The 260,158-nt window shown below is 38.9% G+C and overlaps 3 protein-coding genes and 2 long non-coding RNA genes across 15 annotated transcripts; 1 reads left to right on the top strand and 4 right to left on the bottom strand.

Annotated features, from left to right (window-relative positions):
• Positions 1-7,946: 7,946 nt before the first annotated feature.
• Positions 7,947-9,152, bottom strand: LOC104598310 (uncharacterized). The gene is made up of 2 exons (XR_016078861.1): positions 8,802-9,152; positions 7,947-8,651 (listed from the first exon to the last, which is right to left on the bottom strand). It is a non-coding gene; the product is annotated as an uncharacterized LOC104598310 (long non-coding RNA).
• Positions 9,153-18,997: 9,845 nt separating this feature from the next.
• On the top strand, positions 18,998-62,818 carry LOC148790351 (uncharacterized). The gene is made up of 7 exons (XM_088890928.1): positions 18,998-19,153; positions 36,749-36,813; positions 36,949-37,043; positions 42,476-42,584; positions 56,071-56,084; positions 62,282-62,383; positions 62,494-62,818. The coding sequence occupies exons 1-7, from the start codon at positions 19,035-19,037 to the stop codon at positions 62,641-62,643; spliced, it is 654 nt and encodes a 217-aa protein (XP_088747054.1). The 5' UTR covers positions 18,998-19,034; the 3' UTR covers positions 62,644-62,818.
• A 1,830-nt stretch (positions 62,819-64,648) lies between these two features.
• Positions 64,649-166,745, bottom strand: LOC104598309 (5'-3' exonuclease family protein). Of its 10 annotated transcripts, XR_735349.3 has the most exons (18): positions 165,934-166,480; positions 165,622-165,786; positions 164,501-164,732; positions 163,462-163,690; positions 157,407-157,486; positions 156,202-156,240; positions 133,982-134,000; positions 128,684-128,737; positions 119,536-119,663; positions 119,382-119,450; positions 114,606-114,691; positions 114,103-114,212; positions 113,189-113,239; positions 104,176-104,234; positions 99,468-99,512; positions 75,449-75,523; positions 65,082-65,150; positions 64,649-64,992 (listed from the first exon to the last, which is right to left on the bottom strand). XR_735349.3 is itself a non-coding variant. In XM_010260318.3 (17 exons), exons 3-17 carry the CDS (start codon positions 164,663-164,665, stop codon positions 64,882-64,884), a joined length of 1,320 nt encoding a protein of 439 aa, XP_010258620.1. In that variant the 5' UTR covers positions 164,666-164,732; positions 165,622-165,786; positions 166,539-166,745; the 3' UTR covers positions 64,649-64,881. The 10 variants fall into 10 exon arrangements, 9 of the variants coding, with proteins under 9 accessions (XP_010258620.1, XP_010258625.1, XP_010258618.1 ...); XM_010260318.3 differs by lacking the exons at positions 65,082-65,150; positions 165,934-166,480 and adding an exon at positions 166,539-166,745; XM_010260323.3 differs by lacking the exon at positions 65,082-65,150 and having other exon boundaries at positions 157,407-157,459; positions 165,934-166,481.
• A 37,936-nt stretch (positions 166,746-204,681) lies between these two features.
• LOC104598308 (ABC transporter G family member 1-like) lies at positions 204,682-213,723 on the bottom strand. Its single transcript, XM_010260315.3, has 8 exons — positions 213,195-213,723; positions 212,863-212,942; positions 210,673-211,137; positions 209,759-209,845; positions 209,268-209,396; positions 207,488-207,682; positions 207,314-207,400; positions 204,682-205,810 (listed from the first exon to the last, which is right to left on the bottom strand). The coding sequence occupies exons 1-8, from the start codon at positions 213,631-213,633 to the stop codon at positions 205,124-205,126; spliced, it is 2,169 nt and encodes a 722-aa protein (XP_010258617.1). The 5' UTR covers positions 213,634-213,723; the 3' UTR covers positions 204,682-205,123.
• A 37,346-nt stretch (positions 213,724-251,069) lies between these two features.
• On the bottom strand, positions 251,070-257,692 carry LOC104598307 (uncharacterized). 2 transcript variants are annotated; one of them, XR_016078943.1, is made up of 5 exons: positions 257,501-257,692; positions 257,267-257,409; positions 256,860-257,031; positions 251,511-255,671; positions 251,070-251,352 (listed from the first exon to the last, which is right to left on the bottom strand). It is a non-coding gene; the product is annotated as an uncharacterized LOC104598307 (long non-coding RNA). The 2 variants fall into 2 exon arrangements; XR_002022714.2 differs by having other exon boundaries at positions 251,070-255,671; positions 257,501-257,659.
• Between the last annotated feature and the right edge of the window lie 2,466 nt (positions 257,693-260,158).

Below are 260,158 nucleotides of genomic sequence, written 5' to 3'. Positions count from 1 at the left end.
GTTACGGGTGCTACGGGAACACAAGACAGCTTTGGCTTGGAAGATAGCAGATATCAAGGGTATCAACCCGTCCATATGCACTCACAAAATTCTGGTGGAAGATGGAAGCAAGTCCACAGTTCAGCCCCAAAGACGCCTGAACCCGAACATGAAGGATGTGGTGAAGGCAGAAGTTATCAAGTTGTTAGACACAGGTATTATCTATCCGATCTCCGACTGCTCATGGGTGAGCCCCATCCAAGTAGTGCCGAAGAAAGGTGGCATGACTGTGGTACCAAATGCGAAGAATGAACTCATACCGACTAGGACGGTTACCGGGTGGCAAGTGTGCATTGATTACAGAAGATTAAACGAAGCCACACGCAAGGATCATTTCCCTCTACCCTTCATCGATCAAATGCTAGAGAGGCTAACCGGACATGAGTTCTATTGTTTCTTAGATGGGTACTCGAGCTATAATCAGATTCCGATTTCACCGGAAGATCAGGAAAAGACCACCTTCACATGTTCCTACGGTACTTTTGCTTACAGGAGGATGCCATTCGGTTTATGCAATGCTCCAACAACATTTCAGAGGTGCATGATGGCTATATTTTCTGATATGGTTGAGAAGTTTATGGAGATTTTCATAGATGACTTTTCAGTCTTTGGTTCTTCCCTCGATGCATGTTTACATAGCTTGGAAAAGGTACTCAAGCTTTGCAAGGAAACCCATCTAGTGCTGAACTGGGAGAAATGTCACTTCATGGTGCAAGAAGGTATTGTGCTTGGACATAAGGTTTCACAAAGAGGGATTGAGGTCGACAGAGCCAAGGTGGAGACAATTGATAAGTTGCCACCACCAACATCTGTTTGGTCTATGAGAAGCTTCTTGGGACACGCAGGATTCTACAGAAGGTTCATCAAGGATTTCTCCAAGATAGCTAAGCCATTGTCCAATCTGCTATAGAAGGATGTGCCCTTCGATTTCACAAAGGAATGCATAGAAGCGTTCAACATCTTGAAGGACAAGCTGATTAATGCCCCAATCATAATAGAACCGGATTGGAAACTCCCTTTTGAGTTGATGTGCGATGCGAGTGATTCAGCAGTTGGAGTTGTTCTAGGACAAAGAGTGAACAAAAATTCTCAGCCGATTTACTATGCTAGCAGGACCTTGCGGTAATTTTTGCTTTTGATAAATTTTGTTCATATCTAATTTTGTCCAAGGTTATTGTGTATACAGATCACTCGGCACTCAGACATCCACTTGCAAAGAAGGATGCAAAGCCAAGGCTGATCAAGTGGATTTTGTTGCTACAAGAGTTTGATGTTCAAATCCGTGACAAAAAGGGTACCGAGAACCTTGCCGTAGACCATCTCTCCCAGTTAAAGGATTCAGATTTAGAAGGGAAGACAACCAGCACTCTCTGAGATGAGTTCCCGGACGAGCAACTCTATTCCATTTAGGTAGATACATCTCCTTGGTATGCTGATTTTAAAAACTATCTTGCTAGAAATGTCCTCCCACCTAATCTCTCATATCAGCATAGGAAGAAATTCTTCTCTGATGTGAAACACTATTTGTGGGAGGACCCCTTTCTGTATAAGCTTTGTGCAGATAAGATCATTCAAAGGAGATGGAGTTGGTGCTCTGATATTGCCATGACAGGGGAGCAGGAGGCCATTTTGGAGCCAACCGCACCGCAGCCAAAGTGTTGCAATCAGGTTTCTATTGGCCCACCTTGTTCAAGGATGCTCACAGATATGTGTCCGCATGTGACCAATGCCAAAGGACAGGTAACATCTCTTGACAGAATGAAATGCCTCTAACTAATATATTAATCTGTGAAATCTTTGATGTATGGGGTATTGACTTTATGGGACCTTTCCCAAATTCTTTTGGTAATAAATACATCCAAGTTGTTGACTTTGTGTCCAAATGGGTGGAAGCTATGGCTTTACCCATAAATGACTCTAGGAGAGTAGTTCACTTCCTCAAAATGCTATTCACTCGATTCGGCACACCTCACGCCATAATTAGTGATAGGGAAACTCATTTCTACAACACCTAATTTGAGCGGCTGATGCGAAAATATGGTGTCACGCATAAATTAGCAACCCCGTATCACCCTCAAACCAGTGGCCAAGTCGAATTAACTAATAGGGAACTAAAAAGAATTTTGGAGAAGACAATAGACTCTTCTAGAAAGGACTGGTCAGTCAAGCTAGATGATGCATTGTGGGCATATAGGACTGCATACAAAACACCCATCGGCATGTCCACATATAGGTTGGTCTTTGGAAAACCATGTCATTTACTTGTTGAACTTGAGCATAAGACATATTGGGCCCTGAAGTTATTAAATTTTGATTTGCAGGCCAGAGGTGAACAGAGACGAATGCAGCTAAATGAGATGGATGAATTCAGACTTGTAGCCTATGAGAATACCAAGATCTACAAGGAAAGAACCAAAAGATGGCATGACAAGAATTTATTGAGACATGACTTTCAGGTGGGACAGCAAGTATTATTGTATAATACACGCCTCCGATTGTTCCCAGGCAAGCTGAAATCGAGGTGGTTTGGACCTTTCACCATATAATAAGTTTTCCCTCATGGAATTGTAGAGGTGACGCACCCGACACAAGGCACATTTAAGGTCAATGGTCAACGACTCAAACCATATATAGTGGATGGAACGTTGCCTACCCCATCAACTGTATACCTAGACGATCATTGATGCCACTGGAATGTCAAGCTTCAGACAGACAACAAGCACTTATTGGGAGGCAACCCAATGTTGATAAGTAGTTTTTTTTATTTATTTGTTTTTCTGTTTTCTTTTTCGTATCATTCGAAATTTTTAGGATCTTGCTTTAGTAGATTGTTGATCACCCCTAGTGTTTTTCATTCTCTCCTCCTAGTTTCTTTTGATCCTTAGCAGCTAGAGGGTCCAAACAAAGGAGCCACTTCAGATGTCAGAACGCTCTTCAGGGAAGTTCTCTAAACCCCCTCAGATGCTTGAAGTCGCACTGCCCACATTGCTGAATCCATCTTTGCACTTTATCCATACGAACATTGAGGGCAATGTTCATGATAAGTGTGGGGGTGTTAGGCTATAGCTATGCACCTCAATCACCCCAATACATAAATGCATTGATAGGCCGCATAAACTGGAAATCCCCTAAAGCTTATTGCTGTCTATAAGGTGAATTCCAAGAGGGAATACGGTGAAGTTGAAGGACAATCACTTGTAAGTGCTAGAATTTATTCCTGTGAATTATCCATTTTTATCACAATACATGAGGATGAGGAAGTCGAATAGGACTTTCATCATGACCAGCACTAACTCTATTCATGTGTATAGTGTACTTGATTGAAGTCTTAATGAACACTCGAGCCATTAGTGAACATCATGAACTGTTAATGCATGTATTTCAACAATTGAAAAGAAAAAAAAAAAGAAGAGAAAGGGACAAAGTCTGAATTACTCCGCTGTCATGAATTGAATAGTAAGACTAGCAATTTATGACATGAGTTCAGTCCCAACTCCGCTATCTCAAGTTGAATAGTAAAACTAGCAACTTGGAATATGAGTATTGTTATGTACCTCCAACCTGTGACCCGTGTGAGATGGAGCATAAAATGCACTCACATCCGAAAAAAAAAAATTTAAATATTTCGGTGATGGCTGAGGTTCAAGGGGACAAAAATATGGTTGGACATTTAAGTTAGTGCATTGACAGGATTTGAGACCAAGCTCGAGGTGATGGTTAGTTATGGCGGTCAAGGAGCTGCTATATGTATTGAATGGAATTGAGTGTTGGAGCATGAAGAATCTCATGTTCTCCATTTCCTTTATTCTTATGTATGTGGTAAGAGTGGCCAATCATGGGGATGAATTAGAATGTTTATACAGGATTTCAGATCACTTAACACATTATCATCCTAAAATTAATTCGATAGATGGAAATAATCTGGGGAATGATCAGTTTATGGGTAATATCTTTGCTTGAGGACAAGCAAAAGCTTAAGTGTGGCGGTGTTTGATGTGTGCGCATGCTACACATTATTTTTATTGCTCTCTACATGGTTTTGATGGTAATTCTTAATGGGTTTTACCCAAATTGAGCAAGATTTCAGGAAACTAAGAGTTTGGGACAGTCTAGGGTGAAGAGGGCGTGAAGACATGTTAATATGGCAAAAAGGGAAGCACTTCAGCCCATCAAGAAGAAAGGCCCAACTGCAGCCCAACCGAAACCCTATGGGAGACTCCAAAAAGGTGGCTGACTTTAGGAGAAAGAAAAGAAGGAGGAGTATAAAAGAAAAGGAAAGAAAGGAATTAGGGTTCGAACCCTTGACACAAGAACAGAGAGGAGAAGTGCTAGGAGGAGGATCACAAGGCTGCTGAATGCGAATTGAAGAGGAGATCGAAGATTGACGCAGAAATCCTAAGTTGTCTTCTTTGATTCTGCGAATTCGGTAACCAAGACTCAATTAGGGTTTAATGGTTTTTCTTGTTGAATCTTTCTTTCTTTCTTTCTATTATGCGAACTATGATGGATGTTAATTAAGATTTGTAATTAATCTTTTAAGTTGTTCATTCGATTGTGATTCATCCTTGGGATTTCTTGATTAGGGTTTTCAATTATAAGAGTAATCTTGGTTGAATTATTCTTGTTTCTTGGATTATTTGAATTGCTTGAGAAAGGGTTTAGGTAATCAGATCAACTGATCAAGAAAACGGATTGAATGCATTTTAGAGATAATATGCATGATCCGTTTGGCATTCATTCAACAAGAATTAATTTCTATCGAATTTCTTGTTCTTAATACATCTATGGCAATTAAATTATTGATAGAAATATAGGAATTGTTGCTCATAGATAGAGTGGGTTGTGCTCGAGAGAGGCTGCTCATACAATTAGGGATTAGCCAATCCATGATTGAATTCAACTTCGGTTGGACAGCTTAATGGTATAATTGTTGAACCGGTTCTACTAGTATTTTCGAGAAGCACTTCTTCTCATCATTAAAGGCGGGTTGACCCGAGAATACTTAGGATAATTTGTTAATTAGGAGTTAAGTTTTTCTTTGTTTAACCTTTCAGATTGTCAGATAACAAAAGGCTGATTCAGTACTAGTAGTTGTTGGATTAATCCCTGTGGGAACGATACTCTACTCATCATTATATTACTTGATCAGCTAGTGCACTTGCTAGTGTAATCTAAACGCATCACTGAACAACTATTTTTGTCAGCTAAAGATACTGAACTTGAAAAATGGTTACGTAATTCTATAAATCCACAATTTAAAAATGTTTCTAGGTATACTATTAGATCAGATGCTTTAAAAATTTTTTATTCATATAAAAAAATTAATTTATATGTTATCAAATCTTAATTCTAAACTTGCAATTACTTCTGATACTTGGACTTCTAAATTTAACATAAGTTATATTTGTGTTACCGGTCTTTTAATTGATGAAAATTGACTTTTAAATAAAAAGAATTTTAAGTTTTACTAGGCTTGAATGGCCACATACTGGCCCAACTATTGTTGCAAGTATCTTAAATATTTTACATGCTTATGGAGTTGGAAATAAATTATTTTCTATTAGTTTTGATAATGCTAGTAATAATGATTCAGCAATAAATATTTTAAAATCTCAATTAAAACCATGTTTAAATAGTAAATTATTTCATATCAGATGTGCATGTCACATCTTAAGTTTATGTATTCATGATGCTTTAAATATTATTTCTACTCATATTTCTAAAATTAGAAATTATATTATATATATTACAAGTTCTGGAGCAAGAAAATAAGAATTTAAATATTTATGTCAAAATTATGGTTTAAAATATAAACATTGTTATTAGATGTTAAACATAAATGGAATTCTACCTATGCTATGTTAGAAAGTTGTATTTCTCACAAACAAATTCTTAGTGACTTTTATAATGTAAAAATGCCTACTGATATTATATTTGAGGAAAACTAGGAAATGGCAATTTGTATAAGAGATTTTCTAAAACATTTTTATGATGCAATTAATGAGTTATCGAGTATTTATTATCCAACTAGTTGTAATTTAGCTTATCAATTAATGATTATTAGTGATTATTTTGCAAAATATTGAAAGAATCCACAATTTAAAAGTATTGTTGAAATAATGGAAAATAAATTTAAAAAATATTGGGAGAGCATTTATCCTCTTTATTGCTTAGCTACAATATTAGATCCTACGATTAGGAAAGACGGTTTAGATATTTTACTTGAAACATATTGTGAAAATATGAATATTGAAATTGGAAACAAAAAAGAAAAAAATTAATAGTTTATTATTTGAAATGTATAATTTATATGAATCTGAAGTAACAAGGAATAATAAAAATTCTACAAGTTGTATAATTGTTCCACTTTTGAACTTGAGTCCAAAAGTGGAAGAGAAAAACTTTTTTATTTAATAAGTAAGAGCCAGAAATCCACCACCTCGACAACAAGTGCATTTATTGAACTTAATTTTTATTTACAAGAAAATTTTTCTACTTTAGGTGATTCTTCCTTCACCTCGGAGGGAACAAATAATTTTGATATTTTAGCATGGTGGAGTGAACATGCAAAGATTTATCCAATTCTCACCGCAATGGCATGTGATCTACTAACCCCTTCGGTGTCTACAGTTTCATCGGAGTCTTGTTTTAGTGCACGTACTAGGGTGTTGGACAACAAGAGAAACTGTATGCATGATGAAAGTTTAGAGATGTACATCTACTTTAAAGATTGGTTGGATGCTAAAGATAGATTACAAGACAAAGGAGGACATGACACTACACCTAATGTTTCGCCTGAAATAGATGATCAAAGTCAAGAACAATAAGAGAAAATGATGAAGTCAATATTTTTTGTATATTCAATAGTTGTAGTAGCATTTTTTCAAATTATTGTAAATTTTGTATTAATTTTATTAAATTTATTTGATATGTTAAATAACAAAATTTTTATTTTCAATTTGTAATTATATTGTGTTTTTTATATTTTACTAATTTATTCCATTTTCTAATTTTCATATTCCATTCATCCAACCATTGCATGCTTTGTATCATTCAAATTTAAATGAAATAAAATTCTTATTTTTCTTCCAATTTGTTATTCACTTTGAGTATTTGTCTCTTTGACTTCTTATTTGGTTAAGTATTTTTTTCATTTCTTTGTTAGATTTCTTATTTTTCAAATAATTCCTAAAGGAAAGGTAAATATTTTAGTTTTACTTAGTAAAAAAATAAAAAAAAAATCAAAAATGTGAAAAAAAAACAGTCTGGCCCAGTTCGGCCCATGCCTAAGTCCCAAACTGTGGCCCAACCCAGCACGGCCCAGGCCCACGGTACAGCGTACAGCCTGCCTAACGCAGACCCACAGCATGGCACAGGCCTGCACGGGCTTGGGCCATGAGCTATGCTGGGCCAAGCCCCCAAATTATCCCTAAAGAGGACAGGCACAGCCTGTTTTACACCTCTATATGTAAGGAACTCGATTTCAGGTTATGTAAAAGAAGAAAAAAAAAAAAAAAAAAAGGATATCTCACTTGTACTAACGTAAAGAAATCGTGATGTATATTTTACCTTTATACCGACGGATTCTGTCCGTCCGTATATAGCGAAATTGTTATATCCCGATGTATTATATTGGTTTCCAAGGTCATACTCATTTTTTTGTTATGATGCGCGTCTATATTTTGAACTTAATTTGGTTTGAAGGAAAAAATAGGAAAAGGTAAGGAAACCTAAACCTTTACAAACTTTGTATAGGTTCTCGTCTCTTTCCTGTCCTTTCCCTATCTTTTCCTTCAAACCAAACATAGCCTTAGGTGTTTTGGAGAGTCATTATTATTAATTGCTAAAACTTGTTAGGTTCGGTACACCAATGAAAATCAAATGTTTCGATCACAACAATACTTCACTGGATCTCAAGCTATTTCACAACAAAATTAGATTTAATATTATTTTCTTACATGGGTGATGGGTCAATGACCATGGCGTGCCATTGTTATTTACTAGATTCTGTAACTATATATATTTACCCTACTACTTCTAGCGTCAATGTCCGCACCAAAGACGCCATAAGTCAGCACCCTCAGTTGGTTCATCAGCTTCCTTGTTCAAATCGCATATTACAACACTGCTCGAGTTCGTCCCTTTCTTTGAGCTTAACAACCTCTCCTTAGAAACATGAAGAGGAGCCATGTCCACCAGCAGATCTCTTGGCCTCTTTAACGTTCTCTTCAACCTTTTCTTCTCCTTTCCTTCATCACAACCTCCTCCCTTATTCCCTCCACCAGAAGAACTGAACCCCGAAAGACCCTCCTTCAAACCGAAGTCCTCCATTATAAAGGACGGTTGCCAGACAATGAAGTTGTTGGTTGATGGCTTCTCTGGATGATCACCACCAATTCTTCCATTAAGCAATTGTATTCTGTGCGCTTCTCTCTCTACCAGGTCGCAGAAGGCCCTCACCTCTGGAGACTTTGTGCCTCCTTCAGAGTCGCTGTAGTCCTTTTGCTCCATTTCTGATCCTTTCATTTCCACCTCCAACGTTAGCATCCCAATCTAACCAAAAACCAAGGGAAACGTAGGACCAGGATCTCCAGAAATACTAGAAAGAAATACTAAACAACACGACGAAAGCAGCAAAAACAGTAATTATAAAGATGATACCAACAACAACAGCACTATATACGTAAGAACAAGAACAATTAATCATATAAAGAGCAGAAATTTTAAGAGATATATAAAGAATAGTTCAACGTTCTTCCGACCATATCGTCCTCGGAGATTCCACAGAATTGATTTAGAACATCTAAAGGAGAAAACAAAGATCAAAAACCCATTTAGCTAGAGCTGCCAGCAAAATTGGTGCGATTGAACCATCTCTGCACTGTTTTTGGTGAAACAGAATTCTGGGTTTTCAACTTTTGATCAACTTCTAAAGTCTGATGACTAATATGGAATACATATATAGCTGAAGGAGATCAATGGAGGAACTCTGGATCCGAGTCCCAATCGAGGAAGCTGGGAGGAAGTGGAGGGAAAATTCACAGGCCGCCTTGCCTTTGTTTTTCCACAACTCTTTTTCCGTGTTGGCAGTGCTGCTTGACAAGATCAAAAAATACTACCATTTAATTCCGTGAAATGACCAATATTTCCAAATGTATTTGTCCAAAGAGCTCTGTTCTCAATGGCAAAAAAAGATTTTCCTACACGAATCAACTAGGAGGAGATTTTCCTTTATGACCTACGTACCTTTCTTCTGCTGCCACGTATTCAATCAGTGTAAGACTCGTTCCAACAATCTTTATAGCCTTGCATTGGGAATATCTTCCCATGAAATAAAACACAAAGTAAGGAGATGTTCCAATGCAAGGCTGTTCGAACGGGTCTTGAACTGATTGAAGCCGATTTTGACGGTATTGTCGAATTAGAACCAGATTCAAAACCTTTTATGTCATTGCATCACGGAAAGAACATCCGACCATCCGGTTCAACCATTTGACCCGCAAATAAAAATACCCAATTGTCCTAAGATGGTCTTTCAAAGTTTTTTTCTATAATTATAAGCTAAATATAATAAATATTATAACTTGTTATTAGTGCTGTCGCTCGGATTGACCGAGGGCAATACAGTAATCTTACTCCTAAGATCTGGGGCCTTGAACGAGGTCTTCGAGGCCCCAAGTACTTCGGGAGGGGGCCGAAGCCAAGGGCTTGTAGACGATCCGTAGGGGTATGCAGAAGCCGAGGCAGATCACCTTTTTGAGTGTTGAGGATAACGAGGCCTAGGGGCTGAGGTGGGTGATCTCGAAAGAGTTGGTGACGAAGTCAGATGCTTGGCTGGGTGTACGAGTGGTCCGAAGGGGCCCTTAGAGTTTGCTCTGCAAGGAAAGAAGCCCTCGGGTGAAGACCCAAGGCGAGGACTTCGATGATCAAGTTAGTGTCCGCGCAAGGCAAGTAGAAGGTTCAGTGCCAAGGCACACACAGGAGGTCACTAGTAAGCACCCAATCCTCAATAACAAGAATACTAAGAGTCTTAGAGGTTCTAGATCATTTACCTTGTGGGAGGTGCCTTGCATTTATAGTCAGAGCTACTTGTGAGTGGTTGGACTCGGAATGCCCAGATGCGAGCCGTACGGGGTCTATCTCAGAAGGCCCGGATGTGAGTCGTACGAGGGCTAAGCGCAAGGATATGGCGGGGCCATGCGACGCCCTTCGATTGGGCTCGTTCGGTTCATACCGAATGACTCTGTGTGCCCTCATGATGGGCCTATGCTAGCGCCCGCTGGTTGACACACGTCCGCCCCGTATTGGCCAGCCAAATGTGCCTACATCACTTGCCTCCCCCCCCCCCCCCGCCACTCCTGAGACCGAGGTGGGGGCCAAGTCCCTGCCTCATTCTCACGCGGGTTGTTGCGTTGGGGCCGTCCCCCATACGGGTCGTGCATGATGGGAGCCTTCCGTAGGCGAGACGGGTGCTTCGGGTGAGCCGGACCGCGCATCCGTTGTGTCAACGCACCCAAACCAATGGGTTGCAGCAAATGGACCTATTGGTTCGACCGGCGTCGTTTTGTCTCCCCGAGGTTGAGTGCCGAGTGTCAAGCCACAAATGGGCAACGAAGGCGGATGCCTCGTGACCGTTGGATCCAACTGGATCTGGATCATTTGTTCTTCTATAAATAGGGGCCTTAGTCGCGATTTTTCTTTGTCATTTGACTTTAGGCGCCCTTGCTATCAAGTGATTTCCACTCCAGAGCCTTTGGCTAACACACTTCGTCTTGTTTCCTTTAGTCCTCGTCTTTGGGTAACATCTCGTCCCAATGTCTTCTTCCGATTCAGGCCTTGAGTGTTATGAGCTTCCTAACCTTTCACAGGGGAGTTCTCAAATTCACATTTCTCTTAGCTCCAATTTGGGGTCGTTGGCTACTGAGGTCTCCCCTCGGCGAGAGGTGGAGGTGCTAAAGGAAGGGTGGCTTCTGGGGGTGCCGAGGGCAGTGGCCGAGGTAGTGACCCTACCTGTGAGAGCGCCGCATCCGTAACGCTGAGGGAGCCGGAAGGGTCCCCTCTAGACAAGTGGGAGCAGCTCCCTAAGCTCAACCCAAGGGCGGCGGCAGAGTGCATTACCCAAGGGGTGGCCCTAGCTAATCTGCCGCATTCGGAGTTTGACAGTACTCGGGACGTGGATCAAGTGAAGGCTCTGGCCAGGCAGTTCTACATACCTCGGTCCTACTCACTTAGAGTACCCGATGTCGGTGACCGGCCGTGGACTCCCAAGGAGGGGGAGATATATGTATACCAACACTTCCTAGAGTTTGGCCTTAAGTTCCCCCTTCACCCTCTAATTTCTGAGTTGCTGAGGTGGTACGGGATCACCATCAGCCAGCTTGTCCCCAACACCCTTCGAACCATGGTTCCTATGCTGGTAGTGACTCGGCTTCAAGACGTAGAGCTGACACCTAAGTTGTTCTGCGCCAAGTTCATCCCAAGGAAGCAAACATTCGAGTCTGGCATGTATTATCTTCAGCCTCGGAGGGGTAAACCAATTGACAACCCCTCGTCCATCCATAACCGAATGGACAAGTTCTTTAACATTTCTGGCCCCAAGAATTGGTCATTCAAGTTGAGGTGGGGAGAGGCATGTACGACAGTGGAGAGGTACCCCTCCACACTTCAGAACGAGGAGGCCGCTAACATAGCCCACCAATTGATACTAGGGAAAGTCAAGGCCAAGCCTTTGGTGGAGGAGGAGCTTCCTTTGGTGTTCGTTGGGCTCAGCCCTACCCCCATCGGTAGGAGAGGTCCTATAGTCTCTTAACACATTCCCCTCGTCTTCAGCAGTTTACTGACTTGTGTTTTTTGCTTGTTTGTAGTGGTTCCCATGGACGCAAAGAAGTTGTTGCTAGAGAGCGTTCGTGCAAAGAAGAAGGCCCAAGGGGGCAGTACGCCAAGAGGGTAGGCGCCGAAGAGGTCTACCGAGGTAGCACCCGTGAGGGGTGATCAGGTGCCTGCTCCCACTAGGGGGCCAACCCACAGCAAGTCCTAGCCGGCCAAGGGGACCGAGGGAAGAAGCTGGTTGAGGAGGAGAAGAAAAGGCTGGCTGAGGAGGCTTCGCAGGATCGGCCGTCGAAGAAGTTGGCGCACAAAGATTCTGCCAAGGATTCTGTAGCAAAGATGCCCCCTATGAAGGGGTGTCCTGTAGGGCCTTCGTCCGCCCCCGCGTCCGCACAAGACCAGGCCAGGGAAGCTGAGCACCTCACTCGGGTGTTTCATCCCCGGTGGCAAATCCGCGAGGGGGACTCCATCTCCGAGAAGGGGGTCAGCAAGGCCCTAGTGAGCGAGGCGGTCCTTCTGCGGGACTGGTTTGAGATGATGCAGAGTGACCCTCTGTGCGTTCGCGACGATGGCCTCACCCACTTGGCCAAGGTAAGCTTTTTTCCTCTCGTATTTTGTGTCTTCATGATTCACCGTTTGCTTTACTAATGGTGCTCTCCTCGGTGCAGGTCTGCCGTCACTTCGTCGGTATGGGGGACCGAGTGGAGCACTTCTACGAATACCTCATCCGGCTTGAAAAGATCAACGAGAAGCTTGTCGTGAAGGTGGCCAAGGTGGAGAGCAGCCGAGACGAGACCAAGGCAGCCCTGAAGGAAGAGCAAGAGCTCCGGTAGACGCTGAAGGACGACTTGAAGGGGGAGAAGGCTCGGGTCGACTGCATGAAGGAGGCCCTCAAGAAGTCCGAGGAGGATCGGGCCCATTTCGACGGAGTTGCATTGGATGCCGCTAAGCGAGTAGCAGAAGCCGAGGAATGAGCAGCTGAGACCGTCAAGATTTGGAAGCAGTCGGTGGAGTACCAGAAAAGCCTCGCTGACTACACTACTGCATCCTACCTGGACGGCATCAAGGACACCAAGAAGGCAATTTTGCAAGTGATGCCAGACTTCAATGTTGAGGGGCTGCATGTGTACCCAGAGTCCCCCGAAGAGAGTGTTGAGGTCCTCGATAGACCCGTTGATGCAGTCGAGGCCGCTGATGGAGCCGAGGACTTTGCCCTCCCCCCAGCTGGTGGTAAAGCCTAGCTGCTTTTCCCTTTTGTTGTGTTTTCTGTTTTTCTTTTGGATGTAAATGTGTTCGGCCGCCAAGGCCATAAAACTTTTTTTTAAATGCTTACATATGGACAAATGAATGAAAATAGAGCATTTTTTGTACATAGTTTTCTCCCTTTTCTTCTTCTTCTTCTTCTTCTTCTTCTTCTTCTTCTTCTCCCTTTTTTTTCAAGGGGTCCCTGCCCCTCCCATCAAAGAGACCATAAGTCAAAAAATGGCACGTAAAGGCTCGTTTTAGGTAGTTGGGGGGTCGGGGCCAAGGCAAGAGGTGTGCGACCGAGGTGCAGCTTGCCTGACTCGTTTTCTCTCAAGTGTTTACTTAGGCAAGGCCGAGGTGGCCAGTCGAAGTATGGGGGAGAGACCGAGACAAAGGTGCAATTCGCCTGGCCTATTTCTTTCCCAAGTGGTTACTACGGCAAGGCCGAGGTGACCTGCCGGGAAGGCCGGGGTCTCTAGCCGAGGTGAACCGCCGAATTAGTCGGGATTGCTGTCTTTCTTTCATTGTGCTAAGTACATAAGACCAAGAGGCCATCCATCGCCGAGGCAGGTAGTCAGGCGTACGATGCCTCGGCCGTCCTGGTGTATCTCCGTTTCGCGAGGTGTTAAGATTGAGTGTTCGATACTGGCTCGAGGGGAGTTATGTGCCCTGACGATGGTCTAGCACGAGCGCATGGTCCTCGGGGTAGGCTATGCGCTTCGGCCAGTGACGAAGCTGAGGGGTCCTGGGGACTTGGTGAGAACACACACTAAACATTGATCCGAAGAGGAAATTTGCATTATTCATTCATCATTTGGCCATCAAAATTTACAATTACTAGTAGTACATCTCGAGATTCTCCGAGTTCCATGTCCGAGGGATGGGTCTTCCATTCAGGTGTTCCAAGCGAAGGGTGTCAGGACCGAGGACTTGCTTGACTTTGTAGGGACCTTCCCAATTGGGGCCCAGCTAGCCTACAACGGGCTCGGGGACCATGACCTTTCTGAGGATGAGGTCTCCTTCTCGGTAATGCCTCTCCTTCACCCTTGAGTTGTAGTAGCGGGCCACCCATTGCCGATAGGCGGCCACCTTGATTTGTGCCTGCTCCCGGGTCTCCTTCAGCAGGTTTAAGTTTGTTCTAAGTGCTTCACTGTTCTCGGCTTCATTGTATGCTTCGATCCGGAGCGTCAGTTGGTCGATCTCTACTGGGATAACCGCTTCGGTATCGTAGGTCAGGCCGAACGGGGTTTCTCCTGTGGTCGCTCGAGGTGTTTTTCAGTATGCCGAAAGGACATTGTTCAATTCGTCGGCCTATAGGCCTTTAGCCCGGTTTAATCAATCCATCCAAGATAGTTCTGTTGGTGTCCTCAACTAAGCCGTTTGTCTGGGGATAGCCTACTGAGGTGTACTACTGCTTAATTCCAAGGGAGGTGCACCATTCCTGAAACCTAGCATCGTCGAATTGTTTTTCGTTGTCGGTTACCAACATGTGGGGGTGGCCAAAGCAATAGATGATGTTCTTCCAAAAAAAGCTCTGGATTGCTCGAGTTGTGATGGTAGCTAGGGGTTCGGCTTCGACCCACTTAGTGAAATAGTCAACAGCGACGACGAGGTACTTTCTGACCCCCGTTGCTTGATGGAAGGGGCCGAGGAGGTCCATCCCCCATTTGGCGAAGGGCCAGGGGCTGCTGAGAGCTGAGAGGGTTGTGGTTGGCCAGTGGCACAAGGCAGCATGTCTCTGGTACTTGTCGCATCTTCGTACTATCTCGATTGCGTCCTCCTAAAGAACTGACCAAAAATACCCCTGCCTTAGTGCCTTTTGAGCCAGGGTGCGGCCGCCGACGTGGTTGCCGTAGATGCCTTCGTGAATTTCTCATAGCACATACTCACCCTCTTCCAGACGAAGGAATCAGAGGTATGGTACGGTGAAGGATCTTCTATACAACTTTCCTTCGAGCAGAGTGTAATGGGTTGCCTGACGCCAGAGTCGTCTAGCTTAGTTTCTGTCGCCGGGCAGTTGCTCGGTCAAGAGGAAGTTGATGATAGGGTCTATCCATGATGGTTCAACCTCAACCGGGAGGACCTGGGCCTTTTCCATAGATGATCGAGGTAACTTCTCTATGCGAACAGTGCCACTAAGGGTTGCGTCCGAGGTACTTGCCAACTTAGAAAGGGCATCGGGTCTCGTGTTCTTAGCTTGCGGGACTTTCTGCAAAGAGTAGCATTATAAATGGCGAACCAGCTCCTGGACTTTGGCGAGGTACTTTTCCATGCTCTGCTCTCTAGCTTCGTACTCCCCATTAACCTGATTCACCACCAGTTGTGAATCCCTGAAAATTTCGATATGCTGGGAGCTGAGGTCCTTGACGAGCTGTAGTCCAACAAGGAGGGCCTCGTACTCGGCTTCGTTGTTGGATGTTGGGAAGTCAAATCTCAGCGCATATTTTATTACTACATCATCTCGGGTGAGAAGGATGAGGCCTGCTCCACTTCCTTTGGCGTTGGACAACTTGTCAACAAAAAGCCTCCACATGGGCTGAGCCCCTCATTCGACTTATCCCCTTTTTCTGCTTCATTTTTCAGGGCTCGATGGAGGGCTCGGTAGAAGGTGCATTCTGCTACAAAATCTGTCAAGGCTTGTGCTTTGATTGCAGGCCTCGGCTAGTACTTGAGGTCGAACTCAGAGAGCTCGACGGCCCACTTAGTCAAGCGTTCCAAGGTCTCGGGCTTGGTGAGGACAGCTTTAAGGGGTAGGTTCGTCAGAACCACAATGGTGTGAGCTTGAAAGTACGGACTGGGTTTCCTGGCCGAGATTGCAAGGGCGAAGGCCAACTTTTCTACTTCGGGGTACCTGGTCTCAGCATCGCAGAGGACCTTGCTAACATAGTATATCAGCCTCTGTCTCCCGTCGTCTTTCACAAAGACCGAGTTGATGGCCTTGTCCCCTATCGATAGGTACAAGTGTAATGTTTCACCTAGTGTCAGCCGAGCAAGGAGGGAAGGTAAGGCGAGGTATACTTTGAGCTCATCAAAATCACGCTGGCATTCCTCCGTCCATTGGAAATCTTTTAGTTTCTTGATGGCGTAGAAGAAAGGGAGGCAGCGTTCAGCTGACTTCAACATGAAGCGGTTGAGAGCAGCTATTTGGCCAGTGAGCCTCTTTGTTTCCTTCACCGTCCAAGGAGGTGTCATGTCAAGTATGGCCTATATCTTGTCAGGATTAGACTCTATGCCTCTTTGAGTCACAACGAAGCTTAAGAATTTGCCCGAGGTGATGCCAAAGGAACACTTGCTAGGGTTAAGTTTCATGTTGAACGTCCGCAAGGTGTCAAAGGTCTCGGCTAGATCCGAGGTGTGTGCTTCGGTGCGCAGGCTCTTCACCACCATATCATCTACATATGCTTCGACGTTTCTCCCCATCTGGTTCTTGAACACTTTGTTGACGAGGAGTTGGTATGTGGCTCCCACGTTATTAAGCCCAAAGGGCATCACTCTGTAGCAGTAGGTGTCGTGTTCAATGATGAACGAGGTCTTCTCCTCGTATACAGGGTGCATTTTTATCTGGTTGTATCTGGAGAAGACATCAATGAAGCTAAGTAGCTCGTACCCTGCAGTGGCGTCAACGAGGTGGTCTATCCTCGGTAAAGGAAAACTGTCCTTTGGGCAAGCTCGGTTGAGGTCTATGAAGTCAATACAGATCCGCCACTTCCCATTAGCTTTCTTCACTAAAACCACATTTGACAACCATTTAGGGTAATGTACATCTCGGATGAAGTTAGCACCAAGTAGCTTGTCAACTTCCTCTCCTATGGCCTTCCAACTTTCCAGTACAAAGTTCCTCTTCTTTTGTCAAACTGGCTTAGAGCTCAAGTCCACACTCAGCCAGTTCGGATAGGCATTCAAGGGGAAGGTTGGGCCCAATGCAGACTGTCTTGTTGGGATCGGCCTCATCCAGGCGAACTGAGATGAGGTCCTCGGTCGGCTGGCCTCGACTCGCTGGCTCCTCCCTGAGGTCGAGGCCTCCAGTGATAGGGTTTCTTTGTTCTTGCCCTTCAGTGCTGCCACATAGAACTGGTAGGCGGCTTGCTAGTCTCCACGAACGACACTGACACCATGTTCGGTGGAGAAATTGAGGGCGAGGTGGTAGGACGTGGCTGCCTTGAGTGCATGGAGGGTCGGTCTCCCCACGATGGCATTGTATGGCGAGTCGATCTTTATGACTAGGAACTCGTTCATCCTCGTCACCTACCGTGGCTCGGTTCCTACCGTGACGGGTAGGGTGATCCTAGCCTCCGGTCTTACCACGTTCCCGGAGAAGTTGACTAGTGGAGCGTCGGTGGGTTGGAGGCGCTCGGGCGCTATCTTCATCTTCTCAAACGCTTCATAGAAGAGGACGTCAGTCGAGGAGCCACTATCAACGAGAATCCTCTTTACCACGAAGTTGGCAACGAGAATCCTCACCAACCTACATCAAGATCTGGGTCCTGGTTGATTTGAGTGGTGTATATTGACCGTAAGCCAGAGCCGAGGCCTGTAGCTTCTTGTTGTCCTTGTTGTTGTTGTTGCAGTGTCTCCGCTCTTCCTTTTCTTCTCTGGGGGTCCGTTGTTACGCTCGACTTCCCGTTCTTGAGAATCTTCGGTCGAAGCCTTCTCGGCCGTGATGTACTTCTGGGCTTGCTTGAGGAACTCCGTCTTGGTTTTCGGCGAGTTCTTAGTGACCAAGCACTTCAGGGCGGAGCCTATTGATAGCAACGTGCATGGGGACCATGGGATCGAGGTCACGGACCTCGAGCTCTTCTTTTTTAAAGCAGTCGATATAGGACCGCAGACTCTCTCCTTGCTCCTGATTGATGGACATTAGCGAGACCACGCTCTTCTGTTATTGTCTGCTGCTGATGAAGCAAGCAAGGAATAGGTTGGCGAACTGCTCCCACGAGCTGATCGATTGAGGCGGGAGACTGGAAAAGCAATGACAGGTGGCCCCCTTAATAGTGGCCTGGAAAGTCTGGCACGTCAAGGCATCGGAATACCCATAGAGTATCATGAGCGCTCTAAAACTTTTTAGGTGGTCGTCAAGGTCTGAGTTCCCATCGTACATCTCTAGCATGGGAGCTTTGAAGTGTTGGGGGAGAGGCTCGGAGATGATGTCCAGGGGGAAGGCGTCCATCCTCCCCGTCAGATTTCTCTGGCCAGTCGAGGCGTCGACTCAGCTCTCATAAACTTGGAATTTTTGCTCTACGTAGTTAAGAGTGAAGATATATTCCATTAAGCCACTGATCTAGCATTACCTTTTCTTTGATATGTGAAAGTTTTATATTATTGTGGTGTACAAACCTATTTTAGTAGGATTGGGGCTGAGAGTTCTTATTTTTCCTTCCCCTTTTTAGAAAAAGTGTCAGAATATGGTATGGATGCAGGTTTATGGTACAACATAAATATGATGTGTGAACATTTATTCTCAATGTATTCTAATTTTTAAATTTAAATAAGTATTGAAATAAGGGATCATTGCTTGGTGAGCTGCTGCAACGGTAAAATCTTAGGCTGACAGGTGTGAGAGCATGGTTTTGAGTATGAGAGTGGACAGTCCTGCAAAAAATTGCTAGGGGCTAGGTCTGTATCCAATCCACCTCTTCCAAAATTCTAGATGGCCAGGACCATCATTGGTAATGGCCTCAGAAAAGCATCAGCTTAGCAAAAAGGAGCTTCACCGTACCATGTGAACCATACTTGAACTTTGAACTATTTGAACTGATTTCTTGGTTCACCAGTTTTTGCTATTTTTCTTTTCCTTTTCTTTTTTTTTTCTGAATTTCGATTTTCATATATGATGCCATATTTTTGCAACAGTTGAATGGTTAAGCCACAGTTGAACCAGTCAAGGGGCCCTTCCTGTTTTTTAGGCATTGTATCTGTTGTGACAAATGAAAGTTATGGTTTTTATGTTACAGGTAATGTATAGGAGTCTGCCAAGTCTTAGTGTTACCTGTAGGAACAATACAAACATCACTTTTCATGATATAAAAGAAGATTTAAGCACAAGGTAAGTCACTTCTTTTGGCTACTTACTGTTACAGCTTCTATTCTTTTCTTGATTATGATGTCTTAACATGAAAAAACAATATGCAAAGAAAGGAGAAGGGAAAAGGAAAAGAGAGAAAGAGAGAACAGGACAGATACATTTCATGTTGCTGTTTATAACCCCTTATAAAAGAGTAAACAGGACCACACAAAATAGTGAACTGTACAAAAGGGACTATCCTAATAAGGTACATTTTGTTTCAGAGTCTTCACACTCCCCCCAGACTGATGCCTAGACTTGAGCAATCTTGATAGCAACAATTTGCATGTCCTTATAAAAGAGTAAACGACGAGCTCTAGTCATGGCCTTAGTAAAGATATCAACATTTTGCATGTCCGAGTCTACATGAGGAAGAGAAATAGATTTGAGGGTGAAGAGACCTCTAATGAAATGACAATCCACCTTGATGTGCATAGTCCTCTCATGGAAGACAGGGTTAGATGCAATCTTGATAGCGCTAGTGTTGTCTACATAGAGAGGAGTAGGAGTAGGAAGTGGACTACGAAGATCTGCAAAGAGAGACTACAACCACACAATTTCACTGCAAACGGAAGACATAGCTCTATACTCAACCTCAGTTGAAGATTTGGAGACAGTTTGCTGCTTCTTACACTTCCAAGAGATAATGGAATCACCCACAAAGACACACCATCCAGAAGTAGATCTGCGAGTGTTAGGGAAACCAACCCAATTAGGCCAGTCAATGGTACTTGGAAATCCGAGCCACGATTTGATATCCGATTCAATTATCTCGGATTCAGATGATGTAATTATGTAATCGGATCGGATTTATATGTTACAATCTACATCCAATTAAATAATCGAATTGGATTCGGTCATTCGGATTTGATTCCACCCGATTTGATTAAAATCTGAATCTGGTTATATTATAATATTTATTAATTTTAATATATAAATTTTATATAATTATATTTAAAATTATAAAAAATATATTCTATATAATATTATATTATATATGAATTTATATATAATAAACTTAGTATGCTATATTTATATTAATTTATTAAATCTAAAAGTTGAAAATAAATAAATTTTTAATTTTTTGGTATTTTAGAATCCAAATCCGATTTGAGTCCAGGATTCGAATTTGAATCCAAGTCTTTAAATCTGATCGGATTTGGATGTAGGCTCTTAGTAATCGGACAGTAACAATGTGTTTATCATGAGTCTTAGTGAGATGACTTGGTTGATTGGGGTAGGCTCTTGTCATGTGGTTTGTGGCACCAGAATCAATGATCCAAACATGTGAGGGGGAAAAGCAATAACTAGAGAACTTACTAGACAAGCCAATAACAGAGAAAGCAGAAGAGATTGTAGATGATAACAATTGTTGAATCCTCTCACCTACAGAAATTGTAATATCATTGTCTGATGAATCCCCCTTAGTGGACAAAGTGTCAGTTGCCTTTTCTGTTGCTTGATAAGCATGGGGCTGAGTCTTTCGTGAGCACCCTTAATAGGACGAACATGACAATTTGGGATGATGTGACCATGTTGTTTGCAGTAGGTACAAACATTCTTCTTGTTACAATGAGGTAATATGGCCAAAACCCTTACATTCATAGTATTGATTCTTGGAGAAGTCTTCGAAAGATGATTTCTTACCAGCATTATTTTTTTGAAGATAAAATAAAATTTTATTAAACAAAAAGAAGATACAAGAAAGGTGATAAGCAATCACCTGAGAGAAAACAACAAACCTGGGAATACCACGCAAGAATACCCCAAACCCCAACAAAACCAACCCAAACTACAATCAAAACTTTTACAAACCAGAAAAAAAATCGAGAATCAACATAGCAGCACTAAGACGAAAGCCTGACCCTAACACCACACCTGATGCTCACAGAAAACCCATCCCTATTACCCATCCCAAAAAGGACTCCCAATTACAAACTCTTCTTATCAACTTTTTGAGAAACCTTTCTAGTTGCCTTCTATCTGTTCTTTTGGTCTTTTTTATGAGTTTTTTAGGTCCAATACCAAATAAGCCTCCTTTTAGTTGCGCAAAAACCTCCTTTTTAGGCCCAATGCCATGAGTTATAAAAATTGTTTCAGTCCTAGATTCTGCCAACTTTCCTTCAAGCCCGTTAGTAGTAAGAAGTCTAGTCTCTTCCCTAAGTAACTCTCCCAATACAGAATCTAAATCTGGAAGGGTACCCCTGCTAAAAAATATTTGACCTGATTATCTCATATTCAGGTTTGAGCCTCATTAGAAACTGATTTACTTTTCTCTTTTCGAAATCTTGTTGAAGATATTTCACACATTCTGTCGGGTCAGAAGATTCAATATTAAGAAGCTCATATTCAGTCCACAAGTTAAGAAAACCTGAATAATAATCTTGAATCTTCCTATCTCCCTGAGAGTATATAAAAATTCCTGATTCAATTTGGCATTGCCTTGACGTATTAGATTGCTGATATACTTTCTTCAGATAGGAATACATTTCATAAGTATACTTGAAAGAAGAAGAAGAAGAAGAACTGTTTACTGTATTACAGGTTCGAAGAGAAGAAAAGAGAGGGAAAGAGAGAGAAGAAGAGTGGAGAGGAGAAAAGAAAGAAGGGGTTTGGTGGTTAATGATCTGCCGCCCCATACACTTCTTTATTTATAGCTTTAGGTTCCTTACAAGATTAGGAAATAAACAAAATTAGAAACAATAAGGCCAGCTGGCCCAACTTAAAAGAAATTAGAAACTATTAATAAAAGAAATTAGAAACTACTAATAAAAGAAATTAGAAACAACTAGGTGTGGGTATGAAACCACATACACTAGAGCCTGAGTATGGGTATGGAACCCCACACTCGTGGCTAACCAACTATTTCTTCAGTCTTCATCCTCCTCATAGGTACAGCAATGTGGGGTTCTATAGAGCTTAGAATCCAAGAAACAAGTTTACCATTATCTAGCTTCCATTGTTGGAAAGCTTTAGTATCAGTTTTAGCTGGTTTAACAATATCCCCATTTAAATACCCTTCCAAGCCCTTTCATTTGACATAAAAATCAAAATGAAATTTGCACATTCCATAGTTTGCGCCATTGAGCTTCACCGGAATGACATCTACTCTGTCAGAGGCCATTTCAGCAAGAAATAACAGTCCAAACACAGTAATAGCAGAAAAATATAGGTTCAGCAGTGGGAAATTTCAGTCTAGAAGATCAGATAAATAACCCAGCATACAAGAAGGTCCAAGAGTTTCAAAGAAATACCATAAACACCTCTGGAAGCAGAGGACTTAAAGTTGACAGTCCAGAAATAGTAAATTTCAGGACTGCCGAATCCAGGAAGGGATCAAAATCCTTGACCAATCAGTCTGATATCTGGGCTGATGGAGTGACAGAAAGAAAACCCTAGGAGGACACCAAATCCAGGGCTACACGGTGATTGGATCAGCCGATTGAGAGGAGTTGATTAACTAACCTGTTAGGCATCTTTTCCAGAAGAAACACCAATAGAAGGAGAACTCAGAACTCTTTCCAAACTGATTCTAACCAGACCAGGTAAGGAGATATCAGTAATACTCCTCTGGGTGACACCAAATCCAAAGTTTTATGCAGGTCTGATGCTTCGGACAAGAGAACCAATAGTAACCCTAAAGCTGTTGGCTCAGAGGTCCAGAACAGAAGAGTATGATGCTGACTGATCAAAACAGTCTACAGAAACTTCAAACCAGATGTGGGAAGAGTAACCTTCAATCTTGAGTAGAAATCATATGCTGAGAGTTGGTACAGAGAACCTGCTCTGATACCATGTAAACCTTCTTGGCTGAATAGAAAAGGGAGCATAATAGACTTAGGAGTGTCTAAGTGTTGATCCCCACTCCAAAGAGTCCTTTATATATTAAAAGGATGTATAATTACTGTTGTACAAGAGAAAGGGAGAGAGGAGAGGAGTGACGAGAGGACTGAAAGCCCAAAAAGAATACTGCAGTCGTGCAGTATGTTATTATTTATACTAGGGCGACCGTACAACTTAAAAATAAGAAAGAAATTACAAAAGTACCCCTACAGTACCATATATATATAAAATAACATCTGTTAACACTCCCCCTCGAGTTGGAGCATAGATATCAATCATGCCCAACTTGTCACAAAGATCATGATGTCTTGAGTGGTGTAGTCCTTTTGTAAAGATGTCTGCAAGTTGGTTCTCAGAGCTGACATAGGGAGTACACACTTCGCCTGTGATGACTTTCTCTCTAATAAAATGCTTGTCGACTTCGATGTGTTTTCTTCTATCATGTAGCACTGGGTTAGCAGCAATGTTTATGGCTGCTTTGTTATCACAGAAAAGGGTCATAGGCTTGTCCACTGGGAAACCCAACTCACCCAACAAATTCTTTATCCACATACTTTCAGCCACTCCGTGAGCCATTGCACGATATTCAGCTTCAGCACTGGATCTAGCCACCACACTTTGCTTTTTACTTCTCCAGGTAACAAGGTTTCCTCCTATAAAGGTGCAGTAGCCACTAGTAGACTTTCTGTCATTTTGAGATCTAGCTCAATCTGCATCAGTATACACTTCAACTTTCAAATGCCCGTGTCTTTGAAATAACAAGTCAGCACCAGGAAACCTTTTAAGATATCGGAGGATTCTTTCTACTGCTTCAAGATGAGTGGACCTAGGTGCATGCATGAACTGGCTAAGGACACCAACAACATACGCAATGTCTGGGCAGGTCATAGAGAGATATAACAATCTCCCTACAAGTCTCTGAAACTGTTTCACATCCTTGATAGGTTCACCTTGGCTGCCACCTAATTTATGGTTGGGATCAATGGGAGAGTCAACTGGCTTCACTCCCATCTTTCCAGTGTCTTGAAGTAAATCTAGGACATTTCCTTTGGGAAATGAAGATACCCCTTTTTGAGCGGGCAACTTCAATTCCAAGGAAGTATCTGGGAGGCCCTAGATCCTTTACTTCAAACTGTGTGGCAAGGAAACTCTTCAACCTCTAGATTTCATCCTTCCAGTCATCAGTAACAATTATATCATCAACATATACTATTAAAGCAGCAATTTTACTTTCTTCTCTTTTCACAAACAGTGTATGATCTGATTGACATTGCTTGTATCCTTTCTGCTGAACTGCAATATGGAATCTGCTGAACCAAGCTTTTGGTGATTGTTTTAGCCCGTATAAAGACTTCTTCAACTTGCACACCTTCTGTTCATTGCCTTGAGCTTGGAAACCAGGGGGTTGTATCATGTAAACTTCCTCTTCAAGATCACCATTCAAGAATGCATTCTTGATATCAAGCTGATGTAGATCCCAATCCAGGTTAGCAGCAAGAGAGAATAGAACTCTAATGGAGTTCATCTTGGCAATAGGAGCAAACGTTTATGCGTAATCAACTCTGTACACTTGTGTAAACCCCTTTACCATTAAACAAGCTTTATACCTCTCCACCGTGCCATCAACCCTATGTTTGACGGTGAACACCCATTTACATCCAACTGGATCCTTTCCCTTAGGAAGATCTATAAGTTCCCATGTGCCACTTTTATGAAGGGCATTAATTTCTTCCTTCATGGCATCTGTCCATTCAGGTACTGAAAGAGCTTCTGCCACATTCTTGGGGATAGGGACACTATCAATAGAAGTAAGAAAAGCACGAAAAGAGGGTGAAATGTTCTCATAGGAAACAAAGTTCGAAATGGGGTGTTTAGTGGTGCACAATCTAACACCTTTCCTGTGAGCAATAGGAAGGTCAAGGTCATTAGCAATAGAGGTATCAATTGCAATAGAATCAGGGACATCATTGGGAGCCAAGTTACCTGAGTGAGTATGATCCGCCCCTAAGGAGTTTGATGGCATTGGAGGTACAACTTCTAGATTCTCCACAGCTCTTGAATTTGGTTGGCTTTTGCGACGACGAAAGAAGACACGAAAAGGCGGAGGATCAGGAAGAGGAGGGAGCTGAACCAGTTTCTCCTCATGCCTACACTCCCCCTAAGGAGAAACAAAAAAGAAAGACTCATCCTCAAAGAAAGAGACATCCATGGAAACATAAAATTTATGAGAAACAGGATCAAAACAACGGTATCCCTTCTGAGTGAAGGAGTACCCCAGGAATATGCAAGGAGTAGCACGAGAATCCAATTTCCCACGAGTGGGAGACAGATTTTGGACAAAGCACCGACAACCAAATACACGAGGAGGAATGGGAAGAAGGGGGGCCTTAGGGAAGAGAAGCTGATGTGGGGCTTTGTACTCTAACCACCGAGAGGGCATACGGTTAATGAGGTAGGTAGAACAAAGAACAGCCTCAAGCCAAAAACGTTTGGGGACATTCATATGGAGTAGTAAACCCCAAACCACTTCAAGGAGATGTCGGTTCTTTCGTTCAGTGACACCATTTTTTTGTGGTGTTCGGGCACAAGAGCTACGGTGAAGTGAACCACGCGAAGCAAAGAACTCCGTGAGATCACTATGAAAATACTCTTTCGCATTATCTGACTGAAAGATTTGGATTTCAGTTTGAAATTGAGTGAAGACCATCCGCTGAAAATCTTGGATAATTTTTGGTACTTCTGCCTTGGTTCGCATGGGATATACCCAAGTATATCTAGAATAATCATCAGCGAGGGTAATAAAATACTTGTAACCACTCTTAGATGGTAAAGTAACAGGGCCCCACACATCAGAATGAATACTGTGAAATGGAAATTCAGATTTACTATTTTTTGGAAGAAAATGAGTTCTACAATGTTTACTCAATTGACACGTTTGACAAGAGAAATCTGAAACGAACACTAACTTAAACAGTTCTGGAAACACAACTTTTAAAGACTCAAAAAACAAAAGTACCAAGGCGACAATGCCATAAATAAACTTGACTCTTACAGGACTGACTCATAGACTTTGTAACATGAAGACCAACCTTATTCTCCAGCATGTAAAGTCCATCAACCATACGCCCTCTACCAATCATCCTCCCAGAGGCCAGATCCCGGATCACACAGTAAGAAGGGAAAAAGGTCACTGAGCAGTTTAAGGAATTAGTAACACTACTAACAGAGAACAAATTAATGGGAAATTTTGGAACATGTAGAACATCAGAGAGGGTAAGCCCAAGGGGAAGAGAGATGGTTCCTTGACCAGCTATGGAAGCGTATGATCCATCAGCTAGTCTCACCTTGTCTCTTCCAGAAAGAAGGTGATAGGTTTGAAAGTAAGAGGACATACCAGTCATGTGTTTTGACGCTCCAGAATTAATGATCCAGGGAGAGTCAAGGGTATGAGAAGCAACATGGAAAGTTGTGGCAGAGTTACCTGATGTAGATGCGAATGAGGTTGAGGGAGGAGCATTCATCTGACGAATTGCTCTACCATAGAGCTCTAAATGGTCACGGAAGGAATTCATAATATCCTCCCTTGGGTCAGATCCAGAGGAATGTGTCTGAGTCATAGTATGGATGGGGGGCTGATTCTCTCGAGTAGCCATGTTGGCCATAGTGTGTTTCTTTGTACCTTGTTGTCCTGACCTTTTATTCACATCTGAACTTTGCTTCTTATTTAGATCTTGAGCCCATTTCGGTTTCCCATGAAGATCCCAGCATGTATCTCTGGTGTGTCGGGGTTTCTGGCAATGAGTACACCACAATTTTTCTTTATCTTCTGTTTTTTTCTAGAGATCTCCTTTCCTGGAAGAATTTCCCACACTGGTAGAGACACCCCCTTTTGCTGCCAACACAACTGCATCTCCACCAGGGCTTTTCATCAAATTCCTTCTGCTCTCTTCAGATTGTACAAGAGCATAAACTTCCTAAACTGATGGAAGATCCTTAGAACTGAAAATCTGGACTTTGATGGATTCATACATAGGGTTCAAACCATGTAAGAAGGCAAACACTCTCTCCTGGGAGAAAAGTTTCTTGTACAGTTTTGCATCCTCGTCACATTTCCAGTCCACACTCTGATAATGGTCCAACTCCTTCTAGACAGAAGTCAAGTCAGAGTAATATACCGATAGACACCTCTCACCCTGTGTTGAGGTTACTCAAACCGCGCAATGGCTATGCCGTTGAACTATGTGAAAGAAGGGCCCTTGAAGAAATTGGATGTGGTGCTTCGCAGAGGTCCACCCCATGTATCATCTTTACCTCAAGGCTCGACCGTCTTCTTGGTAGCTTTTCGGTGGTGCTACCAAGATGATAACTTCTGAAAGTTTCAGTCGAACATCAGGGGATCCGAACAGCAGATGGAAAGCATATGATAATTTCTGAGAACCTGTCACCCTCAAAACAAAACCTTCTACATGCTTTCAAGCCTGGACGACCAGCTCTGATACCATGTTGTACAAGAGAAAGGGAGAGAGGAGAGGAGAGACGAGAGAACTGAGAGCCCAAAAAGAATACTGCAGTCGTGCAGTATGTTATTATTTATACTAGGGCGACCGTACAACTTAAAAATAAGAATGAAATTACAAAAGTACCCCTGCGGTACCATATATATATATATATATAAAATAACATCTGTTAACAATTACAAGAATGCTCATGTGAGGCAGAAGGAAAGAAATGTATATAAACATAAAACAGTGAACTGTACAAAAGGGACTATCCTAATAAGGTACATTATGTTTCAGAGTCTTCACACACTTAGCCTAAGTTTGTATAATTACAGAACTTTCCTTCCACATGGCATAACACTTTTAACATAAATATCCTCAGCTTCTAACATTCCTCCTCAAGCTGGGGTATATATATAAAAGTTGACACCTCTCCACTTATTACCTTGTCCCATATAAAATGACAATTGACCTAAATATGAATAACCGCCTATAATGACTTTTTCCCATATAAAATGACAATTGACCTAAATATAAATAACTGCCTATAATGACTTTTTCCCATATAAAATGACAATTGACCTAAAATAACTTTATCCCATATAGGATTTGATGCAATATGAATAGCTGCCCAGTTATCACTAAATAACTTCGTTGGTAGCTTGACTGGATACCTAATTTCTTGTAGAAGACTCTTTAATCATGTTAATTCATATATTGTGTGAGCCATTGCCAGACTCAGTTTATGCACTTGAACTGGCCACGTCCTGTTTCTTATTTTTGTAGGTAAGGTAACCAATATGTGTCCTGGAAAAGTGTAATACCCTGCATTAGACCTATTAGATATAGATCCAACCCACTCTGCATCTGTCTATCTTTTAATTTGCAAATGACCAATATTCTTATATACCAAATCGACACCTTTCTGCTCCTTTTAAGTAACTTCATATCTAAACAATTGATTCCTGATATGGAATACATAGAGATTTTATAAAATAACTCAGCACACTAACTGCAAATAAAATATTAAGTCTGGTGAAAGACTGATAGTCAAATAATTAATTTCTCAATCAACTTTCTGTACCTGCTAGGGTGATGTAAGACCACTTACTATTATACCAATTGATAAAGGACTGATATGATTGAAGGTTAGATTGGTAGCAAAATTTGGGGGAATCTGAAAAGTAATTAATTCTTGTAAAGGGGATTGAGAGACTAGGGCAGGCCGCAGGTGGGTGAGGGGTTTGTCTAGAGTTTTATGGCTGCTAGTTTTGATTAGGGAGCTAATTTGGTGCTGAGTTCCTGCAATTTGCAGAAAATTATAAAGAGATAATACAAGCATTCAATATCTAGATATAACTGATAAAAAAAATTCAATATCAAGATATTGGAATGAAATTTCTTCATACAATTTTAGAGGGATGTTTTGGTTGGTGAACTAAAGAAGTGGATTGAACTTTTGAGAACTAGATCTTTTAGTAGAAATTTTTGAAAACTGGTTTACAAATCATCATTTTTTTTTTTTATTTATGAAAGGAGCTTTTCATCTTCTTTTGCAAGACCTACTCAAACAGTGGCAAATTGGATAGTAATGGATTTGTGAATTCTTTTCCATCCCACCTTTCCATTTCTTCCTCTAGCCAAACATGCTTGAGAGTTGTATTTGGCTTATTTTGTTTATTCACTTATTTTAATCTTGGTTGCAAAAGAACTTACCTTGGATTAGCTCAAGTTTCCTAAGGTGGATCTTTCCTCAGGAATGTGGTAAGTCTCTTTAGCTCAAGTTTCCTAAGGCAGCCAAAGAAAAGATGAAGAGTAATGTGGAAGGCAGTTAGAGTAGCAGTTGTGTGGACCGTTTGGGAAGAAAGGAATGGGAGAATCTTCAATGAAATAAGTAAGCCCAAGGAGGAGTTAGTAAACTCTATAAAAATCAAAGTGGCATATTGGGTAAAAAGTTAAAAACTATGGAAATTTTCCAAGATTTTTCGGTGAATGATATTGTAGGTTGAGTAAGGCTTAGATGGGGAATGGTCTCTTTGAAAGACAGAGAAAGGCTGGGGAGCAGGGAGATTGGCTTTCGGGCTGTTAGAATACACAAAACAGGGGTATTTTGGTCATTTGGGTTTATCTATTTGAGAGTGAAAGGTCTATTTTATTTAAGTTTAAGTTATGTGTCCCATCACTTATGAGGGACAATATGGTCTTTCTTGTAACTGTGTTATTGGAGATAAATACAAGTGGGTCGGCTAGAGGTGGACTGATTTTCCGAATCTGGCCGAACCCTTCTTCTTCTCTTCTTCTTTCTCTTCTTCTTTCTCCTCTTCTTCTTCTCTACTTTAACCTAGAATCGAATAGGGATTTCACATGGTATCAGAGCAATAAAACCTAGTTCTCTTTTCCCTTTTTTTTCTTTCCTCACTGTTTGTCTTCTTCTTGGGTTTGCCGCCAACTATTTCAGCTTTCTTCGATTTTCTTCTAGCCTGAGTGGAAGCTCGACAAGAGGCCAAAAAGGAGTGGTCATTTTGTGGTTTTGGAGTTGAGTATCCCTCCAGTTACTGTGGTGGTGGTCGTTGAGGTTGTGTACTAGATGCCCTTTATTCTGTGATACGAAGAGGGCTGTTTGTGGACAGGTATGAGCCGTTCTGTTTTTTGCCCAAATAGTGGACTATAAATGCTGTGTTTTGGTTCAAAAATTTTTTTTTGTGGAGGTTTGAAGTGATTAGTATGCAAGCCTTGTTCTTCTCTGTTTTTACCTCATATGTGTGCTGAAAGTAGAGTTTTTCGACTGCTGAAGTTCACGACAGCAGTGGTGTGGTGGCGGTTGTACTGTGTTGAATGGTGTGTGGGTGATTCTGAATAGTTGAAAGTGAAACCTTGTGTCGTGTGGTGGTGTTTATACTGATTTCTATGTTTGGTTTAATGGCTGAGTGACTTCAGCCCTTGTATTTGGTGTGTTAATGGTTCTGCAGTGTGTAGTACAGGTGTTTGATTTAATGATTGAGAGATTTCAGTTTTTGTATTTGATGTGCAATGTGTATTTGAAGAAGTTGGTGGTGCTGAGAGTGAGATAAGTTTTGTGGAAGTGCGTGAAGTTGTGCTGAATATTTGAAGGTGAATTAGTTAAGATAGCATTGATTGGAGATGAGAATGACAATAAAACAGGCGTTATGATTTCTCCAGATTACCTAAATGTTCAAATGACATCTATTAAGTTGAATGGTGAGAATTATGTGCCATGGGCAAAATCTGTGGAGGTGTTTTCAAAGGCCAAGAAAAAAGTAAAACATGTGAGAGAGGAGAAACCCTCCTCTGATTCTCTGGGGTTTAGTGACTGGGAACAAGAAGATGCACAAATAATGACATGGTTGTAGAATAGCATGGAACAAAAAATTAGCGTGAACTTTATGTTCCTAGATACAACTAAAGAAATCTGGGGTCATGCTAAGAAACTGTACTCCGGACAAGACAATACAACTAGGGTGTATCAGTTGTACCAAGAGTACTTTAATCTGAAGCAAGGCAGTCAAAGTTTGGACGAATACTATGCAAGTCTGAGGAATATGCGAAATGAGTTCAATGTGTATCATCCTCTGACACAGGATGTTCAGATTCAACAACAACAACGTGAGCAACTTGATGTGACAAGGTTTCTGGTGGGTTTGAAGGCTGAATATGAGCCTGTCCGTGCACAAATACTGGGGGGGTCTGCTCTTCCCTCACTTGAAGAAGTTTTTGCCCGTCTTAGGAGGACATCTTTTGAGTCTATAGAACATTCTTCTCTCTCAGGCAGATCTGGTTTTGTGGTGACTAGAGGGGGAGGCCGTGGAAATAGAGGTGGTGGTGGGGGTCCCATGTTTAACCATGTTGGTGGCCGGAGTGGAGGTCGGGACTCAGGGGGAGGTCGTGGTAAAGGAAGAAGTAATGCCCCTAGGAAGTGTACACACTGTGGATTAGAGGGGCACTCGGTTAATTTCTGCTATGACTTACATGGTCCACCCAACACTTGGGCTAACCATGCTGTGACTAAGGGTAGTGGTACAATTACTGAAAGTCAACAAACTGACCTGATTCCCTCCACATCTACTGGTGCTTCTGGGAAGGAGATGGTGAGTGTACCCCATGCAGTATATGAGCAGTTCCTTCAGACATCTCAGCAGAGCACAGCTACCCTTGCCCATTCAGGTATGGCTTGCTTGGCTTCCAAGCCTTCACCCTGGATCATTGACTCTGGAGCCTCGGACCATATGTCTGGGACTCCTAATGTATTTTCTTCTCTTTCTCGGTCCTCAACATCTCAAATAGTTACTCTTGCTAATGGTTCTGCGTCTCCCATCTGTGGTGTTGGTGATGTTGATCTCTCCTCCTTGTCTTTATCATCTGTTTTATATGTTCCCAAGTTCTCCTTTAATCTTATGTCTGTTAGTAGATTAACCAAGTCACTTAATTGTTCCATAACCTTTTATCCCCCTTGTGTGTTTCGGGATCTCAAGACGGGGATGAAGATTGGTGGAGGGCATGAGGCAGGTGGATTGTATTACCTTGATGGTGGTGGCCCTCCAGTAGCTTTTCAGTCTTCTCTTACTCCTCTTCAATGGCACTGCAGACTTGGTCATCCTTCTCTCAAGGCTCTAAAGTTGATGGTTCCTTGAGTCATCTTTCATCTTTGGATTGTGAGTCATGTCAGCTTGGGAAACAAAATAGTCTCTTTTAGTCCAAGAGTTGATAGTCGTGTCTTGAGTCCTTTTTCTTTAGTTCATTCTGATGTCTGGGGTCCGATCAAAGTGATGTCATACAATGGCTATAAGTATTTTGTAATTTTTGTTGATGACTTTTCAAGTATGACATGGATTTATCTTATGAAAGATCGCAGTGAAGTGTTTTCTATTCTTCAAAAATTTTGTGCTGAAATACGTACCCAATTTGGTGTTCATATTAAAATTCTTTGCTCCGATAATGCCAAAGAGTACACCTCAATACCATTTCAGCAATACTTAGAGCACCATGGGATAATTCATCAAACTTCTTGTGCCTACACCCCACAACAGAACGGTGTAGCTGAATGGAAAAATCGACATCTCCTTGAAACTGCTCAGTCTTTGATGCTTAATATGAATGTCCCAAAGCATTTTTGGAGTGATTCTGTCCTCACATCTTGTTTTCTCATCAATCGGATGCCCATGTCTGTCTTTGGAAGTCAATCCCCCTTCTCGGTGTTGTTTCCCACCTTGTCTCTGTTTCCTCTCACCCCGAGTCTTTGGATGTGTTTGTTTTGTTCAAAACTTGGGGCCTGGTTTAGACAAATTAGATGCACGAGCTACTAAGTGTATCTTCCTTGGCTATTCAAGGACTCAGAAAGGGTATAAGTGCTATAACCCTAACCTCCATAAGTCATTTGTGTGTTCCGATGTCACCTTCTTTGAATCAGTTCCTTTTTTCTCGGATACTATGGTTTTTTCTCCTTCCTCCGTAGTTCCTCTTCCTGTCCCTATTGCGGATCCCCTTCCCATGGTTCCCATTCCAGTTGCAGATTCACCTCCCATGCTAGTTACTACTGAGAGACCACCAATCAAACACGTGTATACTCACAGAAGAGCACCGGCCCCTCCTCCAATTCAGCCCTTGTCGACAGATCCTGCCATTGCTTCTTCTCCCTTAGACCTTGATTTTCCTATTGCCCTGCGGAAAGGTAAACGCACTTGTACTTTTCATCCTATTTCACACTATGTTTTAGCTGCTCACCTTTCTGGTTCTCATCGCAACTTTATATCATTGCTATCATCTGTTTCCATTCCCAAGACTGTCTAGGAAGCCCTTACCTCCCCAGGGTAGCGGCAAGCCATGGAAGAGGAACTCTCTACTCTACAACGCAATCACACGTGGGAACTTACTGCTCTTTCTCCTGGTAAGCATGCTGTTGTGTGTAAGTGGGTCTACACAGTGAAGTATCTTCCAGATGGCAGTGTGGAGCGATTGAAGGCCAGGTTAGTCGCCAAGGGCTATTCTCAGCTGTATGGTGTGGACTATATGGAGACATTTTCTCCTGTGGCTAAAATTGGTTCAGTTCGGGTGTTGATTTTCATTAGCTGCTATGTACGATTGGCCTCTTGTGCAACTGGACATCAAAAATGTTTTCCCTACATGGTGATCTCATTGAGGAAGTGTATATGGAGCAACCGCTAGGGTTTGTTGCTCAGGGGGAGGATGGTAAGGTTTGTACACTCAAAAAGACAATTTATGGACTGAAACAATCTCCACATGCATGGTTTGGGAGGTTCAATGAAGTAGTGAAAGAATTTAGGATGAAACAATGTCAGGTAGACCATTTTGTGTTCAACCATGACTCAAAAGATGGGAAAACCTTGCTAGTGGTGTATGTGGATGATATTGTCATAACTGGGAGTGATAGTAACGGGATTGACAGGCTGAAGAAATTCCTACAGGACCACTTCAATACGAAAGATTTGGGTAAGCTGAAATACTTCCTGAGAATAGAAGTTGCAAGGTCAAGGCATGGAATTAACTTATGTCAAAGAAAATATGTTCTTGACCTACTCGAAGAAATAGGACTGTTAGGTGCTAAACCGGCAGAGACTCCTATGGAACTTAATGTCAAGTTGAGTGTTGATGCAGGTGAAGAGTTTGATGATCTTGGAAGATACAGGAGGTTGGTGGGAAAGTTGAATTATCTGACTATTACCCGACCAGATATATCATTTGCTGTGAGTATGGTGAGTCAGTTTATGCAACATCCTCGGATTCCTCATTGGGAAGCAATTCTAAGGATTGTTAGGTACCTGAAGGGTGCTCCAAGTCGTGGTTTGCTATACCGAAGTGGAGGGACTCTTGAAATAGTAGGGTATACAGATGCTGATTGAGCTGGTTCTATATCAGACAGGAGATCAACTACAGGGTATTGTACCTTCCTTGGTGGCAATCTTGTAATTTGGAAGAGCAAGAAACAAACAGTGGTGGCAAGGAGTAGTGCAGAAGCTGAGTACAGAGCTATGGCTGATACCACATGTGAACTAGTATGGTTGAAGAACTTGCTACAAGAGATGGGGTTCTCGGTTGACAAACCCATGAGACTATACTATGATAACCAAGCTGCTGTTCACATCTCTTCCAACCCAATCTTCCATGAGAGAACCAAACATATTGAGGTCGATTGTCACTTTGTGAGAGAGAAAGTGAAAAGTGGAGTGATAACCACATCTCATGTGAGCTCAGGAAATCAGTGGGCAGATCTCTTTACAAAGGGATTGTCTCGGGGCAGAGTAGATTATATTTGTGACAAGCTGGGACCATATGACATATACTCTCCAGCTTGAGGGGGAGTGTTAGAATACACAAATTAGGGGTATTTTGGTCATTTGGGTGTATCTATTTGAGAGTGAAAGGTCTATTTTATTTAAGTTTAAGTTATGTGTCCCATCACTTATGAGGGACAATATGGTTTTTCTTGTAACTGTGTTATTGGAGATAAATACAAGTGGGTCGGCTAGAGGTGGACTGATTTTCCGAATTTTGCCGAACCCTTCTTCTTCTCTTCTTCTTCTTTCTCTTCTTCTTTCTCCCCTTCTTCTCTACTTTAACCTAGAATTGAATAGGGATTTCACACGGGCTAAGGGTGCTGGGGTAAGGAGTCGAAGCGAAAGAGTGCTCTAATGCTAGGTGCTGAATGAATTTCAATACGAGGAGGATCTTTATTTATGGGGGAGATCCGAGATCCTAAAAGGTAGGAGATAAAGGTGCTTGTCTCCTATCGGGAAAGGGAATATTGGATTTGCTGTCAATCATTAAGTGCATCACTAGGGTTTCGCCACGTATCTCATGAGGATCTTCCTGAGGATCGACTTTCTTCCACTCAGGATTCCTCATTATTCACGTGTGCTACAACCTTTTGTGCGCTTCATTTAATTGACGTGGTGCTTAGTGACGTCACTACTTGGCGGGTGGTGTCTTGTTAGCCCTACGCGGCGTTCCACCACGTCTTTTGATGGGCTGTGGGTTTATCGCGGATTTGGGCACGTGCGGGCCTCACCATGGGCTCAGCCCGGGCTTCTCTTGGCTCGGGTCATGAATGGGATCGTAGGCGTGCGGTGAACCGCGGGTTTATCGCGGTTCTGCGATGCGCTCTGTGAGTTCATCGCAGAACCTGTGATGCGTTGCGGGTTCATCGCAACAGGAAAGTTGACTGTAGGTTGTTCGCATGCAACCTCGTGGTGTTAATTTAGCGTTTGATGTTCTCTAAGGATTAAGTGGCGTAATCGTCAAAGGCAAAAAGACAGGTCGGTTATGGAATGGAAATCTCTTCCAAGCAATATACTAAAGATGAACTTTGATGGGAGTTCTATGGGTAACCTAGGGCCAGTAGGTATTGGGGGGGGGGTGTGGGGTGTTAGAGGCTCTATAGGAAGGGTGGTGGCTATATGTTCAGGACCTCTTGGAGTGGGTGATTTCTTGAAAGCTGAGCTGATGGCCTTACTGCAAGGCCTAAGACTAGCAAAGCAATCAGACTTTTGAAATCTGGAAGTAGAGGGGTGCTCAAAATTAATCATAACTTGGGAAAATGGCCTATGCCAAGCCCCTTGGATTTATAGGCATGTCTTCATGGAGATTGATTGCTTATCAAGGGAGTTAAACATTCTTACTTATGGGCCAGAAAATCTGCAAATGGGATGGCGGATTCACTAGAAAACAAGGGGTTAATAGACATTAGCTATTTTGGGCTCTTATGTATTTGGGTGGTCGCAATATCTTAATCAGATGTACTAAAATTCTCTCTTTGAATTAATAAAACTTTCTTCTGTACTAATAAAAAAAAAAGAACTTACCTTGGATTACTAGTAATTTATATACACATGTAGTCATTTGGAACTTGAGTGTTTAGTTGTACTTCTTATCAATAAGAAATGAATTGGACATATAAATGGAGAAATGTACAAGCAATAGGATGACAAATTGACCTCCCTCTAATATACAGAAATACAAAGGTCTTTTATTAATACCTCACAACTTCCTCTTGATTCCTATTGAGCTGATTTGGTTCAGATTTTCTTTAACTATTTCTACACCATGCCCAATCCATAATTAAAAATGTTTATATCCTTACTCTTGACTTATTTCAGATTTCTATAGCATGATTTTGGTTTTTTTTTTTAATCTTAAATCAGATTCTGTGCTCTATGTTTGCAACTAAGAATAGTTTGGCTAATATTTTTTTTATTGTTTTCAGGTTATTATTTCCTTATTTTAGACCTCACAGATGTTTATGCCAGTCCATATTTGCAGTTGGTTCAGGTGATCTTTCTCTTTAACTACGTTGTATGCACAAATTATGTCTCATAATTCTATACTGCTTGAAAAATTGAAATTCTATATATCAGTTTGTTGTGTTAGCTATCAATTTTTCACTATTACCACATTATGTTTTAGGTTTAGAGGCATCAATCACAGATCCAAAGGGGACTGGTAGAGCTTTGGAAAATGCTAAGATAGTTGTTGAATCACATGATGAAGATAAGATCCAAGTGAGCCCTTAGACATATTTTGTACTTATCAATCATTTCTTTTAGCATATTGGTATTTGTGCATGTTGCAACACTTTCATGTGAGAAATAAAAGACTTAATGACTTTTTTTCCCCTACACAAGTTATGCAAGTTCAAGTGCTAACCATAGTTATCACCTAAACGCCTTGACTTTTAGCAACTAGGCGCCCGCCTAGGCGACAAAAATGACATGGTGGGCGCCTTTTATAATATCATTTATATTGCTGTATCTTATTAATGTATGTGTTAATACATTTTATTATATGCTATATATATATCAATTATACTTTGTTTTAATGTTTTACTATTGAAATTTAAAAGATCAAAGGGTTTTGAGAAGAGAAAAAGAAAGAAAGAAAGAAAGAAAAGAAAGAGGAAAGAAAGAATAGAATAATAAAGCTATTTTTTCTATTCTCTCTCTCTCTCTCTCTAATTAAATAAAACAGAAACTCCATCCTTGTTTTTTTTTTTCTATTTTACTTTCCATCTTGTATATTTATCATATAAAGTTGATAACCATCTTTAGCTGCTAATTAATATGAATTTTCTCTATTAAAGACTTATTATAGTAGTATTATTTTTGAAAATAATGAAATTAATATCTGTAAAAGATTTTTATCTTTTAGATGTGATGATTTGCCACATTTTTAGAGGAAATTTAATGTTCTTAATAACGAGAATTGCTATTTTTTCAATTAACATACATGCTGGATGGTATATAAAATTAGGAAACTAGCCAAAAGTCAGATTTTTATATTATAAAATTTTTATTGCCTAGGTGACGCCTAGGCGCCCCAGTGTCGCCCAAAATCGCCTAGACACCTTGAAAACTAAACTTCATTTATCATCTGTCCAAGCAAATGGCAATGCTTTCATTTAGTCACCCCATTTTGTTATGTAGTGTATGAACAAGAAGTTTGATGAATAATGCCATGGTGCTCTAAATATTGCTGAAATGAAGTAAGAAAATATTCTCTACCATTATCAAAATGAAGAATTTTAATTGGAGCACCAAATTGAGTACAAATTTCAACATTAAATTTTTGAAAAATGGAAAACAATTCACTTATTTCCTTCATAAGATAAAATCATTTCATTCTTGAGTAAACATCAATGTAAGTTACAAAATATTTGTAACTAGACTTGTTCATGGGCCGGGCTCGAGCCGGGTTTTCACTCTATATTAATAGATTTTTCTAAGGCTCGAGCCCGAGCCCGGCCCGACCATCGGGCCTACAACTTGGGCCCGAGCCCAACCCTCATAAAAAGCCCAAAGGGCCCGAGCCCGAAGGGCCCAAGCCTACAATGCCATTGGAGAGGTGTGAAAGAAGATGGAAGTGCCACTGTTGTGCTACCCCCGTCAAGATAATACAATTCACTTGCTTTATACCCTCTACCAATCTTCGTCCATGTCTTGAGATCCTAAAAGACATAAGAGGATGGAAATTAGGTAATTGAGAAATTAAGGGATTTAGCTGATTTACTAAAACAAATAAGATTAATAGGGAACTTAGGAACATGCAGAACAAACGATAAGGGAAAAGAGGGTTTCAGGCAAGCTATACCTAAGTGAGAAAGGGTAGCAATATTTTGTTGTGTGGTAGCCTGGAGGCACCTCCCATATTCATCACATGCTATACTCACCATTTCTTTCCAATTGGCATTTGTAGAAGCTGAGAGTGTCTGATCAGTGGCAGACAATGTAGATCATAATAGTAATTAACCATGTGGCTGTCCAGTTCACAATTTGTAAACTTCCAAGGACCATTGCCATGTCCTCTACCATGACCTTCCCCTGATTCCTGATCTCTAACATCACCTCCACAACCAGATGAGAAACTACTATTCCCACCATGTCCACTTCTAACACCACAACACCCATTCTTGCCTTCATGACCTCCCCCTCTCACAGCTAAAGCAGATCTATTAGAGTTGGTAAGTGTTTCTATTAGGTCCAATGGAAACTCTACACAGTTCAGTAAACACTTATTCAAGAGAGGGAAAAGCTAAACTACCTAATATTTGTGCACGGACAGGTTCATATTCTTGCTTCAAACCCAAGAGAAATTGCATCACATCAAGTTACTATTGCTGTTGTTTCTGAATCTTAATATTAGAGGTCAAGGGTTGATAGACATCAATTTCATTCTGGATGTTTCTCATACTGGCATAATACCCATGGCTTTGGGTACCTTGTTGTAAATTAAAGAACTGTGGTAGTGCTAATACATCCTTGTAGTGTTGTCTTGAGTCCTGACTAGAATAAAATTTCTTAGCATTTTTCCATATCTCTATAGCCATATTCAACATCAATTCCTTTAAACAAGGAAGGAAGCATTGTTTTTAAAATAGGAAATGAAGGATGACCAAAATGGAAATGATGACGCCAAATTAAATCTTTGTTAGAGGTAGATAAGAATGACTCGTGTGTGACATGCATAACAGTGTGAGATGATTTGCTGGTTGCTTCAAGGTAGTAGAGCCCATCTCTTTTCTTAGCAAGTCCAATCTTCTTCCCCGAAACCTGGTCTTGAAATACACAGTAAGAAGGGAAGAACACAACATTGCAGTTCACATCCTGGGTGAGTTTATGTATAGAGATAAGGCTAGTGGATAACTTAGGAACATGAAGCACATTTTTAAGTAATAGGGATGGAGTAATTTGAATATTCCCAATCCCTGCCACTGTGGTGAAAGAACCATCAGCAACAGAAATTTTTCTATTACTAGGACAGGGTGTATAGGTGAGAAAATGTAGTGAAGAGGGTGTCATGTGGTCAGTAGCTCTAGAATCAAGAATCCATGGAAAAACACTAGCCGAGGCATGTAATCCTAGAGATAAAGACTCACCTGAGAGAGCAAGGTAGAACCACTTCCTGGTTTCAAGGATTTCAGGAAGCACCTTAGCCTTTCAATTTCTTGATCATTAAATGGTCCCTGACTTGAGTGTTCTTGCTGCGGGGTTGTGGAGACATTATGGGCCTGTTGAACTCCTTTTGAAACTCCTCGATTTCCCCATTCCTTGCTGGATGTGGGAGGTTTCCCATGATGTTTCCAGCACCGATCTTTCGTGTGTCTGGGCTTCTTGCAATAGGTGCACCAGAGGCTATCGTTAGAGTCACGGGTGGTTGTGTCACGAGCCAAGTTGTGATTGTTCTCACCCTTTGAACCACTGTAACTTCCTCCCCTTGCCACCATGGCTGAGCCTTCGGGATCTTTAGGCTCAAGCATGATTCCACAGCGGCTTTCCTCAGCTCTGACAATGGCTATGACTTCATTCAATGGAGGCACTTCTTCTTTGCCAAGAATTTGTATTCGGACCTGATCAAATTCAGCATTCAGTCTGACCAAAAAATCATACACCCTATCTCTTTCAATAAAATTCTTCAAGATCACAGCATCATCTGCACACTTTGTCTCAAGAACCTGATAATGATCAAGCTCATGCCATAAATTTTGCAGCAGATTTGCATACTCTGTAACACTCATGCTCCCTTGTTTGGTCGCCACAGTCTTCACTTTGACCTCATAGACACGAGCAGCGTCATGGGCTTTGGAATAGGTTTGTCGGACAGCATCCCAAATAGCCTTTGCAGAGGGAAGAAACATACAAGTATCACTGATCTTGGGTGTCATTGAACTCCACAACCATGACATAATCATGGAGTCCTCTTCGTCCCAAGCATCAAAATTTGACTCGCTCAACCTTGGTCCTGTTCCAAGGAGGTGACTAATTTTTCCTTTTCCCTTCAAATAGGTACGCACTAGTTGTGACCACTTCAAGTAATTCTGGCCATTCAGTCTATATGTTGCCTGAATATTCTGCAAATCACCAGTGTGAGGATGAGAATTTGTTGCTCCTTCATCGGTTTGGACGGGAGCACTTGTTGCAGATGAACACTGAAGGCCAGAAGAGAAAAACACAAAAAACTGGCAATGAAGGCCGAAAAAAATCTCAAGGTTGACAAACCTAGAGCTCTGATACCATGTTTTGGAATGGTAGAATGCTGATATATTTCATTCTATTGCCAATGGGCATATTTATACAGTAAGCTGCTACAATAAATAGAAAGAAAAGAAAATAGAAAGAAGAAAAAATAGAAAGAAGAGAAAATAGAAAGTACAAAAATAGAAAGAAAAAACTTTCTAAATCAATCCTTCCACAATCCTAGGAATATATACAATTCTATTTTCAGATCTGAATCAATAACCCCACGTTTTCCAACAATAATCAATATAAATCAGAATTTATTTACATTAAAAAAAGAATATAAATTCAATATAAATTATGAATTTTCAAAAAAAAAGGAAAACCAATTGCAGATTATTCAATATAAATTCTGAATTCAATATAAATCAGAATTTATTTACATTAAAAAAAGAATATAAATTCAATATAAATTCTGAATTTGCAAAAAAGAAAAAGAAAAACCAATTGCAGATTATTCAATATAAATTCTGAATTCAATATAAATCAGAATTTATTTACATTAAAAAAAGAATATAAACTCAATATAAATTTTGAATTTGCAAAAAAAAAAAAAAAGGAAAACCAATTGCAGATTTGCAACATTAGCAAAGCCAAATACAATTTTTTTGCTTTAGGAATTGGGATAATCAAATCTAACAGTTTCAACACTTTTGAAAGACAAACCAAGCCAATAAATATGTGTAGTGAATCCCTAATGCATCAGGTTGTTTTTATCATTCTCACAAATCTCTAATAGCATTCAGACAAACAATAGCATTGGACACTCACTGCCGGTGACTGTGTTCGCCGGAGCTGAGTTCGCGGTGAGCTGCGATTTTAACAGGGAAAAGTGTGTCAGTTCGTGTCTGAGAGAGAGAGAGAGAGAGAGAGAGAGAGGACTCACTGCCGCCGCCGGTGCCTGTATTCGCCGCCTCGCCGGTGTCTGAGATTTGAAAGAGAAGAAGTGAGAAGAGGAACGAGGGAGAGAGAGAGAGAGAGAGAGAGAGAAGGAGAGGACTCACCGCCGGAGTTGTTGCGCCGGTGAATGTTCGCCGTCTCGCTGGTTGTATGGCTGCCTGAGAGTGTGAGGATTGAGGAGGATGTGAAGAGAAGAGAGGTTTGGCTAAGGGGAAAGAGGTGAAAGAGAAGGGGGTTCTTACTTTTTAGGATATTAGGCTTTTTTAAGTTTAGTCTATAGGTCGGGCCGGGCCGGGCTGGGCCGGCCCGTCGGACCACCCAGCCCATGAACAGGTCTAGTAGATATCAACCAATATTTATTTATCTATTCTTCATTCTAGGAATGTGGCTGCGTTGAAAATGCTATAACTACATGAGAACTGTTACATGAATATCCACCAATTAAAACTGTCTGATATTATTCTGGCATGTTTCTTGGTGCCCTCCCTTGGATGTAATTCATGCCTCAAGTATTCTATTGTCAGGTGAGGGTGGACTTGACTGGAGAGGAGACACAAAAAATATTTGACGAAGTCTTGACAAATTTGGCCCGTACGGCACCACCAATTCCAGGTTTCCGCAGACAGAAAGGAGGTGAGGTTTCAACATAATTTCCTTTAGAGGGATATAGTGTCTATCCATGTTTCTCAAAGATCTTGGTTGTATTTGGATTTGAGAATAAAAAAATAACAAAAAATATAAAATAATAATAATAATAATAATAATAAAAATAATTAGGGAGATTCTCTTGTGATGGTTTATTCATGATTTGTTTAGCTTTATTGATTATTAATTGCTCTTAGTTGAAGAATTACTTGCTTGCACTTGTGCTTATTTGTAATTCCATGTGGGCCCCAACTATTGGACCTAGGATAGGGGTGCCTGACCCCTTCCCTCTGCCATCCGAGTCTTACCCGGATTGGTTCAGCCAGTGTCTTGGGTCTGGAGTCACTATTAAACAAAAGATGATTTTTGACATAGTTCCTGGAGGTCCCATCACCTCCATCTCCTACAAATGATGGTTGCGTCTCCAAATCAGCCCAAGTGAGCCGTTTTCCGATGTTCACACACTTGACTCTTTAATGAGTCATGTGCCGTGTTCTTTAAGACTGATAAGGGATAGTATCTATCGCTGTCCCCTTCAGTACCTCCTGCTTGACTTGTTGGAGCATGTTCAAACAGAAGAACATTCACAGTTACTTCTTGAACAAGGACTACGGATTTCCAGAGGGTTGGTAAGCTGACCTGGATGCCTGTATCAGATAACTAGTCCACCATGCCAGACAGGCCTAACCCAAAATACGATAGAGGAACGAAAGATGATTCGGTGTTAGATAGTGACTGGGAGAACTTCCAATTTGAAGGAGTTGAAGAAGTCAATCAGCCTTCAAGCCTTGGCAGTACCGACTCAACGAAGGCATACAGAAAATTAGAAGAGGACTGGGGAATAGAGCTGTTGTTCAAGGAACAATCCAGTATTGAAACAATGCAAATAAAAACACTTGGGGTCTGAAGAGTTCTACTGAATGTGAGGAGACCTCAACTGTGCCAGGAAAAGAAGATGCTGACCTACCAAACGAGGACAACACGCAGGATAACACAGGATAAGCAAATTGGGATAGAAGGCTCTAACCCCTTGTTGGGTAAGGAAGCGCAAGAGTGACGGCCACAAGAAGCTGAACAGGGAATATTTGACAAGTCATCTAACTTACCCATGCCTAGTAAAGTGTTGACTAGCGAAAGCGTAGAACAAGGAGATTCTAACCCCTTAGTTATTCCAAATGCTGTTCATGTCTCTGTTTATCCTGCTATAGCTGTTACTAATTTAACTTCCATGCTTGCTAAGAATTTAGAGACTGCCATTCCTGTTTGTTCAGTAGGTGCAGGAGAGGAAGGAGAAAATGATGAGGTGGAGAAAATCTTTGGGCTGCTTTTGGACAATTTAACAGAATTGGTGTCTAAGGTTGTGGAAGGAAACTGAGAGATTTGAAAACTTAGATAGTGATAGGCAGGAACTAGAGGGGGTAGGAACTGAAAACTTAAACAGAAATATAAATAGTGTCTTGGAGAATAATAATCTGCCTTCAAATCCAAAAGTTAGTCTGGATGAGAAAAAGAGGAAGACTATTACTGAAAGCTTGAGAGGGGTAAAGGTGTACTTGAGGAAGAATAAATGCTAAGGGAAGGCTAGGAAAAGGAAGAAGAGTGAAGTGGAGAAATTGATGAGTGAGATAGTATATGATAGGGAAGAAAACAAGAGGAAAGAGAGAAGAGGAGAGGGACAATGAGCAAAAGAAAAAGGGTCTGGGTAAAATCTTGTTCAAGAATGAAGTTAATAAGTTGGAATTTGAGGGGATTAGGGAGTGCCATCAAGAGGAGGTTAATAAGAGATACTCTTAGACAGGAGAAACTGGACTTGGTATTGGTTCAAGAAACAAACTCCTAGAGACTGATAAGAGATGGATTAGAAGTACTTAGGGAATTAGGGGTTTGAGCTAGTTGTATGCACCCTCCTGGGGAGCTTCAGGAGGAAACTGACTATATGGAAAAATGAGGAGATGGAATATTTGGAAGAATTGGTGGGACAATTTTCAATTTCAATAAAAACCAAAAGGTTCAATGATGGAAGGGAGTGGGCACTAACAAATGTTTATGGTCGCAATTCCTATAGAGACATGGATCTTTTTTGGGAAGAGCTAGGGGCAGTTAGAGGTTTATGGGAGGGGCCTTGGTGTTTGGGAGGTGATTTAATGCCATAAGATTTACCTCAGAAACCAACAAACCTAACCAAAGAATCACCACAAGCATGAGAAATTTCAATGTGTTTGTGGATACTTTTGAGTTGAAGGAGCTCCCACAGTTGCAAGCAAAGTACACCTGGTCAAATTTTCAGGAGTCCCTGACCTACTCTAAACTGAATAAATTCCTATTTTCTTTAGATTGGGAAGAGATGTGGGAGAATTTAGCCTCTAGAGCTTTGCCTAGAGTAACCTCAGATCATTATCCCATTAGATTTGGAGTAGTCCACTTGGAAAGATAAACACCTATGACAAGAAGGCCAAATTGTGGAGATTTGGTAACTTGATGTATCTTATTAGTATAGTCCCTGTTGTATATTATACTTTTTCTCTTTCAGCCCTATATGGGCATTCTTGTCATTGTACATATCTTTTAATATATAAGAGACTATTTGAGGTGGGGGTCATTATTCATTCTTGATACCTCTAAGATTATTCTTGTTCTTTTCTCTATTCAGCCAAGAGTGTTGACATGGTATCAGAGCAGGTTGCTCTCTGATATATTTTCTTTCTATCTTGAACCTCACTGAAGCAGTAATCCTCTTGTATAAGGGTTGTTTTGATCAACCCTTTTCTGTTCAGTCTTCTTTGCGCAACCAGCAGGAGAGATTTCATTAGATCTCTCTTGGGAGACATTGGTTTGAGGCCAAACTTCAGATCTGGTGTCGCCTAGACCTGATCTATTCTCCCTACAAAAAGCATCTGATTTAGTGAAGTTTTAGAAGGAGTTCTGATCTTCTTCTTGGGGTGGCAACACTGTACAGTTTCCTTTTTTGGACTGCAACAGCTTTGGACTTCAGGCCTTCTACACCATCCTGCGATTCGGGATTTTTTCTCCAGATTAAAGGGTTCTCTCAAGCTCCTCTTAACCCTACACTTAGTTTCTGGTTTGGAGATTTCTAAGGACTGTTTCGATCAGCACAAGGTACCTCTTTGTTCTTGGAAAAGATGCCTGATGTATTGGCAAATCACAGTTTTCTCTCAACCAGCTGACTTGATCAACCTATAACCCTGGATCTGGTGTTGTCCTAGGGGTTTCTTGCTTCCCATTTGTTTGTTTCAAACTTCGGATTGATATTTGAGAGATTTTAGATTCGACAGTCTTAAAACTTTCCTTTTTTTGGATTGCCAACTTGAGTTCTTGATTGCTGAATTTGGTTTTCTTTGATATCCTTGTGTCTGGACTACTGTTTTCTTGCTGAAATGGCCTCTGATAGAGACAATATTATTCCTATAAAACTAGATGGATCAACCTATGGAATTGACATTGCTGTTGTAGCACATGGGAGTAAGAAATCTACTACTGGTGGTGATTCTTTTGTTAAAGGTGATTCTCTGGCATCTATGGTTGAGGAAAACATTTGACAACTAGTAACATCTACAATTTCTTCTTCCCTTTCTGCTATTGGCTTACTTGGTGAGTTTTCTGGTTATTGTGCTTCTCCTTCTCATGTTTGGATCATTGACTCTAGAGCTACCAACCACATGACAGGAGCCTACCCTAACCAACCAAGTAACCTTACTGAAACCTATCACAAACATATTGTTACTGCCAACGGTGAAAAGTTAAACATCATTGGTAGTAGTGATCTGTCTCTTAAGCTTTCACCCACTTCATCTTTCCCTCTTACCAAGACCCTTCTTGTTCCTAATCTCACTACAAATCTGATTTCTGTTGGTCAATTAGTTGATGAAGGTAACATTCTCATCTTTTCTCAGGATGGATGTTTGATTCAGGACTGGAACATTGGGAAAGTGAAAGGGAAGGGGCATAGGTTGGGCCGTTTGTTTGCATTGGAGTTCGAGAAGTCTCAAACAACAACATCATCAACTTATTTCAATTCCTCCACGTCTAGTTTCTTTTTGAGTCATAGAAATAATGTTTGGGACTTATGGCATAAACGTTTGGGTCACATACATGCTGAGAAACTAAAATTTTTGTTTGATTTAGGTCTTATTAAGAATAAAGTTCCTTCCTTGCACACCTTTGATACATCTTGTGTTTCCTATTGCTTAAGTAAGAGTCGTACTTTACCATTTCCTCACATGTCTGAGCATGCTACCTCTGCCTTTGAGCTTATACATAGTGATGTCTGGACTGCATCCGCCACTTCTCGACTTGGATACAAATACTTTGTGTCATTCATTGATGATTGTACCAGGTACATGTGGATATACTTTCTCCGCCACAAGTCTGAGGTGTTTCCAACATTTAAGCTGTTTCATGCTATGGTACAGGTTCGGTTTCAATCACAAGTGCGTATTCTCCGTTCGGATTCAGGGGGAGAATACACTGATGGAGATTTTTTATCCTATTTGAAGAATCATGAAATACAAGTGCAATGAAATTGTCCATATACTCCTTAGCAGAATGGTGTGGCCGAGTGCAAGAATGGACATATCCTTAGTGTTGTGAGGACATTATTGTAGGAGTCCCATACTCCACCTTCTTTTTGGGTATAGGTAGCCAGTACAACTGTGTTTATCAACTATATTCCTTCCTCTGTTCTTGGTAATATGTCTCCCTTTCAGAAGTTGTTTGGTCGTTCTCCAGATTTATCTATGATTCATGTTTTTGGATGTGTGTGCTTTATTCATCTTCCCTCTCGTGAGCGGTCTAAATTGTTTGCACAGTATCGCGTAGTGTTGTTTTCCTTGAGCACATTTCTTTTTTTGCTAGAATTGCTAGACTGTCTACATCGTCTGTTTCTGTTTTGCCAAACTTTGATTCACAGGATGCTCCACCTCCTTTTGTTGAGAAGGACCTTCTCGTCTTCTCTCACAAGTGGTTACATGCTCCAGCCCCTGCGTCTGCGACTCTCCTTCCTCTTGGTTCAGATCATCATCTTACCACTGCCCCTGTAAGTGATACCTCTATTTCAAATACTCCTCATACTTTTGTTCCTCTTCGTCATTCTACTCGTATATCTAGACCTCCTAACCACTAAGGTTTTCTTGTAAACCATAGCTCTTTGTCTGCTGTCCTATCTTCCACGAACATTCCTTGTTCCTACCATGAAGCTAATAGTAGCCTTCATTGGAAGGAAGCCATGGATTCAGAGATTCATGCTTTACATGAGAATGACAGTTGGGACCTTGTGCCTGCTCCTCCAGATGCTTCTATTGTTGGGAGTCGTTGGCTTTACAACATTAAGTTGAAATTTGATGGATCTCTTGATTGATACAAGGCACGTTTAGTTACTCAGGGATATAGTCAGGAGTATGGCATCGACTATGAAGAAACCTTTGCCCCTGTTGCAAAGATTACCACAGTCTGTGTTTTCTTAGCACTGTCTGCTGCCCAATCTTGGACCATATGCCAGCTTGATGTGAAGAATGCCTTTCTTCATGGTCAGTTGAAGGAGACGGTCTACATGAAGCCTCCTCCTAGATACTGCAGTGATTCTTCCTTAGTATGTCGCCTCAAGAAATCTCTATATGGTCTGAAATAGGCTCCCCGAGCATGGTTTGAACGCTTTCAAGATGTTGTAGTTGTTGTTGGATATAGCCAAAGTTTCTTTGATCACTCTTTCTTTGTTAGGCGATGGCCTGGGGGTATTACCATTCTCCTACTGTATGTTGATGACATGTTGACTGGGAATGATGCCGAGTGTATTTGTGAACTAAAACTGTTACTTAATAATTCCTTTCACATGAAGGACTTGGGCCCTCTCACCTATTTCCTGGGACTGGAAGTTCATCATAGTGATAGAGGGTATTTTGTTTGTCAGCAGAAATATGCCTCTTACCTTGTTAGACTTGCTGGTATTAGTGATGAGAAGCATGTTGATACACCTATGGAGCTAAATCTTAAGTTATCCAAATCTGAAGGTCCATTGCTTCCTAATGCTGCCTTGTATTGCTAGCTTGTGGGGTCCCTTATTTATCTCACTATGACTCGGCTTGATATTTCTCATGTTGTTCAAGTTGTTAGTCAATTTGTTTCTACTCCTCGTCAGCCTCATATGATTGTTGTTCATTGCATCATTCAATATGTTAGAGGTACATCTTCTCAAGGACTGTTCTTCTCCTCCTCTCCTATTTAGTTGAGAGCATATGCTGATGCAGATTGGGCCGGTTGTCCTGATACACGTAGGTCCACTCCTGGATGGTGTGTCTTTATGGGTGATTCACTCATCTCTTGGAAGTGTAAGAAACAACAAACAGTCTCCAAGTCTTCCATTGAAGCAGAGTATAGGGCAATGTCTTCTGTCTGCAGTGAGATTGTTTGGTTACGATCTCTCTTTATGGATCTTGGCATTCAACTTCCTACTCCTATTCCTCTCCATGCAGACAATGCGAGTGCTATCAAGATTGCATCTAACTCTGTCTTCCATGAGAGGTCCAAGCACATCGAGGTGAACTGCCACTTTATCAAAGATCCTTTCACTGATGGGTCTATATCGCTTCTTCATGTAGCCTCGAACATGCAGATTGCTGATATCTTCACCAAGGCTATGACTAGAGCTAGACATCTCTTTCTTATAGACAAACTGATGCCTAAACAGGGAATGTGGAGATTCGGTAACCGACGAAAAACAACCTTTTGAAAAGAAAGGACTGTTTAAAAAGTTGTAGAAAATCAAAAGGAAGTAGCAGAAATCAGGTTTCCAGAAGAGAGAAGAAGAAGAAGAAGGTGGCGACAACTAGGGTTCAAAGAGAAATTTTCGAACATAACCTTCTCTCTTACACCCCTAATTCCATTTCATTAAGTTAAACTTTAATAATTTACAGAGAGGCCCCTAGTTGGGTAGAAAATTAAAAAACATAACACAAGAAAGAATAAAGCCCAGATTAAGGCCCATTACAACAAAGAACATAAAAAATAAAAAGGATAAACAGCCTATGGGCCATTCGGCCCATCTTCTCTACACTCCCCCTCAAGCTGAGCATAGATGTCAATCATGCCAGGCTTGCCAGTATCATGCTGAAGTTTAGCCTTGGGAATGCCTTGGGTGAGGAAATCAGCTTGTAAACCCTGGCCACATTTAATTTCTAGGAATAGGTTTCAGCAACACTATCCCAAATTTCCTTTGTTGAATTCATCCACAAATAGTGTTGACTAATCTGTGGTTGCATTGAGTTCACATGCCATCCAATAACAGTATAATTTTCTTGCACCCATTCTTCATATGTTGGATCATCTTCCGAAGGAGCCTTCTTGCTCCCGGAGATAAAACCCCATTTGACTTTACTGCAGATATGAATTTTTACTTATTGTGACCAAGCTAGATAATCAGTTCCATCCAGCTTGACTGTGGTCATAGCCAGTAAAGAGTCTACAAAGGCTCTCGGAACTTGTCCGGATTCAGCAACATGCTTGTTTTCAACTTCTAAAGGGTTCATCTTCTTAAATACTTCGAAAGTAACTTATAACAACTTCGAATAACAACAAATGAAGACAGAACAAAAACTGTGTTGTGAGCCAACTGCTATGCAGCCGTACCAGCTACTTGCGTCATACCCGGAAGCCGGGAGAAACAGAGAAATCTCAGCCGCTCCTTGTAGACTTCACATAACACCAATCTACTTGATTCGATCTTCAAGATGAAGGATGAGAAGACTTTCAGTCACTGAGCACCCAGGTCAAACTCCCTGTGGGGCCTGCAATCAGATTTCTCCAGAAAATTAGAGTTTCAGGCAACACACTTGAATCTGTCAGGGGGACGACAAAACCAGTCCCCTTCTCTCCAGAAACCACTAACAACTGGGCTGAAATAGGTTTCTTTACCTATTCATACGATTCAGTTCTCCATACACACTGTGTATGGGAAAAAAAGGGAAAAGTCGAGCCTGCTCTGATACCAAGATGAAAAAAAGCCTTTTGAAAAGAAAGGACTTTTTAAAAAGTTGCAGAAAATCAAAAGGAAGTAGCAGAAATCGGGTTTCAAGAAGAGAGAAGAAGAAGGTGGTGGCAACTAGGGTTCAGAGAGAGAGATTTTCGAACATAACCTTCTCTCTTACACCCCTTAATTCTGTTTCATTAAGTTAAACTTTAATAATTTACAGAGAGGCCCCTAATTGGGCAGAAAATTAAAAAACATAACACAAGAAAGAATAAAGCCCAAATTAAGGCCCATTACAACAAAGAACATAAAAAATAAAAAGGATGAACAGCCTATGGGCCATTCGGCCTATCTTTTCTACAATAACTTGATGTATCTTATTAGTATAGTCCCTGTTGTATATTACTGATATATCTTATTCTTTTTCTCTTTTAGCCTATATGGGCATTCTTGTAATTGTACATATCTTTTAATATATAAGAGACTCTTTGAGGTGGGGATCATTATTCATTCTTGACACCTCTAAGATTATTCTTGTTCTTTTCTCTATTCAAGCAAGAGTGTTGACACAAATAAATGCCTCACTAAAGGCAGAATTGATAGCACTGTTGCAATGCTTAATACTTGCTAAACAATCAAACTTTCAGCACTTGGAAGTAGAGGGAAATTCAAAGATAATCATTTCTTGGGCCAAGAATAAAAACTCATGCCATGGATATATAGGCATGAGTTCAGGGAAATAGAAAGTATCGCACAAGGGCTGAACGTTACATTAAATTGAGTAAGAAGGACTACAAATGTGATGTCCGATACTCTAGCAAAACAAGGGGTATATAAGCAATGGTTGTTTTGGGTGCAATTGTAGCACATGTAACTTGTGGGGATTGGAAATGATCCTTTGTATTATCAAGATTTAGCATTTCTTAATAAATTTTTTCAGTTCTTCTTGCTGATAAAAAAAAAGCTCAGATACATTATGTGTTATGGCTCTATATTTTCTCTTAGCTTAAGACCTAGCCACCACTGACTTTTTCTTGTTCCTCCAACAAACTAGATTTCTAGCAACCATAATACAATACCCAGATGTAGACCTCTTATCATCAATACATCCCGCCCAATCTGCATCTGTATATGCTACAACCATATGTGTATCTCTAGGGACATGCAAAAACTGGCTAATAACATTGACAACATAAGAAATGTCAGGGCGAGTCATGCATAGGTACAACTTCCCAAGCAACCTTTGCAACACTCCCTATCCTCAAGTAACTCTCCACCAAAAGCGGAGAGCTTATGATTCAAATTAATAGGTGTGGTAGCTGGTTTGACCCCAAGTTTTCTTATTTCAGTGAGCAAGTCAAGTACATACTTACATTGGGAGATGAAGATGCCATCTTTGGACCTAACAACTTCAATTCTCAAGAAGTATCTCTTCTTCCAAATCTTTAATTTCAAATTCAGCATTAAGAAAGTGTTTTAGGCTATCAATTTCTTGCATATCATCACTAGTAACTACAATGTCATCCACGGAGACAATTAAGAAGGTAACTAGAGCACCCCTCCTATTCACAAAGACGGTGTTTTAAAAGGCATGGGAGGCGTACGCCTGGAGGCGGCCTCTAGGTGAGGTGCTCCCAAAACGCCCTGAGGCATATACTAGAGGCACTGACACCCCTGAGGCGTATGCCTCAAGTGCAAGAGGCATATGTCTCTTATGCTTTTTTCATGAGGTGTGCTAGTGTACGCCTCATGCGCCTCATGCACATCTTATATAAAAAGACAAGAAAAAAAGAAAAAAGAAAAAAAGGAAAGGAAAAGAAAGGGAAGGGAAAGAAAAAGAAAGAGAAGAAAAAAAGAGAAAATAAAGAAAAGAAAAGGAAAGGGAATGGAAGAAAAGATAAGGGGAAAGAAAGTGGTTTGCTCCCTGCCCCTTCGGCTGGGGGGCTTCGCCCCCCAGATCCCCCACCCCCTTTTTGATTTTGCCCAATTTGTTTTTTTGAGTTAGGGGGACTTGCTCTGCTTCGACAAGACCCCCTCTTTCAACTAATGCTATGCATCTTTATTCTTCTTAATATAAAAGATTTTTATTAAAAATAAAGAAAAATTGAGATCCCCCCTTACTCTTCATCCTCCTCTTGACCCCTCTCCTCTTAAGGAGGCTTACGCCTCTTGCGTTCTGAACTACGCCTCACGCCTCTAGGTATTGGAATGCCTTGCGTCACGCCTCCGCGTTTTAAAACATTGCACAAAGAGGGTATGATCTAACTATGTCTATGTGTATCCAAAGTGAAAAATGACAACCCTGAACCTCTCAATCCAAGCCCTTGATGTTTGCTTAAGGCCACAGAGTGACTTCTTCAATTTACATGCCTTACCTTGCATTTCTTCCCATACATCCTAGGAGGAAGAGACATATATGTTTCTTCATGAAACTCCACATTCAAAAAGGCATTCTTTTACATCAAACTGATAGAGTGGCCAATCAAAATGAGTTGCTAAAGATAACAAGACTCTTATAGATGTCATCTTAGAAACAGAGGCAAATGTCTCCAAGTAGTTTATCCCATATGTTTGTATATACCCCTTAGCAACCAAATGAGCCTTGTGCCGTTCAATAGATCCATTTGCATGGTATTTTATAATGTAAACCCATTTGCACCCAATAGGCTCCTTGCCCTCAGGTAAATCAACCACATCCCAAGTATCATTCTTATGCACTTCCTCTATCATAGTTTTCATAGCATTCCTCCACTCTGGTTTTGAAAGTGCTTCTGATATAGGTTTAGTGACAGGTTCAGAAGAAACAGAGGCTAAGAAGGAATAATATGATGGGGAGAGCAAACCATAAGAGAGATACTTTGAGATACAATATGTAGTGGTCTTTCTCTTACCCTTTTCTTATGGTAATGGGGATATCAAGATTAGGGAAAGGGGGCTGCAAAGGTATGGTTCGACACCTGTTGTCTCTTCAGCAACTTGGAGTGTAGGAGGTCCAACTACAGAAGTGGAAACAACTTGCTCATTCTCGAACCTTTGCTATTGGTACCACCTTTGAAGGATAGGAGGAGGTGCAAATGAAGGAGGACGTGAAGGAAGTGGTGGAGGAATTGGAATGGTGGAACTAGGAGATGACTCAACAAGAGGAGTAGACACACAAGGAAGTGGCTCAACAAGAGGCTAACCATTGGACTTAATGAAAATAGGAAGAGGAACATTAAATAACTTAGATGAACTCTCTCCCTTAGGAGAATGACCATAAGAGGGAATTGACTCCACAAAAGTGACATCCATGGAGACAAAGCGAGTGCCACTAATTGGACCAAAACAACAGTAACTCTTTTGTATGGAGGCATAACCAAGGAATATACATTTGCAAGCCTTTGGTTCAAATTTGTGTCTTCATGAATTGGGGATCCGAACATAGAAAGTGCAACCAAAGACACAAAGAGTAAGAGAAAAATGGTTTTTGTTTGGAAACAACAAGCTAAAGGGAGACTTGAAACCTAAGACTCCGGATGGAATACGATTGGTAGGTAACTGGTATGGCCCCCACACATCAGAGTTTACAATATGGAAAGAAAAATTAGATCTTTCCTTACTCAAAGGATAAGTGTTTCTACAATAATTTGAAAACTCGCATGACTCACAATGAAAACTTGACAAACTGACTCCTTTAAACAATTCTGGAAATAAATCACTCAAAGCTGAAAAAGACAAATGGCTTAGCCAAAAATGGCATAACATAACATGACTGATAGACTTTGAAGAGGAAGATCTGAAAGCAACTTTTAGGGGCTGTCCTTAACTTTGCTCAGGAACATCAAGCAGGTATATTCCGTTTGCCTCATGGCCACTCCCAATCACCTTCCAGGAATGTAGATCTTGAAAAGTGCAATAAGAAGGAAAAAAGGTTATAGAACAGTTTAATGATTTAGTCAAGCTACTTATAGGAAACAGGTTGGTGTGGAGTTTAGGGACATAGAGGTGAGGGAATCTATGGTCTTGATGTCTCCCTTTCCAAAAATAGAAGCAAGAGAACCATCTGCTAGGGTTATTTTGTCATGACCAAAAAGCAAGTTATAGGAATTAAATAAGGTAGAAGCACTAGTCATATGATCAGAAGCTCTAGAATTTATAATTCAAGGGATTCTATGATTACCTGAGGTAGTTGCATGGTTGATAGTAGCACGTATGCCTGAATGTGTAAAAGAGTGGTAGTTGAATTGCGTAAAGAATTAGAAACTGTGCAACTCTGCTCTCAAGGTGATTAATTATCCTCCCATACTTCTCAAATTTTGCCTTCACTATTGCTAACTACTCGATAGTAATCTTTTCATTAGAACCCTTGTCACTGTATGGAACCATGGCTGCATTAATATTCCTAGTCTTTCCATTTCCATCTTTCTTATTGTTATTAGCATTCTTGAACTGAGTCAACAAAAGTTCTAGGTGTAACTTCTAGCAAGTTTCCTTTGTATATTTTGGCTTTTTGCAATACTCACATATAGCATCTTTCTTTTCCTGAGCTGCCTTAGGTTTCACCCCTACATTTGCAAAGTGGTCAACTAGAACGAACTACCCTTTGGACTTGTACTTGCCTTCTGCTCTCCTCACTACTCGCCATAGAATAAGCCTAAGAGAGGAGGGTTATATCATCCTTTGCCAATATATTCTGTCTAGTAATGTTATTTTGGATTCAGCCCTGTAAGAAATTCAAACACCCTGTTTCTTTCCACAAGTTTTCTATATGTTTCAGCATCCTTTTCTCTCCCAAACAATTACCTCCAAATCAATCTCTTGCCACAGATTTCAGCATTGAATAATAAACCGTTAATGGTTTCTCCTCCCTGCCATAAATTATTCACATCATTTTTCATCTTATATGCTCTAGCCACATTCAATTTCTGTGAGGACATTTTCTGCAACACTATCCTAAATCTCCTTTTGCAGAGTTTACCCACAAGTAATGTTGGCTGATATGAGGCTGCATTGAATTCCCCAACCAACTAGTAACAGTATAATTTTATTTCATCCACTTGCCATGGGGGGATCATCTTCCTTAGGTTCCTTCTTACTATTGGAGATATATCCCCACTTTCCTCTACTACAATACTATCATCAAGGTACCACCTGTCATGCACATCTTGGTGATACTGAGTGCCCAAAGAAATCTTCCAAAACCAAAATTCAATCAGATGATCTTAATCAGTTGATTAGTTACAATCTTTCAAGCTATCATACAGATGCTGTGGTAAGGGAAAATTTGATATGCTTGAGATCATTAGATTTGGTTGATTTCTAGGCTGACCCATATCTTTTGTGGGATCTGCTACATGTAGCCATAATCATGTGTAAATATCCTGCTAGTTTCTTGTTTTGCCCATTCTGTTTATGATTTTCATTTTCTGCAGCTTTATTTTAAAAACATTGTAAAAATCAAGCTTAGTCAGAATGTCTAACCAAATTGTATTTTGCACGTGTATCGGGCTTATCCAGGAAAAACATCCAAGGTATGACTTTCATTTCCAACTTCTCATTTGTGGTTGTGGTTGTGGTTCAAGTCTATTTATTACTTATTAGATACTGGATGATGGCTATAATGTTAGTAAATCATTCGTGCAACTCACTTATCTGCTTGTTTCCAAGAATTTTCAGTGTAAATATTGAATTCATGTTTTCATTTCTCTGCAAAAGTTTCTTTTTCTTCCTTCTCCTTTTCTTGTTCTTTTTTTTTTGGGGAGGGTGTTGATATGACAAACTTGATCTGTTTGTGTGATACCAATATAGAGTATCTCTATATACCATGTGAATGGTGCCCTCATAGTTGAATACATCTTAAAACCCCTGTTCGTTCATCTTTTTCTCCATGAGTAGTAGGCATCCTATAATTTATTTCGACATACAAAAAGAAAGAAAGATACTTTGAAAAGGGATTTCGGATGATACTTTCCATGTGTACATAAGATAATAAAACAAATGGGCCACTTTGGTCCTGCCATCACAGCTTCCAATAAAATGCAGCATTTGTTCTGTATCGTAGTTAATAATCTCCATTCCAAAATTTATTCTTGCTTTCTTATAATGTTCTGTGGTGCATCAATACAATGATTTCAGTGGAAGTTGCCAATGCCACCTGGTCTTGGTAAGGGTGTTATTGGTCATCAGTTTGAATAAATGAGGTCCTAAAATCAATTTGAATGACTTGACTTGACTAGTCTAATAATTGATATTTGGAGCATTGAAATTTTATTATGGAAAGAGGACATTGGGTACTCTGGGTTGTCACTTAATAGTTCATATTTGGTTTTCTATCATTTGTTTCATTATCAATGTTTTAACTTACTGTTTAGACTAATCTCTTCTCCTCAACAACTTGTACCCCTTCAGAACTTTCACTTGGTTCAGGCTTAGATGACAGTATGACACTACCATAGTTGAATGCTCAACAATAGCTGATTGAATCATAGGTGCCCTTTGACTCTTGTCACCATGAACCAATGAATATGGTGCTTCCTATACTGCTTTCCATGAAATGAGTCTCTCTATTTGAGTTCCTTCTGGTGATCCATGTCCTCCCATAATGAACATGTAATTTCTTGCTATATGTGGCTGAGACGCTATCCCATACCTCCTTGGGAACTGACACTTGATAGAAACATGTAATTTCTTGCTATATGTGGCTGCATAAACCCAACCGACTGATTGTTGGAAATGAGGTTTCTGGGTAGGGGTTGCGGATGGTGTTTCTGAACTGAGCGACAAGCAGACAGACAAAGAGGTATGCTCCCCTGTCGCAAATCATGTTTGGAGCTTGAGGAGAAGGTATGAACTCAGGTCGAAGGAGGGACAGAGACAGGAGCTTGGTGAAGAGGTAGGTTCTCCTGGGGGTCCAAAAAAGAGGACTGTTGGAGAGCTAGAAGGGAGTGAGAGAAAAGAAAAGGTTTATAATAGGAAGAAGAGAGCGGTTGATTCTTCTCAGGGGGTGGGAGTAGATGTGGAAGGAGAGGTAGGGCAGGAAAGGCGCTTGGAGGGAAGGAGAGGGAAAAGACAGGAGGAGGGAGAGGCCAGAAGGGAGTCAGGTCATGTTTCTGATCTGGTCCAAAATGGTGTTGTAGAAATCGACAAGCTGGTGGAGAGGGAGGTCGCTGTAGGCAAATCCCTGGGCTTGTTTTTCTGGGGAGGAGAGGAATTTGTGAGAAGGGCTTTTGAACACATTGAGAAAATAAGGAGGGAAGAAAAAAACAGAGAAAAAGAAAAACTTGGGAAGGACAAGGAATGGGACGAAGAGGGGGGAGAGGAGGAAGTGGGTGAGGACTAAGGGGAAGGTTTCTCCTATTTCACTGTAAGGTGGGGAGAGCAGGATGCAGGTGATCAGATGGAAAGTAAGTGAGAGATAAGGAAAGAAGGGTGACAGTAAGAAATTTAATAAGCAAAAAATTGTCCTACAGTTGTTCTACAGGAGATAAAACTAGAATCTTTTAATCTGGGTCTGAAGGAGGAAATTTGGGGAAGGAATAGCGGGGAGTGGATGGAACTAAGTGCAGTGGTTTTGTCAGGGGGTCTGCTCAGTTTTTGGGACCCGGGGGTCTACAAAAAGGCAGGGGAGAAGGTGGGAAAGTTCTCAATTTCGATTTGTCTGAAAGAGGTGAATGGAGAGTGGTGCTGGGGGATTACAAATGTCTATGGTCCAAATTCAGAGCGAGAAAGAGCTGGAGGAGTTGAGGGGGCTGTGGGATGGTCCTTGGGTGGTAGGAGGTGATTTTATTGTGGTAAGGAGGAGGAGCGAAATGAAAGGAGGGAGGGAGAGACGGTTTTCGGCAGGAGGAGAATTTTTAGAATGTTCTTGAGTTACAGTCGTTGTTCTAATGTAATGTAATGTTCTCTAGGCTGGGTGCTATCTCAACCCCCCCCATGTATGGCTTTTTCTTTTTAATGATTTTTTTCTATTCTGATTCTTCAAAAAGAAAGGTTTCTGGTTGTTCATTCAAAGCCAGATATACATTACATTTTTTCCTCTTCGTTATTAAAGTGTGACTTTTCTTTATGGAGCATTCTAATTATAGTTATTTTTACTTATGACTGGAAGGTCCTCAAGTAATATTGTAGGACATTCAAATGATAAGTGTGACTTTTCATGGAGATATGAATGACCTAGTTCCTTGTAGGCCTGAAATATCCCAAGGATGAGGTTGGGTGATGCATACATGGTTAGCACATGGATGGTTTTGATAAGATGGCACGCTGTAATCTCAGTCATTAGGGTGGGACTTTGGATTATCATGTGGGTGTGTATTGGGATGCACATTGATAATATCCAATTTGAGATTGGTCCATAAAAGGGTTTTTGTGTCACTGTCAGTTGCATGAATCTATCATATTCAATGTTTTTAGTCCTTGGACCTAGGGGTGTCAATCGATCAGTTTTGGTTTGGATCCAATCCGATCCAAACCTTATCAAATTGGATTTGGACAGTCCATTATAATTATTGGATTGGGCCAATCCAAAATAAATTGGTCCATATTTTTATTGGTTTGAATTGGACCTAAACCAACATTCCAATAATCTGATAATGATATCAAACCCTTGTCTAATTTGAAATCAATCAAAACCGAAGCTAGCATAAAATCACTTTTATGGAAGTACTTTTACGAAAAGATTTTTACAAAAACACTTTTATAAAAGTAATTTTATGAAAAGTATTTTTGCGAAAGCACTTTCATAAAAACACTTTTATGAAAGCATTTTTACAAAAGTACTTTTATGAAAGCACTTTTTATTGTGGATGCTTTTGTTGGAAAGAAATACAGTCGCAGATAGCAGCAGTAATAAGAAATACAGCCGCAGACAGCAGTAGTAATAAGAAATACAGCCGCAGACAACAGTAGTAATGGGATTTCCTATCTTATCTCTTAGCTAACTTCAGTGTTCCTATCTTATCTCTTAGCTAGATTCAGTGTTCCTATCTTATCTCTTAACTAACTTCAATGTTCCTATCTTATCCCTTAGCTAGATTCAGTGTTCCTATCTTATCTGTTAGCTAGATTCAGTGTTCCTATCTTATCTCTTAGCTAAATTCAGTGTTCCTATTAATTAGGCAGTAGCATTATTATTCTTTAAAGATAAATGTTGTTAGGAAGTGTTCCTAAAGAAGGACTCTTATCTTCTTGTAATTTCCTATTTAAAGGAGCAGAGGAGAGTTGGTGATCTCTTTAACAAATCACCATTAAGGCGCTAAAGATAGGTTCCTCGAGAAAAGGGAGAAACAAGGGAAAACAAGAAGTTTTCCCCGTTAACCGACCTGTGACGAGATCCTATTCGCGGGGCCCTTAACACTTTTATAAAACTTTTACGAAAATACTTTTACAGAAGTACTTTTATTAAAGCATTTTTATAAAAGTACTTTTACGTGAAATCACTTTTACAAAAGAACTTTTACGGAAGTACTTTTATAAAAGTAATTTTACAAAAACACTTTTATAGATGTACTTTTATAAAAGCACTTCTATGAAAGTACTTTTATAAGCACTTCTATAGAAGTACTTTTCTAAAAGTGCTCTTAAAAAATCACTTTTATGAAGTACTTTCAATAAAGTGCTTTTGTAAAAGCACTTTTATGAAATACTTATTATCAAAGCACTTACAAAAGTGTTTTTTCAATGCCAAAAGTACTTTTATATAATTTTTGATATTTCATTCGGTTTGGATTGAATCCAATCCAATCCACCTACATTTTAATGGATTGGACTGGATTTGGTTTGTATTGGATTTGGACTGGATTGGGTTCAATCCATTTGTAAGTGGACTCACATTGGACTGGATCGGGTTGGACCAAACCAGTCCAATTGACATCTCTACTTGGACCTAGGGAATTCCAGGGCTGTAGGGTTATGATCAGTCACTTTTATATACCATAAGGATGGATGCTGGAGACTGCGGCTATGAGTCTCCATATGTTGGGTGCTATGAATGATTCCATGGTTCTGGATTGTCTAACAAGGGATTTGCACCCACAAACAAGAGGCGAATGTCGCTACCAAGAAGTTGAGTTGAGTTAGGACTCTAGCTAGGAATCCTAGTTTGACTAGGACTTTGGTAGATGAATCCCAATGAAGCTAGGACTCTTTAGTCCCTGGGTAACACCGAGGTGAGTATGGCAAGAATTCTAGTTGAATTGGAACTCTTGGGGAGAAATCCTAGTTGCATTAGGACACTAGTATTCTGGTTCCAGAGTCTAGAATGATTATGGGAAGAGTCCGTATAGCATTGGGACTCATGGGAAAGTTTCTAAGGGCTTGTCCTGTAGTCAAGAAATTCCTGATATGCCTGGGTGATCATATTCTAGCAATTGCCCTGAAAGATTTTCAAAGCAAGAAACTAAGTTTCATGTGTTTTTCTAGTTGGAGTAACTCTTGGTTAAATTCCATTTTATGATGATTGGTGTAGAATCTAGAAAGTGACTATACATGTGGTATCCTACTCAGATTTGGACATTGTAGTGTAGAGGGATGAATTGTAATTTTACTTTGCATCAAGGGTCCAATGTGATAATTTCCAAGACTTAAGGACTTGATTACAAATTGGTGTTTTATTTTTTCTTATTATCTTCTTGGTTTACTATTTCTCTTTTCTGCTGGTTGACATGACCATCCAAAACAAGGTCCACTTGCAGCTCTTATTAGTCATCTAAACCCACAGAGTAATTCCATCAACAGTTTCTATTCACATCACACCCTACCCCTAAATCTCCTTAACATTGCTAGGTATCAGAGTTTCCCTTATTGGTGATCCTTACGGCAGCTTTCAGAAAGGAAATAAGCAGTAAAAACTATGTAGTGTGCGACTATTATTGATCTTTGTCAATGATGATATTCATGGCAGTTCAAGGGGGCTCATGCTTTATCACCCTGGGAAAATTTAACTAATATATTCATGGTTTTTCTTGTTTAAAATATTCTATCTTACCAACAATAATTTTTTTATCGACAGTTAATTTATTCATTATGGAGAAAGAGAGATGACATACAAGATGCGTATTAAAGAGCAGGAATGCAGAAAAATAAATCCCCTCTCCCCCTCTCTCATAACCCCCAAGAGCCAGTCAAAAAGCTTCCAAGAACATAGCTAAGAAAATTACACCCCACAAAAGGTCTATGCCCAAAACAAAGATCAGTAATACCATAGACCTCCACTCTCACCTTCAATAACTTCTTGCCTATCAAGAACATGCCCAGACAAAACTGTGAAATGAGAAACAAAAAGATAATAAGGATAAACAGCAACCTGTGAAACATTTGGCACAAATCAACCTCCCCCCTATCCGTCCCCCATTCAAACGACCAAAACTAAATGGTTTTGAAGTGACTAGCAAATTGCCTTCAGAATGTGTCACTGTCATGCATGTGTATGTTATAAATTGTCTTATGCCCTTTTATGACCATATGCATGTTTATATTCAAAATTTGTTCATATATTGGCTGATTGGTTTTTACATTATGTAATATGATCCTATTTTCAGTTTAGTTGTTCTTTTAATGGAAAATAAAGGGAACTTTTGTTGTGACATGACCAGGCCAGATAGGTCATGTTTCATTTTATTATACTCTGATTTTATTTAATGATTCCTCTTTCCTTCTTATTTTCTAGGCTCTTTTCTTCTGCTAGTGTGTTTTTTTCTCATACAAAGCAACTGATTGAAAATTTCTGTAGGTCCCAAGGAGCTTCCTTTTGCAAATCCTTGGTGAAGAGCGTGTGACCAAGTTTGTTATACAAGAAATAGTTAGCTCAACCATGACTGACTATGTTGAGAAGGCGAGTCTAGTAATCATTTTATGATTTGTTTCTTTACTAAAGCAGTTTGTTGTAATGCCATGAGAAATCTGAAGCAGTGACTGGAATCTAATTTTTCTCCTGACAAACAGGAAAATTTGACCGTGAAGAACAAATTCAAGACAACTCAGTCAGCGGAAGAACTTGAATTGGTATTTACCCCGGGAAATAAATTTGGTTTTAATACTACATTGGAGCTTGAAAAACAAGAAACTGAAAGGGCCAGCTCCTCTGAGGTGTGAAGCAATTAATTAATCTTATAGCCATTGAAATCTTCCTTAAATGTTCAACCGATTTACATTTTGAAGTTCTATGACATAAATTAGTTAGTAGGTCTAATATCCATTAATTTTAGGGTGTCAAAAAGAGTGGATTTAACATAATAACCAAAGTTCAAAAAATTAGTATCGCTTATCCTATTGGTGCATGTTTGGATACGTATAAATATGGTAATTAGGTATATATCAATGTTTTAAAATTCGACCTGGAATTGGAACTGCTTTGGCCACCAGTTTGACTTCGGTTCAAGCAGATGGCCTGTTCCAAGTTAAAAAAATTAAAAAATAATTAAAATAAAAAATAATCAAAAACCATTGTCTAGGTCAAATTGGTCGATGGTTCAACCGCCTAGGTCAGTGGGTTGTTGACCAAGCCAATGTTTTTTTGCCAAAGAATGGGTTAGGGGTGAAATGGAATTGGTTGCCTGGATGGTTCCCGGGCTGAACAGTCTGACCGATCAGGTTGATGCTTTGAAAACACTGACAAATACATAACAAATGCACACTTTAATTGTCCATATGAAGAGATACATTGCAATCAATGATATTGTGAGTTTAGAGCATGTGCATTAGGGGGTGATTATTCTTTGCCCAGCCTGAAAACCTGGCCTGGCCCAACCCACAAATTTTCGAGTCTGGGCCTAGGTTTTTATGTACAAGCCTGGCCTGGCTTGGGTCCACATCAAGCCCAAAAAATTCTGGGCCAGGCTTGGGCCCAACATTTCAAGCCCGACCTAAGCCCAACCCACAATATAATATAATATAATATATATTTTAGATATACATTAAATAACATATATATATAGTATAATATATTTTGTATTATATTAAATGTTTATCATTTTATATAAAATATAAAAGTTTAAAGTTTCAACATATAAATATTAATATTAATAAATTGACATTGACACATGTTAACACGTGTGAACACTTGAACCAACTCAAGTATGTGAATTGCCCTCCTAGGCAAGGCCTTCATTCTCATTGCCTAAGCAATGTGGGACTTGGAAAAACAATATTAACATTCACTATCAAGTGTTGCCCGGTAGGGGTGTATCGGGCAATATCGATAGTGTTTTTTACCTTTTTTATATAGTTTTTTTAAATACCGGTTCAGGGGTGCCAATTTAAGACGACTCCACCCCCTGAACTGGTTAGAACCCTAGGGGTGTATCGGGAAGCCATCAACATGATATGTATCGGCCGATACAGGCCATTATGTATCAATATTTTGAACCTTGGTTGTTTGGAGTTTTTTTAAATTAAGAAAAAATTCATTTTTGGCATAAAATGTTGTTAAATAAATGAGTTTAATAGGTCATTGATAGATCCATCTTATACCAGACATGAAATTAGTCATCTTCAAGAGACTTGGTGATTGACATAACTTCACTTAGAACTATCATGGTGGATACAAAGGAATTTCAGAATCCTTATTTTTATTAGTATGTCCAAAAGCTGATGCTTTAAACCTTGTAAACACCTAATTATTCATGTATTTAAAGTAAAATTTATGAAGCCGATATTTCTTACGACCTAGCAACCCAATAAGCATTTCAGCTAGCACGTTTCAAAACACAAGTTTGAATCACACCATAATGGGGAAAATGGTTTAAAGAACCACACCTATTTCAGTCGAAGATATGTAGCCCATTTAGTTTGTAATTGAAATCAGAATGGAAATCCTTTGGAATCGGAATTGGAATGATTTACTCCCATAGTCTGATTCAGAGGATTAAAATGAGAATTAAAATCAGCTAGAATGGGATTTCATTCCCAAGGGAGGAGGGAATGCCCTTTCTCAAATTGAGAAATGCTATTCCACTAGAAATGAGAATGGGGTTCCAATTTCGCCCAACCAATCAGGTCGTCAATTTACGAAGCGGGTTTGATTGCTCAGTTCTTTGGAGTTTGGATAACATACCCTTCTGGGATCATTTAAAATGCCAACGAAAAATGACCAAGATACGAAAAGTAAGAGTACGTTTTTCTGTATACATGTATCCGTAGGTAAAAATAAAATGGCTAACAGCCTTTGAACCTGTTCTAATGGAAAATATTACACATTATGACTAGAAACATAAACCAATTGCCATTTGCCAGTGCTTCTCTTTACATTGAAACTGAGCAGTGGGTACTTTGCCATCAAATGCCAAGGACTACCGAAGACCACATTGCCCAAAGATTTCGTGCAACAACATATTAAAGCCTATTCCATAATAAAAATGCTCTTCTGATGATGCGATCTGCGGAAAATCCTTCTGCATATGCACTAATTGCTGACAAGAGGCTTCTAAATTTATCTCCATTGTCCTGCACATACAGACCTCCAGGCTTTAATTTCTTTTGGTATTTTCCAGGCTTTGATTTGAAATATATAGAACAGACAAAAAGGCCATTACCCAATGTTGGTACATCCCAGGTATTAGGATTTCTTTTCCTATGGATGAGATTGTCTAGGCAGCTAGTTACTACACAAAAAGATTGCAATGTTCAGTGATGATGTGTAATCATTCCATCTTCGTTCACAAACACCCTAAATTAGTGGGGTTAAGGTTCCCTCGGGGAATTCACATCTGCGCCCCACAGGGCACCCCACAGCATATCCAAACTGTGTATTGGGAATATCTTCCACTGACAACTTCGGGATATGTTCCCAATGCACGCTGAGATGTGTATGTGGGGTGTTTGTGGGGCACAGATGCGATCTCTCTTAGGATTGGTGCTGTCATTTGTTTTCTTTGAATATTACAAAATGACGCAAATCCTTGTACTTGATTCTTCTCTTGGGAGTTGGGACGCAAAAATAACCTATGGACTCTTTTTGATAGGTACTTTATATAGACTTGTTCTATAAGGGATAAACTCACTCTGATTGATGGGTATTGTATTCCTATCTTTGGTATGATTGAAGAGAAGTGAGAATCTTTTTGGAGTCTGTCCATGTTCTTAGTTACAAATCTTTTCTGTAAGTTCTATTACCAAGACTTTGCATTATTTTGTAGCTTCCCTCATAATTGTTGCATATTTTAAGACCTGAGCACTAGGAGGATGATTGGAAGTGGTTGTGAGGCTACTGGAGCTTATGTTTTAAACCACACACTATGACAATTTCTATCATGCCCATTCCCGAATATTTTGTGATCTTGTCTTGTTGAGCCAAATAAAACTATGGCATTGTTGCCAGCTTATTTATTTATTTTGTATTTTAAGTCCATATTTTTGAGTCTTTTTTAATGTGTGTCTGGTTTTAAATGTTCAAGGTGATGTTTGTCAGTTATCAAAACCGTATAGAACATTTTAGCCTTCAAGCATATGTAATCTTCTGATCTGACCTGTGATGAAACAAAAGCAGAGAGGAGAAGAGTGTAGAAATTAGAGAAAAGAAGTGGAGAGAAAAAGAGAGATTGTGGGGTTCAAAAACCGAGTTCCCATCAACTTCAACTATCTTATAGCTGCACTTAAATTGCATAAGAATTACTACAGTACCCCTAATTGGTAAATTTCTAAAGAAACCATACTACTGCTATTTATTGCCATATAGAATGAGACCCCTTAAACACAACAAAAGTTCTATGATAGGCCCCCAATTAACTTTAGGTATGCCAGGAAGGGGAAAGGTCAGCTTTCGGCTAAGGGGGGAAATAATTGAACATGGGGGCAATTATGGCTGGAGGGAATAAGGAGAGTCTTGAGGCATTTATAGCTATGTCAGTTAGGAATAAGAAGAGTGGGCATTTATAACTTGGCCAGCTGGGCATTTATTGAGGGAATCAGTTATGCTGTAAGAAGAGTATAAGAAGGGGCTTTGGGGGATGAGGGAGGTAGGCTTTTGTTGAGTGAAGAATACTGTGAGTGATTGGGAGAACCGGCGGTCTCTTGAAGAACCGACCAACTGTTAATGTTCTTCTTTTCTTCTGAATGAATACCAGTTCCTTTGTTGATGTTCTAGTTGTGTGAATTCTGTTGTGAGTCTGAGAATTGTGTGTCAAGTTTCTGGGACATAACAGTGGTATCAGAGCCCATCTTTCCTCGGCCATGGTGACAGCTAAGGAAGTGGCATCACAGGTGGAGGGTTTCGAAGAACGCTTGACTTCTCTGCATTCTGAAATTCGTGTGGAGATGGATGGCTTTCGAAGACCGCCGGCTCTCCCAATTAACTTTACGTATGCCAGGAAGGGGAAAGGTCAGCTTTCAGCTAAGGGGGGAAATAATTGAACATGGGGTCAATTATGGCTGGAGGGAATAAGGAGAGTCTTGAGGCATTTATAGCTATGTCAGTTAGGAATAAGAAGAGTGTGGGCATTTATAACTTGGCCAGCTGGGCATTTATTGAGGGAATCAGTTATGCTGTAAGAAGAGTATAAGAAGGGGCTTTGGGGGATGAGGGAGGTAGGCTTTTGTTGAGTGAAGAATACTGTGAGTGATTGGGAGAGCCGGCGGTCTCTCGAAGAACCGACCAACTGTTTATGTTCTTCTTTTCTTCTGAATGAATACCAGTTCCTTTGTTGATGTTCTAGTTGTGTGAATTCTGCTATGAGTCTGAGAATTGTGTGTCAAGTTTCTGGGACATAACAGTGGTATCAGAGCCCATCTTTCCTCGGCCATGGTGACAGCTAAGGAAGTGGCATCGCAGGTGGAGGGTTTCGAAGAACGCTTGACTTCTCTGCATTCTGAAATTCGTGTGGAGATGGATGGCTTTCGAAGACCACCAGCTCTCCCAATTAACTTTACGTATGCCAGGAAGGGGAAAGGTCAGCTTTCGGCTAAGGGGGGAAATAATTGAACATGGGGGCAATTATGGCTGGAGGGAATAAGGAGAGTCTTGAGGCATTTATAGCTATGTCAGTTAGGAATAAGAAGAGTGTGGGCATTTATAACTTGGCCAGCTGGGCATTTATTGAGGGAATCAGTTATGCTGTAAGAAGAGTATAAGAAGGGGCTTTGGGGGATGAGGGAGGTAGGCTTTTGTTGAGTGAAGAATACTGTGAGTGATTGGGAGAGCCGGCGGTCTCTCGAAGAACCGACCAACTGTTAATGTTCTTCTTTTCTTCTGAATGAATACCAGTTCCTTTGTTGATGTTCTAGTTGTGTGAATTCTTCTATGAGTCTGAGAATTGTGTGTCAAGTTTCTGGGACATAACAGTGGTATCAGAGCCCATCTTTCCTCGGCCATGGTGACAGCTAAGGAAGTGGCATCGCAGGTGGAGGGTTTTGAAGAACGCTTGACTTCTCTGCATTCTGAAATTCGTGTGGAGATGGATGGCTTTCGAAGACCACCGGCTCTCCCAATTAACTTTACGTATGCCAGGAAGGGGAAAGGTCAGCTTTCGGCTAAGGGGGGAAATAATTGAACATGGGGACAATTATGGCTGGAGGGAATAAGGAGTCTTGAGGCATTTATAGCTATGTCAGTTAGGAATAAGAAGAGTGTGGGCATTTATAACTTGGCCAGCTGGGCATTTATTGAGGGAATCAGTTATGCTGTAAGAAGAGTATAAGAAGGGGCTTTGGGGGATGAGGGAGGTAGGCTTTTGTTGAGTGAAGAATACTGTGAGTGATTGGGAGAGCCGGCGGTCTCTCGAAGAACCGACCAACTGTTAATGTTCTTCTTTTCTTCTGAATGAATACCAGTTCCTTTGTTGATGTTCTAGTTGTGTGAATTCTGCTGTGAGTCTGAGAATTGTGTGTCATGTTTCTGGGACATAACAGTGGTATGAGAGCCCATCTTTCCTCGGCCATGGTGACAGCTAAGGAAGTGGCATCGCAGGTGGAGGGTTTCGAAGAACGCTTGACTTCTCTGCATTCTGAAATTCGTGTGGAGATGGATGGCTTACGTAATGAGATTCAACGACTCGATCCAAAAAAGGTAGCAGTTGGACTTTCGAAGATCTCGTCTCTAGAAGGAGGCATTCAAGATCTGGTAAGACGTTTTGATCTGTTGCTTCAGCACCAAACCTTTTCAGCTCCTTTGTCTACAACTGACATTGCTCCTCCTTTAGTCGTATCAAGTTGTGTGGCTGACAAAGGGAAGAGTGCAGCTTTCCCGACGTCTTCTTCAATGTCAGTGTCGGAACATACTTCTGATTCACTTCCTCGGAAGTTGGAGTTACCTATTTTTGATTGGGAAAATCCAGAAGACTGGCTTTTTCGCACAGAGCGCTATTTTGAGATTAATGGCTTGCTTCCGGTGGAGCTTCTGCGTGCAGCCGTGGTCTGTTTAGAGGGTGATGCATTGGCGTGGTATTATTGGGAAGATGGTCGGCAACCTTTTCGTAGTTGGGCAGAATTCAAGGAGCTCCTCCTTGAACGTTTTCGATCGACTCAGGAAGGAAATTTGCAGGAGCAGCTTCTATCGTTACATCAATCCACTACTGTTAAGGAATTTCGTTGCCAATTCGAGGTGCTCTCTGCTCCCTTATGTGACCTACCGGAATCAGTCCTTGAAGCAGCCTTTGTTAATGGGTTGCGCCCAGATATCCAGGCCAAACTCCGACAGATGGAACCCGTTGGGTTGATCAGGAAAATGGTTGCGGCCTAGAAAATTGAGAAGAATCAGAACTTGTGGGCTTATCAATCAGGTTTATTTCCTCGTGGGCCCACAACATCCCCCTTGGGAACTCACTTTAACTCATGGGTTTCGCAAGTGACTACTTCTGCTGTCACCCGTCTTGCACGTGCCACGATTCCTCCTTCTTCTTCATCAGTCCCTATTATTAAGGCCCCATCTCCTGCTTTCAAAAAGATGACCGATAAAGAGATGTAGCATAAACGTGCGAAGGGTCTATGCTTCCATTGCGACAAGAAATACAGTCTGGGACATCATTGTGCTCAGAAATTACTTCAGGTTTTATGGGTTCAAGATGATGTGGAGGAAATTACTTCTGATGCGTCTAATTTGGACAGCACTTCCGGGGACACTGAAATTGCTCCGGCTCCAGAATCAGCCGTGCTTTGTGTTTCGTCTCTTGTTGGATTGTGTGCGGCCAATTCCCTTAAGGTGCGTGGACGCATTTTGTCACGTGAGGTGATCATATTGGTAGACTCGGGTGCATCCCACAACTTTATCTCCGAAGCTTTAGTGGAAGAATTGAAATTACCCCGCACTCCTACACACGTGTTTGGAGTTCAGATGGGGAATGGCGATGAGGTGAGAACTTCTGGAGTCTGCCGTCAGGTTTGTCTCAACTTACCCGAATTGGATGTCATTGCTGATTTCTTTCCTTTAAAGTTGGGCTCTACGGATGTCATTCTTGGTTTTCCTGGGTTAGCATCCCTCAGGGACTCGGTGATGAATTGGGGCAACATGTCTATGAAGCTCAATTTGGGAGGTGTCCGTGTGAAATTGCAGGGCGACCCTTCTCTCTGTTCTTCTCAGGTATCTTTGCATGCCATGATGCGTAACTTACAACATGAGGGACAAGGGGTTTTGTTAGAACTAAAACAATTGCAGGTAGTGGATTCTTCGTTGAACTCTGTCTTGCCTACACCCCCGCCAATTTCCGCTTTACTAGATGAGTTCAAAGATGTTTTTGATACGCCTACAAGCTTACCCCCTACATGGGCTACGGAGCATGCTATTGTCATGCAGGAGGGCACTTCCCCTATCTATGTTCGTCCTTACAGATACCCTCAGTTCCAGAAAGATGAAATTGACGCCTTGTCTCTGAGATGCTGGCTGCGGGTATTATTCAGCCAAGTAGAAGCCCCTACTCGAGCCCGGTCCTTTTAGTCAAGAAAAAAGACGAAAGTTGGCGTTTTTGTGTGGATTACAGAGCCCTTAACCGTGCTATGGTTCCGGATAAATTCCCCATTCCGGTTATCAAAGAACTTCTTGATGAGCTTCATGGTGCTTCTATTTTCAGCAAAATTGATCTTAAATCGGGCTACCATCAGATTCGGGTCCACAGTGAGGATATTCCCAAGACTGCATTTTGCACCCACGAGGGCCATTACGAATTCCTTGTCATGCCCTTCGGTCTCACCAATGCGCCCTCAACTTTCCAGTCATTAATGAATACCGTCTTCCATGATTTCCTCCATCGCTTTATGCTGGTATTTTTTTTATGATATTCTGGTTTATAGTGCTTCCGAAGCTGCCCATTTGGATTATCTTCGACAGGTCTTCTCTGTGTTGCACGCCCATAGTCTCTTTGCCAACTCAAAGAAATGTATCTTTGCTCAGCCTAGCATTGAATACCTGGGTCATATTATTAATGCGGCTGGTGTTTCTGCCGATCCTTCTAAAATCCAGGCCATGGTTGATTGGCCTCAACCATCTTCACTTAAAGCTCTTCGCGGTTTTTTGGGACTTATAGGCTATTATCGTCGTTTTGTGTGTAACTACAATAAAATAGCATGGCCATTGACGCAACAACTTAAAAAGGATGCCTTCTCATGGAATGCGGAAGCTGAGAATGCATTTCAGGAGTTGAAACGGGCTATGACGACCGTACCTGTGTTGGCCCTTCCGGATTTTTCCCAGCCCTTCTTGATCGAAACAGATGCATCCGGTGTAGGTCTCGATGCGGTATTAATGCAAAATAATCGACCTATAGCTTTTTACAGCCACAAGCTTAGCTCGTTTGCATAATCAAAATCTGTCTACGAGCAAGAATTAATGGCTATTGTCTTTGCCATTAAAAAATGGCGCCCCTATCTTCTTGGAAGACGCTTTATTGTTCGTACCGACCAGCGTAGTCTTAAGTATCTGTTGGAGCAGCGGGTTGTTGAAGGTGAGCATCATAAGTGGCTCCTTAAGCTTATGAATTATGATTTTGAGATTTAGTACAAACCAGGTACCGATAATACCGTGGTTGATGCTCTCTCCAGAGTTCTTGCAAAAATGCATTTAAGTTCTCTTACAGTCCCTATTTTTCTTGATTTTGATGACCTTAAGGAGCAAGTTGATGCTGATCCTTTTCTGGCCAACATTAAGCATGCCATACAGCATGATCCGGCTGCCTATCCCACCTACTCTTTAGTTGGAGATCACCTTCGTTATCATGGTAAATTGGTTCTACCGGCTGCTTCCCCATTTATTCCCCTCTTACTTAAAGAGTTTCATTCTGGAGTTGTGGGAGGTCACGCTGGTATCCGCCGGACATATCGGCGAATAGCAGCTGAATTTTACTGGCGGGGGATAAAGCGTTCTGTCCAGGAGTTTGTGCAGGCCTGTGATGTGTGTCAACGCAGTAAATATGAAGCCATGTCCCCTGCTGGCCTTTTACAACCTTTACCCGTTCCTGAACAGATATGGGAGGATATTGCTATGGACTTTATTGAGGCTCTTCCTAAGTCGAAGGGATTTGATACAGTTATGGTGGTGGTCGATCGTCTCTCCAAGTATGCCCATTTTATCCCTCTCAGTCATCCTTTCTCAGCTCTCACGGTTGCTCAGGCCTTCTTGCACAACATAGTCCGTTTACATGGCATTCCCCGATCAATTGTGTCTGATCGTGATAAAGTCTTTATGAGTTTCTTTTGGCGCGAGCTTTTTACCCTGCAAGGTTCAGAATTGTGTCGTAGTTCAGCTTACCATCCTCAGACGGATGGACAGTCAGAGGTGGTTAATCGCTGTTTAGAGACTTATTTGCGATGCTTTGCGGCTGATTCCCCCTCCCGTTGGTCTTCTTGGATATCGTGGGCAGAATACAACTATAATACCTCTTTTCACACTGCTGCTGGCATAACACCTTTCAAGGTGGTTTATGGGCGCGATCCTCCTCCATTAATCCGCTATGAGCTTGGCTCTACGGCTAATGCTAATTTTGAAGCTGTTCTCCTTTAGCGAGACGCTATACTTAGGGAGTTGCGTGCTCATCTACACCATGCACAACAAAAGATGAAAGACTCGACTGATGTGACCCGACGTGATGTGAATTTTGATGTTGGGGATTTGGTGTATGTGCGAGTGCGACCTTATCGCCAGCAGTCTCTAGCTCGCCGAGTCAATGAAAAGCTTGCCCCTCGTTTTTATGGACCATTTGTTATTATGGAAAGAATTGGCGCTGTCGCTTATAAACTTCAACTTCCTCCAGAAGCAAGGATTCACCCAGTTTTTCATGTCTCGCAACTCAAGAAGGCGATTGGCAATCATATCTCTTCTCCCGTGATTCCTTCCACTTTGTCGGCGGATATGGAAATGCTTGTGGAACCTGCGGCCGTTCGAGGGTGCGTCCGTCCACTATGCGTGGAGTTACTGGTTCGGAAGTGCTTATCCATTGGCAGGACCTGCCTGATTTTGAAGATTCGTGGGAGCCTTTTGACTTACATCGAGACCAATTTCCTCATTTTAACCTTGAGGACAAGGTTAGACTTTGGGCGGGGGTAATGATAGGCCTCCAATTAACTTTACGTATGCCAGGAAGGGGAAAAGTCAGCTTTCGGCTAAGGGGGGAAATAATTGAACATGGGAGCAATTATAGCTGGAGGGAATAAGGAGAGTCTTGAGGCATTTATAGCTATGTCAGTTAGGAATAAGAAGAGTGTGGGCATTTATAACTTGGCCAGCTGGGCATTTATTGAGGGAGTCAGTTATGCTGTAAGAAGAGTATAAGAAGGGGCTTTGGGGGATGAGGGAGGTAGGCTTTTGTTGAGTGAAGAATACTGTGAGTGATTGGGAGAGCCGACAATCTCTCGAAGAACCGACCAACTGTTAATGTTCTTCTTTTCTTCTGAATGAATACCAATTCCTTTGTTGATGTTCTAGTTGTGTGAATTCTGCTGTGAGTCTGAGAATTGTGTGAAGTTTCTGGGACATAACATTCTATTCCTTTTCATTTGGTGCATTTCGATGTTTGGGGACCTTACTCTATTCTCTGGCAGTAATAAATTAATTCTTGATTTTGTGTGCTGATGACAATACCTGGTATTACTTGATCGTATCTTCTTAAGAGTAGAAAGCAGATGCATTAAATTATCATGAACTTCTATAGCATAATGGAGACCCGGTATGAGAAGAGAATACGGATGTTCATATCAGATAACACAAAAGAATATTTGAGAAGAAGTTGTCAATTTTTTGGAAGACAAAGGAGACTAACATTATGTTAGAATGTGGGTGTTTTTATTTAATTTTATTACTACTGTTATATGGTCTAGGCCCTTAATGGGCTTTGTTATTTTTTAACTTTACTATACTTCCTATTGGTCTGTCCACTATGGGTAGATTTGTCCTTTTATCATCTTTTGAGAAGCTCCTCTTATTATGAATAAGAAGGGATTGCACAACCGATTCATTTTGCTCCCCAAAATACGATTTCTTTTTTCTTCTCATACTTTTCAGTACTGACTAGTTGATTCACTCTTGAACCATTTAGTTTTAGATTGATTACAGAATTCAGATCAGATAGTCTCTTCTCTTCTCTTTGAGTAACACCCATGCATCACTAGGATCAGCAGTGTGCAAGAAGAGTTGAAGATATCGATCATCATAGATCATATTGCCTATTCTTTAGAAGATTCTTGGAGAAGAAATTGAATCAGTTTTCTTAGAAGTGGTCTAGAGAATTCTTCCCAAAAATCAAGAAAAATCAGAGAATTTCTTGTTTCTGTATGTTGGAAGTCATGGACACTGATCGAATTAGTGTTCAGGTATTAAATTGAACAATTACTCGTTTATCTCTATTGAGATCGATACACTTTGTAGGGTGTTCTGGAGTGTCTGGTAGGATAGGCCACTATTTCTGTCTGGGTGTTTTGGTGCCAGGGTTGGTAGAGCTTTGAGATATTATTCTTGATTGTAGGTCAAGAATATCCTGTCTTTATCAAAAGCTTCTGGGGTTTGTTTGATATTGTTTATTCATTATGGAGCCTGTTGGAAGTGATTTGAAGTTGGTCATTGAATCCAGTATCATACTACTGGTGATTCATAGGGAAGTGTTTTTACTACATTCAATAAGATGGCATGAATATTTTGGAGTGGGCACATTCTATATGCATTGGTATTGGTTATTGATGCTTTGGATTCTAACCACCCACCATGGATTTTGAAAAATTACATGGTGATGTTGCGGCTGATCAATTGAATGCTGCTGTAGATCAGTTGGAATTATTTATGGATGAAGACAGCAAACGAAGCGTGTGATTTGAGTTTTTGAGACTTACTCTTGGTTAATGGATGCTAGAGTATATCAACTTAGGATGTAGATGAACACACTAAAGTAGAGGGAGATGCTTCCTGGACTTTATTTCTTTCCTTTACAGTCATTCAAGCAAGAGATTGATCATCCAAATACATTTCAGTGGGAAGTATGTTATGATTGATCATCTATCAGCCAGCATATTCTGATAAATTGTGATATTGTATCGACTCAAGCTTGCTCAATGGTGCACTAGTGAAGAGAGCAGTAGGAAGCTGATGGTGGTGCAGTCTATAGATTTCTCTCTATATGCTGCTACAGCTAAGAAGAAACGTGTGTCTATTACATCTATGGATGTTGTAGGAGAGGACAAGTTGTATTTGATTATTTCAACTTAAATGTACACAAGATTCTTACTGGAAGTTGAATCCGCATACGAAAACTGCTCAATTCAGAAACAGGAAAGGGAATGCTAATCTTGTCACAATGAGGGGGAGTGTCAGAATGTGAACTGTTTTTATTTATTTTTATTACTGCTAATCATGTCATAATCGGCTTTGTTATTTTTTATATGATATATGCCAGAATGTGAACTGAAGGTGTCATTGCTTTCAAATTTTTATATGATATATGTACTAATTGCATTCATCATTTTTAACAAATAAAGGAACTCTTGCTAAACAAACCTCTGGTTTCTTGAACACTAGATCTCTTGTTGTGAATGGGACCATGTAGAATGGAAGATCCGACCTTAACGTTGCCTGCGATAAATCATACAAGACCAAACTAAACTTATAACAGTTATCAAAATTCAAAAACTTTAAGGACGGAATTGTCATGCATGAAAACTTGAACTAAAAATAAACAGATGATGACAAGATGGATGTGCCTCCGAATTTGTGAAAAAAGCCAGAGCTGCAAGACTGAACCATAGGAAACATAAAAAGAATTTTTATAGGTATGAAACATAAGATGACAATAACTATCTTCTCTAGAAGGAAACAAAACTGCTTGATGTTTATTTAGCAGTAGCCTAATGCTCTTCCCATTCTTTTGCAGTAACATGAATCTATAGAATTGCTTCAACTTACACAATTTTCAGAATAGATAGATAGATAGATAGATAGATATGAGGGTGGGCCTTGCGTTGCTCCATTGCAACCTGAGTGACCAGGGTTCAAATAATGGAAACAGCCTCTCTATATGTGCAGGGGTAAGGCTGAGTACATCTGTCCCACATGATGATCACATTACAATTTCTTAATCTTTTTCCCATTTGATTTATACAGTTCTTTGCTATGGTTTTTCGAGGCTTAAATATGCAATCATATTTCTTCTGATGATCTCTTGAAGGTGTATTAACTAATTCCTTGTTTCTAGAAAACTTTCTTGATATTTTATATTTTTCAAATATCTTAGAAAAATTAGCAAAATATCTCCGAAATTTCGCCAATATTGATATCAAAATAACAAACCATGGTTACATGTACTTTTGAGAGATCTTCTCAATAAACAGAATGAAAAAAAAAAAACATTTGGTAAATTGTCTTAAAGTATTATGTTCATAGACACATGTAAATGGCACATGGGCCAACAAAAATATTTAATAATATTTATTAAATATTATAATTAATTATTAATCAGAATTATAAATTTTATATTAACAACTATATTGTTCATATTAATATAAAATTATTATTAATTTAATATTATAATATTGGTTATTTACTATAATTATAAAATTAATATAGTTGAAAGTTACACCTACAGTAATTCAGATAATGCAAGAAAAGAAGAAAAGAGAGGAAGAAAAAGAAGAAGAAAGAAGTTTCAGCAATAGGTTGTGGAAGAAGAAAAGAAGGGAGAAGAGAAAAGAAGAATTTGAACTTCCCTCTCTAGCCCCCTTTCATCACTTTCATTAATACTTCTAAGTCTAAGTACAATTACTTGGATGCCCTTAATGGGGCGGCCAACACTAAAGAAATAATTAAATAAAACAAAAGAAGGCCCATAACTAAGAAACATAACTTTTAAACACTACTTAAAAGAAGTAAAGAACACTAAGGCCCATTCTCACTACACTCCCCCTCAAGCTGAGCATAGATGTCAATCATGCCCAACTTGCTTACATAATGTTGAAGCTTTGCCTTTGGGACTCCCTTAGTTAGAAAATCTGCTAGCTGCTCTTCTGATGCAATGAAAGGTAGGCACACCTCTCCTGAAGCCACTCTCTCCCGTATAAAGTGTCTGTCTACCTCAATGTACTTAGTTTTATCATGCTGAATTGGGTTGTGAGCAATGTTAATAGCAGCTTGGTTATCACAATACAACAGCAGTGGCTCATCACATGAAACCCCCATCTCATTAAGGAGAGATCTAAGCCATAACAACTCAGAAACACCATGGGCCACTCTACCTCAGTTGAAGATCTAGCAACCACAGACTGGTTTTTGCTTCTCCAAGAAACAATATTTTTGGCTACCATAGCACAATATCCTGATGTGGATCTCCTATCATCCACATTTCTTGCCCAATCAACATATGTACATGCTTCTACCTTCATGTGTCCATGTTTAGCAAATAATATACCCTTCCCAGGGGTTCCCTTAAAGTAGCGTAACACCCTTTTTGCAGCAGCTATATGCGTCTCTGGGAGCATGCATGAACTGGTTGATGACACTCACAGTATATGAAATGTCTGGATGAGCCATACATAGATAAAGAAGTTTCCCTAGTAATCTCTGAAACACTCCCCTATCAACTAAAAGTTCTCCATCATTAGGTGAGAGTTTCCCTAGTAGAGGCAGGTTTAACACCAAGTTTTCCAGTCTTAGTAAGAAGGTCTAGCACATAGTTCTGTTGAGAAATAAATATACCTTCCTTGGACCTAGCAACCTCAATGCCCAGAAAATACCGCAACTCCCCTAAATCTTTAATTTCAAATTTAGAGTTGAGAAACTTCTTGAGAGCACTAACTTCTTTTATATCACTGCCAATAACCACAATATCATCTACATAATAAGGAATGCCACTAGAGTGCCTTTTCTCTTAACAAAGATGGTATGATCTGATTGAGTCTGAGTATAGCCGAACTAAACAAGAGCATCCCTAAATCTGTCAAACCAACCACGTGAAAATTGTTTCAGGCCATAAAGTGATTTCTTCAATCTACACACCTTACCCTACATTTCCTTGCCATATACACTAGGAGGAAGGGACATATATACCTCTTCAGTGAGATCACCATTCGGGAATGCATTCTTAACATCAAATTGATACAGAGGCCAATCATAGCTCACTGCTAAGGATTAAAGAACTCTCATCGAAGTCATCTTAGCAACTGGATAAAAGGTCTACGTGTAATATATCCCATATACCTGGGTATATCCCTTGGCAAAAACCGAGCCTTATACCTCTCAATTGACCCATCTACATGATACTTGATAGTGAAAACCCACTTGCACCCAACAGGTTCCTTCCTAGCTGGCAAGTCAACAATATCCCAAGTATTGTTTTTATGAAGGGCTTCTATTTCAGTACTCAAAGCATCCCCCAATCTGGTGTGGCTACGGCTTTTGAAATAGACTTTGGGATGGATTGAGAGGAAATGGAGGCTAGAAAGGCATACTAGGATAGGGACAACAAGTTGTAGGAAAGGTGTTTGGAAATACAAAGAGTTGTACACTTCCTCTTACCTTTTCTCAAAGCAATGGGTAGGTCAAGGTCTGGAAACGAAGGTGCTGGTGGAAGAGGTGATGGACATGTCCTCTCTTCAATAATCGGGAGCGCCTGAGACTTAACTGGAGGTGTGGGATCAACCTGTGTTTGTCTTAGCCTTTGCTGTTGGTACCAACTTTGGAAAATAGGATGAGTGGAAACAACTAGAGGACTGGCAGGAGGAGGGGGAGGAGTAGGAGTGGAAGACCTCGAAGGAGAGGATCCCTCAATGGGAAATGGGGGTAACTGTAGAGAGCTTGGCACAAGACTCAACTAAAGTTGGCAAAGGAAGGGATGAAGAAAACAACTCGAGAGATCTCTCCCCCTAAGAAGGATGGCTATAAAAAGGAACCGACTCTGCAAAGGTGACACATCCATGGAAACGAACCGGGTGCTACTAATGGGATCGAAATAACAATACCCTTTCTATGTGGAGACATAACCAAGGAAGATACACTTCTAAGCCTTGGGGTCAAACTTGTGCTTTTTGGAACTAGGAATGTGGACATAACAAGTGCAACCAAAGACCCTCGAAGGAATGGAGAAAATCTCAACATCAAGAAAGATGACTCCGAAAGGAGATTTTAACCCCAAGACTTGAGAAGGCATGCGGTTTATAAGGTAGGTAGTTGTTAAAGCTACATCACCCCAAAACTTCACAAGAACATGGATAGCAAAAAGAATTCTCCTTGCAACTTCCACAATGTGTTTGTTTTTCCTTTCCGCTACTCCATTTTGTTGTGGAGTGTGGGCACAAGAACTCTGATGAATAACCCCAGACTTCTCAAGATAGGAGGTAAGGTCATTATCAAAATATTCCTTAGCATTGTCTGACTGGAATATTTTGATGCAGTTATTAAACTGAGTATGTATTCATGGAACTATTGCACAAGTTTAGGCACTTCAGCCAGGGAGCGCATAAGGTAAATCCAAGTATATCGTCAAAAATCATTAATAAATAGGATGAAATATTTATGCCTACCCATACATGGTAAATGGTAAGGCCTCCACACATTAGAGTGAACAATATTAAAAGGAACAATTGATCTTTTATTACTTAAAGGAAGTGCTCTTACAATGCTTTGAGAACTCACAAGACTCACAATAAAGACTCGATAGACTAATTCCTTTAAATAACTTTGGAAACAACTGACTCAATGAAGAAAATGACAATTGACCCAAATGACTATGACATAACATAATACGACTAGTGGACTCTAAAACAAATGCAGTTCTCTTAGGCTGTACTTGGCTCTACTTAGGCATGTCTAACAAATAAATCCCATTTGCCTCATTGTGGCTCTCAATCACCTTCTGAGATTCCATGTCATGAAAAACACAATATGAGGGAAAAAAGGTCACACTGAAATTCAAGGATTTAGTCAAATTACTAACTGAAAGCAAATTGGTATTAAGTTTAGGTACATGAAGAATAGACAATAAGGTCAGGGCATTGGAGGTCTTAATGTATTCCTTTCCTGTGATAGGGGCTAGGGAACCATCAATAAGGGATATCTTATCCTAGCCAGAAAGAAGTTGGTAAGAGGTGAATGTAAAGCACTAGTCATATGGTCAGAAGCACCAGAATCAATTATCCAAGGGGTTTTATGTGTACCTAAGACAGAAGCATAATATACAGTGGTACAAATACCTAAGTGAGCATATGCAGAGGAAGGAATAGTCTCTGAAGGAGTTGTAGCAGTGGACTCCAAGTGACTGATGATTCGGCCATACTTCTTATATTCAGCTCTGGTGGCTGCAAGTTGTTCTCCCACTGACTTCTCTCCACCTTGTCCTTGTTCACCTTATGAAGAGGTGGCTATATTTGCATTTTCACCTTTTCCAATTTCAACCCTTTTTCCACCAATTTCTTTCTTGAATCTAGTAGGAACGAGCTCTGGGTGCAACTTCCAACATGTGTCTTCAGAGTGTTTAGGCTTCTTGTAGTATTCACAAATAACATATTTCTTCTTATTGCTAACCTTCGACTTCATCCCAGCATTAGCATAGTGATCAACCTGCGGATCAACAGACTAAACCTGTTTTTTTCTCTCCTGACTGCTCACCATAGCATATGCCTAAGACAAAGTCACCTCATCCTTTGCTAAAATATTCCGCCTCACAATATCATACTCCGAGTTGAGTCCAGTGAGGAACTCAAAGACCCGATTTCTCTCCACCAACCTCCTATATGTTTCTGCATCCTTTGTGAAACCTCAAACAACAGTCTCCATCAGATCAATATCTTTCCAAAGAGATTTCAGCATATAGAAGTAGAGCTACTACTCAATGCTATTCTGTATTTGGCCGATATATTTTCTATACCTCTCAATTTTCACCTTGGTTGCATTTAAAGCATCCGCATAAGGTGTAGGAACAATGCCATGATTGGTGGCAAGAACAGCATTGACAGTCCTCTTCTTGGTGTTATTCTTCATGAACCTTTGAGGTGAAAGGAAGGATGCAACTTCCAGCATGTATCATGTGCATGCTTCTGCTTCTTCCAGTAGTCACACACCAGTTCTTTGTGATCACCTCCACTTTCCAGTCTGCTTGTGTGTTCCTTCTATTCTCCTCTGCACCAATGAGTAGACTTGAGACACAGTTACATCATCTTTTGCTAAGATGCTTTGTTGGTAATATCATATTCTGCATTCAAACTAGCCAGAAACTCAAAAACTGTATTTCTGTCTACCACCTTCTTATATATTGCTGCATCTTTAGTGCAAGACCACTCAAAAGTCTAGAAGCTTCACCAGGTTAGCATAATCAAAGGAATATAAATTTTGATCACTGTATGAGCACAAAAGTCCACACAAAGCTGGTTTGATCTCCTATTTGGACCCAAATACATTTTAAGAGCCCAAAAAGAATCAACTCTAGGCACTAATCTCAATTATAGGATTACTTCTGGGAAGCCAGGAGGTGAGAGAATATGCTGTCAATCTCTCAAAGCTCTCCCAAAAAGAAACCAGCAGTAATTGATCGCCTCTACAGGCAGTAATGAATACCGAAAACTATGGATACCACAAGCAGCATAGGTAACCCACACAAAAAAGGCACCCTTAACTGAATCTATGACTGTTCCTTGACTTTTGGGACTTTCTCCTAGTCCAACAATTGGGCAGAGGCACTCTCTCTCGATGAGTCACCACACCAGGCTAGGAAACTCCAAGAACTCCAGACCTCTGATTACCTAATGCAGTTGGCTGGACTAAGACTGCAGGGTATAAAAAGACTGGATTGAAACTAGGCTCTAATACCTAGTTGTTGATGCAAGATCTAGATCAGATTAGAAAATTTTATAGATTTGATGCACAAAACAAGGTTCAGCAGTAAGAGAGGAAGAAAAGATTGGAGAGAAGAGAGAAGAGAGAAGGGTTTGACAGATCTTGTTGTGTGGTTCAATAGAACTCACTATTTTTATACTTCAAGAAATAGAGGCGCAATTACATGCTTTATCCCCAATACCATGACCCCTAGAGTCGAAGTCATGCTTGACCCCCAATACCTCCTTATAACTCCCAGAGACATTTTAAATTGTTCCTTCATTCATTTAGAGTTAATCAAGCATGCAACGGGCAATGCAAATGAAGAAAGAAGAATAGAAACTATACTATAATGTAAGAGCTAAATGCAAGTGTTTTGAAGTGTTTGCCGAACTGAACCTGTTGAGAGAGCTAAGAAGAAGAAGAAGAGGAAGAAGAAGAGAGGAGAGTCTGATGTGTTCGAACGGGCACTGTTCACTAATATAAGAGCAATACATAATTTACATGAAAGGACCAGGATGCCCCTGATTAGTGATGGAACACCCAGTCTAATAAAACACAAGATACAATTAGGCCCAGTTACTAAGGCCCATTAACTAGAGACTCTAATACCCAGCCCAGACAAGAGAATAACAACATATCAGCCGAACCAACATGAAGAAAAGAAAGGGGGAGAATTATACTAATTATAAGGCCTGAGCTTCCGAGATTTTAAAACGATAAATTGAAGTTTTATTAAACTTTCACAGGTAAGAAGTGCACTAGATGAGATACTCCTCTTTTCGCTATTTTTATATATAAACACTATCTCATCTATATGGGGTTGGCTACATGAATCCTGTTCACTAATATAAGAGCAATACATAATTTACATGAAAGGACCAGGATGCCCCTGATTAGTGATGGAACACCCAGTCTAATAAAACACAAGATACAATTAGGCCCAGTTGCTAAGGCCCATTAACTAGAGACTCTAATACCCAGCCCAGACAAGAGAATAACAACATATCAACCGAACCAACACTCCCCCTCAAGCTAAGCATGGATGTTAATCATGTTTAGCTTGCTCAGTAAGTCCAAAAATTTCACTGTGGTTAGCCCTTTAGTTAAAACATCTGCAATTTGCATCTCTGAGGGAGTGTAAGGAATGCAAAGTTCTCCTATGACTATTCTTTCTCCAACAAAATGGTGGTCTATCTCAATATGTTTTGTTCTATCATGTTGCACTGGGTTATTAGCAATGTTGATAGCAGCCTTGTTGTCGCAGTACAACTTGAGAGGACACTCAGTCTTCACTCCCAGTTCACCAAAAAGAATTTCAAGCCACAACAGTTCTGCAACACCATGAGCCATAGCTCGATATTCTGCCTCTGCACTAGACCTTGCAACAACATTCTGTTTTTTACTTCTCCATGTAACTAGATTTCCCCCAACAAAAATGCAGTAACCTGAAGTCGACTTTTTGTCACCCACAGAACCAGCCCAATCTGCATCAGTATATCCTTCAACTTCAATTCTATTGTTTTTTTTGAATAGAATCCCTTTCCCAGGGCAAGACTTCAAATATCTGAGAATTCTTTCTACAACCTTCATGTAAGGAATTTTGGGATTGTGCATAAACTGGCTAACAACATGAACGGCATAAGCAATGTCAGGACGAGTGAGGGACAAGTAAATTAACTTCCCAACTAACTTCTGGTATCTCTCCTTATCAGGGTAGTCCTCTCCCACTGACTCCTGTAAACCATGATTCGGTTCTATTGGAGTATCTGCTGGCCTGCACCCCAACATGCCTGTCTCTTGTAGAAGGTCAAGGATGTATTTCCGTTGACATATATAGATATCCTCTTTGGATCTAGCAACTTCAATCCCTACGAAGTACCTCAGTTGACCCAAGTCTTTGATTTCAAATTCAGCAGCTAGGACCTCCTTCAGTCTGTTGATCTCCTCCTTATCATCCCCAGAAATTACCATATCATCTACATAGACGATAAGAGCAGTAAGTTTCCCATTCCTCTTCTTTATTGTTGAATGGGCTGATTTATGTTGGGCCGATTTATGTTTAGTTTGTTTTCTTTTAAATTAAGAAGTTGTTGGGCCTTGGGCCCATTAGTCTTTTATTTTTAAAAGAATTGTAAGTACTTAGTTGAGTTGCCACCCTACTAGGGGCATCTTTGTAATATCCCATATTTAAGTTAATTATAAATAGAATGAGGGGCTGGCGGCTAGGGTTATGTATCACTATCCTAGTCGACCTTCTCCTTTTCTTCCCTTTCCTCTATCTATTGCTGAAACCCCCAACTTTCTCCTCTTCCTTTCACAAGAAGCTTGGCCGAATCAGCACATAAGGTTTTCTACTTGGTATCAGAGCAGGTTGAAGGTTCTTGAAGAGATTCACTCCTGCAGCCCTAGATCGGTCGACTGCATGGAGATTTAAGAGGCTGATGGAAGCTCTCAGGTAAGCCCAGTTTTTGGATTTTCTTGATGGATCTGTATGCCTTGTAGCTGGTCTAGGGTTTCTCATCAGAAACAGGAAAAACTGGAGAAAGGGGAATGTTTTGGAATGGTAGAATACTAATATGTTTCATTCTATTGCCAATGGGCATATTTATACAGTAAGCTGCTGCAATAAATAGAAAGAAAGAAAAATAGAAAGAAAAGAAAATAGAAACAAGAAAAAATAGAAAGAAGAGAAAATAGAAAGTACAAAAATAGAAAGAAAGAAATAAAAGAAAAAACTTTCTAAATCAATCCCTCCACAATCCTAGGAATATATACAATTCTATTTTCAGATCTGAACCAGTAACCCCACGTTTTCCAACACTCCCCCTCAAGCTGGTGAATAGAGATCCTCCATTCCCAGCTTGGCTATAATTCTCCGAAAGTCTGTACTATTGAGCCCTTTAGTAAGTACATCGGCCAGTTGTCCTTTCGTAGACACATAAGGAGTGCAAATCAACTTGCTGTCCAGTTTCTCTTTTAAAAAGTGTCGATCAATTTCGATGTGCTTCGTCCTGTCATGTTGAACAGGATTGTGAGCAATATTGATGGCTGACTTGTTGTCACAATATAGTTTCATAGGCTCTTCTCGTGGAATCTTCAGGTCTTCTAAAATTATCTTCAACCAGAGTAATTCACACACTCCTTTTGTCGTAACCCTGAATCCTGCCTCTGCACTTGACCGAGCCACTACATTTTGCTTCTTACTCCTCCAAGTGACTAAGTTTCCTCCTAAGAAGGTACAATAACCAGAAGTGGACCGTCTATCTACTGGAGATCCTGCATAATCGGCATCTGTATATGCTTCAAGAGTCAGTCCTCCATTTCTTCTGAATAAAATTCCTTTTCTTGGATTGGCTTTCAAATAGTGCAGAATTCGATGAGCAGCCTACAGATGAACTTCTTTAGGATTATGCATAAACTGACTTATTACACTTACAACATATGCAATATCCGATCGTGTATGTGCAAGATAAATGAGTTTTCCAGCTAGTCTTTGGCACATCTCCTTGTCTACACTTGCATTCTCGTGGGCTTCTCCAAGTTTATGATTGGGATCTATAGGCGTGGAAGCTGGTTTACATGCCATATTTCCTATTTCTCTCAAAAAATCAACAACATACTTTTGTTGAGAGATAAAGATGCCTTGTTTAGAATGTGCAACTTCAATTCCAAGAAAATACTTTAGTCTCCCCAAGTCTTTTATCTCAAATTCTCTGGCAAGGCAGTTTTTCAATGCTTCATTCTCCTTTTTATCATTCACAGTAGTGATTATATCATCCACATAGACTAATAGTGCAATAACTCCCCCTAAGGCTGTGTGTTTGATAAACAATGTGTGGTCACCTTGACTTTGCTTGTAACCTGTACTCAGCATTACCTTCGTAAACCTTCCAAACCATGCTCTCGGAGATTGTTTGAGACCGTATAGTGCTTTCTTCAACCGACAAACTTTGTTCCCTTTAATTCTTTCTCCAAAACCCGGGGGAATGTCCATGTATATCTCCTCTTCTAGATCACCATGGAGAAACGCATTTTTTACATCAAACTGTTGCAAATCCCAATTATAGTTAGCAGCCAACGACAGTAACACCCTTACTGTATTCATTTTAGCTACTGGGGCAAAAGTCTCCTGATAATCTACCCCATAAGTCTGTGTATATCCCTTAGCTACCAGGCGTGCTTTGTACCTTTCTAATGACCCATCAAATTTGTACTTAATTGTGAACACCCATTTACAACCTACCATCTTGTTTCTTGGTAGATCCACAACTTCCCATGTGTTGTTCTTTTCTAATGCCTCCATTTCCACTCTCATGGCATTTCTCCACTCCTTATTAGAAAGTGCCTCAACTAGAGTATTAGGAATTGGAATGGTGTTAAGGCTGGCTAGAAAACTTTTATGGGATTTAGAGAATCTTTGGAATGATACATATTTGGCTAAAGGGTACAATGAGCGTTTGGTACATTCTCTGGTTCCTTTTCTCAGTGCAATAGGTAGGTCATACTCATACTCAAACTGTGAAGGTGTAGGTTCAGGATCTAAGCATCCCTCAGTTCTAGAATTAGGAGTTGAATCTTGGACTTGTACAGGATTTGGATTTTTCCTCCTAGAGTAAACCTGCATATATCTCACATTATCATGCACATCATTCGTGGGGTTAACAGTGTCCGAATTTGGTTCAATGGTCCGGTTGTTTGACTCTTGTTGAGACTCGGGAATGTGGGGCTCAGAGGAATGTGACTCAGAGGGATGTGATTCTTGACGATTGAATGTCTGTGAGGAGGGTAAAACATCTAGGGAGAGTAGATCCGAGGCCTTATCTTCCATTAACGAGGGCTCCCCCTGAAGATAAGGTTGAGTGAAAAAAGATTTTCCTTCCTCAAATGTGACATCGATGGAGGGGTAGAATTTTCTGGTGGCTGGATGATAACATTTATAACCTTTCTGAGTTGGGGAATATCCCAAGAAGACACACCTGATTGCTCGTGGGTCTAATTTTCCCTTATTATGGACATGAACAAAGGTAGTGCAGCCAAAAATTCTTGGTGTGAGATTATTTGAGGCTCGAATATCAGGGTAAAATTGAGAAAGGACTTGTATTGGGCTTCGGTTGTCAAGAACTTTAGATGGTAGTCTATTTATGGTGTAGGCAGCAGTAAGGACAGTTTCCTCCCAATATTGTTTTGGCATCTGATTTTGAAAGAGAAAGGCTCGGGTGGTTTGCAAAAGATGGCCATTTTTTCTCTCAGCTACCCCATTCTGTTGGGGAGTGTTAACATAGGAGGATTCATGCACAATGCCTTCTTTCTGAAAAAATGGGGACAAATTCTGATTAAAATAATTTGTAGCATTATCAGATCGAAACCTTTTAATTCTCACACCAAACTGAGTTTGGACCATGTTATGAAAGTTGGGAAGAATCGTATCCACATCAAATTTAGACTTAAGAAGAAAAATCCATGTGACCCTAGTGCAAACATCAATAAAGGTGACGAACCATCTGGAACCAGTAATGTTGGGAATTTGAGAAGGGCCCCATATATCCGAATGAATCAAATAAAAAGGAGTTGAAGATCTTTTATTGCTGATTGGGAAAGAAACCCTTTTGTGCTTAGCAAGTTCACAAACATCACAATGAAAGGTTTCAACATCAATTCCTTTAAACAAGGAAGGAAGCATTGTTTTTAAAATAGGAAATGAAGGATGACCAAAATGGAAATGATGACGCCAAATTAAATCTTTATTGGAGGTAGATAAGAATGACTCGTGTGTGACATGCATAATAGTGTGAAATGATTTGTTGGTTGCTTCAAGGTAGTAGAGTCCATCTCTTTCCTTAGCAAGTCCAATCTTCTTCCCCGAGACCTGGTCCTGAAATACACAGTAAGAAGGGAAGAACACAACATTGCAGTTCACATCCTGGGTGAGTTTATGTATAGAGATAAGGCTAGTGGATAACTTAGGAACATGAAGCACATTTTTAAGTAATAGAGATGGAGTAATTTCAAAATTCCCAATCCCTGCCACTGTGGTGAAAGAACCATCAGCAACAGAAATTTTTCTATTACTAGGACAGGGTGTATAGGTGAGAAAGTGTAGTGAAGAGGGTGTCATGTGGTCAGTAGCTCCAGAATCAAGAATCCATGGAAAAACACTAGCCGAGGCATGTAATCCTAGAGATAAAGACTCACCTGATAGAGCAAGAGAGGTAGAACCACTTCCTGGTTTCAAGGATTTCAGGAAGCACCTTAGCCTTGCAATTTCTTCATCATTAAATGGTCCCTGACTTGAGTGTTCTTGCTGCGGGGTTGTGGAGACATTATGGGCCTATTGAACTCCTTTTGAAACTCCTCGATTTCCCCATTCCTTGCTGGATGTGGGAGGTTTCCCATGATGTTTCCAGCACCAATCTTTCGTGTGTCTGGGCTTCTTGCAATAGGTGCACTAGAGGTTATCGTTAGAGTCACGGGTGGTTGTGTCACGAGCCAAGTTGTGATTGTTCTCACCCCTTGAACCATTGTAACTTCCTCCCCTTGCCACCATGGCTGAGCCTTCAGGATCTTTAGGCTCAAGCATGATTCCATGGCGGCTTTCCTCAGCTCTGACAAGGGCTATGACTTCATTCCATGGAGGCACTTCTTCTTTGCCAAGAATTTGTATTCGGACCTGATCAAATTCAGCATTCAGTCCGACCAAAAAATCATACACCCTATCTCTTTCAATAAAATTCTTCAAGATCACAGCATCATCTGCGCACTTTGTCTCAAGAACCCAATAATGATCAAGCTCATGCCATAAATTTTGCAGCAGATTTGCATACTCTGTAACACTCCTACTCCTTTGTTTGGCGCCACAGTCTTCACTTTGACCTCATAGACACGAGCAGCATCATGGGCTTTGGAATAGGTTTGTCGGACAGCATCCCAAATAGCCTTTGCTGAGGGAAGAAACATACAAGTATCACTGATCTCGGGTGTCATTGAACTCCACAACCATGACATAATCATGGAGTCCTCTTCGTCCCAAGCATCAAAATTTGGCTCGCCCAACCTTGGTCCTATTCCAAGGAGGTGACTAATTTTTCCTTTTCCCTTCAAATAGGTACGCACTAGTTGTGACCACTTCAAGTAATTATGGCCATTCAGTTTATATGTTGCCTGAGTATTCTGCAAATCACCAGTGTGTGGATGAGAATTTGTTGCTCCTTCATCGGTTTGGACGGGAGCACTTGTTGCAGTCATGTCGAACATTGTTAATGGAGGAAAAATAAGGCCAGCAGGAAAGGAGAATAAAGGAACACTTCTGGTTACAAATCAACACTGAAGGCCAAAAGAGAAAAACACAAAAAACTGGCAATGAAGGCCGAAAAAATCTCAAGGTTGACAAACCTAGAGCTCTGATACCATGTTTTGGAATGGTAGAATACTGATATGTTTCATTCTATTGCCAATGGGCATATTTATACAGTAAGCTGCTGCAATAAATAGAAAGAAAGAAAAATAGAAAGAAAAGAAAATAGAAACAAGAAAAAATAGAAAGAAGAGAAAATAGAAAGTACAAAAATAGAAAGAAAGAAATAGAAAGAAAAAACTTTCTAAATCAATCCTTCCACAATCCTAGGAATATATACAATTCTATTTTCAGATCTGAACCAGTAACCCCACGTTTTCCAACAGGGAAGAGTCCTGATTTTGTTGGACTCTTCAATTTTGACCTAGTTAGGGGCGCCCTAATTTTTTAGGGTTCCTCTGAGTTTTTTGTAAGGGGCGATTCAAGTTCCATGTGGTTTGGAGGCTTCTAGAGAGGGCGGTTGCTTTTTCTCTCTCTTCTCCCATCCCACCGAAAAGGAATCTTTCGTGAGAAGAAAGTCCAGGACACCAAAGGAGTGTCGTTGGTTCTAGAAGGTACTTTGTTTGTTCTTGCTGCATTTTTTGGTTGTTTTCTGTACCTCTTTTGAGACACATGGAGGGACACAGAGTTGAATATAAGCCCGGGAATGAAATAGAACCAGTGGGAGGAGGTGCTGGAGACCCCTTCGGAGCTAGGACCATTACTACAGTTAGGTTGGATGGTACAAACTACTTGGAATGGTCCCAATCTGCAAAGATGGCCATTGGGGCTCGTGGAAAATTGGGGTATATTACTGGTGAAGAGGTGAAACTCGAAACTGGCAACTGCCGATGAGTGCAGGAAAATTATATGGTAATGACATGGTTGTGTAATTCTATGTTGCCACATATAAGTAAAATTTTTTTATCGGCAAACACTGCTAAGGAGATATGGGATGGGGTTGCAGAAACCTATTAAAAAAGGGAGAATGTTGCTAGGGCTTATCAACTAAGAAATCAAATTATTGCCACAAGGCAGGGAGATAGATCTGTTGCAGCCTATTTTTCAGTCCTTATGACCCTGTGGCAGGAGATTGACCATCTAGAGACCTTTGCTTGGGAAACCACCAAGGATGCAGCTACCTATCAAAGACATTTAGAGAAGTATAGGGTGTTCAAATTCCTTGCTGGCCTTAACCCTGAGTATGGCATTGCACGACAACATCTTCTTTCTAGGGACAGTGTCACTCTCTCCCAAGCATATGCCTTTGTGTCAGGAGAGGAGTGCAGGAGGGATGTAATGATGAAAAATCTCAATTCTGATCAGTCTGCTATGGTAAGTGTTGTGAAATCTAAACATAATGGCAATGAAAACAAAAAGGAAGACAAAAGGGACTTGGTCTGTGACTACTGTAAGAAGCCTAAGCATACAAGAGACACTTGTTGGAAGCTTCACCCACATCTTGTGCCAACCAGATTGCAGAATAAGAAAGGGAAATGTGCACATGGCAGTTATCGGTGATACTCCGGCCCCCCCTACTATAGCTGCTTTGGAGTCCGTTGCAACTACTGCAGTAAGGGCCAAGCTTGAGAGGTTTGGGTAACTTCTGAATCAGAGGGATACAGCTAGTTCCAGTTCAGCCGTAAGGGGACAACAAGGTACAGGTAGCACAGGTGGAGCCCACTCTACCTCCTTTGCCCACACAGGTAGTTCACATGTCACTGCAAACTATGTTTCTGCTTCAAGTAAGGAGAGATCTCCTTGGATTATAGACTCTGAAGCCTCAGAGCATATGACCCATTGCTCCACTATTTTCTCTTCTTATTAGCTCTGTTCTGGCAGAGATAGGGTCTCCACAGCTGATGGATCTCATGTTCCTATTGCTGGGAAGGGATCTGTCAAGATCAATGATTCTATTTGCTTACCCTCTGTCCTCTATGTTCCTAGATTGAGCACTAATTTGTTATCTGTTAGTAGTTTGACTAAGAATCTGAACTGCTCAGTAATTTTTTCTCCTAGACGCTGTATTTTGCAGGATCTGGATTCAAAGAGGACGATTGGGAGTGGTCGTGAAGTGAATGGAATCTACCTCCTAAATGCTCTCCCTCTTCACCAAAGCCATCATGTTTGCAGAGATAGTGAGTCAAGATCTGTGGGTCAGATTATGCTTTGGCACAACCATCTGGGTCATTTATCCTTTTCTTCTTTGAGTTGTTTGTTTCCAAAACTATTTGTCTGTGAGTCTGTCAAGTTTGAAGTGTGAGCGTTGTGAACTTGGAAAGCATTGTAGACACTCTTTTAAACCTAGTAATAAAAGATGTTCTTCTCCCTTTGATGTTATTCATTCGGATGTGTGGAGCCCTTATCATGTTCCCTCTATGGGTGGCTATCGCTATTTTCTCCTGTTTGTGGATGATTTCTCTCGATATTCCTGGATTTACCTGATGAAATCACGGGATGAAGTACTTGGTGAAGCAATTCCACCAGATGGTGCTAACACAGTTTGGGACAAGAATAAAGATGTTCAAATCTGACAATGCTAGGGAATATTTTGAGAGACATCTTGCCTCATATCTGTTGGAGTATGGTGTTGTCCATCAGAGCAATTGCTCCTATAGTCCACAGCAGAATGGTGTTGCAGAGAGGAAGAACAGACACATCGTTGAGACGGCAAGAAGCATGATGATCACAGCCACAGTTCTGGTTCATTTTTGGGGTGATGCAGTTCTCACGGCAGTATATCTGATTAACAGAGTGCCCTCTCGGGTACTCGGATTCAGGACCCCATTCAACCTTCTCTTTCCTCAGGGGGAGATGTTTCATATTCCTCTAAGGGTGTTTGGATGTGTCTGCTTTGCACATATTCTTGGCCCTTACCGTTCAAAGCTTGATCCCAAGGCAAAGAAATGTGTTTTCCTTGGATATGCAGAGAATCAGAAAGGGTACCGCTGCTATGATCCAGTCTCTGGGAACCGATATGTTACTATGGATGTTACCTTTATTGAATCTACGCACTTCTCAAATGATCCTTCTCAGGGGGAGTGTTTTGGGGAAGTAAGTCAGCAGTCTATCCCTCTCCCAGTTCCAGTTCCTGTGTCTACACCTATGCTTGACCACCACCCGATGTCACCCACCTTGCCACCTCCTTTGTGTTCCATTTCACAGCATTACTCACGGCAGAGACTTCATAAGGCGATTGATTCCACTACAGCAGAACTCACACCACTTCCTATCGATCCCTTGGAGACTCCAGATTTGGCTAACACAGATTCAGGTATTCCTCTTGATCCCACTATTCCAGTTCCCATTGATCCTACTAACACTGTTACAGATAACCTTGATCTCCTATTGCTCTTAAAAAAGGGAAGAGAAAGTGCACTGCTCATTGTATCTCACAGTACTTATCCTACAGTGGACTTTCTCCTTCCTACCGTGCTTTTCTCTCTTCTCTTGATTCAGTGTCTATACCCAAGGGTGTTAGTGAGGCTCTCTCCAAACCTGAGTGGAAGACAGCTATGCAAGAAGAGATGGAGGCTTTTATTAAGAATCAGACATGGGAGATTGTGGACCTACCAGAAGGCAAGGAGACAGTTGGATGCAGATGGGTTTACACAATAAAGTATAAGGCAGATGGAAGTATAGAGAGGTACAAGGCAAGACTTGTTGCAAAAGGGTACACACAGACCTCTGTTCAGATACTCCTTTCTCTTTCTGCCTCATACTGTTGGCCCTTGTTTCAACTGGATGTAAAGAATGCTTTCCTAAATGGGGATCTGCAAGAAGAGGTGTATATGGATCTTCCAGCTGGTTTTTATGATAATGCTGAAAAGGGAAAGTATGCAAGCTGAAGAAGTCACTATATGGCTTGAAACAATCTCCCAGAGCATGGTTTGACAGATTCAGAAAGGCCCTGATTGTTTTTGGCTACACTCAAACTCAATCTGATCACACCTTGTTTGTGAAGCGCAGGGAATCTTTGGTGTCAATCCTAATTGTTTATGTGGATGACATTGTTGTCACTAGGAATGATCTGAGTGAGATTGATAGTTTGAAGAGGAACCTGCATAAGGAATTTGAGATTAAGGATCTTGGAGAACTAAGATACTTCTTAGGCATCGAAGTTGCAAGATCGAAAAATGGAATTTTTATCTCTCAAAGGAAGTATGTCTTGGACCTTCTCCAAGAGACAGGGAAGCTTGGAACAAAGGCAGCTAGCACCCCCATTGATCAGAACCATAGAATCAGTGCATCAGAAGGTGAACCAGTGAAGGACCTTGGGAGATACCAAAGACTTGTGGGTCGGCTACTATACTTGTGTATGACAAGACCGGACATCTCCTATGCAGTAAGTGTAGTGAGTCAATACATGCATGCTCCACGAGATCAGCACTGGAAGGCAGTTGACAGGATCCTTGCATATTTGAAGGGACATCCAGACAGAGGCATATTGTTTACTGATCATGGACAACTGAAGCTAGAGACCTATGCAGATGCGGATTGGGCAGGATGCCTTTATGACAGAAGATCAACTTCAGGAGTATGCACCCTAGTTGGGGGTACCTAGTCTCATGGAAGAGTAAAAAACAAACAGTTGTGGCAAGATCAAGTGCAGAAGCGGAATATAGGGCCATGGCACATGGAGTTTCAGAACTTCTCTGGATCCGTTCTCTGTTAGAAGAAATCGGTGTACAGGCAGAAGAACCTATGACGCTATACTGCGATAACCAGGCAGCAATCAATATTTCCCATAATCCAGTCCAGCATGACCGAACTAAGCACATTGAAGTAGATAGACATTTTATCAGAGAAAGGGTAACTTCTGGAGAAGTTTGTCTTCCATACATTTCTTCTGATCTGCAGCTTGCTGATGTTCTCACAAAAGGTGTTGCGAAGAATAAGCTGGAACATGATCTATGCAAGTTGGGAATGTGTGACATCTATTCCCAACTTGAGGGGGAGTGTTGAGTGGGCTGATTTAAGTTGGGTCGATTTATGTTTAGTTTGTTTTCTTTTAAATTAAGAAGTTGTTGGGCCTTGGGCCCATTAGTCTTTTATTTTTAAAAGAATTGTAAGTACTTAGTTGAGTTGCCGCCCTACTAGGGGCATCTTTGTAATATCCCATATTTAAATTAATTATAAATAGAATGAGGGGCTGGCGGCTAGGGTTATGTATCACTATCCTAGTCAACCTTCTTCTCCTTTTCTTCCCTTTCCTCTGTCTATTGCTGAAACCCCCAACTTTCTCCTCTTCCTTTCACAAGAAGCTTGGCCGAATCAGCACATAAGGCTTTCTACTTTTATAAATAGAGTATGATCTGCCCTGCTTTGAGTATAACCACCTTTCTTCATGGCTCCACATACTTCTCAAACCAGGCACGAGGGGACTGTTTAAGGCCATATAGTGCCTTTCTCAGTCTACACACTTTTTTGCCAAATTCATAACCTAGTGGAGGATCCATGAATACCTCCTCATGTAGATCACCATTTAAAAGAGCATTCTTCACATCCAGCTGATGAAGCTCCCACGAGAAGTTTGCAACTAATGAGAGTAGGACTCTGATAATGTTGAGTTTTTCTACAGGAGCAAATGTTTCTTTGTAGTCAACTCCTTCCTTTTGAGTAAACCCCTTTGCCACGAGTCTAGCCTTGTATCTTTCAATGGACCCGTCCTCCCTATGCTTCACGGTGAACACCCACTTGCATCCAACAATACCTTTCCCTTCTGGTAGATCTACTAGTTCCCAAGTCCCTGCTTTCATCAAGGCCTTCATTTCTTCATTCATGGCCTCTTTCCACCTTGGGTCAGACACAGCCTCAGAGTACCTAGTAGGAACATGCACAAAAGAGAGACAAGACACAAAAGAATAATAACTAGGGGTCAAGTGTGAGTAAGACACAAAATCCGCAATAGGGTATCTGATAGTACAAGAACGAGTAGATTTACGAAGTGCAATAGGAAGATCCAAGTCAGAGGAATTGATAGGATTACCTTGAGTTACTAAGACAGGTTGATCCGAGTCCAATTGGTTGTTGTCATGAGTTGGAGGGCTCTTCTTCCTTCTATTGTAGGTAACTCTGATATCTTTCTGCTGCTTGTTGGAGCCTTTAGTAACAATTTCCACATCACTAGTAGTAGTTGGGCCAATGGGAGCCTCACTAGATTCACCTGGGATACCACAACTAGGAGGATCAAGAGAAGAAGATGGAAGATCCGAGACAGAGAGGGGCACAAAGAAATGGGGAATAGAAGAATCAACCGGAGGATCCTCTTCCATCCTACTAGTCTCTCCCTAAAGAGGATCCGAGGAAGATTGAAAGTAGGATTGAGACTCAATGAACACCACATCTTTTGTGACATATCTTTTCTTGGTGACTAGATCATAACACTTGTATCCCTTCTGAGTAAGAGAATAACCCAAGAAGATTCCCTTTGTAGCTCGAGGATCCAGTTTTGTCTTCTTTGGATCCTTGACATGTATGAAACATACACACCCAAAGACCCTCGGTGGAAGCGAAAAAACAGGGAGATGAGGGCAAAGAACCGAAAATGGAGTCTTCATTCCCAAGACCTTAGATGGCATTCGGTTTATCAGATATGATGCAGTGAGGATTGCTTGAGACCAATAGCCTTTTGGAACCTTGTGCTGAAATAATAAACCTCGTGCAGTCTCCAATAAGTGTCTATTCTTGCGCTCAGCAACCCCATTCTGTTGGGGGGTACTAGCACAAGATGACTGGTGAATCATTCCAGCATCCTCCATAAACAAGTCTAAGGATCTTTTGAAATATTCAGCAGCATTATCTGACCTGAATTGCTTGATTTTCTTGCCAAATTGTGTTTCAATCATTTTGCAAAATGCCATGGTTACCCGCGACACTTCATCTCGTGTCTTTAATAAGTAGATCCATGTGCATTGAGAATAGTGATCAATAAAACTGATGAAGTATCGATAGCCATCCACAGAAACAATGGGAGAAGGACCCCAAACATCAGAATGCACTAAGTCAAAAGGTGCTTGAATTTCATTACTAGAAGTTGAGTACACAGTTCTACACTGTTTTGATAATTGACAGACTTCACAGACTAACTTTTGACTTGACACACCTTGAAACAATTCTGTAAACAACATTTCCAATGACGAGAACTGTAAATGACCTAGTCTAGCATGCCACAGGTGCAGCTTAGATAATGACTCCACATTAGATTGACCACTAGTAGTAGATGTTTGAAGGGCTGAACTGATGTTTGCATCCAGGTAGTAGAGGCCTCCTCGCTCATGACCGCTCCCAATCGTTCTCTTCGTCAAACTGTCCTGAAAAACACAATGGGTAGGAAAAAAGGTATGCTACAATTCAAGGTCTTGGTAAGTTTTGAGGGAGATGTCTTTGCTTAGGTCAACCACTCCTTTCCCAAAAATGGTAGAGAGGGAACCATCAACAACCTTCATCTTGTCTTGACCAGACATTAAATGATAGGAAGAGAATAAGGAAGACATGTGAGTCATGTGGTCAGTTGCACCGGAATCAATAATCCAGGAGGTTGGATCAATGGAACTAGTTGCACTAAAGGCTGAAACAATACCTGATCTGGCAAGGGAGGTGGAAGCAAGAGAATTTGTCCTTAGGCGGGGCAGTGCCTGGCTAAGTACCTCTACCTCATCAGTTGTGAAATACATAGGCCCATGTCCTTGGGAACTGGTAGTCTGTCCCGAAGAAGAGGAAGCAACTTTGGATGAGTGTTTAGAACCTCCATCACTGTGACTTGCTGCTAGGTTCCCACTTGCCGAATGGCCCTTCTAGTGCTTCTTCTCTTTCCCCAATGCTGCTGGTTTCAAATGAGGGTAGAGAACCCAACAGTTCTCTTTCACATGTTTTTCTCCCCCACAGTGAGTACACCTCAGGTGTCTCTTGTTAGAGAACTTGTTCCCCCTTTGGCTTGTAGAAATGAGAGTTGAATGTTCTATAGACTGCTCTATTGGTTTAGTCTGGGCATCAACTTGCATCTCCTTTCTTCTCACCTCTTCAGTTCTCACAAGATAGTAGACATGATGTAGATGAGGCATCTCATCTCTTCCCAGAATTTGGGACCTTATGTTCTCATATACCGGATCTAGACCAGCCAAAAATTTGAATGCTCTACCCTCTTCAACTTGTTTGTTGTGTTTCTCCTTATCTCTGGCATTCTCCCAGTCTATGATGAGGTGGTGATCCAGCTCTTCCCACAATCCTTCTAATGTAGCAAATATGTAGCAACATTCATGTCTCCCTGCTTCAGGGCAGCAATATCTTGATTCAGTCTATAGATTCGGGCATTATTCATTTTCTGCCCATAGGTCTTAGACACCTTCTCCCATATCTTGGCAGCTGTGGAGAAGTTTTGAACCGTCCTAGCTACCCTAGGAGTCATTGAAGCAAGCAGCCAGGACATGACTGTAGCATTCTCTCTTCTCCAAACAGCATATTCAGCACTCCCTATTTCGGGTTCTTTCTTCTGCCCGTCCAAATAGCCTGTAAGATCCCGGGATGTGATAAAGAGCATGGCCAAAACAGACCATTCCCTAAAGTTGTATTCATCAAGTAACACACTTATTATCTGTAGGCTGTGCAAATTAGGGTTCTCCAGATTAGGAGACCTCCCACTAGTCCTAATATCTCTAGAAGAAACTTCCCCAGATATGGAAGACATCTTCTCCGACTTGCAAGAGTACCAAAACTGTCACACAGGTTATGTGAAACCTCTTCAGACTTCCGGACCTTGCAGCACTGTAATCTCAGACCTGAGGGTCTGTTTTAGGGCTGTAATACCCTTCCCACTCTGCTGTACTGCTCCACTCACTGCTGTCGCAAGCTGCCACTTACAGTTGAAGTGCCGAGCCAAAAACATAAACTCTGTTGTGTTTGGCCAATGTTGCCTCAACCCTGACCTAGCTGTTGTGGCTTCTACCACACACCAATCACTGCTATCGCAGGTTAACCTTCACCTACGAACTGCTCTAGAACTGCTGAAATCAGTGCTCTCTTCTAGATCTGTTTTACACAGATCTCACTTAGCCGAATGGCTACACCTTGCTCTATGTATCTCTTAGGGCATCAGCTACTGGGACTAACTCCCCTTGGGCCCTACAACCAAGGGAAACCCTAGGTATAGGTTCTGTTGTGTTTTACGACCAGACCTAGGGTTTCTTTGCAGTACCAAGATAGAGAGAGAAGTGCAAGACAGCTGCTGTAACCAGGCGAGAGAGGTGTTCTACGACCAGACCTAGAGCTTTGATGCCATGTTTGCCGAACTGAACCTGTTGAGAGAGCTGAGAAGAAGAAGAGGAAAAAGAAGAGAGGAGAGTCTGATGTGTTCGAATGGGCACTGTTCACTAATATAAGAGCAATACATAATTTACATGAAAGGACCAGGATGCCCCTGATTAGTGATGGAACACCCAGTCTAATAAAACACAAGATACAATTAGGCCCAGTTACTAAGGCCCATTAACTAGAGACTCTAATACCCAGCCCAGACAAGAGAATAACAACATATCAGCCGAACCAACATGAAGAAAAGAAAGGGGGAGAATTATACTAATTATAAGGCCTGAGCTTCCGAGATTTTAAAACGATAAATTGAAGTTTTATTAAACTTTCACAGGTAAGAAGTGCACTAGATGAGATACTCCTCTTTTCGCTATTTTTATATATAAACACTATCTCATCTATATGGGGTTGGCTACATGAATCCTGTTTTGTTCAGTGTCGATCCATTTTGGTCTGCCCCTAGGTCTTCTACTGCTTTCAAATTGAAACAGAACAATTCTTCTTATGGGTGTTGTAGACGGTCTTTGCACATGATAAGACCATCTTAGTCTACTTTCCCTCATTCTAGGGGCAGACCAAAATGGATCCTGCTTTGTTCAGTGGCGATCCATTTTGGACTGCCCCTACTGCCTTCAAATTGAAACAGATCAATTCTTCTTATGGGTGTTGTAAATGGTCTTTGCACATGATCAAACCATCTTAGTCTACTTTCCCTCATTTTATTACCTATTCTTTATGGTTTTTCCACTCATCCATCTCAACATATGCATTTCTAAACCATTGTAGATACTATATATTTTACCAGTAATAAAATAATATTTACCAATAAAAAATAGTGTGTGCTTGTAATATCTTGTTAGCCCCTCTCAAGTTTTTAAGATGTAAACTATAGGGTTCTATCATGGAGACTTTCAATATTATGAAAAGGACTGTTAATCTATTCTTCCAAATAAATACTTGTCGATTATCAGAAATAAGAATGAAGGATAAAGGAACAAGCTATTTCACCCTTATAGTAGTCAATATTCAATGTGATTGCAAATATTAAGAGATGCAAAAGGAAAACTTGAGGAAGATTACCAAGTTCTTGCTTAACAAAGCTTGATCAGCATTTGCTATCAAGGCCTGTAAAAGATAAAACAATAACAAGTAAAAAAAAAAACAAAAAAAAAAAAACAGAGAAGAACCAAAATGCACAGTCCACAACAGAAAAGGTTAGCAAAGAATGAAATACAATTGAACCCAATCAAATTTCAGAACATCTATGTTAATATGACACATCAATAACTTAAAAATACTGAAAAATAACACACATAAACAAGGTTTAATATATACAAAATGAGAGAAACATAATATGAGCAAATAAATCTCATTCCTAAATAAGAAGTATAAGATATCTGAGTTGTATAGTTGTACATGTTTGAAGTATAACTTTGTTGATACTAAAGATTGTATTAGCAATATTGATCATAGACCTTATGTTTTCCTTTTCACTAAAAGCTATTTATATTCTTATTACCAAAAGAAAACATGTTATTAAAGATTGTTGAAATATAACTCATATTTTGTTTTGAATGTCTGCTCACATATAACACAATAACATCGTGTCTGCAAATGAATCTTCATGCAGGACACTAGGACCCCAGCCATACTTGCTTCATTCAGCAATCAAATTCCATATATTTACTATTTTATCATTATAATTGCCCTAGAGATGTCCTTATTCCTACTGTTGCTTCTGTCTCTTCTTTCTTTCTTTCTTTTCTATTTATGGCGGGTAAATGATAAGGATGGAAATATTAATATGACAAGAGAAGGTGGTATTATATTAGGGAGTAGGAATAAAGGAAAAAAAGGATAATAGAAGATTGGCCGCTCACATTAATATTAGTATGAAAAGAGAATGTGATATTATATTGGTAGAGTAGTTCATATTGGTCATTTCAACATTGATGCTGTTGGCTCATCTGGGATTTGAAGATGTCAATAAAAGCCTCATTTGGAGATAAATTTTTATTGATTCTGGATGTAATTGATAGAGACATGGGATCATAATATCCCTTAGACATCTTTGAGAAGTTAGGGCATGGATCATAAGTTCCATAGACTAACAGTTCTGTCAGTTTATTTATGTTCTTTAATTTATAAATAGCATTGGTATTTTTGTTATTGCATTTTTATGTAGGGCCTGACCATTGTTTTAGTATCCATTAGATCTAGTTAAGGATAGTTTAGTTTTTTTCTAGAGTTGGCTATATAGTAAGAGAGTTCTTAAATTTTCTCTTATTTATTTGGCTTGTAGTGGCCTTTTTATAATTTCAATGAACTATGCTGTAAGCCCATAGGAAATCCTAGATATAATTGTTATAATGTCTACTTCTAGTCCAAATGCTGAAGTAATCCCAAGGCTCTATAATACAGGAACAAATAAGTCAAAATTGAATTTTTAAAGTGCTAATTTTTTATAATTTTTAGATAGTAGGGGAATTCGAAGCATTGGTAGAGGAGACTTGTTGTGAAGGTAGGCTGATCTTCACTGCACTGGAGGAGGATTGGAAGAAGAGACTTGTTGTGGAATTAAATAGACCACCAAAAGATTGGGGGAAAGTAGCAGAGGAGTTACTGAGGAATCTGAATCTGAACTGCACAGTTATTTTATCACCTTATGAAGAGTGCAAAGATCTACTGGAGGTGCCAGGTGTTGAGGTGGATTAAATGCAGTTTGCTTTCATTTGTACTGTATTATCTTAAGGAACTCCTGGGAAGGGTGTTCGCGAAACATAGTCATATGAAGGTAGAGGCATATACAAATGCTAATTGAACAGGTAATGTTGATGATAGGATGTCCACATCAAGCTATTGTGCTATGGTAGTTGGGAATATTGTTTCTTAAAAGAGTAAAAAGCAGACAGTGGTTGCTAGATCTTCAGCTGAAGCAAAATATAGGGCTATGGCCCATGGGCTTTTTAAGTTATTATGGCTTAGATCTCTCCTTGATGATATGGGTGTCTCATGTGACAAGCCACTGATGCTATATTGTGATAACCAAGCTGCTACTAACATTGCTCACAACCCAGTTCAGCATGTAGAACTAAGCACATTGAGGTAGACAGACACTTTATATGGGAAAGAATGACCACAGGAGAGGTGTGCCTTCCCTTCATTGCACCAAAAGAGCAACTAGTAGATTTCCTGACTAAGGGAGTTCCAAAGGCAAAGCTTCAACATTATGAAAGCAAGCTGGCATGATTGATATCTCTGCTCAGCTTGAGGGGGAGTGTAGTAAAAATGGGCCTTAGTGGTTTTATTTCTTTGAAGTTATGTTTTAAGTTTATGTTCTTTTAGTTATGGGCCTCCTTTTGTTTATTTTATTAGTTCTTTAAGTGTTGGGGGCCCTATTAAGGGCATCTAAGGAATTGTTCTCAGTCTGAATAGGAAGTAACAGTAAAATATTAGTAATATAATATTAACATATATTTTTATTGCATACAATATTATTGGGCCAGGCTTATTTATGAAGTCCAAGCCTGGCCCATAAAATAATTGGGCATGATACTTATAGCTCGAGCCTGAGCATGCAGGCCTCCAAACATGCTCAGGTCAGATAAAGAATGGGCCGGGCCAGGCTGGGCAAGCATGCCGGGCTACTCTGCCCATGAACAGGTCTAATTACAAAGGGATTCACCACCTTGGAGGGTTATTTTTGGACAAATGGGTTCACCACCCTCAAAGAGATAATGGAGGTCAAATGGGTTTGCACCCTCATAGAGCTAATTCAGTCAAATGTACCTACCATTATTAATTAATTTGTCCCACCACTGAACCAAAAAAGGCATGGTATCCTAAAAATAAGGAATTAATCAACCAGTATCCATCCAAATTCATGTGGGCTTCTGATTGGTTAAAGTTTGTCTAGTACCATACCTTTTCAGTACAACAGATATTGCCAAAATTGTCCCAACACTGCTGGACTGATTGCACATACAAATGAACCCCCTTTGTGAGTTTCTGATCCACACAATGATTGTTTAAAAAGTGGTTTAAAGCTCCCATTATGTTAGTTGGGTAGTGAAGATGATCCTTCTTACCATTTCGGAGTCCATTCCATATGCCAACAGACAACAGGTATTTTGGTTGTTTCCTAGGGCAATATATGCAAAGATTAGCTTGTGGCAGCAATTTAGAGCCTGTTTAGACTAGCACAGATCTGACAAATTCCCTTTTTTGGCTCATCTGAGCATATTCTTATGATGGCAACATCCTCGCTTTATATAGTTGCCATAGAACAGTGAGTATAATTGATTGGGGGTATATTGTTATTGCTTTCTATTACCCATCTGGATTGCTGAGAGAAAGGTCTAGATTCTCTAGAAGGCAATCATGGTTACTGATGATTCTGCCATGTCTGGTATTAACAGAGTTAAATCTAAATTGGTGGCAGTGCTGTGAACATGAATTTTTAGATCTCTATTACACCTCTAGCTGGACTGAATTATTTAACAGAGTGCAAAATCTCTATGATTGTTTTTTGGAATGACGGAAACTGGGGCATTTGACTGGTAAAATGAAGGAACTAGTGCAGAGACACACCATCCACACTATACCCATAGTTTTCAAGGCACCAAGGCGAGGCTGGGCATCAGGGGGACGCCGTGTCGCCTAGGCGGGCACCTAGGCGTCGCCAAGGCGATGGATTTTTTTATATAGAAAACATAGATCCTAGGTACCATAGCCATATTTCCTTAATAATTATTCATAATTTTCATAAGAAAAGTATAGAGTTAATGTTAAGTATAGAAAATCAACATATTCATGAGAAGAAAAAAAGAAGGAAAAGAAAATTCAAAAACTATAGGGGCTGAACCCTTACTTTTGTTATAGGAATAGAAGAAAAGAAATAGTAGTAGTAGAAGTAGAAAATGTGTTGATTAGACAAAATTTTAAGTTCTTCCTTACTTATTGGTTCAGGTTTTAAAGTCTTTGAGGGTTCACTACAGCATTTAGCAATGTCTGTATTGATTAAATCCTAACAAATAAGAAAATAATAAAAACAAATTAGTATATAAACACACAAAATGAATATTTTAGTTTAATAGTGCCTATTTTATAATTATAATGTCAAAAAATAAAGAATAAAAAAGTATTTTATAACACATAATACAAAACTGCTTGGCAATTAGGCAAGGCGAGCCTCAAAGGGTGTCTTGTCATGCCTAGGTGTTGCCTTGACAACTATGACTATACCACAGAGAAAAGTCTATTTGGGTTAAAACAGACAACAAGATTTTCAAATTGGGATCAAGCCCAGTCCAAATATGCTGAGCAGAGTGCAGAGACACTTTGGACATGTTTATCAACTCAATGTTGAATTCACCTTTGTGTCTTCAAGGTGATAAGAATCTCCCAATATTCTGCCCTTCAATGTGGAAGGAGTTGGAATACTACTGGAGCTTCAATTGGGAAAGTAAGAGGGATGCCTTGACCTATGGGAAGTTGGTGTTACAAAAGCTTCACTTTCTTAGCTGGTCCAAATCAGCTCTATGAAGCCCATAGAATCCAAATTTAATCCACAAAAAGATAGTTGACATTTTCTGTAATTTCAAGGTTAACTAACTTTAGTTTTACCCAATTCTAATTTTATATTCCTATCCCACAAAAACTATTGAAAAGGAATAATATGATTGATATCCATTGTAATACATCTTCTTTTGGTAGAAAACAAAAAGTTATTTTTCTCTTCGACCAGAAGAAAACAAAACGTTCTATTGATAAGAGATGATTGCTGAACCTTTTTGATGCGTTCCTCTTCAATTTGATCAACACATCGCAGCAAATTCTCCAAATTACCTGGCAAAAAATGTTTGGACAACACAAAATTAATGAAGGAGTTGAATAACTACCACAAACAAAAAGAGGACAGAGAAAGATAATATGCAACTGAACCCTAGTCTGGCTATGTGTTTATTCGCAATCACATCAACTTCATCAACAGTGCCTCACCTTAGTTTAGGCAAGCATAGGTCAGAAAATATTTGACTTGAACACTGTGACTATACTTTCTACAAAAGTTTTTGATCTTCATGTAAAATGTTGAAGGAAAATAAGTGAGTTTCCTGTTTGGGTAAACTTGATTATCTCTCAAACTTTAACTATAATTGCAAATTCTTCCGTGCACTTTTTTTTTTTTTGATCAATAACATCAACTTTATTAAATTAAGAGAAGAGAGGGAAAAGAATACAAAGGGAGATAAAATAACTTAGCTCCCCAAAAATAGAAAACAAAGGGAATGCAAAGAAAATAAAAAACTAGCCCAAAAAACAACCTCCCTATTCACTCCTTGCTTGGCCAACCCATCCGCAAATGAGTTGGAACTCCTCTTCACCCAGCTGTACTGAATCTCAATATCCCTACCCAGCCATAAGAACTGTTTTTTCTCATTGTTAAAGTTCCACAAACCACTGTCCTCTGTCTTCAATCAATTCTTCCGTGCACTTTATTTACTCAATTTTATACTCAATAAATAAATTTCAAAGTCGCCCTTATAAAATTAAATACCACATTTACCATCTAGACAAACCAGTCAAATGGATTAATAAGGGATGTTTATTTTTAAGACAAATTTCACTTTCATCCCTAAACTCTACCTAAGAGTGCAAATTATACATCTGAAACCAAATATTGCAGTCAGAATCTTTCCTTATGATATTGGATAAATACAAAGACAGAAGTTCAAACTTTCAATTAATGACCAGGAAAAAAACAAGTTGATGAAGTAGATTATGCATTTTCTGATATTCTAAATGAAATAATTTGACTAAGCTATAAAGCAATATATCAAATGACTAGAAAAAATAATGTCACTGTTGCCCTTTGTGTGTAACTTCCAACATTTTTCTATCAACTTGTTTTTTCTATCAAATAGACAATGAAATTTGTTAGAGAACCTTTGTGTTGCATGAAAGTAATTTATTATTCTGTTTTAAGTTTCTTATCGGTCTCATTGGGGGCTAACGAGTTGTAATAATTAAGATTTGAATCGGTTTACCCTCTGTATGGCAAATTTTAATTTATAGCATACTGTGTGTAGAGCATTAAATTATATGGAAGAATGTGCAGTTTGGGTAAAGTTTAGGGAAGATAATGAAATTGACATTCATTGATTAGCAATTCCATGAGGGGTAGAAATATTAGTGTTGTTGAAGAAATAACTGCTAGGAAGGAAGTTATGGTGGCTTAAAAGAATGACATGATACATGCAACCAAGGTAGGGATTCCAACATAGTTTCCACTTCTTATAGGATATGTGTATATAAATGGATATTGGCAACATATGTATGACTTTATTTTGCAGCTAGAAATGAAACTTTGTGGCAGGCTCAGAACCCTTTTTTTTTTTTTTTTGTGATCAGTGATTGATAAAAGCATCAGAAATTTTCAGAGTACAGGTCTATCGAGCTAGCCCACAGAAACTCACCCACTGGCTTGATAGGTCCCTCTTATATCAGAAAACTTTTTCTTTATCCTATTGGGTATTCAACCCCCATCAGAAACCGTTTACAAACTCCTTCATGAGCTAGGAATTGGCAAAAGACTGTGATTGGGGTCTCCGGACAACCTCCACTTCAAATGTATGAATTATCCTTCTTCTATAGTTGAATTTTGAAAATCCAAGGTCCTGTTAGTTATCTTTCCCTTCACCAACAAATCATAGATATTATGTCTCCTTTAACAACAACTCTGTGGAGACCTGATGTGTTAGTCAATCCTAGGACCTAAACTGCCGTCAGAAGTTTGGCTGTAATAGAGTTTCCGATTCCAATTCCAATTGGCCCAGAGAAACCAGTAAAGAATATCCTTCTTGATCCTTAAAACCACCTCCTATGCCTGATTCCCTAGGGTTTCCAATGCGGCAGTGTTCAAAATTTGGTTTCACTCTACCTTGTGGAGGAAGGGTCTAGGGTATGTTGGTTCTTGATCTTCTGGCTGAAATTGATGCCACCACAGACCAACTTCTGACCATATCATCAGTATAAAAAACATACAAATGAATAATTCAGATTTCAACTAGGCAAGATTAAAAACTTGCACCAAATAGATGGTGTAAGGTAGCGAAACTTGTCCTTGTTTCACATGCCCAAGTGTTTATAAGTTGAGCTCATAACAAAACAGAACTATCAATCACTATTCACTGCTTTTTCTTTCAAAGGAATGCATGCACAGGTTGAGAAAGGAGGATTCGCAAGTAGAACCCAGAAGGGAGAATTAAAATGATTCATAAAGAAGAATTCAAAGATATTTTCCGTGAGTTCATCTTAAAATAAGGAAGCGAAGACATAATCAGTGTGGATGCCATTGTTCTTACTTGGTAACATTGGGAAAGATCTTAGCTTTAGACAACAACTAGATGGAAATTCAAGTTACTGTTAAGGTAAATTTTGGAGGAGATCAGTGTTTTAAAAGCGCAAGGGGTCAGAAAAATAAAAAATGCAAAAAAAAATCAAAAAATATTAAACATAATATTAATAAAAAATATAAACTTAAAATTTAAAATAAATGTTTTAAAAAACCTATTATCTAAAATTAAAATACATAAACATAACATGTAAAGCATATTCAAATGAGAATTTAAAAATAAAACCAAACATATAAAACATTTTCAAGCATGCAAAACCCGCAATCGTACAACATATTACATTCCTGATTCTACGAGCTGCATTTATGCCACGCCCCTCGAGGCAAGCCCAAACAAGTCCATGTTAAGGTCTTAAATTCTTAGTTCTCACACAAAAAATAATGGTTTATTAATTTTAATTGCATTTTAAGAAGATTTTTTATTAGGATGAATGAATGAACAACATTACCAAATAGGGGGTACATCAAGCGCATCAAGCGCATGCCTTGAAAGGGCTACGCCTAGGCCCTGGATGAGGCACCTACCCTAAAATGCGCCTCGCCTCTGCGCCTAGGCACGCCTTTTAAATCACTGGAGGAGATTGGGTACAACTTTCCAAGATTAGCCTGGTGGATGCCAAGTTACTGGGATCTGGATCCCTTGCACATGAGAGATGGTAGGTAGTCTGTTCAGTTTAATAAGCAACCTCTAATTACACCACATTAGAGGGCAAGAACACAACCCCTTATCAAGTCCTGACTCCTATGGCATCTATAAATTAGAATTCCATGGGAACCAAAGCAAAGCAAAGGGGTTCAAGAGAAAGGAACATCCTTAAAATATATAATCTCTTAAAAGGAAGAGCTCACCCATTTTCTATGGGACCCATAATCCAAAATAACACCCTACCTTCTCACACTAAAATCTATCTTAGCAATGCCCCATAATCATCCAAGTCATTTCTACATCAGCCACCCTCAACCCTAGCTTCATCATCTGTGGCAGCTTCACTGGTACAACCAGTAACTTGGTTTAGGCCAGTTACATACCATATCTTCCCTTATCTCAGAAATTCCATTACAATTACGAGAGTAAGATTGAAATGAAAAACAATTATTTATAGAATTTCTCCTGGCAAAGGAACCCTGAGGTTTTTTCTTCCTCGTCAATGTGTATTAGAGAAGAGTTGCCCATCTCTTTTGAAAAAAAAAAGGAATGTTTCAAGAAAAAATGCAATTTTCATGTTTCCACAAGTATTTAAAAAAAAAAGAACTGAAGAATTTTCTATTGCATGTCCACATCTTTTCAAACTAATATCATCTTTAATTAAAACAAACATTTTGTGGTCTTTTGAGAAACTTAAAATCAATGTAATAGAAGCAAGGTTTAAAATGTTAGTGTTAGTGGAAATATCAGTCATCCAAATATAAGAAACATGTCAAAAATATCATATGGAAATATTATAAAAATAGTAGACATGGTGGAAACATTATAAAATATGCAAAATAAAGAATGATATTTTATGAAATGATAAAAGAAGCAATAGGCACACCTTTTTAAATTATTATTTTGTTCTAATAATTAAACAAAGCTAAGAAACTAAGGTTATAGACAAAAGAATATGTTCTGAAGTTGCCCTACAAACCTTAAGATTCAGAGCTTCATGATAGAAAGAGTTTAAGAAAAATTTAATCTCATAGAAAATGTAAAGGTTGTAATAGATCAACTTGGGCTCCTCCAGGATGGAGGGGTATTCCGAGATGCAAGTGGCAGCATAGTTGCTATGTTCTCAGGTCCGCTAGGTGTGGAAGACTCGACCAGAGCTGAGTTTCTAGCTGTTTTGCAAGGGGTACAATTAGGTAAGGAGATGAATATTGACAGACTACTTGAGGGGATTCCAAGTTGGTATTAGATGGCTACAGGTTCCGGAATCTGTTGTTTCAGCAAGCAGGGAAGAGGTGAAGAGGCTTAAATGGATTACTTCTAACATGATAGTGAGGATACAATGTCAAAGAAGATTAGAAAATGGCCTATCTGATTGTCTACCCAAGCAAGGGATGCAATAGGGATAGACTTTTCTGGGCTAAACTGCAGTTCTGTGATTTTTTGAGGCTACACCTTGCGCCTCTTTGAAGGAAGCTTATTGTATCACATGTTTGATATGCTTTCATAAAACTTCTTTAATTATCAATAAAACCAAAGGATCAACCAAATAATCTAGGGAGAATGACGGTTCAGCCCAGGGTCACAATTTTTAGGCCCAAAGTACAGTTGGGGTAGGTGCCAGCTCGGAATTGATGCCAATTCACAGGCGGGCATTGGTGTATAGAGTGGGGATTTTTGACATTTTGAATGTTTATAGGTCTGCAGTGGAATTCAGAAATCTGCATTGGGCCTGTCCATACTTTTCTGAATAATCTATTACACAAACAAAAACTAATATTTAACTTCAAGTTTGAAATGAATATTGAGCTAGCTCAAAGTGGTAATCATGTAAATTAGGCAGGAAATAACATTGTTATCAACATAGCTCAAAGTGGTGATGGTGTTCACTGGAGAAGATGTCGCTTCCAGTAAAATTTCATATCACTACCCATGGAAGTGGAAATGGAAATATGTTGTGGAAATATTAGGGAAATTAGGGACATTTTAAACACCCTCTATGGACCAGACCCTTTATTTATTTTTTGGTAATAAATAAAAAGAAAACTTCTATTAAAAAATTGGGACATAAAGCAAAACAGGTTACAACCCTTCAACCCCAGATTTTAATTACAGGATAAAGAGATCAAACCCAACTCCTTTAATAGACCATAACCCAATAAAGCTCTCGCATTACTGAAGTCATTTGTTTTATTAGTAGCACAAACATTTCATTAATGAAAAATGAGAGATATGTACAAAGGCAAAGGGAGATAAACTCTCTTAACTCCCCCAAAATTAAAAAAATACAAATAAGCCCAAAAGATAGGTACTAGTGCATTTGCAAAGGAATTAACACACCACTTTACCCATTGTAACCTCACTATCAAATCCCGAGTCAACCATTTGAAGATTCTTTTTTCATTAAGGTTATCCTCCCACCAAAAGATAGATAAATCCTCTTCCAAGAAGCTAATCTCTTTATGACTCTCTCCACCACTAGAAGTTGCCATTTGTTGGATTGTTTCCCAAAGGAAGGCCCAAGTAGTTCATTGGCCAATTTGATACTTCACACCCCAAGATAGTTGCACAATCTGACATCTCCCTTTCATCCATATTCATTCCCACTACACAACTCTTATCAGAATTGATTTTCAGATTTGACATTTGCTCAAAGAGTTGGACCGCTAACTTCAGATTTCTCACCCAACAAAGATCACCTCATTCACAAAATAATGTTGTGTCATCAGTAAACTGCAAATGTGTGATAGCCACTCTATCCCTCCCTACTCTTCACCCTCTTACTAGCTCCCTAGATTCTGCTTTTAAGAAAAATCTCCCTATTGTTACGGTCTGACACAGGCTTAGCCTTGCCTACGCTTGGCAGGCTTACGATAAGGGACTTCACCGTCATTTTCACCTGTAAGATTTTTAGGAGAACTGATGTTATCTTCAGGCAGACCACCAAAAGCTCAACGTACTCTTTGAGGAGGGGTGGTCAACCTCCTTGGGTGCCTAACCTTGGCACTCCTAGACCAACTTCCCTTGTGGGGCGGCCCTGGTTAATGGCTAGCATGGCTACCAGGGTTCCTCATGGGCGCACACATGCTCATGGGGACAATGCATGGGCCGGCACTGCGCTACTGACACTCAAGGGAGGCTTGGCATGCAAGCTTGGCTCAAGCATGACCCTTCACCACGCCAGCCCCTTTGCCCAAGATGAATGAGCTATCCTGTTGCCCATAGCGCACGGGTATGTTCTAGCCCAAGCAGTTGCCTCTCAACATGGCACACAGGTGCCCATCATCATCGGCATACAGGAGACCCTTCACATCGGTGCCAAGTCACCTCTTCGGCGCATAGTCGCCTCACATCATGGCCTTCCCCCTTTAGCACGTAAGCGGCGCCTCCCATGGACCGGCCAGAGCCAGCCGAGTGCCCCGGCCATGCAACTTGAGGTCATGATCCAGTGCTACTGACCTTGGTGGAGCCATCTCATCGGGCAACTCCTAGCCTTGCATCACACAAAGGCTTGTCCTGGCCTACCTTGGCCTGGACACCGCACGGGTTTCTTCCACTGCAAAACTACCCCCGTGACACCATGGCATCAGCTACCAAGGTAAAAAACGCAAGGTGTCTTCCAGGTATAAACTGTCAAATTAATCTTCCTAAAAGAGGTGTCTTTGCTAAACACTGCGTGATCAACATTGCATTGTTTTAGACCAATTCCCACACTACATTACTCTAGTAACAGCCAAGGTAGACCTCTCTGGCATAGGTGTGTTCTCATTATGTTGAGTGGAAACTCTCCTAATGTAGAACACTTCGGAGAGGGATGCAAGGTCACTACTGCCCATAACTTGAGCATGCACTAGTTCAAATTCAATCCTTAACCCAGATAAAAATCTAGAAATACCTAAGTGTTCTCTCTGCTCCTAGTGTACCTTCAAATCTGTAGACAAGGGCAGATACACATTCAGTTCATTCCTCAGATTTTTCAAGGCTGCATAGTTCTGCACTTTTATTACCTTGTGGAAGAGTAAAGTATTCTTGATATAACTAGTATATCCTTGTCAATTATCTTAACCTGAATACAACTATTTTACATGATCCCAAATCTTTGTTGACAATGTCCAGAAACATGAGTTAACACTAATGTAATTCTCCATACTATTCCAAAACCATGTCATAATATATGTGTTTTCTTGCACCCAATCATTATACCCATCAGTCCCATTATGTGGCCTATTCTCCTTAATGTATTTCAATTTACCTTTCCAAACAAGAAATACCTCAACTGATTTTGACCATGGTACATAATTAGGACCATTAAGCATGACAAAAGTCATTTAAATAGACAAGAAATCTGGCTGTAACTCCACAACAGACAAAAGAGATGTTTAGCCAATCTCATAAACATGAGAGTAGGATGTTGCCACACCACGATGAATCATCCAATCATCAAAAACAAGTAGACAAAAGGGACTACCAACCTGATCATCAAAACTGTCCCTCTTTGAACCACAAATTAGCAAGAGCTCTTCTCTCTCTTTCTGGTTTCTTGCTCATTCTTTGATGGACAGAAAACATTCTGCTTGCTATTCCATCCATATTCTTCATCTCAAATCGCTCACCCCATCACCTCACAAAGCCCACCACTAGACATCCTACATCACTACTCTCTTCCAAGACTTCTGAATTCATGTTTTTACTATCATCAATGAAAGTTCCATTAATATCAATCAAAAAATATGAAAATATAAGAAAATATTTTAAAAGGAAATTTCAAAAAGGTGATTATCCAATGTTGATCCCAGCTATCTGGGGTCGTGAGAAGAGTAGATTGCATATAGTTCTAACCAATGTTCAGAGAATCGGACCGAGCATAGAACCGGAGAAGGGAGAGGTTCATGGGTTAGAGGTTCGACCAGGGTCGAATTGGAGGTCAAACCGTGATGACGTGGCATATACATTATATACTATGAGTCATATAAATACTATATATAATATAGTATAGTGGATGGATGGTAAGTTTCTTAATTTTTAAAACAAAAGACTAGGGTCCAAGCCTTTTAACTTATATTTTCTTTAAAATACGTGATAATGTAATACATATAATAAATAGTCATTAACTAGCATAAGTAAAGAGGTGGATTAGTGGTAATTAAGTAGTCTGTGAAAATAAGAGGTCTTGAGTCCAAACCTTGTTAACAACATTTTAAAATTTCACTTACGTATGGACCCGGGCGGTTTCATGAAACCGGGACCGATTCATCAGTTTTTTGGTTCAATCGGCCGGTCAGCAGGTTTTGAGCAAGTCCGATTATTGGGGTATGACCGAACTGGGTCAAGGCCCCGGGTCACGTTTCAACCGGCAGGTCTGGTCCAGTTTTATAAACACTAGTTCTAACCTTTGGCATTTTATTTCACACAAAGTAACCAACCTTAGGTGCCAGCCTGCGTTCTCACGCATGCCAGCCCAAGATTTCATCATTACACTAGGTAATTAAAAGCAAACTTTAGTAAGATAAATACAATATAATCAAATATTATAGCTAGTAGCTAGACAAGGGATTGTGTATAACATGATTAAGATTAACAAGGATAACTAAGGAGAGAAAGGGGGTTGGAGTAGGGGTTGGGGAGAGAGAATAATAGCAGTCCAACCAAACCACCATAGTTTAGAATTATCAAAAAGCCACCAATCATGCACCAATGTAATCATATTTTTTCCCAAAAAGAAACAACTTAAATAATTAAGCATACCAAATTTACTGATCAACTTTATAGCATGTACTTCTCCAATGCCATCAACTCCTGAATTGAATTTATGAAGCATATTAGTATTCTAAAAACCAACTATATATGCCATACAGTTTCAAACACGAAAAAAAAAAGAATTAACTGTTTTGTGACTCACTCACAACACTGAATTTTAAAAATCAAGTAAACAAGAAAAAGAAAACCATCCAAATTATAATTTCAGAATAATGTTTTTTAATTTGCAATCCAAGATTACAAATCATGTAAAGGAACTCAAAGTCAATATATTATTTCAAAATTATCCTTTTGAACAATAAGGCAAAGTTGGAGGCAAATCTTACAAGATTTTAGACTTTCCACACTATAAACTCTTCTTGGGTTTATGGGTTGAAATAATATTGTTACCAACTTAGGTGCTGTTCACCAATATGCATGAATTTGCTTTTTTAAAACAGGAACAACTGTCACGCAAGTAAATACATTTAAAAGATACTCTATTTATATTCAGATATGAAGGTACAATGCCTTAGATCATATTCTTTATGAAAGATTTCTGTTAAAATAATATGGAAATGAAATCATAATCCTGCATGGGTGAGATGCTTTAACTCAGCACATAATCAGAAAATCACAAGTTTAGCAACAGTCCACATGGTCACACTGAACAAATCCTAAAAGATATGCAAATGGAACCTAGGAACTAACTAGTCAAATGGAACAATAAATTTGATTGTCTAGACTTAGAAAATTTAACAAAGGAAAAATGATAGCAACATCAAAATGTTAAGTGAGGTTCTTTATATATAAATAGTTGAACAGAAGGTTTGACTATTTTTTACAAGGTTTAAGTAATCTAAGGCCCCTTTCCAAAGTTGTGCTTCCATGAAAGAAAAGTAAAAAGCCAACAAAGAAGAAACCTGGAATATTATCAGACTTGTCCCCCATAAGTGAGATGATATCAATAAACTGAGATGGTTGCAGAGTCCCATATTTTTTAGCAAATTCTTCCAATCCAAATGAGAACATCCTACACAAATGGCAACAAATAGTGTAAGTCTCACCTCTCAGAAATAACAACAATATAGTATGTTAGCTCAGAAGCTCAGACAAGAAGTGCAAGAATAAGTTCATTAAATAAACTTACAAAAATGGGATTCTAAATCATCATGCACTTAGAATCATAATTCATAAGCATAACTAGTTCAATCAATGCTTAAGGAACTCATTGTTTTTCTAAGAGTTCCCATTAATACACTCATAAGAATTGAGGTAACTTGGTGAACAGCTTTGGCCAACATAAAATATGAATCATAAGTTTCCCTCACTGAGTAGGTGAAATATAGAGTAGAGCCTGAGCCTTATAACAGTGTAAAAAAGGTGAATGATGAAGTAACAAATGTCAAGTGATAATGAAACTAACTCAGTTCCACGCGGAGCAATTCGTAGTAAACGTAGTGAAGGAGATATAATCTGAAAAAAATCCTTATCTGGGGAGACAACCCGCACCTGTACAACGAAGCAGGCAATACAAGTTAAACTGAACAAATCTCCAGGTGTACAAAGAAAGCAATATAAAGAACATAACATTCTAGAAATGTTTATTGCCCCAATAACCTACATTGATATGTGAACCTTGTCTTATTGAAGTAAAAAGAAAGTTAGGGTGGTGCATTGGCTAAAATCCTTGGACCTGTTTGATGATGTTTCTACAGATATGTTGCTGAATAGCTGGGTGGAGGTGGCTAATTCTACTCCTGATCGCTCTTTTGTTTGTCCTGTGTGGTCACCACCAGGCTGTGGCTTTATAAAGTTAAATTTTGATGGTAGTAGTAAGGGCAATCCAGGTCCATCATGTGTAGGAGGGGTCTTCAGGGATGAGGATGGGAATGTGCTTGCAATGTATTCAGGTCCCATTGGGGTTGGGGACTCTCTTAAAGCTGAGGTCTATGCTGCACTAGAGGGTATAAGGAAGATTAAGGAACTGAATTTACAAAAGTTAGTTGTTGAAGGGGACTCAAAGCTGGTGATAAGTTGGTTACAGAAGAAAAGTAGATTGTGGAAATTTGCTAATGAGAGGAGGGAGATTAAATGGCTAACTATGAGGCTGGATATCCAATTTCAGTGGGTTAAGAGAACAGCAAACGCATTTGCAGATGCTTTGGAAAAGCAGGGAGTGGGAAGGGATCAAATGTTTTGAGCTGTTTTGTAAGTTTTTTCTTTGTTGTCCTCTTGGACAGAGTTAAGCCTATTTATCTCTCCCTGGAGTGTTGTAACTTAATTTTTTTTTAATCTAATGGTTTCCTGTTATTGATCAAAATATGTGTGTGTGTGAACCTTAACTTCTTCTATGGGTCAGCCTTAATGGAAAGCTAATTTTATGAAGCATAAATAATATAGCAAAAGATACAATGTCCTTCTGTCACCATGTATTTGCACACCATAAATAACATTAGAACATATAAATAACAGAAATAAAGGTAGAGTAGTAATTTGTGTGCAATAAAATGAAAAATTAATGAGAACAAGAGATTAGAAGAGAGTGGACATAATTTTTTTATCAGATGAGACTTGGGAGTGAGATGAGAGCAATTTATTTAGAATTTTAGATGTCCATTGTCCTACGTCTTCTTTCAAGAAGGTATTTCAGTGCAAGACTGCGTGTAAAAGCCACTTTTATGCCTATTTGAGCCTGAAGTTCTCACTCTTCCAGCTTCATGTAAACTGAAAACTTCTTTTTTCCTATTTAATCTCTCTCTTTTTTCTCTTTTTGTTTGTCAAGAAATTTGATTGTCTTCACTTCTAATATATGCTGAGTTGTCAACATTTTGGAAGAAATATTTTGAAATATTATACTTTTTTTTTGTTTTTCTTAAACGACAAAGGCAATATTTACCGAAATGGTCAAAATATCAACCGACATTTTGTATTTTTTAATTCCAATGTGAGTTCATGTGGGTAGGTCTTGACACCGACATATGTTGGGCAACATTACCGAAATGTCGCAACATTTTAAACCATGCATTGAGCCATACACTACTACCAGCATTTCTTCACCTCCTCTTGTGCATCATCCAAAAGTTTTTTATCAAGTGGCAGAAGAAGGTGGCTCCTAATTTTGATTGCCCATAACAATCTGAACACCTGGTCCTAGATAACCTTGATCCTACACTTTGTAAACCTCCTAATGCTCCTATTATTGATCCCAACCTTGATCTCCTATTACCATCACTAACTATGTTTCCTATGATGCTCTCTCACCCTCTTATTGCGCCTATATCCCTGCTTCTCTTCTGTTTCTTTTCCTTACAATGTTATAGAGGCAGTACAATCACCTCATTGGAGAAGCTATGAACCAAGAGATGGATGTTCTCATAAAGAACCGGACTTTGGAGCTTCTCTCTCTTCCCAAGGACAAATCTATATTTGGATGTAAGTGGGTGTATATTGTTAAACACAAGGCTGATGGCTTTGTTGAAAGATATAAGGCACAGTTGGTGGTAAAAGGATATACTCAGGTTTATGCCATTGATTATCAAGAAACATTTGCTCCAGTGGCAAAAATGAATTCTATCTATGTGATTATGTCTCTTGGCAGCACACTTCTCTTGGCCTTTATATCATATGGATGTGAAAAATGCCTTTCTTAATGGAAACCTACATGAGAAAGTTTATATGCATCTGCCGTCAAGAGTGAGCCTTCCTAACAATGAGGGAAAGGTTTGTCATCTAAAGAAGTCCTTGTATGGACTCAAACAGTCTCCTAGAGCTTGGTTTATTCAGAAGAGCAATCTTGACGATCGGGTTCTCTCAATTTCAAGCTAATCATATATTGTTTATAAGAAAGCATGATGATCGGGTGACTATGCTAATAGTATATGTTGATGATATTGTTTTGACTGGTGATGACATCTATAGAATCTCTCAGCTAAAACCCTTCCCTGCCTTTGAATTTGAAATTAAGCACCTTGGTGATCTTAAGTACTTTTAGGAATTGAAGTAGCAAGATCAAAGAAGGATATTTTTGTTTCTCAAAGAAAATATGTTCTTGACTTGTTAAAGGAAGTTGGGAAATTGGGGTGTAAGCCAACTAGAACCCCAATTGGCCCTAACCACAGATTGAATGCCATTGATGGAGATGTTCTTTCAAACAAAGAAGTCTATCAAAGACTGGTTAGTTATCTTCTTTACCCATGTTCAACAGGATTCTTGCTTATTTGAAAGGGTGTCTAGCAATGGAATTTAATACTCCAATCACAAGCATATGAAGATTAAGGCCTACACAAATGCAGATTGGGCAAGATCAATGGACAACAAGAGATCTACTTCTGGGTATTGTCCCCTAGTTGGGAGCAATGTGATATCTTGGAAGAGCAAGAAGCAATCTATTGTTGCTCACTCCAATGTTGAGGCAGAATACATGGCAATGGCAAATGGGGTGTCAAAGTTGCTATGATTGAAGACCTTGTTAACGAAAATGGGAATTCTAGCAAAAACTCCTATGAGATTATATTGTGACAACTAGGCAAATATAAACATTTCTCATAATCCTGTTCAGCATGATCAAACAAAACATATTGAAATGGATAGACATTTCCTCTGAGAGAAAATTGATAGTGGAGAAATTTGCTTGTCCTTTGTAAGATGTGAGGATCAACTTGCTAATTGTCTTACTAACGAGTTTACAAATCGAAGTTTGATAGTAACCTAGGCAAGTTGGGCATGATAGATATCTATGCTTAGCTTGAGGGGGAGTGATGAGAATATACATGTTGTAAGGGCTTTTTGGGGTTTTTCCTTTTGTATTTGGGTGCCCAAGAAAGTACAATTTTATACTTTTCCTATCAAATACAAATGCAATGCTTCTGGTGTGAACAGTAACTAGACACCATTCATAACTATCCTCTTCTTCTCCTCTTTTCCCTTCTTTTAAGCCCCCATGATTTTACAATGGATACAACACTAAACAAAATGGAATGGCAAAACAAGATTCATGTAGCCGCCCCATATAGTTGGGACAAGGCGTTGATGATGATGATTTGATGCCCCGGAGTCGACTTGATGGGAGCCGATACTCAAGACGTTTTATTTCTTTTTGGTCGCTTTTAGGAGTGACACCCTTTTCACCCATGTCCAAAGCTGCTTCAAGGTTAATGAACTGGGGTTGCATTCCCAAGTTGGGATTGGGGATTAGGTTTTGTGTCATAAAAACCGACAAGTATATTCTATCATTCTATAAGAAGAATGGCAGGCAATGGACACTTTAGGAAGTAACTCAACCCTACTAAAGTATATTCTATCTAAGTTTTCTACAATTTTATTCTTTTGGTAATCTTTATAACATATCTGTTTTGCTTTGACATTATTTGTCAGTTTCCTTTAGTTTACCCTAATACCTTTTTTGCTACCTTTTTTATACAGTTAGTCATTTCAAGAAACATATTATTAGTCTCTTTAACTAAATTCAATTTTCATTCTACTATTAGCTTCTCTGTAAATTGTACTAGTTTTTCTTTTAGATTTGCCCACCCTGTTTTTGGACACTAATTTTCTTCTCTTTTCGTTCACCTTCTAATATGTACATCTACCACCATTAATCTATGTTGTCTAGTTAGGTTTTCCTCAATAAAAACATTGTAGTCCTCATACATCTTTCATTATGTTCTCCTAATAAGGAAAAAATAATATATTTGACTTGAATTTGATCCAATTTTAAATGTTACTAAATATTCATCCTTGTTTTTGAAGCATATAAATATATATATATATATATATATATATATATATATATATTCAAAAACCTCCATTTTGCATTTACTAATTCCATAGTATTTCCACTTAATTTCTACATCCTAATCAAATTCATGTTTCTGGATTGGCTTCTTCTCATTTCTCAACACAACCAAAGTATTCTTGTGGCAAATCGCCTTCGCCCCTAAGGAACGCTCTAGCATACCCTTACCATTTCTCACCCACTCAGGTTAAAGTGTAGCATGTCACTTCCAAGAATCACAATAGCATGAGCACAAAATGACAATTAAGGATCCATGTTCACAAGCACATGGATTGAAGTATTGTGAAATAATTTAGGGACCCATAATTTAACAATGGATGCACCAAACAAAATACAATAATGGAATAGGATTCATGTAGCCAACCCCATATAGCTGGGAAGCAATGGAAAAAATGACAAAACTACCTTGAACCCATCAGCAACACTATTTATGGCCAATGTTCCAATCACATCATCAGCCTCAACACCTGGAACCTGGATTTTAGAGCATTAGTAAGCAATCAACACATGATAACAATTTGTATTTATATGTTATGTAGCTTTTCTGTACAAAATTCACCTCAATCACTTTGATCGACATAGCCTTGATAGATGCTTTCAAATACTGAAGTCCCTGAACTACAGTATCAGGGGTTGGATCACGATTGCTTTTGTATGAGGGATATAAGGTGTGACGAAAATTCAAACCTTCACAAAATAGATGCAGCAATAATCAAAATTACTAACTCTGAAAAGCCAAGTAAGTCCACTATGACTTCTGCCAAGAACTACCATCCAAAAAACAGGTTAAACAGAAGCAAATGAATTCAATCACAATATACAGATCTTAACAACAATAACACCAAGGAAAATGAGAAATGACACATTTGCAACACCAATGACACTCAAGTACTGTCAATAAAAGAGAAAGATAAAAAGAAAAAAAAAACCCTATCTTTGAATTGCATCACAAGCATATCAAAGTTTGCATGTTATTAAAATGAGCGTCCCAAGCCAAGTAGCACAACAAACATGGACTAATCAAGCATAAATAAAGAAACCCACCTATGAATCTCTGGAACACTCCCTTGTCTAGAAGAATATCACCTTGTTCAGAACAACATTAATGGTTTTTTTATGGGTAATAGAAATTTTATTAATTCAGAAACTGATTTAGAATTTTAGCTTCATACAACATCCCAAGGAGAGGCTCGAGCTGCAGTCTCTCCCAATAACTGACAATAAATTACATAAGTCACAGCTGAGCCCAAAACAACTTCCCTATTTACCCCTTGATTGGCTAACACATCAGCCATAGTATTTGCTGATCTCCCCACCCACTGCATAGAAACCAACATACTCTTTGTCAGCCAATTAAATTTCTTAATTTCATTCTTGTAGCACCATATAGTATCCTTGGGGTTTTTCAGCCAGCCCACCACCACTTTAGAATCCCCTTCAATGATTAAATGCTCTAGCCCCAATTGGTTTGCAAATTGCACCCCTAGTAAAGAAGCTAATAGATCTTCCTTAACAGAATCCCTAACTCCTAAAGGACCCAAGTAGTGCAGTACCACCTCTCCAAACTCATTCCTCAGAACACCCCCCATTCCAGATAACCCTGGATTGCCCAAGCTACTTCCATCAAAGTTCAGATTCAATGAGCCTTCAGACAGAGGAGACCACCTTGTAACTATCTTATTCTTAATGTAAGAACACCACGCTACTGCTGACCAGTTTCTCCAAAAATCATATATGAGAATTGATGAAAGATTTTCAGAGTCTTCAGTGGGTGGGAGTACCCACTAGTTTAATTCTCCATTTTCTAGTCTCCTATAGCAGATCAAGTGTGTATGTTCTCTAAGAAATAAATATTCCTTTCCTCAACTGCAACTTCTATCCTTGGAAAATCAATTAGGTTTTCCAAGTTTTGAATCTCAAACACAGAAACCAAGAACTTATTCAGTTTATCTAACTCGAGAATTGTTTCCTCTAACTACAACATCACCTATATACATAATCAAAACAGTTATATAGTCTCCAGCTTCTTTGACAAATAAAGTGCAATTAGAGAAAATTAGGTATTAAGCTAGCAGACACGCCTATTGAGTTAAATCATAAAATTAGTGCAGAGGGTGGTGAACCTCTAGAAGATAAGGGTATCCATCAATGGCTTGTAGGGAAGTTACTTTATCTATGTATGACTATACCTAACATTTCTTATGTTGTCAGTGTTGTTAGTCATTATACGTATGCCCCTAGGAGTACACACCTTTGGTTGTTTAAGAGGATTCTTGCTTACTTAAAGAGGTATCCGGGCAAAGGTGTACTTTATCAAAATAATGGGCATATGAAGATTGAAGTTTATATTAATGTAGATTGGTCCTGATGTATTGATGACAGGAGGTCTACTTCAGGGTACTTGGTACTATGCTTTTGTTGGATGGAACCTTGTTTCTTGGAAGAGCAAACAACAAGTATTGTAGCTCATTCCAGTGCTGAAGCGGAGTATAGGCTCATGGCTCATCAGAAGTGTAGTGGTTGAAATCTCTACTTGAGGAACTAGGTACTGATTATGAGATACCCTTGATGTAGTATTGTGATAATCAAGCTGCCATCTATATTGCAAACAATCCAATACAACATGATAGAACAAAACACATAGAGGTAGACCACCACTTTATTAGGGAGAGGGTTGAATCTCAGGAAGTTTGTTTATCATATGTTGCATTTGACATGTAGACTGATGTGTTCACCAAAAAAGTCACAGAGGTCAAGCTGAAACAGATACAGATGTTGGAAATGACAAATATCTATTCCCAACTTGACGGGGAAAGTAGAGAGAAACAGCTTATTAGTTTTTTTTCTATGTATTTATGCTGTTTGCATAGTGTTTTTTTATGCTTTTATTGTTGTTATTAGCTTACTAGGGTGGTAAGGCATTTTGGTCATTGTAACCTTTTAATTAAATCAGCCTATAAATACAATTTATTTGGAGAAGCAGTTACTACTCTTCTGCTCCCCTTCTCCTACTTTCTCTTATCTTTTCTCTACTACCATTCTATCTTCTTTTCTAATCTGAACTGTGACTTTGTGACTAACTCTTCTACAAGTAAAGCACTTATATCCCTTCTGGGAGGAAGGACACCCAAGGAACACACAAGGGAGAGATGAAGCATTAAGCTTACCATGAAAAAGGTTATGGACAAACCAACGACATCTAAAAGTACGAAGAGGGATAGAAAAAAAGGGAGACTGAGGGAATAACCACTAATATGGGGTCCCGTATTGTAGAACTCATGATGGCATTGTATTGTTCAGATAGGCAGCAGTAAACACAATGTCCATCCAAAGCTTCTTTGGAACATTCATGTCAAATAAAAGGCTACGAGCAACTTCATGAAGGTGGTGTGTGAGGACATGAATTTCAATGGATGGAACCACAAGATTCAAAGAATTCCAACAAATCACCCTTCAGATATTCCTTTGCATTTTTTTTTTTTTGATGAATGAAGATAATTTATTAATTCAGAAAAAAGGCAGTACAGGGAACCCAAAAGAAGCACGAGCTGTTACCTCTTCAGAGTAGTATTCCTTTGCATTATTTGACTAGAAGATTTTATCTCTACATTAAATTGTGTAAAAACAACACGGTGAAAATCCTGAATAAATTTAGAAACTACATCCTTAGATCGAAGTGGATAAATCTGTTGTTTATGCTGTGTTTGTGTACAGTTTAGTGTGCCAGTGGATTTTTATGGTCACTCTATTATAAATAATAAGATGGGCAGCCGCCCACTATTCTTTTTGGCTCTCAACAGTTCAATCTTCTCTTCTTCTCAAGCTCTCTAACACTGAAAACATGATATCAACATATAATAAATAATAACATTGTATTATTACATCTTACTAATATGTATGTTATTACATTCTGTTATATACTATATGCATGATTGATACTTTGTTTTGAAGTTTTACCATTGAAGTTTAAAAGACCCAGAGGTTTTGAGAAGAGAAAAAGAGAAAAATAACAGAAATATAACGATGTTTCTTTTTTTTTTGTTTTTTCTATTCTCTCTTATATTAAATCATTGCTCTTTCTCTTTTACTTGCTATCTTAAAATTTTCAAATATAACTATAAACTTCTTTAGTACTAATTTGATATGAAATTGCTTTATTAAATAGTCGTTATATTAATATCATTTTTTTAAAATACTGAAATTTAATATAATTGAAATAATGCCATCTAGATATGTTTATTTTCAATATTTTAAGAGGAAATTTGATGTTACTAATAGAGAAAATTGCTATTGGTCCAATTAATATGCATGCTGAATTGTATATAATATTAGGAATCTTGGAGAAACTTAGTTTTTTGTACTTTATGAAATTCTTGTCACCTAGGTATCGCCTAGGCGTCCCACTGCAACCTAGAATTGTCTAGGCGCCTTAACAACTATGTATTAGGTGTTGGCTCAACCAGTTTAAACTACCCCTACTTCAAGTCTTTATAAGTTAATGGTTGGGTTACCTTCTCCTTCATGCAAGCTTTTGTATTCCTTGTCCATGCAAACCCTTTCTCCATTTGAATTTTCCAACCTATTTCCACCACGTAGCTCATGCTCCCTTCCTCCTGCCACATCATCGTCTTCAACCTTGGCCCCTTCCTTCCACAAGCTTGCTTCAACTGAGGTCACTAGCCAGATGCTAAACACTATTCCTTCTGAAACCAATTTGATTTTCTTGGGTATACTCTCTAGTTACACTCATCTGATTTGCAAAATTGTTGAACAGAGGTAACCAAGGTAGCTAGCTCCACATGCTCTAACACACGTTGAAGCTATCTACTTCATCATTTTCTCTGATCACAAATGAGATGGTAGCCCAAGCACCCTTACACTTAGAGTAATCCTTTCTCCAAAATTGGATTACCTTAACATCCGTGAATTGACACCAACGAGAGAGATCACAAGTTGGACTTCCTCCAAATTTACCATTGTGGTTCCATCTATTTGTGCATTGTCCATTATCTCCAGAATTGCCTTGTTTCCACCAAACAGAGCTACAATTAGAGTGGTGTTTGTCTGCACCTTCACTCTAACAGCATCACCACCTACATCCCTGTTCTTTATATCTTTCTTCACCTATATGACAAATCTTTGTTCCTAACAGTCTTTTCCTTGCTTGATTTTTAACCTTGGCAGAGAAGTATTGCTTGCCAAAGTAATAATGGGTACATTTTTTTTGAAGGACAAAAAGGAAGTACATCTCAGCTTTTTGAAAACCCTGGGTTCCATTTACAGCTCCCCCTGACAAACCCGAAGCTCTAAGCTCTATCCATTCACCTCCCTCTTCACTCCAGATTTCATTCTTCATTTTCACCTCAAAGTTTTCCACTATTGATTCTTGAATTAGGACTACCTCTAGTTTGATATCTCAGAGCAAAATTCTCACTGTCTCCCTCCTTCCTTCCCTCAAGCCCCTCAGATTCCAGCTGCATATCCTCATCTTCTCCCCCTCCCCTAACTTTCCCCCACCCCCAAAAGGTCACTCAATGTCATCCAGACCCTCTTCTTCTCCCCCTTCCTCATCCCACCCCTTGTTTTTTTCTAGAATTTCTTCCCTTTTCTTTTCCTATTCTCTTTTCTTTTTCTCGAACTTCTCAGATGCTATTTTTGCGAAGCCATCTCCACCCCAAAAAACCAAGCCGAGAGATTTTCCAATCTCAACCTCCCTTTTCTTTTCCTATTCTCTTTTCTTTTTCTCAAACTTCTTGAATGCTATTTTTGCGAATCCTTCTCCACCCCAAAAAACCAAGCCAAGAGATTTTCCTCTCTCAACCTCCCTTTCCACCAATTTGTTAATATTCACCTTCCCATTTTGTATTATTTCCATGACTTCTTTGTCCTTATGAGTCTGGTCTGCTCTCTCACTCACTTTATTCCTGTCCCCAGTCTTTGGAGCTTCTTCTTCTTCCACTTGCTTCTCTTCTATTGAACTCTAGGGTATACCAGAGTATCTTCTTTTTCTCTTATATACCCTGTTTCGTGCTCCACCTCCTTCCTTCTCCTCCCTTGACTTTCTTTTTTTTGTTTTTTTCTCCCCTGCCTCTTCTCCTATTCTTTTTCCTTCCTCCCCTTTCCGCCTGTTTGGATCTTCAATCAAAAGAGTGCTCAACGAGCCAGATTGACTTACCTCTTCAATTCTGGGTGCAGCCTCCAAATTACTTGGATCAGATCGCACGCAAGGTCTGTCCTTACTTTTTTTTGTTGCCTCTAATATATTTCCTATGGTGCTTGGATTCGGATAGGCAGGAGAACTCCTCTTGCTGAATAGACCACCATCCCGAAGCCCCTTGCTCTTCATCGCTGCCTTTTGGAGAGCTCTCCTCCTTGTTACTTTCTGTTTCTGAGTGTGGAACGAATACCTCTTCACTCGTCCTATTTAACAGTTCTTCAAATTTTTGGTCTGCGACTCCTTTACTGCTTCTCTGTGGCTCTACTGTTTTCCTTTCAACAGCAGTTTTCTGAGTTTCTCCTTCTACCACCGAGCTTGTCAGTACTTGTTTGTCTTTCTTGCCTCCCAGTAATCTAATCTTTCTTCCATTCTCATATTTGGTTACCACCCAAATCCAGTTTTCTTTTTCTTCTTCTTTGTGATCTCTGCGCATCAGATTCCTGGAACTCGAACGGTCGGAGATAATCCTCTTCGAGGAAGATGTGTTTTTTTCCAGAATTACCCTCTTACTCTCTGACCTTTTGGCTCTCGATGCTTTCTTAAAGTTGACTGCTAACTTTTTGAAATGGTTACCCTTCTTTGAAAATAATTTCATATCACCTACTGGTGACCTATTGTCTCCACCTCTTTTTGTTCCCCCCTCTTTAAAAATACATCCTTCTATCGGCCCAGGCCCATCGATCTCCACCTGTCCCCTTTCCTTACCTGCCATCTCATCCCCACCTTCCACGTGTATTTTCTTCCTTAGTGGTTCCGCCAGCTCATCATCTTCTTCCTCTACTCTTAGTCACTTCTACTTCTTCTCCAACTTCTCCCCTGTTTTTCCACTCATCCTTTCCTCTTCCTCGTTCCTCCACCCTTCTTCTCTCATATGGGGATCCCTTCACCTCTTGTTTCTTTTCTTTCCTGCGGTAAGTGTCATCCACTCTTTCCACTATCAGTTAAATCATACCGTTCTCCTGCAAAAACCAAACATATTCTCTTTGTAGCATCCGTCATATTTTCTACTTCGACCAATATTCTTGCCATATCCATTTTCTCCCAGGTCCTATTTCTATCGTCTAACCTTATGATCCTACCGTAAGATGCCGCGATTTCCTTGAATGTGTTGCTACACCATGCATGTAGTGGAATCCCCACAACACTTGGCCACAACGCACATTTCAGTCTGCCTTCCACCAGTTCTCCGGCCGCCGGTGACCACCAATCCAGCCTCAGATCAAAAGTTCTCTCCTTTGCTTTCTCTTCCTCCAAAACCTGTTCTGCGATTTTTCTGCTGTGAAACATTACTAACAGAAGCTCTGCGTGCAATTTCCTCACTCCCATAACCTCTTCTCTTCCCCACTCTACCATCGCCCACCTCTCAAACTCCTTTATTGGGTACATCATTGTCCCATCTTCTGGTAGTTCCTTACTTTCTTCCTCTCGACCAAGCATTGTCTTTTCATCTTCCATCACCTCATCTTTGTCTTGTTATTGTTCATGTTTCCAAGAAAATTGCTGAGTTGTTTCCAGCACTCTCTTCCAGCCTTCAGCTCTCTTACCTCCTGAGAAGCAGACTGCTGTTGCAGACCTCATCCATAATATATAGTCCTATAAACTTTCCTTAGTTATTTTGTTTCCTCTCTGCATAGTAACTTCTTTCTCCATAGGTTTAAGGAGTTCTTCCATTCCTAAAACCTCTGCATTTGTATCATTCCTTTTCTGCTCTGTTTTTTTTTTTAGGAGCTCTAGTTCTTAACAAGATTATGGTGCACCCTAATTTGCTCTTTCAACCCAGATAACATAAGCATCTCCACAAATTCTACAAATACAAAGCAGACACTTTTCTATTTGCAACACTTGCTTCTTGTACTCAAGGTTCAAAGTATTGACACGTATCGGCCCCTCCGATACTCAAGGTTCAACGTTCCGGGACCCCTCTAATATGCCCCTACAGTGGGTGTATCGGAGGTCTGACCAATTCAGAGGGTAGAGGAGACCTAAACCGGCCCCCCTAAACCGGTTGCGAAAAAAATAAAAAAAGGCTCCAAAATGTGTATCGATTTGCCCGATACGCCCCTATCGGTGTATCGATATTTTGAACCTTGCTTGTACTCTGGGTATCATCCTGCACTTATTTCTTTCATCATTTCTCTAGTTCGCTTGTTTCGCTCGCTCACCGAAGCTCCAAGATCCCCCTATTTGCTAATGTTGTTCACTCATTCATCCTAATAAAAGATCTTCTTAAAAAGCAATTAAAATTATAAAATCATTATTTTTTGTGTGAAAACTAAGAATTTAAGACCCTAACATGGACTTGTTTGGGATTGCCTCGAGAGGTGTGGCATAAAGGCGGCTTGTAGGATTAGGAATGTAATATGTTTTACATCGCATTAGCTACTTGAAGTAATGCAATTGAGGAAAAAAAGAGATTGTGGGTTTTACATGCTTGAAATTGTTTTATATGTTTGATTTTACTTTTAAATTTTCATTTGAATACATTTACATGTTATGTTTAAGTATATAATAGGTTTTTTAAAAAATTTATTTGAAAATTTAAGTTTATACTTTTTATTAATATTATGTTTAATACTTTTTTATTATTTCTCATTTTTTTATTTGTTGGCATTTTTTTTATTTTTTGTATTTTTGCGCCTTGCTTCAAAAAGGCGCTCACCTTGCGCCTTGCACCTCAAGCGCAAATTGGCCCCTGCGCCTTGCACTTTTAAAACACTGCATAGTTTTCTGATACCCATCAAAACAATACAGATGTCATGTATGCAGTTCAGATTATCAATGAAAAACAGTAAATAAAGTAGAAGAAAAGACAGAAAATAGTAGCAAGAAAGAAGAAGAAAGGGAGAAAAGAGGAGAAAATAGTTAAAGGAGAACTTGGTGTGCTTTGCAAAGCCCCCAATGGTTATAGTAAGCAACATATAAAAGGACAGAAATACCCCTATCCACAGGCCACATAACAACTCCCCATTTAAAAGACATATTTAACCCCTTTTAAAAACTACAACTCCCAACCTAGCTAAGTACTTACATTCAACAATAGGTATTAGAATACCCACATGTCAAGAAAATTGTAATTCTATAACCTTACAATGGTTATAACTTATAATCCTTCCAATATAATCTTAAAGAAGAATTCCATTAAAAATCTACTAGAACCATAAGCAAAAAATCAAAAATTTAATTATATAAATTATAAGTTTGAAATATCAGATAGTAGCTATCCAGGAAAAACTTTAAAAGAACGGAATACTGATATTTTACTTCTTAAGGGAAAAAAAGGAACATTCAAAATGAAAGTGAGACGTGTAAAGTTATCTGCTATACAAAATTAAAAAGTAAAAAATGGTGAAATTTATTTGCATCTTTGCTTTAAAAAACGAAAGAAAGAAAGGACAATCACAAATGGACATAACAACAAGCAAATGAGAGTACTGCACAAGAGACTTAGCTGTTCAGTTCACCAGTCAACCAGATTTGGGAAAAAACATACCTTTAGCAATATAACTTTGTTTGGATGAAATAGAAGTACGACCAAATGGAACTCCTGAAAAGAAAATCTGTTCCTCTCAAAATTTTATTTGAAATGACAGCTTCAGAAACCAAACAACCTGATAACTCTATTTCCGATGAACTCTAGGAAGCATGGGCCAGAATTCAGCCCAAAACATTGGCAATCATATAATATCTAATGGGTGACAATCATTACTAGGAAAGGAACCAAAACTAGAAATACAACACAATGTTAAATGGCCTTAACAAACATAAATGCACCCCATCTTCAAATAAGAAAGATTCCAATGTTTTTTCCTGACAAGAGCACTTCAATAACTTGAGGGCCCTATGAGGAAAGATAGGGATGTGATGGAACTGTTCATTAACTTAGTAATGACATAGTGACAAAAATGTATGAAAATATCTAAACTACCCCATGGTAGACCAACAGTAAGCATACCCTAATTTCTGAAGAGGCATTCATCCCATACCAAAGAGTGCAGAAAATAATTTGAACTTCATAAGTGGTTATATGTTTAAAAAAATCGATGCATATTTAGTAATGTTATACAACTTTACCAATACCATGGGTCCCATTTAATTTCAGTTTTGCTGTAGTTAAAAGCATGAGAAACTAGAATTCATTTAGGTATGTCATAGGAAATAATGTTCCAGATTTATTAAGTAGTGCTTTTTACTAGGAAACTAAGTATTAGGAATCTCTACTAGAAACTTAATAAAGGTTCAGTATCTGTTTAGATTCCTTATTAATTGTCTCAGATTATTAAATCAAATAGAAAATCCAAGCATATATTTCATCTAGTGGATAGAAATTTTAAAAAGTTAAATAGATAAAGATACAGATCGTCATATAATGGTTTAATTCAGTTATTTATATGATACCAGCAGTGGTGATGCATTAAATAAGGAGGATAGCCCTTCATGAGCAGCTGCAACAGGGGAACCGTTGTCTGTACAAGGACTCAAAAATGGAGAAGTGGAGGAACGGGAAAGCATAAGATTAGGAGAAGAGGAAATGGGCATAGAGTAAAGGGGAGTGGCTAAGATTGCTTTTTATTCTAGGTATGTTTTACTATAGCGGGTGTTATTTCTTTTGTCTGATCAGCAAAGAAAAATTCATTTATTAATTTATTAAAAACTGGTTACAGTACAAAGACAATCCATCATATATGTGACCCAGGTTACAACAGATTACAGCATTGTCCAAAAAAAGTGGCTCTATCAACCCCCTGATTTTCTGTAGCGGGTATTGAGAAGTTTTATTTGTTTGGATGGTTCTATCTCAGTGTTTCTCTTGGTTCCTGATGTGTTGGTGATGTCTTTTTATTTTTCTTCTATGGAGCCATAAGTTGTGAAGTTTCTTTCCTGTAAAAACTAGAAGAAAAAAGCAAAAGAAAAAAGAAAAAAGAGTTCGGAGAAAACTACCAATTGTGGGGTGTTAGAGTGACCCCCATACTTTTGTATAAGCTGGCCAACTAAAGAAAGGTACAATCACAAATATGCCCCTGTTTAAGTGGCAGGAAAAAAAAAAAAAAAAAAAAAAAAAAAACAAGAACAACTAAAATAAGAAAAGGAAGGCCTAAGCAAAGAGCTGGCCGATCTGTCAACACTCCCCCTCAAGCTGAGAATATTGATCAAGCATGCCTAGCTTACCTATAAAGTAATCCAGCTTCACCCAATTAACTCCTTTAGTGAAGATATCTACTAGCTGCCAATCTAAGCTCACATGACACACATTTCTCCTGAAGCCACCCTCTGTGTGATAAAGTGCCTGCCTACCTCAATATGTTTGGTTCTATCATGTTGAGCTAGATTATGAGCAACGTTTATTACAGCCTAATTAACACAATATAGATGCAAATGCTCATCATAAGTAATACCAATCTCATCAAAGTATGGATATTACCCATAACTTATATGAAACACCATGTGCCAAGGCTCTGTACTCAGCTTTTACAGTTGAGCAACTATGGATTGCATCTTGCTCCTCTTACCTACTACAAGAGTACAATAACCAGATGTTGATCAATGACCATCATGTTCGATTCTTAATCAAGGCATCCATTTCTCAAAGCAATAGGCAAGCCAAGATCTAAAAAGGCAAGAGGATAACTACTTGGAGCTGGAGCATAAAAAGTAACCAGCCGTGGATGAGACTCGATATCTGATGTAGGCACAACACTCAGCCTTCTCTAGGAAACCTGTAACTCTCTCTGGGAGTTATTTAAGGGCTAAGAATTAGAAGAAACAATTATCAAAAAAAAGATCAAGAATAGGGACCAGAAAAGGTATAGAAGAAGGACTAAACCAAATATGCATCTCCCTCTTATTAGAAACATCAAAACATATAGAACAGGCTCAACAAAAGTAACATTAATAGAAACAAACTTGCAACAGAAATAGGATCAAAGAAATAATATCCCTTTTGAGTAACACCGTAACCATTTAGCACTTAGGGTCAAACTTCTAAACTTCGTCAGACAATTGGAAGAACATATATATTCTAGGCTACAGAAATATTTCTTAGATTGGAATTGAGTAACAAACAATTTGTATAAGGACTTGTCAACAAAAGTAGTGTGGCAAAAAGAAGGAACTGCCACCTTCTTGAAGTTACAAAGGCCGTGTATGGATGTTTGTAAAGCATTTTGGCCTAATGTTGTTAACACTGCTCCATTTTTTATTATTTATGTTCCTTCTTGTGTTCTTAATTTATAGAACTTGGGATCTAAACCAATTCATACACTAAGTGAACCAAATCATCATTTGGGTGATCAGGATGGGGAACTTTTGGTTGATATAAAGAGATATCAGCAATTGGTTGGAAGATTTGTCCCCATCTAGACCTGATATTACCATGGTGTAAGTGTTGTTAGCCAAGATATGCATGATCCTAGAAGAAGCTGCTTATAGAATTCTTCAGTATCTAAAGTCCTCACATAGGAGAGGCATCTTGTTTGGTAATCATAGACATTTCCATATTGAAGCATACATTTGTTGAGGATTTACTGTTATTTGTTTTCTTGTTATGTAGTTAGTGTTATTGGGCCCAAGGCCCATTAGTTTAGTGTTTCTTTAAGTTATGTTTAAGTGTGTGGACAGTAGCCACCCTATTGAGGGTATATTTGACATTCTATGCTTTTTATTCTTTAACCATAAAAGTTAATGGGAGAGGCAGCCCAATCATTATGAACTTTCTCTCCCCTCATCTCTCAACTTCTTCTACTTCTTTCAAGAGACCTTCCTTTTCTTTTATTACTTAAACCTTTTTTCTTTTAATTTCTAGTAAATGGTGACAAGGCTGGATCCATCACTAAAAGGAAATCCACATCAGGTACTGTTCTTTGATGGATGCAAACTTAGTTACTTGGCACAGTATGAAAGTCTGTGGTTGCAGTATCTAGTGCAAAGGCAGAATTCAGATCTATGGCACATGGGGTTTTTGAAACATTGGGGCTTAAGAATTATGAGAGCTTGGCTTCACTACTGATGAACCAGTGAGCATATATTATCATAACAAGGCAGACATTAGTATAGCTCACAACCCGGTCCAACACAATCATACCAAGCACATCAATATAGATTTGTCACTTAATTCGAAAGAAGTTTCTAAAATGGCAGATTTGCACATCATATATTACAGTCCAGTTGCAGTTAACCAATGTTCTTACTATAGGAATCAATAATGCCTGCCCACATGAGATTACCAGAAGGTTGGGCATGATTTTTGTCTTTGCACCAACTTGAGGGGGGACTGTTGAGTTAAATTATGTAAGGACAGATTGAGTATTTTGCACAATCTTGACTTGTCAAGATTTTATATACTTGTACAAGAGTATAAGTGTATTTTCCCTCATTATTTGTAGTCATATGAGATAACACATTTCCCTCTCTCCTGTCTTCATCTCTTTCTTCTTCTTGTTTCCTCATTAGATTCTCATTACAACATGTCAAATAAATCAAGTTTTCCTTCAACAGGTCTTGCATTGTAATTTGTAAAAAATAGAGGTTGCAGGTTATTCATGAAGATGGTTATCGACTGCATATTTTTAAGGTTTTTTATAATAGTAACTGTTTACTGAACAGGAAATATCAATACTTAGGGCCTTAATGGTAAAAGGGATGAAGTACTACACCAACAAACCCTTTTTCATATTGTATGTTACATTTTTTAATCCATAACTAAATGCAATTTTATTATAAAAAAATAGGGAACATGAACAGCAGGATATGACACTGATAACCGAATAAACCAAAATTTTAAAAACCGAAATAAAAAAATAAAAACTGAAATATTCGGTTCAGTTTTCGGTTAAAAGCTAGGCTGGAGTGCTAACTTAGCCTAGCAAGAAAACTCCAATCCCACGCGCACTGCATTTTTCTGCTTTGTTTGGAGGGCTATGGGAAAGGAGTTTTCTTTCTGTTTGCAATCCCGTCACAGCGGAAACAGTGTTTATTGAGACCAGCCCATGATTGGGCCATGGATACACTTCGGTTGATCCCCATGGATGGGACCTATGATCAGTGTAAGCCATTGGCTCGACTTTTGTATATTATAACATATAATATATATTATATATTATGAAACTGAATTTCATTATAATATACCATATAATATATTAACATATAAACATATAACATATTATATATTATGTTATATACTATATATTATATAATACATATTACATATTATATAATGAATTTTGGTTAATTCGGTTTTTCAGTTAACCAAATTTCTAATTCTGAAAGCCAAAACTGAAAACCAAAATTTCCAAAAACCAAATTAACCAAACCGAATTAACTAAAAACCAAAACTAAAATTTTTGGTTCGGTTATTCGATTTTAACCGAATAATGCTCACCCCTACCAATTCTGAGACAAAAGGATTAAGAATCCATTGAGAACCCCAACAAGATCCTACTGCAACCCTCAACCAAAATTAACACGTCCCTGACAAATGGCACCACCTCAAGAACCTCACAAAGATAAACCAGGATTACCAAACATCAGCTATGCAGACGAGTACCACAATCACCAAAGAAAATATTCAAAAGCATCCAGTACATAAGAAATGCAAGTCTCATTGCTGAGACCATATATTTAACCCAAAAATAGTTTAAAAAAAAAAGTGATTTCAATATTTAGATCAATTCAGTCAATAGGCAGAGATCAAAGAAAATAATGAAGTACAAGCAAGTGAAGCAGGCTAAAATAGAGAATTATCAATCACACAACGAATCAGAAAAAGGACATGACCAATTTATATGCATCTCACCGTCATGGTCAAACACCACCTGCAATAAAAGATCATCAATGAGCAATACCAGAGATTTTCCATTTGAGGATAAAAAAAAATCAATAAGCTAACATCAAACAAAAGACATCCAGAAAAGGGAAAGGACAACAAAAACATGTAACAAGTAACGAGCCATCAACTAACACATGGTGACAGTAAATGGACCAATAGCCAACACAGACAATGCATACATGAAAACAATAACACGGAATATCAAAAGTATTGCTTGGATTTAACAGAAACATAACTAAAAACTATGCAAACACATTATCACAACACACAGTAGTAACATCCTAAAGATCCCATTTGATCACTGGAACACGAAATAAATCTAAATCAAAATAATAGGTGTCAAAATAATAGACCTCCACCCAAGTGGAAAGGGGTAAGAGTAAGATTTCACAAAAAAATTGAAAAACTTAAAGTCAAATTTGAAAGAATGGAACAGGGGTCAAATTGGGAGAATAGAATAAATGAAATCTTCCTTGATGACCCAAATAGAGGAATTGGGTGTGAAGGAATCCCAAAGAACCATGAACTCTCAAGAAAGAGAGCGGCAATGGAAACTGAAGAGGGATCTAAAAAAGGTCCTCTTACAAGAGGAAATCCCTTGGAGGCAAAAATCTAAATGTAAATGGATCGAGGAAGGTGATGGAAACACTAAATTCTTCCACGAACTAGCCAATGGAAGGAGAAGGAAAAATCCGGTAACTAAATTGGAAGCGAATGGGCTAGTTTATGATTCCCAAGAGGAGATAGCCAATTGTTTTGTTGATCACTTCAAATCTATTTTGAGGAGACCCCTAGGCACTAGAGTAGAACTAGAAGGTTTGGTATGGCAGAAACTACCTGAAGAGAGCAAAGGCTGGTTTGAAAGGAACTTTGAGGAGGAGATCAATCAAGTTGTTTTCTCAATGGGCAAATCCAAAGCACCATGGCCGGATGGGTTTTCTATGGCTTTCTTTCAAGATTGTTGGAATGTAATCAAAGAAGACTTGTTGGAGGTTTTTAGAGAATTCAAGGATAACTCAATGATTTAGCTGTAGAGTCAATGCTACCTTTCTAGCCTTGATTCCAAAGAAGAAAGAGAAGCCAAGCATCAGTGTTTTAAAAGCAAAAGGTGCAAAAAAGGTGCAAGGGCCATTTTGCGACTTTGGCGCAAGGCGAGGCGCACGCCTTTTTTAGGCAAGGCGCACAATTTAAAAAAAAAAAAAACTAAAAAAATCAAAAAAAACATCACAAAAATCAAAAAAATGCCAAAAAAAATTAAAAAAATCAAAAAATTATAAAACATAATATTAATAAAAATATAAACTTAAATTTTAAAATAAATGTTTTAAAAAAACTATTATCTAAAATTAAAATACATAAACATAATATGTAAAGCATATTCAAATGAGAATTTAAAAATGAAATCAAACATATAAAACATTTTCAAGCATATAAAACCCATAATCTCTTTTTTCTCAATTAAATCAAGTAGCTAATGTGACATATTACATTCCAAATTCTACGGGCCACCTTTGTGCCACGCCCCTTGAGGCAAGCCCAAACAAGCCCATGTTAGGGTCTTAAATTCTGAGTTTTCACACAAAAAATTGATTTTATAGTTTTAATTGCTTTTAAGAAGATATTTTATTAGGATGAATGAATGGACACCATTACCAAATAGGGGGTTCTTTAAGCTCTGGTGGGCGTGTTTGGGCTGGCCTCGAGGGGGGTTCTTCTCAGTGCTCAGCTCTAAGAGGTAACATCTCATGCCTCCTCTTAGCCTGATTGTACACTTCTATGCTTAATAAATTTCCATTCATTTACCAAAAAAAAATAATAATAATAGACCTCCACCCTAAAAGGTGATAAATATACTAAGTTTAAAAACCATTTACAATAACAAATTGGTTCTTAATAGGGACTGAACAGAAAATACACAAAAGGTCCTAAAAGAAAATATGTATAGTTATGCTACTATACATTACATTATACCTTAATATCATACATCATTGTGTTCCCTCACCGCTTCTTTTATGGTACAAAACCACTCATATATAAAGGTAGGATTAGGATTGACATATGATACAAGTTTGTTAGAAAATTTTTTATTTGAGAAAATAATTTTCAAATTTATAATTGAAAACACAAATTAAAGTAACAAGAATAAATTATATAGGGATAAATCATCACCAAAAGTTATTAATTGTATTTTGTTCAAAAGAAAGATTTTGAATCATCACTGCCTTCATATTTAGCAGAAAATGGACTTATACATCAGAATATATGTGCTAACACTTAGTAGAGAGATGTAGCTGAGAGGAAACATAGACATATCCTTGAAGTTGCTAGGAGTATTGTGTTTAATTATGATGTTCCCACCGAATTGTAAGATGATGCTTTAGTGATTGGTGTTTACCTAATAAATTGAGCACATGTATTTTAAAACATCATTTAATATTCTTGGCCCTTATCATTCTAAGATAGTCTGTTCTGTTGTTTGGGTGTTGTTTCTTCTTCTCTCGAGTGATTTTTTTCCTTTTTTTATCAATAACTGTAGCATTTCAATTCATTAAGGGATCAGAAAGAAGTGTACGATTTAAGAATTACAAGAGAACAAAAAGCCAGTCAATGAGAGATAAAACCTCTTCTCTCTCTCCACCCCTTGTTTTGCTAAAACAAGGGGTAACCCAATTGGCACAACGTGTAACCCAATTGAATGAAATCTCCATATTTCTCGTCAACCACCTGGCTTTCTTCTTTTAATTGCTGTATATCAAAAACTTTTAATCCTCTCCTTTTTTTGATAAGTAAAAATTCTTTATATTTCCATTAAATCAGTAAAGATAAGCAACTGTTACAAGCTTCCTAGATGGAGGCACAAGATGCAGCCTCACTCATAAAGAAAAGACAGCACAAGAATTACAAGTGAGCCCAAAAATGCTGATCCCTAGTTACCCCTTGCTTAGCTAATGAATCAGCCATAGCATTAACCTCCCTCCCCACCCATTGTATAAACAAGCTCATCTGCTGTGTTAACCATCTGAATTTCTTCATTTCGTCTGGATAGCACCATATCACTGAATCTGGGTCATTTAGCCAGCCCACCACCACCTTAGAGTCCCCATCAATCACTAGGTTTTCCAATTTCATCTCTTTTGCAATCTAACACCTTGTAGGACCACAAACAGTTCTGCGCTTATAGAGTCTCCATTCCCACTGAACCTGAAAAAAGTGCTACCAAATTCCCTTCCGTATCTCTTATGACTCCTATCCCAGATGGACCTGAATTGGAGGAGTCAAAATTTCATTTCAAAATACCTTGTTTTAGCCATCTGTACCAAGAATTAAAATGTCAATGTGGATGGAAATGTCGCTAACCAAGATATAGGACATATGTCGGAAATGTCGAGGAGAAATATTGTAAAAATTAGAGACATTGTGGAAATATTATGAAATATGTAGAAATATGAATTGATATTTTGTAAAATGATAAAAGAAGCATTAATACATATTTCTAGACTATTATCTTATTCCCAGCCATTATATAAAGCTAAGAAACTAAGATCAATAACAAATTACTAAATGACGATTTACTAATTTATTATGCATTTTGATGTTTTTACAAGATTACCGCCCAAGCAAGATCACAAAAAAATACCTCCAAAAGCACTATACTCATTTAAAAACTTTGGAATTTTATACCCTTCAAATACAAATTTTCGTCAACTCCACAAGCCCACACACACGTCACACCCCATCATTTCGTAGTATTGGGAAATACCCGGAATACCCCTTGTACCCACTTGACTCTCAACCCTTTATAGAGAAACCCAAAAATACCACTCATTTACGGTTAAAGGTAAAACATTTAATTTTCTCTCTCTTCCCATTTTTACCCACTTAACTAACCCAACTACCCAAATCGTTAATCGTTAAATTTCCTCTCATGGCTAATTATTCTTCTCTCATCTATATTTACTTTCGTTACAACCTCCTACCGACCCAAGGTCCTTCAGTTCTTTCGATCACCGGCGTTCTTTCTGTTCTTTAATTAAACCAGTCCAATCTTGCAACAGACAAGGAGCAATTGGAAACAAAGAAGAAAAATTCTCTCCCACAGCAAGGCTGCCACTTTCCTTCCTGTTGGACAAGACATAAAGTTCTACAAAGAGAACCTTGCAGAGAACATTACAAAGAACCCTTGCAAAGGACTTCGAAGAACACAACAGAGGTTATTTAAACCGGAATTTTCCTTATTTAAAGAGAACTTTGTAGAGAAGCATTCATTTGAAGTAGACGATAGAGTTTCTGCAAAGAAGACACAGAGAAGAACCATTCGCTCTTAGTTTCTAAAATCTAGAGTTACTTACTCATTTCCATCCCACATTCGAAGACCTAACTTGTTCATACAATGTAAGATTCTAACTCTCTTTCTTTCTTTCTTCTTCGTCATTCATTCCATTTTCACTCTTTTTTTATCTTTATTCTTCTTTGTAACAACTACTTCCCTTCACCTGCCTCATTGGGACGGCAACGACAAACAGAGCAGCGGCAACAAATTTTTCCCCTGTTTTCTAAGTTATGAATCAAACTAATATCGCGTAATAACACTAACTGACCTGGTGGTCATCATTTTTATTAGGTATTATGGTCTCTAAATTGAAATAGCCACATGTTGTTCTTTCTACATTTATGTCTCACTTTTCTAATGTTCTTCAAATTTTTTTTATCTTGTTTCGTTGTTTCGAATGGAGGAGCCCTTCAAGGTCGAAGTATCCTTACTTGATATCCTCAGGCAAACTTCGGCAACAATTTTTTCCCCTGTTTTCTAAGTTATGAATAAAACTAATATCGCGTAATAACACTAACTGACCTAGTGGTCATCATTTTTGTTAGGTATTATGGTCTCTAAATTGAAATAGACACATGTTCTTTCTACATTTATGCATCACTTTTCTCATGTTCTTCCAATTTTTTTATCTTGTTTCGTTGTTTCGAATGGAGGAACCCTTCGAGGTCGAAGTATCCTTTCTTGATATCCTCAGGCGAACTTCTGTTGCTTGCCACCTCCCACGTCCAAGATTTACTATAAATACCGTGGGCAACAAATTTTATGCAGTAGTCATTGTGACTGCGTGGGGCGATGTGAGGAGCTTCTATGGGGATACAACTGATACGCCCGATACATCGGTTGAAATGGCTGCCTAAGGGGCCATCCAATATCTGCGATCACGCCAGAGGATCAAAATAAAGGCCGCAAACTTCAATGCCTTGAAAGAGTACCAAAGTATTTGCCTTGAACGAGAGGCCGAACTATAGGAAGTGAGGACAGATATCTAGCATTGAGACGCGAGTTTTTGCAATTGTGCGACGAGGTCAAATGCTTGCGGAATATTGCTACACGAAATGATCGAAGTGGCCACCATTAATAAGATCGAATTATGTCTAAATGATCGGATGTTTAGACCAGATCAAACATTTTGTGTAATTTGTTTATATAAACGGATCACACGTTTCCTTTTTCTTTATTGATAACTATATTTTTATTTGATTAGTCTTTTATGTGTTATGTTAATAGTTTATCCACCTCCACCGCAAAAGATTTTTCTTCCTAAATGCTTCATATATTCATATGCAAGAATGAACAACAACGAAATCAAATCTAGATTGTATATTGTCCAATCATAACATAACACCTGAACATCGGGCCCATTTGCCTTCGGACGAGGGCGGATGCGACCGATAGGTGTGAACGTGTGATCTGCATGAGATCAGTACTGTTATGCATTTCAACCTAGTGAAGTCCACATTTGGTGGATTATTTTATGCACATACTGAGATGGAATGACTCAAAGGTCATTATAGTGCATGTGCCGGAAGCCTCAGGGACCGGACCATTTGAACTCTAGGCCCATTTGCCTTTGGATGCAGGCGAACGCGACCGATAGGTGTGAACGTGTGGTTTGCATGAGATCGGTACTGTTGTGTTTCAGCCTCTTGAAGTCCACATTTGGTGGATTACTTTATGCACATACTGAGATGGAATGACGCAATGGTTATTATAGTGCATGTGTTGGAGGCCTCAAGGACCGGACCATTTGAAGTTAGGGTCCATTTGCCTTTGGACGCAGGCGGATGCCGGCGATAGGTGTGAACGTGTCGTTTGCATGAGATCAATATATTGATCACATTTGGTGAACACATCTAATTCACTACTAAGAGAGTTTGAGAACCAAAAAAGTAATTATCAAGTAACTTTAATTACATGATATGAACGTTATCACCAAAATACAATTTAAAAATGTTGACTACATGACACACTCGAGTCACCCTTATTCTCTAGACGCTCAATATCCCGTCGAATGTGTCCATTTTCGCATGTCAACTGCCAGATCTCTTTCTTGACGTCATGTAGCTCGGCCTCTCGCTCACTTATTAATTGCTTGTAACGGTTCATGAGATCAACATTTGTCTCTTATCTCAATTCGGTGCCATGTTTTCAGGTATCCAATGGCTACTTTGGCAGCCAATTGAATAAACGGTTCCATCGTGTCGCATATGTCACCTTCAATCAACATTTCTTCATCCCATGCGTACAAGGTGATCATTGCTTGTGATTTGTCGCCCACAGCCCTCATAGCACAATCGGGCCGTGGCAGGTTGCATGCGTCTATAACGCGATGGAGGATCTCTATGAGTGAAATCTCCACCTCAATGGGCCGCTTCATCTGACACACATGGACAAAGATTAATGCTACATTAACGTATCAGTAAGATATTGGTTAAAATTCGGTTTGGGTTGTCTAATGATCTGCCCTACCCCTAAATACTCGAATTGGGGTTGGACCATAGATCAAATCATGTCATCTAAACTCACAAAATTAAATATTTAACCTTGAAATTCCAAATATAAAGTTAAAACTTGAGCACTTAATAAAAGGATTAAAAAATATAAGAAGCAAATACTAAATATAGTTGCATAAACATAATCGGTCGGTTTAAACAAAATATAGTTGTATAAATATAGTTGCAAGTCTAAACAAAACATTGCAAACATGATCAGTCTCCTATATCCCATTTGCATCTATTACCCCCACGAGGTCCATTCCCAAACGTTGTTTCCGCTCGACTCACTTGATACAGTATCATTCACTAGCCGTTCACGCTTTTCATACAACTCTTCGTTCTCGATCTGCAATGCCCGACTACCAGGTATTGGGCCTTGGCTGCCTGAAGTTCCTTCTTTAAATACCGGGATTGGTGATACAATCTTTTACAGTCATCATAGTTTGCATCCATGATGTGGATGCGGCGGGTTGTTTTTAAGTGTTGTATGGCCCGCATCGCTGCCGATTGCAGTGATGGCTTGGGCGTTGAAGCAATATCCCCGTAAAATGTCATCTCCTCTCCCCACACGTTCACTTTGACTGCCGCTTGAACGTGGTCTTCAAGCATGTTAATAGCGAACTTTGGTCGTAGGAGTTCATGCAGTGGCCATTCGCTTTAGGATATCGTAATGAGATACCTCAACTACAATGGTATTGTTATCCATGGAACTAGCAGAAAGAATCTAAGCACGGGTGTATAGATTGTTAGATACATGTACAGTGCATTTGAACATGTCATCATAAGCATTTACATATCTACACAACCTATAAAGTAGCCACATCAACGCCACACGTGTTTCATTTGGATGTCCAGTTTGGTCAGTGCAAGGCCCGTTCAAACACCTTCCGAATAGCATATACATCCTTTCATGGGGAATAAATGTGCATACCTGTGCATTATTCCATGGAGAGATATTTTCATTTCAAGTGTATAATGGATGTTGAACGGGCTTTGCACTGTCTGAACCCGGTTTCCCGAGCTTGTTGAATGTGGGTAGTGGGAACGGGCATAACCATTGTGTAGGACCAATAATAGCTTTACTCGTCAACCTGTATGAGTATTGAGAGGAATAAAGATAGAGTGTCGAAATAGAGATGCATATCGGGGATTGCGAGAGAACGCATACAAATATTGAGAGGGTGAGTCCCATATGTATGGTTACATGAGAAGAACACAAGAAAGATGTTGAGATTGCATATTCTTACTTCTCGAGATGAAAGCTTCGTAGTTGTTGCAAACCAATCCAGATGCAGATGGGGTGAGCGTCAGAAACCCTTGCACTCGAAATGAAAGCTTCGTAGTTGTTGCAAACCAATCCAGATGCAGATGGGGTGAGCGTCAGAAACCCTTGCAGCAAATTCGCGACGAATGGAATAGATCATAGATCGAGTCTCTTGCGTGGCTTGCCCTCATTTATGGTTTCCCTTTATATGCAATTTCTCCAGTACAAGCTGTTGCAGCTACATTCATGGAGCTGTATCTATGTTACCTTATTGCGTCAAGTTCATTGACGAATTGAGATGTAAGTTTTTTGAATGAGAACACATTGAGATGTAAGTGTGAAGCCAAACTCTAGCGCAGAGAGTAGTCACATTCAGATGTCAACCAAAAGGTAAGCTATATCCAAATGAGTCATCTCAGTGAGATTGGTCAATGTGAAGTGAAGCTCGATTACAATGATTGGTCACAATGTGTTGTCAATGTAGAAGGGAAGCTCGGTCCTATTGATTCGTCGCAGTGAGATGTCAGTGTGAGATTGCAAGATCGGTCGCAGTGATCAGTCAATGTGAATAGAAGCTGGTTGATACGTCAATAGAACCGAGCATGACGCAATAAGCTGGTTGACGAATCAACCAGCTTCTATTCACATTGACTGATCACTGCGACCGATCTTGCAATCTCACCCTGACATCTCACTGCGACGAATCAATAGAACCGAGCTTCCCTTCTACATTGACAACACACTGTGACCAATCATTGTAATCGAGCTTCACTTCACAATGACCAATCTCACTGAGACGACTCATTTGGATATAACTTACCTTTTGGTTGACATCTGAATGTGACCACTCACTGCGCTAGAGTTTGGCTTCACACTTATATCTCAATGTGTTTTCATTCAAAACACTTACATCTCAATTCGTCAATCAACTTGATGCAATAAGGTCACATAGATACAGCTCCATGAATGTAGCTGCAACAACTTTTACTAGAGAAATTGCATATAAAGGGAAACCATAAATGAGGGCAAGCCACACAAGAGACTCGATCTATGATCTATTCCATTCGTCGCGAATTTGCTGCAAGAGTTTCTGACGCTCACCCCATCTGCATATGGATTGGTTTGCAACAGCTACGAAGCTTTCATCTCGAGAAGTAAGAATATGCAATCTCAACATCTTTCTTGTATTCCTCTCATTTAACCATAGATATGGGACTCACCCTCTCAATATTTGTACGCGTTCTCTCGCAATCCCCGATATGCATTTCTGTTTCGAAACTGTCTTTATTCCTCTCAATACTCATGCAGGTTGACGAGTAAAGCTATTATTGGTCCTACACAATGGTTATGCCCGTTCCCACTACCCACATTCAACAAGCTCGGGAAACCGGGTTCAGACAATGCAAAGCCCGTTCGACACCCATTATACACTTGAAATGAAAATATCTCTCCATGGAATAATGCACAGATATGCGGATTTATTCCCCAATGAAAGGATGTATATGCTATTCGGAGGGTGTTTGAACGGGCCTTGCACTAACCAAACTGGACATCCAAATGAAACACGTGTGGCGTTGATGTGGCTTACTTTATAGGTTGTGTAGATATGTAAATGCTTATGATGACATGTCCAAACGCATTGTACATCTATCTAACAATCTATACACCCGTGCTTAGATTCTTTCTTCTAGTTCCATGGATAACAATACCATTGTGGTTGAGGTATCTCATTACGATATCCTAAAGCGAATGGCCACTGCATGAACTCCCACGACCAAAGTTCGCTGTTAACATGCTTGAAGACCACATTCAAGCGGCAGTCAAAGTGAACGTGTGGGGAGAGGAGATGACATTTTACGGGGATATTGCTTCAATGCCCAAGCCATCACTGCAATCGGCAGTGATGCGGGCCATACAACACTTAAAAACAACCCACCGCATCCACATCATGGATGCAAACTATGATGAGTGTAAAAGATTGTATAACTGATCCCGGTATTTAAAGAAGGAACTTCAGGCAGCCAAGGCCCAATACTGGGCAATCGGGCATTGCAGATCGAGAATGAAGAGTTGTATGAAAAGCATGAACGGCTAGAGAATGATGTTGTATCAAGTGAGGCCTCTGGCAAACCAAACATTCACACCTATCGGCCGCGTCCGAAGGCAAATGGGCCCGGAGTTCAGATGGTCTGGTTCCTGAGGCCTCCAACACATAAACTATAATGACCATTGGGTCATTCCATCTTGGTATGTGCATAAAATAATCTACCAAATGTGGACTTCACTAGGCTAAAACACACAACAGTACTGATCTCATGCAAACCACATGTTCACACCTATCGGCCGCGTCCACCCGCGTTCGTAGGAAAATGGGCCCAGAGTTCAAATAGTCCTATCCCTAAGGCCTCCGGCACATGCACTATAACGACCATTGAGTCATTCCATCTCATTATGTGCATAAAGTAATCCACCAAATGTGGACTTCAAGAAGCTGAAACACAACAGTACTTATCTCATGCAAACGACACGTTCACACCTATCGGCCGCGTCTACCTGCGTCCAAAGGCAAATGGGCCTGGAGTCCAGATGGTCTAGTCCCTGAGGCCACCTGCACATGCACTATAATGACCATTGAGTCATTCCATCTCAGTATGTGCATAAAATAATCCACCAAATGTGGATTTCACTATGTTGAAACACACAACAGTACCTATCTCATGCAAACCACATGTTCGCACCTATCGGCCGCGTCCGCTTGCATCCGAAGGCAAATGGGCCGAAGTTCAGATGTTATGTTATGATTGGACAATATACAATCTAGATTTGATTTCGTTGTTGTTCATTCTTGCATATAGATATATGTATATATGAAGCATTTAGGAAGAGAAATCATTTGCGATGGAGGTGGATAAACGTATTAACGTAACACATAAAAGACTAATCAAATAAAAATATAGTTATCAATAAAGAAAAACGAAACGTGTGATCCATTTATATAAACAAATTACACACAAAATGTTACAAAATGTTTGATTCGGTCTAAACATCCGGTCATTTAGACATAATTCGATCTTATTAATGGTGGCCACTTCGATCATTTCGTGTAGCGATATTCCGCAAGCATTCAACCTCGTCGCACAATTGCAAAAACTCGTCGTGCAACTGAGCCAAAAATAAAGCTTCCCTACCCACCCCAATCTTTTCCAACTCATCAGCAAATCGGTTAGCAGATCTCTTCACCCAACTGAACTTCACTTCCAAGTCCTTGACCAGCCACTTAAACTTTTTCTTTTCATTTCTATACCTCCATAGACCAGCCTTATCTTCTTTCAGCCACCCTACTACCACCTCTGAATCCCCTTGAATTACAAGTTTTCTGATATTCCTCTCCTTCACTTTTTGGGCACCTTCCACAGCTGTGCAGATCTCAGCTCTGATAGAGTCCCCCGTCCCTATTGGGCCTGAGAATAGAGCTAAGACTGTCCCATTCTCATCCCTGAGCACACCCCCAATACCTGAAGGTCCCGGATTCCCTCTGCTATTCCCATCAAAGTTCAGTTTTATGAAGCTGGATGGTGGGGGACTCCATGAAATTCTCATGTCTGTTTTGATCTGGTTACACTTAGAAATCTCACCCCACTTTCTAAGCAAGTCATCCATAGTGAAATCTCTAAACAACTCTGAGGATTTCAGCCACTATACTACCTTGAAATGTATCAGGTCTATCAATTCTTCAGCCCTCCTCTCTTTTCCAGAAAAAATCCTTGAATACGTTTCCTCCCATAAAGACCAGCAAACTGCAGCCCTTTGGCATCTCCACATATTCCTGCCTTTTTTCCAATGCCACCTGAAGAAGGAAGAAGAAAATAACATCTGCAAGCTCCTAGGAGGGAGCCAACTACACCCAAAAAGGGAAAGTGCCTATTCCCAAATCATTATTGCATACCGGCAAGAGACCAACATATGGAAACCAATTTCCCCATCAGCTCTACAAAGAACACACCAGTGTGGGGTAAACATGTCTTGGGTCTCTTTTTTTGAATCAGATCATTAGTGTTGACTCTTTCTAGAAATGTTTCCCAACAAAAACTCCCAATCCTAGGAGGATTTGGCTTACCCCAGATTTCTTTGATAGGGAAAGAGGGGTCCAACAAACTGATCGGCTCAGTTGAGGTTTTGAAGAAAGAAGAAGAAGAGAACAGGCCTGAGGGGTTAGGTGTCCAAATTCTAGTGTCCTCCTTTGTGGGATCCAAGAAAATACATTCGAGAAGACCAAGGAGAGACGGAATGTTGTTCAAGTCAATATCTCTAACAGCCTTCTTAACCCCAGAAACCAAACACAAAGTTGGAAGAAGAAAGGACAAGGAAAGAAGAGGTAGGCTCATTTTTCAGATCAGATAGGGCATATAAAGATGGAAATTGGTCCTTCAAAGGGGCATTACCTAACCAAATTTGTTCCCAAAACATTATGAAATTTCCAGAATTTACATCATACCCAATGAATGGGTAGAAAGTTGATAGCAGATTAAGAATGGGTTTCTAGGGTGGAGCATTTGTAGTCCTTGCCAGAATTCCAGGATCCCATCCATTATCCTCTAGTCCGTGAATGCTAGCCACAATTTTAGCCCATAACTTCTCCATCTCTAATGAAAAGCTCCACAACCACTTCCCCAACAGAGCCTCATTCCTTTTCCTAATGTTCCCTAGCCCTAACCTTCCTTACTCCTTACTTCTGCACACCATCTCCCAAGCCACCCTATGGTCCCTCTTCTCATCTCCTGGCTCCCACAAAAAATCTCTCATTAATTTCTCTAACCTATTAGCCACCTTTGCTGGAATCTTGAAGACCGACAACAAGTAAATGGGCAAATTGGCTAAGGTGGCTCTAATGAGTGTAATCCTTCCACCAAGAGAAAGGTAGTTCCTTTTCCAAGAGGTGAGTCTCTTCTCAAATCTTTCCACTACGGGTTCCAAAAGCCTTCTCTTCTAGGATTCTCCCCTAAAGGTAACCCTAGGTAGCTCAAAGGCCAACTTGACACTACACACCCCAAAATCTCTGCACATTCCCTAACCTCCCCTTCTTCCAAATTCACTCCCACTACGCAACTTTTCTCAAAGTTCACTTTCAAATTTGACATCTGTTCAAACACTTGTACCACTAGTTTCAAGTTTCTAATCCAACACAATTTTCCACCCTCACAAAATAGTATGTATCATCTGCAAACTATAAATGGGTAAGGGGTATCTCCTCCTTTCCTACTCTCCATCATCTTATAAGATTCCTTGTATCTGCTCTATGAATCAATCTCCCCAAAACATCTACAATCAATGTAAATAGGAACGAAGAGAGTGGATCTCCTTGTCCTATTCCCCTTCGAGCTAGGAAAAAGTCCACCACCGACCAATTTACCAACACATAGTAATGACAATTCCGGATACACCCCATAATCCATTTGTACCATCTGTACCCAAAGCCGAAGTTTACCAAAACCTATTTCAAGAAAGACCAGTCCACTAAATCATATGCCTTTTTCTAGATCCAGCTTGCACACCACCCCTTTCTTTTTGGCCCTTTTAAAATTCTCCAAACTCTCCAAACACAAAAGCTCCTTGGTTTAGTAAAATGATAGCTGGTAAAACTTGTTTTAGCTTGAAAGACAACACCTTTGTAATTATCTTATAAAGGCTATTTACCAAGCTGATTGGCCTAAAATCCTATGGTTGAGAGGCATTTTTCTTCTTTGGGATTAATGCAATGAATATAGAGTTCAAGCCATGATTAATTACAACCTTCTGTAGAGAACTCATCAAAGACTAACATTATGTCCCTTTCCAAAACATCCCAACAATCTTGATAAAACACCATTGTGAAACCATAAGGGCCTGGAGCTTTTGTTTTGTCAATAGAAAATACTGCCTCCCTGATTTCCTTCACTTCAAATCTTCTTTCCACCATTGCCTGTTTTCTGCCCCTATATCTAGCCAATCCATCCCTTCTACCCACACCCTCCCATTTAGAGGCCTTCTAAAGTTGGACTTAAAATATTCTATAAGTGCCCATACTATCTCATCTTGGGTAGTCAAGGCCGACCCATCAACTTCCAATCTAGATGGAATTTTTCCTCCTCCTGCCATTTGCAACAGAATGAAAATAACTAGAGTTTTTGTCACCCTCCTTTATCCACACGCATCGGGATTTCTGCCTCCAGCTTACTTCCTCCTTATACAACCACTCTTCCAGCTGCCTCCTCAAGCTCCCGCTTTGTTCTTTATCTCCCTCTTTAATAACTCCCCTTTCTTCTTTTAGGTCCAACACCTCAATTTGGTCCATCAGCGACCTTTTCCTTTCCTTTACACTTCCATACTCCAACTGGTTCCACTCCCTAATCTTAACTTTCAGGTATTGAAGTTTCTTATGAAATCTCATACCTTCCCAATCCACTAAAGGGTGGAACTAATCCCACCAGTCTCTGACTCTCTATGTAAATCCTAGGTGAAGTAGCCGCATATTTTCAAACCTAAAGGGGGTAGGTCCACCACTCCTTTCTCCTTGCAAATCACAATGGGCCAATGATCTGATGTCAATCTCGGGAGAGCTCTAGATGTTAGGTTTCCCCAATGTTCTTCCCAATCTGTTGAGAATAAAAACCTATCCAATTTAGAGAAAATTGGGTTTGATTGGAGATTGGACCAGGTGAAGGTCTTCTAGGCCAATGGGATCTCCTTAAGCTCAAAAGTATCCACAAAAAGATTAAACTTCCTCATGCTTGTTGTTACTCTCCGATTAGGGTTGTTAGTTTCCTATGTAAACCTAACCACATTGAAATCCCCACCCACACACCAAGGCCCCTCCCAAAGACCCCATACATCACCCAACTCCTCCCACAATTGCCTTCTCTCCCTATAATTGTTTGGTCCCATAAACATTTGTAGGACCCAATCAAAACGACCCCCGGGTTGCTTAAATTTCACTGAAATTGAATATTTACCAATCAACTCCTCCACTCCTTCAAACACTTCCTTTTCCACAATGTTACAATCCCTCCTGAAGCTCCCCCCCCCCTCCATGATGGGGCAGCCGCCCAATCAACCCCCCTGGCTCTCCATACACTCTTTGCCCATCTAGCATCAAAATCCATTCTTTTGGATTCCTGAATTAGTACCATATCCGGATCGCACCTCTTGATCACATCTTTAATCGATGCTCTTTTCCTTGCACTCCCCAAGCCCCTCATATTCCAACTTAATATCTTCATGTACACCTTTATTCTTCCACCCTCCTACACCAAGCCTCTACTTCCCTTCCTCATATCTCCTCTTACCCCCAATTGTTTGTCTCCCTCCACATCTCCTCTAACCTCTACACTTCGCTTAGTTTTCTCTTCTTGACTTTGCTCTCCTCCTTTTTCCTTTGTAACCCAGATTTTAGTTCATTCAAGTTCTTCACCTTGCATCTCTGCATTATTCTTCCCCTTCTCTTTGGTCACGCAAAAGTAGATGGATCAAACACCATATTAATCTCCATTGGCATGTTCCACCTGCACCCAAACAAAGAGAAAAAACACTCCCAAATGTCTATAACAAAAGAACAAGAAATTAGTAAGTGGTAGCATGATTCACTGTCCAATTTACATAGAGTGCACCAGTTCGGGGAAATACACAAAAAGGCCTCTTCTTTTGTAGGTAATCCAGAGTGTAACTTTCCCATAAGCCACTTCCCAACAAAAAGCCTTAATTTTTGAAGGAATCAGTTGGCACCAAACTTCCTTAGTAGGAAAGGAAAGAGAGATAGGGGACTGGAAAAGATCATTAAAAAAAGAGGTACAGGAAAAGTGACCTTTAGAACTTGGACACCAAACCCTTCTATCCGGTTTAGGAGGCTCTAAGTAGATTCTTTCAATAAGCAACAACAGCTCTGACAAACAGGTGGCTTCTTCATCCCTCGATCCCCTTCGAAACCCAAAATCCCAATTATGACCCAAAGGCAAGATAGGAGGTGCTAAAAAATTTGAGATACTCCCATTTTTATACAAGGAGATGGAATACAAAGAAGGAAACAAGTCCTTTAGAAGCTGGTTCCCCAACCAAATGCCTTCCCATAAGCGAATTAAGCTATCTGAACAGACATCATACCAAATAAACCTGAGGAAATGAGAAAGGATGCTTTTCAAATCCATTCTAAGAAGGCCTATAAGTGGTGGGGTGTGGGTAGAAGGGTTGGACTGGCCAGATGTAGGGATGAACAATAGGAGAAGGCTGGAAAGAAGGTTTGAGTTGGAAGAAATCAAGGAGGCTATGTTTTCTATGGATAGAACAGAAGCCCTAGGGCCGGATGGATTCACAATGGCTTTTTATCAAGATTGTTGGGATATTTTGAAAGATGACCTTCTGCTGGTGTTCGAGGAGTTTCATAGGAGAGGCATTGTTAACCTAGGAGTGAACTCCACCTTCATAGTTTTGATTAACCTAGGAGTGAAAGAGGATCCCCTTGCCTTAGTCCTCTATAAACTAGGAAGGAGTCTTTCACCACTCCATTAACAAGGATAGAGAAATGACAAGACTGAATACAACCAAACACCCAATTACATGATCTCTCCCCAAACCCACGTTGTTGCATCACCTCTAGTAAGAATTTCGGGTCCACCAAATCATATGCCTTTTCTAGGTCCAATTTGCAAATAAAACCTTCCTTCCCAGATTTCTTCATTTCCTCTACACATTCATTGGCTATTAGGATTTGGTCGATTATTTGTCTCCCTTGAACAAAAGCTCCTTGAAACTGACTTATGAGAGAGGGCAGTACCACTTTAATCCTTGAAGACAAGACTTTAGCAATTATTTTGTAGATACTAGTCACCAAACTAATGGGTTGGAAATCCTTGGGTTGGCTAGCATCAGGATTTTTTGGAATTACAGCCAAAAAAGTTAGATTAACTCCAAGGCTAACAATCTTAATTGTCAAGGCGATGCCCTAGGCGACAAGGCGCCCTTTGAGGCTCGCCTCGCCTAATCGCCAAACAGTTTTGTACCATGTATTATAAAAAAGGCACTATTAAACTAAAATATTCATTTTGTGTGTTTATATACTAATTTCTTTTTATTATTTTCTTATTTGTTAGGATTTAATCAAATACAAACATTGCTAAATGCTGTATTGAACCCTCAAAGACTTTAAAACCTGAACCAATAAGGAAGAACTTAAAATTTTGTCTAATCAACACATTTTCTACTACTACTTTTTTTCTTCTTTTCCTCTAACAAAAATAAGGGTTCAGCCCTTATATTGTTTGAATGTTCTTTTCCTTCTTTTTCTTCTTCTCATTAATATGTTGATTTTCTATACTTTAACATGAACTCTATACTTTTCTTATGAAAATTATGAATTATTATTAAGGAAATATGGTTATGGTACCTAGGGAACTACCCTAAGATCTATGTTTTCTACATAAAAAAACCATCGCCTAGGCGACTAGGCAACTAGGCAACCCTATCTGCCTAGCCTCGCCTTGGTGCCTTGAAAACTATGCTAACAATATGTGTATTCAAGAATTCTTTGAAGACTTCAAACAATTCATCTTTCACCACTTCCCAACAATCTTAATAGAAAACCATTGTAAAACCATCCGGACCTAGTGCTTTAGATCTATCCATAGAAAAGACTGCCCATTTTATTTCTTCTTCCTCAAAATCCCTTTCTAGCCACCTTGTTGCCTCCACTTCTAATAAAGGCTACTCTATCCCTTCTATGTTCAATCTTTCTCCAATAGCCTTCTATAAAACGATTTGAAATGGTCCACAAACACCCTAGCTATCCCATCCTAATTAGAGGTCACTTCCCCATTTACTTCTAGCCTAGCCGCAAAATTCTTGTGCCTTCTACCATTGGCAATCGCATGAAAAAGTTTTGTATTTCCATCCCCTTCCTTGATCCATTTATGTATTGACTTTTGTCTCCAACAGATTTCCTCCCTATTAATGACTTCTTCCAATTCCTTTTTCAACTTCCCTCTCAGCTCCCTATCTTCCACAGTAAGGTTTCTCTCCCTTGCCATTTCATCCAATTCTTCAATCTTAGAAATTAGAGTCAATTTCCTTTCTTCTATTCTTCCAAAATGTTCCCTATTCTACTTTATTTTGGATCTCAATCTTCGCAATTTTTTGTGGAATTTTATTCCCTCCCATCTTACACCCCTTAGATCCTTCTTCCACCATTCCTCCACTTTGTTAACAAATTTTGGGTGTGTCAACCACATAATTTCAAATCTAAAGGGTGAAGGACCATGCAAGAAAGATTCTAAACCTAACCTAATGGGGTGGTGATCTAAGGTGACTCTAGGCAAAGCTCAAAATATCAAACCTTCCCAATGATCTTCCCATCCTCTGTTGAATACAAACCTATCCAGTTTTGAACACAACGGATTTTCTTGAAAGTTGGACCAAGTGAACCTAGCTTACAAGAGAGGAATTTCCTTCAATTCACACGTCTATGAATTCATTAAATCTTCTCATACTAGTGGTCATTGATTGCCGGGAATTAGGTGTTTCATTGGAAAATCTTATCACATTGAAATCCCCTCCCAAACACCATGCACCCACCCTCAAACCCCAAATTGCATACAGTTCTTCCAACACATTCCCCTCTCTATAATTGTTTGGTCCATATATGTTAAAACCCAACTAAATCCATCCCCCACATTCTTAAACTTTACTGATACTGAAATTCTGCCAATTGGCTCCTTCATTCATTCCAACACTTCATCCTTCCACAGAATCACTACCCCTTGAAGCCCCCCAAGATGGAGCCCCAATCCATCTTATACCCCATGATCTCCGCAACCTCCTAATCCATCTTCTATCAAATTCTGTTTGTTTAGTCTCTCGCAACATCATGACATCAGGATTCTCTCTTTTTAATAAATCCTTTATTACCCTCCTTTTCCGTGTACTCCCCAATCCTCTTACATTCCAATTGATTATTCTCATACTTTCACCTTTGAGTTAAACCTTCTTTCTCCTCTCACTACCCTATTTGGGTTGTGTCCTTCCTCTCCTCCCACTAAACTCAATATCACCCTCCACAAGTCCACATCAAAGATTAACCCCTCAACTTTTGATTTTTTTTCTTCTTCATTTTTTTCTTTTTTTTTTCTTCACCCTTCCTACAATACATTTTCATCTTCCTACTGCCTTCCACCTTGTAAGCCTTCTGACTTTGTGTGTCCTCTCCTACAGCTGAGTAAGCCGTATCTTTCTCCTTTTCCTTTTTTATCCCCCCTTCCCTCTTTCTTCCTTATCGGCTTCTTGATTATTCTCCTCAGCTATTTCTTCATTCTTTTGAGGTCCTTCTCTGCTTCTCCCTTCCCTACTTCTTCTCCCAAGACTCCCCCTTCTTCTGCTACCCTTTCAGTTAGGCCTGCTGTTATGCCCCCTTCCTTTCCCCTCAACTCTTCAGGCTGGGAAGTTGGTGTATCTGTTTCAGGCAGAGCACACACATACCTGGGTCCAGTGCAGGTGTAGCAAGTTTCAAGAAATCAGAAAATCCCTGGTTGGGGGTCAAGGCATCAGACCTATCCCCTAAAATGGGTAGTTGTAAACTGGGAACAGGATCGGTTTCAACTCTGTTCCCTCAATGCAAACCTTCCTGATATCCTCTTGTCTCACTTCCTGTGCTCCCTGTCCTTGCTGAGAGCTTGGGGGTAGATTCCTTGTAATAGGAGCAGAGGCAATCTGTTCAACTTCGACTAAGCACACTGTCAGGCTCCTTTTCAGGAGCCTGGCTGTCTTCTTTTTCTTCCAGGGACAACTCTTCTGTGTTGAAGCTCTCTGCTTCATTCAAATCAATCCTTACAATTTGATTGATGCTACCCATGCTTGAGTATTCAGAGGACTCTGAGTCATAGTCTGAATCACAATCACTGCTTCCACCATCAAACTCTCAGTCTTCATCTTGACATCACTCCTTTCCTTTGCTACTGCATCTGTCTCTGTCAAATCTAAGGTTACGCTTTTCAGGAGATACAACCCTCTTCCCTTTGCTAGGTACCCATTGCATCGAGCTTTGCCGCCCCATCGTTGCACTACGGCTGCCTTGGATCCCTGACTTGATCAAGACGATGTCAGACATATTTTATTGTCTATCGTTGGGCCTCCTTTTGAAATCATGTGCTCTTTAAGATGACCATGTGCTGGGTCTTTTTGAGGCCCACGAATTGGGCCCAGCTTCAGAACCAACTATATTTCACCGTGGACCTCAAAGGGACAGGACCAGACCCAGTTTTAATCATCGCATGGTCACTTAAAGTGACACTTGCCATGTTCAACCAGTAAGTTCAGTCCAGTTCAAGGTTGAACTACCTAATGGCTGACCCATAGTCCTACTCAAATTTTGAAAAAGGGCCTCCTTCCCATGCCAAGCTCCACCAATCAGTTCCTCAGCGTAAGACCCGCCATGCGCCAAACCTCCTCCAATCCCTGAACTGTGCATTTCCTCCCCTGTGCCCTTGCCTTTTCCACTACCCAGCGCTTGTTTTGTTGTTTCAGAGTAACTTCCAATTGCATTACTTTTGACCATTTGGCTTTTGCCACATAGGAACTCTTCTTCAAACCTTTCGTCTTCCTCCCTTCTGGCAGCTCTCCAGTCTCCACAATGAAGCTTAAATGGCAGTTGTCAACCAGACTGAGTACACCAATTGATCGTCTGCAACTAATATTTTCCTTGGGAATTCCTCAGGTTTGACCCCACTCAAGCAAGCAAATAGCTGCCGAGTGAAGGTCTATTGCTAAGATGTTATCCAGCTTTGCACTGCACAGTAATGCAATTAATTTGAATCCTCTCCTTGTAACTAGTTTACTACCAATTTGGAATCTCCCTCAACAATCAGCTTCCTAATGTTCAAATCTATTGCTCTTCAAACACCTTCCACTAGAGCCAACACTTCTGTCTAATGGAGTCCCCCTCCCCAGCTGGTCCGGAGTAAAGAGCTAGAATCTTGCCCTCCTCATCTCTAAAAATCCCATTAATACCTGACATACCTAGATTTCCAAAAGTGTTGCCATCAAAATTAAGTTTAATGAACCCTCTATCCGAAGGGGATCAATAGTAATTGGAGAAGGACTTAGTTGAGCAGGAATCAGCCACTTCCTTCCACTTTCTAAAGAAACCATCCATTGACACGTTGGAAAATGTATCCAAGGACTTCTCTCGAGTGATTTCTTGCCACCTTCCTTGTATTCTTCCTTTTTTCTTTTAATAAAATTTTATTTTACTACCGAAAGAAACACAGTCAAGAATCCTAATTATCTGATATCCATAGCCAATACTGGTGGAAGGGCTCCCTATGAAGTGCAGGTAATGCCTTGTCACCTGCTAGGTTGTAATCCTTTTTACTTTTAATGAATTTTATCTTTTGTCTTCAAAAAAAAATACTGGTGGAAGGGCTGATCCCTGGAAACAATATATTGGGTTGTTCTCCATGCTGCATCTAGCAAGACTATCCAATGCATTAGCTGAATCACTCCAGAGTGCATCTAGCAGGATTTTTCTCCATGCTGCTTTGTAGTGGTCTGTAGTCGTCTGTTGTCTGCTTTGTTTTCTGTTTTCTGCTTTTGTTTGCTGGGTGTACTCCCTCTGGGTTGTTTTTGTTTTCTGTTAATGAATCATCTTTTCTACCAAAAAAAAGTCACCCAAATCTGGGGATGCAGCAATCAAAATCCTTCAATCGGGCCACTCATCCAGCCAATAAACACCTATGAATCCACTTCAACCTCATACTAATAACGATTTCAATTGTTGATTTGTTGATCAAAGGGGAAAAAGAACAAAGAAATACATTTATAAATTTTATCACCAGCCTCATAATTTATGATAGCCACAAGAAGGGTCAAATCCACCCTTAGGTTTAACTTAAAATAGACAATAAATTAACAATTAACAACTATCTTAGATTATCTGCATGCATGAAGGGGAAAAAGAAGACAAATACCAGTAATAGAATAATAATGCCCAAAATGCAAGACAATGTAAACTATGAACTGGAAAATCAAACAAACAAGAGATTAACAAGAAATAAGATAATGGATAAAGAAAAAGAAAGCATACCGCAACATGCGAAGGGATAAATTGCAAAACATCAATAATCTGTAAGCAATGGATCTTAATCAGCCTTAAAGCTAAACAGCATAAAAACAAAAATAGAAAGGACCAAAAATGATTCTGCAGAAGGAAAAAAGAGACTCATTTATTTTCTTAATCTAGCATATTTTAGTGAAAAGAAAAGAACAAACCATGCAGAAGTCCAGTTGGTCAATAACCAATGACCAATCAATTGCAGATGATCAAATGTAGAACCAACTGACTACTGTGTTCATCTACATAAACAAATTTCCAGAGATGGCAGCTCTCAGTTAAAGGGTCCAGTGGCTCAATTTGAAGGTCAAATCCATGGCATGTCATGATGCCATTAGTGTATTACAAAATACTTTTAAAGTATCATAAAATAGTACAAAGGTGTATCTTATGGCAGGAATAGGGGACAATGTTCCATTTTAGAATCCACACATAAAGACAAAAAAAAGATAAGAGAGATCAGGATAGAATTGTACAATGACTACAGACAAAGAAGCATTCATTCATGTTTTTCCACAGGAAAATAAGACTTGTTGATATAATTTATATATTTCAACCAATGAAACACAGCTGGAGGTCAATTACTCCCTATTACGGGTGATCAACCCCAAGCCTTCTTTGATGATTAATCCAACTACTTGCTCCCTTGCATAATCAATCACCCCCTATTATGGGTACAGTCCAGCTCTCAAAACACCAAATTTAACTGTATTATTCATTAAGGATATGTGTGGTAGAACTCTATGATAATAGGAGAAGGAAGAATTTTAATCCACACATTTTGGTCAGATTTTATTATGCTATATTCTTGGTGTATTTTTTTTATCAGCAAAGAAAGATCAATTTTATTAATGAGTGAGAAAACAAGTACCGAATTACAATACAACCAAGTTATCAACAAATCCACAAAAATTACAATAGTGTCCAAAACAACAGCTGCCTATAGACCCCCTGCTTGGCTAATGAGTCGGCTATTCCATTTGCAGTCCTTCTGATCCAAGTGAAAGAAGCATTGAGTTCCACAAAAATATTCTTGGTGTAATATTTTCTAAGAAATATATATTCTTGGTCCAATCTAACTTGTTTTAAGAACATTTTGATGAACTTTGCACAGATTTGTATAACACATATAAAGACATTGCTTCACCAAAAATTAAGAAAGAAAAGACATAACTTACAAGAGACAAAGCTGTGAAAATGGTTAAGACCCAATCTCCATTACCATCAGCATCTGATAGATGACCATGATGCAATTTTGCTTTTCTCAATCACAGAGGAAAAAAACATTGTCCAGAAATAAGGAACAGAAAAGCATCAGTGGAAAAAGAGGACAGAAAGGGACATTGACACAATAAGCACAACTTCAAGAGTTAAAGCAAAGAACAACAAAAAAAATAAAGAAATAATAGTTCAGATATCATTATAAGCAAGAGAAAATTAGCATAAGATGAAAGAAATTAAAAAAAAAAAGAATGTTTTCCTTGATACATTGAGATGTTTTTTTCTTGATGAATAACAATTATGTCTCTTAATAAATTATCATGTAGATGGTGATTACAGCTTTGAAAAGGTCACCCATTTCTGACCCTAATTTAATCAAAGTGGACATTCTGACAATTAATGGCAGATAGTTAGGACAAAAGCAGTACTGATTTATGTTTTATTCAGGACCCTAATGAAACTGAAACAAAAAATAGAATTTGGATTCCAAAAATTGACCAAGACTTAACAGTAAACCAACTTTCATTTAAGTCCATTGGAATTTGGTTATTTACCCTCTAACCAAAAGGTCCAAAACCACTTTAGGGTTTGTAAGAATCTCGAGATTGCAAAATAAGCAAAACTTTAACTCCAACTAGCCATGTTTTTGCAACAACACACACATGTATAAACTCTCTAGGGTCAGTCAAACTACTCCTAAACAAAGAAAACTCAAAATTATGATTCTACTAGTGAACTTCTATTCAAAGAAAAAATAACTGCTAATCTACTTAAGCAATGATTCCAAAAACAAGACTATGACCAGACAAGACGAATTAGCAGGCCAGATCCCATTGAGAATTTGGGAAAAAGACCAAAATACCCCCATTGTCCAGAATAACAAAAATAAATAAAATTATATATATGACCACTTGACTCCTGCATCACACAGAATCTATGATAGCTTAATCTCCTTCTCCCCTCCCCACTGACTCTTCTGCATCTCCCATTTCCTTAGCCCCTATCCCCCAAGTCACTTCGTCCTCTTGACTGCAATTCCTTTCTTCTTCAGCTCTGTTTTCAACCCTTCTTGGTACAACCTCATTCATCCTTCTATTGCTCTCCTCTTCTGCTCCCGCCATTTTTTCTCCCCAATCATCTCCTTTTATCCTTTCCAACTCTTCTCCCTCACCGTCAGTGATGTTCACTAACACTGTCCTCCTCCTGAGTTGTCATTGGAACCTTCTTTTTGGGGAAGAAAATTGTCGTTCTTCAAACGAAACCTTCAGCATCGCAAGTGCCTTCTTCTGTGACCACCTTCTCTGTTGAATCCTCTTCAACCTCTGGGACCCCTGATCTATCTACAGGGCTCCTAGTTTCTCCCAACGTTTCTTTTCTCGGCTCAAGAGTTTTATGTTTTTCTAACTGTGCAACCTCATAAGCCTCTTGGACTGACCCACCTTCAAAATTGGGCCCACCTCTCAACTCATTTCTAAAGGATTTAAAACTCCTGGGCCCTCTATTAAAATCCTGCTTAGTATTTAAACATTTCTGGCCAAGGAATTCTTCCTCAGTTATGTCCACGTGCTCCCCAAGTTGGTCATGTGTAGATACAATGAAAACCGACCCAGCCAGATGTGACGGCTTTTCTTTTTCTCGACACACCTGTTCGTCTTCTTTTCCTTTTCCAATCTCCTTATTCCCAATGTCATCAATACAATTCAGTCTTGATTTTTTAATTCCCAACATCTCTTTGCTCTCTCCCTTCTCCCTGTCGGCTTCCAATCTCCTTGTGCCATGTGGAGAGGACCATAATGTGGGAAGAATGCATAGATATTAGAGCATTCTAAGATGGACCATGTTGTTTGGGTGAAAATTTTGGAATGTGTGATTTCTGACTGCCCTCTGAGTTACTTGGGACTACCTTTAAGGGATAATCCAAGAAATAACAGTTTTTGGAATCCAGTGGTGGACAGATTCACTAAGAAGCTAACTTTATGGAAGAAAAATTACTTATCTTTGGGTGGTAGGATCACATTGATTAAGTTTACCTTGACCAACTTTCCTGTGTATTTTTTATTTGTCTTTAGAATCCTAAGAGCAAGTAGAAGATTGGAAAAGTTGATGAGAGATTTTTTGTGGGAACCAGGGGAAGAAGAAAAGGATCATAGAGTTGGATGGGAGGTGGTTACTAGAAGTAAGAAGTGGGAGACTCCTTAAGGCAGAAGTTTTTGCTTTACTCCAAGGTCTCAAATTAGCAAAGCAATGGGGAATGCAACAGTTAGAAGTGGAGGTAGACTCCAAACTGGTTGCAAACTAGAAGCTATGGCACCTGGCAATTCAGACAACAGCTAAGAGAAATCTCAAGCTTAGCAAGGGAGATTGAGGTGAGGTTTAATTGGGCAAGAAGACCAGCAAATGGTATGGCTGATGATTTAGCTAAGCAAGGAATCAATAGGCAGGAGTTGTTTCGGGCTTGTTTATGAAAGTACTTTTGTTAAAGGGTTCTCCATCCGGCCCTTGGATGGTGACAGTTGTAATCTTTATCCATTATTTTTAATGAAAGTTACCATTTCCCATCAAAAAAATGGGTTGAAAATTTGTAATCGTGAGATTGTATGAGAGGATGTCAAACCCAAAGGTTAACTAGAGAAAGAGCTTGGTAGCAGGGGTAAATGTAGGGGAGGAAGAGTTAAGAGTCGATGGCGATAACCTTGGGGTATGCTCAGTGTGAGTGGCCAATGAACCATCTAGGACTCCCCTTAGGTGCCAACCTAGAACCAATAGCTTTTGGAGCCTTGTAATGGAGTAGGTGAAGAAGAGACTGGTAGTGTGGAAGAGAAAATATATCTCCCTTGGAGGTAGGATTAACCTAATTAAATCAACCCTACCTAGCATCCTAGTGTATTATTGTCAATGTTCAAGATGTCACAAAAAGTGGTTAGAAGAGTTGAGAAATTGAAGAGGCATTTCCATTTAGAACCAAGGAAGGGTAAGAAGGACCACCTAGTAAGATGGGAAATAATGAGTCAAAGGAAAGAGGAGGGAGAATTGGGGGGATGGGAAACATAAGCAAGAAGAACTCAGCCCTTCTTGGGAAATAGTCGTGGAGGTTTCCGGTGGAGCATAGTAGTCAAGGAGATGCTTCGGCGGACCACCTAGGCGACAAGGCACCCTTAGAGGCTCACATCGCCTAATCACCAAGCAGTTGTATATGTTGTGTTATAAAATACTTTTATATTCTTAAGTTTTTTAGATTATAATTATAAAATAAACATTGTTAAAATAAAATACTCATTTTGTGTTTATATACTAATTTCTTTTTATTATTTTCTTATTTGTTATGGTTTAATCAACACAAACGTTGCTAACTGCTGTATTGAACCCTCAAAAACTTCAAAACCTGAACCAATAAGTAAGGAAGAACTTAAAATTTTGTCTAACAACACAGTTTCTTCTTCCACATCTTCATCTTCTTCTTCTTTCATCTTTTCTTTTCTTCTTTCCCTATAACCAAAATAGGGATTCAGCTCCTATACTTTTTTTCTGAATTTTCTTTTTCTTCTCATGAATATGTTGATCTTCTATACTTTACATGAAGTTATACTTTTCTTATGAAAATTATGGATAATTATTAAGGAAATATGGTTATGGAATTTAAGGAACTACCCTAGGATATATGTTTTTTACTTAGAAAAATCCATCGCCTAGGGAACTAGGCGACCAAGCGCCCCCTGTCACCTAGCCTCACCTTGGCGCCTTGAAAACTACTATGCAGTGGAGAATGAAAAATTAAGGCATAAGGTTGTGGCTAGCATAAACAAGCTCTCATAAAATGGGTGGAATGCAGTTTTATTGAATAGAGCTACTATTGCTTCTCCTTGGAAAGCAATCGATAGTACCCTTCCTTTGTTTCACACTCATGTTAGGTATGATCTTTCCTCTAGCAACAAGATTATATTTTGGGAAGACCTACGGGTTGGGGAGTCTCCTTAAAAAGATGTGTTTCCTTCTCCTTACTCACTGTCCAACCTTAAATTCAAACCTATTGCTCATTTTGTTCAACCCTGATGCAGTAGGGTTGCAATAAACTGACACAAGTTGGAAGGAGAGAAGTATAGAGAGAGGGAAAGAGAGGAGAAAGAGTAGAGAAAGAGAAAAGATGAACAAATCCCAAAGAATCACTCAAATGGGTCCTAGAACCACTCTAGGTTTGTAGGAATCACTCCATACAGCAAACTTGCAAGAGAACTCCAAAGAAATCTTCATTAGCTTCAAAAGGAAGAGAATACATTTATTCATACAGTGGTTAATGTGGCTCAGCATACTGTTCATCATAATTACAAAAATGTCATTCCTTGTTCATAAAGAAACACAATAACTTTTTACCTACTAATACAAATAAACTGAAAATTTAAGAGAAGCATTACTAAACTAGAGGAAGAAGATGCTATGGCCCAAGCCCACATGGAACTGATCAAAATGGCAAAAATATCCCTACTGCCCAAAAATAGAGAAATACATAAATTTCCAGAAAATTCCAGATTTGATTCTTCAGCTCCTACATTAAACCCTCTCCTTTGGCCTTTGGTTTTTATTGGAACTTGGGTTTCCAAAGAAATCTTTGGGAGTCTGGAATTTATTCTATTTTGGACCTTTCTGAATTTATTAGATGGAGTGGTTCTTAATACTACTGAGGAAAATCGTCAGTTATTGATTCCTAACTCAGACGATAACTTCCCTTGTGGTTCCGTAGGTCCTTTCTTAAGCCCTTGTTAGTCAATCCATCCTTTGAGGCTTTCTCAGTGAAGGAAGTATGGTCTACTCCTATCCCCCTTAAAGTTAGTGCTTTTCTCTAGGAAGTGCTCCATGGTAGTATTAATACTTGCAATTTATTGCAAAGAAAGAAACGAAACTGGGCTTTATCTCCTAAGTAGTGTATCATGTGCAGACTGAATGGAGGCACTGCTTATCACTGACTAAAACCCTACCCTTTTTTCTACTGCATTAGGGAATGGTTTCTTGCTCTTTTTGGATCTAGGTGGAATCCCCTTGTTAGATTGGACAAATTGTCTGAAGCAACAATGATTAGATGCACAAAAAGAAGAGGCAGAATCTTGTGGAAATGCACAAGAGCGGCAATGCTTTGGACACTGTGGGAGGAAAGGAATGCAAGAATTTTTCGAGGAGAAAGAAAGAAATAGGGGACAATAATTGAGACTATAACATTGAGGATGGCACATTGGATGAAGACATTAGATCTTTTATGCAAATACTACAGTGCATGATCTTGTTACAAACTGGAGGGTAAATTGTGATTCATCATCTAAGAAACAAAAGACTAGAAAGGAGTGATCACCACCAGGAGGAGGGTGGATGAAATTGAACATTGATGGTTGTAGCTTGGGTAATCCTAGGCCTTTTGGAATTGGAGATGTAATAAAGTATGAAAACGGAACCATAAGGGCATTGTATTCAGCTCCAATTGCTGAGAGAGGTTCAGTTAGGGCAGAAGTAATGGCAGCAGTTTGTGGGGTGCAGAAGGCTAAAAAAGTGGGAGTGGAAAGGCTGGTTATTGAAGGTGACTCCGAAATGGTGATCGGTTGGCTATCAAAGAATGAGAGTGCAGCGTGGAGCTTTAGAAATGAAGTCAGAAAATTTAAATGGTATTCAAGAAACTTGCTGGTTGAAACTCAATGGGTACAAAGGTAGGCAAATAGTTTGGCTTGCATTTTGGGGGAAGGGATGAAACAGCAGGGAGTCTAGGGACTATGCTTACGCTAATTCACATCTTATTGTACTTGGTCTTATGTGTGTGTGTGTATATATATATGTATGTATATTCTATCTTATTTATGTGTTAATATATGTATATATATATATGTATGTGTGTGTGTGTATATATATGTATGTATATATATACATACATGTAAATGTATACACACACACATACATATATATATACATATATTAACGCATAAATAAGATAGAACATACCTAAAAGATTTATCAAAAAAAAAAAAAAAAACATACCTAGAAGCTTGTAGTAAGCTCTATACATGATTGATGTGCCATCAATGAGCATCACCCGACCATTCGAAGAATTAAAACTGACATCTTCACTTTCGTTACACTTGGCTGAATCATCAACTACATCTACATGTGTTGGTCTGACATTGGATGACATCCCTATGGTATGAGAAGTTGAATGAACTGTTCCAGATAAGTCTGACTCCAAACCATTTGAAAATTTAGAGTAAACCTGATAAAAGACCACCAGGTTAAACATTTATAAATACTCTATTCAGCATATCCTAGCAGATCTTCCACAAAACAGAGAATATAGACACTTCTTCCAAAAAATAAACATAAAGAACTATTAAATGTTGAAACCATTGGAACTAAAATTTCAACATTGTGGTGCAGCTCATGCACATGACAAAAGCAAGATAAAAACCATGAGGAGATAGCAGGAGCAAACTGCTAGATCATATGTAATACTTATATCAACTACTGCAGACTAGCATCGCTGGGTGATTGCCTTGGACCCAAGTCCCATTTGCATCTTTCAGTTACTGATCTTGCTAAAACCACGCTAACTTAGTGGCAATACCAATTATTATGGTAAAATGCATCCTGTAACTGGGTATGAACCTATTTTGTTGAACAATATGTCCAGGACTCCAAGGTTCAAAAAGACAATTTCCATTTTTCTTCCCTTGTCTTAATATTGTAATTGCATACCTACACTAATTGCTAATGCACTCCAGATCATTGAACTTTAGATCTCTTTAACATGTTCTTGTCCAGCCATGCCTCCACCCTGCCCTATTCCCAAGCAAAACTGGATTAGAATAGGATCAGGTTCAATATCAAACCCAACCTATTGTCATCCCTACCCCTAATGTTTGTGACATAAGGAAATCATTCAAAAACAATTGGAAGCAAATGAAGACCTCTATGTTTCTAAATATACAAGTGTGCCTATAATTTAACCAAGGGAAGAGATGCAGGGTAAGGATTTATTTTTCTTTCACTACTTTTTAGATAGATGTCAATATTTAAGTTGTACCTTTCTATGCACAATAGATGAATATGGATGAAACCAACTTTGTAGCTGGTAATTGTACATGCATCCAACCCTCTGAGTAGCCAACAAGTTCCATCTAAAGCAATAAAGATTCCGCCATATGAAGTGAAGATGATGATGTGAAGACCAAGAGCATGCCATAGTCATATCATCCCACGTTGAGTTTTTAATACCTCAGGAACAATCTGAATAAAACAAGAAGAAAAGCATTTTCCTGAAATTTTCAAGGCAACATTAGAAAAAAATACCAATAATATAGACTGAATTAGATGCCTGTATGCATGTCTAAGAACATAAAAACCAAGGAATTAAATATCGGTTCCATTATATGTTTGAAATGCATGGAAACCAAAACATTATTGGAACACTTTGCCAGAATTTTGAGAATTCCGATTAAAAAAAACAAAAAGAAGAAGAAGAAGAAGAAGGTGCCTTTATATTTTCTCTCTTTATTTTCTTGGTCTTCTCTTTTATCTAACCACTTGCTATATCTTTTCATCACCATATCTAGATCGTTGTTAAGATCTCTAAATATATTAAATTCAAACCATATTTCATTCTAATTAGCACCCAAACCAGAGTAAAGGTTAACATTTTTTTTCCAGTTTCAACAAAATTTGAAACCTTGACAAGAAAAGATCAAATTTAAAGCTTAGTCACAACCAAGTTTGAATTTTTATGTAAACTACCTACAATGATAAGAACCTAATTTGTATTCACAGGTGGAACTCAAGAGAACATTAAGGCAATCATAAGTTAAAACATCACTGCACTCTTCATGAGAAAACCACTAGTAATACATTAAGATACGTTTTAATAAGGAATTATGAAACAAGGAAACAAAGAAAAATATTAGTACTGAAACTGATACAAGGTACATTTTACATTTTTCTTTCTTTGTCAGTAATTGATAAAAGGTACATTGAAACATTAGATCGCCAAAGAAATGACTTAAAGCACTCATAAGTTAACAATGGATATGGCACAAAACAGAATGGAATGATGAAACAGGATTCATGTAGCCAACCCCATATAGTTGGGATGAGGCTTAGATGATGATGATGATGATGATGTGCATTAGATCACTAGAACACTCTTCTCACCTTGTTGATGGAGAAAGTAATCCTGGTACAGCTGGTAGATCCTTGTAACCAATGTTCGAAGTATCTATACACCACTGTGTAGTGGCAGAGGTGTATGGGTACTTAACCGATACGTGATTAAAACCAGATGAATCAATATAGAAATGGTATGCCTCAATCCCAGCCCTAAAAACCCATATAGAAATGGTAAAAAAAAATGGATGAATCAATAAACCCCGATTAAAAGGATGATTAAAACCAGATGCTTTGAGATGATCAAATAGAAAATAAGGGAAGGAAACCAGTGTTAGCTTTCAGTTAGATGAAACTCACAGTTGAGAGGGTGTAATGTTAAGTCGACACTCGACACTGCAGTAGTCGTTAGACTGGAGAATGGGGGTGGGGTTACTCGGTGGAGAAGAATTCTCGTTGAGAGGAACGAATAGGGCTGAGTTCGGGACCCGAACTCAAAAATATTGTTAAGGGAAACATTTTTAATGTTAAAAGATTTTGAGAAATTTTCACTTTTGTATCCTGAATTTTGAGGGTAACGTTAAGTTAGTATCCGCACTTTTAAACGTGTCACTGTAGTCACTGTAGTATTCAAACTTTCAAAAACTCTCACTTTGGTCCCTAACCATTAACCGGCATTAACAAGCAAGTGGAATGACACAAGTACCCGTAGCGGTCCGCAGAAGAGAGAAAATCCTTTTCTTAAATGTCAAAAGTACCCCTCTTTAAACCCTTTTTGGTTGAGACGGACAACCATTGTTCACAACAAACACAGAGCTCCTGTTCGAAGCTGTGGTCGCCGCCGACGAGTGTTTCATGGAAAGCGTTGTTGGAGAGAAATAGTGTGTTCAGTCGTCGCTGATGATAAAGGGTTACTGGAACCCGTAGTCTACGATTTTCTTTTTGGTTATTTATGAAATACTTACCGTAAGAAACTAGTTCAATGCCGCCACCGTCGATGGAGAAGACAAACGGAGCTTGCCGTCACCGAAGAAGAATGGTAACTTCAGACCTTGGGACCTTAGATAGATCATTCCTCTGGTGTTCAATGAACCAAAAAGAAATTTGCTTCCCAATGGGTGGTATTTGAGATGATCAAATAAAAGGGTTAAATCACCTGTAACATGATCCTCCTATCCATCATTTAAATAAAGATAAAATACAAAAATCTTCTCTCAAGTTTCTGACAATCATGAAAACCTCTCGTATAGTTTCCTTTTACTAAAATCCTCTCTGAATTTTTAAATAACTTTGACAAAAACCTTCTTTTCATCAACGACCCAAACGGAAAACGTCAATATTTACGAAATTACCCCTAAAGCATCATTAAACCCTATCTATTGCAGCGGCATTATTGCTCATTATATTCCATTCTCGGAATATTTCATCCATTTTTTCTAGCAACTGTTCTTCACACCAGAAGTTATTCCTGACCGACAGGTGTTCTCATCTTTCCGTTTTGAAGCTCATGTTTTTGGCAACTAATTCTTCACAGCGGTTTTCTTATCTGACGCCTTCCAAGGAAAATATTAACATCTAATGCCCTTACAGGGGATGGAGATGTCCATCAGATTTAGATATCTATTAGAGTTTAAAATCCAAGAGTGATGCCTTCTATCTTCATGATTCTTTTAATGATATTTGCAGGTTATGGATATATCCATTATGATTGCAATGCAGTCATATTAATTCAAATCCATCAGGGTTGTACACGTTAATGGTAGAGACATTTCCGAACTCGCCCTGTATCTCTTGCCCAATTTGTCTGGTACCCCAACACTTAACTATACGACTTGTTTTCAAAATACCACAAGAAAACCCTCGCCTTGACATAATGGAGAGAAAACCTTCACCTGCCTCTGGTGTCGAAAAATTGTTTCTCTCCCCTCTGCAACACTTGACAACTCTGGTTTTGTCCACCAACGCGCAGATGTGGTCATCGCCCACCGTGACATCTTCAACTTGAGTGCATCGTTGTAGTAGACCCTCCGTTTGGATACAAAGTCCCAATTCTTCAACTGTTCCCTCCAGACCTCAGCCTGCAAAAGAAATTATGACCACCAGATATTGTTGTGAAAGATGCGTTCTGCCCGATAGAGATATTGGCATCTCCATTAAAGCATTAATTCTCTGTGTAGGTTCTCTGGTTTGAAGATTTTTTATAAGAAAAACGCTCTGTAAAAACATCGTATATCATTCAACAGGTTTTTCGTATGTGTTTGAATGATAGATTGAAAGAGTTGAATTCCTCCTCTTCAGACGGTGGAGTTCAAGAATAGGAGAAAGAGGAGAGGAAAATGGGTATTTCAAAAAAATGATGCATCGGTTTACCGTTTTCCGTCTGGGTCATTGATGGAACGGAGGTTTTTGTCGAATTATTTAAAAATTCAGTGGAGGTTTTTGCTTAAGTGAAACTATAGGGGAGATTTTTATGATTGTCAGAAACTATAGTGGAGGTTTTGTATTTTACCCTTTAAATAATCTAGGGAGAGTGGAGTTGTATTTTTGAAAAGGGAAAATTCCCGATAGGTACCCTGTACTTTAGGCCGAGTGCCAATTTAGTACTCAAACTTTAAAATGCGACAATCTAGTATCCAAACTTTCGAAATGCGACAATCTAGTACTTGTTGTTAAGCAGTCGTTAAGTGTCACAGGAAAAGACACAAATGCCCTTCAAGAATCATCTAATTTTCTTTGTCAACCATCTGTTAATAGGTGACCCAGGTGTTCCATTACTGGTTGATAAAGCAACAATTGTGTAAGAAATTCCCTTCAAGCAATCCCCGGTCTTCCTTTTTCTTTCTTCGCTATTCATTACCCTTTCCAATAAGAAACAGAGGAGTTGTAGCAGTGAAACTCCTCTAGTACTCTCATTTAACTAACCCCTTTTGGCACAAACCCAATCAATACCCAACCCCATTCTACTCCACATCGATCCCCCTTAGTATTCCACTGTCTTCAAGCTCTCTTATCCCATCGGCCCCATCTTGTATAGCTTCAGCATTCAGACAGGAAAGATCGACGTAGTGGCCATACAGATCTCACTAGTTGAAGAAACTCAATCCTACATCTCACCTTGCTCCCGTGAGGTTATATCTGCTCAGAGGTAAATGGCTCGAAGCAAAAACTGGTTGAACCTCCTCTATTTTTTCTGTATACATCATCCATGGAATAGATTTGGTCGTAGCAGTTGTTGCTGGAGCTCCCTTTCATAACCAACTAGCATAGCTCACACTTAGCATTTCTACCCCTGTTCAAAGACAAATAGAATGCGCCAAAAATCCAGTCGGAGCTTTCTCCTTTGATTCTTTCATTTTCTTTCTCCTATATTTCACACTGCTATTGGAGCTTGAGGGAGGGAGAGAGAGTCAATAGAGTTGGCGAGGGGATTTCCCCATACCAGCTCCGGTAAGCTCTCTGCATCGACTCAGCTCTGTAACAGCCTATTTCTCATGGTGTGGGTCATTGACTTGGAGGTTGGATGTCGTCCAAGCTGGTTTAACTTAATGTGTATTTCCTCCATGCATAGAGTCCCTTGACCACAAGCATCTGTTATCACAACACTCTGTAGCATCAGATGGTTGACAATTATCTATAGCCATCTTAAGCGGTTATCTATAATGTGTTAAGCGCCTATTATCACAGGTAGTTAAGCGTTGATCATCTTAAGCGATGGTTAAGCATCTGTAATGTTGCAGACGTTTGCAATCATCCTTAAGATGGTCATCTGCAACACTACATGCGCTTAACACACATTATTGAATTGAATGACAAAGGGAGGGATGAATGATTTGTTCACACATTACAAATAATCGCCGTCTGTAATGTTGCAGATGGTTAACCATCGCTTACACATTACAGATAATCGTTGTCTGTAATGACAAAGGGAGGGATGAAGCATATGTTCTCACAACACTCCGAAGCATCAAATGGATGGATGGCTGGCGCTTAACCATCGGTAAAAGCTAACTTGATAGCCTAAAAGCCTTTACCGATTAAAAGAGGAAGTTACCACAAAGGAGATATCCTCTCATGTGGCTCCATCTCATCTTCTCCCTCTTTTCGGGTGTGGGAAACTCTTATAGGAGCAAAGGGACAGTTGTCTATACAACCATCCCCTCTTTATCCAAAGCTTCCTTATGGAGGGTGATTTGGCCCGACCTCATAATGAGGGGACACGTGGACATGACTCGATATAAGTGACAGCTCAGCATAACGAGCTCGCTATAACCCAGCCTGACAGCTCGCCATGAATGGCAGCTCGCTACAATACTCTGTTGCCCCGAGCTAAGATTCTCCCAAGTAGGGAGCATCCCGAACTGAAGACAGTTCGGGTTAAGCTCGTCAGCTCCTTAACTAGAACAAGCTCAAATGCAGCAAGTCCAACAGCTCCAACTGTATCAGTAACAAGCACTGCACCATGTTTGTCAACAGCAGTACCAGCAGCAGTTCCCACTATTGCCTTTGAACCAGCAGCCGGTTCCACCTCGGCATCCGACCACACAGCAAGCTATGCTTCTCCGTCGGAGCGAACTCCCCTCTCGCCAGGGAGAGACCTCTCAGACCCAGAATCCTCCTAGGAGCCAAGTCTTGTCCTGCGGCAGGAGGGATAAACTAGTTACTCCCACCTCACCGCACATGGTCAGATCGGGAGATTCTCAACCTAACAGATCCGCATCACCTCGACATTTAGAGTTTGAGATCCCGCTTGTAGAAAACCGGTTCGAGGTCCTGGCCACAGACTCTAGACAAGGTCCCTCAATCCACAGCCATCGCCAGCAGTCCGAGCCACTCCCCGCGAGAACTGTGCCTGACAACACAGAGGCCAACAGCACCAATGCAGAGCCGACAAAGAAGCAACAGAGACGTCATAGAGCTTGCCGAGCTACAGACCTGAACTTGCCCAAACTCTTCAAAGGGAAGGAAGAAGCGAGTTCGGGAGCAGTGAAAGCCACTCCGCTCCTCTCTGTGCCATCTCCCCTGTCTCCCGAACTCCTAGCCGTCCCGATGCCAAAAGATTTCAAGGTACCTCCCCTGGACAAGTATGATGGATCATTCGATCCGAATGATCATGTAGATTCTTTTTAGTCCTAGATGCACTTAGCCGGGGCAGGTGAGTCCTGCATGTGTGTAGCTTTCTCTACTACATTTAAGGGGGTAGCTCGCACATGGTATAGAAACCTCGCGCCCGGGACAATCAAGAGTTGGGCGTAGTTCGTGCAGATTTTCACCTCACACTTTATCACCAGCAAGAGGTGTTTAAGGTCCCGAGAAAGCCTTCTCGGCATAGTCCAGAGGGAGGGGGAATCTATCCGCAGTTACATCAAGAGATTCAATGATGCATGTCTGTAGATACCTGATTTAAACCCCGTAGTGAGGCTCATAGCAGCCAAAAGAGGCATAACACACAAAGAGTTCAAGTGGCACGTGGTTGCCAACAAGCCCAAGGACGTAACCGAATTCCTCAAGCTCGCGGACCAGTTCATCGGAACAGAGGAGGAGATGAGCCAGAAGAACGAGAACCCACCAGAGAAGAGGAAAAGAGAAGGTGAGACCTCAACTAACGAGGACAATAAGAGGAAGAAAGAACCAGCTCGGGGAGGAAAGCTGGACCATTCTTTCCAAGCTCCTCCAATTGAAAGAATGAACTACATGCCTTTGAACGCGAAGCGAGCAGAAATCCTCATGGTGATCAAGGATGCGTCTTATGTGAAGTGGCCACCTCGGATGAGAGGAGACCCGAATACTAGAAATAAAAATCTGTATTGCCATTTTCATAGAGATCACGGTCACAACACCGAAAATTGTAAAAACCTCTGCGATGAGATAGAAGAACTCATCCGTCGCGGGTATTTGAGAAATTTTGTACAATGTGATAATAAAACAGGACGACAGGGAGAGCAAGGTAGAGACGCTCCTGAGTCTAGCAACAGGCAAAATGAGCAGCCACGGAGGCAGCCACCCAAAGAGAGGCCAGTTCGGTGAACAATCCAAATGATCACCGATGGATCAATCGTCGCGGGCTGCACCTCAGCCGCAGCAAGGACCTTGGCTCGCGAGATCGAAAGAGAAGAGCGGAATCCCCCAAAGCGGCTAAGGATAGAGGAACTGATTTTCTTCACCGAAAATGATGCGCACGGAGTCCAGTACCCCCACAATGACGCGTTCGTTGTAAAGATGAGAATCAATGATTTCGAGGTAAGGCGCGTCCATGTCGACTCCGACAATTCGACGAATATACTCTTCAAGGCCACGTTTGACAAACTTCAGCTTCGGGGAAGCAATCTCAAGCCCGCGAACACTCCCTTGGTGGGCTTCAGTGGAGAGGAAGTCAGGACCTTGGGGAGAGTTACAGTACCTGTGGAGGTCGGCACATGGCCTAGTATTGTGAGATTCGACCACACTTTTCTAGTGGTCACGACTCCTTTCCCGTACAATGCCATAATAGGTCGGCCAATCACCCACGCTTTACGCACAGTGGTGTCCACATACTATTTGGCTATGAAGTTCCCAACGGACTTTGGAGTAGGGGTAGCATGGGGCAACCAGCTTGAGTCTCACAAATGCTACGTCGCCGCCCTGAAAGGGAAAGCCATGGTGGCTGATGACCTCGAGTTGGAGCAACCTGCGGAGCAGCATGAAGAGCGAGCTACGCCCATAGAAGAGACGATCGTTGTACCTACTTCGACAGACGATCCAGCTCGGACTCTCCAAATCGGTGCTTCAATTGAGGAGCCTCTACAATCTCAACTGGTAAGCTTTCTACTTAAAAATTTAGATGTTTTTACATGGTCCGCGACAGAGATGCGAGGGAAAGACCCCAAAGTCATTACTCATAAACTGAACACTGATCCTATAGTTAGGCCCGTTAGACAGAAGAAATGCAACCTATCCCCAGAGCGTTGGAGAGCAGTCGATGAGGAGGTTGGGAAGCTCCTCGCAGCCAATTTCATTAGGGAGGTCCATTACCCGAGCTGGGTAGCCAACCCCGTTCTAGTAAAAAAGGCCAATGGTAAATGACGCATGTACGTTGGTTATACGGACCTGAATCAAGCTTGCCAAAAGGACTGCTTCCCACTTCCCAAGATAGACCGTTTGGTGGACGCAACCTCAAGGCATGAGTTGCTGAGCTTCTTGGATGCTTACTCGGGTTATAATCAGATCATAATGGACCCTGCCGATGACGAAAAAACGGCCTTCATAACCGAACTAGGCCTGTACTGCTACAGGGTCATGCCCTTTGGGCTGAAAAACGTCGGGACTACTTTTCAAAGACTTGTAAACCGATTGCTCGAGCCATTGATTGGCAAAAAAGTAGAGTGCTATGTAGACAACATGGTCGTCAAAACCCAGTTTTTGAATGATTTAATAAAAGATCTGCATTCTGTTTTTGAAATTTTGCGCAAGTTTAACATGAAATTAAACCCGAACAAGTGCGTTTTCGGTGTCACCTCGGGGAAATTCTTAGGTTACATCGTCAACCGATGTGGCATTGAGGCCAACCCAAATAAAATTAAGGCCATCTTAGATATGAGACCACCCCAAAAATTGAAGGAGGTTAAGAGGTTGAACGACCGCATAGCCGCTCTATGCCACTTCATGTCTAAATTGGTAGATCGTTGCATGCCTTTCTTCAAGGCAATTAAAAGAAGCAAGGACTTCGAATGGACCGAAGAGTGCCAGCTCGCTTTTGACGAGCTCAAAAGTACCTCGCTAGTATCCCGGTGTTAACTCGACCCGAGGAGGGAGATATTTTGGAGTTGTACCTCTTCACGAGTGACGAGGTAGTCAGCACGGTACTGATAAAAAAAGTAGATCGGGTCCAACGACCCATCTATTATGTTAGCAAAGTGTTGCAGGAAGCAGAGACGAGGTATCCAAAGATCAAAAAAATGGCGTACGTGCTAGTTGTTGCAACTCGGAGACTTCGACCGTACTTTCAAGCTCATACGATCGTCGTCCTCACCAATAAGCCTCTGAGGAAATTGAGAGCATGAGAGACGTTCCCTATGCCTCAGCCGTAGGGAGCATCATGTATGCCATGCTGTGCACTCGCCCGGACATTGCTTAGGCGGTGAGTGTGGTAAGCAGATTCCAGGCAAACCCAGGGCAGGAGCATTTGACTGCTGTGAAGAACATACTCAAATACCTTCGAAGGACAAAAGAGTTTTGTCTGGTATTCGATGGTAGTTCACTACAAGTTCTAGGGTATACCGATGCCGATTTCCAGTCGGATCCAGATGATAGAAAGTCTACATCTGGGTATGTTTTCACGATAGGATCGTGTGCTGTTTGCTGGAAAAGCAGCAAATAGGGGTCCACTGCAGACTCCATAACCGAAGCCAAGTGCATTGCTGCAAGTGAAGCTGCCAAGGAAGCCGTGTGGATGAAGAAATTCATACACGAATTGGGAGCGATTCCATCCAGCACATCACCCATCCCGTTGTTGTGTGACAACAATGGAGCGATCGCCCAGGCTAAAGAGCCTCGGGCACACTCGAGGTCAAAGCACATCGAGAGAAAGTACCATGTACTGCGGGAGATCGTTGGTAGAGGGGACGTCCTAATTCAGAAGGTAGCATCAGCGAATAATGTGGCAGATCCATTGACTAAGCCATTGACACAGAAGGTGTTTGAGAAACACGTGGAAAGTATGGGACTCCGGCTTGTACCAGATTGGACCTAAGTGCAAGTGGGAGCTGTTAGACAGTTTTTGTATGCCCTTAGCTTCAATCCGATTTGATGTACTTTTGTTATTTAGTGGAAATAAATAAAGTACATGTTTGATTCATGTTGTTTGGTTTAATTCTGTGTAAGACCCTAAAACTGGACACTTATAGAGACTCGTGTTAGTTTTAAAGATTCACAGCCGTTGGATAAATCTGGGGAGATTTATCCTGCCAAGGCTGACACTGGTGTGCCACCAAGTGTTGGGATGGCCTGTCTCAGCCACCAGGGTAGGACCCGAGGCACATGCAGTGTGGGATTGCTTGAATCCTTGAACTGGACCAGATTTCCAGTGTTGCCCTGGACCTTGGAGACAGATGGGCAAAACTGGAAAGTTACACCTAACCCCTAGACTCGATTATGACATTTCACTAGGTGTCAGATCGGGCTGTCTTTGATATGCCAATCAGTGAGATCCTTAGATGGGGATCAAAACCTGGGTATGTTGGGACAGTCTGAGAATTCATCTGAGTGGGTGATCATAGTGACAGGATTAGCCCCTTTGTCGGACAAAGGGTAATGATCGGGAATGCACTCTCCCTGATGGAAACCAAACTGCCGGCAGTTGATTTCAATCGTTGGAATTTTGTTTTGCAAAATTAATATATTTATATATATATATGTACGGTTTCAAATTGTTTGCAAATGGTTTTAATTCCCGGGATCCATGTGAGAGGAGAGTGCGGCACTGTTCCTTGCAGCCGAGGGAGAGGTCCTCTCTTATCGGGCAGTGTTTGATCATTAAGGGCTGAGAGGTTAAGTGTAAGACCATTTAGGGTAGTACCTGATGGGCTAATCTTGCACCTGCCCACAGTCCCTGGGTTTTTATAAGATGGCTTGGCCCAGGGACCACTTAATGTAAGTGTTGGGCCCATAGGGTCCATATGATGGGCTCAGGGGTTTATTGAGTCTTTCAGTGAATTTGGCTGGGCCTTGTATTAAAGGCTGGGCCGAACCCATGTGGCTGGTGTGTAGATCAATGATTGGGTCCCATGCCATACAAAGAAGCCCAATTGAGCAGAAGATTGGAAAGTAATTAAACACTGAACACTTAATGGGCCAAAAGCCCATTTCGAGGTGGGCTGATATGATCATCCATCTATGGGGTGAATATGAGATTAATGTTAGTAAAAGGATTGGGCCTTTAACCCTATCAACTCTTGGAGACCAAATTCAAATTAGATTTGAATCTGGTAACCTCCTGATAAGATCAGGAGTAAACTAACTTTATCTGTAGATAGGATTAAGATAATCCCCTATCCAAATACTGATTTGGATTGGGATAACTCCTCATTAGGAGGTTTCTTAATCAAGAAGAAAGGAGGAGAAACCCTTAGAGAGAAATATCAGATTTCGAACCACCCTTTTTGATAACAAGGGATACCTCCTGCGAATTGATATCAGATCTCATTCATACTCCAGAGAGAAAGAAAAGCAGTTCAGCCTTTTCGCCCTTGGAGTTCTCCTCCTGCCGCCGCCATCTACCTCTGCAAGATTCGATCTTTGCAGAAATAGGAAGTCGAGAAACCTGTTCTTGACATCAGTCTTGCAAAAAAGACTGAAAAAGACTCAGTGTTTAGTGTTTCCAGAGGGTTCTTGCGAAGGATCCAGTGTGTAGGACGCACCCTGCTGGTTCTGTTCCATCCACAGCTGTGTCATCTTCAGCAGAAACGGATCTTGGTGCATTCTTTGGGCGTGAACACCAACTTTGGGAGATACTGCTTCTCCGGATCAGGTATATCCCTCCCTTTTATCTTTTGGTACAGATCTGGTTTGATTATGGTTCAAGTAGGATCCTTGAATATTGTATTCTAAATCCAGGGAATATGATTCCTAGTTGGGAGAATGTAGGAAATTTTTGAAATTCGCCCCACCCATTCCGCAACCTTTATGGCGTCCATTAGATGGATCCTAGCATTCTTTCACAACCATGGTCGCCTACTTAGCCAAAGTTAGAGAGGCTCTGCTCAACTTCCAGCCCTACTTCATCAAGCAGATCCCGAGATCCGAGAACGCTGAGGCCGATGCCCTATCCCGATTAGCCAGCACAAGCAATAACACCATGAGAACCGTGTACATAGAGAACCTGCCTCGGCCTAGCATTCTCGGGGGGGCAAAGGAGGTCGCTCCTATCGTACAAGCAGAGTTGAGCTGGGTTGATCCACCCGCAAGCTACCTGCTACACGGGAGCCTCCCTGCAGATCATAATGCAGGCAGAAGGGTAGAGCGTCAGGTAGCCAAATACGTCATAATAGACAGACGATTGTACCGAATATCCTACACGCTCCCTTATCTGTGCTGCTTACGACCTTTTGAAGCCAAGCTCGTGCTCTGCGACACTCATGAGGGTTTATGCGGCAGAAACATAGGGGGCCGGGCTCTTGCCAAAAGGCGCTACGACAGGGATATTATTGTCCAATGATGAAGGCAGATGCGATTAAGTTCGTGAGAAGGTGTGACAAGTGTCAGAAGCATGCCAACATCCACCACTAGCCCGCTGCCGACCTAAAGTACCTTACCAGCCCATGGCCCTTTGCATAGTGGGGGATCGATATACTCGGACCGTTTCCACCAGCGATAGGAGAGAGGAGGTTCTTAGTGGTAGCAATCGATTATTTCACTAAGTGGGTGGAGGCCAAACCTCTCGCAACGATCACGGCACGAAGTGTGCAAAATTTATTCTGGAAGAATATACTTTTCCGTTTTAGACTACCCCGAGTGCTCATCTCTGATAACGGCAAAAAATTCGAGGACATTAAGTTCCAGAACTGGTGTAAGGACATGGGAATACAACAAATTTTCTCCTCGGTGGCGCACCCTCAAGCGAACGGTCAAGCGGAGGTCACAAACAGAGCCATCCTTCATGGACTGAAAGCACGCCTAGACTGAGCTAAAGGACTATGGGTAGATAAGCTGCCCAGCGTACTATGGGCTTATCGAACCACGGTGAAGACGGCAACGGGCGAGACCCCTTTCAACCTCACTTACAACATGGAAGCAGTGATCCCAACCGAGACTGAGGTCCCTACACTACGCCTGGAAGCATACGACGACGAAGCAAACAAGGATGAACTATGCACCAACCTCGACCTACTTGATGAGGTACGGGACCTCGCATACATTAGGACCGCGGCCTACCAGCAGAGAGTAGCTCGGTACTATAACACTAGGGTCAAGAAGCGGAACCTCCGCATTGGAGACCTGGTTCTTCGTAAAGTCATGGTACCTAAGCCCGGTGTTGGTAAGCTTGGGCCAAATTGGGAAGAACCCTACCAAGTAAAGCGGGTACTCGAGGAAGGAACGTATGAGCTCGAAACCCTAGAAGGGAAGTAGGTACATTGGGCGTGGAATATTGTCAACCTAAGGCAATATTACCTGTAATTACCAAGCTGAGTGGACCACAAGTCGCTCCTTGAGCCTAAGGGCCAAAGTGTCGAGCTAAACCTCGACACTACAAGACCCAGTCGCCTCCTCGGCATGGGCGAACTCCAGAAGTGAGTGGTCCATAAGTCGCTCCTCAAGCCTAAGGGCCAAAGCGTCGAGCTAATAAAAGAACCTTGGCACCATATAAGACCCAGTTGCCTCTTTGGCATCGGCGAGCTCCAGAGGAGAGTGGACTATAAGTCACTCCCTCAGCCTAAGGGCTAAAATACCGAGCTAACAAAGGACCTCGACACCATCAAAGACCTAGTCGCCTCTTTGGTATAGACGAAGTGCTAAGGCACACCCAGCTCAGGTATGAATACCTGCAATGGTTGTTACGACATGTAGCCTGTGTGTAGACAGGTCGGGTGTATACCCTACAATGTCGCTCACTTCAGCAAATTACTCCTAAATACGGGGTGGCAGTTCGGGGTAACAGCTAAGAAACCCCTACCTCGGTCACCTAGCTCGATGACTCAATAGTTCAGAGAAAATTACATAATTATGATAAAAAAGGAGGTAATTGCTCGACACTTTGCAGAAGGAGTATTTCATTAATTTTGTAGTTCATTACAAGGGCAAAAAAGGAACAAAAAACATCGAGCTCGCAGGCTCAAAATACAAAAGACCACTCAGACTACTTAGGGGACTTGTCACTCTTGCCTGAAGCCTCCGTGGAAGTACCAGCCTGATCGGTGGCATTGGCCTCTCCAATGTCATCATCACCCTCCTCCTCGGAGTCCGGGTCCTCAGCAGCTAGAAGGGCTACCTCCTCAGTAATTCGCGAAGTGGTGATGGTGCTTACATCGAGTTACGGGAACTTGCGCTTGATCAGCCACCTGCTAAGTTTGAAGCCTTTGCGGTAGGCCTCCACCAGCGCCCCATCGAACTCTTCCAAGCTCTTGTAGTCCTCAACGGCCTTCACCTTGGCCTCATCCATAGACTTGAGGAGGATCTCTGTTCGCTCCTTAACATTAGCCTCGAGGCTCTCCACCCGGCGCAGCAAATCTTCTTTCTCCGACATCAACACCTTGATATCTTCTTTCTGAGCTATTGCGTCGCTCTCTAGCCGGTGGATCTGACTGCGATCTAACTTCAGTTCAGTGTGAGCCTCGCAGGACGAGCTCTCGATAGCCAGGGCCCGCTTCAAGGACATCTCAGACTGGAGGGTCAGGGCGTGCACGGCAGAGCTCACCTGCCAGGAGAATACTAGTTAGTACTTGCAAGGCTACAAAACCAGAAATCAAGGCAGAACAAGACTTACCGCCATGCAATGAGTAGCGGCTCGAGCTCCGAGCTGGGCGGTTGATAGCTTAGACCAGCTTGTGACTTCATCAGCATATATTGCCCCCTTGCTTTTGTGGAGGCTGTATTCCAGAGTCAAAATACTCTGAACTGCCCCTTCGCTGCCCAAAGAAACTGTAGTTGTAGAAGGAGCGGGCTTTGAGGGCACCTCGGGTGCATGAGGGCTCCTCTCCGGATCCTCGACCAGGTCGATCACTTGAGGAGCGCTTGGAGGTTGTTTAGGCTCGAGAGTAGGGGGCTGAGCAGCCCCCGACACGAGCTCTTTTAGCAGCCCGCTTCTTCCTTCCCTTCATCTTTTCGAAGAGCCTACCCGCGCTGAGCTGCTGCATGGGGCTTGTAATAAAGCTCAACATTAGCGATATTACCAAGAAGAAATACCAGCTACTGAGGTAAAATACTAACTCTAAACCAAGGCGACCTACCAGGACTCAGGCTGGCTTGTACGAGCTTGTCCTCGGTGATGTAATCCTTGTAGTTGAGGCCGACCTCCGCCCAAGATTGGAGCGTCTCCCTTGTTTTCAGGTCCAGCCTAATGCTGGAGTCCTGAACGAACACCCTCCAATGAGATGGGAAGGGCCACCCCGCAGGATTGCGGACTACAAAATAATCCCGCTTCCAGGCCAGGATTTTACTAGGGAGGCCGTGTAACTGTTTGTAGCTCGGGCGAGGGGACAGGTAATAGGTCCGCCTATACTCGGGAAGGACACAAGAAGCATTCTTCTTTATTGACAAAATAGATGAGAAAATGTCGAGGTCGAGGGGCAGGGCGTAGTCAAAGTAAAGGGAAATTGTCCCGACCACATTCTGGATGGAGTTCGGGTGAAGTTGGTCTATGGTGACATCGAAGTGCTTCAAGACTTCTATGATTAGGGGGTGTAGAGGAAGATGGAGTCCAACCGCGAGCTGTTCTCCAAAGATCACGATCTCATCATGATCGTGTTCCCAAGGGAAGTTACCCGTGGGAAGGTTATAGGTATACTCCCTCGGGAGGTTGTACTTATGTATCAGGGCCCTAAGTATATCTACGGTCATGGTTGAGGGACCGAACTTGTCTGGCACCCGACCTTGAGAAGAGGTGGATGTCGGGTTATCTAAGGCCTCCCGCACCTCATAAGAGGATTGCACCTCGGAAAGGCCCGCTTGAGCCGAGGTACCCACCTCGGGCTCATCTAGAAGGCTATCGAAACTATGGTTTGACATAACTATTAAACTGAAACGAACTAAAAAGAGAAGCTAGGGAGACTCACCAAGAAGAGAGACCGAACTGAAAGATTGACAAACTAGAAAACCCAAGCTGAGGACTTTAACTACGACCTCAAGGCGAATGCTAGTGAACTTATGGCGGAGAAAATGACTTGGGTCCCCCCTATTTATAGCCGCAAGGTCAGAGGATCAACGATCGAGATCAAGGAGATCTAACGGTTCTTGTGAAAACCGGTTGCACGACCCGTGGTGTCTATAGATCGCGTGACATCCGCGCATAAACCGCATGCGACCTGGGTAATGCTTGGTTGAGCCGAGCAGCCGAACTGGTCCGACCGACGAACTGTCTGATTGGACGGCCTGAACCTTGAGCCAAATCCACCCGTCACGCCGTGCACTCCCCACACCAGGTTAGGACCCCTGGCCCGGGGAATTGGGGGGCAATTGATGGAGGGTGATTTGGCCCGACCTCATAATGAGGGGACATGTGGACGTGACTCGACATAAGTGACAACTCAGTGTAACGATAAGCGCTCAGAAAAAAAAAACATAAAAACCCCTAGAATTCCCCAAAAGATATAAAGACCAATGTTCAAAGAACCGGACTAGCAATCAAACTGGAAAGGGAAGCGGGTCAAGGGTCAGAGATCCAACCGGAGGTCAAACCATGATGATTGTGAGCATCAAGAGACCGTCCACTTGGGATGGTTTGGAGTTGCCACCCATCATTTGAAAGAAATGGAGGTGATGGGACCTCCAAAAATTTAATAAAATTGCTTTTAGTTTGATAGTGACTCCAGCTATAAGACACCGGCTAACCAATCCGGGTAAGACTCGAATGAAAGAGGGTTAGGGTTAGGCACCCTTCTCTTGGGTCCATTAGGTGGGGCCAATATGGGATTCCAAACAATCACAAGCACACGGGTTTCTTTAATCAACTAAGACTATATTAATAATAAAGAAACTAAAATAATAGCAAAATAACAAGTCAAGAACAAATCAACACAACAGAGTCCCCCTCCCCCTTATTTTTTATTTATTTTTATCAATTATTTATTTTATTATCATTTTATTGTGGAGCCCTGTCTATATATTTATTTATTCTATTCTACTTTTTGTCCACCATATTTTTTTATCATTTTTGTTTTTTCAGTTTTTATATTATTGTTCCTTTTTTTGTAAAAATATTATTGCTGTCATTTGACAGCTTCTTCTCCGCCACCCCTCTTTTGTCACCTATTTAGCAAATAAGATGGGTTTATTGGTCTAACCATCCTGATTTGTTCATTCTATTATATTTATTATCATACATTGTTGAATATATTTTGTTTTATCTTTTATTATATATTTTTATCCTTTTATTTTTATTTCTTTTATTATAGGGTCAATTTTATTCTCTTTTGTCGACCAGCCCTCTCATCCTACTTTTGTATATGGATGTATCATTTCCGTTCGATTATCACGCCTGAACAAATTGACAGCTAACGAAACATAGAATACTTCATACTCGAGACCAATCTTAAGCATAGTAAGCACCGCAAACAACAGATAGCGAAACAGTTGAGGAAAAAAAAAAAAAGAAAATGTATTAGGATTCGAAACATAGCAACTCTCCTACTCAAGCCAGACTGAATCAAAAGAGAAAAAAGAAAACGCAGTGAGGAAAAATAGCAGCGTTATCAGACAAAAACGATAGCAAATATTGAAAGAGATAAATGGAGAAGAATGTCTTCTCTAGAAATCATTAAAAAAAGCATTCTCTTCTCAAAAACCAAACAAGGCAACCTCGTTACCGCCTCCGTCATCGGCCAAAAACTTTACGGAGAACGACTCCGCTGAGTTTTTCGTTGCTGTCTCCACTAACCACTAGACGCCTGTTATTCCCTAACAGGATGGAGAGAGAAAAAAAAAAGCAAAGAGAATGGAGGAAGGTTACGGTGGGAAAAGGACTTACCCGATACGGGCTTGCAACCGGAAGATTGGCTAGAGAGGATGATCCTCTAAGTGTAAGTCTCGTTCGAAACCGATAGGAGGACGCAATGTCTCAAGCAATGGCCACCGTCTTCAGTTTTGCCCAGACGACGAAGAAAAACAGGGGTTCTGTTATGCACGCCGGATATGGGTGAGAATGGGGGAAGAAGGCCGCCGCTAGTGAGGTTTGTGTTCTCGTCAAAAAGACGAGGTACAGAAGCCGTGGATAATTTGGTAAGATTGAGGAGTTTGAGTAGCATTTTTGTAATTTTAGATTGTAGGAGGTTGAAGCCGAAATTTCACTTCGGTTGTGAAGATTTTGGTAAAAAATAAATAAATAAATAAAAGATGGATATACGGCTGAGATGCATCATGCATGCGGAATTTTGTATTCGGGTCGTAAGAAACGAAATCTTTGAAGGAGTAATTCGCTATATTCTTGGGTGAAATTTCATTGGGTATGATTTTTTGACTTTTACTTGATTGGTGGCCCAATTACGCCTAATCAAGTATATTTGAGGACTCAAATTTCGCCCAATTACGCCCAATTACGCCTAATGTGGGTTTTTGGAATGAAATCTTGAATCGTTTTGGGTCAAATGGGGGGACTTTGCTGTAAAATTTTGTAGGTTGGTTAATTATAGGTTATTAGGACAAGTCGTAAAGTCTGGTGTAATTAGTGAATTGGGATTGAACAATCTTTAAGCTTTAATGTTATTGGTTAACTAGAACCACTAAAATGGAAATAGTAAATTTAGGTGGTGTTTGGCACAATGGATTGATCATGATATATTGCAGTTGAAAATACACCACACTTACACTGGTTGTTCGGTTGGCCCGTGGTGTGGACTAATCCACACTATCTCGTGGATCAGTCCACACCACAGGCCTATTTCTCTTCCACAATTTTTTATCGTGGACTGATCAACACTACACCGTTTTATAATTTCAAGAGTGATCCTATGCTTCACAGGGGATGTCTACTTGAAAAATATATCTCATTTTCTCACCTTACAACATCAAGGTCTTGCTAGTCCTCGCTACTATTTTTCTTCTTGCCACTATTACTGATATTGCACCACTTGCTACTCACCGCTGCTCCTCCGACCACTGCTGCACTAGATTGCTGGTGGTAAGTATTCCTTCTTCATTTGATCATCTTTTTTTATCATATCTTCTGATACCACATCTCTATTTCAATCGGTACTCGCAGCTGTATTCCATCTTTGATGGGAAGATCACGTCCTACCGCCATTGATACGACCATTGTCACTAGATACGGGTTTCAAGCATTTGTTGTTATTTTATTTTATTTTTTCCGTTATTCAAATTGGTGAACCCCTGTTTCATTTTCGTTTGACAACTACTTGTGAAAAAGCTTATTCAAGTGAAACCCAAACCCCTGTTTCATATTCATTTTGCATGTTTAGGTATTGTGAAACACCAACTTGTTTTGCAATAGATTTTTGTTGAATCGACTGTTCGAACCGAACAATCAGTCCGTTCTTACAGAAAAAAATATAAAATAATAAAAAACGGTCAAAACCGTTGAATGGTTCGAACGATTCAACCGCCCGGGTCAGTGATTTGCTGACCAAATCAACGTTTTTTGGCCAAAATCTGGTTTTGCTGAAAAATGAATCTGCTCCCAGTTTTTCTGGTCTGACCGTCTAATCTGATCCAATTTTGAAAACCATGGAAAAAGTAATAACATTTAATTGGATAAATGTATATTTTATTATTTATTATTTTACAAGGTTTCTAAAATTGGCTTAGAGAACGAACCGGTCAGGAGTCCAGTTCCCGGGTCGAATAGTCGGCCCGTTCTGACATAAAAAATAAAAAAATAAAAAATAAAAAATGATCGAAATTGTTGAACGGTTCAAATGATTCGAACGGGTCAACCGCTCGGGTCAGTGTTTTGCTGACGAAGTCAATGTATTTTGGCCAAAATCGGTTTTGGCGAAAAATGGAACCGGTTACCTAACCGGTTCCTGGTTTTTCCGATCCGACCATCTAGTCCGATTTTGGAAACCATGGAAAAAGTAATAACTTTTAATTGGATAAATGTATATTTTATTATTTATTATTTTACAAGGTTTTAAAACCGACCCAAAGAACGAACCGATCAGGGGTCCGGTTACCGGGTCGAACGGTCAGCCTGTTTTGGCAGAAAAAATAAAAAAAAAGCGATCAAAACCATTGAACGATTCGAACGGTTCAATTGCCTGGGTTAGCGGTTTGCTGACCAAATCAATGTTTTTTTTTTGCCAAAATCCAATTTTGGCGAAAAATAGAACCGGTCACCTAACCGATTCTCGGTTTTTCTGGTCCAACCGTCCAGTCTGGTCTAGTTTTAAAAACCATGTTATTTTACATAAATAAATAGTAGTGATGTCAGATTGTCAATAACTTCATAAAACAATATTAGTAATATTATTAATAATATTTTTATTAATTAATAAGTTTTGAATATTATTTTTTTAATATATTTAATCATTGTTAATTATTAGTAATTAGTAACAATATTATTAATTATTATCAAATATTATAAATATTATTATTATTGTTAACATTATTTTATTAATAATTAATAATTAATATTATTTTTATTAATATTAATAATTATTTTTTAATTATTATTACTAATTTAATTAATATTAATATCATTATTTGTTATTAAATATTATTAATATTATTTTTAGTATTATTAATATTATTTTTATTAATTATTAATTTTTTGTAATTTATTAATGTTTTTTCTATTATATTACTAAAAAATAAAAATATTGTATTTTAATGATTAACGACATAGATAATCTCACATGTTGTAGTTGAGATGCATGGAATCAAACAAAAGATGTGGATAAAAATGTGCCACGCCTTGCAGAACGCCCATTAAGATGTGGTATGGATCAGTACACACATTTTTGTCCATGGTGCAGAACAACTATCTTGTTGGGGTGTGGTGTGTTTTCATCCACTCCACACCTGTGGTGTGGATGCAAGCACACCACCCAATTTCTCATCTACGTTACAGAATAGTCCCTTAGTCAAAGAAATATTTGAAGAACAAAGAGAGAAATAAAAAAAAAATTAAACCTCATGTTTTTGGCGCTCGGTTTATCATTCAAAAGATAAATTGATTAAATAAAATAGAGGAAATTTGATAATAAATACTGAAAAATATTTGTAGAATCATTAAATATTTGTAAAATCTCTTTTACATAACTTTCTATTTCCCAATAAAATTTAGTTGCCATGTTATTTGGCATTCTTTGATTATAAAAGTTTGATATAACTTCTCTTTATGGTATACTACTTTCTAACATAGAAGTTTGATATAACTTCTCTTTATGATATAACTTCTCTTTATGGACATCTAACATAAAATTTTTATATTTTTCTATATTGATGACATAAATTTTTAAAATATTATTTTCTTACACTTGAAGATCTAATATACAAAATACAATTTCTTATTTTTGAAACATGTTCTAAAATGACATTTGAACCATCTTGTACACATAAATTTAAAATATGACAAGCACATCTAATGTGAAATAACATTCCTTCTAAAGTTGGTTTTAATTGAGATTTTAAAACACTTACGATGAGATTATTATTTCTAGCATTGCCAAAAGTAATTGAAAAATTTTTATCTTCTACACCATAATCCTATATAGTATTTAAAACACTATTTGTAATAGTTGGGCCAGTATTTGGCCATTCTAATCTTGTTAAATTTAAAATTCTTTTTATGTAAAATCCCATTTTCATCAATAAAATGAGTAGTTACAGAAATGTAACCAATATTATACTTAGAAGACCAAACATCTAAAGTAAGATAAATTTTAGAAGAAAGATTTGCCAAAGTAGAAATTAAATGTTGTTTATACGTTTCAAAAATATTTATAGCATCTAATTTAGTTGTATTCTATAATATTTTTTTCTAATCTAGTTGACTTCGATCCTCAGTATAGTTTTCCAATTTGATATTTTAACTTGAATGCAAAGTTTTTAAGTCCTCTAAATTGCCAAGTTCAACTTGAGACACTCCTCAATTAAGCCTCCATCTTGTTTAAATAAAAAATAAAAAAATTGAGAGTATTAATGTATGAGAATAAATTATAGAGTAGTATGAGAGTATGAGAATGAGGGATTGTATTTGATTGAATGATTCTTGTTGTGATGAAAATGGGTAAGAGTTAGGGTATTTATAGGGGTTAAAAATAATTGAATTGACCAAAATACCCTTTCAAACTAGCTATTTACAGTTGTTGAGAGGGGTATCTGGTCATTTACAAAATTTATTTATCACTTTACTTGAAATGCCCCTAAACTAGTTGTTTTTTGGTTGTTGGGGTCATTTTAGTTAATTATGCACCCCTTTGGTAAAATGGACAAATACCCTGTCAAAATAGTTGTTTATAGCTATTGGGGGTATTTTTGCCATTATACCTTATATAGCCGCTATATAACAACTAGTTTTAGTCGGTTAGGCCGTAGGCCATGTTGTGCCTAGAATGCGGGCCATACCCGTACAACCTACTGGTTGAAAACCTTTGACCCAGCCTGACCCCAGGGTAGTGTTATGTAAGTAAGCTATGACTTATGTGGGCTTCTCTCTATTTATTAGCATTGGGTTATCAATGAGCCAAGTTGAACTGAGTTTTGACCAACTCGATTCATGCTACATTCTAAATTGGGTTTGGCTTACTTCATTGTTTAATTTCTCTCAATGTGCAATCCACATTGAGCAAAGATGCTTAGTTGTTTGTGATTGGGTCTGAGCACAAGGGGCTACAACCAATTTGTGCACTCTGAATCCTTTATGGGTCCTAGAAAAATCATAACACAACAATCCTAATGACATGTTCACCCACTTGGCCACTTGCATCAAGTCAATTTGATGTAATCACATTAGCCAATTAGAGTTGGGATCATCTTCCAACATAACAACACGATTCTAACATGATCAATGTGCAAGTTGGGATCTCCTCACAATGGAAAATTGGAGACCAAATCTAGTCTTAACAAGGTCCTAACAACTGGTCACAACAACCTTTGCAGTCGTGCACCGGGAGAACATCACACTTGTCCTCCACGGTGAGATGTTCCCAATATACAACTGCGAAGAGTTCACATCTGCACCCCACAAGGTCCCACCGTGCATCCCCGCCATGTATTGGGAACATGTCCTAATGATAATACCAGACCCGATGATGTTATCATTGGGAGATGATCCTAGTACAAGGCGGGGATGCGCTGTGGGACATTGTGGCGTGCCCCCTCATGGGTCGCAGATCTGAACTCAACTGCGAAGGCTGTTGTGACCTAATGAATTCCAAAAACTGTCCCAACACGGTTATATTGTGATATGGTCTATACATCTCATAATAAGATTGGGACCCACCATATGAATGAAACCCACCATGCATGAGATGTGTGGATACGAATCATGACAAAACATTTTGGAATGGTTTTTTGTTAGAGGAGATATGGACTCGTCCAATTGTTTGAGTAGAACCATAGACAATTTGAGTTCCAATGGAGATCACATTGGCTCCCTATAGTGCATGCCTCACATGTGCCCTAAGTAGAATTTGTGTATCATCCTATCAACCAAGGCCCTCGTTCACTTTTTTAGAAGTTACTTACCCGAGTAAGTATTTCCCAAGAAAGACTTACTCGAGTAAGTGTATTTATCCATTTTCTTTTATTTTCCAAGTAAAAAACCATTATTATGAGGGACGATTTTGTCCCATCCAAGTGTTGGCAGCTTTTCCCCCCTGTGGGAAAGTTATTTACCCACTTAGGAGACCCAAGGAAAATAATTTTTTGTGGACCCCACATAAATCTAAAAACAGAACATGGGTATTTGGGTCAATGGGAACCAAAATCCCATCGGCAAATGTTCCCCTTCTCAAAATACAAAAAACATACATGCCCTAAAAGGCTACAACGACAGGTGTGGCTTTGTTAATCTGAAATTTTGAGAGTTACAAAGAGCTTTCTCCCATTTTGAGATTGCCATAATGAAATTTTGATTAACTGTTAATGCTACCTCTCCAATCTACACCTATATATTAAAATGGAATGTGCCAAGCTGGCACTTTCCTGCTTTCTAGTTATTTCTAAGAAGTATTTATCTTTTTCCTTATTGTTGTTTATAAGCACTAATATTTTTTTTTTGTTTTTTTTGAATTTTTCTCATTTTAAAATATATACTATATATAAAAATGTGGATGTAGAGTGAAAGTTTTTTTGGACTAAAATTACACTCTATTTCTTTGTTTGAAGAGTATAGAAGTCACTTTATTTCATCTTTAATGTCAGTTTTATGGTTACTAAATTGCCCATATTTGTGTATTTAGTCAATCTTTAATTGTAAGGGTTGAAAATGTAACTTCAATTATTACTTTCCACCTCATTTAATCCCCTCTCATTAAGTCTTATACTTAAAGTATTAACTCCCATTTTCTATTATTAAATTATATATTTAAGTTATTTCTCATTAATAAATGCTACTAATTAGATCTATGTCAATATTTTTAACGATATAAACCCATATATTTTTAAAATTGACTAAAAAATAAAACCATTCTTTATCCAAGTGGTGGCTAGCTTCAACCATCCAAATCAAATTGATTAACCTATGAAGTCATAGTTAGGTAATAAATTTTTTATAATACAAATAAATATAAAAAATTAAAAAATGTAGAAAAATTAGACACATTTATGATATTTTTATTAATTAAATTAAAAAAACAAGTGTATTAAGAAAGAATTATTTTATTAATAATGAAAATGAAATGCATAATTTAGAAATGACCATAAATGAAATTATTTTATTGTTAGGCAAAGATCAATAGTTTAACTTTTGGTTTAAATGTATTAACATTTAATGTCATAAATAAATAATAAAAATTTATAAGTTATAAAAATACAAAAATGTTGCAAAAAAAATCAAGCACATGTATAATATCATATAATTATCATATTAAACAAAAAGTAAGTGTGACATGTCAAAATTATTTTTACACGTAGAAATATAAAAAAAATTATAGAAAAAATGGACACATCTTTAATTATACATTTACACTAATATTAAAAATATGAATAAAACTATGAAACTTTCTCTTGACTAAAATACTCATTTTTGAAGTTAGTCCCTATTTAATTGTGAGGTTTAACTTGTAAATTGAACTACTACTTTTCACCTTATTCAATTCCCGCTATTTAAATTTTAGAGTTTTTTGATAAATGAACAAAAAAATATACACCAAAAAGATAAAAACATTACAAAAAGAATATTATATCCAAGCAGGTAGGCCTGTCAATGATATTTGAAATTTCACAACTCGATTCTATTATCACATATTTGGATGAAATTCTTATGTAATTAGATTTGGATTTTGTAATTTGTATCTGATTAATAATAAATATATAAAATATAAAAACAAGAAATAAAAAATACATATTTATAGATATTTTTGGATACATTATTACTATCATTATCATCATCTAAAATTGCATGTGCAAAGCACGCAAAGAGTCTAGCCAAACAAGTAGGCTTATCAATGATACTTGAAACTTCACAACTCAATCTGATTATCACATATTTGGATGCCTAGCCAAGCAAGTAGGCTTATCAATGATACTTGAAACTTCACAAATCAATCTGATTATCACATATTTGGATGAGGTGTTTATGTAATCAAATTTGGATTTTGCAATCTGCATCTGGTTAATAATAAAAACAAAAAATAAAAAATACATAAAATTTATAGAAAATTTTGGATTCATTATTACTATCATTATCATCATCTAAAATTTCCATGTGCAAAGCACGTGCACACTTACTAGTTAAACAAAATAACTCAAGTGACAATAAGCTTTAAGACTTGTATCTCCTCTCGTTAACTCCTTCTCCTCTTTCTCATTAACTCCTTTAATTATTTCTTCTCATTAATTATGCCATTAATTCTCCCCTTCAATAATTCATGCCATTAATTGTATTTCCTTTTCATTATTCCATTAAATTGCCTAAAATTCATTAACTTTATCTATATCTATATCCATTTCAATGTAACTATAATTTTGTATACATTAGATATATTTATATTAAATTGTAATTATCAATAAAAAATAATTATATTGAAATGTAGATATTTAATGATTTATTATTAGGCTAAATAATCTACTTCAATTTAAAAGATAATTAATTTTTAAGTTAATTACATTTATATTTCAGAATGAATATTATTTAATTCACTCAATAAATAAAACTAGTGTTTTAAAAATTGACTTGAAGGCTGAATTGTTTTTGCCTCTAGGTCATGGGTCAACGATCCAACTATCTAAATTGGACAAATTGAACCATGACACATCATCCATTTTTATATGTATAGTATGAAATAATATAATTACATTGTGTGTGTATATTATTTTAGGTTCAATTTGTACCTTTTATTTTAGTTTTTATTTTTTTATAAATTAAAGAGCAAGAAATGAACTTTGAGATCATAAATGAGTTTTCTTTTTTTTTTTTGTATAGTGGGGTTGCAAGGATTGTGAAAGGTTGCCTAAAACAAAAATGATCACCCCATAACTAAGAACAAAGTTAAGTCATTTAGAAGTTTTAAATACATTGTATATCATAATCTATGACTAATGACTAGATCAAAAGGGCCAATGGTTCAACTGTCTAAGTTGAATGGGTTTTGACCACATCAACATTTTTTAACAAAATAGTAGTTTTTAGGAAATCGAGAATTCTTATGATGCTTTATTCAATATTTTCAACTCGTCGTTGACTTAGATAGTTAAACCATTCGAACCAACAAGCGAATCCATTTCTAATTATGTGTTTTTTAAAACCTACTATTTTGTTGAAAACTGTTGATTTGGTCAAAACCCATTCAACATAGGCGGTGAAACCATTGGCCCTTTTGATCCAGTCATTGAGTCATGGGTTACAACATATAAAATATTGAAAACTTTTAGAGTACTTAACTTTGTGCTTAGTTGTCTAATTGGGGTTATCTTTTTTTGGGTAACTTTTCATGATCGTTACAACCCACTATAGAAAATCTCATTTTGTGGTCTCAAATTTCAATTTCCGACTCTTTTATTTATAAAAATTAAAACAAAAATAAATGTACAAATTGAACCTAAAAAAACATATATACACACAAAATATAATTATATTATATCATACTATATATACATATGGATGATGTGTCCTAGTTTTATTTGTCTAACCCAGATAGTTGAACCATTGGCCCATGACCTATAGCAAAAACTATTCAGCCTCCAAGTCAATTTTTAAAACACTGATTTTATTTTTTGAGTGAATTAAATACTATTTATTCTAAAATATAAATTGCTTAATTAATTAACTTAAAAATAAATTATCATTTAAATCGAAGTAGAATATTTAGCCTAATAATATATCATTGAATATCTCCATTTCAGTATACTTATTTTTTATTGATAATTATAATTTCATATAAATATATTTAATGTATATAAAAATATATTTAAATTGAAATGGATATAGATATAGATAAAGTTAATGAATTTTAGTCAATTTAGTGTAGTAATGAAGAGGAGAGAGGCATTGCTCCAAGAGGTCCTCCCGGAAGCATTCTTGGGGATTGCCCTTTTTCCCATCATATAGGGGCCACTATTGAGGTGCTATATATCCGGTTAGGTAAGGTTTATGAAGGTTCCTGCATGAATATGGCTTTTGGAGGAGGGTGGAGGCTCCAGTCTTGCTTTGATTGGCCTCTATCAAGCTCAAGACATATTCGTGCAATTTTACTCAGCTTACTAGTGCTTCAAGGGGAATGGTGTTTGGCCCTTTTGCCACAACCACTAGGGCAAGGGTAGAGGAATGGGAGAGGTGGGGTGTTTGACCTGTGTTTCTCGTAGGGACGGCTGACTCGTGGGTGTCTTGGTGCTGGGGGTTGGCTGGCTTTGGTATGGTGGTTCTATGATGTACATAGGGTTGGATGGATGAGCCGGTTTGGGTAAAAGGAATGTTCTTGGGTGCGGCCGTGCTTTGTAGGAGCAACTATAGCATCTGCCTCATCTTTGCTTTGCCTGTTGTCGCTCCATCTGGCTGAAGTTGTCTTTGAAGTTGTAAACTTTGTGGGATAGGAATTATATGTCTGTTTGGTCTCTCAACTCTCTGGGAACGAGGATTTCAATTTCTTTGATTTGGGTGTACTCTTCATTTTTGATGAGCTCCTCTTGGATGAGAGAAAGGTTAATTTTTCTAGTGGCCATCTATGTGATCAAGGGAACTAACTAGAGATTCTAATGTAGGTAGGACGGTAAGGTAGGGGAAGTTGGTCTCCTTGAAAGACAAAGGATGGCTGGGAGTGTATGAGGAGGACAAGCTTAATGTGACTATAGATGAAGGGAGAAGGCTAGGAGGCAAGGACTCTCTTAGTACTCTTGAGGTGGATCTCTTGTGGAGACCTTCAAGTCTCTCCTTTTTACTAGAGAGGCCATTGAGGCTATAACGAGAAACATACAAAAGGAGGCTTTTCTTATTTGGGAAAAGGGATAATGATTCTTTGGATACCTAATGGGTAAACCCTATTGGGGATTTTGCCACATGTCCAATGAGGATCTTTTGGGATTGGGATTTTCCATCCCTTAGAACTGTCACGTGGACACGTTTTTAGATACAACCCTTCTATGCTTACATTCATGTGATGGGAATGAGGCTTCTTAGGAGACGACTTGGCTTGATAATGAAAGGCCATCATCGCTGCTCGTAAGGTATGCTTCATTGTTAGGGCTCACGTAGCCATGAACGACATATAAAGAATATTGCAAGTATGCATGATTGTGCTTGTCATTCTTATGCGATTTTGAGTCATCGCAAAGGTTTGTGATTGCGATTTTGTGGCGACTTTGATGACATGTACAATGTTTATCATGGATTCTATGGTGGTCACCTTTGTTTGATCATGATCCTCATCATAATCTTCGTGATGCTGATTTACTTGTATTTACAACTGCACAAAGTAGTTTACCACTTTCTCTTGGTAATTTACTACTTTGATTGCTCCAACTTTATAATACTTTGAGATTTTCAATCCAAAGGCTTGGGAATCAATCTCTTAGGCTTCCAAACATGGTTTTTCACATTCTTAATTCAATTAAAATATAGGAAAGCCTATGAACCAAACTCAGCTTTAGCCCTTGGTCTCCATGGCAAGTTAACCAAGTATGGTTTCATTTAAGCCCATATTGTATATCTTGCACCCAGTTTACATCAAGTTCTAAAATGATGAAAACAATTTATGTACTTTAGAGCTTGATGTTTTCCTTTGGTAGCAAATCTTCTTTGTTGATGGCGGTTAGTGTCTTCACTTTTTCATTGAAAGCATCATCTTCTTTGGAGAATCTTGAAGTGTCTTCACTATGTTATAGGAATCAACTACTCTTCCTTACCTCATCAAATAGTTTTTCTTCATATTTGTTATGTACAAATGAGGGTTGCTAGTTGTCATTTCTTGTCTCATGTGATAATTTCTTATTCCTCCTTGTTAAGCTCAAATGAGGATTCATTTTTTGTAGGTACACACTTGCTTTTCAAACCATTAGTACCCTCATAATCCCTTGTTGTGAAAATAACCAGCCTAATGAGAGTGCCATTGCTGAGAACACAAATACAATTGGGAGCTGATCTTTCACATTTTTTTTAGAATTTTAGCAGTTCCTATTTCAAGAATTCTTTAGACATTTGTTGGCTGATCTTTATAAAATTTCTTAAAAAATTTTGGGTATAATCTTTTAAAAATTTTTAGACATTTAGGGCTGATCATTTATGAAATTTCATTAGAATTTTGGGGGATAATCTTTCATGAATTCTCTCCGAAATTTTGGAGGTTAATCTTTCAAAAATCCTTCAAACATTTGGGGGCTAATCTCTTGTAAAATTTCTTAAGAACTTTGGGGGCTAATATTTCAAAAAATCCTTAGGCATTTGGGGACTAATCTTTTACGAAATCCCTTTAGAATTTTTGGGGCTAATTTTTCAAAAATTATTCAGAATCTTAAAAATAGTATAATTTTAGAAGCTTCATCTCTTAGATATTGTTCCCAAAAGGGAGCTAATAGTCAATAGCAAAAGTTAAAAAATCACTGACCTAATTGTTGCTTAAAAATGGTCTTTTATCCATCATTTTGTAGGGGCTAATGTGTTTAAGGATCTCAGGGAGAGATATTGACCGAGAGCTCAAGATGAAGGTGATCTCGCCGAGCCGAGTAAGCCTCTAATGAGGATCAAGGTTTAGAATTTCGATACGTTGCTTTCGATACGGGGTGTATCATATCGTATCTTTGAAAAACAGATATGGGATACGCATGGAAATCGGATGTATCATATTTTTTTCATGCGTTTCAGACCCGTATTGGGGGTGTATCGGAGCATATCTGTAGCATATCGAAAAAAAAGATTTGGCAAAAAACTGAAAAAAAATAAAGGGGAAAAGCAAGCTTCTTTTCCCAGAAATAAGCTTTCTTTCACCCCCAAATGACTCTAAAACTCCAAACCTCATTCCTAGAGTGATAGATTTGCAAGAAACAAGTGTGAATTGTTAATTTTTTTTGATTTGTTTTTTCAAATTTTGAAAAAATATGGCAAAAATAGGTAGGTTTTTTCAAAATTTTGTAATATCTTGCGATTTCTTTTTTTCTTGAATGTTTAAACTTATGTTGATCTACATTTCTTACAATCAAAATCATATTTTTTTGTGTTATTAATAAATTTATGGAAATTTCATGAAGATATTTAGGGAAATTATAAATTAATAAAAAAAATGAAAATGTAATTTTTCTCAGCCTATAAAGACTAAATATGTTTTAGATCTATGGATTTATCTATCATATCCATAGAGCAATTGAAATTTCTTCTTCAGTTTTTTTTTATATTTTTAGAATGAAAAAATAAATAATAATTAATTATATTTTATCATTTGATCACAAAAATTGAATATATTATAATTACGTGGATGATCTATCATATCCACAAACCAATTGAGATTTCTTATTTAATAATTATTATTTTTTTTATTTTTATATTTTTAGAATTAAAAATAAATAAATAAATAATTATATTTTATTTTTGATCACAATGATTGAATATATTATAATTCTATGGATGATCTATCATATCCACAAAGCAATTGAAATTTCTTCTCTAGTAACTATTTTTTGAATATATTATATAATGTTTATTTATTTTTTATAATCTATGGAAATGAATAACGAATAATAATTATTTAAGTAATAAGTAATTATTAATTATATTTTCTTATGGTTGGATAAGAGAGTTAGGTTTTTCCCATCCTATAAAACATTAAAACTTAAGAATTATAATTTATAAATTATAGTTAAGCATAGGATATTTAATGAAATTATAATTTACTACAATGTATTTATTCATAAAACCATTAAATTATATTAATTTAATGTATATACACCTCATTGATGTCTTATATTTAGTGTCATTGATGTATTTTTATGACTTACTAAAGTATTTATAGTGTTTCCAAGCGTATCTATGCGTATCTTAGTTTTTCTCCGATACGTATGCATATCCAATGTGTATCTCAATATGTCTCTTAAAATTGCCTTTCCGATACACTTGACATTTCCGATACTTTGAACCTTGATGAGGATATCACAAAGAGTAAGCCTCACAAGGCTAAAAAAGAGCCTTTTTGGGGTCATGGTACTGCATTAGTAGGAGAAAATTGTAATCTTGGTAAACCGAGCGAGGTCCAATAATGTAGAGCTTAGGATCTCATGGATAGACCTTGAGAGATCCAAAGCCAATGAAAAACATGCAATCTCATTAAGTAGAACATTGCCATGACCTTGCACCAAAGGGATCTTGTGCAAGACTCATATTGAGAAATTAGTATTTAAGAGTGTGCTTAGGGTAAAATGCATGACTGCATGAAGGAAACCATGATTGGCTATACCTGACATCCATGCAAATACATGGAATTCCTTGAGTGTCTCTAAAGAATTGGTTTAACAGCCTTGTGATCCTCTTCACATCTACTAGGGAGAAAAGGTAGGATTTATTCCCCGTATGTTTGTTAATGGAAGGAAGATTTAGGAATATGCAAGCCCATGCATGTAGCATGGTTTCCCAATTCTATAAATAGGGAGTGAGAATAAGAATGGCAATGGGGCGGGAATAAAAGTGGTCCTCCATCCCCGATTCTTGATAGAGATTGTTTCCCCATGGGGACCCAAATCCTCAAAATTTGTTAATTAACAATATTTTTTTGAAAAATAAATGTACTTAAAATAAGAAAAATTTTACAATATAAACAATATATTAAATTTATTTTGATATAAGGGAATAATATTTAATATATAATCATGGACAGGCGGGGTGGGACTTCATTCCTCATCCTTGACCCTGACCTTGGTCAGGGATCCCTATTAATCCACATCCCCATCCCGCTAAAGCAATCCCCATCCCCGGCCTGATGGGGTTGGAGAAGTTGTGTACCCGATGGGTATAGGGAAAATTTCCATCTCTAAGTGAGGACCCTGATGAAGGGATTTTACCTTGGGTATATTTTCCCATAATTCCCTTATGTTATGTGACTTTTCTCCCTTTGCTCTCTTCACCCTAAAGCATTCTTGATCCCAACTTCAAAACCTACAAACCATCCTCACCCCGTTGGCTTACAAAAAGTTTTCTACTGTAATGATGAAATTAGAGCAGTAACTTCACCCCCACACAATATTATAAACCAACTAATGTGCAAATGATTGGCACACACATTTTGCTAACCATGTGCTTCGAAACTAATGTTTAAGGGTTCCTGACTCATTTTAGACGTACAGTAGTAATAATTACCACTCTCATTACTACATAATGCACAATGAGAAACCAACCACAAACCCCTTTTAGCATCATGTTTAGGGTTTATTTAACCTCTTTAACACACATCATGATAGGGACTCCCATTGTGGGAGCACCAGAGCAACTCTAGTACTAAATCAAACAAAGACTCTTATCATTGTGAATAATACCCATCATTTCTCATGACATCACACGTTACACTGACTACCCATTGTGGGAGCATTCCAATAGCACTATTAGTCCCAATGGAGGGCTCCCATTGTGGGAGATCTCTAGAACAACCTCTCCAATTGCACTACAAAATACTAACTTATTCACAAAAATAGTATTAATAGTAATAAGGGGTTACAATACGGGAAACAAGTCCAAAATGGCAGACCCAATTCTCAAATACTTGTTTATTGATAAAATACTTCTATCAGTAAAGGGCTAATGTTGAAGGATGCGATCAATAATCACACGTTGCATGAGATGCAATGGAGACCTTAAATGATTATATCTCATGATATAAAGTGCAATAAGAGTCATTCGTGTTGCATCATGACATACAAAACTATTAGATAGTGTATGCCCTTAGTTCCAATCAGACTGATGTATACTGAGATTTATGAATTAATAAAATTAATTTATTATTGTCTTATGTTTTTTTTGGTGTGTTTCTATGAACTACCTCTTAAACTAGACATTTGTGAGGCTTATGTTAGTTTAGAAATTTATCAGTTGTAGGATAAACTTGGGGAGTTTATCCTGACAAGGCTGACATTGATGTGCTGTCGAAATGGTGGAACAACTTTTCTCAATTATTGGGGTTAGACCCTAAGTAAAATTAGTGGGTGTTTGTCAGAAAAACAAAACATGGGCCAATTTGTAGTTATGCCCTGGACCTTAGAGATAGATTGAAAAAACTGAAAACTTGGACTTAACCCCAAACTTAACAATGATACTACGCTGGGTCTTGGGTTATGTTGCTTTTGATATGCCAATCAATGAGATCCTCTTGAGTCAAATACTTGGGTATGTTAAAACAATTCAGAATATTACCTGAGTGGGTGATCAATTGTGATAAGATTGACCCCTTTGTGGGACAAAAAAAAAATATATCGGGGTGCACCTCTTTGATGGAAACCTAATGGATAGTGTTTGATCATTTTGGGTTGAGAGGTTAAGAGCAAAATGCCATTAAAGGGCTGAAACCTAATGCACTTTATCTTATATTAATCCACTATTCATGTGATTCATAGGGTGGTTTAAACCAAGGATCACTTGGACTTAAGTGTTGGGCCCATACTAAGCCCAAGTTGATTGGCACATGGGTTCATTGGGTTACTTAATGAATTTGGCCCATGTGCCTTCTAGCTTGGGCCTAACCCATATGGACTGATACAAGACTTTTGTGGGTCCACACCAATATTATTCAAGCCCAATATTGTTATTAAAATACTTAAGTAATGGGCTTTTGGCCCATTAGTTAGTTAGACTAGGCATATTTGTGCAATGAGTCGAATATGGGTATAAGATCTTCATAGTATCTAATGTAACTAGAAGCCTATACAAATTAAATTTGGATAGTCCTAATTAAATTAGGATTGGGATCTATATATAAGTGTTAAGAGGTAGAGATCAACCACTACTAGTGCACCTCATTCTTGCACCTTTCTCTTTACTCTTTTGCTAACAAAAAACCCTATTTCGACCTACCCTTAAGAAGCTTGCTTTGTCTTTTTTTTTTGCATTGTTTTCTTCTATGAAACTTTAGAAAATTGAAGTGGTTTGCAACTACAAATATTCAAAAAGTTGGAAAGGGAAATCGATTGAAACTAGTTGCAAGTTTGGCCTGTTCACATAAATCACACCATCTTTAGTTAAGAGGATGATTTGAGCTTGGATTTTGATTGTGAATCACCATCTAGGAGCTGCACTCTATGGTCTCCATATTAAGTATACTCATATTTTATTTTGAAATCAAATCTCATAAAATATAATGCTAGATTGATCCTACGAGAATTCGACTATCTAAATTTATGGAATTCAATTCTCAAGTTTTGGATTAAAAAATTTTTGAAATTCGGCCAAACAAACCCTAGCTAGTTCGACCTATATACTAATGTAACTGTCCATTTCAACAAATACTTAGTTTCTCAATAAAGAACTTTTCCAAATACACAAATCACAAACTCTTGGCTTAGTGTTTAGCTAGATCACAAATCATCAAGGCACATTTACATCCAAATCTAGGAAAGGGTGTCATGCTCTGTGCCCTCATGTGCATGCACTAGGAAAGGGTGTGAGCTTAAGTACTAAGACTCCTATAGGACATGTGGTGGCACCCCGACTAGTCCAGATGGTGTGAATCAGGTCAACCTTCTAGAAGTAAGTCCAAAGAGGAGATTTTTGGAAGGAAAAGACCCCTAGGAAATCTATAAAATAGGGGGCCTCTCAAGAGATCTAGACACAGATTCCTTCATACCTTTTTCTTGAGTTCTTAAGGCAAATCTGTTCATGCTCCTAAGACTCTTCTCATTTCAGTATCCCTTTTCCCTTCTTTTAACAATCTCTGATGCCCTTTATGGAGTGCCATTTGTCATTTTCAGGAAAAGACCCTCATTGTGCCGATCTAGACATATCTACAGCTATAGTACATTGGTACTAGTATCTAATATTGTAACATTGAAACGAGACATAAACTTAAAATGCTATCTAGATTATAATTTTAGTAGCTAACACCTGTTTAAATTGTGAAAATTATTATTTAATGGAGACCCAAAAAGATTCTATTTCAAGTCTTACAACATTATTGGTGGTTGTTATATCAGATGGAGAGATGAAAGTATAAAGCAAGTTCTAAAATGAAGGGAATAAGAAATTTTAAATTGTAAAACAAAACTAAATAAAAGAGGAGACCAGGTAGGTGACTAAGGCCATATTTGGTTTGTTGCCACATGCCTCATTTTTTCAATTCTTAATAATTTTGGGCATGGTTTTTAAAACTGAACCGGTGACCAAATCGGTCAGGGGTCCAGTTATCGGTTCAAATGGTTTGACCGTTTGACCCGAACGGTTGGCCCATTCTTATAAAAAAATAAAAAAAATAAAAAAATTGAAAAACAGTCAAAACTGTTCAAACGGTTAACCGGTTGGTTCAGTGGTTTGCTGATCAAAATCAACGGTTTTGGGGGAAAACGAAACCGGTCAAGTGATCGATTCCCAATTTTTCCGGTCCGACCGTCAGGTCCGGTTCGATTTTGAAAACCATGATTTTGGGTAAGAATGAAAATAGAGACAGTCTATAGCATGAAGAATAATCGTGTTGTAGGCTGTCCATTCTCATTTGGTTCATGATCTTTTCAACTTGTGATTTCTCTTTCTCTCGCTGGTGCATGTTCTCATGCTTGCGAATCAAACCACCGAAGTAACGTTACCTTGTTTCAACAAAGCTACTTCTTGTTTAAGCAAAATGAATTCTCTCCTCCCGAATAATCCGATATGAATCAAATGAGTTTCCCATCATCACATCTTTTAACCCAATTAACTACTTTATTGGCCCAAGCAGAACACAAAATCCCACAATTAGAGAGGTTAAATAATCAATTCATTCACACATCAACAAAACGTCCCTTGTTTAATTTGATGCCTTCATTGCTAACTTTGTTATTGAATGCCATTTTAAATGTGCAGCAATGGATGATGCCATCCGATTGTTTGATGAAATCCCTTATCCAAATGCTATCTCTTGGAATATCATCATTTTAGGAACCAAAACCTGAAACATGAGGATTCATGGAGAATATCCTGTAGATCTAATGCTTTCTTATGGGTCTGATCCCATTCAGTTCACCTATGGGTTTGTCCTTTTAGCCTGCACTGTCTCTAGGCTATTTTTTTTGGTCACCAGATTTGTTCTTGCGTAATAAGAATGGGTATTTTACTAATGAATATGTTTGGATTGGAATGATAGACTTGGTCTTCAAAAAGTGGAAGTTTCAAATATGCTTTGATTGTATTTCAAGATGTTTTATGTGAGAATGTGTACATTGGAATGCTATAATCGCTGGTGCTATTAAGAGTGGGGAGAACATATATACTTGCATGCTTTAAATATTTTTCACCAAATGTTAGGTGGGCTCTCAATGCCAAACAATTTTATATTTTCAAGCATTTCGACAACTTGTAATGCACTTGAAGAACTAGGGATTGGCAAAGGGTTCATGGGTGTGTGATTGAATATGGTGTAGATATCTTTGTGGGAATTGCTATTGTTGATATGTCTTTATGCCAAGTGTAGTAATATTGGTGAAGTTGTGAATGAATTTTCATGTATGCCAGTCCAAAATGTAGCTTTTTGCACTACCATAATTTTTGGGTTTGTTTGGAAAGAGGATTACATTTCTGCTTTGAAGTTCTTCAAAGAATTGAGAGTAGTTGGGGAAGAAATTAATACCTCTTTTTTTTTTTTATAGAAACCAAGAGGGGCTACACAAGACGGGGGGTAGCGCGTCCCCATAAATCAGACTTACAAATACAAGATAGATTCCAAGGAAGATCACTAAGATTGAGACTTATTGTACCCTGTAGGGACGAAAAGGCTTGATTGGCGAGCTAGTTTGCCACTTGATTAGCTTCCCGGTAGACATGATTGTGGACCAAGTCTTCGTTTGCTCGATTCTTCAGATCCAAATACTCTTCAATGATGTTCCGAAGGTTCCAGGGGGGCGGGGTCGATGGGTCGTTTCAGATAGGAAATCATGATCAAGGAGTTGCCTTCAATGATGATGGAATGGTTTGAGAAATTCGTTGCCAAGTTGTGGGCCTCCCACGCGGCCCAAGCTTCCGCCAAGTTGATTGTCGTAGAACCTAAGTGGTAAGCCTTGTAATTTATCACCTCACCCGTGAAGTTCCTAGTTATGGCTGTGACTGAGCACAACCCATTATTTAACCGGGACGTGTCGAAGTTAATTTTAATAGTGCCAATTTTTGGAGTTTGCCACACAACATATTTGCATGACTTATGGGAATCCACCCCATTGGTCTTCAAATTGGTTTCATAGTATTCCAGAAAGGCCGATAGAGCTCTTTCAATCACCACTTGAATAGGGGTTGACGCATTATTAAAGGATTTTTGGTTTCTATTTTTCCAGATGTACCATAATAAGAACACACATTTTTCTCTTTCATTGTTTCCTCCATTTGAATTTTTCTTACCAATTTTAAGCTGTCAATCTTCCAGTGAAAGATTAAAACCTGAAGGACCCTCCAAAATGGGATTTATTGCATCCCAAATTTATTTAACAACTGTACAATTTTTAAAAATATGATCCACATCCTCGTTATCTTCAGAAAAACTACATTTTCCATCCACACTTAAACCTCTATTTTGTAGAAGCAATTTTGTTGGGAGTCCTTTATTAAGAAGGAGATAGAGAAAAGTTTTCAATTTTGGTGGACAATTAACCTTCCAAACAGTTGAATTCCACTTTGGGTTCAACTCTTCATGAATAAACAAGTTACATTTTAATTTATAAGCAAACTTAATTGGGAATTTTCGATCACAGCTAAGTCTCCACACTAATTTATCTTCTTTTTTTATTTGAGGGGATAAAGATAGATTTTATTTTCCCCCAAATATTCAAATGAACCATGCTACAAATTCTATTTTCAATCCATACACTCCTATTTTGATCAATAACAAGGAGATTATCATTTTCAATTCTATCAGGATGAATAATTTGGTCCAAGGAGGTATTGCCAACTCAAGTATTTTTCCAAAACTTGATAGATTTTCCATTGTTTATTTCCCAACCTAACTCTTTTTTAAGGAGATCTCATCCCTTAAGGATACATCTCTAAGCCCATGATATACCTTTCTTTTCCTTCACATTCCAAAAGTCCTCCTTGTGAATGTACTTTGTTTTAATAATTTTAACCCAAAGGTTATCATTGATAAGTAATATTTTCCAGCCCAACTTTGCTAAGTTGGCTTCATTAACCCAATGGAGGTTTTTTAGCCCCAAACCACCCCAACATTTTGGGGTACACACTTTGTTCCATCCAATTAAATGAATCATTTTTTTTTTCACTAGAATTTGTCCATAAGAAGTTCCTTTGGCTTTTATCAATTTCATCAATGATATTTTGGGGAAGTTTGAAAGAACTCATGTGAAATTGCGACATTGTATTTGTTATAGCATTCAGTAGGGCCATTCTACTTGCTAAGGATAAGTGTTTTTTTTTTTTTTTTCCAGCTTGCCAGCTTGTTATTAACCCTTTCCTTAAGATTCAAGAATGTGCTCTTTGAAACTCTACCATTTATTATGGGAGTTCCCAAATAGATATTAGACTTTGCTTGGATTGGGATCTTCAGAATTTTTGCTATGATTTTTTGGAATCTCGTTGGCATTTTTTTTGAGAATTGGAGTGTAGATTTGAAAATTTTGGGCACTGGCACCGCAACAAAATGAGTGAGAATGTCTTTTATTTTCAAACATCCTATAATCGAGGTCTCAGAGAATATCATACAGCTGTCTGCAAGCTTAAGCCTTTAAAATCCATTTCTTAATTATAAAAATGGGTTTTATTCAGATTCCTCTCAAAGAACCATTCTATCTAAAAGCTTAAGCTGTTAGATGAGGTCCTTGAATAGGTTGATATTCTCTAACACATAGTGAGGGGCTCTTTGATTAATATATATGCAAAAATTGGAGTAGTTGAATTGTTTGAGATGGTATTTGGTGATATTAGGTATTCTAGTAACTTGAATGATTGGGGAGCTATTATATCTGCTTTCACTCAGAACTAGAATCCTGAAAGGACATTGAATTATTTAGGAGGATTGTTTAGGGAGGTCTGAGACCTGATGAAATTTGTAGTTGTAGAGTTGTAGTATTTTAAGCATTGTTGACCATTTATATCTTAGGAAAGAAATCCATTGTTACCTTTTTAAATCTGGGTTGATTTCTCATGTTTCTGTTGGGAGTATTTTTATCACAATGTACTCCAAATGTGGGAGCTTAGAGGAATCTCACCCATAAGGATGAGATTCCGTTAGATGTTTGCAGTAGGGCTGAGAGCTTCCTAACAAAAGCAGCAGTACTCCCAACTGATCACGGTTTATCTCATCAATCTAAGGATGATTATCAATGCTTTAACTGTTCTACAGTCACTTATGAGAGTTGAACCAAACATGCCCTAAGATGCTGGCCACCATTCGTAAATATGGGAAAACAATGAGATGCCTCTAGGGGGGTGTTCTTTTTTTGGATTTGGAGAGGGAGGAAAGTTGGTCAATGGGATTTTGGTTCCCATTGACCAAGAATCCCATGTTCTTTTTTCAGCTTTATGTGGGGACCCTTTTTAATAATGGATTTCTATGGCTAAAATGGTCATTGCCTTATTTACCTAGGAAATAAAAGAACATGGGTAAATGCACTTACTTGGGTAAGTGTTTCCTAGGAAAAACTTACCCAAGTAAATAACTTATCGAAAAATGAATGGGGCCTAGGTGGAGCCTTGGACTCTAATACCATATAAGATCAGAGAAAAGTAGAAAAAATGCATTGCTCAGTATATGACAACTACATTATATTTATAGATTCATAGACATAAATCCAACTCGGACCAAATTATATCCAAACTATCCTAATCCAATTCAACCTTATCATAACCACCACTTAAACTTATTTGTTACAATAATCCCTAATACAAACAAATAAGTAAAAAAAATCCAAAATACAATAACGAGGACTGGACATATGAGCATCATGCATACAATACAACCAATACATAACCTATATCTATACTACCTATAAAAGAGCGAATGCCCCTTCTTTCTGGAGTTTTCAGTGGACGTTTTCTACCCCTCTTGTTCAAGCATACAATGGGCATAAATGTCTTTTACTCTCACGTTAGAAACTGCCCACTTATAACAAGAAACTATCCATGAATTACCAGTAATACATAAGAAGCAAAACAGAGCTATATGCCTGCTTCATGTAAAGGTGTAGAATAGGGGTTCACCATGACTTGTGTTGTTTGCTTGGGGGAAATAGTTCCAAGAGCTCTAATAATGGGCTTAAACTTCTCAACAAACTTTATAATACCAAGGAAGATGAGCCGATAAAGAACCACCATGCCTAATAAGACTGCAAGATCAACCCACTTGGAGTAGTCCATGTCCATTTGCAATGTTTTCCTCAAGATTTCATTTCCACTCATTAATATGGGCTGCCCTCCTTGATTGCTGGGGAATGTTAACCCTTCAAACTCATTCTTATAGAACCCTTCAAACGCATACTTATGAAAAGAAATGTAGTAGATTGGGTATCTCCAGAAAGGATTTGGGATATCATCTCGCAGTCGAAAGAATCCACCATTCAACATCATCAACCCTTGAATTCCAGCTCCAGAAATTATGCCCATAAGGAAATTTGGTACAACACTTGCAATGATCATCATTAAGCTTTCAACCAATAGAGTGCAAATGAAGAGCAGTAGTGTGAAGTACACGAAATGCTCAATTCCCCTTTGAAGCCCAACTAAGTAATAAGCAATTGCCCCGGGAGCTGCAGAAACTAGAAGCAAGTATGGGATGGAAGAAAGTGTGTTGCCCATAACGTAAGCACCAACTCCATAATGCCCATTTAACCTTTCTCGTTCAAATATCTGCATATCAAGAGAAAACAAATTACAATAAAAGAGAAAATTTAATGTTTAATAACACTAATTAAGGCCGTGTTTGTTTCTCTTTTGTTCCATCTACCCGAGTAATTATACTTATTCGGGTAAGTGTATTTACCTATGTGCAAAACATGGTTTTGCACTCTACAAATTTGTATTTGTACTCTTTCCAAACCGAGCTTTAGGTGAATGAGATAAGTATCATTTTATCCTTAAAACTAAAAGAGTCAATATTGTCTCACAACTTCCCCTTACGTGGGAAAGTTATTTACCCATATGGGAGAAGCCACGTAAGTGATACTTAAGAAAAATAACTTTTTCCATGGATCTTGAGAGAATCTGCAAAGAGGATGTGGGATTGTTGGTTTTTCCATTGAGCAACTTTTTCCATACATTTACCGAAAAACGAACATGCCCTAAGATTTTAAATGTTTACATGCTTAACTTACATGCTAATACAGTTCGAATTGTGTGTTCATGTATTTCCTATTTATTTTAAAACCAAAAATGATAATTCTACCTTGTGTATAAATGTTTTATGGTATCAACACTGCATAAAAGCACAACAACATGTAAATGTTGCACACCAGAGATATAACTACAGCACTCCAAGTTTGCAAGAATCAAGAGATATAGCCTCAATGTATGGTTTGCACACTTACCGCCTGAATGTATATATTCTTGTTCTGCACACTTGGAAAGCATGGGAATCCAGTCACACATTAGGAGTATCTCCCCATGAATTTAACATATATGTACAGAAGATATTCTTAATGTGCAACTGGATGCTATGTGAGCAGAGTTTTTGCATGGAGATCTAGGCTTGCTCAAATCATGATGAAAATTGTTATTTAACTGATATCACAAGGTTCTGGTCCGAGTCTTATAAAACACTGCTGATTCATTAAAACATTATTCTATGCCATGAAACTGCCAAATAGGAATGGCAACGGGGCGGGGATCATATTCTCCGTCTCTGACCTCGATTATGAAATTAACCCCGTCCTCGTCCTCGATCCCTGCCGGGGATAAAATTTGTCCTCCATCTCTGATCCCCAACAGGGATGGGTTCCCTGTGGGGACTCGAATCCCCAAAATTTTTTAGATGACAGTATTTATTTGAAAAATAAATTTACTTAAAATAAATAAAAATTTTAATTTATAAATAATTTTTTATATATGTTTCGAATATATATATACACACATATATACATACATAATCAGGGTTGGGGTGGGGCGGGGACCTCAATCCCCATCCCCGACCCCAACTCTGATCCTGATCAGGGGTTCCTATTAATTCCCATCCCCGTCCCCATCCCTGCCCCGCCAAAACAATCCCCATCCCCAACCCCATCGGGTTGGGGAAATCGGGTCCCCGTTGGGGATGGAGAAATTGCCATCCCTACTGCCAAATAAACAATAGAGAGACAATTCTATGGATAAAATTAAAAAAAAAAGGAATTAATTTAAGGAGATAGATCAGCCAACCTTCATGTCCTCAACAAAAGAAGGGAATCCACCAATTGCCATAAACGTTATGAATGAAGCTATGTACATGAGCACCGAAGATCTCGCCTAAAATGAAGTAGAATTAGCTATAATTAATATCCCTTTCTTTCCTCAAAAACTCCGCTACGTACATACCCACTTTCACCACCTTACCTGAATTGAGCCATAGCTATGACCGATTTTGTAAAATACCGTGCCCACGCATAAACAAAGAGAGATATAGACAGCAAATCGTAACCAGTAGTAGCCTACATCACGGTACATGTTGACGAAAGATCTTCTTGTAAGAACAAGTGACTGAGTAAAGAAGCTTGCTTGACTTCCCTTCTTCTCCAGAGTTTTTCCTCCCTACAAATTAAAAGGTAACAAGCAAATCTTTAGACATCTCTTCCCATTTGTATTTATGTATGTAGTATGAGTTGAAGATTGTTTTTGTATAGGTTTTTAGGGGGATAAGGATTTTATGTCCCCCTTCTAGGTTTTTCTTCTTTTGAGATTTAATAAAACTAGTAAGTAAACCCATGCAATGCATGGGGTTAAGTAGAAATTTGGTCAGTTTTGGATGTAGGGCAATGGTGACTTTAATTTGAAGAATTTCAACTGCATTAAGTTTGGGTCGGAGTTCAAGTCAAGGTTTTAAAAAACCGACTTAAAATTGGAATCGTTCTGGCCACTGGTTTTTGAGTTGATGGTTCGACCATCTGGTTCAAATGAATGATCCATTCCAACAAAAAATAAAAAAAATCGTTGAATGAGTCAACGGTTCAATCATCCGAGTCAGTAGGTCACTGGCCAATTCAACGGTTTTTGGCCAGGAACCGGGTTTGAGGTAAAATGAAACCGGTTGTCTGGATGGTTCTTAGGCTGAATGGTTCGATCGTCCGGATCAACAGTGGTCCGAAAACATTGGTTCAAGCCCATTAAAAATTTATCAATACTCCCACCGAATGAGACCCACACTGCACCCCTACTTGGGTTTGACTTTTGACATCACTTTGAGTCCTACCGAGGATCCATTTTAGATTTGGTCATAATTCGTTTGGACCTTAGCATAATCCAATCCATCAAATTTATACACTTACTTTATTAGAGAGACTTAAAAGGGTAAGAGAGACAAAGAGATTTAAAGAGGAAAGTAGGGATTTAATGGGGGAAGGGAAGATGTTACAAATATTGATCATGAGAGAGAGATTGGATTTTATTAAAAACAACTAGGATCTCAACAGATTTTTATTTAAATAATGATGGATTTTTATTAGAGGCAATTAAGACCTAAGAGGGTTTTTATTTTGACTATTTATATTTCTAATAATTGAATTTATAAATAACTAATCACATATATGAAAAATGAGAGGAGGTCCATGTGAGCTTTGTGGTGAGAGGACTCCTCACCTCTCTTTCCTCTTTGTAATATTAAATAGCACCTAAACCCATTCAATGTATCAGCACGTCAACAATACATTGTTTTCATGTTTTTTTTTAAATGATTTATTTTAAATTTTAAATAAAATTATTTCCACATCTCCTCTCAAATTTTGAATTAAAAAACTTAAAAAAAAGGTGATAGGTTCAAAGTACCGATACACCCCTTTTGATGTATTGGGGTGTATCAATACTTTGAACCTTGATCCAGGGAAGATGTTACAATCATTGACTATTGAGGGAGAGTGAATTTTAAGAATGATACTATTAGAAAGTATAGTCAATGATGGATTTTATAAAAGAAAATGGGAAAATCTAAGATACTGCAAAGACATGGGATCGAAGAGTTTTGACCAATCAAATCACTCCTGTGAATTTTGATTAATACCACCTGATTGATCATCTCTTTTATGATATATACCAGTTGTGTGGTTATGAACTTCTTGGATATCATAGTCGAACCCAATTACTACAAACTTCAACATGATGATGAATTGAATTATTTACAGACCTTCTTGTATAACTCAGCCACCCGTGTTCTAACTTGTTGACAAATTTCCGATGATTTGTATGAACGCACAAGAATGTTGATTGCTTCCTCTGTGGTCATCTTCAATCCATCAGAACCTTGTTCAATATCCTGGTGACATTAATCAAGAATTTTAAGCGTAATAAAAATGTCCTTCCAAAAAGAAACGTTGCTATTGATTAGCTCTTTCTTTTATAAACATCGTTCGATACATATCGGGCCGTATCGGGGACTTTCTGATACACCCTTACAGGAGGGGTATTTTGCGGTTTAACCCAGTTCAGGGGGTAAACAAGTCTTAAATTGACCCCTCTGAACCACAGGTTTAAAATAAAGGGAGTGAACCCCAATACAGTCTAATTCGGATTGTATCGATATTTTGAACCTTGGTATAAACATCAACTTGAAATTTGAGACATCACTTTATGTTTCTATCATCTATCATAAAAACACTTGAAGAAAAATCTACTCACCTGATCAAAATCTTTGTTGATCGTTCTAAGGAAGTGGTCAGACGGATTCCTCAAAGTTGGGCATGGGAAACCATTCAATGCGAAGAACTATAATTGAAAGATGAGTATGTCATGTCATATAAGGAATTAACTTGGACGGAAAAATGCATGTGGGGAGTGATCATTGCGGTTTAGAGTAGTTGAAACATTGAATTTGATGTTTCAAATGACAACGAAAATTTGTATTGATCAACCCAAAATGTTACAACTCATATTTTAACACCAATTTCTAATGATCAGCCCCAAACATTTAATGAAAAAACAATAATGGTACCAAACACAACCATAATCTGTGTGGCCACCATTTCAGAGAATGAGACTCAATTTACATTGAATAATGTCTACTAATGCCTTTTCAGAATCTCTGGAATCAAAGCCATCCAATTAGGTCCAGTTTCATAGTATCACACCATATAAGTAGGTTTATGCATGTTGGAAAACACCCTATAAATTGAATCATTTTCATTTCCATTTTGTACCTAAGTATGCTTTATCTTTATACTAAGGGCCTGGAAAGTTGGTCAATGGGATTTTGGTTCCTATTGATCAAAATACCCATGTTCTTTTTTTTCAGATTTATGTGGATGAATACCCATCTCTCAACTAAGTAAATAACTTTTTCGATTAGGGGAAAGTTGCCGACACTTGAATGAGACAAAAACATCATTTTTACTAATAAATTTTTATGGTGAAAACAGTCATTGTCTTATTTACCTAAGAAATAAAAGAATATGGATAAATACTCTTATCTGGATAAATATTTTCCAAGAAACAACCCAAGTAAATATAAATTAAATTCCGAAAAACAAAAGGGGTCTAAACATTAAAACCTTCAGCCCGGAAAAAAAAAGAAGGATTGAAACATAATTCCATACCTCATTTGCTGCAGACGCAGGACCAAAATAAACTGTTCTACCAGAGGATAGAAGACAGAGATTGTGGAAGAGCTCAAAAACTTCACTGCTAGGTTGATGTATTGATGCAATGATAGTCCTTTCATCTTGTTGGGCAAGGTCAGCAATTCTTTTGATGACATGGTAGGATGCAGCACTGTCGAGCCCACTGGTGGGCTCATCTAGAAACAGAAGCTTTGGGCGTGTCAAGATTTCAATGCAAATGCTGACCCTCCTTTTCTGGCCCCCACTTAGTCCCTTACTTCCCCATCCTCCTATTCTTGTATTCATTGTATCTTGCAGGCCCAGTTCCCTCATTGTCATCTCAGCTCTCTCCTTCTTTTCAGATCTTGACATGGAGTCTGGCAACTGGAGCTGGGCAGAATAATATACGGCTTCTCTGACGGTTAATGTTGTCATGAGGGTGTCATCTTGGGTCACGTAGGCCTAAATTATTGGGAAAAATACCACTGTTACTACCATAAGAAATTGAATTCAAGTGTCATTTACTAAACCTACTATATAATTTTTATTTTATACGGTCACACTACCTGTACTTCCTTTCACTAAGAAGTGTTTGTTTCGCCATCTGGAAACAAGGTTTTTAAAATCGAATCAGACAATAAATCGGTCAGGGGTTCGGTTTCTGGGTCGAACAGTTTGGCCATTCGAACCGAATGGATGGCCCATTCTAACAAATAAAATAAAATAAAAACGACCAAACGTTAGACGATTCAAATGGTTTGAACGGTTCGACTGCCCGAGTTAGTGGTTTGCTGACCAAATCAACAGTTTTTGGCGAAATAATAGTTTTGGGGTAAAACAAAACCGATCACCTGACCAGTTCCTGATTTTTTTGGTCCGACTATCCAGTCCGATCCGGTTTTAAAAACCATATCTGAAAATAGTAACATGATCACCTAAACTGAGTGAAAAATGTTCAAGGGCATGGGCCCATGATTATTTATTATATTCCAAAAGTACTATCCTAACACTTTGTATTTAAAACAAAATTAATCAGAGTGGTTGCTGGTGTCTTACTAGGTATTTTCATTTTCCTTTGATTAATGAAAGGCCGATTAAATAAATTGGTGCAAACTATAGGGGTGCTTTAGCTAAATGCAAATTATATGGTAGGTTTTAGTAAATCATTGAAACTATACGGAATATTTTAATAAATGACCCTAAATGTAAACATCCAAGTAAAAAAATCATGCCTGGTACTAAAATGTTTAAAAAAACTGCTGCTATAAACATTAAATCATTTGCAAATGATTGAGTTTAAAATTTTAAATCCTGATTTTCTTTTGCTTTAGATTTGATATTATCTTGTTTGTTTGTAAGAAATAAAATAATTAAAGTGGTCCCTAATTTATATGAAAGAGAAATGAAGTAGAAAGCAAATTGATGTGATACTCACTTTATATTAAGATATGAAAAAGGATGCAAAATTTGCACCGCTAATGCATGCAAATGAGACAAAAATTGCAAATATAATTTTGCATCAGGTAACAGCATAAATCAATCTCAAATGGATGCAAAACTGAACTCAATTCAGATTTGCATTTGTTTGCAAACAAATGCAGCCCATAATTAAACATATAGTTCATACAGTAACACATATAAGACTAAATATGACTATTTATTAACATATTATTGTTTCAAGATCAATTTGTTTCCAACTGCGCTGGTATTTATAGACAACCCGGCCATTATTAAAGAGTTTGAGGCTTCACAACACTGAGGCCGCTTTATAACAGCTGAGGTGAAGTGGGTGAACTGAATGACTTATTTATTTTTAGTGAATAAGTTATTAAGGAGGTCATAATCTTAATGGCTGAAACTGAAGCTAGGTTTGATTTTTGTACGAACTGTCATTGACCCTGATCAGCCCGGAAATCAGCCATACAACCACTATGTTTCACCAGGCCAATCCATTTGGACCGGACAGTCGAACTGATTCCCGTTCTGAATGGATTTTTAAAACATTGTTGTATGCTCAAACCAATAAACCACTAGGTTCAGCCATTTAGGCCGTCTTCAAACGGCCAACACATTATTGATGATTAGATGAACTGATAAAAGAATGTTCTCTTGTAAAACTTATATAGACACTGAAGCAGCTGAGAAATAAATCCAGGTTAACCGAAAGAACATCTTCTTAGCTCTTACGGAGGTCCCAAAAGCTAGCGTCTGCTTTCTACCATTGATGAGGATCTCCCCAGACTGCCTTGTGTTTGAACTCAATCTTCCTGAAATTGGTGATTTGGAAGAACATCTCATAAGAAACTAAAAAAACAAAAAAGCTTAAAAATTAGAAATATTGTGATAATGGAATGGTGAAACAAAATTCATGTATAGATGAGATAACGTTAGTTAGATAGATAAAAGGGTTTCAAATCATATATTCAGATACAAATCCAAAAGTGTCTGATGTCTAAAAAACAAAATTTTCAGATGTCAAACGTCTGAAAAGTATTATCAAACGATGCCATAAAGCTTACCTGCCAATGCATCCAAGAGGGTGGATTTGCCACAGCCAGAGGGACCCATGATGGCCAAGAACTCGCCAGGCTGGGCGTAGCCCGTGAGACCCTGAAGGAGCGAGCGGCACTTAGTTTTCCCGTTGGAGACGGTGACCCAGAGATCCTCCCAGGTCAAGAAAATACTATCCCCTTGTGACCCTGATTGAACAGCATCACACTGGGGAAAATTCTCTCTCCTGGTCGATAGTTTAGCCCTTTCCATCTCCAATGAAATGTTTTCATGGAAAATTCGGAATGAGGCGTTGTGGTCATCATGTTCAGGGTGACTGGGTTTAGGCTCAGATGGAGAAGGGAAATACTCCTCCATGCCAATGCCATCCTTCTCTTCTTCTCTTTCCATGGTTTCATGGCAAGTTGATCTTTTGGTCCTTTCAGGGACGTTGGGTTGGGAAGGCATTCTTAATGCTCAAATTCTTGCAAGAAACTTATTGAGAGAGAGAGAGAGGTTTTTAGAGGCTATGGAAACTGAATATCACTTCAACAATTTATAGACTTCATAACTATCAAGTTTTCAAGGAAGGGAGGAATTAATCTAGTATCCAGATTTTTTTGTCATGTGATTTTTAAGGGAATTTTAGTCAACACAACATACTTTTATGCTAAATAGTTCTTAGTGTTCCTTAGGCCACAAAATTAATTAGTTTTTTTTTTTTTGGATTTTTTTTAGGGGGTGGGGGGTGGGAGAATCCAATTGACGAAGATATTCATGCTCTTTTTTCAAATTTATGTGAGGTCTACAGAAAATTTATTTTTTTTTTCTGAATTTTAATACCCATTTCTTAGGTGGATAAATAACTTTTCCACTTAGGAGGAAGTTGTCGATATTTAAATGGAAAAAATTATCCCTTTTAATAATGACTTTTTATGGTTAAAAACTGTTATTGTCTTATTTAACTGAGAAATAAAAGAATATAGATAAACACATTTATCTGGATAAATAACCTCCTGAAAAGTGAACGAGGCCTTAGGGTTAATTACTTACATGTACACTAAGGTTTAAGGAAACTATTTATATATAATTTCAAAAATTACTTACTGATACCTTCTAAAATAGCCTCACCAGGCCCTCTGTTCATCAAACGTTGTGAGCCATTTATACCTATCATTATTTTTTTTTTCTTTTTGTAATATCAAACTTACCTTCATTTTGAAAACACAGTTGATCTTCTTTTTCCAAACTTTATCAAAGTGAAGTTTTATTACATATGCGGTAATCCCAAATACACCTCTCATCTCCCTGCTCTTGACTGTTGGGCAGAGACATCACATACCCTTCTAGCAAATTGAATAGGGTGGACTTGAATCATTTGATGGGGGATCTCGCTCTTAGTCTCTGGCAGCCCATCCACATTTGCTAATACAGTGTCATAGTCAACGTTTTAAAAAACGATTGGGAAATAGAATTGTTGTGGCCATTGGTTTCTGGGTGGATAGTCCAATCATCTAGTTCAAACGGACAGTCTGTTCTGACAAATAAATTAGAAATTAAAAAAATAATTAAAAATAAAAAATAGTTAAAAATCATCGAATGGGTTGACAATTTGATCGCCTGAGTCAATGGATTACTAATTTTTTATTAAACCGGATTTTAAGTAAAACAGAACCAATTGCCTGAAAGGTTCCCGAGTCAAACGGTCCGACCATCCAGATCAATGACGGTTCGAAAACCTTAATCGTAGCCCTGTACTGATCTTGAATATTAGATGAAGTAACTTTTTGGTGGGGTCACTGCAATGCATCAAAGGCCATAATTTTCTGTTTTAGCACTACACTACAACAGTGTCGTAGCAAAAGTGAACTCCTAGTGAAGTGGTATTGGTCCTCCTCAACCCAAATTGGAGTGCAGAGGAAAATCGCCAAAAAATCCAGATGAACGTATAAAAAATATCTGCCATCAATGTTCTTTCTCAAAAAATGACAAATAAGGACTTAAGTTAGGTAACATTTCATGTGCAGGAAGCTGAAAAATAACCTAAATTGTTTTTTACAAACAGCCAAACTTTTTGATTTGAGGCGTTTTGGTTGATTGGGGCAAAAAAAAGAAAACAACCAATGAGCTAAACTTGTGGCTGTGTTTAGGAATTAGGACTGTGAGACAAATAATGACGCTGTGGCTGTGTTTAGGACTGTGAGGCAAATAATGACACAACGACACAACGCAACAGCCATAACACATTACGATTAGACCTGTTCATGGGCCGGGTCGGGCTGGGTTTAGACCAGGCTTTGTATATGTATCAACAGAATATATTCAGGCCTGAGCCCGAAACCAGCCCTCATATAAAGTTCAAAGCCCGGGCCCGAGCCTGAGCTCGGCCAGAATTTTTTTTTTCATTTTTATTCAATAAAAAAGTATTTTATTTATATTAAAAACCTTCAAAACTCAAAAATAATAGACATCTCACTATTACTTGAAAAAAAAGAACAAAAAAAAATTATATATTTTTTATTAAATAAAATATATTTTTATTATTTAATATATAGTATCAAGTCGGGCTTGGGCTTGAGCTTGGGCCAGGCTTTTTTGAGAAAGTCTGAGCCTAGCCTGAAAACAATCAGGGCCAGTGCTTTAAGCCTGAGCTCGAGTCCGCAGGCCTAAAAATTATAATTAAGCCTGATTTATAACAGGTCAAGCGGGCCTACCCGTCCAATTACCCGACCCATGAACAGGTCTAATTACGATGGGAATTGGAATTAGTTGAACGTGATGTCTGTTCAGTGGATGCGGAACCAACAATAACGCTTTACATCGGTAATAAAATACATGAAACCCACGGTGAAAAGTTAAATGACTGTAGGTTCCATGAATTTTATTATTGACGTGGAGTTTTATAATCGGATCTACAGCCCACTTAACAGCTACTACGTTCAATTAATCATTTCTCAACTGACACGATTAGGAATGGCAACGGGGCGGGGATCATACTCTCCGTCCCTGCCCCTGATTCTGAAATTAACCCCTATCTCCGTCCCTGATCTCTACCGTGAATAAAATTTGTCTTCTATCCCTGATTCCTAAATTTTTTTAGATAATAATTTTGTTTGAAAAATAAATTTACTTAAAATAAATAAAAATTTTAAATTATAAATAATGTTTTATTCCGACCCTGATCAGGGATTTCTATTAATCCCCGTCCTCATCCCCATCCCGCCAAAACAATCTTTATCGGATTCCCGTCGGGATAGGGAAAATTGCCATCCCTAGGCACGATGATCCCACATCTATGAAGGTTCAACTAATCTGCCATTGCCAGGCTGGAATACCCTTTCTTGGATTAAGTCCTTTGGAAAATGACTAAATCGATAGGGAAATGTATAACACGGAAAATCAGGATAAAACGTTTTTTTATATGTCTAGTTTGAAAAGGCACATGCATTGCACGTTGTATTAATAGTAGAGAAAGAGACAAGATATCTTCTTTATTTGACTAGGTGTGAGTGACTAAGATATCCATCAATCCTCCTTCAAATTACCTTGCATTCTAGTTCAGTTTTGTTTGTGTTTAGCAACATTACATTTATGCATTGACAAATAACAGACTAATACATATTTACATTGATAATAAAATATAAAAGTACATCAATAAAAAAGAAGTAAATTTGCATTCAAGTGGGCTTTTGATAAAAAAAAAAAAAAACATATGCTTTATTGGAATTCATGTTTGCATCCATTACAGCTAAAAGTCTGTTTGGGAACATGGTAAATTTGTCAATGCAAAATTAACCCAATTTTGCAATTTATATGAACCATTTTACATTCTACATATTTGCATTCACACTTATTTGCATTGTTTTCAAATGCAGCCTAAGGCTCATTTGTTTTTTAGGCCATGTTTGGGAGTGTTTAAGTTAAAAATAAGTGTTTAAAAACAAATGCTTATTCAAATAAGTACTTATTTGCATTTGGTATCCAACTTTTTCAAGTGTTTATTTTTTAAAATAATATCTTATTTTATATTGAGCATTTGGTAGTTTTTTTCTCTAATAAGCACTTAGATAAGCATTTGTGACTATTTTGTCCTTCATTTTCTTTCAAATTTTCAAAATGTACATTTTGAAAGCACTTTTAATAAATTATTTTTATAAAAATACTTTTATGAAAGTACTTTTACAAAAGCACATTTATAAAAGTATTTTTATGAAAAGAATTTTTATAAAAGTGCTTTTGCAAAGTACTTTTATGAAATCACTTTTAAGAAAGTACTTTTATGAAAGAACTTTTATAAAAGCACGTTTTTATAAAAGTTCTTTTTTTAAAAATGCTTTCATAAAAGTACTTTCTTAAAAGTGCTTTCATAAAAGTACTTCTATAAAATTCAACTAGGGATAATTTTGGAAGAAAAAGATTGAATAAGTGCTTATTGTATAAGCACTTAAAAGAAGTTGGAAATTTGGACTTAAAAATAAGCCCTTATTTTTAAAATAAGCACTTATTACAAGCTTATTTCCCAAATATCAATATGTGCTTAATGACCCAAATAAGCACTTATTTTTAAGCACTCCCAAACATGGCCTTAGATTTTGAGAGGGGGGAAAGTTGGTCAATGGGATTTTGGTTCTATTGACCAAGATACCCATGTTCTTTTTTCATATTTATGTGGGGTCAACGGAAAAGGTAAGTGATACCCATCTCAATAACTTTTCCACTTGGAGGGAAAATTGTCAATACCTTGAGACAAAATTTCCCCTTTTAATAATGACTTTTTATGGGTAAAACGATTATTATGTTATTTACTTGGTAAATAAAAGAACATGGATAAATGCACTTACCCGACTAAGTATTTCCCAAGAAACACTTATACCCAGGTAAGTGCATTTATCCGGGTAAGTAACTTCCCGAAAAGAGAATGGGGCCTAAATAGTTTGTTAGTATTTTAATTGAATTCATCTAATCCAATTCATCCAAATGTTGCATCCAAGCATTCCAAATATCTAGGGCATCAAAATTGTATCCTAAGATTAGTGAATTAATCTCAACCATCAAGTAATATATCAAGATTTCATCAAATAACAAATCAACCTGAAGATGTAGGCAATTAAAACGGTCTCCTATAATAATGGATTGATCTAATCCGTCCAAGTGATGTTCTAAGGTACCACTAAACATGGTACCTCTGAACAGATTGAAGCACTAGCTTTCCTTGAGGGTATTAAACTAGCCATTGAATTACAGACCTCTACCATTGTTTTAGAAGGAGAGGTGCAAATGATAGTCACTCTTCTTTAGTGGTTCCCTCGTGCATTCACCACCTTATAGCTGAGTGCATTAGTCTTTTGTGACTGTTATCTCATATTTCTACCTCATTTGTCAATCATAAGGATAACTATGTGGCTCATTCGATTGCAAAAAGGGCTTGTTCTTTGTCTAGACCAAAGACTTGGTCTTCTCCACCTGATTTCTTACTACCTGTACTTCTGGATGATGCGATGAGATCATTCAGCCAATGGGCTCTTAAAAGAAAAAGATGTTCTAAGGTTTTGGTTGCAATATTATGTATTCAAAATTAGCTTCATGAAATATTTGGATGGCCTCTAATGATCTAGATTTTATCTTTTTCATATCAATTAGCACAACTAGCCTGTTTATTAAAAAAATTTATGTGCTAATGAATGTATGAGGCTAGTTGAAATTAATATTGGTATAGACTTGGATTGACATGATTAACTCAATGCTTTTAAAGATATTATTTTCATAGCATAGATTCTTGTGTTATTTTTTTGGATGGCTTAGATTTATTGAAATTTTGGTACATCACTTGGATGGATCAAAAGATGAGTTTGAATGTTAGATTTTTTGGGTTGATTTGGTACATAGACTTACATGATCTAATTTGTTAAAACACTTGAAGGAAAAATGATCATTCAACCGATATTAAGACAAAAAAAATATGGTGAACAATATATTTAGTGGGTTTTTGGCATTGGTGCTGGGAACACAGGCATAATTGTAAGCACTGTTTTAGAAAATGGTGCTTATTTTTTGTTTGAAAACAGTGCTGCCACATAGGCTGTTTTTTAGGAAGATAGCATTGGTTTTGTTTGGTACCAGTCTATAGAACCGTTTTCAGCATTGGTCATATTATCCAACATCCAAAATGATGCCACATTGCTGCCACATCATTGCACCACTGGCAGCAATGGGCTATTTTCTGAGAAAACATTGAATTTGACGTTTCTTCAGACCACACATTCCCGATTTCCAGGCAATATTTTTTTTATGGAAAAACGGTACCAAGTAAGATGTCATTTTTTGAAGCATCGCCTTTTCTGATGTGGTGCCTACATTGCACCATTTTCTCAGAAAATGGTATCAATGCCAAACACTAGCTTAGTTTCATTTATCATCTCACTTCCATGGCCTAGATTAGTTGAAACCTTTGCTCATCACTTGGATTTTCGCAATCAGTTTACTAGTTTTGAGGCTCCAATTCTCCATTTTAATGGTCTCAACCTTTGGTTAGAATAACATGATTAAGTATATATTTTTAACAATATTAGTAGGTTAAAATCATCCTAAAATTCAAAGAAGAGGGTATTAGAGGCTTTTAGAAATATCTAAAATGGCATACTGGCATATTCCATCCATTTCTTTGATAAAACGTTAGTGGAGTAGTTTAAAGTAAAAATAATAAAGGATAATAAATGTCCAAATAAGGAAGTTTAAAGAAACAAAAAAACACTTCTTCATACAAGTAATTAAGCACATGCATTGCACATGAGAAATTTTTCTTCATATTAATTACTTGAATTTTAAATATATCATAATTAAGATAGAAATTGAAAATTAACAAAAGTAACAATATGATTAAAAGTAAACTTAAATGCTTGTAGCAAATGTGCATGTGGAAAATATAAATTAAAATTAACAATTATTAATAATAATAATATTATTAAATTTTATATTTCATTTCTATCATAAATAAACAAATTATTTTAACAATGATTTTTATTTAATATGATGAATATAGAACATTAGAAATGTTTCCAAATGTTTTCGACAAAATTATGTACGCTTTCATTTTTTGTGTTCTATCTTTTTAAATATTTATTATTCAATTATGACATCATGAGTTTCTTTGAAAAGTTGGATCATTGACCCACTATATAAATTTTAAATTATATATTTCATTTGCATTATATAAATTTATTTATTTATCACACTTAATTTTTGGACATAATTAATATATAATTTTTATATATTGTTTTGATTATTTGTACTTCTTTTTTATTTTTTGAAGATTTATTATATAACTGTTATATGATCGATTAATCCATTTGACCCAAACCACTAACTCACCACCGAAAAATAAAAATAGTTTGATTTCTAGGTTGACATAAAATTTTGTATTACATTTCCATCATTGATAAAATTATTTCCTATGTATAATACTTATTTTTTTCAATATAATGAATGTATAATATTAGAGATGTACCCAATATTTTATTTTTTTATAAATATATAACATTAGATATGTGCCCAAAATTTCTCTATTTTTTACTTTTGTGATTCCTTATATTTCCTATTTTTTAAAATATTATTATTTAACTATGGCATCATTTCATTTGTAGGTTGATTTTAAATTTGACATTCCTTTTTCATCATTAATAAAAATACTTCTTACATTTCATACTTATTTTTGTTTAGCATTATGAATATACAATATTAGAGATGTGCCTATCTTTTATTTTTTGTATTGTATATTACATTTATTTTAATTTTTTATTATTTATTTATGACATTATTTATTAATCCATTTGACCCCAAATGGTTGAATTGCTTACCCACCACTAGGAGCGAAGAAAATGGTTTTGTTTTCAAATTAATTTTCAAAACATTTATTTTTATACTATTAAAATTAATGTTGCGGATTTAATTAGTAGAATTTAATGATGAGAAAAATATATCTTTAATATATGATTTAAAGAGAGAATTTACCTTAGATATGAGATTTAATAAGAGAAAATATGAAAAGAGTTTTATTTCCAATTGATTTTAAATTTTAAATTTCATTGCCATCATTAATAAAAACATTTCTTATTTATCATACTTATTATTGTTTAATATGTTGAATATACGATATTAAAAATGTTATCTTTTTTTAATTTCTATATTTTTTGCATTTTATCTATTTTGGAATGTTATTATTTAATTGTGGCAATATGGATTGACTCATTTGACCCAAAATGGTTTAATTTCTTACCACCACCTAGATGAAAAAACTATCTTTTGCAAGTAGATTTTAGAAGTATATAAGTTTTTATGTTATTGGCATTATTAAATTATTACGTTTGAATTTAATTAATAAAATTTAATGATGAGAGGAAACAAAAATGTCTTAACAGCCACTTATTTTGTTAACCGTATACCTTCCTGAGACTTAGGGTTAAAGTCTCCTTTTGGTGTCGTCTTTCTTGGTGTTGAGGTCTTCTCTATTCCTCTGCTTGTCTTTGGTTGCATTTGTTATGTCAACATTCGTAGTCAAGTGACAAAGGTTTGAAACCAAGGCTCAGAAGTTTATCTTCATCTATTATGCCTCCATACAAAAAGGGTACTGTTGTTTTAATCCCATTAGTGGCTCCTGAATTTTTTCCAAGGATGTCATCTTTTCAAAGTCAGTTCCCTTTTATAGTCATCCTTTTGAGGGGGAGAGTCCTCAATTGTTTTCTTCGTCCCTTCCTTTGTTGGCTCTAGTTGAGTCTTATATTAAGCCTTTCATAGTTACTCCCACTCTCGTGGAGGGTTCCTTTCCTTCCGGATCTCCATCCTTGTTGCTCCCCCTCTTCTTGCTAATCCTCTTGTTTTTACCACTCATCCTATTCTCTAGAGCTAAATACCAATGGCAAAGGCTATGGAAAACAAAAGTTGTTCCCATATCTCTAATTGAGTCTCAGGCACTTCCGATCACTAAAGAGAGGATATGTCCAACATCTCTACCTCCAACACCCCTATTTTTAGACCTTGACCTTTCCATTACTATGAGAAAAGGTAAGTAGAAGTATACAACTCATAGTACTTCCAAACATCTTTCTTTTAGCTTGTTGTCCCCATCCTACTATTCATTTGTAGCCTTCATTTTCTCTCAATCCATCACAAAGTTAGTGACCGAAGCCTTAACCAAACTAGAATAGAGGGATGATATGAGGGCTGAAATAGAAGCACTCTATAAAATTAATACCTGTGACGTTGTTGACTTGTTAAATGGGAAGGAACCTATTGGGTGCAACCAGGTTTACATTATCAAGTATCATGTTGATAGGTAAATTAAGAGATATAAGACACATCTTGTTGCTAAGGGGTATACCTAGATGTATGGGATAGATTACACTGAGACATTTTCTCTAGTTGCTAAAATGACTTCTTAAGGGTCATTTTATCGTTGGTAGTGAGCTATGATTGGCCCATTTACTAGTTTGATGTTAAGAACACGTTCTTGAATAGTGACTTCATTAAAGAAGTATATGTCTCTCCCCTGGTATGTAGGGTATAAAGATGCAAGGCAAGGTGTGCAAATTGAAGAAGTCACTTTATTGTTTAAAGCAATCTCCGCGTGCTTGGTTTGACAAGTTTAGGATTAATCTTGTTCAGTTTGGATACACTTAAGAATCAATAAAATCATACCCTTTTTGTTAAGAGGAGAAATAGTTTGGCACATTCCTTGTTGTTTATGTGGATGATATTGTTGTTACTGGTAGCAATACACAAGAAGTCAATAATCTCAAGAAGTTCCTTAATTCTGAATTTAAGATCAAAGACTTAGGGGAGTTATGGTATTTTCTAGGCATGGAGGTTGTTATTTCTAAAGAAGCTGTCTTCATTTCTCAATGAAGATGTGTTAAATATTCTTATTGAGACTGAAAAACTTGGTGCTAAACCTGCCTCCACCTCTTGAAGAAACTTCTTTATTCTTGTATGATCCATTTGGACATTTCATATGTTGCTAGTGTAATTAGCCAATTCATGTATGATCCCAATGACACAAATATGGTTATGGAAAAAAGGGTATTATGCTATCTCAAGTAAACTCCTAGGAAGGGCAAATAATGTTGATGATAAGAGGTCTACATCAAGCTATTGTGCTATGGTAGCTAGGAATATTGTTTCCTGAAGGAGTAAAAAGCAGTTAATGTTTGCTAGACCTTCAGCTGATGCAAAATATAGGGCTATGGCCCATGGGGTTTATGAGTTGTTATGACTTAGATCTCTCATTGATGAGATGGGTGTCTCATGTGATAAGCCATTGATGTTATATTGTGATAACCAAGTTGCTATTAACATTACTCACAACCCGATTCAGCATGATAGAACTAAGTACATTGAGGTAGACAAACAGTTTATATGAGAGAGAGAGTAGCTTCAAGAGAGGTGTGACTTCCCTTCATTACATCAGAAGAGTAGTTAGCAAATTTCTTGACTAAGGGAGTTATAAAGGCAAACATTCAACATTATGTTAGCAAGCTAGGCATGATTGACATCTATGCTCAACTTGAGAGGAGTGTAGTAAGAATGGGATGAATGGGCCTTAGTGGTTTTATTTCAGTTAAGTTGTGATTTACATTTATGTTCTTTTAGTTGTGGGCCTCTTTTTGTTTGTTTTATTAGTTCTTTAGTGCTGCCACCCTATTAAGGGCATCTAAGGAATTGTATTCAATTTTAGATTTATGGATAAATGACATCTTGAGGGGACTAGAAAAGCGATTGAATATCCTCTCTTCTCTCTTCTTTTTTCAAAAGCTTTTGCTGAAATCTTTTCTTGTTCTCTCATTTCTTTTTCTATATTTTTTTTATTTACTGCAGGTGTGTTTCACAACTATAACAATTGCAAATTTTGAATCAAGAACACAAGTGATCAACACAACAATCATCTAATGATTAAATTAGCATAATCACATTATAATTAAAGAATAAAAACCTTAATTATCTATAGATCACATGCTCCTTGGTTGTGAATCACTCAAAATAGTAAAACTTTCAAAAAGATTGAAATTGCCTAGATCGATATGCAAGAAAAAAATGAATTTTGGAAATCCAAATAATTTGGTCTATCATGGTTCAACATCCCAAATGAAACAATGCTCTGATACCACTGAAAGATGGTCATCTAATGAGCATATTGTGCAAAAACTCTAGTAATTAGAGAGGTTGAAAATTAAAATTCTCTTGAAACCCTAATGCTGAAATCTCATATGAAGAGAAAACCCATCTTTCTTCCTTGGATTGTTTGGGATTCTTAGACCATAAAAGATCAAATCTTTGTATCAAGAATGAGTGTAGTACCTAATTATGATGTCCATAGATGTAGAAATCAAGTGGTGTTCAAACCCAAGCTTGAATCTTCCTAAATCACCACAATTAGTTAAAGATGGTACAACTACGTGTTTGCAGTCTTGGAAATTCTTTTCCATGATTTACAATAGCAAAGGTCCTTTGAAAGAATTTGGGTGACATATTTGGCCCAAAATAAGTCCAGAACAATGCTAGGGAGGTTGACTAACAGGTTCAGTTGAATGAGGTTCAAAACCCTGATTAAAGGTGTCTTACAAGGTCGGATCAGTCTTAACAATAATTGGAAGAAACTTGCATCATCTTCTCCCCTCCTATTTCTCTTTATTTATAGACAATGGATGGATGAAAGAGCAATCTCTTTGTCTATGTATGACTCCTAACATGTTTAGAATTAAATTAGAAAGATTCTTATTCTCTTAAACCAACCCTTAGGTTGGAATCTAACTAGCTATTCAAACTAGCCAAATCCTAATCATACTATACTATTTAGTGAGTAGTTTGACTTGGATTATCATATGATACTTTTAATTATCCATTAGCACTTTAATAATTTTAAAAAATACTTATCCAATTAGGAGATTACAACTTGTATGGCATGGGGCCCACAACTTAATGGGAGAGCCAACAAGTCACATGCTTTATGCAAAGGCTAATTCAGCCATAAGCTACTCAAAACCTTACCATCCTAACGACCTAAGTCTATTGGTTTAGTCCATTATGTGATAATCAAGTTAATAAAACATAATTAATCACTTACAATTAATCTCTTTGCCAAAAATACTTGACACTACATTAAGGGAAGTACTTTTTCCTTCTTTGTCTTTATAGCATAGCGTCCAACTTTAAACACCACTGGATCCTTCATTAAGGATTCAAATAATCCTATTACTAGCAAATTCAGGACTCTAAAAAGGAAGTATAAAGTATTCTCCATATCTTAACATAGTAGTAAATCCTATCACATTAATCATTGGTTAACATACCAATCTTCAATACCTTAGCATACTTATATATTTGACCTTAGAAGAATCTCACTAGTTGGTATATCAAAGAGAAACAAATCTGATATTCAATTTAATATCAAATATCAAATCTAGAAATTAAAAACAACTCCTAGTTGTTCCATTCATAAGAAAGTCTAAGAACATTCTAGATTTAGTATAATTCAATGTTTCTTATAAACACTCATCCCGACACTTTAGGTCACAACCCAAGCAACTGAGACCCATTGTTCCACTACCTTTTGTAGTGTGAGAATGACAACCTTGTCAAGATAGATTTCTCCGAGTGAGTCCATTGGTTGTGAAGATTTAAGTCCATATTATGACAATTATGTGGTTTCATACATAATATTGATACGAACTAAGGGGATTTAGCAGAACAACCTAATGACACATGAAATAAAAGTTCTTTTATTCATCACAAAAGTGTGTACAATATGTTAGTTGGAGCTAAGGGCATACACATCGTCTAACATTGTGAACTCTTTCATGGCTTTTAGTATAGATTTTTATGATGGCGAAACATGTTTAAGCTTAGCAAAGCCAAGAAGCTAAACCTATTCTAATCATTAGTCTCTAAGGCTTACTTAAACTGAGTTAGGTCTTGTTGAGCATTAAGAGAAGTGCACCCATAAAACTGATTACATCAAAATCCTAAAAATACGATACTTTGAACTAGGGCTTGATGTAGATTTCTCCTTTTTGTACCTTTTGTGTTCTTAGATTTCCTTGGAGCATTCTCATTAGAGAGATAAATGTTGGTGTAGAGATTATGAAGCTTAGACAACTTAATTTGACAATACTTCCATATCCTCTTCTTTAATAGCAAACTTGCTTAATACATATATGACCGGAGAAACTTCACTTAAGTTAGTTGCATACTTAACATACCATTACTACCCTCAATGAATTTATTATCATCAAAACACATAGGATCCATGTGGTTCGCAATTGGAATTGGAGTCGGAATCAAAATCCTTTAGAATTGGAATCTGAATGATCTATTCCCATATTTTGTTTAGTTTAGACATGAATGGGAATGAGAATTAGAATTAGCAAGAATGAGATATCATTCTCAAGAGAGGGGCAGGCAATGGCCATTCCCTCAAATGGAGGAATGCCATTCTAGCAAGAATGGAAATGAGATTCCGATTCCACTCATCTAAATAGTTAGAATCAGAATAGCCCATTCTGATTCTGATTCTAAACCCCTATTCCAATGAACCAAGTGGAGCCATAGGGTCACTACAAATTTCTCAACTGTATCATGGAACCCACCCCTTAAAAGCTACTTGAAGATTAATGTCGACGCTGCAACTAATTCATCCAATGTTTTAGGGGAATGATAGTGCAAGATCATAATAGTGTTTTTCTGATGGCCTATGTTATCCCCATATCATGTTGCTCTCCTTGGAGACCTAAGCCATAGCTTTTTATGAAAGATTATTGCTGGCCAAGGAAATGGATTTCTCTAATGTGATATTACAAGATGATGCTTAAACTATTGTGCAATTTATGTTGGTGGCCACTATTATTGCCAACCAAAGAAGTATCATTTCCCCCTTTTGCTCTCACTCGGTTGCTTTCATGCAACGTAGCTAATCAGCTCATGTGGTGACTGTGTTTGGTTGTTGTTTTATTCGCACTAGTACAAATATATGAGAGTGCAAATGAAAAAAATGCAAATCCTAGTCTAATTTCATTTTGGGTTTTACTTTATTTTGCTTCATGTCTTAATTTACTTCATTAATTTGTATTGCAATCAAGGTTCAAAATATCGATACACCTGATATGCCAGTAGAGGCATATTGGGCCATATCGGTACTTTGTTACTTCTACAAACTGTTATCTACTTGACTTGACTTTTCATGGTCCCATTCCCATTTCTCTCTCCTACAAATTCTCACCATGTAAAAATGGGTCCCATTCCTTTCCCCTATCTCTTATAATCTCTCACTATCGGTTTTCCTGGTAGGTAAGCTGTCACTATTTATGTGCCCATTATTTTTCTACTTTTCAATTGACCATGCAATCCAGTCTCTCAATAAATAGATCAACAAAGCACACTAAGGGGATGTTCTTTTTCTTGATTTTGAGAGGGGGGAAAGTTGGTCAATAGGATTTTGATTTCCATTAACCAAGAAACCCATGTTCTTTTTTTTTTCAGATTTATGTGGGGACCAAGGAAAATTTATTTTCTTAGGTATCACTTATTTGGGTAAGTGATACCCATCTCCTAAGTGGGTAAATAATTTTTTCACTTGGGGGGAAAGTTGGCAACACTTGAATGGGACAAAAATGCCCCTTTTAATATTGGATTTTTATGGTTAAAATTATCATTACCTTATTTACATGGAAAATAAAAGAACATGGGTAAATGCACTTACCCGGGTAAGTCTTTCTTGGGAAATACATACCTGGGTAAATGCATTTACCCAGGTAAGTAACTTACTGAAAAGTGAACAGAGCCTAAAATGTTTTTCCAATTACAAATAAATCGAAAAAAGGGGGTATTAAAATTCTACAATATGAATGTTTTCGTTTTCAATTGTTTTTAAAATCACCACTGCAAACCAAAGGATTGAAACATGTTCCTACCATGTTTTTGTTTTGAAAAAAGCATACAAACAAGTCTTTTTTCAACAAAAAAAGAAAGTCCTTTTTTGTTTTTTTAAGAAGTCTTTTTTTTTTCTTTCAAAAACAAGTCTTTTTTTTTCTTTCAAAAACAAGTCTTTTTTTATTTATGAAACATAATAATAGATCGTTATATGGTAGAAGTGTAAAACATGTGTTTTATTTCAGTTTTGAAAACAAAAGGCACATACACAACCAAACATGTTTTTCTATGATTTTGTTTTTTATATATGAGAAATAGTTTTGTTTTGTTTTTGGAATGCACAACAAGAAAGTTCATCACGTTGGAGAACACTCCTTAAATAATCAGCTGAAAACATGCTCTTTAAATCAGAAATTCAAGAGTAGGTTTTTAGTTTAAGTTTTGGAAACAATAAACACTATCGATGATCAAGAACATGTTTTCCATGTTTTTGTTTGGAGAATCAATTTATTTACAAACGAAATGGGTTTGATTTGATTTTAAAACTCAAAACAAGAAAAGCAATTCACATTGATGTGAAGAACACCCCTTAAAATCTTCTTGCTTAACTTAGATCTTTAAAGAAACCATTGAGTCATTTCGTCTGTTGGAAATCCCATCTGTGTAAAAGCGACAACAGCTCATATAAACGAGAACAAAAAGTTCTCACATAAAAATATAAAATGAATATATTCGGAGTGGGTAATTGCAAAAGCTCCTTTAGTTCAATCTCTCTCTCTCTCGAAATGCCAATAGCAATTTCCTTCAGCTTGCTCAGAAAAGCCAATCCCTTACAAGAGCATAATGCAAGGAATTAGGCAAAGTAACCCAGGTCCCAGGTCTGTTTATGAACATGAGATGGGTCAATTTCAGCCACTTTATGTGCAGCCACATTGGCTTCTCTATGTACAAAACTTGCTAAACAAGAAGAAAGGGATGCCAATAGACTTCTGCAATGACCTTAAAATCCAATCAAAACAAGGTTAAATCCAAAATAGAATAGTGGTTTATGAAAATTATTGAAATTAATTGCTTTTTTCGTACCTCAAAATTCATTATATTTTTTAAAAGCTTTTTAACTTTATAAGAAAATCATTTTTTACTCAACATTCATTCTTCAGCCCTATTCGCTTTTGGGGAAGCTCTTACCCGGGTAAATGCACTTACTCAGGTAAGTGTTATTGGGAAATATTTATCCAGATAAGCGCATTTACTCTTGTTCTTTTATTTCCCAGCTAAATAAAACAATGACCATTTTAGCCATAAAAAGCGTTATTAAAAGGGGTAATTTTGTCTCATCCAAGTATTGACAACTTCTCCCCATGAGGGGAAGTTACTTACCCACCTGTGAGATGGGCATCATTTACCTAGGGCTGTCAATGGGTTGGGTCCGACCTGATGGACCCGAATAGATTGGGTCGGTTCTGGTTCCAAGAACTGGAACCAACAGGTCGGTTCCGGGTCCTGATATAGTATACTGATTATTATCAGTTCGGAACTGGTTTCATCCAATCCCAAAACGATTCAGACCAGACCCAAGCTATATAGATATTTATTATATCGGGTCTATCAGGTCAGACCCGATTGTTTTGAGAACTGATCGGTTCAGTTCTATGTCTAAATATTACAGACCCAATCGGGTCCAGTTCGGTTTTGGGTCTTCAATATTCCATATTGGGTCGGTTTCGTTTTTAACTGGTCCCAACCCGAGCCGTTAATAGCCCTACATTACTTGGATAAATGATACACAGAAAAATCACATAAGCGTTAAAAGGAACATGGATATCTTTTTCAATGATAACCAAAATCCTATTGACTCACAAAATCAAAAAAAAAAATTAAAAAATAACAGGCCTTTCGTAATGATTTTTTCTTAAGTAGAATTTTAACCAAACATAACATCTTATCCTCTCAAGTTTAAACACATTTTTTAAATGCAGATGGGATACTCCACCAAACAGAATTTTCAGTGTTTGCCCTCACTGCCAAGTGCTCAACTCACGTCCGCTCATTGCACCATTACCTTTTAGGGATTTTTGGACTGCAATTTATTATAGGACACAACAAATTTTCAGTGAGTGGTTGATATTCTCAGTTGGACTGTCGGAGTCCAAATATCAGCTTTCAACAATAAATAACCCATTGAATTGGTTTAGAAAAATTTCCAGGACTTCTACTTTAACCACGAAGTTTGAAGAGTATCGCAATCTCATGAGATTGAAAGAGAAATGTATCGAGATCTAAGATGGAACCGGACGATACAGGATCAATAACCACACGCCATTTCAGCTCGTTGAGTTAGACCCATGTTAATGAGGTTAATTAATCAGTTATTGTCATTGAAAACAGATAAAACAAGGTGGTAATATCAAAGGAAACCAATAAGTCTTTGTTTGTTTGTTTTTTGGGTTCAACTATGATACTGGAAAAACTTACAGCCAGCCGACCGGTATCATAAAAGAGGTGACCAATAAGGTGGTATTCATTAAAGGGTAAATTGCAGATATGTACCTTGTACTTTGGGTCTAGTCTCACTTTGGTATCCAATTTTGAAAACGTGCCAATCTAATATTTGAACTCCTGAAAACTACCAATTTAGTCCACATCATTAGCCGTCTGTCAATTATCTGCATCACGTGAAGAAATGTGTGACTTAAAACTTTTGAAAATGTCAAAATTACCTTTTTGAAATAAGATGTTCATCTTCTTTTTCCTTAAGAATCAAGACAGTGGAAGCATCCAAGCCCATAATAGATCATGAAACGAGCTGAACAAATTGGTCGACACTGCCAGATTTGGGTGTTTGGATAGTTGATAAAGAAATTAGTTGACACCCAAAGGGTATTTGTGTCCTTTCACATGCCACTTAATGGCGGTTAACAATTTTGGAATAAATTGGAACGTTTTGAGAGTTCAGGTACTGGATTGTTATGTTTTGAAATTCGGGTACCAAAGTGATTCTAGGTCCAAAGTACATGCATGATACTAATATGCAATTTACCCTACATCAAATTGGTCAAATCTCTTTTGGTACCATGCCTTCCTGGTATCATAGATTTTCCCATATCTAGGGTGGTTCTTTATACTCTCAGTTCAAACATATGCCTACTCATTTATATCACAGGTATGACGATACCAGAAATACAGCGTTACCAGTATCATATAGGGGGTGACCAATCAGGTGGTATTCATCAAAATTCAACTGGTGCTTTGATTGGTCAAAGCTATTAAAATATTATAGAATTTTCCACTACTATAAAAAGTGAGTATAGCTCAACAAGGTTTTTGGGTTTTTTTTATTAACCAAAATACCCCTCTTTCTAAAGTTGGTCGCTCTATATGATAAGGGCATAAGTTGTAATCTGTGTACTAATCAATTCAATCTATTGCCTCTCATCAAATCAAGGTTCAAAATATCAACACGTATTGGGTCGTATTGGCTGATATGTATCATATTAGGGGTTTCCCAATACGCCCTTACAGGGGGTGTTTCAGGGTCTCAACCAGTTCAGGGGGTGGACAGACCTTAAAATGACCCCTCTGAACCAGACTTGAAAAAAAAACTAAAAATAAATAAAAAAAAAACTACCGATACACTCCAATACACCTCTACTGGCGTATTGGGTGAATCAATATTTTCAACCTTCCATCAAATCACATAGTTAAGGTATTAATTCCCATTCTCTCATTGAATCTTGTATTTTTTTAAAGTTTCAAAAGAAAATTCTATTCAATAGTAAAAGATTATACCTCTTCCAATACCAAGGACCTGAGAAAATCTAGAGCATTAGACCAGGTTATAGAGCACTTACTTATTCCTAAGAGCATGGTGAGCTAGTCCATGGGCAAGCCTATTACAACAATGAGATGTGTGTAGAAAGTATTGAAGAATAGAAACCCCAAATGAGGTGTCCACGCTCAAGAATAACACCATGGAGTCTCCAAGGTGGTCCAAGTTTGAGGAGACAATATCAATTATGGATTTTGCATCACTCTCTATATAAATGAAATCCATTAATGCAAATATTTTGCACATTGCAAGACTTCTAAAACTACTAAGCTTCTGTCTCCTATGGAAAAGAACACTCGATAACTAAAGCCCTACCAATAACGAAATTACCATCATGATCTCTGATAACCACACATTCACCACTGATTGAGACAAGATAAACTCCAAGCACTGTTTGTGTTGATTTTGATGAAGCTTTTTGGAGCCTTAGGGCTTGTTCATTTCCTCTTAACTCCTACATCTTAAGAGAAATCTTACAACTTTAAGAGAAAAGTGGTCGTTCATTTCCTCTTATCTCTTATCTCTTATCTCTTAAAGAGGGATCTTACATTTTTTTTTGTTTTCCAAAGATACCCCCAAAACACAAAACACTTCTCATTCCTTATAACTCAAGGACATCATATGCAATAATAATTATTATTAATTATTAATTTACTACTACTGCTTGTTAAATAATAACTAATAATTAGTAATTATTATTAATTATTATTAATTATTAGTTGATAATAATTCTTATAATTAACTATTAACAATTAATAATTAATACTTAATTAATAATAATTGTTAATTTTAAATTAATTATTATAATGATTGGTATTAGTTATAAATTAAATATTAATTATTAACTAATTATTAGTTGTTAAATAATTATCAACTATTATATTAATCAGTATGAATTAATAATTATTTATTGATTACTAATTATTAATTATTATAATTATTATTTTTAAATATTAATCAATTATTAATCATTATAACAATTTTTAATATTATTTCTTTATTGAATTACAAAAAAATAATAATTAATTAATAACAATGATTATTAATTACTAATTTTTAATTAATTATTATAATAATAAGTAGAGTTATAAATTAATCATTAATTTAATATTAATTATTATTATAGTAATTATTAAATAATTATTATAGTAATTAGTATTAGTTATAAATTAAATATTAATTAAATATGAATTATTAATTATTATGAATGACTAAATAATAATTATTTATTAGTAATTTTTAATTAATGATTATAATAACTAGTATTAGTTATAAATTAATTATTAATTAAATAATAATCCTTATTTTCATTTTTATTGAATTACATAGACAAAAAAAATTTCTCATATATGGGGTTAAAATAGACATTTGACAATTTTTAGAATTCAAAACATTCTTTGTATTCAGATTTTAGAGGAAAGAAAAGTTCACCAATACCAATATACCTATTAATGTAATTATTTCACTTTCAGATGTCAAAGGTCGAGGAAAACGAACAAACCCTAAAGACCAACACAAAGAGTGAGTAGGCGGTAAAGGACTCAAATGAAGCCTAGAAAGAAGGTTGCTATCCTCTGCTTGAAACTATAAAACATATGAAACATGTACACTTATTAAGGTTAACACTTGTTCTATACTTTCCATATGTACCACATGGTTATCACTCTTACAAACATTAATTGGGAGGAGTTTATTCCCAACATCAATGATATCAAGGTGTCGCCATTCTTCTAACCAATGGTGTTGTATATGGTCCTGTAGATGCTCCATGTGAAGACCCATTAAGGATGCAAAGTATATATTGGATGGACCACCGGGCAATGAAAGAAAAGAAGATTGACATACAATCTCTACACCTTCAAAACATAGATGGCATGTGGGTCAATATGATCAGGTCTCTTTGCCATATCAGCACAACTATGCACCTTGGCAACATCTTTGTAAAACCATTCTAATGCGAGGGCGAAGAAGTTTCATCTTCAGTAAACTCTTCTAAGTAAGGCCTAATCAAACCCACGTGACATTTGATGATTCAAAGATGGTTTGCCATAACAACTCTAAGCCTGTGTTGCTGAATATCTATAGTGAGAAGTTGGTGTCCAAACCGATTTGTCTTCAAACGAGGGATCTACTCATGGAATTTGGATATGCTAAAGAGTTTGGATAGTTTCCTCTCAGAAATAAAGATGTAACATCTAAAAATTCCAAGAATGTAAGTTTTTTAATATAGGTGGCAAATGAGTGGGTTGGGTTTGTTGGCCCTCTGAATTTTGATGATAATAAGCTTATTGAGAATATTAATGAATGTCCTAGGTGTGCAACTATACCAAGTTAATCCTATTGAGCTAAACTAGTCAACAAATCACTTAAGCAATCAAAACTTGAATGAATTGTATTAGGCAGCTGACAATATACTTGTGACTCTCCAAAGAAGAAGATGATTACTACCAAAGAGCTGAAATAAAAAGGAGTATCAAGTTCCAAGTTTGTCATTATGCATCTTGCTTTTTAGGACTTGATGTAAATCATATGAATGAGATGCACTCTATGGGATTAAACTTGACCAAAATCTGTTGACTTAACCTTAGAGGCCAATGGCTAGTAGTAGGCATGGTTCTCAGGTGTTTTTGGACTCATGAAGGGCTTAATCTAATGTTAGAAGCCTAAGAAAATAATTTCTGAACTATTGGGACCAATATCTCTAGGTTTTTAAGGTTGTTAATAGTTAGTAGTGTTAGATAGTGTATGCCCTTAGCTCTAATCAAATTGATGTACATATGCATTTAATGTAAATGAATAAAAGTACATAATTGATTCATGTTATATTTGGTGTGTTTCTGTGTAATTACCCTTAAACTGGACACTTGTGAGACTCGTGTTAGTTTAGAATGTTCTCAGCCGTTGGATAGACTTGGGGAAGTTTATCCTGCCAAGGCTAACACTAATGTGCTACCAAGTAGGTTGTGGTAGCTTGTCTTAGCTGCTAGGGTTAGACCCAAAGCACATGTAGTGTGTGTTTGTTTGAAACACTGAACCCAGATCATTTTCCAGTTATGCCCTGGACCTTGGAGACTGGTGGGCAAAACTGGAAATTTACACATAACCCCTACACTCGATTATGGTACTTCACTAGGTGTCGGATTGGGCTGTCTTTGATATGTCAATTAGTGAGATCCTTTGGGGGTCAAAACCTGGGTATTTTGGGGTAGTCTGAGCATTAACTTGAGTGGGTGATCATAGTGATAGAATCAGCCCCTTTGTCGGACAAAGTGAAAGATCAGGACTGCACTCTCTTTGATGGAAACTGATGGAGGGTGATTTGAACCGACCCCTTGAGACGATGACACGTGGACATGACTCAGCACGAGCAACAGCTCAGCACCACAGCCTGACCACGACTAAGTAACCAACCCACAGGGCAGCTCACTACACCATAGCTCGCTATAAGGGTAACTTGCTACTACACGAGCTCGAGGTCCCCCGAGCTACTGAAAGGGAATACTCCAAGACAGGTCTATCCCAGCTTGCGAGCTAGGGTAACTAGCTCGCTTCAACACTTAGGCAGAAAAACTGCCCCAAAGGCAACCTTGAGAGGGGTCACCTTGAAGTACCCCAAGGAGCTCGCTACAAAGTAGCTTGCGACAAGATAGCTCGCTGCGCGACAGGATAGCTTGCTACAGGATAGCTCGCGACTAAGCGACGCGATGCTTTCAGGAAGCTTCTATTTGACAAGACCGTACCCGTCAGACTGCACCACGTTTCTTGACCGACGGCGTAGTCCCTACCAATTCGACAGATTGCACCCACATCTCTCGACAGATGGTGGCGTGCCTGTCCTCCCGGGACGTGTCACTCACCCGGTTGGGTAGTACCCTGCAATGGTTACCTGCGCAGCCCTGGCAAATAACGGCTGTGACAGAAGCCCAGTGGCGGTTACGCTCGATTTGACAAGAACGTCTATATAAGAGCCCCCTAGTCGAAGGGAAGGGCTCTCTCTCTCTCTCTCTTGAACATCTAAGATCTTGTCTTGAACTTACTCGAACTTTCTCTCGAGCTAACTCAGTGATCTAGCGCGACCTACACTCTTAGCCTTCTTTATACTCTTCACTATTTTCTCTAGTGTTCTAACTTAAGCATCGGAGTATTCCCACCGGGCAAGTCTCCCGGGAATTCTTCACCATCTTCTTCTCAGGTGTCGTCCGTTGCCAGCTAGGAGTCAGTCAGCAGCCAGCTAGGAGTGCCCGGATTGTGCAGCATCATTTGGTGCCGTCTGTGGTAAATGCTTCAAAAATCCTTCCTCTAAGCTTCTACAGTTTCCTTTTGAAAACTCAGCATTCATGGCCTCCTCTAGCAATGCCGAACGTGGCGCCAACCAGAAAACTTCTATGGAGCAACCCCAACTTCCCACTGTCTGTATTGGACAGTTCACCGTCCACCTCTTTGTGGACGGGATTCCCAGTCTGAACGTGCTTCTCACAGTGGCACCCATGGTCGCTCCACTCCCTTCCACGGTGAGAGCAACCTTTGTTGAACCATCGGTTGTGCCCCTAGTGGCCAACCCGAACCAATTGGAAGACTTAATGCAATGCATGCGAGACATGCAAGCTCAAATGCAACAGTTCTAGTAGTTCCAACTTTACCAACAAGTGTTGCATCAGGTCTCCCAGTACCAGTACCAGCAGTAGCTTCCCTCCTTGCCTCAGGCCCTCCCGCTGGAGCGAACGACCTCGCCGGGGAGAGGCCTCCCAAGCCCAGGATCCCGCCAAGAGCCAAGCCTCTTCCCATGGTAGGAAGGAGAGGCCAACCACCCCCGTTCGCAGCCTGTGGGCAGGTCGGGGGCCTCCCAGCCAACCAAGCCCGCATCGCCCCAGCATTCGCAGTTCGAGCTCCCGCTCACAGAGAACCCGTTCGAGGACCTAGTCGCAGACTACAAGCAGGGCCCTGCGGTTCAGAGCCACCGCCAGTAGTCTGAGCCCATCGAGCTCGGCGACATTGAAGCATCAAGCACCAACACTGAGCCAACAAAGAGCAGCGAAGACGCCGGCGAGCTTGCCGAACTACTACCCGAGTCTCTCCCGAGCTCAAAGGAAAAGAGGAGGTATGCTTAGGTGAAGTGAAAGTTGCTCCTCTCCTCTCAGTTTCTTCCCCACTATCTCCAGAACTCCTTGCTGTCCCCATGCCAAGGGACTTCATGCTCCCTCCACTGGACAAGTATGATGGATCCTTCGATCCGAATGATCATGTGGACGCCTTTCAGTCCCAGATGCACCTGGCAAGAGCCAACGAGTCCTGCATGTGCGTGGCCTTTTCCACCACCTTCAAAGGGGTAGCCCACACTTGGTACCGAAACCTCATGCCCGGTTCGATAAGAAGCTGGGCGCAGTTTGTGCAAGTTTTCACCTCCCACTTCGTCACCAGCAAGAGGTGCCCGAGAACTCAAGAAAGCCTCATCGGCATAGTTCAAAAGGAAGGGGAGTCCATTCGGAGTTACATCAAGCGGTTTAATGACACTTGTCTGCAGATACCCGATCTGGACCCTGTAGTTCGCCTCACCGCAGCCAAGCGAGGTATTACCCAAAAGGAGTTCAAGTGGCACGTGGTTATCAATCAACCCAAGACTGTGACCGAGTTCCTCAAGCTCGAGGAACGGTTTATAGGGACGGAGCAAGAAATCAACCAGAAGGGCGAGCAGGCCCTTGAGAAAAGGAAGAGGGAACCAGAGCCCCCATCTCAGGGCGACAGCAGGAAGAAGAAGGACCCAGCTCGGGGGGCAAGGCCGGTTCAGCCCTTCCGAGCTCCGGCAGCAGAAAGGGACTACACACCCCTCAACACAAAGCAAGTTGAGATCCTCATGGCGATCAAGGACGCCCCGTATGTGAAGTGGCTACCTCGGCTGAAGGCCTACCCTAATGTTAGGAATAAAAATCTGTATTGTAGCTTTCATAAAGATCACGGTCATAGCACTGAAAGTTGTAAAAACCTCTGCGATGAGATAGAAGAACTCATTCGTCGCGAATATCTGAGAAATTTTGTACAAAGTAATAATAATAATAAAGCAGGTCGGCAAGGGGAGCAGAGTAGAGACGCTCCCGAGTCCAGCAGGCAAGCGGAACAGCCGTAGAAGCAGCCCCCCGAAGAGAGACCAGTTCGGGGGACCATCCACGTCATAGTTGGAGGCTCGATTGTGGCGGGCTGCACCTCAGCTGCAGCTCGCGAGGCCGCCAGAGAAGAGTAGAACCCCCCAAAGCGGCCAAGGATGGAAGATCCCATCTTCTTTACAGAAGATGACGCGCGCGGGGTCCACTACCCCCATGATGACGCGCTCGTCATAAAGGTGAAGATCAACGACTTCGAAATCAGGCGCGTCCTCGTCGACTCAGGCAGCTCAACAGGCATCCTCTTCAAAGCAGCCTTCGACCAACTTCAACTCCAAGAGAGCGACCTGAAGCCCACGAACACTCCCCTGGTAGGCTTTAGTAGAGAGGAAGTCAGGCCCCTGGGAAGGATTGCATTACCTGTGGAAGTCGGCACTTGGCCTAGCATAGTGAGGCTTAACCACGATTTCTTGGTGGTCGCAACCCCTTCCCCGTATAACGCCATAGTAGGTCGGCCGATTACCCATGCCTTACGGGCTGTGGTGTCCACTTACTACTTGGCCATGAAGTTCCCCACAGACTTCGGAATTGGGATAGCGTGAGGTGACCAGTTTGAGTCTCGCAAATGCTACGTTGTCGCCCTCAAAGGGAAAGCTAAGGTGGCCGATGACCTCGAGCTGGAATGACCTACGGAGCAGAATGAGGAGCGAGCTGCGCCCACAGAAGAGACCGTCTCCATCCCAACCTCGACGAAGGACCCAGCCTGAATGCTTCTGATCGGTGCTTCCATTGAGGAGCCTCTACAATCTAAACTGGTACGCTTTTTGCTTGAAATTTTAGATGATTTTGCATGGTCAGCGGCAGAAATGCCTGGCATAGACCCTAGCATTATAACTCATAAGCTTAATACTGATGTTGTAGTTAGGCCCGTTAGATAGAAGAAACGCAACCTAGCCCCAGAGCGATGGAGAGCAGTCGACGAGGAGGTCAGGAAGCTCCTTGCAGCCGATTTTATCAGGGAAGTCCATTACCCGAGCTGGGTGGTCAACCCCGTTTTGGTGAAAAAGACTAACAGTAAATGGTGAATGTACGTTGACTACACTGACCTGAACCGAGCTTGCCCAAAGGAGTGCTTCCCACTCCCCAGGACCAACCGTCTGGTGGACACGACCTCGGGGCATGAGTTGCTGAGCTTTCTAGATGCCTAATCGGGCTACAACCAGATCAGGATGGACCCGACAGATGAAGAAAAGACTACCTTCATAACCGAGCTTGGCCTGTACTGCTACAAGGTCATGCCCTTCGGGCTAAAAAATGCCAAGGCAACCTTTCAAAGACTTGTAAATAAACTGTTTGAGCCATTGATTGACCAAAAAGTAGAATGTTATGTAGACGACATGATCGTCAAAACCCAGTTTTCATGCGACTTAATACAAGATTTGCATTTAGTCTTTGAAATTCTGCGTAGATTTAATATGAAGTTGAACCCGAATAAGTGTGTCTTTGGCGTCACCTCGGGTAAATTCCTAGGATACATTGTAAACCGGCGTGGCATTGAAGCCAACCCGGACAAAATAAAGGCCATCCTAGATATGAGACCACCCCAGAAAATGGAGGTTCAGAGGTTGAACGGCAGATTAGCCGTTTTGAGCCGCTTCATGTCCAAATCGGCAGACCGCTGCCTACCTTTCTTTAAGGCAATTAAAAGCAAAGGGTTTGAATGGACCCAAGACTGCCAGCTCGCGTTTGACGAGCTCAAAAAGTACCTCGCTAGCATGCCGGTCTTAACCCGGTCTGAAGAGGGCGATGTTTTAGAGTTGTACCTCTCGGCAAGTGACGAAGTGGTCAGCTCGGTACTAATAAAAGAAGTAGATCGGGTTCAACGACCTATCTACTATGTTGGTAAAGTGTTGTAGGGAGTAGAGACAAGATATCTGGAGATAGAAAAATTTGCCTATGCACTGGTTATTGAAGCCCGAAAGCTTCGTCTGTACTTTCAGGCTCATACTGTTATCGCCGTCACCAACAAACCTCTGAGGCAAGTCCTACTCAAGTCCGAGGTCTCTGGTTGACTGACGAAGTGGGCCGTTGAGCTCAACGAGTACGATCTCCAATACAAGCCACGAACTACTATTAAGGCCCAAGCCTTAGCAGACTTCGTCGCGGAGTGCACTTTCAGCTCTGAAGTCCCCAGGCCGGTTGAGCACGAGGCCCCCAGTTCGGGCAAGCCTGGAGCTCCCAGGCCGGTTGAGTCCGAGCACCGTGAGGTAGCAGCCAGTGCAGCTGGAAGCATATGACGACAAAGCAAATGAAGATAAGCTACGTACCAACCTCGACCTACTCGACGAAGTTAGGGACCTCGCATATATCAGGACCACAGCTTACCAGCAAAGAGTAGCCCGGTACTATAATGCTAGGGTCAAGAAGCGGAATCTCCGCGTCGGCGACCTGGTCCTTCGTAAAGTTATGGCACTTGAGCCCGACGTTGGCAAGCTCGGACCAAATTGGGAAGGACCCTACCTAGTGAAACGGGTGCTCGGGGATGGAAAGTACGAGCTCGAAACCCTTGAAGGGAAACAAGTACCTCGGGCATGGAATATTGTCAACTTAAGGCAGTATTACCTGTAACTACTGAATTGACCATGTGTCACTCTCAGAGCCTAAGGGACAAAATGCCAAGCTAAGATGACCTCGGCGCAATAAGGCAAACTCCAAGGGCAGACTATAAGTCACCCCCTCAGCCCAAGGGCTAAAACACCGAGCTAACTAAGACATTGGCACCGTGAAAGACTTAGCCGCTTCATTGGTAAAGGCGAAGTATGACGTACCAGAAACGTAAGCAGCTCAGGTTTGAACCCTACGAAGCATAGCTCGTCTCAATACATCGGTTGAACCAAATAAGGAACAACCTACAAACATACAGTTCGAGCATACACAGTAACTACTTTGCGGTATACTATAAAAATGCCTCAAAACACTAAGGGATAGCTCAGGGTAATAATTACCAAAAAATCCTATTTCGGGCATGTAGCTTTAATAGCTCGAGTGATGAGATCGCTTTGGCAAAAAATAAAAGAGCACACCATACTTAGCAGAACAAGGAAAAATTTCATTACTATTTCATAAATAAAAACCGAGCTAAAAAGCTCGGGAAAGTTCAACAAGAAGTAAAAAAGGGCACAACTACCCAAGAAGAAGATTTTTGAAAACCGGGTTTTGGCACCCGGGAACCACCAGAAGTCAATCAGAAGAATAGAAAAACAGAAGAGCCACCAGCCTCAAGGGTCCACCTCCTCCACCTCGTCCTCATCCTCCGGGTAGTTAGGCTCCTCCTCCTCCACCTGGTCCACCGTCTCAGGAGCTAGGCCCTTCATTGTGATGCCGTCAAGGTTGAGCCCAAAGAACTTCTTTCGGACCAACTAGCGGCAAAGCTTGAATCCGAAGCGGTACGAGCTCGAGCCGTACTCCACTTGGAGGTCGTGATACTCTTGGGAGTCCTTGAAGTCCCAGACTGCCTTAGCCCGCTCGGCCTCCACAATGGTGTCGAAGTTCCGAGTTCGGTCCAGAAGTGTAGACTCCAAGTCTCGAACCTGCTAGCGAAGGAGCTCCCTCTCTGCTGCCACCCTCGATGACTCCTCCCTGTAGCACGCGCTCTCCTCAGAAAGCTTGGCAATTTGTGCCTCCTGGTCACGGGCGAGCAGGTCCTAGGCCTCGCTCTCCTTGCAAGCCTGAAGAATCTCACCTCAGGCCTAGTCGAGCTCGCCCCGGAGCTTCTGGACGTTGGCCCTCTGATTGCGAGTGTCGCCGGAGTGGATGTTGGTCTGTAGGGCCATGGCGTGGATGGCAGAGTTCACCTGCCAACAAGAGACTAAGGTCAAAAAAAGGAAAAGAAAGGAAAGAACGAGAAGAAAGAGAAAAGACCACTTACCACCATACAGTGAGAAGTGGCGAGCGCCTTGGGCTCCATCTCCCCCCACCTAGCGACCTGCTAGTGGTAGATCGCCCTTCGGCTCTTCCGCTCAGCCACGAGGTAATCATTGACACCCTCCCAGTTGCCCACCGGGAACTGCGGGAAGGCCCAGGAGGAAACAACCCTTGCCTCGGGAGCTCGCCCTCCTCGAGGCCGCCTTCTCTGGCACCTCCTTCAGATGGGACTGGTGGAACCTCAGGCGGTGGAGAAACAAAGTCTGGCTCAGCAGACTCAAACTCAATGCCCCCAGAAGTTGAAGCTCGGTCAGGACGCGACCTCTTCGCCTTACGCTTCTGGTTGCTGGAAAGAAGGCGGCACGCGTCAACACCAGACATGATGGTTGCCAAAAAACCACAAGGTATTAGTCCAGTAATATATATATATATCTGTGTGTGTGTGTGGTGTGTGTATTTTTACAAGGCACTACACGACCTAAAAGGCAACCTACTCAGACTCAGGCCAGCCTGCGCGAGCTTTTCCTCGGTCAAGTAGTCTGAACAAAGAAGGCCTATTGCTGCCCAGGACAGCAGCATTTTCCAAGTTTTAGGGTTCAACTCAACCCCAGAATCCTGGATGGCAGCCCTCCAAGAAGTTGGGAAGGGCCACCCCTCGGGGTTACAAACCACAAAATAGTCCCGCTTCCAGGCCGAAATCCTGTTCGGCAGCTCGTGCAAGAGCTTGAAGCCGCGGCAGGGAGAAAAGTAGTTGGAACGCCTTTCCGGAGGCGCTATGTGAGTAGCATTCTTGATGCAGAGAATGGAAGAAAAGATATCAAGGAAGACAATACTCATAGCACAGAGAAATAGTCCCAACTACACTCCGGATGGCGTTGGGATGGAGCTGGTCAATGGTGACGTTGAAATGATTCAACACCTCCACTATTAGAGGGTGCAGAGGAAGACGCAAGCCAGCCTCGAGCTATTCCTGGAAAATCACTATGTCATTGGGACCATGCTCCCAGGGAAAGTTACCAGAAGGGAGACTGTAGATGAGGTCCCCAGGAAGGTTAAAGTAGTGAACTAGAGATCTAAGTCTCTCCATCGTCATAGAGGAGGGACCGAAGGTGTCGGGCTCTCTGCCCCGAGAAGTAGAAGCCACCTCGACGGAGGCCTCCCGAGCCTCCGAAGCCTGCTCCCAAGCTCTCCCAGAGCTCGAGGGGGCGTCGTCCTAGTTACTGTCCCGGGGATAAACGTGGTAAGGATACCCAGACATGATTGACAAAATGATTAGACTCACCGGAAAAGATGAAATGGTGTGAACAGGAGAAGAGCCCGGGCAGACTAGATGGATGCGCAACCTCAGAATCTGAAGACAAAGCAAGTTAGCGTGAAAGAAAATGAGGTCTGGGGGCCCTCCTATTTATAGCCATTGTGCCCCCAGATCAACGACCCAGATTGAGACAGATCTGACAGTTCGTAGTCAAGCTGACTGCACGTCTTCTGAAACCGAAATGTGACTGGCTGCACGTCTCCCATGATTGAGCTAATGACAGTTGCACGACATCCGGAGTTAAGAGCCGCTTTGGCGCATTTCTCTGCATTCGAAAAGTCAGAAATCCCCTGACTTCTGCGCACGCATTTAATGTGAGCGGTCAATCGGGTTTGAACTTCAATCAAATCCACCCGTCACACTTCATGAACTCCTCACACTAAGATAACACTCTTAGCCCGAGGAGTGGGGGCAATTGATGAAGGGTGATTTGACCTGACCCCTTGAAATGATGACACGTGGACATGACTCAGCACGAGCAACAACTCAGCACCACAGCCTAACCGCGACAAAGTAACCAGCCCACAGGGCAGCTCGCTACACCATAGCTCGCTACTACGCGAGCTTGAGGTCCCCCGAGCTACAGAAAAGGAATACTCCAAGACAAGTCTATCCCATCTTGTGAGCTAGGGTAACTAGCTCGCTCCAACACTTAGGCAGAAAAACTGCTCCAAAGGCAACCTTGAGAGGGGTCACCTCGAAGTACCCCAAGGAGCTTTCTACAAAGTAGCTAGAGACAGGGTAGCTCGCTACACGACAGGATAGCTCGCTACACGACAGAATAGCTTGCGACTAAGCGACGCAATGCTTTCAGGAAGCTTCTATCTGACAAGACCGTACCTGTCAGACTGCGCCATGTCTCCTGACCGACGGCGCAGTCCCTGCCAATTCGACAGACTGCACCCACGTCTCTCGACAGATGGTGGCATGCCTGTCCTCCCAGGATGTGTCACTCACCCGATTGGGTAGTACCTTGCAACGGTTACCTGCGCAGCCCTGGCAGATAACGGCTGCGATAGAAGTCCAGTGGCGGTTATGCCCGATTTGACAAGAACGCCTATATAAGAGCCCCCTAGTCGAAGGGAAGGGCTCTCTCTCTCTCTCTCTCTCGAACATCTAAGATCTTGTCTTGAACTTACTCGAACTTTCTCTCGAGCTAACTCAGTTATCTGGCGCGACCTACACTCTTAGCCTTCTTTACACTCTTCACTATTTTCTCCAGTGTTCTAACTTAAGCATCGAAGTATTCCCACCAGGCAAGTCCCCCGGGAATTCTTCACCGTCTTCTTCTCAGGTGTCATCCGTTTCCAGCTAGGAGCCAGCCAGCATCTAGCTAGGAATGCCCGGATTGCGCAGCCTCAGAAACCAAAACTACCAGCAGTCAATTTCAAACTTGTTTTAGATTTGTTTTGCAATATATATATATAGTGTAAGACCATTTAGGCCCGTTATACCTGATGGGCTATATCTCACTTAAGACCATTGTCCTTGGGCCTTCATAGGATGATTGGACTCAAGGACCATTTATTGTAAATGTTGGGCCCATTAAGATCCCATACAGATGGACTTAGAGGTTCACTGTGCTTAGCAGTGAATTCAGCCAGGCTTTGTCATAGAAGTTAGGCCAAACCCATATGGGTTTATGTGAGGTCATTGTTGGGGTCCCACACCATACAAAGAGAGCCAAATTTGCCAACAACTAATTGGGGACGTGAGCCACTTACTTAATGGACCTAAAGCCCATGATTAATTGGATTAATCAGGATGTCACATGACATGTTAAGCAGTCATGTGACTTGGGCAAATATGGGTATGGATATGGATTTGGATCAGCTATTAGGATAAGAGGATAACTCTTATCCACTTAAAGAGTCCAAATCCAAATAAAGATTTGGATTAAAGACTCCTCCTAATTGGATTAGGAGTGCTAATCTTTAAGGCTTATAAAAGGAGGGAGCGAACTGCTCTAGACACCTTTTCTGCTTTTAGTTTTCTCCCTCTGCTCTTGCCACCCAAACCTTAATTCATTCTCCATTTGGTGACTGATCTTGATCTGTCTTGGTTTTTGATTTTTGCAAGAAAAGTCAGATTTGCATCACGCTCACATCCCTTGCTCGATCCAAGCTGTTGGATTGCAGTTCTTGCTGAAGGATTGTGTTGCTGAACCGACTTCAATTCAAGTTGCGCCTTTGGTATCCTCTTTGGGCATGAACACCCACTTTGGGAACTACACGTGTGGAATCCGTATAAGGTATTCTTCTCCATTTCTTTTGGTTTCAGATCAAGTGAGGTTCGGTGGAAGAACGATCCTTGAAAAATGCAGCTTTTCTAAAACTGAGAATGCGATTCCCTGAAGGGTTAAAAGAAATTTATGAAATTTCACTCTACCATCCAACATGGTTCAGCCATCCATTTGATGGATTTCCCCTCCTTCAAGTAGTCGACTACCCATAATCCTTTAATCGACCATCTATGACAGTTGAATGAGGCTAGTGTTGCTTAGACACTACTCAGTAATCGATCATAAAAAACCATGAGTTAACCCTGCCTCATAACCTAGACTGAGTATATGTTATTAGTTAAATATCAGGAGGAAGTAGACAACAGCCAGAGAAAAAAGATTCCTTAGTTGACTACTAGTTTGTTCTAGTCAATTACTTACAAAATAATTTGACTATTTGAAGGCATAATGACTATCACCTCTTGTGCTATGAATTAATACATTCCCAATAGATTTCTAACAATCACATGCTCTCTACCACTATAAATCAATGGTTTTGAATTGAGAAACTAAAGAACTTGAATCAATGTTTATCTACTAGAAAAAAAAGAGAATATGTTAGCAAGATTTTTTTTTAGAAGAGATTACTGAGCTAAATCAATTTTGTAGTGAGAAAAACTCGGTAGCTTCTTGGCTAAATTCCTTCTCACAAAGATATGTTGAATCTCTTCAAGTGTTTTAGTTTATAATTGAAAGATGTGACACTCATATAGGGTGAATTTTGGCAATTTAAACCTTTCAATTAAGGTTCAAGAACCCATGAAATCAGATATCTGTAATGTAATACCATGTGAGAAAACAATCTCTCACTTTGCATCAACTTTGGGATTCAAACCAAACCATATTAGACCCAAAACAACAAAAGGTCATATTCTTACTTGATAATAGAGCCTCACAAGTGCAAGAATTTGATGTGGTGTTCATGTCCAAGATGCCAAGCCTATCTCTCTATCCAATGCAAACAAGCTAAAGATAGTGTAGATATTGGTATTGCTTATTTGATCCTTGAGAAATCAACACTTATTCAGTGCTGATGTCACACATGGAAATGGAGGTTTATTGTATGAATATAAACTCAATAAAAAAAAAAAAAACTCCTCCAAAGCTGGAAGCAATATGGAGAATGGCGCACAAAGTTGTAAGTTCGATCCCTCTAGTTTTTATAGGTTTTGGACTGAATACTTGCAAAAACAAAGGCTGAATACATGGTAGTCTTTCCCACCAGAGTTTGGGTTTACATAGGATTCTATTAATGGTCCTTTTGGTTTGTAGTTAGAATTGGAATCAAAATCCCTTGAATCAGAATCAGGATAGTCTATTCCCATAGTTTGTTAGGTTCATACAAGAATTGGAATGAGCTAGAATGGGAATGCCCATTCTCTCAAATAGGGGAACAACATTCCAGTAAGAATGGGAATGGGATTTCAATTCTGCCCAACCAAACAATCGAAATCGGAATAGCTCATTCTGATTCAAATTCCAAACCCCTATTCCCATGAACCAAACGAGCCTCAAGTCCTCTTTAAACCCTAGAAAGATCAAAGCTTGGGTATTAATTAATTTCTAATTTCAGTTTAATTATGACCAGTGGGTAACCAGCTTTAGTGGATTTATTAATTCTCGTGTTATGGGAGAGGTGATCCTGTATGGTGTGGGACCCACATACCATTAGATCGAATCATTCACTACAAAAAGAACAACATTTAGTTACATTTATTATTTAAACGTCGCAAGGAAGTTAACATTCCACGGTGTTTAATTTAAATGTAACAAAAAAGTCAGGTTTTGACGACAATTAATTATAAGTGTTTCTAAAGTTTGAAACCTAGTGATATTTGCCATGTTCAAGTAAATGTCATAAAAATGTCTTCACCTGCCAATTTGAGCCACACTTTCCATGGCGTTTAAGATATATATTTGGAATGGTAAACTTTTTTTTAAAGTATCAGAAATACTAAATGTATCGAAAAGATAAATTTAAAAAGACATATCGTGATATGCTTTGAATACACATTGATACAAACGAAAAATTAAGATACACATTGAAACACATTAAAACACCATAGATACTCCAATAAATCATAAATATACATCAATAATATTAAATATAAGACCTAAATGAGCTATATATAAACAAAAATCACATCCTTTAGTGATTTTTATGAAAAAGATATATTATAGCCAACATACAAAAACATAAAGGTATTCTCTAATAAGGTTATAACAATAAAATATAAGCTTAATAATTATTTAATAAAACATTTTCTATAATTTTTAAACACTTATTTATTTCTTAATCAAACAAATAATTTATATTTTTGTTACAAAATAAAAAAATAAAATGTAACAGAAAATAATTTTATGGTAAACATTATGGTTAGATCACGCTAAAAATTACAAAAAAATGATTATTTTACAATAAATTGTGACAAATCTTTGAATTAAAAATTAGAAAAAATATTCTAAAATTACAAAAAGTTTTAAAAATAAATAGTTTTTTTTCATACTAAAAATAAAAAAAGTAAATATTTTTATTCAAAAAATTACAAAAAAAATAAATATTTTAGAAATTTTAGTAATTGTATGGATATGGTAGATCACCCATAGATCTATGACAATTATTCTTCATGGGTAGATTAGTAAAACGAAAAATATAAAATTTTATTTTTTGTTATTTTATATTTTTCTAAATCTTTCTTCAAAAAATTAAATAGATCTATTTAAGGCATGTAAAAATATAGGATTTTCTACATAAGGAAAGTATATAAGCATTTGCAAGCATTAAAAAAAACAAAATATTGTAACATACCATCAAATAAATTGTAAAAAAAACTAATAATTTTTGCATTTTTGTGTAAAAAATTGAACACGAACCTTAAAAATCTTAAGTTTTGGAGAGTTTTCTTTTTTTGTTTTTTTAAAGATTTTATAATCCAAGAATCTGTAGGGATGATTTGGTGAATTTGGGAGAGAGAAGGTTTTGGAATGAGTTAGAAGCCTTTTTCTCAAATATTTTTAATTCGTTTTTTGCCTACGAGAAATCATATTGTATTGACCGACACACTGATACAACTACAATATGACCCCGATACACCCCGATATAGGTCCTGTACGCCCCAATACAAGGTCAACACAACGAAAAAAACACAAAACAAATGATTTTCTAGCATTTCCCATGTCAACCCGTTAAAGATATGATATTTATCGATCGATACAGGATAATACGTTGCAAGATTTTGAACATTGGTTCCTATCGCTCTTTGGTGACATTAATCACAAACGTCACACAAAATATTTTCCCACCACATACGTAGTTTTATCTATGTTAAAAATTTTTGGTTACATTGAAAGGGTTCTACTATGATATTGGAATGGCAACCGGTCAACCAATATTATAAGCATGATAACCAAAAAAAATTACATATGGGTTTTGATTGACCAAAACCTTTTTGGCCACCATATCTTTCCGGCATCATACATTTTCCCTTAAAAGTAAACGTCGTAAACATCGTGAAAAGAGGATTTTCAACAACGTTTAGCTAAATGCAAGGTTTAAAATTTTGGTATGATACTCTCAATTTGGGGTATATCGTATTGTATCTTTGAAAAATTAATACAGGATACGCATGAAAATCGGATGTTTCATCTTTTTTAATGCATATCAGACCCGTATTGAGGGCGTACCGAGGGTGTGTCAGGGGTATATCAAGGCGTATCGATAGTGTATCAACAAAAAAGATACGACCAAAAACTGAAAAAAAAAATTAAAGGAAAAACCCAAGCTTCTTTTTTTCCCAAAATAAGCCTTCATTCACCCCCAAATGACTCTAAAGCCAAACTTCATTCATAGAGTGCTAGATTTGCAAAAAACAAGTGTGAATCGTTATTTTTTTAAATACTTTTCAAATTTTGAAAAAATATGGCAAAAGTACGTAAATCTTTTCAATCTTTTATAATATCTTGTGATTTCTTTTTTTTCTTTAATGTTTAAATTTATATTGATCTACATTTCTTACATTCAAAATCACAATTTTTTTTGTGTTATCATAGATTTATGAAAATTTCATGAAGATATTTGGGGAAATTATAAATTAACAAAAAATTTGAAAATGTAATTTTTTCTCTACTTATAAAGACTAAATATGTTTTAAATCTATGGATTTATCTACCATATCCATAGAGCAATTGAAATTTCTTCTTTAATATTTTTTTGATTTTTTATATTTTTAGAATTAAAAAAATAAATAATAATTAATTATATTTTATCATTTGATCACAACAATTGAATATATTATAATTATATAGATGATCTATCATATCCACAAGCCAATTGAAATTTCTTCTTAATAATTATTTTTTTTATTTTTATATTTTTAGAATTAAAAATAATTAACTAATTAATTATATTTTAACATTTGATCACAATGATTGAATATATTATACTTTTATGGATGATCTATCATATCCACAAAATAATTAAAATTTCTTCTTTAGTAACTATTTTTTGAATATATAATATAATGTTTATTTATTTTTTATAATTTTTAAAAATAAATAATAAATAATAATTATTTAAATAATAAATAATTATTAATTATATTTTCACATAGAAGTTGTGCCAATGCATGTTTTATGGTTGGATAGGAGATTTCGGTTTTTCTCATCCGATAAAACATTAAAACTTAAGAATTATATTTATAAATTATAGTTAAGCATAGGGTTTTTAATGAAATTATAATTAGGTATAACATATTTCTTCATAAAACCATTAAAATATATTAGTTTAATGTATATACACCTCATCGGAGTCTTATACTTAGTGTTGTTGATGTATTTCTATGAGTTATTACAGTATTTATAGTGTTTCCAAACGTATTTTAGTTTTTATCTGATACACATGCATATTCAAGGCATATCCCAATACATCTCTTAAAATTGTCTTTCCAATACACTTGGCGTTTCCGATACTTTGAACCTTGGCTAAATGTTACTGAAAGACTTTCATGGCAAATACTTACCATGATGTTTAAATCAAATGTTGCAAAAGATTCACATTTCGTGACGTTTGTTTACAATCTTTGATGACACTTTTAGCATTTGTCACCAAAAGTCCATTGGCACCAAAATAAATATTAGTAGTAAAGAAATTTTGGTGGCAATTGCCTTAATCATCATTGAAGGATGATAGAAAAGCATCACAAAAAGTTAATAATACAACAAAAAAAAATCTGGCTCTTTCAACTTAAGTAATTTCAGGGGAGAAATAATTAATTATTCATAAAATTCCCAGCTATATTCACATCTAACTAAGAATTAAAACAAAACAATTATTTTATTTAATAATTAATTATTAATAAGTTCTTAATAAAGTAATACATTATTCATAAAACAAAAAAATTTAACTCTTCAACTAAAGTAATTTCAAGTAAAAAAATATGTGGGTCCCACTTAAAGTTCCCACCTAATAATAAAATAATAAATTATTAATATTGTAAGAGGATAGCAGCATCACATAAGTATATGGACTCGGCCAACCCAAGGCTAATCGGGATTAAACTGGTCCACTTTATTAATTAAAAATTGAGTGTTCAACATTCCACCACAACAATAAATCAACATGTGTAATTAAAAAAGTGAACATTCTAGAAGCAAAGGTGTATCCAGCTAAGAACATTCTAGAATGCAACCACAACAGAAAGTGCCTAAAGGGTTAGGGGACCAAATACATCCGGTTTAAGGATCCAGACAGATAGAATCAAGCAAGCAAAGTAACTGTGCTGTCTGGTCAAGCTCAAAATCTCTTAAATCTCTCCTGAAACCCAAATCCTAACTGAAACCAAGGACAAGGAAAATGAGACAAATCTTTGAACAAATTCATTTTTAAAGCAAGAAAAGGAATACAAAGGCAGCAAAAGATCCTTGAGGGTTGAATTCCCAATCCATAAGTCCTCCCAAAAAAGAACCCTATTCCCAATGCATACATCATACCTGATTAAATTTAAGAATTGTGGAAGAACACCATAGATTGCCTTCCAAGGAGAGTTCAACGTGGCCCTTCGAGAAATGCCAACATCCCAACCATTGCCTTCTGCTCCATGAATACTCTCTACATCTTTGTGCCAAAGTATTTCCTCCTCCAAAGGCCATCTCCAAAGCCACTTACGCAAAAGGTCTGAGTTTTTCTTCCCTGGGCTCCATGAATACTCTCTACATCTTTGTGCCAAAGTATTTCCTCCTCCAAAGGCCATCTCCAAAGCCACTTACGCAAAAGGTTTGAGTTTTTCTTCCCTGGGCTACCCAATCCCAGACCCCCTTGCTCCCTTTTCTTGCATGCTAATTCCCATCATAGTTGTCAGGCGATGCCTAGGCAACAAGGCGCCCTTTGAAGCTCACCTCGCCTAATTGCCAAGCAATTTTCTACTTCCTACTATAAAATACTTTTTCATTCATTCTTTTTTTATATTATAATTATAAAATAGACATTATTAAACTAAAATAATCATTTTGTGTGTTTATATACTAATTTCTTTTTATTATTTTTTTATTTATTAGGGTTTAATCAACACAAACATTGCTAAATGCTGTATCGAACCCTCAAAGACTTAAAAACCTGAACCAATAAGGATGAACTTAAAATTTTATCTAATCAGCACATTTTTCTCTTCCATATATTCTTCTTCTACTTCTACTTCTACTACTACTACTACCAATACTTTTTATTTTCTTCTTTTCCTATAACAAAAATAAGGGTTCAGCCCCTATATTTTTTTAATTTTATTTTCCTTCTTCATTTTCTTCTCATGAATATGTTGATTTTCTATACTTTAATATGAAATTTATACTTTCTTATGAAAATCATGAATAATTATTAAAAAATATGGTTATAGTACCTAGGGAACTACCCTAGGATCTATGTTTTTAACATAAAAAAAATCCATCGCCTAGGCGGGCACCTAGGCGACTAGTAGACAAGGCCCCCCCCAGTCACCTAGCCTCGCCTTGGCACCTTGAAAACTATGATTCCCATCTTACCAAATGATCCTTCCTTCCCACAAAAAGTCCCTCATCAGTTTCTCTACTTTCATTACCTCCTTTTGTGGCATCCTAAATACTGTAAGGAAGTAAATTGGGAGATTAACTAAGATGGATTGAATTAAAGTAATTTGACCCCAAAGTCACATTATTTCTTTTCCAAGCCACCAGTTTCTTAGCACATCTTTACACCACGGGATTCCAAAAACTTCCCTCCCTAGGATTGGCTCCTAATGGTAACCCCAAGTATCTCAAAGGCCAACTAGATGTCACAACCTAACTCCTCAGCTACCCCACCCAATTCCTCCTCTAAATTTATCCCCACCACACAACTCTTTTGGAAGTTAATCTTTAGCTTTGGCACAACCTCAGACAACTTTATCACCCCTTTCAAGTTCCTTGCTATCAGAGGGTCCCCAGTCTCACAAAAAAGGATAGTGTCGTTTGCGAATTGTAGGTGTATAACAATAACACCCTCTCTTCCAACCTTCCATCCTTTAATCAGATTCAGCCTGTCCGCTCTCAAAATCATCTGCTAGCAAGGTAAAGAGGAAGGGAGAGAGTGGATCCCCCTGTCTTAGTCCTCTAGTTGCTGGAAAAAAATCTCGAACCACTTCATTAACCAACACAGAATAATGAGTACTAGTCAAACAACCTTTATTCCAACCACACCACCTATCTCCAAACCCAAAATCCCTCAAAACTTCCATCAAGAATGACCAATCTACTAGATCGTACGCTTTCTCCAATGATTTGATCAATAATTTGTCTACCTTGAATGAAAGCCCCTTGCAATTGACTTATTAAGGAGGGCAGAACTATTTTTAACCTCAAGGAAATTGTAGATACTAGTCACCAAACTGATGGGTCTGAAATCTCTAAGCTGAATAGTATCTCCCTTTTTAGGTATCAAGGCTAAGAAGGTGGAGTTAACCCCTGGGCTAATAGAATGCTCTTCAGAAAACTCCTCAAACATTACCCATAAATCTGACTTGATATCCTAATAGTCTTGATAAAAAGCCACAATGAAACCATCTGACCCTAGAGCTTTAAATCGATTCATTGAGAACATTGCTCCCCTTATTTCTTCCTATTCAAAATTCCTTTCCAACCAGTGTGCCATTTCAGGGTTCAAGCTTGGCCAATCTAATCCTACTAGGCTAAAACTAGTGCCCTCCTAACTCTTATATACCTCTTTAAAGTGATTTACGAAACAAGTGGCAATCTCCTCTTGGTCAAACACCAACACTCCATTCACTTCCAATTTCTCCACAAAATTCTTTCGCCTTCTACTATTTCTTCTCTAAATAGAATTTCTTCCAACTCCTTCAGTGACCATCTTAGACTCCTGTCTTCCTCTGATAATACACCCAGACTTTCCTTGTCATCAAGAATCTCAATTTGGGATATCACATTTAATTTCCTATCCTCTAGTCTCTCAAAACGCTCTCTGTTCCACTCCTTGATTTTGATTTTTAAACTTTTTAATTTCCTGCGGAAAGATCCTCCTCCCCCTTGGATTCCTTCCATCTCTTCATTCCACCACTCTTTCACCTTTAGTCTCAATGCTAATCGGCTAATGATCCGAGGTAACTCTTGGTAAAGCTCTAGCTAACAATCCTGTCCAATGCACTTCCCATTCAGAGTTAAAAATAAATTTATCCAGTTTGGAGTAACTTGGGGGGTTCTGTAAGTTAAACGAGGTGAAAATGGTCTGCTAAAGAGGAAGTTCCATCAATTCACAATCATCAATAAAATCATTAAATTTCCTCATGCTTGTCGTGACCAATTGGTCGGGGTTATTTGTCTTGTTTGTGAATCTAACCACATTAAAGTTACCACCTAAACACCATGGTTCATCCCACAACCCTCTAATGTCATAAAGCTTTTCCCACATTAAACCTATATCTTTGTATCTGTTGGAACCATAGACATTCGATAGAACCCAAGTAAACCCATCTCCCACAACTTTGAACTTCAGAGAGACTGAGAATCAACCTATTAACTCCACCGGTTCCACCACCTCCTTCCTCCACATTGTCACAATCCCCAGAGGTCCCCCACAAGGGCACAAAAGGATCATCCTATCCCTCTAGAGAACCACACACTTATCACCCATCTTGTATCCAGGATTTCCAATTTTGTTTCTTGCAGCATTACTATATCTAGACACTCTTTTCTGAGAAGATCCTTTATTACCCTTCTTTTCCTAGCACTGCCTAAGCCTCTGACATTTCAACTCAATATCTTCATATCAAAATTCAACTTAATCCCCACTCAAAAAATCCCTTACTTTGGACCCTTCCGTCTCTGCCCCCTTGCACTAAATTCAAGATCAGCCGCAACATCAGATTTTAGTTTCTCTACCCCTGTCATTTTTCTCTTCCTTTGCTCATTTGTCTCTTTTTCCCTTTCTTTTTGGCATAGGTTTTAATGTTTTCTACCTCTCTCAACTTTAATCCCATCGCTTACACAAGATTTGTCGCCAATTCCTTTTCCTTTTTATTTGTCCCTTCATTAGTTTCTCTACCCCTGTCATTTTTCTCTTCCTTTGCTCAATTGTCTCTTTCTCCCTTTCTTTTTGGCATAGGTTTTAATGTTTTCTACCTCTCTCAACTTTAATCCCATCGCTTGTACAAGATTTGTTGCCAATTCCTTTTCCTTTTTATTTGTCCCTTCATCTACCCTCCCTTCCCTCTATGAGACGTCCTGTACACCCAAATCCCCTACATTATCTTCAGTAACAGCCTCCTTCCTTTGCAGATCCTCAAGATATTCACACACCAGCCCCCAGAGAGCACCTCCTTCAAGCAATGGAAAACCTTTGTGACATGAATTAAGTGACCAACATTTGACATGGCTGATTTCTGGCCACATCATCATCTTCCTCACTGGGACACCCATTCTACACCTGCAATTCCAAGCTAGATTCTAAAGCAAATTGGTTCCTATACAGAACCCTTCTTCCTTGGAGCTACTTCAGGTCCTTCTCGTAAGTGGCTTTGGATCCTTCAAGGAACATGTTGAGAATGAGATACCTCATCCTACCCATTACTGTTATTTCTCCTTGGAGCCTTCAAACTCCAATTATATTAAAGCATGAATTCATGGGCGCATCTACAAAAAAGTAATATATTATTAAAACAATTCATATTTTCTTTTAATTCCAACATCGCATACTGCAATAAAAGGGATCTAAAGTGTTGTCATTGTTACCAATTAACATTTGACAAGAAAAATGGTATTTTTCTTGTACATTAGTTGTTCATTTATGTCAAATAAACTAGGAGATAAAAATGAAATCTTATATAGAAGTGTTCCCAAGAATCCATTGAGTATCGGATTCTGAAAGATGTTCAACATGGATGCATCATCAACTTAGCAGATTCCATGTAACACGGACAGGAAATCTACAAGCAGCACAGCAGCTCCTTTGGAGGTAATGGCTGTATCATCCACAGTGCTGACACATTGTGTCTGTCTTGTTCCTTCTCTTCCCAAAGTTCACTGTAATTTTGCCCATGGTCTTTTTCTGGTAGTGTTCGTTATGGGTAACCTCCTTTTCAATATAAGTGCAAGAGGAAGAGATGGATGAGGGACAACCACTTGAAACAACCTTCTCCCTCATGAAACACATTAATTTCTATGGGTCTCTTCCCACTTTACCTTGCAAAAAACAGACTACAGGACACTTCTACAATAGAAATCTTATTATTATCTCTGGATCTCCATAAAATTACAAATAACCTACTAATTACTATATCCTATACTTATTGGCATGTCTTAACATTCTTTTTTATTATAAGTGCATGTCCTAACATTTTTTTAAAAAAAGGCTATATTCTTAACACCCGCTACCATATAGATAACAAAGACCTAATATAACTTCAAAGTTACTACCTTCCCCTGAAGCAAATAATTTAAATTTTCATTTTGTTCAATACTAGAACTTCTGAATATGACGGATTGAGCATGATAAGTAATTCAATTTTCAGAGGAACATTAAAAACTGATTTTGATGCAGTACCAGTGAGTGATGATGCTTCTATCTAAGACTGCACCACATAACTGATCAGTAATTGAATTTTAACCAAAAGACTTAAGAATCAATTAATGGTGTTACTAGCCTAAGGTCCTTTTCATTAAAATAAGCCAATAAAAATTGTGATGTATACTTATATGGACGTATAGCAAAAGAGAAATGGAAACAAAAGGCCAAAGAAACTACCCTCTGCACACAAAACCGATAAACAGTTAAATGCAAGATAACTTCCCTTGAAAGATTTGAATTCCACCAAAACTTACATCCAATCCATTAAGAGCATGAGTATGTGAATATTTGGCTTTTCTAATCTCTCAAAGATTCTTAGATCCCTCTCTTTCCAAATGGCCCATCAAATAGAAGAAGGAGCGCGGTCTCCAGCTTACATCTCACGAGTTCTAGAAGTACGCTTTTTTAGCTTCCCAAGCATTTTCACTAGATTCAATTGAAGAAAAACCTCATAATCAAAAAATCACATGGGACAAAGTAAACTTGTGATGTTCAATCAATTATAACGAGTTGAATGCAATAACGCATATGTAAAGTCAAAGAAATGGAGAGAAATTTGTGCAGAAAGAAATTAAAAGAAAGACTAAAATAAAATAAAATAAAGGTTATCAAAACCCGGTTCACTAGAGAGACAGGATAAAGCCCATTCATGGTGTTCTACCTATGAATCATTTCCTTTGATAACTCTGACAGAGTCGGCAGACTCGCCCGTGAGTGTCGATCTGGGTCGTATGGTTTCTTCTTCAGCATTCATGAGTTTCTCCATGTCTTTCAACCTCATCCTCACAGCACTGGTAACAAGAACTGGTGGAGATTGTTTCATTTACAGGAGAAAAAAAAAATCAGTGGGAGTGGCGATGATCAATGATAATTAGGGTTTGAAGAAGAAAAGTACCAGCAGCGGTTCCAATGGTCCATAGCCAGAGAATCTTTACACCGGGGCTTTTGTCTTTCCACATGTTATGTATATATTTTCTCTTGGTGTCCTGTGGACTTGTTCCTAGTCGCAGGCAAGGTTTATATAAGGGTTTTTACAAAGTGGGACATTTGTGTGCAGACAAGGCTACAGACGCAGTAAGGTGCCAACCAGCGTAGCGGAGATTTTGGGATCGAATCCCGCTGCACCTGGGTTGGGGGTAGGGGTGATCATGGGCTGGGCCCGGCCCGGGCCGGGCTTTGCCTTCATAACAACGGACTTAGGCTAGGCCCGGGCCCGGCCCAACCCTTGGCCTAAAAATATAAGCGCGGGCCCAACCTTGTATGGGCCAGGCTCGGTCAGGCCAAAATTTTGAGCCTAATTATTGTATTTCAGTTTCAAAATTAAACAATTGTACTTTTTTTTCACTTATTGTGGTGGAGACTATAGTAATTTATAAGAAACTTTAAACTTAATATCAAAATAAAAGTTTCTAACATAAAAGAAATTAAATAATAATTTATAAGTTTCAATTGATCATTAGTGATATCACACAATTTTGTTGCTCTCTCTTGTCAGACAACTAGGTCGAGTTGGAGGTGACCGAGCTGGTATGTTTTGCAAGAAGGAGAATTAGAGTGCCCATGTTGTCTTTACCCAAGGAGGGCACTCTGATGCTTAAGTCAGAAGGTGTTTTGAGAGTTATTGAGAGAATGAGAGAGCTTGAGAGTGTACAATTGCGCGTACCTTTCCAATAAAAGTGAGCGCTTTATATAGGTTTCGATGATCAGAGCCCTTCACAACGGGTCTCATGTTCTTGCGGAGCCGTTTCCGCTTAGCCAGGCGCATTAATATGTCGATTATGAGATCTGCGTAGAGGTTACGCTCTACTCGAAAAACTCTGAGGTGTGCAATGCGATAGGCCGGTCTAACAGTTGAGGTATTGACATCCCAGAGATCTCGGGCTAGTAACGCATTATCAGTCCAAGTTAGCGAGCCCTCCTCACAGGTCACTGTGGATTCCTACAGCTTGACTGGTCTTTTGAGACAACTCGCCACAAGTTGCTTACTTAGTGTTGAGGTGTCACTTGAAGGCTACATGTCGCTAGGCAATTAGGATTACCAAATTACCCCTCATCAATTGCCCCCCATTCTCAAGCCTACGTCAACTCGGTGAAGGGAGTAGCTCTCAATAAGTTAATTGGTCCGACTGCATCGTAGGTCGCCCGGCTTGAGTCGCGTAGGTAGGTCAGCCATTGAGTCATCTGTTTTTGCATTCGGTATTTTATTTTCTAGCTCAACTAACTCTTTTTCTGTTCTTCAAATATGGCAAGTATGGCTTCAATGTTGGCGGCTTCCAAGGAGAAAAAGGCTTCAAGGAAGAAGCGAAGGGCGGATCGCCACTGCTCGTTGGAGGGGACCTCAGCCAGTGCCGAGGTGAGGTCACCATCTTCTGTCCCCCTATTGTCGACCTTGAGGGAGTTAGTGAACCAATGAGTACCGACCAATACTCTACAAGTCCTGCTGCCTTCCAACAGGTCAGCCAAGAGGGGCAAGAGGCCGACCCCTCATGTCTCGGATATTCCCCACTTCGTTCCCAACATGGATGTCTCCGTACTTGATCGTGTGTCTAATCCTCATGTAGCTATTTGGGTGGCCCAAGGTATGTTGCTTCCTAAAGATGTACATTTTTACCACGACCTAGACCAAATTGACACCGAAACTCGAATGATTCAATGCATCGTTCAGGTTCATCTCCTTGTAAGATTTTTGTCTTTTTGTTTCTGAAGCATCTATTCTAATCATGCTTTTCTTCTTTTGGAAGGCGAGCACCATCAAGCAGGTTTTATTGGACCATGTTCATGCAAGCCAGAAGGAGAGAGGTGAGATGCAAATGAACATTAACACATTTCAGGCTGAGATGCAGAAGCTCCAACTCAATTCGGAGGAGGATCACCAACACTTCTATGAGTTGAGCCAAAAAATGCAACGTGAGTTTACTGAAGCTCAACGCAAGCTGATTGATGCTCAAGACACTATTGTTGCCTAGGCATGACAACTGGAGGAAAGGTGATTGAAGTATACCTAGGACATCCACTGAGCTAAGGAAGCAACCATCTCTCGCTTCTTGGAGTCCCCTGAGTATGAGAATAAGAAAGCGGAGGACACCCTTCTTCAATGAAGAAGAGTTTCAAACTTTGTTGCCGCTATTTGAAGATGTTGTATCCTACCTTCAATTTCGGCTCCCTCTCTGTGAACAATGTACCGAACGAGCTCACTACACCAGTTGATGAGGAGCCTCTGAATCCTGAAGAGGATGAGCAGGAAGACAACGAAGAAGGGGATGAGGAGGGCAATGCTGTCAAAGATGAGCTGTAGGGTGGCAATGAAGAGTAGCTCAACCTATCTGGTGGTTTTTGTTTCTCTGATGATTCTGAGAGCCTGTGTGCTCTCCTGTAAGTTGTTTCCTTGGGCATGCGTGCCTTTTATCTCCAAACTTATTGACACTAAGTATTTTTTTTTTGCATACATGTATGGTCATAGGCCTTTCTTTACTTAATGAAACTTATACTTTCACATCTAGTACTTTTCTTTTGGATGGAATTCTTTCATGTTTCTTTTGTTTAGCTCAATCAA

The sequence above is a fragment of the Nelumbo nucifera genome, chromosome 7 (genome assembly GCF_055504915.1).
Source record: "Nelumbo nucifera cultivar China Antique chromosome 7, China Antique-T2T, whole genome shotgun sequence".
Taxonomy (NCBI): Eukaryota; Viridiplantae; Streptophyta; class Magnoliopsida; order Proteales; family Nelumbonaceae; genus Nelumbo; species Nelumbo nucifera.
This window is presented reverse-complemented; position numbering and strand designations above follow the sequence as displayed.

Coding starts and splice junctions, on each gene's coding strand:
- LOC148790351 (XM_088890928.1), top strand. CDS start 19,035: ATGAAAGTTATGGTTTTTATGTTACAGGTAATGTATAGGAGTCTGCCA. Junction 19,154..36,748: donor AAAGAAGATTTAAGCACAAG/GTAAGTCACTTC, acceptor TATTGTTTTCAG/GTTATTATTTCCTTATTTTA. Junction 37,044..42,475: donor ATGATGAAGATAAGATCCAA/GTGAGCCCTTAG, acceptor TTCTATTGTCAG/GTGAGGGTGGACTTGACTGG.
- LOC104598309 (XM_010260318.3), bottom strand. CDS start 164,665: ATGACTATGGCATGCTCTTGGTCTTCACATCATCATCTTCACTTCATA. Junction 104,235..113,188: donor AAAGTTGATCAGTAAATTTG/GTATGCTTAATT, acceptor ATTTTTTGCCAG/GTAATTTGGAGAATTTGCTG. Junction 64,993..75,448: donor TAGTGTTCAAGAAACCAGAG/GTTTGTTTAGCA, acceptor CTGTATGTGCAG/GACAATGGAGATAAATTTAG.
- LOC104598308 (XM_010260315.3), bottom strand. CDS start 213,633: ATGCCTTCCCAACCCAACGTCCCTGAAAGGACCAAAAGATCAACTTGC. Junction 209,846..210,672: donor CTGCGTCTGCAGCAAATGAG/GTATGGAATTAT, acceptor TTTCAATTATAG/TTCTTCGCATTGAATGGTTT. Junction 205,811..207,313: donor CTTTTGTTGAGGACATGAAG/GTTGGCTGATCT, acceptor CTTGATATGCAG/ATATTTGAACGAGAAAGGTT.